Here is a 288,358-nt window from a genome sequence, read left to right as displayed (position 1 = left end):
AGCCACAGGAGAAACCAAACCTGCCCACACTTTCATCTTGGACATCCAGCCTCCGGAACTGTGAGAAAATACATTTCTGTTGTATAAGTCACCCCGTCTGTAGGATTTCGTTACAGCCACCCAAACCACGTAATACCCGGTTACACCTGCATTTCCTACAGGAAATAAATTTTTACCACACATGCTACATCCTTACACCAGGACGTTATCTGTTGTTGGTATGAAATTTAAATAACAGTGGGCATCCTATATTTTTATTTGCTGGATCTGGTAGCTCTGGCTCTATGAGTACGTGGGAGAAGAGAATTCTAGACAGAGCGGACAACACGAAGTGCGGGGTGTGCTGGGGGGGAAGCAAAATTAAATTTTCTTAATGCAGTTTTTGAGAGAGAGAGAGAGAGTATGAGTGGGGAAGGGACAGGGGGAAAGGGAGACACAGACTCCGAAGCAGGCTCCAGGCTCCGAGCTGGCAGGACAGGGCCCGATGCGGGGCTCGAACTCACAAACTATAAGATCATGACCTGAGCCGAAGCTGGACGCTTAAGTGACTGAGCCACCCGGGCGCCCTGGGGGAAAGCAAAATTAAGCCTGAAAGGGAATGGGTGAATGAAAGATTGAGAAGGGAAGTGTCACAGTCAGGTGGCCAGAGAAAATTCGGGACACCCTTACACGATATGTCAGATTAACGTACTATCTACTCTTTGTTCATCCAAAATTCAGATTTAACTAGGTGTCCTCCATATTTACTTGGCAAGTTTGGCAATTGTAGGTGGGGAGTGGAGTCTGTGGAGTCGGCTAGCCATTAGAGGAGTTGGACTTCTACCCTTCCCGAGACGGCCAGCAAGTGGCTGACTGTTGATAGATACAAGAAGCCAAATCAAAGTAGCCCCCCAAACTCCGAAGAGCTCTTTCCTCTGAAGGTTTTGGTAAACGACGTTCTAGTTCGGATCTTCTGCGTGTGGCAAAGAAGGTTTTCTTTTTAACTTCCCGACATATCAGTATGGCTCCCCCAAATCCCAGGTAACCCCACCGTGACTGGAACTGGGAACTCATAAAAAGGCTCACGCCGCCCCATCGTGCACCACGAGCACTGTCACATATGTTCCGATTTTTGGAGCTCGCTCTGGTCCCCGTGGGCATACCTGCGTGCATACCACTTGGAAGGAAAGAAAGGAGGGTCAGGCTGCCTTGTTTAATTAAGGCTTTCTAATTGGAAACTTTCTGTAAATCAAAAATCTGATTCTCCTGGTTAATTTTGCTCATAAAACTTTGCAAATTAAAACCTAATGGAAAAGGACTAAAAAAAAAAAAAAAAAAAGAAAAAGAAAAAAAAAAAAGTAAAGCTTTGAAAAATTCCCAAACACCGCCATGAACACCCGTTCTATTTGTTCAGAAAGTTTACTGGTAGGAAAATCTCATAACCTGTTTAATCCCCTGCAGCTGGGAAAAGCAGTTACGGTAGATGAGAGAGGCTGCTGGAAGCCTTTTGCAAAGAAGAGGGGCACAGAATTTCATTTCCCTGTGAAGCATCACTGTTCGTAGCCTTAGGCAGAACCAACGCTTTGCTTACCGGTAGGGCGAAATATGGATTACGACTTCGTTCCTGCTCTGACTTCCAAGATCGTGTAGACTTGACTTCTCTTACAGGTGCTAATGAATAATGAGACGGTGGCCTGGGTGGTTCAGTCAGTTAAGCGTCTGACTCTTGGTTTTGGCTCAGGTCATGATCTCAAGGTTGGGGAGTTCGGCCCCACATCCGACTCTGCGCTTACGATTCTCTGTGTCCCTCTCTCTGTCTCTGCCCCTCTCCTGTTGTCTCTCTCTCTCTCAAAAATAAATAAACAAGGCTGTAAAAAACAAGGTTTTGAAAAGAATAATGAGGTGGAAAAGTTTTGGAGAAAATTGAGGCATGATGATAGTAGAAATGATTGGGAGCAAAGTGAATGTACGTATTACTTGGTTTTCCTACGGAAGTTCAGACACAGACATGTAATAGTATTGAGTGAGTCACATTTCTAAAGCAGAAATTGGTTCCCGACAGTAGTTTAGACATTGAGTCAATGCAGGTATAACACACTCAAGAATTGTGTGTTGAGGGGCGCCTGGGTGGCTCAGTGGGTTGAGCATCCGACTTCGGCTCAGGTCATGATCTCACAGTTCGTGAGTTCGAGCCCCGCGTCGGGCTCTGTGCTGACAGCTCAGAGCCTGGAGCCTGTTTCAGATTCTGTGCCTCCCTCTCTCTCTGCGCCTCCCCTGCTCATGCTCTGTCTCTCTCTCTGTCTCAAAAATAAATAAAACATTAAAAAAAATTAAAAAAAAAAGAATTGTGTGTTGAGTCGTTTATTAATTATTTTTAAAAATAACGCACTTTTTGAATATTTTAGTTAAAGGAAATTTTCTTCTGATTACTTCACTTATTTATTAAATTTCTAAAAAATTTTTCTTATTTTTGAGAGAGAGAGAGAGAGAGCCCACATGAGTTGGGGGGGGGGGGTCAGAGAATGAGGGAGACAGAATCCAAAGCAGGCTCCAGGCTCTGAGCTGTCAGCACAGATCCTGACTCGGGGCTTGAACTTACAAACGGTGACATCATGACCTGAGCCAAAGTTGGACGTTCAATGGCTGAGCCACCCAAGTTCCCAACTTTTAAATGAAGCTAGCATGTCCCCATGGACTTCTGTGATTTGGGGGCACGCCCAGATTTCCCTTATGCATTCTTTTCCTGGAAACAACCTTCTTCTTCTGGGAGAGCTGGTGGGCATACAGCCATGCTCTCAGGGGCAGATGCCAGGTCTATTCTGGGTCAATTAATACAGCTCACCAGCTGAGACACTGTGGAGAGTCTAGAATATGGACAAGGAACCCCAGACTCTTCTCCTGGGGATTTCGTATGTCCCAAGTGGGTAGAAACAAACTTGCTCATTTAAAATGGTATAAGGCTGGGGACGCCTGGATGGCTCAGCGGTTAAGTGTCTGATTTCGGGCTCAAGCCATGATCTCATGGTTTGTGAGTTCGAGCCCCACATCCGGCTCTGTGCTGACAGCTCAGAGCCTGGAGCCTGCTTCAGATTCTGTGTCTCCCTCGCTCTCTGCCCCTCCCCTGCTCGTGCCCTGTCTCTCTCGGTCTCTCAAAAATAAATAAAAACGTTACAAAATTTTTAAATGGTCCAAGGCTGTAGCTGCCTGGTCTCTGTTTTTTCCATGTGGAGAAGCACTCTACAGAGGAAGAGAAAAAAAAATGATCCCAACACATAGACAAGTAGAGACTAGAGGGATAAGTTGATCAACAGATTACTCGAAGATGAGAAGTAAATCAAGAGCGAATCATGTTCATTTCATTCTCAGATTCAGTCACTCCTGAACCCATTTTGTTCCTGTTCTCTATTTACGTGAGCCACTAAGTTTCTTTATGTTTTGTTAGGCGGAGTTTCTGTCTTTGAAGCCATGAGCCCGGACTAAATGGAAGTTAATTCCCTTGCAATAGATATGACTCAGGTTGTATATAAGAAATGAAATCTACCTCTACGTGTGTATGTATACAAAGCTCAGCGTCTCTTTGGCCCCTCAACTGATCAGTTAGAAAAGATAGTGCCGTGATAGTTTTGAATCTTTACAAACTCTCCAACACGGTGTCTGCTTTCCCAACCACTTGAATCTGAACACCACCACGCCATTTGGGAAAGACACATTATCCTAAAACAGTTGCAATTCATGTCAATTTTGGAGTTTTATAGGGGGCACCTGATGTAATCTATTTTTGTTTAAAGGCAAGGAAATCTAGGCACATACAGTGATTATTCCTGGGGGGGGGGCATCAGATTTATTTTTTTAATTTTTTAAAACATTTACTCAGTTTTTGAAGAGACAGAGTGCGAGCGGGGGAGGGGCAGAGAGAGAAAGAGACACAGAATCCGAAGCAGGTTCCAGGCTCTAGGCTGTCAGCACAGAGTCCGGCGCGGGGCTCGAACCCACGCACTGTGAGATCACGACCCGAACCGAAGTTGGCCGCTTAACCGACTGAACCACCCAGTTGCCCCGGATTTTTTTTAAATCAAACCATTTAAATATCATTTTAAAAAGACAACAGTACGCGAATATGTGATAGCTATCATACATTAGCCCCTCGAGAGTGAATAAGAACAACCAAAAAGCCACAGGAAACTGTCTTTATCTCATGAAGATGGAAATCTGTGGCCTGGGATTTCAGAGTCATGGTTAGACACAGCTTCAAAGAGTCCTTTGTCTCAGAAAAGAGGCAGAGCTGCTATTTTCTGGGAAACAATGAAAACTCTAGAAAGGTGGCTTCACGAGGAGGAACATGTTGATCTCAGAACTGCCTGGGAAAAAGTTGAAGACCATCCTTCATCCAATGTGCATGCGAAAAAAGCAAGATTTCTGTACTAAAGGATCATTTTCTATACAGTATGCACGTTTAAGTATCCCACGTACCTAAATCATTTGCACATGCACGAAGGTTTTCCTTTTTCTGTTCATTTTTGGCAACATTTTCATTGACCAATATTATATTCTGCTCTCATCGAGAAAGTGGAGAATCACCGTATATTTGGGGGATATACACCGTGCGTGCGTGCGTGTGTGTGTGTGTGTGTGTGTGTAGTATACGTATTAGGTGTGTGCTCAGGGGGAAAAAAGATTTCAAGGGGTCAGAAGTACAGGCGATCTGACCAATGGTTTTGGCACGGGGCAGTGGGCAGGCCGACCAGGTAATCCAAAGGGTGTGAGCTTGAACTCTACCTGAAATGGTTATTCAGGGTGAGGTTTCTCTGGTTTCACATAAAGTAAATTTAAAGGTAACTACTGAGCAGCAGAGCCAAGAAAAATATTATAAAGCACTCTGCACATATTTAAGTGAAATTCTGCCAAAATTCCCTCCTCCCTGCCCCAGGCCTCTATTTGCCGAGGGATAGAGCACCGCGCAGGGCCTCGCCCCACATCCAAGTGCATTAAGCATGGCAGGTAAGGGCAGGTGAGTTCCAAAGTCCATGCCTCTGCGTGAGATAAATGATGGAAAAGAGAAGGCATGTCGGGTGGGAGGTACGGTTCCTGGTCGGACTGGGAATCCCATTCCACCACGGGCACCACAATGCGTCTGTGTCTCCAGCTGACCATTCCCTCGACTGCCTTTGCAACTGAGTCCTATTTTCCCAGCTGCGCCTGTCACCACGGTCACCATCGATGCTACTCATACGCATCACCACCATCAACGGACAAGTCCGATCTGCACCGGAGAAGGGCTCACACTGTGCCCTGCGTTGTCCTAAGCACTCCTGGGGCTTCCTCTCGCTTATTGGGCGAGTTCACCTCACCGTCGTTGAGGGGATGGCGCTGTGCTGATTTTTCGGGCTACAAAAAAGGCACAACCATCCTTCCTGCCTTAAAGGGGATGCAGTATGGTAGGGGAAAACACAGCAGATGAATCAAAAGTGAGCTAACCTTGGGGGCGCCTGGGTGGCTCAGTCGGTTGAGTGCCCAACTTCGGCTCAGGTCGCAATCTCACGGTTCGTGGGTTCGAGCCCCGCGTCGGGCTCTGTGCTGACAGCTCGGAGCCTGGAGCCTGCCTCAGATTCTGTGTCTCCCTCTCTCTGCCCCTCCCCCACTGGCGCTCTGTCTCTCAAAAATGAATAAACGTTAAAAAAAAAATTTTTTTTTAAGTGAGCTAACCTTGGGGCGCCTGGGTGGCGCAGTCGGTTAAGCGTCCGACTGTAGCCAGGTCACGGTCTCGCGGTCCGTGAGTTCGAGCCCCGCGTCAGGCTCTGGGCTGATGGCTCAGAGCCTGGAGCCTGTTTCTGATTCTGTATCTCCCTCTCTCTCTGCCCCTCCCCCGTTCATGCTCTGTCTCTCTCTGTCCCAAAAATAAATAAACGTTGAAAAAAAAATTTTAAGTGAGCTAACCTTGAAGGTGGAGCTAAATGGCATTGAATGAGAACAAACAGTACCATGAAGGCAATTAGTTCATGCTCAGTGGACACATTTGGTTTGGCCACCTTGTCTAATACAGTTTACCTGGATCAGCTGAGAAAGTTATAAATGGGTACCAAGGAACACCAAAATAGCCAACCAATTTAATAGCAGAAATCACACACACACACACACACACACACACACTCACATTTTGAATATGACCACCTTCCCATTATCTACTCTGGAAGGAGAAACGAAAGTTTCAAACGAAATCTCATCACGGAAATCAACGGAAGTTTCCGTCCTCTGAAATTTCATATTCTGCGCATTCTCAGGTGGCTGCCGTTTAAAGTCAAGATTACTTTAGATTAAGTAGATCCAAGATTACTGGATTAAGTCAAGATTACTTAGAAAAGTAATGCTAGAAAGCATTGGTCGCATTGACCAGCTTCCGCCATGTTGAGTGTAATATAAAGCACTCAAAAACAACATCCTCCAAAGACTGGATGTGTCCTACGTTTTTGTAGTGGGTGAGGGTCGTTGGGGCTCGTAAGCGATCACAGAATCTGAGCCCCCAGGAAGTGTTGGGAAATAAACAAGAATCGCCCTTGCTCTCCAGCGATTACTCACAATAAAATTATGTTTCCCGGTACCTGGTTCCAACAGAGACTTAATGACATATTGGAAAGGAAAGTATAGGCAGAAAAAAATGTGAGAGAAAAGAAAAACATCATTGTGACCTCAGGCCCTGGGATGCCAGGCAGATTTTTAGGCTCGCTGTACCTAGTAGGCCAAAACATGGGAACTTAGAACAGTTTCTGAGAAAAGTCCCATCAAGCAATTCTGGTACCTTCCAGACTACGTTTTGGACAGATATTTCTGTCTTCCAAAGTGTGCCACGGTGTAAGTTTTTGACTCACGGGATACTATTTGGGCTTCCTCCCCGCCCCCCCCCCCCCACCCGCCACATCCATTGTGAACCTTGTGATTTCTATCTCTCTCTGAGTATTTTTCTGGGCACCTGAGTATTGAACTGAATTTAGGCTCTAGTGACAGAACTCCTATTCTTTCTTGTTGGAAAGAATTCCTCACGATTTGTGGTGGGGAAATAGAAGCATTCATCGAGGACAATGTGGTCTCCTGTTCTTTCTTACTATATCCCCAGCAACGGCTCAAGGCCCATGAACTCTGCGCTCCACATCTCTGCGCTTGCACTGGAATTTTTTAGGCTTGTAAAAACAGCTTCCGAGGGGGGCTTTGGCTTCAACCTGTGATTTGTTCCAGCAGGACGATCCCCCTCAATAAATTCTGGAACTGAAATTGTTGATGTATTAAACATCTGTGTTGTCAGTACCCCTGTGTGGACCAATATGGCTTCTGCTAGGAGGTCCCTCAAACTAGTCTTCTGAAACGTTGGCACCTTCCAAAAAGATCAGGAAAACCCTTCAACCGAGAAATGTGACTGGTGTGTCATTTTCAGTGGCTCAGTCAAGTTTTTCACAGTTTTACCGGTTCCTCAAATCTGTCCTTGTCATTCTCGACCACATGCGGGACTACACTGTTGACAGATTCTGAGGACCTCTCTTTCAACTTTCCCTTTTCTTTTTGTTTTTCTAAGATAGGATTCCAGATCTTTCTCTCGTGTGTCTGTCCTCCCACCCTACCAGCCAAACAGTGAAAAATATCAGTGAGATCTTAGGCTGCCAAAAAGTATCCATTGTGTAAATAACCCCCCTTCTCCTAGGATTGGATAATTCCCATGGAGGCCCTTCTATAAGCCTTAGGGAATTGCCTCCACAGACTTCGCCTGCATTCCCTCTCAGGGAATCTCTGAATCCCTAGCTATAAAAACCACGTCGTCTGAAAACTCACCCAATAATATTTGAGATATTTGACGCTTCCCTTCCCGTCTTCTTCTCTCACATCTACTCTGTGCAAAAATTAACTTCGTGAAACTTTTTTCTCTGGTTTGAAAACATATTCTCTCTGTAAATAGTGAGACAATACAAATTAGACAAAGGAAGCTTGAAATAACTAATACTTCCATGGGCCCTCCTAGGGGCATGGTGGGTGGCCCAGCATGTTGTACAAAATAGCTTCTCACATCATCCCCATCTTGCTAAACCTCTAGACTCCTCCCTACTGTATGCCAGGAACGCAATTTTAAAATCTTGGTCAAGTTCAGGGTTTGATTAGGCAACCCAGTAGACTATTAATGCCTTGGCAAGGTGTTTGAGCTAACCTGCAAAGTCCCCAAATCTGGGTGAGAACGCTTAGGTTGGAGTGTTCCATCAAATCGAAATCCAGATTCCTTCCCCATTGGTCCCACCCCCACACACATTCTCCAGGCCTCGGAAGACACGTTAGCAAGATTTTGTCACTGCCTTCGGGTATAAACTGTCTTCTCCTGGAGCAAACCCTGTACCTCTGCATTTGGGCTGTGTTGCATACTAAAGCATCTTATGGACCTAGAAGCAGTTGACAGTGTTGGGTGTGGTAGGGTGACCAGTTGTCCCAGTTGTCCCGGGATTGAGGGAGTTCCTTAGACGCAGGACATAAAGTGCTAAAACCAAGAAAGTCCCAGGCAAACTGGGACACTTTAATCACCCTAGGGGTGGGTCTTCAGTGAGGAGGCATCATCTTGTGGGGCACCAGTCCCAGATGCAGTCACTGAAAGGCTTTTATGCAGGCACAGGCTACTTAACTCACGTAGGGAAGAGAGTGAGGCTGTCTCTTCTCGCAGTGGAGGTTCAAAGAATTTGGATGCGTTGTGTTTAATTTTGTCCGTGTCTGTCCGTGCTTGTCTCATGATAGGTCTTAGGGTCCCATTTTCGCCCATTAATATCCTCACCATAGTCAAGGTTTTGTGGTGTTTAAAGCATTGAGCTGAGCTGCTTCTCCATCACCCTCCACTCATACTCTGGGTTTAGCTCTCTGCCATGTCATTCCTAGGACCACAGTCCTGCTGGGGAGCCTCCTGGTTTTCCACGAATGTTCTCAATTGTGTGCCCACAATTTTCTAGTTCTCTTTTTCTCTGCGTACGCTCCCTAAGGTCTAAGAAGATGCCTGTTGTCTCCATAATCTTTACTCTTCTTCTTTGCCACGGGTTTATGTTCTCTCAATGAGTCTCCTTCTCTTTCCCGGATTTTCTCCCGTTCTAGCCACCAGTGATCATGTGAATTATTGAATCCCACCGCTTACTCCTCTTCTAGTTTCCGGTTGTCCCTGCACCCCTTGAATTTATGACCAACCCAGTTTCAGAATCTCATCTTGAGGGCGTCTTTCTTGGGCCATTTCTGGAACCAGTGATTAGCCAAGTCCCAGCAGAAAACATGAGGCATTCAAAGTAAGGTAATCCCATAGAGAAACACAGATGACACACTATGAGGTGTGGGTGTAAGGGAATCACAAGGATGGTGTTGTTGCCTGGAGCTAGCAGAGGCTGAGCTCTCACAACCCTAGACCTAGACAGACAAGGGAGAGAGAGATGACTAGAAACCGGAAGAAGAGATAATGGGGTAGCCAATTCTCTTGAGGAGCGGAGAGATTTTCACATAGCTAGTCCAGGCTGACCTCGGAAAGAAGGACCCCATTTCTCTGCCTCCCTGTGATCTCTCCTTACTTCTCCCAGTGACAGAAACTAACCGGAAACTCTGAGATAAAGGAGTCCTGTAGATGGAAGTCTCTATAGGTCAGTCACTCAGACAAGACCGCAAGGTGGAGACAGGGCTTCGGTGAATTCGTAACGGCAAACAAAAAAAAAAGCTATCCCACACCGTGTGTTTCTCATAAACTTCGTACAACTGCAATGCATGAGTGTGATCCTGAGTAACCCATTTTAACAATCCCCGCCTCTTTTATAGTGGAAATTCGCTTTTCTACTTTTAACAGCTAACATGTCCAATATTATGCTATTTTATCTTATTTTACGTCCCCCGGTAATTTTCATTCCTTGTTTTCTTTCTGCCTGCCCCCCCCCCCAACTTTATTTTTTCTGTTTGAGCAAATCGGTATTCACTCCAACTTTCTTCTCCTTGTTCAACCGGAAGCGTGCTCCACATTTCCTTCCCACCGATGGTTAACCTTCCCATATCCAGCACAGTCCCGACTGTATAAAAACAAACGACCAACTCTTTACTCCTCCTGGGTTCTGACTTCCCCTGCTGTTTCTGGATCGATTTAGCCCCCAAACAGGAAGCTTTGGAATATTTTCACGTGTTCTCCTCACCGCGACCGCCCCCCATCCCCAACTTCTAGGTCTGGAAAAGAATTCAGTATTGCCAGGGGTGGACTGTTTTCAGATTTCCCTTTGCAGCGCGTGCATTTCTGCTCCCGGCAACACCCCTCACCGGGACGTGCATGCAAGAGCAAAGGAACTGCTTTGATCCAAATCACGGCCACTCCCAGGGGGAAATGGTGGCCAATAATGAGAAGTCACTGTCGCAAAGGAAGATCTGGGCCCTTGCCTTCATTTGGGACAACTCTGAGGGGCCGTTTCAGCTTCAGCTTTCATAGGATTTGCTGAGGCTTCGGTGAGGATCAGATTTGCCCTCTGCCCTCTCCAGGCTCCCTTTCCTTACAGGTATGTTTCCCAAGAGCTCTCTCCGGTAAACGTTGCCCACGCAATGCTCCGTTTTAAGGTCTGTTTCCAGAGAATCCACTCGAAGACCTCATTCTTCGCTCTGTGTCCCCTTGGGGCACAGTTCACGGAGGATCCTGAAGTGGAGTTTGGGAGACCAGAAAGTAGGCGTGTCAGTTTCTTCCCCATTGGGCTGGTCCTTGACCAGCTGGCACTTGTGGGTTCTTTCCGGGGCCCCAGGGTAACCCTCTCTGCTCCCTGGTGTCCTCTGCTGCAGAGGTCTGCAAAATTAGAGGGGAACCGTGTGAGCTTTCAGTTCCTCACAGTTTCTTGGTGGCCCCACGTCTCTTGGGTTGCTCTTCTCCATCGGGTATGTATTACTTTCCAAGGACTGCCATAACAGACCTCCACAAATTGGGTGGCTTCATAAAACAGAAACGTATTCTTCACAGTTTTGGAGGCCACAAGTCCCAAATCAAGGTGTTGGCAGGGTCACAGGTCCCCTGGAAGTTGTAGGGGAGAATCCTTCCAGCTTCGGGGGACGGTCACTATTCCTTGGCTTTCTTTCTTGTGGCCACGCCGTTGGAATTTCTTCTTCCGCCTTCACATTGTCATGCCCTCTGTGTCTCTGTGTCTCCTCTTCTGTCTCTTCCTGTCTTTGTCCTTTACTTAGGACCGCCCACGTAATCTTGCACAATTATATCCCAGGATCCTTGACTTACTCGCAGCTGCAAAGATCCCTTTTCCAAATGAGATAACATTCACAGATTCCAGGGATTTGGACATGGATGTATCTTTGTGGGGGGGGGGGGCCACCATTCACCCCGCTCTAAGGTAAACGGAGCTTCTCAGATAAAGCTCTTTCCAGAAAATACCTTGAGGTTTCAATTATTTCCCTCTACCCATCTCTCAATGCTTATCAAGTCCAGTGGGGTCACTGTCCTGTGCCACATCCCTATATTCATATACAGCACGTTCCCCTCCCCCCCTTACACATGGGCAGCAGGGAAGACACTTTTCCTCTGCATAAATCCTCCACAAGCCCCACATCTGGTCCAACTGCATGCTCCAGAAAGGTCATTTAGAGTTGGATGGGAATTGGAAAAGGCAGAAAAGACAGGTAATCAGATGAATAGACATCCTACTTCCTGGGGTCTCAGCTTCTCCCTATCTTAAAAAAAAAGTGATATTAAGTTAATATTAGAAAGAACAATTTAGAAGTGCTTAGTCTGTCGGAGGGGACACTCACCCTCCCAACAGTCTAGTATACAATACATACTCAGATATAATGCATCACTAATTATTTGCTACTCTGATCTAGTCAACTCAAAGGGTACCCAGCTAACTTATCAGGCAAAGCTTGCTAGTGTAATTCAAGGGTACACTCAGAGAGAGCTGGTCAAAGCAAAACCAAGGGGGATGAGAGTGGCTCCTTTTTGATATATGTTTCATCTAGAAGGCATTTCCTAATTTCAGTTTACTGGACAGACATCCACGGATCGAACGGCAGGCAACTTTATATCGTGAGATGCCCCTTGATTACCCCCCAGAGAAGCCACCTTTGCTGCCGTGCCTTCAAACTCAACCTTGGAAAAACAATATTTAGCAGTTAGCACATTTAGTTAATGACCATGGAATGCCACTCTAATATAACTTAATGGGGATGGAATCTGCTGTAACCGTCCTCATTAGTGACACATGGCAAAGGTTAGTCATTCTCAACTCACTTGCCGCTGCTGTTAAGGGATTTTTATAGTCCGTGCCGCAAGCTGAGATACTGGCCAGAGCACTGGTGTTCATTCCACTTTCTACATGCGGCCACACGTGTCCTCCTTCCTCTCCTGTCCCTCCTGTCACCCTCTTTGGAAAACCATTTGGTTCATTCTGTGACAGCCTTAATTAAAAGAAAAAAAATGGAGTCAGGGCAACTGAGGAAGCTTCCTAACTGATGAGGGTTTGGGGAGCTTGAGACCAATACATGATAAAGGAGCCTTCCCAAGCAGTACCACGAACACATGTTGTTGTTTGTTGTTGTTGTTGTTGTTGTGTGGTCCAGGAAATAGTATTTACTAGCAACAAATAAGCTTTGGACCTGTCCTCACACGTCTGACTACCAAAAGAGGGAGACAGAGTCCCGGGGCTTTGCAGGAACACTTTGCCATGATCAGAAAGACAGCCCAGAACAAGACCAAGAGTGGGAAACTTCAGTGCATGCTTCCCAAGCAACGTTCTTGAAGAAAGGCTCCGTTTGGAATTGATTTACACAACAAAGCGACCCGGCCTTTAAAGCAGCTGTTGATGAACCAGTTTTCAGAAGCATCCGGTGACATCCGCCCCGCCCCTGGAAACGCTCCTGAAGGGCTAACTCTACCGAGTCCTGCATGATAGTGACACGTGACCTGGGTCGCCTGTGACTCATCTGGGAAGGCAGGTTTACACATGTGAGAATAATAAAGTAACAGGCATGTAGAACCTGCTCTTAAAAGGGGCAGAGGATGTTAAGTGGCAGACAGAGTTTTCAGGAAGAGCTACTGGAGGAAGTTAGACGGAACGAAGGTCTTAGGTTCTTGGAGAACTGTGTGCGTAGGGAATCAGGACAAGACCAGTAACTGAGAGGCAGTGGGTGGGGTTCTGGTCTGGCTCTGTCCCCTTCTGGGCGCAAGGGCACCGGCCTTCAAGACGTAATCAGTGTGATTACCTGCCACATACATCCTCTTCGGAGAGGAGTCCCTGACCGTTGCATCTCCATTTGGTGGGGTGCTTTGCCTGGAAAGGCGCTTCCCTTGAATGTCGCCATGATGTCCTTCCTCCGTTCTTAGAGTTTTCCCCTCAAAAGTCACCCAATCAGCGAGGCTCTCTCTGGCCCCTTTCGTTTTCTTATGTCTATTTATTTTTGAGAGAAAGACAAAGAGAGCGCATGTGTGAGCAGGAGAGGGGCAGCGAGAGAGGGAGACAGAGGATCCAAAGCAGCCCCCCCCCCCCCCGACACTGTCAGTGCAGGACCCGACATGGGGCTTGATCTCAGGAACCGTGAGATCATGACCTGAACCAAAGTTGGCCGCTTAACCCACTGAGCCACCCAGGTGCCCCTGACCCCTTTCTATAAAAGCTGCAAGCCCCACCCACACCCCAAATTGGCCACTGGGCAAACCCTATCTCCCCTGCTCTGGCTTATTTTTCCCCATTGAGTTTCTCATCTTCTCCCAAGCTAAATATTTCACCATGTATTTATTTATGTCTCTCATCCTACTAGAATACCCATTTCTTGAGTGCTTACTCCCAGCATTTAGAATATGTAGTGAGGACACCCAATAAAATCTCTTGAATAAATTTCAATGACAGATTTAAATATCAGGGTTTTTTTATTGAGGGTTTGAATGCAACTTATAAATCTTCTTATCCTGTTTGTAAAATCTAGTAAATTTTAACAAGCATCTTGAAAGAGGCCTTTGATTAACAATTCAATGGATGTGGTTCATTAAATTCCATTAAATACTTTAAACTGCCTTTATAAGTTAAATATATTTGACTTTCCAATTGAATATGTGCCTCTTACAGGTGAAACTTTCCCAGTGCAGGAAATCCAATAAATCAAATGTACCTACAGAAAATCTTAATTTTTCTTAAATATTCCAAAATTGTACACAAACTCAGTGCAATTCTCTTATACCTCTCAACCAAATCTTGTATGTCTAAAATCAATTACTTGTGTGTTCAGTTTCAATTGGGATTGCGAGAATATTCTGTCACATTAGTCAATGTGCCAGTCTCTCCTAATCATCAGAAATATTTTAAATATCACATGTGTACAGATTCATGCTAAACAACAATCGAATACATATCATAGGACTGATTTATCCCTTTCATCTGTCTCTCCAGTCTATTAAGCCATACCCATTAAGGAAATAATATGACAGTAGTTGGGGTTACCATCCTAATAGGCTGAAACTGTCTACAGGTCAGAGAGTTTATGCCAGAATGTGAAATTTGGAGGTTCCCCAAACACTCGTCACTGTTTAGCCTTTGTGAAAGTTCATTCCCTGCAAGTGGTGGGGCGTCTCACAGCCCATGTCCTTGGGCTAAAACACACCAGTATCTAATTCTTCCTTTTGATTTGTTTATTTTAAATTTTTATTTTTTTAAGTAATCTCTACACCCATTGTGGGGCTCAAACTCACAACCCCAAGATTAAGAGTCGCGTGGCTCTTCCGACCAAGCTACCTGGGAGTCCCCAATTCTTCCTTTTGATTTTAAAGTGTTTTTTTCTTTCTTATTTGTTTGTTTGTTTATTTGTTGAGAGCTCTCTGTGCTTTTAGTGCAGAGCCCCATCTGGAGCTCAAACTCACCAATCGTGAGATCACGACCTGAGCCAAAATTAAGTGCCGGAAGCTTAACCCACGGAGCCATCTTCTTTTTGATTTTAAGGTGCCCCCTTCCCTTGTCACCTCCCCCTCCTCCCACCAGACTTCACAAACATATGTCGCTTTCCCATGAGGGGATAATCTAACTACTTTATCTCTTACTTGATTTTTATTTTGAGTTATTTTCAGGGTCATTCTGTGTGATGCGATCAAAATTCTTATATCTATTTCCATGACATGCTATTGGATTCTACATCTCTCTGTGTTTCTCTAAGGTCATGCTAATCAAGAGCACAGTCCCCTGTGGACAGCTGTGGCTCAACAACCTTCACCCAAACTTTCAGTTCCTTCCAGTTACTTCTCTGCCATGTCCGAATGGTCCCAGCCCCACCTTCCCCCAGTCTTCTTCCCAGTGTTTTCTTCAAAGAAGTTCTAACTCTACACCCCATTATTTCCCCAAGGATTATAAACACCACTTTTGCTACCAAGCCTCCTGTTGGGGTCTCATCCTCAAAGTATATCTTGAAACAAATACAAGAGGAATTGTGGTCAATATCATTTTCCTCGAGTTTATTTCAAATGAATAGCAAGGAAGTCCGAAAGAACGGATGCCAAAATGTTAAGTCTAGGTGGTGGGATTCCAAGGGATCTGTCTTTTCTTCTTTCATTTTTGTGTGCTACTTGTGTAATAAGGAATGAGAAAAATAATACGGGTGGAAGTTGGAGCCACAAGGCGCGCTCATTCGGGGATTCAGACCTATCTGGGCGTGTTTCAGAAAACTGATGGACACGATGGTATTTGTGAGGACAATGTAATGGATGCCATCTCAAACTTGTTCTGGGCTCCTGTCACACAGTCTGTGGCTGAAAAGGAGCCGTTTTGCTAACTGTAGTAGGGTGCAGTACTTTGTGATGTCTCAAACAGAGCCTGTCGTGACCACACATAGCATTGGGATCTTGAGGGCAGTAGAGTGCCATTGTCCCTTGGAGGGTGTGGGACATGTAGGGAGGGCCTGCGGAGCCTGGTAGAACATAGAAAGCGGGCAAGGAAATGTCAGGTGACAGCTGGTAGACTATCAGTACTATTCTGGTGGGAAACAGGGCCCATCGGGGCAGTGGAAACAGAACTTCCTTGGGGGGTCCTGTGACACATCCCCTGGAAACTCCCATTAAAACATGGAAGATACTATTTTATAGACGGCTGGAGGTTGTGATTCCAAAGGAGGGGGTGTCCAAGAATCAGCCCAGTTATTTGGATTAATCGCCGATGCTGTGATCTTGTCTTTATTCAGGATGTGAGGAAGTGGAGACGTTTGGATTGATGTTTTAGAAACATTTATCGTGTGTCTACTATGTTCCCCTCACGGAGACAGACCTGGTGACACAAAGACGCCCGGTCCTTGCTGAAAAAATGCAGTTTTAGCAGGATGTCTGGGAATGTGTGGGTGCTGTGTGTGTCCAGAAAGGACAATATTACAATTGAGACATGGGCTGCATTTTAAGTGCCACGCAGGGGCAGTGGCTCGATAAAGATCTGCAGATTAGTGGGTGCTGACGGACCGTTGAACGAATACATGTCAGAAAGAATCCACGTTCCAAGACTCCAGACGACAGAGGAAAGAGACTGACCTGTTTTGATGCTCAAATCATATTGAAATAATAAATATTCTCTTGTAAGCAATACCTGCATATTTCAAGCAGTAAGGAGAACGGTCTCAGCCACTAAGGGACGTACAGAGTGTGCTCGTAACTATCAAATGGAATAGGAGGAATAGTAACGAATTCTCAGGGACCAAGATAAGAAGTTGAGCCAAAATTAGGAAGTTCAATGTGAAAGCAAGGAGAGGAATAAATATTGCATGGAAACTGTGGGCCCAAACCTTCACAGGACAGAAGACCGTGGCATAGCTGTTCAATGACATGGGAAGCAGGGGTGTAAATAACGCTGACGGGCAGAGGGGAGGCTGGGGAGAGACTTGTACCTTCCTCTGGATCTCAGCGGGTGCTTTACACCTTTGCCAAGAACAGTATGTTCTTATACAGAAGCTGTCACGTGAATTATCTGAGCGCAGCCTCACGCTTTCCGAAGCGCCCGCATCCCCATCAGCAATCTTCAAAGGACGGTTCTAGAGAGATGCCAAGCTGAGTTGGGAGTTTCTTTCCTGGGGCTTTCTGAAGGCCTGGCCGGTAATTCAATCAGATTCCACTCTCCACCTGTCCTGTTTTCCTCTCACCCTTGCCCCACCTGCCACGAAAGAAAGATGAATGGAAATCAGAACTAACTGAAAGCCGTTTGGAATATTACATTCCCGTCGCGGACTGTTTCAGCCCAAGCCCCTGGGATTTGGATTGTTTTGGGTCAACGCCAGTCCGGAGTTTCGCCGAGGAAGCTACGGACTCCACCCGTCTCACGGGTTTCCAGCCTCAACGACCCTGAAGGAGATGCCCTGTGAATCCTGCCCCCCACCCCGTCGCAGGCTGCAGAGAGGAAGAAGCCAAGAGTGCTCTCTTCCTCCGTCTTCAGCTGCATATCTGCTGCTGCAAAACAGCACAGTGGATCGTTTCCGGGAAGGATGCGTCTGAGCAAGTAGTACCTATCCTACCAGAGGAGAGCAAATGGGAGGGAACGAACAGAAGAGTGAGCGTCAGAAACCTTGCTCTTGGGAAAGTGCTCCTTGAAGCATCCACGTAAACATCTAACGCATATTCTTTGAGGACTTGCTGTATGCCAGTGACCGTGGTGCATCACGCGGTCATCACGATGAACCCCCTGGACCCCTCACAGTCAGACGAGGTGAGAGAATTCACACAAAGAGGCGAGGGCACGTGAAATTCAGCAGCACGCAGCTCTGATTCGGGGTTTAAAAACTGAACTTCGTATGCTTCCGGGGTAGACTTTGTGGGATACGGGCTGGGGAATTAGACGATAAATAGATCGTGCCATTCTTTACCCTGCAGATGGGGGCACTGGTGGATATTAAGGAAGGAGGGGCACCTAATAATCCCCTAGGATGTGATGTACAAAGGAGGAAGGGAGATCTTGAGGAAGCTCTTGCGATAATAGCCAAGCAAGAAATGAGTGGTGGGCAAACCTGGACAGTGGCAGGTGGGAGATTATCCCAGCACCGCGCAGCATTGACCATGTTGTCCCACATTTGCGGCAGGGTGGGATAGGCATTGTGGGTGACTGGCCTTGTCCCTTGACCCTGAACTCTGCTATGTGGCTTGTTTTGCCCAAGGGGGAATGGGGAGATCAACACGAGCAGAGTTCTAGAAGGAGTTCACGCGCTGGGGCTTGTTCTCTCCTGCCCCTACCATTGCCTTGAGAACATGCCCCACCTAGCTTGCTGGAAGAAGACAGGCGTGAAGCAGGGCCAAGTCACCCAGCTGCCCCGGCGAAGGCCGGACCGGATCAGATAACCGGTGAGATGAGCCTCAGACACAGGTACAAACCCAGCCACGAGCAGCGAACTGCCCAGTTTACGTCTCGTGAATCCCAGCCTCCCAGGATCTTGTGGTCGGTTTGTCATCAAAAGCTCACGTCGTCGTCAGAAAGACGTAGGTATGGATTCTATTTACACCCCTGGAAAGTTGAGCGGTTTGGGGAAAGTTACTTCTTGTCTCTAACTGTCCGTTGCTCTTTCTGCAAAATGTGGGCAAAATATTTGTTTTAAGGGACTGTTATATTAAGTGAAATGCATGTGTGGAAGGCACCAAGCACAACATACATAGTGTACTTTTAGAAATCATATTCGTTTATGGGGCACCTGCGTGGCTCAGTCGGTTGGGTGTCTGACTTCGGCTCAGGTCATGATCTCACTCCTCGTGAGTTCCAGCCCCGCGTCGGGCTCTGGGCTGACAGCTCGGAGCCTGGAACCTGCTTCGGATTCTGCGTCTCCCTCGCTCTCTGCCCCTCCCCTGCTCTTGCTCTCTCTCTCTCTCTCTCTCAAAAATAAATAAACGTTAAAAAATTAAAAAAAATAATTGTCCCAAACTGAAAACAAGCAAATACCTATCAACTGATGAATAGGTGAATGCACTGTGGTATATCCATTCAATGGAATACTACTCAGAAATAAAAAAAGAATAAAATGCTGGTAGATTGGACGAATCTCAGCTTTGCTATGCTAAGTGCAAGAAATCAGCTCAAGACAGTAAACACCGTACGATTTCATGCAGACGATATTTCAGAAAAGGTGACTCTATATGAGGATATGAATAGGAATTAGATCAGCGGTTGCTAGGGGGCTGAAAGTAGGAAAAAAGGATACTGCGTGAGGAGAAACAGAAGTGTCTTGTCATAGGAAATGATGGTGCCATGTTATCCTCCATTGTTCACATTCTACGTGGAGAATCCCCTGACTTGAATTTATCACACTTGAAGATCCTTCGGAAATCCAAGGATCTGGCAAGGCAAGATAGCAGTCTGAAAACAACTGTTGGTAAAATGACAGATTCTGTTTAAATTAGGCACAAAAAACTTAAGGCGAGGAAACAAAGGATCATCATGAAGAAGGGGAAACAGACTCACTGATGGTCGGCCATCACAGCAACAGGCTGCGTGCCCAGGAGATAGCTGGAAGGCTGGCTGGCCATCTGATGACGATATTACAGAATGGGCCGCTCAATGAGACAGACACAGCTTTAACGGGCCCCTAAGATCCACTCCAAATGTTCAATTTTACAATTCTCAGCCATTTCATTTTTCATGACGTTTCAAAATTCCAGAGACGATACAGCGTTCATTCCCCCCCAAACCATGGTGTCGCGCCTTTAGCGGGAATTAGGACCCAGAGCAAATACATTGGCAGGTGGTCCTTGAAAAGTTTATAGGAAGGTGCACGGGGGGACCCAACATGGAGCACGGCTAGTTTCTCCCGCCGGGCCTGGAACAGACTGCCATTTCCTCAGGAAAGAGCCATTGACAAATGACGATGCGACACATGAACATTTACACCTTTACACACTAGGTTCACGGTCACGGTGGTGAGATGTTCACGTAAGGGGCCATTCCAGAGCCACCGTCCTCCCTTCACGTCCCCTACAGGACACTGCTCTTTGGATGGAACGTGGGTGCAATCACCCTGGTAATCAATTAGCAATTCACAGGACGATGATAAAAGGGGCCATTTACCCAGCTCCCCACTGTGGGAGGTGAGCGCTGAGGTGTGTGAGTATTAACATTAATGGATTCGGTTCGGAGCACATTAAACCCTTCCCACCCCTCTCTCATTCTCCTCTGTGTTTGCTCTGTTGGTTTCTATCTCTCTTTCTTGGCTTCCGTTCCTCCTGCTCTCCCTTCTCCCCTCTTCCTGAAAACTTTCCCCTCTCTCTCTTCCCTCACTGCTCTTACACTCTGGTTTTTAAAATCAGAAAGCTTTGGGGCGCCTGGGTGGCGCAGTCGGTTAGGCGTCCGACTTCAGCCAGGTCACGATCTTGCCGTCCGTGAGTTCGAGCCCCGCGTCAGGCTCTGGGCTGATGGCTCGGAGCCTGGAGCCTGTTTCCAATTCTGTGTCTCCCTCTCTCTCTGCCCCTCCCCCGTTCATGCTCTGTCTCTCTCTGTCCCAAAAATAAAATATAAACGTTGAAAAAAAAATTTAAAAAAATAAAATAAAATCAGAAAGCTTCTCTGAAGAAAGTTGTTGGAAATTCCAAGTTCTCCTAAAAAACAAAGAGCAACAACAACAAAGACACCACAACTGAGAAGTCCGAGGATCTTTTTCTGAAGCACTGAGCGTAAAAAATTCGTCACTTAAGAGTGCCATTATTAAGTGAGGTTGCTTACTTTATGCAGAAACAAACTAAGCCTTATTTCTGATAAGAATACAGCAATTTTAGTCATCACCTTAAGTGGTTAGGTTTTTGGTGTGTGTGTGTGTGTGTGTGTGTGTGTGTGTGTGTTTTAAGAAACCAAAAGTTATCAGGAAGAGTATATAAGGATTAAAAAACAAAACGAACAAAAAGCAAGTAATTATTGATCCATATACAGAAGGCAAACTTTAAAAAACCAGAAATAATGTCAGGCACCTGGGTGGCTCAGTCGGTTAAGCATCCAACTTTGGCAGGATCTCTCGATTTGTGAGTTTGAGCCCCGCATCAGGTTCCGTGCAGACAGCTCAGAGCCTGCAGCCTGCTTCAAATTCTGTCTCCTCTCTCTCTCTCTGCTCCTTCCTCATTCATGCTCTGTCTCTCTCTCAAAAATAAATACAATTTTTTTTTAAAAGCTAGAAATAATCTTAAATGCCATGTCATTGGAGATTTTCATCACACACACACACATACACACACACAGACGTGCAAACATATTCAATATTTATGATACAAAATGAGAATTTCCAATACATCTATACATACATGGAAGATTCAGTGGTCTGCCGAAAATCACACAAATTAGAGGCGTCAATAGGATTAGCATTCAGGTCTTCTATCTCAAAACATAATACTGTATGAATCATCCTAAGTGTCAGATTTGTGGCTCTCTTTAAGGAGGACAGGGGTTTAATGGGGTAGAAGGCATGTAGGAGCTCCTAGGGGCTGGCACTGTTCTATTGCTTGACCTGGGGGATGGGTACATGGGTGCTGACTTTCTAATAATTCATCGAACTATTCATTTATGTTTTAGGTACTTCCATATTGTGTTATATACTTACCAATGTCAAAAATTCAATATATAAATATCTACATAGTTATGTAATATGTAGATACAGGCATTTATATATTATATATAAAGTTATATATAGGGACGCCTGGGTGGCTCAGTCAATTAAGTGTCCGACTTCAGCTCAGGTCATGATCTCATGGCCCGTGGGTTCGAGCCCCGTGGCCGGCTCTGTGCTGACAGCTCAGAACCTGGAGCCTGTTTCGGATTCTGTGTCTCCCTCTTTCTCTCTCCTTCCCCGCTCATGCTCTGTCTCTCTCTTCTCAAAAATAAATGTTAAAAAAAAATTTTTTAAGTTATATATATATGTTATATATAATGTATAGATATTGTATGAACATATGATATAAACATGTGTGTATGTGCATGTGAATGTGTGTGTGTACACATACGTTCTTTGGCAACACAGTCTAGTCCTCATTCCTTGTTCCCTAATATACGATTAAGTAAATGCTAAGACAGATCCAGGCACTGAGATCAGCTGTGGACTTAGCAGCTCTGTGCATTCTGTTTTGGAGATTGAGATTGGAATTCCTTAACTGCTTTAGGGGAACACACTCCTGGGCTTGGGACTCAGGTTTTGTGGTGGAATGTATGCACACAGAGTAGTATGTGGCACCTGAGACTCGGCTTCTTTCCTCCCTTTCTTCCTTTCTCTCCTTCCTTCCCCATCACCGCAGAATTCCCAGCTGCCCGGAGAGTATCTTTCCCAGCTTAGCTTACACCTTGGTGCGTTCCTGGGGCCAATTTGTGGCCAAGGGGATGAGACGCGAAGGGCTGCACGGCCATATTGGAGAGCCTTCTTTAAGAGGCAGTTGGTTAGTCCCTCTGCCCCCTTTGCTCCGTCTACCTGCGGCCTGGAATACGCATGTTGTTTCGCACCATGAGATGGAGCAGTGCCCCAGGAATGGCTGGCTGAGCAGTGAGCAGAAAGCAACGTGGGTCTCCGAGGACTTTGTGACACAGAGCTGCCCTGCCATTCCTGAGTTATGTGCCTCTGGGCTCTTCTTGGAAAGAGGACATTTCTGTCTCCTTCAAGCCACTGTTGTGTTCACTTAACCCGTGACTCACAGTCGTTTCTATTTCTGATCAACTCACGTGCGTTTCTGTTGTGAGACAGCAGGCAGTGAATGGTGTTATGTAATTAAAAGGCTTTGGTAGCTGTTTACAACTGTATGGCCTGAACGATCCCACTTACGATGTTACAGGGTAGGAATTTATTAGCACAGAGAGCAATAATTAAACCATAAAGCCAAGGTGATCGCACTGTTCTACACAATCGTAATCTGAACGGATGGGATGAGTTTTGTTCTCTTTCAAGAAAGATACTTAACGTAAGCGTCTTCGATTGTGCAGATGATTCATATTTTTGCCTTAGGTACCGAGGAAGCGACAAAGTTCAATAACTCATTCCTATACAGGGGGTTTAGGATCAAAAGTCAAACGTCTAAGGCACCTTGCTTTGGAGTATAGTCTCTGATTGCAGGTAGATGTGGGGTCAAATCCTGTCTCCACCACTGCATGGATTTTGGTCAGTTATTTAATTTCCGCATGCTGTTTTCTTCTCTATAAAAGAGAAGTAACAAAAACAACATCCATTTTCTGGGCTTTTATGAAGATTACATGAGTTAAGGTTCGCCATCTTGGCACAATGGCACTGTCTCAGATGCAGCTCCCTCTCGGGTGTCTATCACCAGATGTCAGGAGGCACACTTGTTCCTGGCTCTTTACCTCCCAGTGCCCTTCCCTCGTGCCTCGCCCCAGTCCAGGGTTTGATTTCCTAATCCGAAAGGGAGGGGAAAAAGAACCACAGAAACAGGAAAGACCATGAGTTTTTCTACCAAATATTTTGTCTTTGTAACAAACCCTTTCTATCCCTTGAACGACACGCGTGCTTTGAAGCCCTTGCACTGAGAGAAGATTTCCTATTTCTCTGCTTACTTTTCTTCCATTTCTTCTCCCAGAACAAGGCCATAATGCTATATTTCCTTGAAAGTGGGTAAGAGCAAGAGACGGAAATACTAGGGCAAGCATCTGTAAAGCTTTCCAAGTGCTACCCGTTGAGCAAACAGTCTGTGCAACAGACACGTGAAATGATGCGCCCAAAGTAATGGGAGGAAACGGAATTGCAGTAACTTTCGCTTCTAAGTGTCGTGCTGAGGAAGTCAAGTTCTACTGCGTCCGTCCCACACGGACCCATTACCTAATTGCATTTTAGCTCTACTAGAATTTAGAAAAGCACTGCTCCTAGATCTCTACTTTATCTCTTCTATTGATTTCCCACCTTCATGTTCTTTCTTGACTCATAGAGTACTGCTGAAGGTGCGGGGATGGAGAGCTAACGGAAGCAAGATGTGATTCGAACAGTTTAAAACAAGGGAGGAAATAGGATTGAAGAAAAGCAATCTGGAAACTAAACTTTAAACATTACGGCAGTCTGGATTAATTTAACAAAAGAAAAAACAGGTTTATATATTCCAATTTCCCCCGAGAGCGAACCTGATTTCCAACATGGAACAATTACTGTAATTCATAAGAGTGATGTGAATCATCAATAAAAGGTCACCTGAAGTTTAATATGGCCTGTCAAAGACCTTCTAAAATTATGTAACGTGTTTAAAAATATTTTATAATATTGTGCGTGTTTTTTTAAGTTTGTCCAGAGTAGTAATCCTTAATTATCTTTATGCACTTATGCACAGTGTCTCTCTGCCCAATGATACTGAAATTAATAAGACAACAATTTTTATCATGAGTTGCAAAGGAGATGGCTTTCCAAGGCAAGACTTGTGCTTGCTTATCTCACTTCAGCACTATGGTTGAAAAAGCTGTTCAAAAGCGTGTGCCTTGATGAAAGACTGTGGGCTTGTGAAATGAATGTTCGTGGCCAATATTATTATATTTTGTATGGCTTCCCGAAACTGTTCAATGAAACTTTGCCTTCATATTTCAAAATGAGGGTGAAATGAGAGGAAAAAAGATCTCATATGGAGGAGAAAACAAAATCCATGACCAGCCAATTGGAAAACATAGAATTAACGTTTCCCACATTTTTAAGGGTACAACCCAATCCAGAAAGAAATAATGCTTTTCAAGAAACAATTCTGAGCCATCTCACACTAAAATCCCTGAGAACATAGCTACTTATCCCACCGAAAAAAAAAGGGCATCTTTAGTCTATGTCATATACACGGGAAACATGTTTAAAGAAAAAGAAAGATTAATTGTCCTATTAAAGTGCTTATTATACAAGAAATCATCTCCAAACCATTGGAAGTAACAAGTACATTTAGCTAGTGACTAGATACAAGGCCAACATACAAAAATCTACTACATTTTTATGCATCATTAACAAACAAGTAAAAAAAAATAAAATGAAAAATCAGATATAATTTACAATTGTGTCCAAAAAAGTCAAACATCATGAAGTCAAATCTACCAAATATATATAATTTTCCCTACACTGAAAGCTATAGAACCACATTGCCCAATGCAGTATCACTAGCCATCATTGAGTATCACAGTGTGGCTAGTTCAAACTTAGGCGTGCTATAAATGCAAAATACACACAGAATTTTGAAGATTTAGTATGCAAAACATAATATAAACTGTCTCTTTAATAATTTTAAATGTTAGTTGCATGTTGAACCTTTACTTTGGACATATCAGGTTAAACAAAAATAGTATTAAAATTAATTTTACCTGTTTTTTTTTCCTTTTTTAAAAAATATGGCTCCTAAGAAATTAAGATTAATATGTGAGTGGCATTTGTGGTCCACATTATATTTCTTCTTGATAATGCTATATATAACATTACTGAAATAAATGGAGGCTATACTATGTTCATGGATTGGAAAACATAATATTATAAATATGTCAAATATGTCAAATATGTCAATTCTCCCCCAAATTAATTTAATAATTAGATGCAACCACAGTCAAAATTCAAGGTTTTTTGGTTTGTTTGTTTGATTGGTTGGTTGGTGTGTATGTGTATGTGTAAGCATGGGAAGATCTGGTTTACATATTATCTAGCTTACATACATATATATACGTTATATATATAGTATGCACATTATATATGTATAAAATATACATAATATAATATAATATATAAAATATAATAATATAATATGTATACAATGCACATACTATATATATAATTTATATACAATTGTATATATACAATATAATGTGATATTAGATATTATAATATATAATACTATACATATTTACAATAAGTATATTGTAAATATACTCACAATATATAATATTATATACTATATAATATATAATAAATATACTCTTAGTAGAAAATAAAATACCATCTTGCTTTCCTTGTGTGCCTGTATGAGTGTGCGTGCATGTGCACACTGGATATTTTATTTGCAAAATAGTTTGTAGGAAGATGTTGTCTTCTGAAGAGCTGTGTCTTCCAGCTCACAGGCAGTGCTACCAATCCCAAATTACTACCGTCTCATTTCAAGAACTGAGATGCCTTGAAGTTGTGGTGAGGTCCTCGGGAGAGCTTGTCTATTTCTGGCTCGTGCCTTCTCTATGGATAAAGCCAATGGCATCCAAACCAAATGAAGGGCTTCATTCTGTAATGCACTCTGCCTTAGGCCTGGAGTGCCAGTTCCTGTTCTCTTAGCTCACGAGGCTATCAAAGTCACTGCTCAGCAACTCAGCCTCTCAGCTGCTTCCTTGGGAATCAACAAACAACCGCAGGTGAAAAGTGGCTCCCAATTCCAAGTTCACCATACTCTAATCCTGGCTCAATAATTATCCACTCCCTTATCATCTCCCTGTTGATTTCAAGAAGAATTTCCTCTTTAATTTTGTCCAGCTTTTCTAGCTGTCCACAGAAGGATTGATTCTAATCCAATCCCGGCAGTAAAAATCTACAACTACTCTTTTTTTTTTAATTTTTAATGTTTCTTTATTTCTGATAGAGAGACAGAGTGACGGGTAGGCGAGGGGCAGAGAGAGAAGGAGACAGAGAATCAAAGCAGGCTCCAGGCTCCAAACTGTCAGCACAGAGCCCAACACGGGGCTCAAACCTACGAACCATGAGATCCTGACCTAAGCCCAAGTCAGACACTTAACCGACTGAGCCCCGCAGGCGCCCCTGAAATCACAAGATACTCTTGACCCTGCTAGGCGAGATCAAGTCTTGAAAGCGAAAGCTTTTCCTTACACAATTTGGGGGTTTTTTTTGGAGGCAAGTTTTTTTTTGTTTTTTTTTATAAATTCTTTTTCAATGTTTATTTATTTTGGGGACAGAGAGAGACAGAGCATGAACGGGGGAGGGGCAGAGAGAGAGGGAGACACAGAATCGGAAACAGGCTCCAGGCTCTGAGCCATCAGCCCAGAGCCCGACGCGGGGCTCGAACTCACGGGTCACGAGATCGTGACCTGAACTTAAGTCGGCCGCTTAACCGACTGTGCCACCCAGGCGCCCCTGGAGGCAAGTTTTTGAGTGCCAAAAGAATGAGGCTCCAACTGGGATACATGTAGCATGAAGTTTATATCATAAAGAATAGAGCCGGAAAGAAGGCACAATGACCTAATGATCCCAGAACTGCAAAGAATAGGACTAGCGTGCAAATGCTGGTGTGCCCCCGTGGTGTGTACTGGGCCCCTCCTGTCCCTTACTGAACTTCTGGGTCCTGAAAGCAAGGGACGCATGGATCTGTGGGATTCACAAAACAGAAGGTGCTTGGGTCTCAATTCCTGATCCCGCTCAAGGAGGCAGCAGATTAGAAGAGACGTCTTCTCCATCACGGTATCTTGAAGGCTGCAAAAGCAGCAGCAGAATATAAATCGTGTAGCTGCTGGGCACAGCAGTGGAGCCACTCTTCAAAAATTTAAGCGCAGAATTACCATATGACCGAGCAACTCCTCTCCTGATGCACCCCCACCAGAATTGGAAACTGGTGCTCAAACCGATACGTGTACGTGTGTGTTTATAGCAACGTAATTCACAATAGCCCCAAAGTGGAAACAGCCCGGATGCCAGTCAAACAAAATATGGCATATCCATACGATCAGATATTACTCATTCATGAAAAGGAATAAATTACTGAGACATGCTACAACGTGTGAACCTAAACCCTTATGCAGAGTCAACGACATACACAAAACATCACACGCATGGTTTCCTTTACATGAAGCACGCAAAGCTGGTCCGTTCGTGGAGACAGAATGAAGATGGGGAGCTGGGGGAAGGGTGGAGTGGGAAATGATTGCTTAAAGGGTGCGGGGTTCCCTTTGCGGGGGTGCCAATGTCTTGGCACTAGACAAACGTGAGGGTTGCACAACCTCGTTAATGCACTAAAGGCCACTGAAATGTACACTTCTAAATGGTTACGGTTGAATTTACGTTGTGTAAATTTTAGCTCACTTACAAAAGCAACAGGCAAGCAGTGGTCATCAGATGTCTCTAAGCAGAGTGGGCCTGAGACATTCCTATAAGGCCTTAGAGAACATTCAACATTTTGTGTTCCTAAGGGTGGCTCAGAACTGGCTGAGAGCAGACCTTTGTGGTCAGGAAGAGAGTGACCTTCAGGGTGGCATTGGGGGGGAGGGGCGAGGTACAAGAGCGGGTAGTGACAACCAAAGACTAATGACAGTTGGTACATCTCCACCAAGGCCCACAGGTGAATGCTGGTGGCCGTGAGCCCGTCTCTTTTCTCATGCCGTGAAAATCGTCAGAATGTAGATCATGGCCCCCAGGAAAAGCGGAGGGAGAGGATTCTCAACAGAGCACGTGAAATACTGAACGGATCAAGGTGAATTCATAGGCTGACCCCATGCAGTTCCAAAAGTGCATTCGTTTCCTTCAAAATTTCCACCATAGGGGCGCCTGGGTGGCTCAGTCGGTTAAGCGGCCGACTTCAGCTGAGGTCACGATCTCGCGGTCTGTGAATTCGAGCCCCGCGTCGGGCTCTGTGCCGACAGCTCAGAGCCTGGAGCCTGTTTTGGATTCTGTGTCTCCCTCTCTCTCTGCCCCTCCCCCATTCATGCTCTGTCTCTCTCTGTCTCAAAAATAAATAAAACGTTAAAAAAAATAAAAATAAAAATTTCCACCATAAATTGGCAGACGAGCCTGGGAGTCACATGTCCAGTGGGATTACAGAAAATAAAGCTGTACTTTTTGGACACCAAAGTGGGTCACCACGGAATGGGGATTTGCTACAAATCTTCCAAATGTGTTCACCTTTTAGTATTTCCAGTGGAACCTGTAAGCCAAAGCCTCTTTGGGTTGATGACGGACAATGTAATGGGGGAGCTCCTCTGTCCAGAAAAGAGGTTTTTACCAGATCTTTGTATTTTGAGGGGTTAAAAAGGAGAGGTTTCTGAGTTCCCAGGGAGAGGCTGAGGGAAGAGAGGCTGGTTGAGGTTTAACGTTTGGGAGGTAGGGGGAAACGAAATCTGTGACGACTCAGGGCTCTGGCAGCCTTGGAGCCTGGGTGGTGGTCCGATAACAATAGAGGGAAAGTTCTCCAAACTTCCAGTGCCTGTTCCAGACTGAAGGACACTCAATGCCTTAATCTACAGACCCACTTTCCTAGGTCATCTTTATGCTGTTTTCCATGCGTTCCCTTGAAGTCATGGCAAGAGATGTGCTTTGATCGCTCCCGGGCCATGAGATGGGGTGGAGCCCTCAAAGAACTGAGCCGACTTACGGTAGATACAGCCCCCTACTTAGGAAAGGAGACGAAACCCCACTTCCTACCTCAGTACTTAGCCTTATCTCTTCTGACTCCTCATTTTCCAACCTGGTCTCCATCACACAAAACTCCTCTCCATACCTAGACCATGCTGTCCCTTCTGCCTGGAATATCCCCTCTTCGGGCCCACCATGTTTCATTTCTACCCATGCTGTAGATCCTGCTGCCTCCAAGAAGTCTCCACGGATTCCTCAACTCAGGGTTGGATGCTTCTCTAACCTGATAAACCACACGTTTACCCCATCCCGGCCCTTGTCACTTTGATTGTAATTCACGCACAGTGATCTCACTTTCCCGTGGAACAGAGGTGGGCAAGCTTTTCCTGTAAAAGGGCCAGACGTAAATATTTTAGACGTTGCAGACCACATACGGTTTTGCACAGTCTTTTCCATTTACCTTTTGTATTTGATTATTCTTAGTTGTCGGGTTTTTCTTTTTTTTCACCACCTTTTAAAAATGTAAAACCTATTTTTGGTTCACTGGCAGTACAGAAACAGGCCATTTGGCCCTTCGGGCAGCAGTTTGCGGATGCTTGCTTCAGAGGGAAACTTTTTAAGGGCGGAATTCTATCTCATTTGGCTTTGCACCCCCAGCGCCTAGCACGATCCTTGCAAGGGTGCTCGCAAAATATAACTGAACTAAACTGAACCCTGGATGTGAAGGCTGACTTCTTCTTCTTCCTCCAATCTTCCTCACCTTCAATAGCCCTGTCAATTTTTTGATACTTTATATGTTTTAGCGTTTGGGGGTTTGGGAGGTATTTTTTACATTTAAGTTTGTTGAACTAGACCCCTAAGTCCAGGTGCTTGTCTGTCAACACAGCGTCTTCAGTTCAAAAACCTGCAACAGAGGCATTGAAGGGTTTTCTTTTCGTTCTTTCCTTCTTTTTTATTTTATTTTATTTTTAAGAGGGAGCTTAAAGGAGCGTGCACGGGACTCTTCTGACACACTCAATGCCCACGAACTGACTGTTGTAGGGGTTCTTTGCAAACCCCTTCTCCCAACTTAAGTGACAAAACTTGGTTTCAGCCAGGAGTCTGGTTCTTAAATACACTATACATTCCCCTTCCCTCTCAGTATTTAAGAGAACATCTGAGGGGCGCCTGGGTGGCTCAGTCAGTTAAGCCTCGGACTCTTGGTTTTTGCTCAGGTCATGATCTCGCGGCTTCGTGGGTTCGAGCCCCGCGTCGTGCCCTGTACCGGCAGCGTGGAGCCTCCTTGGGATTCTCTCTCTCACCTCTCCCTCTGCCCTCCCCCCACTCGCACTGTCTCAGTCTCTTTCAAGATAAATAATTAAACTTAAAAAAAAATGGAGGGGCGCCTGGGTGGCTCAGTCGGTTGAGCGTCCGACTTCGGCTCAGGTCACAATCTCGCGGTCCGTGAGTTCGAGCCCCACATTGGGCTCTGGGCTGATGGCTCAGAGCCTGGATCCTGCTTCCGATTCTGTGTCTCCCTCTCTCTCTGCCCCTCCCCCGTTCATGCTCTGTCTCTCTCTGTCTCAAAAATAAATAAATGTTAAAAAAATTTTTTTAAAAATGGAATATTTGAATAGAGGCTTTGGAGGCATACGGGGCTGGCCTCAGGACCACAAAATACAAGCTGTCTGGATTCGAACACAATAACAATGTCTGGACATCAGGCCACCACTCCCTCCCGTTACCACTGCATCACCCAGAGTCTTTGGACACTTTCCCATCACCTGAGACGTCACCCGTTACCTTGATAGGATGAGAAGAGGTAAACAAGAACACTCTCGTAGAATTGTGGTCTCATTTCTTCAAAAACAGTGCACACCCCTGACTCCCGGACAACGCATGGCCAAACGAGACTAGAAAAACCCTCCTGCCATTTTCACAAATGCTCCACACCAGCGATGGCAGCAAAGCAAAAAGCAACAACAAAATCCGCACCCATAAAAGCAGGTCCTGGCTGCTGGGAGATTAGTCAGCAGGTAAAACCACGGGGCTGCCAAAAATACTTGTTGCCCTTCTCCGTAGCTGGTTTGAGTTTCTCTCTTTCCAGTCCATCTACACTGTTTTTACAGCAGGCTCGCATACTTCGGGAGTGAGAGCATGCCGCTTGTTGCTACAAACAGCCCCCATAAATGTTGGAGCCAAGTGTGTCTAAACATTACAGCATATTAAACACCTTTAAGCATGATCCATAACCTTGTAATTGGTACGAAAATAACAAGATGTGTGTTTTAAATGGGAATTTGACTCTGATTGCCGATGTCAATCTGTTCCACTAGAACGCAGCTGGGAACGCGGGCCAGGAGAGAATAACGGATGCGATCAAGGCGTGGAATCCTGAACTCTTCGACCGAACTCATCAGCTGGGCTAATGCCCGTCTTTGGCGGATGAGGAAACTGAGGCCCAGTAAAGGTCTACGACTTGAACTTGTTCAGTGTTTCCTGGCTCTTCCTTCCACGCTTTTTCCATTCGCCACAATGCTTTTCTAAAAAAGCATTTTTTGGTTTTTTTTTGGTTTTTTGGTTTTGGGGGGCTTTTTTTGGTATAAATAGTAATTGCACGGGCTTGGAAACGACCCAAATTCAACTTGAACTGTATCTCTGCTGGTAGAAAAGTGGATATGGCCTTTGTTTTTTCTGGGCATCACCAAAAACTTTCCTCTTCCCATGTGACTCCAAATCTGCTGCAGATCCCCAAATCTTCACTATAAACATCACTTCTTTACATTTTATTTTATTTTTAATGTTTATTGATTTTGAGAGAGAGAGAGAGAGAGCACGAGCAGGGGAGGGACAGAGAGAGAGGGAGAGAGAGAATCCCAAGCAGGCTCTGTGCTGTCACGTGAGGCTCAAACTCATGACCTGAGCCAAAGTCTGACGCCTAACCGGCTGAACCACCCAGGTGCACCCCCTCTCACCCACATTTGTTCAAACACATGTAGAGTCCACTCTCTGTACCAGTTTCCTCATCTGGAAAGGAGAACCAGATTCATGGAACCATGAAGATGTTTAAAATGATGACCCTAGTGTTTTCCACACAGCTGACATTTAACCATTATGGGTAAATCTCAATGGGTATAGAATGGCTGAGCCTGAGCCACAGTCAGACATGTATCCAACTGAGCCACCCAGGCACCCAACTGCCCAGTTTCTAAATTCACCAAGCGTGCACCAAGATACCTAATGAGATTCTGGGCTTGTTCTTTCAATCTCCTAATGATTGACAGAAGTCAGAACATTTGATGTTTTAATACTGATCTTTACTTAGGGGAGTAAGTTCTGATTTACTGGTGTCTCATGAGTAAGAGTCAGTAATTAAAAGCCTTAAAGTTTTTGTTTCGTTTTGTCTTTTAATCTCTCTCCAGGCTGTGACTGAAAAATGCTTTCAGGACCCTTGGTTTCCTGGCCAGCAAGAACTTAAGAAAACTATTATCATATGGGGAACATACAAGAGAAAATGGATGGGTTTTCTTCAACACCTGTTTTCATTAAGTAAGAGGAAGGAAATGAAAGGATTTTTTTTTAATGCTTATCAAGTAAGTGCCAGAAGCATTACATATGTTGCCCCATTTAATCTTCAAACCCAAAGTGGTAAATACTATCGTCTCCGCTTGGGAAATGTTGGAGGACCTTCTCCAAAATGTTAACCTTAAAGAAATAGGATATATCTCTTAGGATTAAACTTTGAATGAATTAACATAGGATTCAAGTAGAGAGATGAGAAGTCACAAGAAAGAGGATAGTGTTGAGGCCAGTACAATATGAAGTCATGTTAACATTATTAGCATTCTTACTAAAGAATACTGCCATTGGATAGGGGTGTCGGACAGCCATGGACGTCCAGGAAGAAAGAGAGACACAGAGATAAACATGTGCTGTTAGAAAAAAAGGAAAAACTCAGTCAATGAAGTTGGGGGAGACCGGTTCCATTGCCAAGTTTTCTACGTTGTGGAGGTGTCCACCTGAGGCTATATTAGCTTGATTCCATTAAGCATCCAACCAACTTCTCTTTTTCTGATTTCATGCTCAACAAACAAAAACCCTGGTTGTAATTTGACTTCCCGTGTAGATCTGCCTACAGGAAAAAGAAGTTGCTGACCATGTCGCCATGAGGATTCTGGCCCAAGTCCTATTTATTTATCTTGGGAAACTGATAAAATGGCTTTCCGGTTTTGTATGTCAGTTGTGTGATTGATTAATATTAACGGATCTGCCTGATGTCATCAGGTTTCTGAATCCATCTATCAGATAGCTCATGCCAACCTATGAGATCTCACTGGCATAAAACTTTCTACCTGCTCTAAGAGCCACTTTCTGAGACCCCCCTCCTTCCTGCCAATAACAATGATACAAAATATAAGCATTAGCTCTTGGAAAGAGTTGCATAACAACTCAAAGATGGCAGAAACTGAACGGGAGAAGAAATGTGAAACTGAAGAAGAAAATCAAGTGAGCTCTTTCCCTGAAGACCCCTCCCTCTTCTCATCTGCACACAGAAAAGCAGAATACCAGGAGAAGAGATGGTCTTATCGGTCTGGAAAAGAAAAACAAACACATCAGCTTCAGGATTGTCATAGCTCCCAGAAATGGAGGGGGGAGGGGTGGGAAATCCCTGAAGATGGGTGAGGGACCCCTAACATTTGTCTAAAAAGTCTCCTCACCGATACCTAAACTATTCCGTTCAGGACAGTAATGCCAAAGAGCCCATGACAGAACTGCATTTGGAAAGCTAAATAAATAACTTGATAGAGATTTTGGGAACTGTCTGGTGCTGGAGAGTTTGGAGTCGAGGACTTGTCAGGTAGAGGAAATTGTAAATAGAGTGGGCTTCTTAGTAAAAATAGTGATCATGTCTTATCTTTGGATAAGTCTTATCTTTGGATAAGACTAATGACTATGCTGTCAGCAAACTATGGCCCATGGGCCAAATCTGTATAGGTGAGGCCCAAATCTTGACATGCTCATTCACGTGTTTATTACTTATGGTTGCTTTCACACTACAATTGCAGAGTTGAGTAGCCGCAAAGGGACCATTTGGCCCACAACGCATAAAATATTTACTATCTTTATGTTTACAGAAAAAGTTTGTTGACCCCTGCTCCAAGAATAGGAGAAAATGAAAAGACACCTGTATTAACAAAAACCTTAAAATTCTTCCAAATCAAGTTGAAATGTTGGTTTTGTAACCTCCTATCAGAAAAAAAAAAAAAAACACAAGCAAATAAACGAAAACATTTACAGGAAAATAACACAATCCAGAGTCTCTATAACACATCACACTCAATCTCGATTAAGCAAAAATCAATTCCTAGATCTGCAAAGAATTAGGGAAATGTGATCCATAATAAAAAGGGGGGAAGGGTTAATAGAAGAGGTGATAGATGGTTATTAGAATGAGCACATAAGGACTTACGGTAGCTATTATAAACATGCAAAGAAACAACAGGAAAATACGGATGGAATGAAATAACGCATGTGGAATTTCTTTGGAGAAATGAAAACTCTAACAGAAGTCAAATTGGAATTCTACCACTGGGAAAAAACACATGAGACCTTCTGGCTTCAGCTCTGACATGTAAAGAGCTTGAGAATCATCACTTCCGTTCTTAAGACAAGAAAGGATGGGACAAATTAAAAATCAGTGATTCTTCTTGGATCTGTCAGAGAACTGAGGCTGCTGGGTCAAACCATTACCCAAAAATCTAGAGTCAGAGTCTCATGTAGAAAGACACAGCTGAGCTCTGCATACCTGGAGCAGAAGCTGTGACAGCTATTAACAAGCTCAGGTGCAGGCAAATTGTGGACTAGTCTGAGAGAAACTCCTAGGGACCACAGTCTGAGAGGTGGCCCCACACATTCCTGGGCTTTTACTGAAGGAATATCCCACCAGGTTCTCACAGCGAAGATCTAAGAAAGATCCTTTCATGTGTGTGTGTGTGTGTGTGTGTGTTTAGTTTATTTATTTATTTTGAGAGAGACAGAGACAGCATGAGCCAGGGAGGGGCAGAGAGAGGAAGAGAGAGAATCCTGAGCAGGCTCTGCACACACTGAGTGCAGAGCCTGATGCAGGGCTCAAACTCACAAATCATGAGATCATGAGCTGAGCTGAAACCAAGAGCCAGACGCTTAACTGACTGAGCCACCCAGGTGCTCTTCATGGTTTGGATAAGGAGAGGGAAAGAGTAATCACAGGAAACACCCTCAGAGGCATCTCTATACCAAATGCCTTTTCCAAGGGAAAAGGCTTGTTGGAGCCATACCCCAGTTGGAGGCAAAGCATTCTCTCTCTAACCCATCTCACCTATGGAAAACAAAAAAAATGGAAAACAGAGTCAACAGGGGTCCATGCTTCAAGTTAATAGGTTGGAAATACCATAGGGAAGACAGCAGTGAACATAAAGTGGGGGGGGATGCTATAGCACTGGAGAAGACATGGGACCCAAGACAGAGGCCCACTAAAATACATAAATTCAATCGTATTACAGAACACCCTTTCTCTTCCACACATTACGACAGGGTGCCAGTGTAATACCTGAATTACGACTGAAAGTGCTTTCCCTGAAGATGAATACTTAGAAAAGCCCAAGGTCAAGAGGAAAGACAAAATAACACTAGAGGAATTTGAAAACTCTTGCACCTATAGTTACAACAAATAGTAAATCCAGCTTGACTCCTAACCAAGTTACCATAAATCCTCACAGTAAATTCCTAACTACCTCCATTGCTATTACCCAACACAACATGTCTGGTTAGCAACAGTAAACTACAAGGCCCACCAAAAAATAAGGAAAAAAAAAAACTGCCTAGAAAGACAAAATGATGATTCAAACAAAACTCAGAAATGACATAGATGTTGGAATTATCAGATAGGCAATTTAAATAGCTATAATTAATACATAAAGGATTTAATGGAAAAAGCAGACGATGTGAAAGAAAAAATGGGTAATATAAGCAGGGAGATGGAAACTCTAAGAAAAAAAATCAAGGAATGATAGGAAATCAATAACACATTAACAATGGGATAATGCCTCTCATAACCTGATCAACAACTCAACCCAGCCGAGGGAAAGAGAGGTGAGCTTGGACATATGTCAATACAAACTTCCAAAACTGAAAACACACGTTAAAAGGAAAACTATAGATCAATTTCTCTCTTGACCATAGATGCAAAAATCCTCAAGAAAGTATTTGCAAATCAAATCCAATTATGTATAAAACAAAATGTATGAAATTGTACACCAAGACTAAGTAGGATTGATTCCTAATATGCAAGGCTGGTTCAATATTCGTATTAATATAATCCATCATACTGACGGGCGATGGAAGAAAAGTGTGATTACATTAATTGACATACAAGACGTATTTGATAAGATCTCATACCTATTTATGATAATAAGCCTCTACAAACTAAGCATAAAGGAAAACTTCCTCGATTTTATTTAAAAAAAATCTGTAAAACCCAACAGATTTGAATCTGTAAAACCCAACAGTTGACATCATGCTTTCCTGGTAAAATTGGGAATAAGGCAAAGAGGTCCTCTCTCACTACTTGTATTCAAGACTGTACTGGAATTCTTAGTGCGGTAAGACAAGAAAAAGGAAAAGAGCTATACAAATTGGAAAGGAAGGAAACTGCCTTTATTCACAATTAACATGGTTGTCGAGATTGAAAATCCCCCAAATCTACAAATAAAATTCATGGAATGAATAAGTGATTATAGCACAGTTGTAGAATACAAGGTTCATATACAGTTGGTTCTTATTGTTCACGGTAGTGGTCTTCTATAAAGTCATAATGAACTGAATGGGCAAATACTGAGGGGAAAATGCAGAGTTGGATTCCTACAAGCCTCTGGTCGCATTTTTGTCAACTGATCAATAGATTACCTTGTTTTGTATGTGTTTCTATTTAAAGACACCTAACTTCATATATATAAACTTACAAATATTGGGGCTCAGTCGGTTAAGCATACGATTTCGGCTCAGGTCATTATCTCGCAGTCCGTGAGTTCAAGCCCCGCATGGGCTCTGTGCTGACAGCTCAGAGCCCGGAGCCTGCTTCAGATTCTGTGTCTCCTTCTCTCTCTGCCTCCCCCTCCCTGCTTACACTCTGTCTCTCTCTCTGTCTCTCAAAAATAAATAAACATTAAAATTTTTTTTAATTAAAAAGAGTAAAGTTGCAAATATTTAATTACATCTAACATTTCTTTACAATTAAAAACTTACCAATGAGGGTTTGCCATTTTCCTGACTTTAAGCAATGTGATCATAAATTTCCTTGGCTGTTAACCTCATAAAAGTGCAGTTCCACTACATTTTTTTTAATCAGTCATCGTCTCATGAATCCAGAAATTTAGCTGACATTCTATCTTTTCCATAGTTTCATCACATACTAGAGTTGATACTTGAGTACTTTCCTCTACCACCTCAAATACAGAATCGGTGAGTGTCCTCTTCTATTTCTCTAGATGTACCATGTTATTGTTCAACACTGAAATTGAAGCCACCAACAATATAACTCATGCCTAAACGAATCTCATCTAATACACTATGAACACTAGACAGCACATCACTCTACACTTAGGTGTCGTTTTAAACAGGGAAATCACCCACAAAAAAGCACAGAAATGCAAAAGGAAAAGTAGCAGTAAATAGATCGCAAAAAGAGCACTTATTCATAATACAGGAGCTTCAGTAGGAAGGGTAAGGGTCACCTTGTTTCACCTCAGCTGGGAATGTGCGTATTAGGTGACTCAAATTTTTTGCTGCTTTCTACATATCCATGGATGGTTGTCAAAGCACTGACAGTATTGATTTGGGGATTACCAGTTAGCTTCGGTGAGTAGACAGATTTGCAAATATGGAATCTGAAAATAATAAGGCTCAACTCTATAAAAGTCTATTGCTTTCCTATATTCTAGCAAGAAGCCATTGTAATTAGAAGGTAAAAATAAAGTACAACTGACAAAAAATAATAATAAATAAACGTTCCCCAGTGCAATATGTGGGTATAAATCTAACAAAATAAGTTTTGGATCTGTATGCTAAGAACTACAAAACACTGATAAAAGAAGTCAAAGGTCTATATAAATGGAGAGATAGTCTATGTTCATTAACTGAAATAGTCAATATCGTTGTCAATTCTTTCCAGCTTGATCTACAGACTCAGTGTGATTCCAATAACACTGATCACTAGAACACTACTGTAGTTTCATTAACATCAAAAAGAAAGGGCAATGAAAGATATAATGGAGGCTATTTTATAATGATAAAAGGGATAATTCAGATGGACATAACAAACATAAATGTATATGCTCTGGCTAATATACTTTCAAAGTATATGGATCCCCAATATATTTTGGTATATTTTGGTATATTCTGGTATAACACAAAAGATTAACAAATAAATCTGTAGTCATAATAGGACGTTTTGACATTTTTCTCTCAGTAATAAAATCGTAGCACTAAGGATATAGAATAGTTGAACAGCACTACTAATGACCTTGGCCTTAATGGTATTTATGAACTGCTATTCCCTGTATTTACAGTACATAGTGCCTTTCCAATTGTACTGAGGACATACAACAAGTTAAGTCTCAACACATTTTATTTATTTATTTTTTATTATTTTTTTTAACGTTTATTCATCTTTGAGAGACAGAGCATGAGCGGTGAAGGGGTTGAGAGAGGGAGACACAGAATCCAAAGCAGGCTCCAGGCTCGGAGCTGTCAGCACAGAGTCCGATGCAAGGCTGCGAGATCATGACCTGAGCCGAAGTCAGACACTCAACCGAGCCACCCAGGCGCGCCACCCCCAACACATTTTAAAGTATTGAAATCCTACCAAGTACATTCTTAGAACACAACAAAATTAAAATTATAACTGTAAACTAAACAAAATTATAACCATAAACTAAACAACACAAGGATATATAACTCATAGATCAAAGAAGAAATCAAAAGAGAAATTAGAAAATATTTTTAACTAAATGATGAAGAAAGCACAAAATATCAAATTTTGTGTAATGTAGATAAGCAGTACTTAGTAAACTTGCAAGTTTAAAGCCACATATAATGAATGAAAGAAAAAAAAGAATCAATGATCTAAGTTACTAACTCAATTAAGTGAAAGAATAAGAACAAATTAAAGAAAGTAGACATTTTAAAATGAAGAGCCAAAACAAATGAAAAAGAGAGATAAACAATAAAAATTGACAAAGCTAAAAATTTGTTCTTTAAAAAGATTAAATACACAAGACCTTAGAAAGATTGATCAAGAATTTTTTTTAAAAAAGGGGGGCACCTGAGTGGCTCAGTCGGTTAAGCATCTGACTTCGACTCAGGTCATGATCTCATGGTTCATGAGTTCGAGCCCCGCATCAGGCTCTGTGCTGACAGCTTGGAGACTGGAGCCTGCTTTGGATTCTGTGTCTCCTCTCTCTCTGCTCCCCTGCCCTCTCTCTCTCTCAAAAATAAATAAGTATTAGAAATTTTTTTAAAAAATAAAAAAAGGGGGCGCCTGGGTGGCGCAGTTGGTTAAGCGTCCGACTTCAGCCATGTCACGATCTTGCGGTCCGTGAGTTCGAGCCCCGCGTCGGGCTCTGGGCTGATGGCTCAGAGCCTGGAGCCTGTTTCCGATTCTGTGTCTCCCTGTCTCTCTGCCCTTCCCCCGTTCATGCTCTGTCTCTCTCTGTCCCAAAAATAAATAAACGTTGAAAAAAATAATAATAAATAAAAAAAAATAAAAATATAAAAAAAGAAGAAAATGACAACTTGCTAATATCAGGAATGAAAAATGAGAAATTTCAAAGATGCTAAAGGTATTAAAGTTTGTAAGAGATTATTACTAACATTATGCCAAAAATATCGATAACTGGGAGGAAATGAACAAATCCTTCTTTTGAAATGAATACAAGAACAAGTAGAAAATCTTAACATTCCTGTGTCTTTTAAATAAATTTAACCAAATCAAAATCTTTTCTACAAAGAACATTACATCCAGATGGGATTTAGCAAGTAGAATCTAGCAATATATAAATAAGACAATAAGACTACAGATCCAAAAACCTTAGAGAACTCCAACGCAAGATGAAGTTCACCCCGTGCATAGTATAGTCACACTGTATATAAACAAAGATAAAAAGATTAACTTAAAGGTAACCAGAGTGAAAAAAAATCCCATGTACAGGGGAACAATGATAAGAATTTTATCAAAGACAATAAAAGCCAGAATACAATAGAATAACAACTTTAAAGTGCTATCTGCCAAAAACAGTTTCAAAAATAAATGGGAGCGTAAAGATACTTTCAAATACACAAAAACCGAAATAATTAATCTCCAGCAAAACTGTCTTATAAGAAAAGCTAAAAGAATTTCTATTGACTTAAAAGTAATGACATCATATAGAAATCCAGTCATACAAGGAGAACTAAAAAGCAGTAAGAGAAAATTAAAAAGTCTATTAAAAATGATTTCTTTTTTTCTGTACACATAAATTATTAAATCTTCTTAAAGACAATTGTCTATTTAAAGTGAAAATAATACAAAAGACCGTGGGTTGCATAGAATATATAAAATTATAGTATATGGTAACAAGACCACAAAGAGGAAGGTAGCAATGAAAAACATACTATTGTAAATATCTGAAATTGTGAAGCAATAAAATATTTTTAAGATAGATTCTGATAACTTAAGGAAATATATTGTATTCCATAAACAACTACTTAAGAAAGAACTCACATAACAAAAAGCTATTAAAAGGAACAAAATAGAATACTAAAATAGGATAACATATCATGACAAAGGTGTGTTATCTCTGGAATGCAAGGCTAGGTCAACATTCAAAAATCTATCAGCAGGGGTGCCTGTGGCTCAGTTGGTTATGCACTGACTCTTGATCTCAGCTCATTCTTGATCTCATGGCTGTGAGATAAAGCCCCACTTTGGGCTCCACACTGGGCATGAAGCCTACTTAACAAAATCAATCAATATGCTTCACCATGTCAATAGAATAAAAGAGATAAATTATGTGATCATCTCAATATGATATAGAAAATGCATTTGGGGCGCCTGGGTGGCTCAGTCAGTTGAGCGTCCGACTTCAGCTCAGGTCATGATCTCACGGTCCGTGAGTTCAAGCCCCGCATCGGGCTCTGGGCTGATGGCTCGGAACCTGGAGCCTGCTTCCGATTCTGTGTCTCCCTCTCTCTCTGACCCTTCCCCGTTCATGCTCTGTCCCTCTCTGTCTCAAAAATAAAAAAACTAAAAAAAAAAAAATGCATTTGATAAAGGTCAACACCCATCCAAGTTAAAAAACAAACCTCTCAGAAAGCTAGAAACAGAAGGGTCCTTTCTCAACTTGATAAAGTGTTATGTACATTGAACTTAGTATGAAATATTGGACACCTTTCCCCTAATATCAAGAACAAGGCAACTATCTCTGCTCTCACCAAGCCTGCCTAACATTGCATGGGAATAAGGCAAGAAAAAAAATAGAAGGCACAATAAACAAAAACAAATAAAAGTTATATAAAAAGAAGTAAAACCATATTTATTTACACATGATATGACTGTGAATATAAAGAAATCCAAGGAAATTTATAAAAAAGCAAGAAGGAAATGTGGAAGTGTTTCTATTCACAAGCAACAAATAACAGGAAAATAAAATTAAACAAACAATACCGTTTATAAGAGTAGAAAATCCAAGTGCATAAAAATAAATTTAATAAAGGGTGTGCAAGACATCTAAAAATACAGAAAGAAGATTTCAGTAAATTTTAAAGTGTACCATGTTCATGGATTCAAAGATTCAATACTGTAATGATTGCATTTCTCCCCATCTTGAGCCATAGATTCAAATACTATCAAGTAAACTCTCAGAAAACCTTTTTGTAGAAATTTACAAGCTAATTCTAAAATGTGTATAGAAATGCAAAGTACCTAGAATAGCCAAAGCATTCTGAAGGAGGAATAAATTTGGGGGATTCACACTTCCTAATTTCAATACACATTATAAAACTACAGTCTATAAGGCAATTAGTGATTGGCATAAGGATAGACAAATGGGTCAATTGTACAGAACAGAAATCTGAGGAATAGATGCACACCATCGAGTTCATTGGCTTATTTTTAAATTTTTAAAAAATTCAATGGGAGAAAAAGTCTTTTTAATAAGTAGTGCTGGAACAACTAGATATCTTTATGAGAAAAAAAATGAACCTTCACTCCTTTTTTTTATACCATATACAAAATCAATTCAAGATGAACCATATGCCTAAATGTAAGGGCTAACAGCATAAACCTTTTCAAAATATATTAGAATATTTTTATATTATTGCAGTAAGCCAAAAGCAAAACCATGGACGGATCGCAAAAATACTATGTGAGTGAGAGAAGCCAGACACATTTATATGAAGTTCAAGAACAGGAAAAGTAATCCCTGGTTATAGAAATCAGAACAATATTTTCCTCTCAGAGAGGGATACTGACGGGGAAGTGCCATGAGAGATCTTTCGTGGGTAGTGGACATGTTCCCTCTCTTGATTTCGATGATGCTAGATGGGTACGAACATTTGCAAAATTCACTAAACTGTACTCTTAAAGTCAAAACATTTTACTCTGTGTAAAAAAAAAAAAAGCCAATAAATAAATAAATAAACAAGAAATTCCCTGCTTTTAGTCCATTGACTACTGAAGTAGTCATTGAAATACTGAAGTAAACCAAGTGATTTCCTAGCAGAAAGGACAGGTCTAACCTGGGGGACAAAAAAATTCTCTCCAGTCCTGAAGTTAAGACACCCCGAAACAAGATGAAGTCTTTATTTTGCAGCAAATGACTTCAACATCTGACCTCAGCAATGTTATTCATGATATGTATGATGTGGGTATGTTGTGCGGACTGTTGGAGCCGTGGTTCCCTAACAGTAGAATAGTAATGGCTATGCCAAATACTTACTGTACATGTAATGTAACGAGCCACCTGGGCCAACCCTTCCCTCCAGTTCTTTGGGATCTGCTCTGGATTCGGGGAAATGACAGATTCCCTTACTGCCACCTTTGTGTTTATAGAGAAAACCGGAGAGGATATTTCGTCCATCAATTTGACTTGATTCAAAGTAACGAAAAAGCACGATCACACACAAGCACTTGATATAGGTGACTTTGTGCTTTGGCAAAATGAAAAATAAGCCCCACTTGGTACACACCCCTCTCTTCTGGGTATGACTGGAAGAAGGGCCAAGGAGAAACGACCGATAACAACGTAAAACCCCACTTCTCTCACGGGCCAAGGAATCTGTTGATTACGCTGCGCTTAGGGAAAAAGTGTTGCATATTTTCCATTTAGGCCATCTGTCCTATAAAAAACAGTGTTTGCTTGTGTTGGGAGATGTGTATAAATCTTTGGTTTTACAGTGAAGTAAATCATAAGATTCAGGAAGGCATATCTAGACCTCACACAAGAAGAGAGAATTTGAGTAGGACTGTATTTGAAGGGTCACGACTTACCTTGAACTTGTCTACTCTGTTTTGGAGACCCGTAACCCAACTGCTCTTTTGAAAGAAACTGTGATGTTATTCTCAACTTAGTAACTCGGACTTTTTTTGGAAAATATCGCTGTAGGTTAAGGTGGTCTGTGGTTTGACCTGGAGGAGGAAGGCAATGAAATCTAAGCCGAGATCAACCCTTGTGGATTGCAGGTGCGGTTTTCTGAAAGACAAGTAGAGATTTGAAATAAGAATAAAAGAATGCGCCTCTCTCAGAGGGAAGGTAGGAAAGCCCCAGAGACAGAGAACAAGAGTGTGCTGGGCTCCTTCATCCATCCATCTAGCCATCCTTCTTTCTGTTTATTTATTGTCTTTTCATTTGGGACTCTAAGCACCATCACATTTGAAAACATCCAGTTTTAAGTTACTGCTTCCTCTGCTGTGCGGAAACAACATCCCCAAGTCTGTCATCATACCTGGTAGAAACACAGAGATCGGCACAATCTGTGATTGAAGGAATTAACTACAAGGCGGAAAACACGTGTCACCCCACGTTCCCCAATCTCTTGATCCCAGCCCAGAAGCAGCAGCATTTCCTCAAAGAGAAGCGAAGTCTTAGTTTGGGATACTGGCTGGCAGCACAGTGAGTGTGGTCCAAGAGGTATCTGGGAGCAAGCGAGCGCAGCATGCGTCCCCGAGATGCCAGGAGGAACAAGAAGCAGTTTTAAAACAACCACCCCCCCTTTCCCAAAATACGGAGGAAGGTAAGCCTAGTACTTAGGTTACATGTGGATTATGTCAGATAATATATATTCTGCACATAGTAAGCACTGGATATATGGTAGTTATTAAAATAATAATAATAAATCTAAACTAATTCCACCTGGAACTATTTATCTGCGGAGGAATCTGGAGAGAGGTATGGCAGATCAGGGGGCCTCTGGGAATGAAGTAATGTTATTTAAAACATCAGCAAATACTGAAAACATAGAAGCATTGAATGCTGGAGCTGGGAAATCTCAAGACTTACTTTAGTTCAACATTCTCATTTTTACAAATGTTTAAACTGAGTCCCCAGGACGTAAAGTGACTGGCTCAAAATCACCCATCATGTGTAGCAGTGAAGTTGGACACACTTCCAATTGACTGGGATTTTCTTCTCTTTTCTTTTCTCTTTTCTTTTCTCTTTTCTTTTCTTTTTTTTCCTTTCCTTTCCTTTCCTTTCCTTTCCTTTCCTTTCCTTTTCTTTTTCTTTCTTCCTTTCTTTCTTTCGTGCCATTTTCCAAGAAAACTTTCATATCGAACATCCATAAACAAATTCAAGAAAGGTCTTTTTTCTTTAAAGTTGATTTATTTATTTTGAGAGAGAAAAAGCACACGAGAGGGGCAGACAGAAAGAGAGGGAGAGAATCCCAAGCAGTCTCCGCACTGTCAGCACAAAGCCCGATATGAGGCTCCAACTCACAAACTGTGAGATCATGACCTGAGCCGATGCCAAGAGTCAGTCGCTTAACTGACTGAGCCACCCAGGCACCCCAAGAAAATTCTGAACGATGCCTATCCTAAATTTATCTTCATGGAGAAATTATTGGAAGACATCTTGCCAGGGAAGTGGAACCATTCAGTGGGAGAAAAACAAAGAAACACGTTAGGGTTTCAGTGATAGGCATCAATTCTTTCTTTTTCTTTTTTTTTTTTAAGTTTATTTATTTTGAGAAAGAGAGAGAGAATCTCAAGCAGACTCTGTGCTGTCATCACAGAGCCCGATGAAGGGTTCAAGCTCACAAAACCTTGAGATCATGACCTGAGCTGAAATCAAGAGTTGGATGCTTAACCGACTGAGCCACCCAGGCATCCCAATAGACATCAATTCTTAAGGAAATAAAATTTTTCCTCTAGAAAATCCCATAATGATGGTCAATATTCTGGGTGTTCTGAAAACACAGTTTTCTGCTTTTTCCATGTTTGTGCACTCAAAAAACCTTATTGTGATGGTAACAATGATCTTTAACTTTCTCCACCCTGTGAGATGGGAGCCCTTTGGAAGCAGAAGCAAGGTAAGGGACAGAGGTCAGCATGAATAATCGACAGGTTTATGACCATAAGATGAGGAGGGAGCTCCAGGAAAGCAAATACCGAGAACATCTCCATACAGAGATACTGGTCTTGCAATATTAAATGCACCCTTTATCTCCATTTGGAATCTTTCAACTAGGACTACCTTTTGTCAGTAAAATTTAACCCTGGGAAACGATCGTGCTTCACAAATAGAGAAATGCTGTCACTTTGGGGGAGGTGATGGAATCTTTTGTTCCTAGACCTTTCTGGAAGATCAAGATGTTATGCAACCATTGTCAATGCCAAGTCAGAATGAAAGCGTGTGATGACCGAAGTAGTTGTGAGGCCTGTTTCACATGGCTCTGCCCTTCAGGTCAGGTTCACTAAATCAACTCTTTCTATAGCAGCGGAGCTGGTTTCACACATTCTCTCATTAGTTCAAATCCCGGTCAGCCTCATAATGAAGGCGTGACCCAAACTAACCTGTATCCTAAAGCTTATGATCCCAATCTACACGGTTCCCTTAGAAATGACCCATGTTCTAAGCTTATCCAATCCTTTCTCCCCGGGAGCCGCCGGGAGATTCTCCAGATGCAAGTTGCATGCCCCGCCCCCATCCAGTCTCCTAGGCTTTCTCTCTACCCACCATCTTCCCAAGAGAGACCTCCTTTACAGGGAGCCTTGCTTTAGGAGCTGTCCAGCACCTTCTCCAAACAGTGTCAAGGGATTTTATCTTTAGGATACAGAAGCCCAAATTTCAGTTAGATTCACTGAATCTAAAATGGCATAGGTGTTGGGGTGCCTGGGTAGTTCAGTCAGTTAGGCATCCGTCTCTTGGTTTCGGCTCAGGTCGTGATCTCACAGTTCGTGAGTCTGAGCCCCACATAGGGCTCTGGGCTGACGGTGTGGAGCCCTGCTTGGCATTGTCTCTCTCTCTCTCTCTCTCTGCCCCTCCCACTCTCTCTCTCTCAAAATACATAAATACACTTTGGAAAAATTAAAAAATTAAAAAATAACAAAGAGAATGGCATAGGTGTTGAGCTGGAGGTGGCAGATGAAACCCAGAGAAGACCTGGAGATTTTCCTCTATTCTTTTCATCTAATACTCAGAGAAGATTTTAACTTTGAACGGCTTTGGGATATAGAGAGTTAAAAATACTACTCCAACAGTTCATATTATACTTGCAAATATATTAATATATACACTTGAAAATATATTAATATATACACTTGAAAATATATTAATATATATACTTGAAAATATATTAATATTAAGTCAACTATTAAATCAAATTTATTAAGTAGTCCACTTAATTTAATTGACTTAAAATTAAATTAAGTTTAAGCACTAATATTTAATTAATGCCAATATTAATTAAGTATATGTAATTAGGGGCACCTGGGTGGCTCCGTCGGTTAAGTGTCCGACTTTGGCTCAGGTCATGATCTCGCGTTTCATGGGTTCGAGCCCCACGTCGGGCTGTGTGCTGACAGCTCGGAGCCTGGAGCCTGCTTCGGATTCTGTGCCTCCCTCTCTCTGCCACACCCCCACTTGCGCTCTGTCTTCTCTGTCTCCCAAAAACAATAAATAAACATTAGAAATAAATAAATATATTCAATTAATACAAAATAAGTATAATATTTATTTAATAATATTTAATACTATTAAGATTAATAGTAATTAAAGACTAAATTAGGTATTACGTACAGTATCAATATTGTTTATACTTATGTTGTATTAAAAATACAACTCAAATAGCTTCTGGGGTCAATATTAAAATTCAGTAGTTTACAGGACCTGTGATTCCTGTGGGAAAAGATCAAAGTGACTTGTTCTGATTTGTAGGATAAAGAGAGTAAGCCACTCTGAGGGCCCTACCACTTGTCCCCACCTTGGTACCTGCATCAGGCCTGGGTCCCACATCCTTATGTACACCATTCAGACAATGCAACATCCAAGGTTTTCTACTTGCCGCGTCGTGGCCCCTGTGGATCCAAGGAAGGGCCATTCTTGCTTCCCTCTTAGATTTATGCCCAAGAGTTAACAGGATTCAGAGAAATCTCCCCCAGGTTTTTCTGCTACCCCTTACCTTCCTAAGTCACAGTTCAAAGGATTTCTTGTCACGCTGTCAGAGGGACGGTCACATCATGAGTATGGAACTGTATGTCTTCTCCCTTAGCTTCTCCCAGAAAGCTGTTCTCTGTAGCGTCCGAATTGGGATTGTATCAGTTCTTTTGACATTGTCTCTTTTGGATCTTTGTTTTCCCAAGGGAAGCCTAGTTTAATTGGGTGTGGATATATTAGTATTGTGTTAGCAGCAGCCAGATGGTCCTGAGACAGGGGGATGTTGTCATACGTGGTCTCCATCCCTCAGAAGGAAATGACCGCTGCTTCTCACAAGACCTGAGATGCCAGAGGAATTGTCAGAATTAACAACAGTCTTCTCAGAGCAAAGCAAAAGTGGCATGGGATAGGGCGTATTCTCGGGGCGCCTGGGTGGCTCAGTCGATTGAGTGTCCGACTTTGACTCAGGTCATAATCTCACATTTCATGGGTTCGAGCCCCGCATCAGACTCTGTGCTGACAGCTAGGAGCCCGGAGCCTGCTTCGGATTCTGTGTCTCCCTCTCTCTCTGCCCCTCTCCCACTCGCGCTCTGTCTCTCTCTCCCTCTCAAAAATAAAGAAACGTAATAAAAAAAATTAAAAAAAAAAAAGAATAGAGTGTATTCTCCTTGGGAGATGTACAGACCCTACTCTCCACCACTTAGCCAGCAGGGCTGTGGAGAGAGAATCCTGGCGCTGCAGGGGGGCATCTGGCTCGAGCTGAAATCCTCGCAGTTTGCAGGTGAGTAAACTGCACATTCTGATGTCCTCAAGCACGGTTCAAGCGGTGGCTTTACAATTACTGTCCGTTAACCCAGACGTCTGCTGTTGTGTCCCGTATCTCATTGTCAGTCTCTGCTGGCTGTCTTTTCTTCAGAGAATGGGTTGCGTTTCCTCCTTTAATCGTGTGTTCCGTAATTTTGGATTGTGCCCTGGACATCGTGACTGATGTTGTGGGGACTCCAAATTCTGTCGTATTGCTCGAAAGAGTTTTGCTTTTTCAAACTTTATTATCAGGCCACTAATTTGGCTACATTTAAACCCTGAACTCTCTCCCCCCATGGTGGGCCCAAGTTTCAATGCCAATTCAGTTCTTTTAGCTTTAGCTGGATTTCTTGGAGACTTCTCCTGCAGGTAAGTGGCTTAGGGCTCAGCCAAAGATTAGAGTTTATACACAGAATCTGGGACTTCCTCGCTATGGAATTCTTATTTCCGGGATTTCCGCCTTACTTTCTAGTGGCTGCAATTGCTCTGAACTCTGTTCATAAACCTTCTGCCTGGTAATCACTACTATTTTTAAATATTTATTTATTTAGTTAGTTAGTTAGTTATTTTGAGAGAGAGAGAAAGCACAAGTCAGGGAGGGGCAGAGAGAGGAGAGAGAGGGAGAGAGAGAGAGAGAGAGAGAGACTCCCAGGCAGGTACTGCACTGTCAGCGCAGAGCCCGACATGGGGCTCAATCCCATGACCTGTGAGATCCTGACCCGAGCCAAAATCAGGAGTCAGACGCGTAACAACTGAGCCAGCCAGGTGCCCCAGGAATCACTAGTATTAACATCTTGCTCTGTTTTCTTCTGTGCTTCCTGCATGCTTCCTCCCTCTCTATCTATAAATGCTGTGTATTTTAAATTCAAATTGGGTTCCTATTACAGATACATGCTTTATTTCTTGCTTTTATCACTTCACATTGTATTTTGGGCATTTTTTCGTATTATTCTATTCTTCAACTATTTCAATGTAGATATTTCTGTAATTTTTCTGGGTTTTTTTTTTTTTGAAGTTGTCATAAATGACCGTGCAATCAGTTTACTGCACATGAAAGTTTGTGCATATCTCTGAATATTACCTTAGTCCATACTTCCGGAAGTGAAGTTACTGAGACTTAGGTTCACTAGCTAACTAGTCACTGCATAATGTGGAAACTCTTGTGTTCATCCTCCTAGACAGAAGGGAGTACTAACACGAATTGTCAAACTGCGGGACATTTTGGGGGTTACCTTTACCACAATCTAGGTCCCAAAGTGTTAAAATGTTCAAGGGGTGCCTGGGTGGCTCAGTTGGTTGAGCGTCCGGCTTCGGCTCGGGTCACGATCTCACGGTCCGTGAGTTCGAGCCCCACGTCAGGCTCTGTCCTGACAGCTCGGAGCCTGGAGCCTGCTTTGGATTCTGTGTCCCCCTCTCTCTCCGTCCCTCCCCCCGCTCGTGCTCTGTCTCTCTCTGTCTCAGAAATAAACATTAAAAAATAAAAATAAAAATAAATACATAAACAAAATGTTCAAGATAATGTGCAGTCCTCTCTTTGGAAGTTTTCTGCATCCTGGAGACATCCAACCCACCATTTCACTCAGCTTTTCTCTCTGCTTTGCATGCATTTCTCATTTTATTTGTGTTTGCTTTGAATTCCTGTACCATATGGATTGCCAGAGGGTGGTAAGATGTTAATATCTGTAAATATAAAACTCAAGGGGCTAAGAGATGTCTTTGAAGCACTGAATCTGAACCACAAGCTCTTAACCAGCTTTTTGAGGGTTTCATTCGAGGTTTCTGGCTCCCAACTAATAATAAAATGGCACCTGACATCTTTGACTAAAGCGCTTTGACTTTATTATGCACTTTCATAAATACAAGCAAAACCGCATTCCAGAGCAAAAGCATGTCAACTCTACCCATCACCAGTGGGTAGTATCTTGTCATGAACTTGTCTCAGCTGTACCCATGGGACTTTAATTGGTGGAGGTGACTGAGTGACAACACGGAGAGGCTAATGCCATTGAAAGAAGAATGTACTTATATTTCCCAAGAGGAGGGGGCGTGCCATGGGGACTGTAGGGCCACATGGGGAAGCACCAGTTCTGTCCAGAAGGCAGAAAGGAGGTGTAAGGAAAGAGCCCAGGCCAGAGCCTTTATTACGACAGTGTTGAGAAGTTGTCGGTGGCACGCCCCCTACTGGGCAGGAAGCAAAACACAAGTGTTGGGGTTTGTGGTAAGAGAATCTGTAACAAGTTTTGCACACCTCCGAAAGCTGGATGGCGGCACGTATGTAAATACCTCGGTCGTTTGGCTCCGTGGTTAACGGATGTCAAATAGATAAGGACAGAATCCAAGAAAACACAGAACACTTGTTTATGATGAAAAGAAAGCCACTAAAATGCAAACACATTTGGGTAAAGAAATGTGCTTTTGAGGGAATTAATACTCGTGATTGGGGGATAAAGAAACATTTATGTTTAAGGGAAATGAAAAGAAGCAGGAAGGCCTTACACGACCTGCCCTGCTGCCACTGTGAACACACCTCCCTCTACTCTGTGGCCTCCTCACTCCTCCCCAGCCGTGGACCTGTTGGCGACTCTGGAATAAACTAGGTGGGCTTTTGCCTCAGGGCCTTTGCACTTATGGTTCCTTCTACCTGGAAAGTGCTTCTCCAGATGCCTTCTTGAAGGTCTTCACTCAAAAATTACCTTCCTTGCCAATCCTTCTAAATGAACCATGCTTGGCCCCTCTAATCTCCTTTCCTACTTGGCTTTTTCTCTTTCACCTTCGTCAATGTCTAATAGAATACATATTTCACATTTTTTTGGGTCTATCCTCCACTAGAATGTACGTTCCCTGAGGGCAGGGAGTTGTTTGTTTTGTTCACTGATGCAACCTCAGTCCTAGTCTCTTTTAAACTAGTCTTAAGGGGGAAATGTTGTGGGATGGGAAACACAACGTTAAGAGGGAGTAGAAGAAAAAGAAAGCTTCCCTGTGCAAAGAAGTTTGTAGGTTTAACCATATAAACATGGTTACATAGACAGATATATGGATAAATAGATGGATATAGATATAAATCTCTATCTGCTTTATTTAAAAAATTTTTAAATGTCTATTTATTTTAGAGAGACAGAACACGAGTGGGGGAGGGGCAGAGAGAGAGGGAGACACAGAACCCGAAGCAGCCCCCGGACTCTGAGCTGTCAGCACAGATCCTGACGCGGGGCTCAAACTATGAGCCGCAAGATCGTGACTGAAGTTGGACACCCAATCGACTGAGCCACCCATTAAGTGCTTGGTGGCACCAAGCTTTTATATACATTTATCTATTTATCTATCTATCTATCTATATGTATATACATATACATATATGTATATATATATTATGTATTATTATACATGTGTATTATTATACATATAGATATATAAATGTATAATAATCTATGCATAATAGATGCAATTATTATATATCCATAATATATGTATATATTATATATGCATATATGTATAATATATGCATAACGGATGTATAGATTGTATGTGTTTAATAACATATGCATGATATTTAAGAGATATATTTATCTATATTAAGATATTTATCTTATTATACATCTATATTAATATCTATATTGTGGACCTATATTAATATCTATATTAAGATATTGATATATATGAAGATATATATAAAATGAAATACACACACACATATACTGTGAGGTGGAATGCTTTTAGAACCTTCAGGACCCACTGACTTCTGCATGTAGCCCTCAAGGTTATTTGAACCACAAGACCCTTTACCACCGAAACCCGTTTAGGAAAAGCTGGTTTTAGTTATGGCGTTGGGGAAAGCGAGAAAGCCGCCATGGCATTCCTTTCTCTTCGGTCTCCCCTGACACAAATAGGAACCACTTCTGAAGATAGTTTCGGGTTACATTTTAGTGTTGCCTGGCCCCGGATGCCACAGTTTTATCACTTCTCCTTTATTCATGTCCCCTCTCTGCCTGGAGTGACTCATCTCCCGTCCCACTTTTACAGGGCTCTTACACCCAATGCAGGTACCGTCTTCTCTCTGACATCCTTCCCCGATGATCTCCTTCTTCCCGCGCCCACCTCCCCATCTCCTTCCCCTCTCCCAGCTCACGTCTGGGGTAGGCACCCTTCCATGTGCTCTTATGATACATTTTGCACGTTTCTCTTAATACCTGTCCCTCTGTTTTGGTTGCAGATGGACACGTTTATAATTCAGTTGTTTTCTTCCCTGCTGTTGTTTGTTTTATTTCTTAATTCCGGTATAATTAACATACAGTGCTATATTAGTTTCAGGTATATGATATGACAATTCAATAGATGTTTTGCTCTTAAAAGACATATCGCCTTGGTGCATCATAGATATTGAAACCTAGACAGCATTTCTTTCTTCTCCTAGTGTTTCCTAATAGGCTGACATCTTTTTTTTTTATAATTTTTTTTTAACATTTATTTATTTTTGAGACAGAGAGAGAGCATGAACAGGGGAGCGTCAGAGAAAGAGGGAGACACAGAATCTGAAACAGGCTCCAGGCTCTGAGCTGTCAGCACAGAGCCCGACGCGGGGCTCAAACCCACGGACCGCGAGATCATGACCTGAGCCGAAGTCGGACGCTTAACCGACTGAGCCACCCAGGCGCCCCATAGTCTGACATCTTAGAAGTGGTGAATATTCTGAATCTGAGCAACATTTGCTAACACTGAGGTGACTTAGAAATCTCTATGTCCTAATATCACTAGGAAAGCCTAATCCCAAATGTAGTCCTATGGTTTTATTTTTGTTGTTATTTTTTTAATCTTGAGAAAGACAGTGTGCGAGCAGGGGAAGGGCAGAGAGAGAGGGAGAATCCCAAGCAGGCTCCACGCCGTCAGAGCAGAGGCCAATGTGGGGCTCGAACGGACGAAACTGTGAGATCATGACTTGAGCCAAAACCAAGATTCAAACGCTCAGCCGACTGAACCACCCTGACGCCTCAATCCTATGGTTTTCTATTTAATATAGGAGATTAACGAGAATTTAAATGTTGATTAAATATTGTACATTAGTGTTCATGGCATTATTATTCAAAATAGCCAAAAGATGGAAACAACCCAAATGTCCATTGACAGATGAATGGGTAAACAAAATGGGGCGTATACACACAATAAAATATTATCCAGCCTTAAAAAAAAGAAGAAAATTCTGATGTATGCTACAACATGGGTGAACCTTGAAAACATTATGCTACAGGAAAGAATCCAGGCACAGGAAAGAGAAATACTCCATGATTTCATTGATGGGAGATACCTACAATAATCAATTTCATAGACAGAGAGAAGAACAGAGATGACCAGAGTCTGGGGGAGGTGCAAAGGGGGAGTTGGTGTTTCATGTTGTTCTGTTTGGTCTGTTTCTGTTGGAATGATGAGAACGTTCTAGAGATGGGTGGTGATGATGGTTGGACAACAATGGAAATGTGCTTCACGCCATTGAATTGTGCACTTAAAAATTGCTTAAATGGTAGGGGTGCCTGGGTGGCTCATCAGTTAAGTGTCTGACCTTTGATTTCGTCTCAGGTCATGATCTCATGGTTTGTGGGTTTGAGCCACAAAAATAAATAAACTTAAAATATTGTTCAAATGGTAAATTTTATGTCATGCATGTTTTCACACAAAAAAATTGTTAATGGATTAAATTCTATACCCGGTTCTCAGACATCGCATCTCCTTGCGTCCTTCTGGTTAAAAGGTAAAATCTTAATGAACTAAAGAGACAGGGTGATCATCATCGCGGTGTAGGTCAATGCCTGTGAAAATAAAGCCTGCAGTACAATCCCGACTGTCACCTGTTCTCAATTATCTTTGCTGTGTTCCCTTCCATATTACCGAAGGAAACACGGTCTTTTCTTCTCTGAGGCTGGCTACTTAAAATTTCCTTTGCCTAAAAAAATTCAGAGTTTTAGTGTATTTTGCCAAAGACCAGCAGAAGTCATAGGTCCCATAAATTTCTATCTTGTGCTGCGTTTTGAATAAACTAAGACTTTGAATTCGTAAGTTTATTTACGGTCAGTTTAGAATAATACTCTGAATAGCCAGTTCCCTAACATGCGGCAGCTACACACGAAAACACCTTTTTTTTTTATAAATTTTTTTTCAACGTTTTTATTTTATTTTTGGGACAGAGAGAAACAGAGCATGAACAAGGGAGGGGCAGAGAGAGAGGGAGACACAGAATCGGAAACAGGCTCCAGGCTCCGAGCCATCAGCCCAGAGCCTGACGCGGGGCTCGAACTCACAGACCGAGAGATCGTGACCTGGCTGAAGTCGGACGCTTAACTGACTGCGCCACCCAGGCGCCCCCGAAAACACCTTTTAAATAACTCCAAATGCATTCCTTTCTACGTATCTCAGTGTCATTTTTTATGTCATGTTCAGTTTGGTTTAAAAATGACATTATTAAGTTGATGGAGGTAGGGTGGGAATTACTTCATTCATGCAATGTAGGCTTCAGAAAAAAAATCTCATTGTTCATATTTTTGGCAATAGAATCATGCAAACATCAATCATGGAGACGTTTTCATGGAATGCCGGCATACTGGTACTTTAAAAGCTTCTCACGCCCAGATCATTTGTTACGAGAAGGTGCTATGGACTGAATTGTTTCCACTTGCCCAAACTCAAGTGTCGAAGCTACAACTGCCGATGGGACTGTTTTTAGAGATAGGGGAAACTAATTCAGATTAAATAAGGTTATAAGGGTAGGGCCCTGGTCTGATAGGGTGAGTGTCTTTGTAAGAAGAAGAAAAGAGACCAGAACTCTCTCCCACCTTCTCACGCGCTCAGGGAAGGCTGTATGAGGACACGGCACGAAGACGCATTCTTCAAGCCGAGAAGAGAGCTCTGAACAAAAACCGAATCATGCCGGCACCTTGATCTTGTACTTCCAGGCTCCAGAACTGTGAGAAAATGGATTCGTGTTAAGTCCTCTGTCTATGGTGTTTTGTGGTGGCAGCCCACGCCGACTGAGACAGATGGCATTTCAATAAATAAGAATTTCCAGTTTAAGGCTAGTCTGTAATCGATCTAATGATTCAGAAAACTACCTCCTTCATAGGGCTGTTCTGCCCAAGTAGACCGTGCTGTATTGTTAACATATATCTATTTCTACTTACATCCTTTTTAGTTCTGAACAGAGCATAAGAAGCTAGTCTTTTCACGTGCAGAAAATAGAAAACCCTTTTTAAAAAAAAAAATAAGGAATAATTTGTAGAACTAAAGGATCAGGTTCCATAGGTTGATCTTAGAATTCCGGGCACTTTGGGGAAGGGGCTGGGGGTGGAAATCCTTTCATTTAGCGGTTTCTGCATCACTTATCTGGACCAGATGTCTGGAGTGTCATCGGCAGAGCTCTCCAGAGCATAAATCACACCAAACGGGTAGTAAAAAATGATAGAAGGCATTAGGCTGATCTGTGCCATTCTTCTTTTGGACACTTCACTGTGGTATCTGCACTGGGATGGCTGTACGTCGGAGTCCTGGTCTACCCAGCAGTGCTTTGTGCCTACATCTCTGGGTGTGCAAAAGGGCACATCAGACCCCCCCCCCCCGCCCCGAGAAGGCAGACAACGCGGTCAATGGGGCGCAATGGAAGAATGAGTCTTGGCTCCTCTCCGTGTGAGCCCCTCCAAAGTACTGCTTGAGCATCTTCAAGGCTGGGGCATTGGTTCCCCACAGAGAGCGTGCAAGAGAGTCAAGGCACAAGCGTCAGTGCCTGTTACCACTAGTCTCGGAAGTCACACGCTGTCGCTGTCACCTACCTGATTGGACCATGGAGCATCCCTGAGTCACACTAGAGTATAAATGTCAGGAAGTGTCGGTCATCAGGGTCCGTACTGGAGCCCGGCTCGCCCTCATGGTACAACCTTATGTTACTTTCTACTGGGGTCTCGCTGGAGCTGCCCTACTATTTCCCTCCGCCTCCTGCCCCGGGGGAATCTCTTTAGGCTGCGGCAGGACAAGTAGGGAAGTCCCGCGTTTCCTATCTTTCTATTGCACCATGTTTCTTTTCTTTTTTTTTTTTAACATTTATTTATTTTTGAGACAGAGAGAGACAGAGCATGAATGGGGGAGGGGCAGAGAGAGGGAGACACAGAATCCGAAACAGGCTCCAGGCTCTGAGCCGTCAGCCCAGAGCCCGACGCGGGGCTCGAACTCACGGACCGCGAGATCGTGACCTGAGCTGAAGTCGGACGCTTAACCGACTGAGCCACCCAGGCGCCCCAATTGCACCATGTTTCTATGACACAACTGTCTATTGCACCAGAATTCTGACTCGTAAGCACTCCAGATTCCTCTGAGGCATTGGTTTTCAATGTTGGCTGTTATTTAGAATCACCTGAGGAGCGTATGCATGCGTGTGTGTGTTTTATATATACATTTTATAATTTATACATATTTTATACTCTATATTTTATATTTGCATATTCCATCCATAATATACAGTAAAACCTTGGTGTGTGAGCGTAATTCGTTCCGGAAACATGCTTGCCATCTGAAGCCCTCATACAGCAAGGGAAATTTCAAGAACCATTGGCTCAGTTGTGATCACGTGATGTTCAGCGTCTCGTACTACTCGCATTGCAGGACATCGCTCGCTCATCAAGTTAAAATTTACTAGAAATATTTGCTCGTCTTGCAAAACCCTTGCAGAACAAGTTCCTCACCATCCAAGGTTTTACTGTGTATATAAGATACACACACATAATATTCTAACATCAATTTTACCCCATCAGAAATTAATGCTTCAACTCCACCCCTTTCCTATAGGTTCTCTTTTTAAATGTTTATTTATTTTGAGAGAGAGAAAGAGAGAGGGAGGGAGAGAGAGGGATCAAGCATGAATGGGGGAGGGGCACAGAGAGGGAGAGAGAGAATCCCAAGCAGTCTCCACGCGATCGGCACGGAGCCCAACGTGGGGCTCGATCTGACCTCCCCTGAGATCATGACCTGAGCTGAAATCAAGAGTCGGTCGCTTAACCGACTGAGTCACCCAGGCAGCCCCCCCCCCCATTCCTATAGGTTCTGATTTAATTGGTTTGGAAAGGATCCAGATCCAGTCAACAGTAATTTTTTAAAGTGTGCCTCAAGGATCTTCACACGCAGGTTAAAAACCACTGCGGATGTTTTTCTAACACAAAATGCAGAGAGATTGGCCCAAGTGAAGGACACAAAAATCTTTGCATTTACTGCTCAAGTTCGGCCTCTGCCCTCCATCCAAAGAAGGAAAAGACAGTCAGAGTAAATATTGCAGATGGCCAGAACTTTGAGAACCCTTAGACATCACAGCCCAACCAAAGTTTGTACATCACCGCAGAGGAAGCAGATGTCACTCACCTGGTGACATACGTAGTCAGTGGCAGGGCCATGATTTGATCCCAGGACTCCCGCCTTCCTGTTCACAGACCCTTCCTCTATGTCAAAGCCTCCTGGAAAACCCGGAGGGCTACTTTTGAAGAATCCACATGAGTCTCCACTCGTAGATTACTTCAGTGTTGGCTCAACTTGTAAGCAAAAGACTTCCACGGTTCTTATCATTTCTCTCTGTCGAGTTACCAAGAGCCAATCGGTGAGAAACGAAAACATCGTAAACTTGGGGGTGGGCCAGGGTCGGGGCAGGTGCTGAAGAAACTGAGAGGCTTAAAAAAAATATTAACCCAGGATGACATTGCCTTCACCTCCAGGCTTGAGCCTGATCAGTGTAAATTTGGAAAGGGCCTCTGGTTCCTTGCAGGCGTTCTGTGTTAGCTCACACTGGTTTCCTCTGCTCCGCCTTCCTTCAGGCACAGGTAACTGAGATCCATGAATACCACTGATTACTGCCTCACTTGCTTTGTCTTTCCTTCCGGCAAAAGCATTTATTTAGACCAGAGGTTTCAACTTGGCAGCCTGTGGGCTGGATGAGGCCTGGAGATGGGGTCATATGTATATTTCTTTTAAAGTTTCAATTGAAGAAAAAGGAAAAAAAACAAAACCAAAACCACCAGAGCCTCTAGCTCTCTTGAGGAATCAGGATAAACAACAATCTTGGGTTTGCGTTTCAGTTTGGCAACATCTTATCGTTTCCTTCTCCCTTCTAGGGCTTTCATTCATTTACATGGCTGCCTGTTCTCTGTGGGCAATTGATTGGGGGGCCCTTACTTAAACAAGGACATGACTTAGGTCATATTAGTTTCTGCTTACAAACACAATATGCCCTGAAACTTAAACTTTAAAATTATATATATGTGTGTGTATGTGTGTGTGTGTGTACATATATATGTACAGTCAAACCCTGGTTTGCGAGCATAATTCGTTCTGGAAACATGCTTGTCATCCAAAGCACTTGTCTATCAAAGCTCATTTCCCCAGAAGAACTGATGGAAACTCAGATGATTTGTTCCATAACCCAAGTGTTCGTATAAAAATGATTACACTATGAATATAATATGTAATATAATATGAATATAATATATATGTAATATGAAATAATAAAGAAAATACATAATATAAAGGAAAATAAATTCACCCGCACTTACTTTCAAAACCTTCGTGGCTGGTGTGAGGGAGACAAGAGAGAGGAGGGTTACTGCGTAGGACGACTTTCACCATCACTAACGGAAGTTGACTACAGTACGGTATTAATAAACTCTTGTCTTATACTGCATTTAGTGTAACTGGCCATAAGGCAGCAGAGGAAAGGGTCTCTATCTGCAGGCAGCCCGACCTAGAATGGAGCACAGCATTCCTAGACTTGCTCTTGGATGGAAAAGCAAAGGACTGTCCCTAGGTGCCTCGAAGTGACAAAAAATACACTCATGCCAGTTGTGGGCACCGTCCAACGTTCTGGAAAATCCTTGATTCAGGTCAAACACCGTGGCCTGAGACCAAGCATCCAAGCCTGGGAGATGATCACCCACAATCCCAGGGAGAGAAAGAGAGAGTGAAGAGCCACTGGCTCAGTTGTGATCATGTGACATTCAGCGTCACATACTAGGATTGCAAGACATGGCTCGTTTATCGAGTTAACATTTATTAGCCATGTTTGCTCGTCTTGTGGAACACTCGCAGGGCAAGTTACTTGCGATCCAAGGTTTTATTGTATGCATGTATATGTGTATATACACACGTACACGCACACGTATATATGCATATATATGCATATATGCATATGCATGTATATATGCACACATGCACACACACACATGCACATACATACCACGGGTTAGATCCTTTTAGCTCCCTTTCAATTGCATTTGGGCATCACAGATCCTGGAGCATTTCGGCCTCTAGTCAGTTGCTAGTCAGTTTCAGCCTCTAGTCAGTGGAATACAGGTATTCAATACCTCGTGGGCATCTTCCTGCTACTTTTTCTGAGCCCTAAATACCTTCAGGGGGATTTAAGAGGACGTTGGCATAACCTTCACTCTAAAGGAGCCCGTGGCTCCGTGAATGTCACACTCAGCCTCTATTTGAATCAGGATTTAGCTTTGACCTTTACCACCGATTTCCCGGAGGGATTGAGAAGACTCTTCAAGGGGGGCTGTGTCATAGTGCCATCTCAACCTCACTTGTCCCCCCTTCCTCCTCTCTGCTCAGTAAGCTTCGCCGAGAAGACGGTCCACCTTGGGTAAAACAACTCCAACCAAAGTGAAGATCTCACTCTTTCACCACAATGTAAAACAATACACATGCCTTTACAGCCCTTTATTTGGAAGGTTCTGAAATTTGACGATTATTAGAAGACAAACAAATATAGGTTTCTTTTAAGAGAAAACAAAAGTGACCTAATGGTTTTACATGCACTCTCGCCCTGGAGGGGGAAACCCATTGTTGGAGAGTTTTTCCTTTTTTTGAGCTCATTCCAGGGATTCAAGGAACGAGGCTGGATTTTGCGGCCGTATTTCATGAAGTGTCATTCTTCCTCTGCCAGAGCAAACTAATGGATGGCTGGGAGGAAAGATACAATTTGGAGGCAATTAATTCTGCTTCAAGTCCCAATCCACCCAACGCTAAATAGCACTTGAATCCTGATTCAAGATTTAGAGCCCAGCAGCCTGTGGAAGTCAGCCGGGGCTGAGCAGCTTCCTGGCTCCCTTCTGCAAGGGGCCAGCCCTTTGTTTCACTTCCTCTTGGCCCTGTGCTTGCGGGCCATTAGATCAGTGATGGGACTGGTCCTTGTTCAGTTTGCTGGGGCCTCAGGCTGCTTTCTGCCCTGATTTACGGCATGAGGGGGAGCCCCGGGTAAGCTGGTACTTGCTACTTTGCTCGATGCCTCCCGGCCACAGCAGGACCCGTGCTGCCATCTGCTTGCGACGCTGTGACAAAAAAAAAAAAAAAAAAAAAAAAAAAACCAACAACAACACCCGAGGTGGGAGCCTGGTGTTGTCTCCCTCAGTGATGCTGCCTGATCTGCTCGGCACTGAAAACGGAATAAGTGAGCCAGAGGTGCTTCGTGCAAATCTGGAATCGTCCTCACCGGGAGGCATGGCCAGGGGCTGTTCCACAGATCGGCTGCCCGGCTTGCAAAAACCTCAATTTCCGTTCATGATTTATAAACACAGGGGGAAGTGGCCGTTAAGCAAATACTGCTAAGAGATCAGCCCTTAAGCCCACCCTCTCCTTTTTTCTTCTATCAGGAGAAAAGCGGCCGCAGGTGGCCCTCTGGGAGCAGCAGAGTTTGCTGACAAGAAAGCAACCCCGGGTCAACGGGCCTCACTTTCCATCAGCACCTTCTAAAACACTTGGCTCAGCAAACCTCTGCTGGTTCTGCCTTCCTGGTCTCACGTCAGGCTTGGCCATTTCCTAGCTGCCCAGGGCCACTGAGTCAGCATCTCGCTGCCTCCGGGTTCTCATTCTCACGCTTGGGAGGCTGTGAGCATTTTGATGAAAAGGCTTTAAGTTTATTTACTTATTTGAGAGAGAGAGAGAGAGGCAGAGACTCCCATGCAGGCTCCATGCTGTCAGCACAGAACCTGATGCGGGGCTCGAACTCACGAGCCATGAGATCACGGCCTGAGCCAAACTCAAGAGTCAGATGCTTAACCAACCGAGCCACCCAGTCGCTCCTTGATGGAAACGATTAAACGGGACCTGGTGCCTCGTAAACCCTCAGTAGATTATCATTACCTCAGTTAATTATCATTACCGTTGTGGTGTTTCAACTCCCACCACAGCTAGTGAGCCAAACGAGAAGCGGGGAATCGAGCAAATACAGGGGGCACAGCCCTGCCTTGGGGCGTAAATCCAGACATGCTTGCTTTCGAGCCTCCAACCGAGATCAGTGTGAGCTGGGCCATCTTCACCTTGCAGGGCTGATGGCCGACTCTAGTGCTGGACTTGGTACCTAGGCTTACCTGTATTAACTCTTCCCAGATGCCACACATCTCTGGGTGGCTTGCAACTACGTGTGTCATTATCTCCATTTCACTAATGAGTCCACTAAGACTGAGCAACTTCCCCTGTGCCCATGGCTAAGGGCCAGGATTCCAAGGCTGATAGACCGGTCCCCAGTGCCTGCTCTTGGCTACATCTGTAGCCACGTCTCAGAACTGTATGGCCCCGGGACCAGAGATGGTCTGATTTTACCTTCTTTCTGGAGCTCCCAGCACCCAACTCCCTCATTTTGCAAAGGAGGTAAGTGAAGGCGGAGTGGAGATCCTCAGATAAGGCAGTGCAATAGGGCAGCCTGGAGTCAGAGAGATTGCGAGTCCCAGGCTGCGTCACTAAGCGGCTCATGTGGCCTTTCGAGGTCGCATCTTGGCATGATCCCACACCCTGGTGTCCAACCATGTGCCTGCTTCACAAGGCTGTGGGCGGGACCGCCTGGGATGACAGGCGTGGGCGCGGTGAGCGCCCTCTGAATGGCGCGGTGGGGTGGCTGTTGGGGGCCGACCCAGTGGCTGCCTCCAGCTCCAGGATTCGTCCCACTGCCGCCTGAAGAACCTCAGAAGCCCAGAAACAAAAATGAAACCAGAGCCATCCTACACGGCTCCCAAAAATTCCGATCCATGGGTCGCGGGAAGAGAAGCACCACCAGTAGGAAGAACCCTCTCCTGCGGGAAGAGAGCCCAGTCCTAAGTCCAAGTCCTGCCCCCTCGCCACCTGTCGTGCCTGCCATTGGCAGTCAGAGAAGTCAGTGAAGTTCTGGGTATTCACTGACCTGCCTTTCCCAGATCCAGGGCTCAGGCTAAATTGGTCCTGTTAATTACCAGATGTCCATTCTCTAAAAGCTCAGTCCATCTCAGAGTTCATTGCCAGATGCCTTGCTGGAGATACACAGACACGCAAAGGGAATTTAGAGAGAAATGGGGAAGCTGGCAGGCCTAGGATGATCACTCATGGCGGAGGGTGGGGAAGTTCAAGCCCAGGGATGGGGGAATTCAGAGAACGGTGTGGTTAACACGGTTAGGGGAAAGGGGACTGACCTCCATGGGATCTCATGTACTTCTGAAACCATTCTCAAAGGGATAAATGCAGTCCAGTTAATTTCACAGATGGAGCTTAAACGATTAAAGTCATATACGCAAAAGGGTCAGGGCTAGAAGTGGAACCTGAGTTTCTATTGAAGCGAAAATCCAAAACCCTTGCTAGTCTTTTCACATTGCTGCTGAACATTTATAAAGCACCAACTTGTACCAGGTACTCTGTGATGCATGTTGCACACATTACCTTATTTACTCCTCAGTCTTTTTGCAATAAATGTTATTAGTCCCGATTTCTTGTGAAAGGAGGCTTCTTCAGTAGATGACCCAAGATCATGCAGTAAGTAAAAGGGCAAGACTTGAACCTGACTTCGTGTAGCTCTAAACCTAGGCTCCTTTCATTGAACCCTGATTTTTCCCTTCTGTTCCTATAATTTTTTAACAGAACGTTTCCAAATCTGATCAGGAATTTCCTGATGCATTGCTATCTATGCAAATTAGCACGTTCCTCACAGTCCTCACCAGACTTTTCCTCCTTGGGGACCAAATACTCCCTCTCTCACCCTGTACAGATGCCTAATCCCATCACTTCCTGGGATGGAAGACTTCTAGGTCAAGTAGCTCAGCAATGGCGATGCTGTGACCTTTGCATGCCTTTCCCATAAGCACCCCCTCCAGCCCCAAGTGAGACTAACCTCCCCTCCACCTGTGTCCTACATCCCCATTAACTAACAGATCCCTGACTTTCCAAGGCAACTCATCACTTCCCACATCCTATCTCAGATTCAGGAACTCCCCTGAACTTTATCTCTGTCTCCCATCTCTCCTTTGACCTTGAGATCCATATATATAACTTCCTACTAGAGCAGCACAGGAGATAAATCTGGACCAAAAAAAAAGTACAGAGCCCTAGCTGAAACATGGAGAATGTTAGTGGAGACGGAAAGACTCAACTGGTCTAGCGATTTTCCGCTGAGGTTAGAGAAAGGTGACAAAAGATTGTGCCTTCTCCTCCTGTGTCTGCGAAGAAGCCTCTGAGCTTTTTCTCTAAAGGCAGACAACATTTATTTGTCAAAGGAGACGTTTTTCATACAAAATCCATGGGATTTTCCATCCTGGAAAAACGCCACGATCCCGGACCCCGGGTGGCTGGCCACCCTCTCTTGCTGAGATGAGAATAAACAAGGATCTGGTTGTAAGATGAACGTAAAACCCAAAAGCCATTTGCCTCCATTTCCTTTTCTTTGGAATGAGGAGAACACCAGAACGCCTTGGAAGGTGTTTTAAAGGCGCAGATGACTGAGCCCACGCCGCAGCTCTGATTCAGGAGGTCAGGGTAGCAAGTTGTCATACGATGCTGATGCTGCTGGTCTGGGCATCATCCTCTGAGAACGGCCGCTCTCTGGTTTACAGAACTTCCCTGCAGAAAAATACAAGATTCCTCCAACTGTGATTACACCGGAACCATCTTGCCACTAAGCCTGACCTTGTACATGCCCACTGAGCCATTTTATTCTTGCTAAAGTCTTTATTGTTCAGAGACAGAGAGGGAGAGGTAGACCAGCAACATGGCCACCATTGATTAATGAGTCCCCTGCCGCCCTTGTGGGAGACTCCGGCATGCAGCTTTTGCCCTCAGAGCCCTGCATTTTGGGGGGGGGAGGGAGGAGGAAGAAATAAGAGGTCTCTTTAGAAAGGCTTGAGGGTGAAGGCTGGAGGGGCTGGGCAAGGCTACAGCTCACTGGAGAAATACCAACCTGACCCTCTCCAAACCCGAGACAAAACCTTTTCTTGAGTGATTAGCCCCAGAGAAAGGTGATTTGTTAAAGCCCTGGGTTCACTGCTTTTGTGTCCTGGGCCTAGGACATCTGGCAGGAGCCAGAGAGCTCTCTGATACCGGGCTTGAGCCCCATTCTCATCCACTGGACTGTGCATCATTGAAACACTGGCTACTCATTCTCATGGTAATCCGTGAACTCGGAGAGCAGATGTGAAACATTTCGTTCTGTTCCTGCTCACTTGTAAAGAACTAATGCCACTTTTTTTAAAGGGAAGGGCCGAATTGGGCTGGGAGAGGGGTGAAGGTGAAAGGGGAGAGAGAAAGGAGGGGAATGGGGTGAATTCCAGAAGGACAGAAAAGTTTTCTTTAATGACGTTCTCTCCTGGGGGGGGGGGGTGGGCAGCCTCTGCAGTTTACATGAACCTGGGGGCCAGATCAATATCAGACAGGAAGTGCAAATTCCTACTAAAATAGTAGGTACCTCAACTTGCAAAGCGGACAACGTTTACGGCGTACAAAGGCAGAAAGATCTCGAAGGTTCTCCCCAGTGAGCCCTGCCCAAAAGCTTTATCTTCTGGGGGCATGGAGACTTCGTTGCAGTCCCCAAAGATTTGCTTGACGAATTATTGGCACTCTTCCATTATTTTATATTCAGAGTGCCATCGGAGGACGGAGGTAAGTTTAAAGTGGAAGCTGGTAGCTGTTCCAAGGAATATATCGATACTTCGATGCGTATTTCCTTTCCTCTACCGATGGAAAAAAATAGATACAGATTTAGAGAGAGAGGCACAGATAAATAACTTCTTAAGCTGTCGGGCATTTAATACCGTTATTCCTGTGCGCTTTGTTTGACCAGAGTGCCTGTATTATTGATTAAATTGTAAATCTGTTAATGACAACATTGATTCAGTGGAATGTCTAGATTTGTTTCCTACACTGTCATCAGAAAAATTCTCAGGGAGAAAGACTTATGATACATTTGCTGATGGCAGACTGTCCCTCCCGCCCAGGATTTGTGGCCCGTTTAATGCATGCCACAGACACAGGTTGATGTCTGCAGAACATGCCAACTTGGAATTGTTTACAGCGCTCACCCCAATGTCCTCTGTGCACCACTGGCCTGCATTACTCACTGGAACAGATCCGCTGTGTCAGTACCCCCTTGCATGCTAAGTGGCCAGACCTCCTTCCACCATGGCACCCTGGCACCTTTCTAGAAGTCCCTTAAATCAGGTGGTCCAAACATGCCCTGGGGATAAAAGGAACCCGGAGTGCTTGTTAAAGACCCTCCAGGGTCCTCTGATAGAGGTTATGGCTCCGTAGATGTGGGCGAGCTGGGGTTCTACTGGCTCACCAGTGTCCCAGGGGAGTCTGATCAACAGAAGACTCTGTGGCCGACCGCCCACACTCTTGCACTGCATTTGTGAAAGCCTCTGGCACGAGCAGGGGTCTAACATACAACCCAGGTTGCCCACTTCTGTCATGAAGTCTTTGCAGAGCAGATGCTCTGGGGGATCGCCTTTGACCTTGGATACCATGGGATGCCTCCGTTGACTGTAGGGCTGTGGCCCGAAATTCTTGGCTACTTGTCTCCACGTTGAAGAGGAGAGACACAGGGACGTTTGGTGATTACGTCTGGTCTTGGAATCTGAAGATTTGCTTTTGTTTGCTTTGCTTCGTTCAGCTCACGAAAGGCCTCAGGTGTTTTAAGTTGATTCTGTTCTGCTTGTGTCTGTTCTAGAGAAGACCTCAAGAACGCTAAAGGTTTATGTAATAAATCCTGAACTTGTTTTTTTCTCCGTGTCTATCGTCTTCTTTCTCATATTTTATTTTATTTTTTATTTTTACTTTTTTATTTTCATTTTTGAAAATTTATTGTCAAGTTAGCTAACACACAATGGATACAGTGTACTCTTGGTTTGGGGGGCAGATTCCCGTGATTCATCACTTACATACGACACCCAGTGCTCATCCCAACAAGTGCCCTCCTCCATGCCCATCACCCAATTCCCACCTCCCCACTCCCCCATCAACCCTCGGTTTGTTTTCCACCTTCAAGAGTCTCTTATAGTTTTCTCCCTCTCTGTTTGTAACTATCTTTCCCCTCCCCTTCCCCCGCGGTCCTGTTAAGTTTCCCAAGTTCCCCATATGAGTGAAAACGTATGATATCTGTCTTTCTCTGACTGACTTATTTCGCTTAGCATAATACCCTCCAGTTCCATCCATGTCGTTGCAAATGGCAGGGTTTCATTCTTTCTCATTGCCAAGTAGTATTCCATTGTAGATATAAACCACATCTTCTTTATCCATTCATCAGTTGATGGACATTTGGGCTGTTTCCACGATTTGGCTATTTTTGAAAGCACCGCTATAAACATTGGGGTACATGTGCCCCTATGAATCAGCACTCCTGTATCCTTTGGATAAATTCCTAGTAGCCTTATTGCTGGGTCGTAGGGTAGTTCTATTTTCCAGAGAGGCTGTGCCAGTTTGCATTCTTACCTTCTTTCTCATTTTTTAAATTACCTTTTTTTTTTTTCCTCTTGCCACCCTGGCCTAGCTTCTTTTTTTTTTTTAAGTTAATTTTTTATTTTGAGAGAGAGAGCATGAGCAGGGAAGAGGCAGAGAGAGGGAGAGAGAGAATCCAAGGCAGGCTCTGGCCTGTCAGCGCTGAACCCGATGTGGGGCTCGAACTCACGAATCGTGAGATCATGACCAGAGTAGAAATCAGGAGTCAGATGCTTAACTGAGCCACCCAGGCGCCCCACGAAATAGCTTCTTTACTCTCAATTTTGTAATTCAATCTTCTTGAGAGTAAATTTTGTTTTTAAGGTTTCTAATGAATTTTAGACTTTTTTTTTATTTTTAAATCACATCTGGGAAGAAATGTCCCTAGGAGAGCAACTTGGGATCCTGGTAAAAGGGCTGTTTCTAGTTTCACCACCTGGAGAGACCCTGAAAAGGGGGCAATTGGATCGCAATATGACGCTGATATTGGAGTCACCACCTCATGACTGCTCTGTCCCCAATTGGGCCTATGCATCCCTCCCTATTGTCCATATCTGTAAACTAGACACACATACACACACACACACACACACACACCCCTTCCAAATCTCCAAAATCTAGCCCTACCTCTGGAATAGGTGCACGTTACTTCTCAGAGGGCTGTTGGGCTCATCCAAATGAGAGGATGTAATCAGGCACCTGTTTGGGGGAACCCCAAGCATCCATACATCAATAAGGAGGCTCCCTCTCCATCCTGAATTCAAAGAAGATCTCAGAAAAGGGTGTCCACAGGGGCATCTGGGTGACTTAGTCGGTTAAACATCCCACTCTTGGTCCAACTCTCAGGTCATGATCTCACGATTTGTGGGATCGAGCCCCATGTCAGGCTCCATGCTGACAACATGGAGCCTGCTTGGGATTCTCTCTCTCCCTTTCTCTCTGCACCTCCCCTGCTTTCTCTCTCTCTCTCTCTCTTTCTCAAAATAAATAAATAAATAAATACTTAAAAAAAAAAAAGGTGTCCACAAACTTTACCCATTGATATACTCAACTCAACCAAGATACCCTGTGCCACACCCATTAAAAAGTTGTCATTTCTTCCTGGACCCTATTTGTCAATGATCTCTACCCATATTTATTCCTACCTGGAGGCCATTACTTATGTCATTTCCCTTGCTTGGAAGGCCTCTCTTTTTCTTTCCACCTATCCAAACCCCAAGCATTAAAAAAAATCTATTCAGCTTTCTGCTTCTTCCAACCATCAGAAAGTTCCTTCTTCTCTGAATTCCTAATCCTGCATTATTTTTAGCACATAGCCTTCACTTAATTATAAGTCATTTGTATCGTACAATGTCAGTTCCAGTATACGTTTTCATTAGATTCATGAACACTGAAAATTCCATTTTGACACCTCGTTGTCCAAATTCTATTTCTTCAATGGGCATGTATTTTCTTCCTTTGGTTGTTCTGTATTTTTTTCAGTAACCTCTACACCCAGCACGGGGCTCGAACTCACAACACCTAGAGCAAGAGTCGCACGCTCGACCAACTGACCCAGCCAGGCACCCTCTTCCTTTTATGGTAAACGAGCTTTTTAAGTGGCTGTCTTCGGTCCCTAACTACATTGCAAATTAGTACATCAGGCAGCGAAACTTACCAAACACCCGCCCTGTGCTTGCAGTTAGCAAGACAGATTCATTTTCACTGCCATGGAGCTCACAGTCTTCCAGTTTTCTCCAACGAAAAACCATTATTTCCTCCAAGGGACTTGCACGCTTTCATTCCTGTTTGCTAAGATAGCTTTGAAACAAGATGTAAAACACACATGCCGTAAGTTTGGCTACTGGGTTTTGCCATTGCTGTGTCTAAAGAGTTAAGTGCAGTGAGATGATGGTAATTACAAGATGTAGCATTTATTGAGCACTTCCTATGAGTCAGGTGCTTTATGAAGCTCTTTACAGGTATGAGCTCATTTACCGCTCACAATGACGCACTCAGCTCTTAACACACGGACACATCAAGAGTTCTCGTTCTTTCCTTGCCTCTGGACAGATATTTTAGAACTTCAGAGCTTTGATAGGGTTCCCCAATAAAACGGTTTGATTATTTTCCTCATTACAAGAATGTGCTCTCACTCGTCTTTTAGGGGTTCAGGGCATTGATTTAAAAGAAATATGTTTTGGGCGCCTGAATCGTGAAGCATCTGCCTTCCACTCCAGTCATGAACTCACGGTTCATGAGTTCGAGTCCCACATTGGGTGAGCCCCACTTCTCTCCCTCTGCCTCTCTCCCTTTCTCTCTCTCTGCCCCTTCCTCACTGGTGCCCAATAAATAAATAAATAAATAAATAAATACTTTTCCCCTCCAAGGAAATATCGAAAATGTCATCTCAAAGAACAAAAAGGTGTCTACGTTCCAAAAATACTTCGGGGGGAAAGAAAGTAAAGAGATTTTCCAGTTTGGCTGTATTGTAACTTCTCCCATTTTTTCCCTTCCTCTTTTAGAAGAGGGGCATACACAAGTCAGTGTAGGGTCAATGGCAGGAAGGAGAAAAAAGAGGAAAGAAGGGGTGAAGAGCTCAGTGAGCTGCATTCCTTCCAACGTGAATGGTTACTTCCACTCTGCAGGCGTGTAGGGGGCAGTGCAATGTCATGCAGTGTTTAGGGGCATGGACCCCAGAGCCAGACCGTGGGGTTCAAATCCTGACCACTTCCACATCACTTAACCACCTCAAATACCTCAGTTATCCCAACTCAACATGGGAACAATCATTATTTCACAGAAGATCAAAATATTCACAGAAGATCAAAATAGTTGCTATGTGTGAAGCATATGTTGCTATGTGTGAAGCATAAGTTGCTATGTGTGAAGGCTCTAGAACAGCCCTATAGAAATGTCAGTTACTCTTTCCTATAATCTCTCAGTTTCTCATCTGCAAAATGGGGATGTTGGATTCAATCTGATAGCTCCAAGTTTATTTCTACCAGGGGCATATGATGAGAAATTCACCTGTACACAAGTTCCAAGGAATAACAACAAAAAAAAAATGTTTGTTTATTCATTTTGGGAGAAAGAGAAGACTGGGGGGAGAGGGGAAGGAAGAGAGGGAGAGGGAGAGTCCCAAGCAGGCTCCAAGCTGTCAGCCTAGAGCTTGATGCAGGGCTTGATCTCATGAACCATGAGATCATGACCTGAGCGCAAATCGAGAGTCGGAAGCTTAACCGACAGAGCCACCCAGATGCTCCTGTCCCAAGCGCTTTTAAAAAATGATAACTTTACTGAATTAAGAGTGTCTACAGTTGGTGATTGAGTATTCAATACGGCTCAACCATGATTCAAGTGCACAGGAAGCTATACTTTGTACCTATTTTCCTTCTGTCGGCAATCCTTCATTGTGTCAGTTTGGTGATGTAAATTGAATGGAGTTCTACTTCAGCAGCTTACAATTGTTTGAGGAATGACATTGCACTTCAGTTATAACTACTACTTGATCCAAGTACGCGAGACGTACGCCTGGCAAGGCTAGTTATGCAGCAGGAGCCGTGGGCTGGTGGCATACGTTTGCTGCCCTGTGAAGTCGAGTGCAGTAGCCAAACAGATAAAGGCCATTTGCTAACGAGACTTCTGGGGCACACCTTTGGCCCTCAGACCGCTGCAAGTGCAGTAGAGGGGAAAGAGAACAGGCAGAAAGATCTGGAATGCATTCCAACCTACCTCGGTTCCACTTTCTGAGCCTGGTCTAGCGTTTCTAAGATCCTGTAGGAGGGCTGTAAGGCTGAGCGTTGCTACAGGTAGAGAATCTCACATACAACTAATACCCACTGCATGTTCAGTAAGGTAGTACCGGTATGCGTTACAGTTAAGTGTAATTGTGAATAGATACTAACAACAACACAAGGCAGTAATCTCGTAGCCTTGAGGTTGAGACTTCTACAACCTGAGGTATGTATCCAGATCCGCCATTTTCTAGGTCGGTGACTTTGGACAGGTTATGCTAGATAGCTAACCCTCGGTATTCTCATCTGAAAACTGGGTGTGATACCTGGAGGGGTGATGGTGACACAAAGTAGGAAATAATTTACGCAACCTCGTTGGCTGAATGTGTGACGTAATAAATGCTCAGTAGAAGGAGATGGCCTTTCTTGACTCTTCTTCCATTGACCTTTCCCCTCCAACCTCTGCAAATCACACATCTATATTGTTTGTCTTCATAGCCCTCATTCAGTGTTGGAACTTACTGATTTCTTGTCTTGGTTTCTATCTTTCTTCGTACCACCTCTTGGGTGAGGGTCAGAATTGCCCTCCTTATTCAATACTACTCCACCTTTGGGACCACACACATGGAAGGCACATGGTAAATGTTCGCTAAATCAACAAAATAAAAACAAATAATAATAATAGCAACTGTTGTGGTTGATATGGAGACACAGGACTAAAGGACTCCCTCAGATTTTCATATATTTTAGACGGTTTTTTGTATTAAAAGAATTTTTTGACATTTCCACAAGGCTTATCGTCCCGAGTATCTCACACTCTAGCACAATGCCGACATGCCCTTTTGGCTAAAACTCAACAATTCATAACGTATGCATTCTTCTGGAAGTGGGACTTTTTAACACAAAATGTGTCTTAAACATCTGTTCTTATCCTCTGTACTTTAATAATAATGATCTGTTTTTAATAACTGAGTGTTGATGACAAAGGGATTCATGGAGAGGGACTTAATCATGGTCATAGGTAGATTTTGGATCAAATAGAAAGACGTAGCTTTGCTTCAAGAGATTATTGGATCAACTGTTACCCATACCAAGAAATTTAAGTGGAACTCTTCCTTAAAAGTCTCCTGCCTTCTGACTTCAGCAGACTCACTACAAGGCAGAGGACCATAAGTAGAAGAAAATGTACAAAGAAATGGAAGACATTTCAGTTTTAAATTTATTCCCTGGGGGAGAAAATACTATTTGGCATCGGGTAGTGTCAATCCAGTGACGGTTTGTTTCATTGACCCTTTTTTGGTCTTATGCACCAAATTTCTATAATCTCATATTAAGTTTGATTAACAGCCCAATTTGAACCGGTTGACCCAATTGATCCTCCTTTTATTTTCTAAATGTTTTAAAGTTTATTTATTTACTTTTAGAGAGAGAGAGTGCAATGGAGGGGTAGGGAGAGAGAGAGAGATTCCCAAGCATGCTCCGCACTGTAGCTCAGAGCCTGATGTGAGGCTTGAATTCACAAACCATGAGATCATGACCTGAGACGAAATCAAGACTCAGCTGCTTAACTGACTGAGCCACCCAGCTCCGCCCGCCCCCCACCCCAATGATCCTTCTTAAAACAAGTTCTTCCTCCACATTATCATTTTCCTCCAACCCTACTGGTTATTTGTTCTCACATTTCTTTTCTGACCACCTCCCCCCTTTTTCCAGTCTTTATTGGGACGCACTATATGGAACGTCTAACGTCTCAGAGCTCGGGTTTCTTCATTTTTTAATTTATGTTCTTCCCTTGGGCCATGATTGAACATACTTCCGTGGTTTTAAGTACATTCAACGAGCTGGTGGCTTCCATATTTATATGTTTGGTTCCAACTTCTCCATTGAGCTCCAGATTTGTATCTGTTTGACATCTCCGTGTGGATGTCCAATGAGCATCTCAAACTTCGCGAGACCAAAACTCTACTCTTGATTCCTGCTTCTAAGCCATTATCTAATCTGTGTTTCCCCATTTATGTAAATGTAATAATCATTCTCTGAGTTGCTTGGGCCAAAGACCTAGAAGCCAGTCTTGATTCCTCTCTTTCCCTTATGCTCCACATCTAATCCATCAGCGGATCCCATTGCCTCTACCTCCAAAGTGCATTTCAATATCTTATTAGTATCTTCACCAGTAACACCCAACTCCACAACATGATTTCTGTACTGGAAAACTGTGATCGTCTCCTCTTCGGTATTCTCGTGCTTTCTCTTGTCCCCTTAGACCTTGCTCACCATGCATCACTAGAGTAATTTTTTTTTTCAACGTTTATTTATTTTTGGGACAGAGAGAGACAGAGCATGAACAGGGGAGGGGCAGAGAGAGAGGGAGACACGGAATCGGAAACAGGCTCCAGGCTCTGAGCCATCAGCCCAGAGCCCGCCGCGGGGCTCGAACTCACGGACCGCGAGACCGTGACCTGGCTGAAGTCGGACGCTTAACCGACTGCGCCACCCAGGCGCCCCTAGAGTAATCTTTTAGATATGAAAATAGTTGGTTTTCCTACCGCAACTAGAATGACCTCCATACTCTTTTTCCCTGTCTTGAGAGACGCTAAATGATCTAACCCATACCTCTTCGATGTCGTAAGTGTTCAATGAATAAGTGGTTAGATAAATAAATAAATGAACAAATAAAGGCAACAGAATTTATGGTTCTAAGTGTGGGCTCTGGTATTAGATTACCTGTGGTCGTATTTCAGATCCACCAACTAATAGTTATGGGATCTGTCAGATTTAACTCTCTAAGGACTGTTTTGATTTTAAGAGATAGAAAATCACCTCGGGGCACCTGGGTGGTTCCATTGGCTAAGTGTCCGACTCTTGATTTCAGCTCAGGTTGTGACGAACTCAGGTTCGTGAGTTTGAGCCCCGGGTTGGGCTCTGCATTGGCAGTGTGGAGCCCGCTTGGGATTATCTGTCTCCCTCTCCCTCTGCCTCTGCCTCTCCCTCTCCCTCTCTCAAAAATAAATAAACATTAAAAAAAAAGGCAAAGAAAATCACCTCACCTAGCTGAAATCCAAAAAGAGAATGTATCAGCTTATTAAATCAGGAAATTCTAGGAGTTCTTTTGGCTTCAGGTATATTTGGCTATTGGTGCTCAGACGCGATCACTAAGAATTTGCCTCTTATTCTCTGTAAACCACCACAGGCACCTCGTGATTGTGTTCAAACTGAGGCAAACTCTATCCACAATGGGGCAAAGATATCTCTGTTTTCATTTCGTCAAGTAGCTGAAGATCCCACAGGAAAGAACATTTATTATTTTCTGAGCGTTTTAGCAAAAGTCCCGAGAAAAGCTCTAATTGGGTCTGGGTCATTTGCTTAGTCCTCAGTCAATGACTCTGGCCACGGAATGACTCATACCAGCTCATGTGCCCGCCCCCCCCCTCAAAGTCAGGGTGCACCCATGCTTCCTAAACCACATGGGCTAAGGATAAGGGAGTACCAGTTCCCCGGAGACACGTTTTGGGTCCTTCACACCTAAAACAAAGCAAGAGTTCCTACCACATATGTGACACGTGGTAGGACTTAGGTAGGACACCTAACACAATGCCCAGCATATAGCCAGGAACCCATCAGATGCAAATAGCACACAGAAATGCTTTGGGATGTGGGCAAAGATCTACTGAGATAAGAAGTCATAACCCCCAAAACTTGTACCACTGAGCAAGAAGGAAGGAAAATGAATAAAATACGATCGTTGCCTGCTTAGGATTCTAGAACGCCACAACAAACACGCATCTGAGGAAAGAAGAAAGGAAATAATAAAGTTAGGAGCAAAAATCAATGAATCAGGCATGTGCAGCACAAGGGCCTTACATAAGAATTAGAATTATAGGGGCGCCTGGGTGGCGCAGTCGGTTAAGCGTCCGACTTCAGCCAGGTCACGATCTCGCGGCCCGTGAGTTCGAGCCCCGCGTCGGTCTCTGGGCTGACGGCTCGGAGTCTGGAGCCTGTTTCCGATTCTGTGTCTCCCTCTCTCTCTGCCCCTCCCCCGTTCATGCTCTGTCTCTCTCTGTCCCAAAAATAAATAAACGTTGAAAAAAAAAATTAAAAAAAAAAATAATTAGAATTATAAAGAGATGTCCTGTTTTTAAAAAATATCTTTGAATACATACGCAATCTGAATGACTTGACAAACGGAATCGCTTTTAGCATGCTTAGGTTTATTGCACAAATAGTATACAAATGAAGCATGAATAGATTATCACAAAAAGAAATCAAGCAATTAAAGATAGCAAGAAAAAGAATGCCTCTTTTTCACATTTCTTTGCTTGCGTTGTTTTTAAAAATAACCACTCAAGACTTGGGGATTCATTCTTTCCCCCCATTGGTGCCTTTACATATGTATGTATTTGTGCCTTCTGTGTTATATGGAAAAATCCACATGTGAGTTAATATTATCCATACTTCTCCGAAACGTACTTTTTCGCTTAAGCAAATGAGTTGATGATAATCTGGTGTTGACATATGGGTCTATCTCATCCAATTTTACAGCCTCAGAGTGCCCCTCAGGAAGGCTTGCCTTTTAAATTACTTAACCACTTCTCTGTTGATGGACATTTAGGATGTTAACAATTTTGTTATTACAAACAACATGGAAACTGAGCATCTCTGTGTATGCAGCTTTGGATACAAGTGCAAGTATTTATTTAGCATAAATTCCTGGAAGGATTTATCATTTCTATTTTGATAGATGGTGGCAACTTGCCTTCATAAAAGTCAACACCAATAAACTTTCCGTATAGCTGTTTTAGATTTTCTCTGTTCTGCTCATCTCGACAACATTTTCTATCACCGATGTTTTTACTCTGCTAATTGGATGAGGCCACCCCGTAATTCATTCCATGCATTTCCTCATTGATCAGAAGAGTCAAAAAGATAAATCTGCCCCCACAGTTTTATTCCCTCCTGATTTGGGAATATTAGCAAAAGTTCTCAGGATTATGTCCGTTCACTAGAACGGTCTCTGGGGGTTGAAAGGCAGCTATAGGGCAGAATCAAGCCTTATCCCCCTGCCCTGCTCTGATTGAATCAGGATTCCTCTATCTTTCTTTCTTTTTTTAAAATTTAATTGATGAATTTTGAAATGCGGAAGAGGTATGTTGTTTCTTCATTTTTACTCATCTCTTTAGGTATTGGGAAAGAGACTTTCTGTGAAGACGTTTCCATTTTAAGGCAGAGATTGAGTTGCTTTTTTTCTATGAATGCAATATTCTTTTGATCCTTACCAGTAATCTTCATTTTGCTTTTCGAAAAGGGTTTTTAGAGTTGTCTCCTGTGTTAACCATTTTTCCTCCAACATTGCTTCTTCTTTTCTTTAAGTTTATTTCTTTTGAGAGAGAGAGAGAGAGAGAGCGCGTGCGCGAGCGAGCAGGAGTGGGGGAGGAGCAGAGAGAGAGAGGGAGAGAGAGAATCCCAAGGAGGCTCTACACCGTCAGCACAGAACCCAGCAGGGAGCTCACAAAGACCAAACCGGAAGATCGTGACCTGAGCAGAAATCAAGAGTGGGACGCTTAACTGACTGAGCCACCCAGGTACCCCTGTTTCTCCTTTGAGTGCAACTAGGTATCGATCTGTCTTGATGGTTCAAATCAGGTTAAGCCAACTGTCATTACTGATACTTGCTGTGGTGTAACCTACAAAAAGGGCAGTTTCGTATCTGGCAAAGCTTTAAGAATCTCTTGTTTTTCCACCTCTGCTTTTCTCTGTAGTGTGGCCACTGATGGGGGGTTAGGCACTGTCGCCAGGTGAGGTCGGTTGAGCCCTTTGTGAACCGGAGCCTCTGAGGGTTTCCCACTGCTGGGCCACACAGCAAGTGGCTGTGGGTGGAAGGGGAGGAGGGAGAGGGTTGAGCATCATTTCCCATTTCATCATCCTGAGGAGTTGCCCTTCGCGTTTTGAGCCCACGTGTCGACCGTGACATTGGGACCACATGGGACCACTCTCATCTCTGAATCAGTGTCTCATACAGTATTTTGGATAGCACTCGGCTCCATGTAGCGAATCTGTTTTTCTATTCTGCTTGCCTGCATTCTGCAACATTTCTGGTCTCCTTGTTACATTATTTTCCACCCCCCCCCCCCCCCCCCCCCCCCCCCCCCCCCCCGCCAACCCTTAAGGTAATTGATTCACTTTGAGTGGGTGAAAACACGGATGGGTGTCCTCTTTGCCATCTGGACCTCATTTCTTGCGAATGACTTTAAGGAATCATTACTGATTCCAAAAAAGGCTAGAAGTTCTTAATATAACAACAGCGAAAAAATTTTTCATTGTCTCTATTAGGGCCCCAGATCTGAATTGCTGCATGGGTAATTTTGATATTACTCTCAAGAAATAGTTAACCCATCGGTTATGTTTACTCTCGGAGAGCCCTCAAAAGTACAGAAAGTTTTCATGTCATTTTAGAAAGCCAGCTTAATCATACTAAAAACCTGACAAAAATTGAACACAGCAAAAGGTGGCCTTTTAAATACTGTACTTACTGTAGATGTAAGCAAATAAAACCTTAGCAGAAAACATACAATAACAAAATAACATAATAACAATACCACATTACCAAAGAAGTGAATGTGAGTGCATTAAAGTGCGTTAACGTGATTACCATAAAATAATGCATAAAGCATTAAAGTGATGCACTGTAAAATGTTACTAGATCACAAAAAAAAAAATAAATAAACAAAACAAACCCCCCAAACCTCAAGTATCTAAGCATCTGTAAAAGGTCCTACACAAAATCCAAACCATTTAGGGGTGCCTGGGTGGCTCAGTCAGTTAAGGGGTTCATGATCTCAGGGTTTGTGAGTTTGAGCCCCACATCAGGCTCTCTGCTGTCAGCCTTCTGTCCCCCTCTCTCTCAGCCCCTCCCCTGCTTGTGCACGTGCCTCTCCTTCTCTCTCTCTCCCTCTCAAAAACAAACATTAAAAAATTTTAAAAAAAAATTTTATCTCTACTACAAAGCTGTCATCATCAAGACAGCATGGTATTGGCACCAAAACAGACACATAGACCAATGGAATAGAATAGAAACCTCAGAACTAGACCCACAAACGTATGGCCAACTCATCTTTGACAAAGCAGGAAAGAACATCCAATGGAAAAAAGACAGCCTCTTTAACAAATGGTGCTGGGAGAACTGGACAGCAACATGCAGAAGGTTGGAACTAGACCACTTTCTCACACCATTCACAAAAATAAACTCAAAATGGATAAAGGACCTAAATGTGAGACAGGAAACCATCAAAACCTTAGAGGAGAAAGCAGGAAAAGACCTCTCTGACCTCAGCCGTAGCAATCTCTTACTCGACACATCCCCAAAGGCAAGGGAATTAAAAGCAAAAGTGAATTACTGGGACCTTATGAAGATAAAAAGCTTCTGCACAGCAAAGGAAACAACCAACAAAACTAAAAGGCAACCAACGGAATGGGAAAAGATATTCGCAAATGACATATCGGACAAAGGGCTAGTATCCAAAATCTATAAAGAGCTCAACAAACTCCACACCCAAAAAACAACCCAGTGAAGAAATGGGCAGAAAACATGAATAGACACTTCTCTAAAGAAGACATCCGGATGGCCAACAGGCACATGAAAAGATGTTCAGCGTCGCTCCTTATCAGGGAAATACAAATCAAAACCACACTCAGGTATCACCTCACGCCAGTCAGAGTGGCCAAAATGAACAAATCAGGAGACTATAGATGCTGGAGAGGATGTGGAGAAACGGGAACCCTCTTGCACTGTTGGTGGGAATGCAAATTGGTGCAGCCACTCTGGAAAGCAGTGTGGAGGTTCCTCAGAAAATTAAAAATAGACCTACCCTATGACCCAGCAATAGCACTGCTAGGAATTTATCCAAGGGATACAGGAGCACTGATGCATAGGGCCACTTGTACCCCAATGTTCATAGCAGCACTCTCAACAATAGCCAAATTATGGAAAGAGCCTAAATGTCCATCAACTGATGAATGGATAAAGAAAATGTGGTTTATATACACAATGGAATATTACGTGGCAATGAGAAAAAATGAAATATGGCCTTTTGTAGCAACGTGGATGGAACTGAAGAGTGTGATGCTAAGTGAAATAAGCCATACAGAGAAAGACAGATACCATATGGTTTCACTCTTATGTGGATCCTGAGAAACTTAACAGGAACCCATGGGGGGGAAAAAAATTATCAACGAGAAATTAGGTAATTGTCTACTGAAACATTAAAAGTAATAGGTGTGGCCAGTAAAGGTGCCAGTTACTAAATATATATGGAAAAGTTCATAACCTGCTTAGATTCAGGGGGGAAAACCATGAAGATATCACGGGGGAAAGATTCATTCACAGAGCAATCATTTATCTAAATTGTTTGGGAACAACCACAGCAAAAAAAAAAAAAAAGCAGGAATTGTACGAAGGCAATGAAAAATTTTCCCACATCATACAATATAATAAGGCATTCCATGTTCTTTGAAGGGGTGATAATGTATTACATTATAAATATGTGAATTCCCTCCCCTGCAACAATCCATAGGAGTAATGAAAGTCCAATAAAAATGTAAACAGCATGTTTTGAGGGTGACTGACCTAATAAGCCTAAAATCTGGGGGAGAATAACCATGCGAGAATAACCAAGACGTTTTGAAATGATAGCATTTGGAGTCTTTGAGTGAAAGCATGTAATAAATACTATGACGACAACGTGAGGTTCTCATGACAATGACAGATCAGTGGACCAAAATAAGACATCCCAAGAGAGATTCAAGTATGTATCAATTTAAATACAAGATAAATGTGTTGATTCACATCAGCGAGAAAAGAATAGGTATTAGGAAAACTAGTTCATCATTTGGAAAGAAAAAAAGTTAGATGGTTCCTTCATTACAAACAGAGAAATTGATCAGGTAAGAAGCGCACTGGGAGGATCTCTTTCTTGGTCACTCTCCCTAGTCGCACTCTTGCTCCCTGTTTATAAAGGAGAACAAAGAGACCTAATCATATCCAAGCAAAGAAGGGGCCGTTCTTAAACTCACTAGATAACCGTGTTGAAAAACATTATTTTGTCCTGTGCAATGGGTCTTGAAAAGTCACATTCGTACGTAGCGATGTGAGTTATTCTAAGTCCTTTACAAGACTGCACCTGTGTCAGAGGTCAAGCTGTAAAGAGCATAGAGGTGACCTTGGGCGTCCAGTGTTTGGTTAGTAAAAATAAGCAGTTTCTTTGCAGCCTCAGCTAATATTATTTCAACAGTTAAAGGGCAGAATGCTAAAGAGAAGAGACGATCAGATGGATAAAATGGTCCTCTACCCGCAGAGAAGTGACATTTGCAAAATCGGTCTGTTTCTCTCTCTCTCTCTCTCTTCCTCTCTCTACTGCCTCTCTTTCTTTCTCCTTCTCTCTCTTTTTCTCTGTCTCTCCCCTTTCTTTCCTGGAAAGCCTGCAAGAATTATGGAGGCGATGGGGGATGTAAGAGAATCAACTTTCGGTCTTTTCCAGGAAATGAGAATGATGAGAAGGAGCAGAAGCTTCCAGAGCAGAAATCTCCTGGGAGTTCTACCACCTGAGGACATTTCTGGGACACCTACAGGTATGAACAAGATACAGCAACGTGCTTCTGAGCTGCACAACTCAGGGCACGCTGCCTAGTCTTTGGGCCTCAACTTCTCCATCTGTCAAATAGGGGTTATAAAACCTACTCTCAGGGGTCCACGTGAGGATTGAATGAAAGCCTGGTTGAAAGGCACTTAACGCTGGGTGGGAGCTCATCAGTGTTAGCTGTTATTATTAAACTAACCGCATTGACACATTTGTTGTGCTTTGAATTGTGTTCTCCCAAAAGGTATATGTTCGATTCCTAGTCCTTAATACCTGTGAACGTGATCTCGTTTAAAAATACGGTCTTCACGGCTGCAATTAACATTTACGTTAAAACGAAGTCATGCTGGATTAAGGTGGGCTCCCAGACTGATCACTGGCCTCCTGATAAGAAGAAACAGAGACGGAAACACTGAGGGGAGATGACCTTGGGATATGATAGAGACAGAAACTGGAGCTAAGCATCTACGCGCCAAGAAACTCCAAGAATTAGTGCAACCACCAGAAGCCGGAAAGAGGCAAGGAAGGATCGATCCTTCCCTAGGGCTGACGGAGGGAGTATGGCTCTGCAGACACCTTGTTTCAGACTTTCAGTCTCCAGAACTACGAGAAAGTAATTTTCTGTTGTCTAAAACCACCCCGTTGGTGGTAAATCGTTATGGCGGCCTTGGAAAAATAATACAGCGCGGACTAACGAATCTTGCACTTTTAGGTGCTTAATGATATGACCGAAAAAACTATATTATTACGCAGAACATAATAGGCGGGACTAAAAAGAAAAATAAAAACCATCTACAGAAAGATGTGCCATCCATAGGTGTTTGAAGGCACGCCTTCTAGGTTCTCATGAGAAAACCAAGCATAAGCGTCTATGCCTACGTCAGTGAGTGCCACAGACACAAAAATGTCTGGCTGCGAAATCGGGTGGGCAAAAAAGAACTCTCTTGCTTACGCCTTTGAAAACCGAACTGCGTTTCCATTCAAATGCCCATCTTCCTAAGTGGTAGAGATGTAATCTCAGAACATTCTGGGTCATCTCAGGGGCACTCCCTGATCCTCTCCCCCCTGTACCCTTCTCTAATCCCTCTGCTCCCACCCAATATCTCCCGGTTGGTCTTAGAGAGTGCCAAGACATCATAGGGAATCTGGGCCTTGGCCATTGTTACCCAGCCACGGGGCAAATGATGAGCTGGCCTTTTGCCCTACCCATCTTCCATCACTAGTCCGTGCCTGTCACAGTTGTGTGTGTGTGTGTGTGTGTCTGTTTTTAAATTTATTGATTTATTTTTGAGAGAGACAGAGACAGTGTGAGCAGGGGAGGGACAGAGAGAGAATCCCATGTGGGCTCTGAACCATCAGCACAGAGCCCGATGTGGGGCTCGAACTCACAAAACCGTGAGATCATGACCTGAGCTGAGATCAAGAGTCAGTCACTTATGGCCACCTGGGAGGCTCCATCACTTAAGTGTGGACTTCAGCTCAGGTCATGATCTCACGGTTCATGAGATCGAGCCCCACATTGGGCTCTGCGCTGACAGCTCGGAGCCTGGGGCCTGCTTCAGAATCTGTGTCTCCCTCTCTCTCTCTGCCCCTCCCCCACTCATGCTCTGTATCTCTCTATCTCTCAAGAACAAATAAACATTAAAAAAAAAAAATTAAAACCAAAAGAAGAGTCAGATTCTGAACCCACTGAGCCACCCAGGCGCCCCTGTTTTTCTTTTTTTTTAAACAGTTGTGTTTTATGCCTTGTTCCAGATTGCCAGGCTTCTCTGGATGTCACTCCCTTATCTAGCCCCTGCTCCCTCTCCGTTATGTTCAGACCCTTCTCCATGCCTCCGGAGCTTTGAGGGGCCCCTAAAGAGGTGTTGTGGGTCCTTTGTGCTAAGGAGCACCACAGCCCTTCTTTTCTGCTCTCGGAGACTTGCCCCTTCCCTGAACCCTTCTTGGGGACTGAGGTGCAAGCCTCCTTTGCTCTGAGATTCCCTCAGGCTTAGTCTACGTCTCTCCTCCAGCTCCTGACGAACACATGCCTTGGAGTAGAAGGGACAGGACATTGGCTTCTGCTCAGAAAGCATCAGCATATCTCTCTTTCCCTTTCCCTCTGATTTATCCCCCTCTCTTACAACACAAAGAAAAAAAATTTAATCTCTCATAGAGGTGGGGACCCAAGGAAACTCACCCAGAGTCCCCTTATGTTTCAGATTTATTATTTACATCCTACATCCTTTAAAGTTCACTTAAAAGATTAACGTAATTTTTATCTACTATGAAAAGTGTAGGATATATTTAAAATAAAAGAAAGTAGCTAAACTACATTAAAACAAACAAACAAACAAACAAACCTGTGGACTGTCTTCTATGTTCAGAAAAGAAGCAGAACGGGGCACCTGGGTGGCTCAGTTGGTTGAGCGTCCGACTTTAGCTCAGGTCATGATCTCACGGCTCTTGAGTTCGAGCCCCGCGTCAGGCTCTGTGCTGACAGCTCAGAGCCTGGAGCCTGCTTCTGCGTCTCCCTTTCTCTCTGCCTCTCCCCCACTCAACACTCTGTCTCTCTCGCTCTCTCAAAAATAAATAAACATTAAAAAAAAATAAAAAAAAAGCAGAACATGACCCTCGATGAATCGACTTTTCTCTCTCCTTTACTTATCTAAACAGGACCCGTTTTTCAACGAACAGTTGTTTCTTCTGATGTTCTTTTATTATCATTATTATTGTACCCAAGAGATTTTGAAAGCCGGGATGGTTAGTCTCCTGAAAAAAAAAAAAAGGTCTCCACACTTTTGCATGCTAATTCAGTTTTTGATAGGGTATCTTTCAAAACCTGCACCCCTTCCTTTCATATGTGAAATAATTGACCCAGACCAGAGGCAGGAAGCATGAGGAAATCTTTATGCAATTATCAATCTTTCCAATGATTTTTGGCCAAATCAATAATTCATGAAAACTGCCATTTGTCAAGTCCTTAGTTAAAACCCTATCCCTTGGGGGCGGTGGGCCTCTGGGGAAATAACAGAACAAAGAAAACCCCAGATACTTGGTGACTTGTCCTCCACGTGGTCTCAAAGTAAACCAAGCCCTTGCTGTATGCAGCTGAGGCCCCGGGACGTCCACAAAACACGTGTCCTCTGGGGTTCCTGACAATAACAAGTCCTGTACAGCTTAGGATTATGTTTCTTGACCCGTGTTCCTCAGAACAGTGACCGTTACTAGCTAGGGCACGGGTAAAGAGAGCCCGTGGTCCAAAAGGCTTGAAAACATCGGAGCGAGCAAATTTCCTTTCTGTCTTCTTTACTGAAAAGTCGACTCAGAGACTAGACTATGCTACTACTGAACAGGAATGCTCGAGGCGTCTTACTATTGCCTTGCCCTAATTTTTATTTGTTTCCCAATCTGGAACAACCACCCCTCGCTCATCCCCCTCTGCAAAAAATCATACTCCTTCTTCAACAAGGTCTTTCTAAATTCCACTTACTTCGGAAATTCCTGGTCACCTCTCCATTGGATCTGAATCCTCAGTAACTCACAGCTCGATAATAATAAATTGTTCGCCATCAAGTCACTTGCGATCGAGGAAGCAATTTTTACCCTGGCGTGAGATTAGCGAGAACCATAGAGGATTTGGATAAAGGTCAGCAGAGTCCCTGCGGCCTCGTTTCAAGCCTGCCTCCACGTCTGGGGGGAACTGACTCGACACCAAGATGCTACCTTCAGTTCTGAATGGCACTTGACCCTCCTTCCATGTGGAGTGGGTCCCGACTTCTGCTATTCCTTCCTCTGTTGTATCGACGCTATCGAGTTCCTTGCTCTGGGAGATATTTTAGATTTTCTCTTCCTGTTTGTACCCTCTACTGACACTGCAGTTTGGGATTCTATGATTCTATGGCTGGCATCTAACTATAGCTTCTTTTTTTAAAAAATTTTTTTTCAACGTTTTTTTACTTATTTTTGGGACAGAGAGAGACAGAGCATGAACGGGGGAGGGGCAGAGAGAAAGGGAGACACAGAATCGGAAACAGGCTCCAGGCTCTGAGCCATCAGCCCAGAGCCCGACGCGGGGCTCGAACTCCCGGACCGCGAGATCGTGACCTGGCTGAAGTCGGACGCTTAACGGACTGCACCACCCGGGCGCCCCAAACTAGAGCTTCTTTACTAGGTTGTTGGCTGCAAGCTTTTCTCACTTGTCCCGAATTCGGTTCTCAGCGTCTTCTTCTAAAATGCTACCTTTATTATGCCTGGGGCTGAGGACCAGAAATTGGGCATTTGCGTTTGAGGTCTGAAGATCCTGGACCTCCTTGTTGCCTCTTTGTTTTTGTCTGTGTGGATTTATAAATAAGTCCAAGTCTGTGGGACCAGGTAGGTCTATACCCCAAGCAAGGATGTACCAACCTTCTATTCTCTTCATGTTGCTGTGATTGATGGAAGTTCTGAGAAGCAAAATGTTTCCATTTATGAATGATAAAGCTTTTACAAACTGTACAGGAATGTCGCACATGTAGAATTCAAAGCAACAGGTATATCTGTTGTGTAAGAGTTGTCAGTTGGATTTCAAGGGCTAACATTCTTCTATGATGGTAAAAAAATAAATTAGCAATGTGTTAAACCTCTCATGAGGTAAATACAATTTATTTTATGTTTAAAATTTTTTTAATGTTTATTTTTGAAAGAGAGAGAGAGAGAGAGAGAGAGAGAGCATAAGCAGGGGAGGGCCAGGGAGAGAGGGAGACACAGAATCTGAAACAGGCTCCAGGCTCCAAGCTGTCAGCACAGAGCCCGACACGGGGCTCAAACCGACGAACTGTGAATCATGACCTTAACTGATCAGACGCTTAACTGATGAACCACCCAGGTGCCTCAATACAGAGATAACTTAAAATGTCAAAATGAGGGGCACCCCAGTGGCTCAGTTGGTTAAGCATCTGACTCTCGGTTTTGGCTCAGGTCATGATCTCACGGTTTCGTGAGTTCGAGCTCTGTGCTGGGCATCATGGAGCCTGCTTGGGATTCTCTCTCTCCCTCTTTCTCTGCTCCCACCCCGCTCACGCCATCTCCGTCTCTCTCAAAATAAATAAATAGACCTTAAAAATAAAATGTCGGAATTAGTTTACTGTGTTTGGGCTACACTTTCTGGAGTCAGGCTAGGTAGGTGGTGAGCGGTTCAGGCCTGGCTGGTGGATGCGGACAAAAGGGCAGGTACGATCAGTCAGGTGCATGGGGTAACACCTGGTCGGTCTCAATGGTGAGCACGCTCCATTTAGGCTGGGGTCATTAATAACATCACTGGCGGGACGGTCTGGTCGGCTGGCAAGAGAGTCTGTGTGGTGGAATACGAAACCGGATCTGATGACACAGAGACAGGCATGCTTTCCTAAAATCTCAAAGAACGTTGGAAAGAGCAGATTTTACTCCGCGGTGGAGATGAATCGGGGTCTCAGAGCAAGTTTCCTGGAATCGCTCTCTCTCCCTGGCTCACCTTCGTATTCCTGTGTTGACTTCAACCTCAGGCATGTTCTCCCTCAGTGAGGAAATGTAACGGCCTGGAAACCTAGGGCAAGGGCACGGATCGTCCAGCAGTCACCCCGCCCGGCAAAGCCCTGTCGTTGATGGATTCTGCGTCTTGCTTATTTCCCCGAAGTCTGGAAAAGCAGATGCTACAGACTGGCAGATAGATTACTCTGACATCGAAAGCCAAGGGTGAGTTTAGCTGTACTGAGATTTCACGGCATGAGCATAAGAAGGAGTTTTTGCCTAGAGGAAGCCTTGGGAGCGGTTTTTAGAAAAAAGGGCAGACAGACATTATAGACATCCATTGCAACAGCCACCCATCTCTGGTCTGAATTGTCAACACTTGAGGCAGAAAGCACCTCTTCCCAGGACCCCCCACAGGTCATAAGCAAACTTCATCCTGGAGGCGTTCAGCGCCCGTGTGAGTGCCGTTGACAATGATCAAGGTGTTTCATCCCCAAAACGCTGTACTGCCATCGGGCAGGAAGCTGTCACAAGAAATTGTACCCCTGCAGTGATTACCATGTGGACGTGTCTCCTGGCATTCATGAAGGAAGGGACAGCCTGTACGTCGAAAGTCTGGCCCACGGTAGATATTCCTTTGGTCCTTGCCTCCCGCCTTCTGATGAACAAAGGCTTTTTCGAGGCTGTTTCTGACCGAAGTTGATCTTTTTGGGTCTTCAGGAAAATTCCTAGATGCAAAATGTCTGATGCAGGTCTTGAGAGGGAGAGAGCTGATGATAACAGAAGCGTTAGGTGAGAACATGAAGAAAAAAAGGAGAATGGCATCTTATCTGGTAACTTCATTCTCAGGAATAGTGAGTCCCCTAAAGAAAAGACAGGGGTATGTGGTTAAATAGAGACTAAAGCAATACAAGAGCCTAAGGCAAGCTCTGAGGCTACTAAAATCACACTCCGGCTTCTAGAAAACTTCCTTAAGTTCATCGATTAGGGGCGCCTGGGTGGCTCAGTCGGTTAAGCAGTTGAGTGTCTGACTTCGGCTCACGTCACCATCTCACAGTTTGTGAGTTCGAGCCCCGCGCCGGGCTCTGTGCTGACAGCTTGGAGCCTGGAGCCTGCTTCCGGTTCTGTGTTCTGTGTCTCCCTTCTCTTTCTCTGCCCCTCCCCTTCTCATGCTCTCTCTCAAAAAATAAATAAACATTAAAAATAAGTTAGTTGACTAAGAGAAACACTTTCTTGGGGGCTAAAACAAGTATAAATAAAGATTTGGTCACAGTTACGCATTCAACATTTATTGGCTGCCCGTTGTGACCGCCACACTGGGAATTTCCCTTGTGATCCAACCTATCAGGCCTCTGCCCCCATTCAATTCCTCAGGACCCACTTCAAAATCCACCCTCCCCCTAATTTCTAGCTGATTATTTATTGCCACAATGGCTCTGTGCTAACAGGAATCGGTCACTGAGCTGGAATCCCGCCCTCCAGTCTCGACGCTGCTGAGAAATCCTTCTCTTGGAGAAATCTTCCTTAAAAAGCCAAGCATTTGCCTGTTGATCTCCACAGATGTCCGATAAAAGTACAAACTCTCAAGAAAAATCACACGAGGCCCTCGGGATCTGGCTCCTGGCTTTCATCTCTGTCGTCATTTCTTGTGTTCCTTCTAGCTCCCCTCCAGTGACTTCCCCAGGCCAAGCCTATGCTTCATTCAGGCTGAAACACAAGCAGTTTACAACACACAGTGCCCTCTCTTGACTGGCCTTTTTGTGAGGTGCTCTCTGACGGGAATGCCCAGGTCCATTCTTCCCTGGGTCCCTTAGCCCGTCAACACGTCTTTACTGGACATCTCCTTGCACCAAGTGATATGCTAGATGTCCACGGGCACTACTGAGCGATGGCCTTGGGCTCTTTGGAGTGCTTATAGTCTAAGGGGGGGGCATAGCGTACGCTCATACCTTTAATGTTACAAACCCTCATAGAGTCTGTAAGAAAGATAGCTGGGGACTCCAGAGAATCCGTGCCAGGAGACTTGATCAAAATAGGGGTGGGGGAGGGACACAGAAGGCATCCTTAAGATGTGTTCCGGCTGATAGCTGAAGGGTGAAGGGGATGCATATTATAGGTAGAGACACCAGGGATGCTGAGACAGGAAGGGGAACGCATAGCCGAGAACTGAAAATGAACCTGGTGAACGTGTAGCAAAATATCTGCTACTTCAGTAGAACACAATGCAAATTTGCATGCTAAAGAGTGTGTGCGTGTCTCGTCTCATTAAGATTATAAGCTCCTAAGGCTCATGCTTCCCCATTTGCAGGACAGACTCTGCTCTGCCAGATCCATTTTACCCCCTGTTCCAGCCCCAGGAGGAGATGACTTTCATCTGTTGTATCAATGGGCTCCTGAACTCTCTGGCTTCCATGTTGGTGTGGCCAGTGGGGTTGGAAAGACCTGGAAGGAGGGCCGGGAGTGTAGGACGGACGGTAAAGGAATGGGGCAATGGAGCGCTATATGCGTGTTTTCTGGGGTAAGGGAGGTAACACAGGTCCAGTGAAGCATGCAGGTTCCTTGAGCAGGACCATTTGTGGGTTCATACACATCAATTAGGCTCATTATTACAGATGTCCAAAGGATTCTCTCTGTATTCTCCACACTGCTAGAAAGTCTTAGTATTTTTAAAGAATTATCTAGCTCTATCGTCTAACTGTCATCTATATCTACCTACCATCTATCTATTACCTATATCTATCTATCTATCTATCTTTATCTATCATCTATCTTTTTATCTATCTGTCTCATATATACCTACATCCACCTGTCTATATGTATTTATGTATACTTATGTATATAACTTTATATATAACTTATATATACTTATGTATATATAAAGCACATATATATATACAAGTTATATATATATGTTATATATATATATACTATGATTAGTATATATAAGCATATAGAACTATAAGCTATATATATACTACTTATATATAAGTAGTTATATATATAATAAGTTATATATATATAAGTTATTATATATAAGTTAATATATATATTAACTATAAGTTATATATATATACTACTTATATATATATAACTACTTATATGTTATATATATGTTATATAAGTTATATAAGTTATATATAATAAGTTATATATAATAATATATATATGTTAATATATATATTAACTATAAGTTATATATATAACTACTTATATATAAGTACTTATATATAAGTAGTTATATATATAATAAGTATATATATAACTTATTATATATAAGTTATTATATATAAGTTAATATATATATTAACTATAAGTTATATATATACTACTTATATATACAACTTACATATACTTATGTATATAAGATTATACAGAAATATATATAAATAATGTATAATATATATAAATAACTGGCCAGTATATTAATCATGGTCATTTCTGGGCCAAAAAATTTGAAATTTTGGGTATGATTTGTTTTATTCTTTATGCTTTATTGTGTTTTGCATTTGTTAAAGTTTCTTTTTATGTATTTTGAGAGAAAGAGAGAGGGAGAGAGCACATGCGGGGGAGGGGCAGAGAGAGAGGGAGAGAGAGAGAGAATCCCAAGTAGGCCCCGCACTGTCAGCACAGAGTCCCATGCCGGGCTCAAACTCATGAACTATGAGATCATGAGCCGAAATCAAGAATTGGACGCTTAACTGACCGGGCCACCCAGGCACCCCTGGGTGCTGCATTTTTAAAAATAGCTTAAATGATTGCTTTTGGGGCAGGTAGGAGAAAGTCATTCTTAAAGGGATTCCTCACCCTAAAATGTAAATCCACTGTGGGTGCCACGTGAGAGAAGGTAAGCAAGTGCCTGTACAGCAGAGTGAACGGGTTTTTGAGATCCAGGGCTGGGAAAGGTCTGAGGGTAAGGCACCAGACAAGGACGCCAGAGGAGGAGTGAGTGCTCACTAGGGAAGATGAAAGAAGCTGGAAGTCGCCAAACATCAACCTCATCTATGTCACTCCCCCTCCCCCACCAGTAGGAGACCAGATTCTATGACAGCAGACCCTTTTCCTGGCACAACCTGATCATTTTCAAGGAGTGGCTGTGTGCTCTGCCATGGAAGGACAGGGGACAGGGAGAAACAAGAAGAAACTGCAACTAAGTCCATTGTACTTGTTTTCATGGCCATTTTTTCTCTCTCAAAGAGTCCCGGTAACGATCAGCTGCAATTGCTTTCCATTCTAACAAATGCATCTGAGTGGATCAAAGAAAAAGTATTTTCTAAGGAGTTGTGGAGTGGGACTCTCACAAATGTTATCCAGAAACTTTAATCAGGTTTCTGCATGTTTTTTTCCTGATGAGACAAAATGCCACAGTCTTCCCTCCTGCTGTTTGGTCAAAGATCTTTCTTTCCCTGACTGCTTCCCTGAGCTATTCATTGCCTTAGGTGGTCTGGGTCCCAGCAATGAAGCTTGCTTCCTCTGTGAAGGGTTTCCTCCAAAGGACTTTTTCCTTCTAGATTTTTTAATTTCTAATGTACAGAGCCGCCCTAGGTATTGTGAGTGATCCTGAAACTATGTCTCCTAAGTAGGGGAGGTCTTCAATATCCACATAAAGAAAATACCTATGTTTGAAATGTGAAAGCAGAAATGCACGACATTGTAACCTGTTGGAGCCAGAAGGGAATTTGGAGACCATCATTTCCCCAAGGAGGAAACCAAGGCCTGTTTGTCAGCATTTGTGAGACAGCATATGCTTTCAGACTAACTTTAAAATGGTGTTTGATTTTTTTAAATCCTCCCCCCCCCCCCCCCCCCCCCCGCAAATCGGACTGAAACGTCTAGAGAAAAAGTTCAAAATATATTACAGCTCAAAATAGTATTAAAACTGAACTGGTTTGTCGATATCCAATTTTAGGACACAAGGAGACCTCAGACCTTGGTGTTCATCCTTGTAAAAGTTCATTGCTTTAAGGCATCAGAAGCTAATAAGCTCTTGGCTCGTTTGTAGAATAGGTTGGGATTGGTACTTCTCAACACAAAAACGTGTCTAGCAAGCCACAAGTACCCCCCAAGCTCCACCCAAGCATAGAGTTAGAATCACCAGCTCTTCTTTGGAAGGTCGAGGCGGTCTTCGCTGACTTGCACTTCCAGGGTCAAATAGAGCACGCAGCGCAGGAAGGCAGGCAAGAGGACGGCTGGAAAGTCCCAGCAGTGGGCAGCAGAATTCCCTGGAAGGCACAGGACGCCGAGCCTGCTGCGGGGCCAGGTTAGCGGGCCCAGAGAGCTGCCTCTGTAATTTACACGGGCTGGTGCCCAGCTGCCAGGCTACCGCCCACACTGCCGGGCGTCCCGCTGAGACCAGGAAGCTAGGAAATCAGCAACAAATCAGAATGGAATAAAAAAAAAACCCTCTACCTCATGCAGGTTCCACGGGCCACCTCCCTCCATTACACAGCAAGGTGATTTGTATCCCTTCCTGACCTACTCTCAGCGGAACGCGCGAAGAGGATATAGGGTCAGGGGAGGCAAGAGAAAGAGGAAACCGCTGTTTATGGAAGGCAATTGAACTCCTTTACCGAGACGCGTGCGCACACGCGCGCGCGCGCGCGCACACACACACACACACACGCACGCACACGCAGCAATACAAACAACATAAAAAAAATTCCTTCGTCAAAAGCTGGGCATATGGATTTGGAATCGGAGCTGATTTTTTTTATTTTTTATTTTTATAAACCTCTTCATTTCTCTCCTTGATTCTACTGGCTCATTTCCCAAGAGGTGGTTCCTTTCTCGGTCCTGGGGAACTCTCGATCATCCTAGACGAACACAAGCCAAAAACAACCAAAAGCAAAGACGAAATACCGCCCTCGGGAGAAAAGGCTTCGCTCGCCCTTGGCCCGCGGCGGACCAACTCCGTAGGTGCAAGTCAAGCAGGAGCTGCTGGGAGGAATTCGGGTCGCCCGAGACAAACGGGGGCGTGGCGAGCAGCGCGGTACGCGCAACTGAAGCCAACAAAACTTCCAGAGGGCCGGGGAGGTGGCAGGGGGCGGGGCGGGGTAGGGGAGAATGTAGGGACACAGGCGGGAGCGGGGACTCGGAGGAGGTCAGTGCTGCGTTGGGCTGAGCCGAGTCTGAGAGGTGGCTCGCCGGGTGGAAGTCAGGCCCCCGGGGATCCGGCCGGTCCTAGCTGTCAGTCAGACTCCCCCGGAGCCCCCAGCTCGCCGGAAAGGGGGCGAGGCTGCGGCGGTGCGGGGAGTGGAGGGAGGGCGGAGTGGGGAAGGGGCGTCGCCCCGATCGCCCCCGCCCTCTCCGATGTCATTGGGCCGACGCTGCGGGGTCCGCGCCACCTTTTCTCCATCCCACCCGGTCCGCCCGGCTGCGCTCGTCAGGCGGCTGGTGCGGCCCGGGACGTTGACGTCACCGCCAAGTTTGCTGCCCTCGGCGCCCCACGTGTGGCGGCGGCGGCGACCGCCCGGAGGCGGCGGGGGAGCGTCTGCGAGCGCTGTGGCCGCGGCCGCTGACAGGTCCTGCGCCGCCGGGCTCCGGCGCGCCGCACCCAGGTGGGGACCGAGAGCAGTTTGGAGCAGCCGGGAGCGCACAGAAAGGGGCGCACGGCTTGGCGCGGGCCTCGGGCTCCCGCTCGGGCAGCGGGACTCGGCGGGACCTCGCAGCGGGGCGCTGAGGGCGCGCCCCGGCGGCCACGGTCACGAAGGAAGAGGCACTGTCGCACGCTGTCGTCTGCAGCGCACGGAGCTCCGCGGCCCCGGGGCCTGGAGTCTCTTCCCCGCGACCGAGCGAGGGATGCGCGATCGCTGAGCAGGGATCCAGGCCGGGAGGCCGCTCGGGGCCGGGGCTGAGACGCGCGCCTTCGCCGCCGCCAGGACTCCCCATTCCGGTCACTGTCGCAGAGCGCGTCCCCAAGGCTCAGGACTCGGGGGAGTCTGAGACGATGGTTTCTTAAGCACCGCACCACGTCCCCCTCCCGCCCCCTCGACCGGAGGCAGGGATCCCGCGCCGGGCGCCCGCGGCTACGTCTCCGCGGGGCAGCGCGCACGGCCGCAGAGACGCACGGGCGATGCGGGCCCCCCCGCACGAGGTCGCGGCCCCCGGCGGAGTCCCGGCCTAGCATGGCCCGCGCGCGGCCCGACGTCGCCTCCGGCTAGGATGGCCCCTCCGGGCCCGGCCGGCGCCCACCCCACCCCGGCCGAGCCGCTGTCCCGCAGCATCTTCCGGAAGTTCTTGCTGATGCTCTGCTCCCTGCTCACGTCCCTTTACGTCTTCTACTGTCTGGCCGAGCGCTGCCAGACCCTGGCGGGCCCCGTGGTGCGGCCGTCGGGCGGCGGCGAGGAGGCGGGGGCCCCGGGGCGCGGCGCCCTGGCCGGAGGCCCGAGGGAGCTGGCGGTGTGGCCCGCGGCGGCGCAGAGGAAGCGGCTCCTGCAGCGGCAGCAGCGGCGGAGGCGCCGGCCGCCCGCGCCACGCGACGACGGCGAGGAGGCGGCCTGGGAAGAGGAGCCCCCCGGCCTGGCCGGAGGTCCCGGCGGCTCCGGGGCCGGGAGCAGCGCGGCCGAGGCCCCGCCGGGGACCCTGGCCCTGCTGCTGGACGAGGGCAGCAAGCAGCTGCCGCAGGCCATCATCATCGGCGTGAAGAAGGGCGGCACGCGGGCGCTGCTCGAGTTCCTGCGCGTGCACCCCGACGTGCGCGCCGTGGGCGCCGAGCCCCACTTCTTCGACCGCAGCTACGACAAGGGCCTCGCCTGGTACCGGTGAGCTGGCTCCGGGTGCCGCCGGGGTGGGGGGTGGGGGGCAGCCGGGGCTTCGGGTGGGCGAGGTGGGGGGGAACCCCTCTACTCACCTCCCTCCCCATTTTCTGCAGAAGGCAGAAGGTCATCAGTAATTCTTGGGTTCGGGGGTCTCGTTCCCCACCGTGCCTGCCTTCTGTTTGCAGGGAGGTAGGTGTTGAGAGGGGCGGTGGGAGGGACATTTTGGCCTTGATGACTTTTTCTTTGGTTTTTGGGATTTCCTTTCCCTCAAACAGCCAATCTTCCTCCTCTTTTTCTTCTGCTCTGCGAAAGTATCCCTGTTGTGGGCTAAAGGGGGGGGGGGGCGTACTTAAGTTAGAAACCTGTTCATCAATTATTAGGCAACGTCGTTTACTCCGTGCCTTTCCCAAGAAAGCCTGTTTTTATTTCTTCTCTATCTGCCGAACAAACCCCCGGCTCACGCTTGGTCTTTGCCATCAGGCATTCATTTCCCTTGACCCTTTGCCAGATCACTGTCCTAGGTGGTAAGTAATCTGGAGACTTAGTAAAAGTGTCAAGAACCAGAAGCTAAGGCAGTCGGGAAATCTAGGTCTATGTCCGGGCAGGAAAGGTTTCCTGGATAATAACTTTTGTTTGGAGTGAGGAATGACTTTTGGAAAGTGTTTTCTGTATTTAAAGGGGAAAAAAAGTACCTTGTGTCTTGGGCCTGGCTGAAACTTTTCTAAAGATCTTCAAGCACTTCTCTTTACAAATGAGGTAGCCAATTTTTTTTTTTTTTTTTTTAAGAAGAAAGACGGGTGGGGGGGTGGGGGGGTGGGAATGACACTGGTCACATTGTGAACAACTCTCCTAATAAAGTTTAGGAAACAGGTCTGATTAAGATCTTAATCTTAAATTTGCCAGTCTTCTCAAATTTAGACCACCTTTAATAACAGAATCAGCCAAACTCCAGTAAATCCAAGTGTCACCTGGATTTTGTTTGCCATAAAATATTGGCATGTTCTTTTTTCTCGGAGAACAAGGAAAAATCGTGTGGCCAGAATTTTCATTTTTTAAAGTGTAATCTATTTCATTAAGTATGCATTCTTTTTGTTATTTTAAGTGAAACAACATTACAAAAGTTATGACACAATTCAGATATATTTCAAAAGTCCACTAAGTAAATAATTCATCTCCAAAACAAAAATGAACATGATCTGACAAGTTTATTTACTTGAGGGGTCATGCATACCCCTCGGATTGATTTCGGGAGCCGAATTTACAGTAATCCAACTCATGAGAAAACATTTGGTCTTAAAAGTCAAGTTCAAACATTAAACACTTTCAAAACAGTAACTTTCCATTTGTTGGAAAGAAAAACAAACAACCTTCCCTTAATATAGAATATATATCATTTAAAATCATCAGCCACTTAAAAAATCCCCTTGTGTTTCTGACATTTATGTTGTATCCTCTGGGAAGTTCTTATAAAAATGACCTGTTGAATCTGGAAACAACAGGTCCTTCTTTTTAGCACAAAGACTTCTCTGTTTTTTCCATCAAGGACACAAGAAAGAAGTGATTAAAGACCCCTAAAACTCTTATCTGTAGCAGTTTGCATTGAATCGGGCCTTGCACGGTGCTGTGAGTGAACACATTTCAAGCCAACTTTGCGGAACGCCTAAGACAACTTTTGACTCTGAGGTGCCATTAAATATGGTGAAATATGTAGTCCTAAAAACCCTTTATTTTCGTATTGCTGTGTAGCCTTTGTTTCCACAAAGTAGGATGGTTTCTTCTTCCAGAAGTGAGTCCTTGAGGGCACAGTGTCTCTACAGACCTGGATCTTACTTTACGTGAATCTTTCTAAGCTCATGTAAGAGAAGGAAGGTTTCAAGGTAACTAGAAACACAAGTATTAACAAAAGAAAGAGCCGTAAGCTTTTAGGTCACTCTCTCTTTTGGAAACTAGATGCACGCTGTAAAGTAAATCTCTCCTTGGATTGTTTATTTCAGCAGAAGAGTGCTGTAAAGCAATTTACGGTGGTTACAAAAATACAGTAGACTTCATGGTTTGGTGAATTTAATTTTCTAAGTGTTGGAGTAATGTCTTTGTTTTACCATTCGCAATGGTGTTTTATTGGATGCATAAATTTAAGTTTAACTCAATTACGTATAAAAATCTTATTAAAAAAAAAACCTCCACCTATGGAGCCAGGATCGTGCGATTAGTTAATGAAATTTTGCCACAGTTCTCTTTGATCTTGTCTCTGAACTTGCGAGTGTGATGTTCATGAGAAAGATTGAAGACAAATATATATATATATATACATTCTCTTACGCAGAATGCTACTTACCTATATTAAGTGCATGTTACGGCTTTGTGTTTAGCCCATATTTACAGTTAGGGATTTGGTGAGACCTTCCGGAGTCAGCCCCAAATTTGTAATATGGGATTTCTATCACATACTTCTGTCTCCCCCCACCGCCCCACCTCACTTCCTCCCCACACATGAACAGAAGGAAAACTCCAGTGTTTGCGCCCTGAAGTGAATTATGGAAGAAAAAAAAAACCCTGTAAGATATTTTTTAGATGCTCGTTGACATGGGACAATCTTGTAAACCCAGCCTTGTTTTTTTTGCCTGGTGAAATCTCTCAGTAGGCCATAATAGTTCGTTGTGGCAGCGCCCCCTACCGTCGTGACAGAAGGAGAAGTGTGTTCCTGTTAGGAAGTTGGAAAAAAACACCATGGACAATGAGTTTGAGAATTAAGACCACCCCGGCCAGGATATCTCGTAAGTTTCTCTCACTGAGAGAAAACATAAAGTACTTTGTAAATTGCACCCCGAGAATAGTATAATCTGTTTCTTCGTGGGAACAGATTTGTAGTGATGGCAAGAAAATGAAATTTTACTGCAAATCTCTAAAAAAATGGCTTCAGTGGAGTGTTCTGGGATGAAACTCCACCCTGATGGGGTTTAAAACAACATTCCGCATTACTTAATTTAGCAGACATGATATCAGGACAACAAATGTCTGTGGCTTACGTGTCATGGGAAAGCAATCCTTTGCAACGAACAGTCTGCGTTTCCATTATAGGGGTGGCAGGTTCGTAAATGAAAGTAGGGAACTGTTTTATTAGCTTTAAAACTTTGGGAGTTTAAGAGCAGGTGAGCTTGGAATGGAATAAAGAGGCCCCCCCTCTCTCCCTGTGTATTTCTGCACCAACAAGATGCGGTTTGTGTGTGTGTGTGTGTGTGTGTGTGTGTGTGTGTGTAAGATAAGAGATACGTATTTATAAAGTATTTAAAGGATGTAGTGTTTAAAGGACTGTGAACGTACGTATACGTAACACTTCAGTTTCTGTTTGGACATACCTAATCTCTTAGAGCATATTTCTTTCCTACGCTGTGATGTGTTTTTTTTAGTAATAACTGGATAATTTGAGTGAAGAAGAATATCACTAAAATATTGTACTCTTACAGGATCCAGGAAGATCCAAGATCACTCAGCTTGTAGTTTAGTAGAAATGAGTTCTTCCCCCCTCCCGTCCCCCACTCCCCACCACAGCTTCGTCAAAATTTCAAGTGTTCTGGCCTCTCATGATCAGTGCCTTGTTTTTCACGTCCCCCTGAAGAGGCAGACAGAACAGAGGAACTTTCGGTTCCTATCAGGGGAAACCGGCATTTCTCAGCAGCTGGGAGCAGCTGCAGAGTACCTCCCTGTGCCATTTCCCCCCCTCCCGAGCCACACACCCCTTCTGCGTGAAGGGGTGGAAATGAAATTCGAGCCAAGGGAGCTGCGAAGTCTGTGGCCACCCATGCAAGGTCATGTGGACTGAAGTCCAGAGAGGCTCTTCTGTCCTTAGATCGGAGCGAAGAGCGCTGAGAAGGGGTGTGGGGTAGGAGGAAAGCAGGAAGACGTTGCTTTGGACCGCGAGCTGAGGGTGCACGTGTACAGGGGGGAGGATGTAATTTCTCTGGCGCATATAGTTCCCAGGGGCTGAGAAGCCACAGTGTTGTCATTTGTTAGCTGAATGTCTGTACTCTGGGCTTAGCATCCCAGTAGACTGCCCCAGCAGTACCAGTCAGACAGCCTAGTTCTTGTGTGTGTGTGTGTGTGTGTGTCCACGCGTACGTGCAAAAGCAGACGCCTAGTAGGTAGGGAAGGTGATGAAATTGGTAACAGACAAGTTATTAATTGGGGGAGGAGCTTCTGGACAAGATCAGCCAGCCAGCATACGGAACAGCTTCTTGATGATTGAGTCCAGGCATGAAAAACAACAGCAACAAAAAACACTTAGGTGGTGTAGCCCAGAACTGGAATACTTTGCGGGCGTGAATACTCGTTTAGAACAATGAGATTTATCACGTACGGATGCGTTTTGTGGATACATTCGATGTGAGATGCATGACTCTCTTGGATTGAAAACTCCTCCTTGATATGATCTGCTCTCCACTTAAAAAGAAAGCCCTGGGGCCAAAATATTTGTCTCTTCTACGTAAGTCTGTTGATCGGCCCGGGAAAGAATAGATGCCAGGTCTGTATTTTGGAGGGGTCATGGGAATAAAACAATAAGCCTGTGCAATTAACGACATCAGGGGCCGACCTTCCACAGACCAGATGCTCACACTGTGAGGAGACTGTCACAGAGTTGCTACAATATTAACAACGAAGGGCCTCACATCTCTAAGGGATGCATTCGAACAACTGTAAATCGCAGTTACCATGGGACAGATTGCCGGGCCCCATTGGGAACTTCACACACGTAACGCTTTCCCTTGGGGGAGGGGACATCCTCTTCCACCCAAGTAATGGTAACTTGGCTGATAGAGAGTGTCCTCTCTTGGTACGTTTCCCGGTGATGTCCGCCTCCACGCTTTTGGAAAATTGGTTTCTGCCGAGGGGATGAGTTAACAGTGGTGAAAACGAGGTTTATCATTAAATCTGTGCCTTTAATATGTAATGGGAGTCCTATTGTAACTACGGGCATGTAGAAGGAACATCTTAAAATGTTTGATAGCACATTCGCTAACTGGACACAGTTGAACCCTCTCGGGGGGTGGGGGGGGATAGTGATCCAGTTGGTAGATAAACTGATGTGAAACCAGAGCTTAGAAATTGGGTCAGCGCTGCGTTCAGGGCCCTCTGAAACCTCTTCCCAGTTGCTCGCCTCTGCTCCTGCGGTCGTGAGTACCATGGCCGTGACCGTTAACATTGTGACCCTGTGATCACTTGAGGACCGTATTCCAACAGTTCAGAGTTGACCTGTTTCAGAACCCGTCAGATGACCGTGCGTGTCAGAAAAGAGGAAGCGTTCATTACGAGTGAAATTTAGTGCTTGCCGTTAGGCGCGGGACCCTCTTGCACAGCCGAAAAAGAAAATCAGTGGAGAGCAGCCCACGTTGAAGGTGACATCTGGTGCCACCTAGTGGGAGGGAGAGTCTGCAAGGGACCCAAGCCGCTGAACTTGGGGAGAAAAACCTCCCTTACCAGAGAGTAAAGTGCAGTCTTGATTAGGGAAAGGGGGGGCCGGTCGCCTTTAGGTAGCATCTTACAGCAAGGATGGTCTGTTGGGCGTGGCTGAACAGTGTTTTTTTGCCTGTCTGCCTGAGCTCGCTCCTTTCAGGCAGGGGGTTGATCCTTTGGAGAGGAATCAAAGAGACTTGCCTTCACAATAAACCTGAGAAACAAGATATAAGTGATTAGGAGATTTATATTGGAAACGTGCATGAGTGAAACGGGATGCCTGCTGCCCCAGATTAGTTTGGTTAGTGTGTTTTTTTCCCCCTCCCTTTCTGTAAGCCAGCTTCAAATGAAAATACTTCCAGATGATTTTAGTTCTACAGCAGTGATGCAGGCGTATTCCTTCCCCCGAGCTGTCCAGGAACAGGCACCGCACAGAAGAAGCCTGTTTCACCCCGATTCCACAGACACACCGTGAAGATCCTGCCCATGAGGGACAGTTGCACGGGAAGATGATTTCAGGGTCCCAACAGGAGAGCCCTTCCTGTGACTGCAGCCCAGTGCCTGGGGAGGATGGAAGCGGGGGGGGGGGGGGGGGGGGAGAGGGGTGGCGATCAGGTGAAAGTAAGGCAGGGGGGAGGGGAAAAATAGGAACATTAGAGCGGAGAGATCGGCAGACCCCAAGTGTAGCCAGGCGATAATGTTAACACTGCCTTGTATCACGTGGAGATCACACACCCCCGGTATGTGGCAGCAAGGAGGGCACCTCACCTGTGGGGGTATTCTTCCCCCAAATCCCTAATCCCAGTCTAATGAGAAAACATTGGACCAACCCAAATGGCAGGGTAGCTACAAAGTAAATCCCTGACCACCGGTATTTTTTTTTTAATTTTTTTAACGTTTATTTATTATTGAGAGACAGAGAGACACAGACCGTGGGCAGAGGAGGGGCAGAGAGAGAGGGAGACACAGAATCCGAAGCAGGCTCCAGGCTCTGAGCTGTCAGCACAGAGCCCGACCTGGGACTCGAACTCGCGAACCGCGAGATCATGACCTGAGCCTCGCAGTTGGACACTTAAGTGACTGAGCCACCCGGGTGCCCCAAAGGTATTCTTAAAAAAGTAATCAAGATCATGGGGTGCCTGGAAGGCTCAGGCAGTTAAGCATCATGACTCTTGATTTCGGCTCAGGTCACGATCCCACGGTTTGTGGGTTCGAGCCCCGTTGTCGGGCTCTGTGCTGACCGTGCGGAGCCCGCTTGTGATTCTCTCTCTCCTTCTCTCTGCCCCTGCCCTGATCATGCTCGCTCTCTCTCTCTTTCTCAAACAAATAAAGTCAAGATGGTGAAAACCAAAGACCGGTAAACTGTCACAGATCAGAGACTCCTCACCAGTGAGTAAAAACAGTGCGGGACCTGATTAGATCCTGTTGGAGGAACAAAGTTGGTGCAAAAGCTGGTGAAATGGAGTATTGCGCGTCTTTAGGTTTCGTTCGTGGAATTAGACCAAGATCAGTTTCTAGTTTTGATCCCCGTCGTAGAGTCTTGTAAGATGATCGCCTTGGGATCTGGGTGGAGGGGTATCTGAGGCTTTGCGGTGCCATTATTGGGGAGCAGTTTTAACATCCCGAATTGCTCTAAAACCAAAGGATGCCCGACAGCATCCAGGGATAAAGGCTTCAACTCCTTTGCACGCCAGCTCCCTTTTGTGCCTTCCTCCTTCTTTCCTTCCGAAGGCCCCCGGCACAGCCCTGCCAGCTTCTCCCCTGCACTGCCAGCACCTGTTGCTTCCAGACGTGCTGACCTTTCTCTCGGCTTATTCCGTAGTAAAATTGGCTCACGGCTCCCTCCTACTCTCTTGTCCCTGAAACAGACACAGAGACGGTTTTGTTTCTCTCTCTCTCTCTCTCTCTTTTTCTCTAATGGCTGGCACATGTAAAGTGAAGAAGGCGTGAAAAGTCACCCACCCTGACCGGATCCTCGTGCCGGAGAGCAGAAACTTGGATGTAAAGGACAAGGTTTTTGAGAACACAACTGAAGGGGAGGGGTCAGAGGAAAATCCGTCTGGGGCATCTGGGTTTCTTTTTTTTTTTTTTTTTTTTTTTTTTGCTACAATGTAGGAGGAGCAGTTGTGGGGGGTTAGAAAGCTGGTTATGGGGTGGACCCATGGCACTGTGGCTCGTGGCTTGAGGTGACAGCACAGCCCCCATTTTCTTTTTTTTTTAATTTTTTTTTTAACATTTTATTTATTTTTGAGACAGAGAGAGACAGCATGAACGGGGGAGGGCCAGAGAGAGATGGAGACACAGAATCGGAAGCAGGATCCAGGCTCTGAGCCATCAGCCCAGAGCCCGACGCGGGGCTCGAACTCCCGGACCGCGAGATCGTGACCTGAGCCGAAGTCGGACGCTCAACCGACTGAGCCACCCAGGCGCCCCTACAGCCCCCATTTTCTTGACCAGCTTCCCTATTCTATCTGCTTGCTTGACCTGGTGCTTTCTGCCTTTGATTTAGACACTGGCTTTGGTGAGTGGCTTATGAGACGAGCCACTGGAGCAGAACAGACGTGGAATGACCACAGAGTTCACGGACGAGGAAGGATTGGAGAAAATCCAACTTCTAGAGTGCTGGAGAACCCGGACCAGGGTGTCCTGGGTGGTTCTTCCCGCCGGGGCTGCTGAGCCCGGTGCCACTGTCCGTTGGACTCCATGTCCAGCCCAGGTGACAGGCTGGCATTTTCTGCTTCTGTTTTTTTTTTTTTTTTTAATTTTTTTTTCAACGTTTATTCATTTTTGGGACAGAGAGAGACAGAGCATGAACGGGGGAGGGGCAGAGAGAGAAGGAGACACCGAATCGGAAACAGGCTCCAGGCTCCGAGCCATCAGCCCAGAGCCTGACGCGGGGCTCGAACTCCCGGACCGCGAGATCGTGACCTGGCTGAAGTCGGACGCCTAACCGACTGCGCCACCCAGGCGCCCCTTTGCTTCTGTTTTTAACACACAGTTGTGCGTCTGAGATTCTGGTTTGACACAGTAATGAAAATCTCCTTCGAAACGTTTCCTCTGATATTTTTAACAACTGTAAAAATAGTTTTATCCACGTTACGTTTTGACTTAAGCAAAACAAAACAGCCTCGACTGCATCTCAAGAACTTAGTGTTTCCTTTTAATCATCCCTCACTTATCTTTATCGGATCAGTTTTACGAGCCTGTTTTGTGCAAAGGACAGGCTACTCATGCTGATGTAGATAAAATAATTTTTGTGGTTTAATTCCTTACTTGTTTGGCTTTTTTCCATCTCAGTTGCATATGCTTTTCTTTATGCATCTTGAACTTTGAAAAAAAATTTTTTAACGTGTATTCATTTTTTTTGAGAGACAGAGACAGAGTGTGAGTCGGGGAGGGGCAGAGAGAGAGAGACAGAGACAGAATCTGAAGCAGGCTCCAGGCTCTAAGCTGTCAGCACAGAGCCTGACGAAGGGCTCAAACTCACAAACTGAGAGATCATGACCTGAGCCGAAGTCGGCTGCTTAACCGACTGAGCCACCCAGATGCCCCATCTTGAAACTTTTTTTAAATTTTTTAAATAGCAAAATATTTGAACCCTGATGAAATATATCATTTTAGTCTCTCTGTCATTTATTTCTGCTCTGATCTTTGTTACTCCCTTTCTTCTACTAACTTTGGGCTTAAGTGGGTTTTTTCTAGTTCCTTGAGATGTCAAGTTAGGTTGCTCATTTGAGAGCTTTCTTTTTTTTCCAGGGTAGTTAGTTAGGCGTTTGTGGCTATAAACGTCCCTCTTAAATCTGTTTTAGGAGCACGTTGTTCAATCTCCACATATTTGTGAGGTTAGCAGTTTGCCTCTTGTTATTACCTGCTGGTTTCATGTGATTTGGTCGGGAAAGATACTTGATAGGGTTTCAGTCTTCCTAAATTTGTTGATACTTGTTCTGTGGAGCGGCAGGTGATCTGTCCTGGAGAATGTTCTACGTGTCCTAGAGATGCAATGTGTGTTTCTGGTGCTGTTGGGTATAATGGTCTGCGTGTATCTGTGAGGTCCATCTGGTCTAAAGTGTCGCACAAGTCAGTGTTTGTTCCCTCTGTGATTTTCTGTCTGGATGATCTATTGCTAAAAAAAATTTTCAAATATTTATTCACTTATTGAGAGACAGTGTGAGAGGGGGGTAAGACAGAGAGAGAGAGGGAGACACAGAATCTGAGCAGGCTCCAGGCTCCGAGCTCTCAGCACAGAGCCCGATGGGGGCTCCAACTCACGAACCTCAAGATCATGACCTGAGCCGAGGTCGGGCGCTTAACCGACTGAGCCACCCGAGCTCCCCATGGATGATGTATCATTTTAGACGAAAGGTAACCATAGCCACTTGGGGTGCGGCTTCACCCTGTTGCTGAATGGTCTGCTGTGTGTAGTCTGAATATTTTATTAATGTGGTGACTAATATTGGGTAGATCATGTCACTGTTTGCTTTTTAGAGATCAGGAAACAGAGACCCAGGAAAGGTGAAGTAACTTGCCCAAGGTCTTTTAGCCAAGTGAATGGTGGACCAGTGCTGGATCTGGGTCTGTCTACCTCCCGCGTGTCACTGCTTTGCCACTGGGGTAATCTGTCATGTTCTCAGGATTGCTCTGTGTGGTTCCTGCCCAGACAGCAAGCCATCAGTGGCTCACAGCTTGTGGGTCAAGGCTGCTCCAAACTGGACGATGTAGGGGCACCTGGGTGGCTCGGGTGGTGAAGGGTCCGACTCGATTTCAGCTCAGGTCATGATCTCACGGTTCGTGAGTTTGAGCCCTGCATCGGGCTCTGTGCTGACAGTGCAGAGTCTGCTTGGGATACTCTCTCTCCCTCTCTCTCTGCCCCTACCTTTCTCTCTCTCTCTTTCAAAAAAATTAAAAAAAAAAAAAAGACTGGGCAATGCATCAGCATAGTTGAAAAAGTAAACTTTTAAGGGTAATTATATATCCTTGTGAGTGTTAGCCTGTATGGAATAACTTAAAACCACTTGTGTTTTTTCTCGGCTTCTCTTTCTCCCTCTCTCTTTTTAAAAAGTAATTTGATCACAGTATTCATCTTATTGAGCATATATGAAGTCCTGGGGGCGCCGGGGTGTTTCATTCGGTTAAGCGTCCAACTCTTGATTTTGGCTCAGGTCACGATCTCCCGGTTCACGAGTTCCAGCCCCGTGTTGGGTTCTGCGTTGACAGCTCAGAGCCTGGCACCTGCTTTGGATTCTGTGTCTCCTCTCTCTCTCTCTCTCTCTCTCAAAAATAAACGTTAAAACAAAACAAAACAAAAAACATCCTGGGCCATTCAGTGGATTTTTCTCCCCATCCACTAAAAACGACCAGTATCCGTGAAAACAACTCTCAACTATTACGTGGCCCCAATGAGCCAGTTTCGTCCTACCCTGCCGTGTGGGAAAGCCAAAATACTGTCGGAAACACAGTCAGAAGGCTTCTCCCTGCTCCTAGAAATTGGGGCCCAGCCGAGCTGGTGGCAGTGCCCAGTTGCTGGCGTTACCAAGCGGTGCCTTGCTCTGTTTCCCTGCAGGCACCCCCTCCCCCGGACGTGGCTGTGTCACTGCCGAAGCCCAGCTCTCTCACTCTTCTGTGCGTGCGTCTTTTGATTGACATTCCTTTTTTAATTCTTTGAGGTATGCTAGTCCTCCCAGTCAGGGCACAGCCCAGTTGTTACCCCACAGCACTGCCCTGTCCGTCTTCGTTATCGTTGTCGTCAATAACCGTCATCTAATTGCTTTCCTGGCAGCTGGTCGTTATCAGTCCCCAGGCCCTTTGCTGTAGTGGTCAGGTCATTCATTGCTGCGTAAGACATGGTTGCTGATTCACATTTCCATTGGTTCGAGCCAGATAGGATCATAAACTCTGAAGGATGCTGGCGTTCGATGGTATCCGAGAGATTGAGATGGTCTTTGGTTTATGGAGAAAGCGAGGTGCCTCGCTCAAGGTTCAGCTAAATAGGAACCCAGGGGTTCTAATTCCCAGGGTAGAATTCTGCAGAATAAAATGACAGACTCCAAATGATAAAAATTCCACTTGGGAAGTTTTGCAACAATGACAGAAACTATTAAAAATATTCCAGAGAATGGAACAAGTCACAGATTTTTTTTTTTTTTTCCTCCTCCCAGAATGGGTGAATTAAAGCATCGAATTCACCTGAGTCAGCGGTCAGGACATCTTTAAATGTCTGCTTTTCATCTCAGATGTCTTCCCCCATATTTTGATGCATATGGATTAGGGGACCCAGCTAGCACGGCTGGCCTGTGGGTTCTCGTCAGTAACTTGTGTTTTATGGACGTTGCCTGCTTGTAGAAGATTAGTGGGGGACATCCAAGTACAGACAGGTAAACGTTTGCTTTCTTTCTTTTCTTTTTTCTCTTCTCTTCTCTTCTCTAGTTTGCTTTTTCTCTCCTGAGTGCTCAGAGTAGGAAGTAATCAATCAGATTATGGGAATAAAAATCCTTTTCCCTGTTTCAGCGTTTTTACTTGGAGTCGATCTCTCCTTTCAATAAGAAGTAACAAAAGTACCAAGCTGGGCAGGAGGACAGAGTCAAAAACGGTGTGTTTGGGGCTGTCATAAATCTTTATAGATTCTCACGAAGTTCAGGTGTTTATAAAGAGAGAACTGGATTAAGCAGTTAACTAAAGTGACGTCCTTGGAGCTAAACATTGGGCTTCCTCACCTTTCCAGACCGAGGCCCCGTTTGCTGTGTTGATGGTTTGGAAAGCTCTGGCTGTAGGATGATGCTGCAGAGATGAAGTTTCCCCAGCAAAGCTTTTCAGTAAACAAAATCTGTCGTCTGTTTTTTTGATTTTTTTTTTTTTTTAATTTCCTGGCGGACTCTAATTATTCCTGTAGTTTCTTTCATCAAACGCTGTGGTTGCTTTTTTTTTTTTTTTTTAAAGAAATAAAAGCTACTTGTTTTTCTTTCTAATGAGCTCTCACTCTTTCTTCTTAGTGTGGGAGGATTTGGGATTACAAAAGTATCTGTTAAAAAAGCCCTACCCCCAACCCAGCGGGTCTACTAGAATGCCCTGGGAGGGTTTAATGATGGAAACAAAACAAATTGGATCTGTTTTATATTTATCTTGGGGGGGAAGTCATGGGGAGCTAATGCCTGTGATGGGGTGGTGGAAATTCTTGGGATTTTCAGGTGCATTTGCCCTGTGGCAAAGGGTGGTGAGTTGCATTGAACTAAGCATTGAAGAAATTACTTCTCAGCTCTAGCTCATTGTTATTACCAAGTAAGAAAGTAGACTCATTATGGCCATGCCCTCGGATGTTTCAAAAGAATCTTGGACTCTTGATTAAAAAAAAAAAAATACTGGGAAATAATTTAATCATAATGAAAAACCCGAAGCAATGCTAAAAACAAAATTCTGCGTGGGTGAAGCAACTCAGTCTCATCTGAAGGTGAAACGTAGCCTCTGGTCTGTGGTGAAGGCCAGAGTATTTGTTAACAGTGGCCCCCGACGTAAAAAAAAAATAATTGAAAAATCCTGACGAGTGTGAACTGAAGTCCTGTTTGAAAAGTCCAAAAAGAATGTGTTTTCGGGGTTCCTCGAGAAACTGAATGGGAGTGTTCCAGGCTGCAGATTCATCATCTCTGTGTTTTTCAACCTTGTATCTCCAGGGCCGGAAGCTCTCCTTCTGCCTAAGACATTCTTTATTGGTTTATTATTTTTTTTTAATTTTTTTATTTTAATGTTTATTTATTTTTGACAGAGAGAGAGAGAGAGAGAGAGAGACAGACACGGAGCATGAATGGGGGAGGGGCAGAGAGAGAGGGAGACACAGAATCAGAAACAGGCTCCAGGCTCTGAACCATCAGCCCAGAGCCTGACGCGGGGCTCGAACTCACGCGAGATCACTCGAGATCTCGCGAGATCGTGAACTCACCGACCGCGAGATCATGACCTGAGCTGAAGTTGGACGCTTAACCGACTGAGCCACCCAGGCGCCCCTCTTTATTGGTGTAAAGAAAAACTGACCCTTAGGCCAGAGGTCAGCCTCCCCCCCCACCCCCCCCACCCCCCCCCGGAAAAGGCCTGGTAGTAAATATTTTAGGCTTTCTAGGCTCTCAGGTCTCAACTATTCAGTGCTACTTCTGTAACAGAAAAGCAGCTTTAGCCAATATGTAAATGAATGGGCAGGGCCGTGTGCCAATAAAACTTTATTTAGCAAAATAGGCTTTTGGCCCCCTGGCTATGGATTGAAGACTTCTAGGGGAAGCTGAGGGCCTCAAACATGCCGATTTCCCTTCCTTTACTTACCTTGCTCTCAGGTGAGTACCCCCACCCAACATTTATTGCAGGCGTCTTCAACACATGATGTAGAAGTAACCTTGCACTTGAGATACGACTCAGATAGAGGACCTCCTTGTGGTTGTGTAACAGCAGAATAGTTCACCCCACCCCAGAACAGCATGGCAGCGACCTGTGGGAACTTTTTGAAATCTGCGGATTTGTTCGGGATGGTGGCATTTCATGTCAAGGGGATTATACGCTCAACTACACGCATTCTATTTTGGAAGAGATACCCTATGAAAACAAATCAAAGCAGCCTTTGGGCATCTTAATAATCCATTTTGAGGTTTCCTTGACTTTGTACTTGAGTGCGTGATTCATTTATAGATTTTCCCTTGCACCTCCATTTTCTCTTTTGTGTTATGCCTGGGCATTCTATGAAGCATTTGAAAGGAGTCACGGGGGACACAAGGAGGTCATACTTATCCCCTGATGGATCACCATGACGAGGAACAATCCTACTATGTGGTTTAATTCAACGTTGCCTTTGTAGAAGGGGAGGTGAGACATCATGTTGGGAAGCAAGCACGGGGAAAGAGTTTTGAGGGTTAGTAAGTGGCATGTTTGAGGGGTTTTCTTCTAGATCAGCACTGTCCAATAGAAATATAATGGAAACCACATATGTCATTTTAAATTTCCTAGTGGCCACCTTATAAAAAGTAAGACCGAAGGGGCGAAATTAATTCCAATAACTATTTAGACTGAAAGGCGGTACGTCTGAAATACAGTGATTTCAACAGATAATCAAAAACACATTCTCGAGGAGACGTTTTGCATTTTTCATGCAGCATCTTCCAAATCTACACGTTTTATGCTTGCAATGCATCTCCATTCTGACTAGCCACATGTCATACAGTTTGAATGGCCCCGTGAGGCCAGTGGCCACCATATTGGACGGCATAGCTCTGGAAGCCGGGCCGGGGTGGGGGGAGAGGGCAGTGAAGGCTTTCAGCAGAGGACTGATCCTACAGACCGCCTTTGGTTCTGCTGTGGACATCTAATCCCAGGTGGCATAAGAGGCCTAGAACAGGTAGACCGAGCTGCGTGGCTGTCTCAGAGTCTAGAAGATGGATGAGGGAGGCTTGAACTGGAGCACAGCAGTGGGCGTGGGTAAGTGGGAGAAAGATTTGCTAGAAGTTTTGGTAGTAAGAATTACAAAACTTCCCGTGGAATTCTAGGCATGAGGGAGGCAGGAGAAATTGGAGAATCTTTGAAGATTGCTAGCTCAGGTTTATTTATCAATAACTGTGACTGTGGTAGGGAGCACGGAAACACCAGGCACCATCGAGAACAAACAACTTAGACGTGTCTTAGGCGTGAAATGGAAAGGGCTTTTGGGGTAAGCTGGAGCTCGTGAGTGAGGTCAGGCTTGGGAGCATGTAAGGCATGATTGTTGAGATTTTGCCCGCTGTCACAAAGCTGAGACGTGACAGTGTGGCAGACGGAAGGAAGGGGGGAGAAGAGAGCGGGACCAGGAAAACACGTTTATATTTTTGCCCCAAAGAAATATAGTTTCTATAGTTTATGTCATACATGTAGAAGTGTTTAGAGGGAACAGGACTCATGTTTATCATTTATTTTGGAACACGGTAAAAAAGAGAGGATGAATTGGATGGAGGGATGGATAGGTAATGTGGTAATACAAATAGAGATTCTTAAAAAAAATTTTTTTTTAATCTTTATTTACTTTTGAGAGAAAGAGAGAGAGAGACAGCGCACAATCGGAGGAGGGGCAGAGAGAGAGGGAGACACAGAATCCCAAGAAGGCTCCGGGCTCTGAGCTGTCAGCACAGAGCCCCATGTACAGCTTGAACTCGTGAACCGATCGTGACCTGAGTGGAAGTCAGACACTTAACCAACTGAACCATCCAGGCGCCCCTAGATTCTTTTTTTAATTTAAATTCAATTTAGTTAACATACAGTGCAGTATTGGTTTTGGGCGTAGAATTTGGTGATTCATCATTTACAAATAACACCCAAAGCTCATCCCAGCAGGTGCCCTCCTTAACGCCCATCACCCATTTAGCCCATCCCTCCCCCCAGTACCCCTCCAGTATGCCTCAGTCTGTTCTCCATACTCAAGAGTCTCTTACGACTTTTAAGGAAAATACAGATTGAGCATTTAGCTGGTGGGCAAAGGGTGTTTTGTTTTGTACAATTCCTTCCAGTTTTTGCTGTTGAAAATTTTTATAATAAAATGTTGGCGGCAGAGGGGAAAAGTTTTAAGGTCAGTGTTATCAAATGTTGTATAAAAAAAGTGGGGGGCACCTGGGTGGCTCAGTCCATTAAGTGTCCGACTTCAGCTCAGGTCATGATCTCACGATTTGTGAGTTCGAGCCCCGTGTCGGGCTCTGTGCTGACAGCTCGGAGCCTGGAGCCTGCTTCAGATTCTGTGTCTCCCTCTCTCTCTCTCTGACCCTCCCCCGTTCATGCTCTGTCTCTCTCTATCAAAAATAAATAAAAACGTTAAAAAAAATTAGAAATACACAGGGAATGTAAATGAACGTCCCCCGTGTGTCTGTCTCCCTCTTCTTGCCTGGACCGGGGTCAACCAGTGGGGTCTTCAAACATGCTTTATGACCATTATAGTGGGTCATCCATGTAGATAAAACTGCCTTGTGTGAAAGGGGGGCTTAAAACGTGTTTAGTGGGCTTTTATCTGGGTTATTGCATTTGTACAACCTGCTTTCTGCACCAATGTGATTAGTAATGTGCAGTGACTTGATTGAGAGGTTTTTTTTTGTTTTTTTTTTTTTAATCAGAGGGCTTTAGCTAGGACTTTTTTTTTTTTTACTGGATGCTTAAGGCTTTCAGCATTAATTATCAAACACAAGTAGTGTCTGCTATGCCTGTTTTCTTGAAAACTTTAGCCAGTTTTCAAGGCAACGCTGCACCAGCCTATCCTAAATTCCCCTGCAAGTGTGCGAAGGAAAATTAACTTGCCTTAAGAGCGTTTATCTTTTGGGGCACCTGGGGGGGCTCAGTCGGTTGAGCATCCAACTTCACCTCGGGTCATGGATCTTTCGCGGTGCATGAGTTCAAGCCCCCCATCGGGCTCGCTGCTGTCAGCTCAGAGCCCATCAGAGCCCACTTCGGATCCTCTGCCTCTCTCTCTCTCTCTCTGCCCCTCCCTGGTTGCACTCTCTCGATAATAAATAAACCTTAAAAAAAGAAGAGCATTCATCTTTTGAACACTCGCTTGGAAGTTCCATGAGAAAAGGCAGAAATTTAACTGCATTGTGTTTTCTTCTTCTGTCATCAGCACTGAAAATTTTTTTTCTTAAGTTTCAACCATAAAATAAGTGACCTCTCACTTCTTCACTATGAACACCAAGGATCAGACGTTCCTTACTCTGCTACTGATCCTTTCCTCTCTCCCTAGAGGGGAGAGGGTACAGAGCCCAGAGGAGAAAACGATGAAATGAGCTAGGGGGCTCGAGTCGAAACAGAGACCTGCATGAAATCTTTACACGTCTAGTATCCTGATTGAGATAAAGCCAGCCACCATATGTGGCCTCTGCATGTATGTGACAGAACGTGACAGCGTTTTCTTTGGGTGTCCAGACACCCTGCATAATGACAGCAGAGGAGAACGTAGAGACCCAGGAGGGAAAATGAAAGAAAAAGCAGCACTGGCCAGATGCTTCGGAGGGCCACCAGCCACCGGGCGAAGGGACCGCCACCAAGCGGAGCGGGATGCAAAAGCAGACACAGGCCTTGTGCATGGCCAACCTTGGCATTTCCAGCAGAAGCCTCTGGAGACGCTTTGGCGTCCTGAAGTTCTCAGCTGCAGAAATGTCGTTCCTGCCCCTCTGTGTCTGTGGCCCCGATCACACGCTTTTTCCCTGCAGCCATGGGTTTCCAGTAAATTTCCCGAGACCCTCAATGTATTGCCTTTTCAGTTTCCACCATAATTTTTTCCCCTCCCTCGCTCTTTTTTGAAAAGAAACGTGTCCCCCTGTTTCTGGATGCCGAATGGCTGTGCTGTCTTTCGTAGGAATTTAAATCATCCGCTTCTAGAAAGATGAGCAAATGGCAGAATCTCACGAACTGTGCGGTCTCTTTACACATCATCAGAGCGCGTGCCCGGGGTCACTCTACGTGGAGATGCTAGCTTAAAAAAGTAAGGCGTTCATGGGGCGCCTGGGTGGCGCAGCCGGTTAAGCGTCTGACTTCAGCCAGGTCACGATCTCGCGGTCCGTGAGTTCGAGCCCCGCATCGGGCTCTGGGCTGATGGCTCAGAGCCTGGAGCCTGCTTCCGATTCTGTGTCTCCCTCTCTCTCTGCCCCTCCCCTGCTCATGCTCTGTCTCTCTCTGTCCCAAAAATAAATAAACATTGAAAAAAAAATTAAAAAAAAAAAAAAAAAAGTAAGGCGTTCAGAAACATGGCTGGTGTCTCAGATACTGTTTCTGATAATAGATGATTGATTTCTCAGGGGGAGGAAGCATAAAAATTGTTAATCAAATGATATATTGTGGGAGCAGTGCTCTGTAAGTGTAAAAGATGATTGTTAGAAAATGCTTAGAAATCCGTGGGACGTTGAAGCTTCCGCGTGTAACCCCTTGATTGTGTAGCAAACTACCTCAAATGGGTAAATTATAGTTTGGCTCTGTTTTCACAAGCATGTTTCACCTGCATGTATAAGAAAATCAAATAGGAAGGGCTGGCTGGCTCAGTCGGTTAAGCATCTGACTTTTGAGTTCGGCTCAGGTCCCGATCTCACAGTTTGTGGGTTCGAGCCCCGCATCTGGCTCTGCTCTGGCAGCACAGAGCCTGCTTGGGATTCTATCACTCCCTCTGCCTCTCTCTCTCTGCCCCTCCCCTGCTCAAGCTCTTTCTCTCTCTCTCAAAATGAATAAACATTAAAAAATTAAAAAAAAAAATCAAATAAGTAATAGTTCATTTAGACAACTCTATTAGTATATTGGCTTGAACGTGTGAATTATGTATACCCGTTATCATAATATGCCAGCATCATTTGAAAGGTTTGGGTGAAATCATTGCCCTTCAAAACAGGAAGTCATTAAAAATTGGAAAGTAATCAGATGTGTAAGCAATTTCAGTATATTGATCTGGACATCCGACTTCTATATGCTTATCAGAATTTTGTAGAATATGTTAGCTTAGTGGTGAAGGCTTGGGCAACATCATTTTCCTTGAAAACAGAAAGTTCTTTTTCTTCCTCCCCAAGGCCTCTAAAAATCTGAACTATTGAACTCAGATCTGACTAATGATGTACTATACTTTGCCAAATGAGTCGCTTCCCCTTTTATAACATCCATCAGAAAAAAAGGAAGTGTCCAGTCAGACAAACTGTTTCCCAGGAAAGGCCTTTTTGTGTATTTGCTGAAGTCAAGGTAATTTTAAAATCAGAGGAAAACTTGATATTGTTCTCCGGTGACATTCAGGAAGTGAAAAGGATTGAGTCTGTGGATTCTGTTCTATCGGCACAGAGATGGTAAGACAGCAGTCGAAGGAAAGAAGTGTCTTCCATAATCAGAAGAAAGTAATTTGGACTATTTCACGGCATATGTTCATATAAAAATGACAGAGACAAGACATGTTTCACATGTTTGCGGTTGTTTAAGATGCCGCCCCAACAAAACACGAAATGTATTCTAAATGTTATTTTGGGGGCTTTTTTTTTGTTTGCAAAATGTGAAATATTTAGGCTCAGAATGGCGTGATTGGATTTACTGTTGTTATATTCAGTTCCTGTTTGGAATTTATGGAGCCTGTACTAAATCTCAGCCCTTTGGGACGTGAACTCCTTTACTCTTCATCCAAAAATAAATACCTTGTTACATTAAGAGAAAAACAGCACCCTCTCAAAAAATCTCATCATTAGCATTGGGAATGACCTCTGGGTCATCTAGTCCAATTCTTATCTGATAGACGGAAGTTTCTCAAAACAGCTTCATAGCTATTCTAATCATCAAGTAGTGCTTTTGAGAGATGTCTCCAAAACACTGATCTAACACAACTTCTTTGCAGAGCGAACTATTAAGTCATCTGTTGCTGCTTTTGCCTACTGGGTGCCAGGCAGACTCACATCTATTTATTCTTAGTTCATGGGACTCGGTGTTCTGAGACCCTGCGGAGTGTGTAGACGAATGTATTACAAATGTTTCATTAGCTCCTATTAAAGCTTATTTACTTGTTAGAAAGAGAATACAGTCAGTTCTGCGGTCAGACTTGTTTTGAAAGCACGAATGTGTCCCAACGGAATTAACGTATTAAGACGCCGGTCAGTTAAGCATCTGACCATTTACAAAACAGGGGCACCTGGATGGCTTACTTAGTAAACTAAGCGTCACTTCCCTGGGTGGCTCAGTCTGTAAAGCGTCCTACTTTAGCTCTCAGGTCACAGTCTCACGGGTTCGTGAGTGGAGCCCCACATCGGGCTCTCTGCCGTCAGCATGGAGCCTGCTTCAGGTCCTCTGTCCCCCTGTCCCTCTGCCCTTCCCGTGCTTGCGCGCTCTCTCTCAAAAATAAACATAAAAAAAAACAAAACAAAACCCCAAAACCAACCGCTGTGGAGTTGAGAAGCCCAGGATCTAGTCCTGGCTTTGACATTGATGAGTGAACTTAAACTTGACTTCCCTGTGGCCGAATTCCTTCTTCTGCAGAATTCCATCAAACGAAGGGATTTCTGTTCCCTTGGCCTAAAACTGTGCTGTTCCGCATGCATTCTGTACTGTGCTGTATGAATATAGGCTGAGGAAAGCTTCTGGGCTTTTCTATCATGACCAATATTCTCAAGGTCCCATTCTTCCTTTCTTTTAGGAGGGGGCAGTGGGCTTTGTTCCCTAAAGGCTCTTTAGGGTGAAAGGCTGGGGGGAAGACAGGCTTCCCTATGGAAGCAGCTGGGAAGCAAGCCCATGGACCCATGTTGGAGACAGAGCCCGTAATAGCTCAGAGGATCGCGTCCAATCCAGACTGGGCAGGATCAGGATGAAGATCCCTCAACTCCACTAAATGACAGCATGCTGGGTAGGCCATCCTACCAAACCCCCATGCCTGTTCTTGCAGGAATGGAATTTGGGAGGAGCGACACTCATCAGCTTAATGGTAAAGAAAGGAAGTAGAGTAGTTGCTTGTTCTCAGAATAACTAACCGATGGTGACCATGTCCCTTGATCTCACAGGCTGCAGAGGTCTTCATTAAAATGGGTGCTGTGCGCTCTTAATGGTTTTTGGACGCCCCCAACACTACTGTGGTGGTTTTGAAGACTGGGCCACAGATTCTTTGATGGTCCTTCCCTCAAGAGGTGGAGCTTAATCCTTCTCCTTTGAGTGTGGGCTGAGCCCAGTGACTGGTTTATGACAACAAATTCAATATGGCCGAAGCGATAGAATGCTGTTTCTCAGGGTTCATTTATTAAGAGATTGTGCTTTCCAGGTTGGGTGTGCCCTTTTTCTGGGATTACTTGACATGAGGAAGTCGGCTGCGATATTTGGTAGAGAGGCCCATACGGTGAGGAACTGAAGCCTCCTGCCACAGCCACATTAGTGGCTTGAAAGTGGGTCCTTCACCATGGTCAAGCCTCCATGTGACTGCAGCCCCTGCTGACAACTCGACTGCAATCTTAAGAGATAACCCTGAGCCTGACAAGCTGTCTTGGACCTGTGAGAGGTAATCAATGTCTGCTGTTTTCAGTCACTAAGTTCTAGAGTTATCTGCTCCATGGCCGTTCCTAACACAACGTAGCACCATTTGTGAAGCTCTTCCTTCCCAAATCTAAGTGGGTGTTAGAATTTCCTAGAGACAGCCATGAAAGCACAGATTCTTTTGATGAAAGACGTTGAAGAAGACACAAATAAGTGGGAAGATGGTCTATGTTCATGGATCAGAAACTGATATCGTTAAAATGTCTCTATTACCCCAAGCAGTCTACAGATTCAGTCCAACTCCTATCAGATATCAATGGCAATTTCCACAGAAATAGAAGAAAGTTCTAAAATGTGCATATAACCATAAAAGGCCCTGTACTGTGGAAGCAATGTTGAGAAAGAAAAACAAAGCTGGAGGCATCATGCTGTCGGACTTCAAATGATATTACAAAGCTGTAGGAATCAAAACAGTATGGTACTGGCATAAAAACAGACACCTCGATCAATGGCAGCATAGAGAGCCCAGAAATAAACCCATGCATAGATGGTCAATTAATTTATGACAGAGGAGCCAAGAAATCACAGTGTCCTCAATAAATGGTGATGGGAAAACTGGACCTCTCTCTTCTGCATTATACTAAAAGTAACTCACGATGGATTAAAGGCTCGAACGTAAGACCTGAAATCCTAAAATGCCTAGAAGAAGACATAGACAGTAGGCTCCTTGACATCAGTCTTAGAGATAATTTTGACAACCAAAAGCAAAGGCAATAAAACAAAAATAAATAATTGGGACTACACCAAACTAAAAAGCTTTTGCACAGCCGAGGAAACCATCAACAAAATGAACAGACCCGCTGAATAAGGGAAGATATTTGGAAATCCTATGTGTGAGAAGTGGCTAGTATCCAAGATACATAAAGATCTCATAACAGCTCAGTAGCAAGAAAAACACACAATTTGATTAAAAAATGGGCAGAGGATCTGAATAAACATTCTTTGTAAAGAAGACCTATAGACGGCCATCAGGTATGTGGAAAATTGCCCAACATCACTCGTTGTCAGGGAAGTTATAAACTGAAACCACAATGAGCTGTCACCCCACACCTGTTAGAATGGCTGTTGTCAAAAACACAAGACATAACAAGTGTTGGTGAGGATGTGGAAAAAAGAGAACCCTTGTGCATGGTTGGTAGGAATGAAACCTTAATTTACAGTAAGTCAGTCATGAGAATGTAGTATATACAGGGGGGGAAGGGCTGAGAGAGAGGGGGAGAGAGCGCATCTCAAGCAGGCTCTGCACTGTCAGCACAGAACACGATGTCAGGCTTGAACTCACACGCTGTGAGATCATGACCTGAGCCGAAACCAAGAGTCGGACGGTCAACAGGCGCCCCAGCTAAGAAAGAGAGTAAATCTTAACAGTTCTCGTCGAGAGATGATTCTGTAACTCTGCTCGATGAAGGACGTTAACTAGATTTACAGCGGTGATCGTTTTGCCATACGTACAAATATCGAATCATGGAGTACAGCGGAAGCTAACACAATTTGGATGTCAAATATATCTCAATAACCACAACCTCCCCCCCGCCCCCACCCCAACACACACATACGGACTCCTGGCCCCAGCTCCTGAGAATCTGATTGAGGAGGCTTAGTGTGGGGCCTCAGGCTTTGCGTTTCTAACAAGTTCTTGTTTAAACGATGGTCAGGGACCGCCTGTTAAGCGCAAAGGCCTTTATCTCCTTCCTGGAAAACATTGCTGTGATCATCTCATTCACAGCAGAGCAGAGCTTCTCCATGGCACTGTCCTGGGGAATTTTTCCAGCCTTCCTAATCTACCCGAGGCTTGCTATTCGGCATTGAAGCTGTGAATGAAGGTTAATACTTACAGTGAAGCCTTCTGCGGCTTCTCAATCTGCTGGTGTGTTGGTAGCCATTCCAATAATGAGTCAGCCTTCCCACTCACTCTTTACCAGTACAGTTTCTCTCTTATCTTGGCAGACTCTTTGCCAACCCTTGGCATGGTCTTGCGCCGTCTGGGAATCGCGTAGACAAATGCAAAAGAACTAAAATCTCGGAACACCCATAGAATAAGCTGTAAGCTACAATGGAAGGCAGTTGAAGGGTAAGAATGGTTTTCCTACTTTTTGTTCTCCCAACACGAGTCACCTAATTAGGGGAGAGAGGGAGAGAGAGCGAGAGCGAGAGCGAGTGCAAGAACTCCCCGATCGGAGCTAGGAATCCACTGGATCCAGACTCCCTTGTGCGCCTCTGTGGTTCCGTCTTTATCTAAGCAATGCGGTTCTGTTTACGTTGTCTCATGAATTTGGCAAAGGGTGAAATCAGGATGAAGGCTGGGGATTGCATTCCTTTCTGACCTCAAGCCTCATCACCCGACTTTTTTTTGATACTTTCTACCCCTTCGTGCAGGAGTTTGCAGTTTGGTGGAGAAATCGGGAAAGCATCGCGGTAGAGGGTGGGAGGCGCAATGCCCCGTGAGGGGGAACAGGTGGCAAATATCAGAGAATGTCGAGCTAAGAGAGCAGGAGAGATCTTTGTGTGGCGGGGCATTGGAGTAAAGCCTCCTGGATCATTAAAAACGGGTAGGGGGCACCTGGGTGGCTCAGTCGGTTGAGCATCTGACTTTGGCTCAGGTCACGATCTCACGGTTCATGAGTTCAAGCCCTGCGTCAGGCTGTCTCATGTCAGGTGCAGATCCCACTTCGAATCCAAATCTCCCTCTATCTCTGCCCCTCCCCCACTCATGCTCTTTCTCCCTCAAAAATAAATAAACTTCAACAAACGGATAGAAATTAGATACACAAGGAAACATCGGGGAAAATTCCAGGTAGGGGCAATGGCGAAGTGGGAAGGGGGATTATACTTGGGGGCTGTCGTAGTGGGGAAACAAGAGAATTCATTTAACTGGGCGCGATGTTTTGGCGACAAAGGGGATTATGAGACAAGATGAGAAAGAAAAGTTAGAACCTCGTGGTGGGGCATCTTGAAAGTCCCTTGAAAAGTTTGGAAATTCTTTCCCACGGAAGTAGGGAAAGTTTCAGAGCAGGGTGATGACGGGTGCCCTTCAGTGTTTTTGGAAGACTGTTACGGCACTGAAGATAGATTGAATTAACGGAGGGGGTGCTGGGTGTGGGCTGGAGCACAGTGGGCGGTGAGAACTCCCACCAGCCCACCATTTCTGTCATTTGAGCGAGAGGCGGTGAAGAGACAGTCTCGTATCAGGAAGACACCTGCAGGGGCCGAATCATCACATATGTCGGTGTCTGATTGGTTTGGGAGAATAACAAGGAATTAAAAGTGACCCTTGTTGGGGCTCCTGGGTGGCGTGGTCGGTTAAGCATCCGACTCTTGATCTCAGCTCGGGGCCCGATCTCCCAGTTCGTGGGTTCAAGCCTACATCGGGCTCCACGCTGATGGCGCGGAACCTGCTTGGGATTCTGTCTCTCCCTCTCTCTGCCCCTTCCCCGCTTGGGTTTTGTCTCTTAAAATAAGTAAATAAGCTTAAAGTGAGCGTTCTTAGATGTTCATCATGATTGTATGGCAACAGGGGAAGGTAAGCGAGCATGGGTAAAAGGTTGTGGTTCTGGGTTCTCAGAGACGTCAGGAGGTGAGTTCCAGGCGGAACCGTCATCAGCCGGAGGAGTGACACTGCAAGGCCGACTTGGAGTGATGTTTTGGAGCACATCACAGGGGACAAACCGGGGATGGATTGCACTTACAAGAGATGGGGAGCAGGAGGCCTTGGAAGAAGCCTTCGTCGGGGCCATTGGGCCACAGAAGGGTATTTGAAATGCATCCAAGAGGGGTCAGATGAAACGAAGGGTCACTGCCATGCTGCAGAGGCCAGGACGGTGTTCATCTTCTGTGCAGACAGGCAGGAGGCTTGGAGAACCCAGAACAGTGAGAATCGAGTAGGTTTGGCGGTTAGGAGGTCAGGGCGAGCAATCTGATGGGCGTTCGATATCTTGACCGAAATCCAGATGTAAGCGGGAAAACGCCAATGGGATGGGTTGTTCTGCTTCTCCAGGATCTCCTGAACTCCAGGCCCACACGTAAAAATCGCTTCCTGCCCACTGGGATTGAGCTATGAAGTAAGCATGATCATAGGGTTGGAAAACGGGTCATCACTTTCCTGCAATTCAATACACAACGTTTTAACTTACTCTTTTCGTGTCTCCTGTATCCTTAATAGGATGGTTAGTTCCTTGAGTGTGTGTTTTGCTGAATTAAAAAAAAAAAAAATTCCTGTGGTTTCTGGCCCAGTGCCCCACACCTGGTAGAAACTCAGACACTTAGCTCTTGAATTCCCCATCTCCTTGTTCTTGCAAAATAAGAGAGTGGGTCTGAATGTCAGGCAGGTGGAATGACCTTAGGCAGATGAGTGTCACCTCAATCACCTCTGGGCAGCCCAGACGTTCCCCTCTAGGGAGCCCAGCCTTTATGAACAGAAGTTCAAGAACAACCACTTTAGCTGTGTGCCCAGTGTCAACCACGGAATCAAATCAAATCCCTCCCGTCCCCTTGGCTAGCTCGTAGGTTGCGCTCAGCATCCCAGCTTCTTTAAAACCTCCACTTAAAGTTTCTAAACGTACTGTTCTAGTCCCTCCCGATTAAGGTCCCACAAGAAGGGAGTCCAACTGCTCATCCCCTTGGAAGGACAGTATACAGCAGTGCTGCATGTTCTAGATCACAGAAGATTTGTCTTATGGTCCTGAACTTGCCGTGTGACGGCTTGATGTGGGACAAGTCGGTTCCCCTTTTTAGGACTCACTTTTGCCCTCCCCAAAATGGGTTCGGCGCAATGCTTTTTGATCATTCGGTCATCTTTAGAGAAGTGTTCCCAAGCAATTCGTGGAGGTAAGAAGGACACGGTGAGGGGGCGAGGTAAACAAAGACGAGGAGACGTGGAAAAAGAGTCTAACCAGCAGCATTTTGTTACTTAGGAAAGCATTTTCTGGGGAGGCGGTCTCCCTTTAGTTTTCTTCTTTAAAATAGCATTTTCTTACAAAGAAAAATTTGATATGTAGCAAAGCGGAAAGAATTGTACAGGGCACGTACATCCACTCACCGCCTACGTTCTACTTAACATTTGACTGCACTTGTGTTGTCGCATACCTTTCCATCTCTTTATCCTCTGTCCGGTGTGAATTCTCTTCCATTTTCATAGCCCTCAGGGCATGAGGAATCTCCCGAGGCACCACAGGGCCATGGGAAGGGTCGGAAAAGTTGCCAGTTAACCTCTGAGACAAATTGGAGTTGGCCAGTTGGTCACCAGCGCCATCTTGGATGTCCTGTGCGGGAGATTGTCGTCCTTCAGTCTACAGAGGCCAGCATTTACTAAAGTAATGTGTCAACTGTATAACATAAAATACGAACATAAGGACACGGAGGCCTTTTTTTATGAAACACAAGATTTGTTGTTTTAAATGACTGAAGTTCATCAAAGCAGCCTTGCTATCACACAGAGTATGGGTGGGGGCGGGGGTGGGGGGGGAGAGGGATTTTTTTCTTCTCACAACTGTCCAGCTCACAAGAAAACTGGCTTAGTTGCCTCTTGGTAGGCACATGCTGATTAGACTCGTCATCGGCACTTCTCAAGTCACCACCTGTCCTCCTCTCTCCCTGTAGTTCTGGCAGTGGCTCACCATTCACCACCCAGGAGTTTGTGTGGGCTGAAGTAGCAAATGTGAGCGCCCTGGGTCTGCAGTCAGCGAAGAAAAGCTTTAATAACCACAGACGCCTCCTGTCTCTCTGATACTGAGCAACGGACTGTCAAATGCCTGGATCTCAGTTTCCTTCTCTGTAAAATATGGCCAGGAATTTTTACCTTGCTCTAGTTTGAGGGTTGTTGTGATTGAAGAGAGAGAGAGTGAGAGAAAGGGGAAGGAAGGAAGGAAGGAAGGAAGGAAGGAAGGAAAGAAGGAAGAAAGGAAGGAACAAGGAAGAAAGGGAAAAAGAAAGAAAGGAGAAGAGATAGAAAGGGAGGAAGGAAGAAAAGGAGGGAGAAGGGAAGGAAGAAAGGAAGAGGAAGTTTAGGAACCTAAAACTCCTATAAATACATAAAAATTTCAATTATTGAAATAAAAATCATAAGGCAAAAAAAATGACTAGAAGGAAATACATTAAGAGGCTAGCATGCTAGAATTATCGATGAGGGATTATTTCCTCTTCTTATTTCCAGAGTTATTTATCAGGTGATACTATCTTTATTTTTTTTTTTTTAAAAATGCAGGGGCACCTGGGTGGCTCGGTCCATTGAGTGTCCAACTTTGGCTCAGGTTTGTGAGTTCGAGCCCCACGTGATCTCTCAGTTTGTGAGTTCGAGCCCCACGTCGGGCTCTGTGCTGATAGCTCAGAGCCTGGAGCCTGCTTCGGGTTCTGTGTCTGCCTCTCTTTCTGCCCCTCCCTGCTCATGCTGTGTCTTTCTCTGTCTCAGAAATAAAGAAAACATTTTAAAAAATGCATTAGGACTAAGCATCTTTTCTTACCATTTGGGGACAAAAGGCAAGACGTGATCTCTGTAGTAGATAGCTGAAGAAGAAAATGACCAGTCATTTGGGAGAGAAATTGAAAGATTACAGAGATGACCTTTCTTTGCCTAATACGAACACTGACTCCTGATTTATGCTTTCCATATCCTAAGAACATTCCTTTACTTGCACCCCTGCAAAGGGGAGAGGCCTGGGATCTCTCAAATGTGTTGAGAATATTTGAAAGTCAAAACTTCTAGCAGATTTTACCACTTTTGAGCTAGAAGACGACTTTGTGAGGTGGGGTTAGCTGTTGGTTAACCTGCTAACTGCTGTCTGTGCTACTTTCCAAGCTGGATTAGTGGTGACTCCCAGAATAGAATTTCCAGTCTACCCATCTAGGACACAGTTTATGTGAGCAGGAAGGTGGGAGGAGTGTGGAACGGCTACAGATCCATTTGAGATTTGTAGAGCACAGAATGTGAACCCCAGGAAGGTCACAGGGGAGGCATCATTGAGATTCTTCGGGTGTGCGATTCAGAAGTTCCCATTTTTACCCTTTTCCCCTTGCTCTCATTTCCAAGGGATTGAATTTACATCAGAATTTGACTTCCAGTCTGGTCTTCCGCACTAAAGTTTTCAGAAGCCGATAGTTGTGAAAAATGAGAGCCTTAAAAATCGTTAATGGTTACATAGAGAGGTAGAGATTGCAGGAGCTGGCAAGGCACAGCTTGGGAACGTGAGCAGTGAATCATCTGATTCATTCTGGTATCATCTCGGGGCATCGGGCTTTGTGCCCCCGACGGCATTCCATAGCGGTCTCCACCGGAGGGCTCGTGTTGTCGCGGACGTCTGCTGTGTGAGGGCCCTGCATGTAGGTGCTGGGTGCTCGTTAGCCTCTCGGCTCCTGAGATGCTGTACAAATATAACCTCGTTATTAAAGCCTTTCATTATCTTAGAAACACTTCCAGTGCGGAGATGGATGGAGCTGGGGAAAGACGAGATCTCCTTCCTGCCTCCCTCCAACGATGAACAATAAACACATAGGAATGTTGCATAAAAATCTCACAACCACCACAGTAAAAACAAGTACACCCAGTCAAAGTTTAAAGAAAGGAAATCCTGCCAGAACAGTAAGGAGAGCCCGAGGCCGCAGGAACCCACAGAGGCGAAGCAGGAAAAAGGACCCGCAGGTGGAAAGGCTGGGGTTCTGGGATTTGGCCTGGGTTTGCCGGGAGATCCAGATTTTGCCCCCGACATAAAACCAAAATGCTTTGACAAACTCCGTGCTCTTTGACCTCATGGCTCGCCTCCCAGCTCAGAACATAAAGTGCTGAGGAAGCTTTCCCTCTCTCTAGGCTTTTGGACACAAGAAGAAATTTGCCCCCAGGGAATTCAAACCACGGCTATAGGAGTTGTATGTTTGCATGTGGTCTGAATTTATATTTCCTGTGAAGTGTGACAAGTCCAAGCTGAGAAACGAACATAAGAACCTGCCTTGAACACCCTGTATCTTAGGCAGAAGAAAACCTGAAACTACCCTGGGTGATTTTCTTTGTTCTTCTTCTTCTTCTTCTTCTTTTTTAATTTTTATTTATTTATTTTGAAAGAGAGAGAGAGCGGGGGAGGGGCAGAGAGAAAGGGAGAGAGAGAATCCCAAGCAGTTTCTGGGGCTGTCAGCACAGAGCCCGATGTGGGACTCAAAGCCACGAACCATGAGGTCACGATCGGAGCCGAAATCAAGAGGTGGATGCTCAACCGAGTCACCCGGGTGCCCCTGGGTGAATTTCGTAACTTGGTTCCCTTGCTTTTCACCACTTCCCCAGAATGCACAACCATGACTGAGGACAAGTGCACCATTACCAATGTCAGTTACTTCAGGACAGACATCAACCACGAGGGAGGGGCTATTGGCCTTGTAAACCTCAAGAGAGACTTTATATAATACATCCCAAAGATACAGAAATGCTTATCTCAAATGAGTAAAGAAGTCAAATGAAATGTAGAATCCAGGACGAAGACTCATGCCCGCACAAAGAAGATTTGGAAAAGAACCAGAGAGAATGTGAAATAAAAAGTAGACTTGAGATTAGCAACTCTGTGGATGAGATAACCCTCGGAGTGAAACGGGAAAACGCAGTCATAAATAAAGGGTCACCCTGATACATTTTCCAAATAGTAAGACTTCCCTAGGACGGAGCAGGGAGAATGTGGACAGTGAACTAACTGCACACAGGCTTTGAATGAAACCACTACTCGATGACGTACTTTAGCAAGACTGACTCCGTGAAGAAAGCGTGGTGTAATTAAAGCAGCGTTGAGGCAAGAAATTGTTAAACTAGGAAGTCTAAATGAGCAATGAATATAAAATGAACAGAAGGAATAAAGAAGGGAAGTGGGGCGGGGAAGAGGGGACAGTGTCAAGGCATTTTAAAGTCTTTGTGTGGATGGCAAGAAGGATAGCGACATTAACTTTCGATGTTCTTAAGTCCTTTATCATGCACAACATTTCAACTCAGCCGCTAAAAGAATAAAATGCAAGCTGGAGAGACTATAGAACAAAATACAAATAAATTTGTTCGATCCAAAAGAAGTTAAGGAAGGAGCAAAGAAACAGACCTAGCAGGCGGAAAGCACCCAATAAGGTGGTAGAAAACAAGTTCAGATGCGTAACTTATCAAAATAAACGTAAATGGATTAAACTCAAATATGGAAAGATTCTTGGATTGAGTGATTTCCTCAGAAAAATAAATCTCTGTCAAAAAGCACCTGGGTCTTTAGAGAAGATCCTTACGCCCTGCAAACTTCCTCAATGCATTCCACTTCTGGTGTTTTCTACAGCAAGGGATAAAAATACATGTTGCAGTGCACGGGCGAATAAAATCAGCGTATAGAAAAAAAAAAAACCCAAAAACACATGAACACATGTCCTGAGGTGTTGCTGATGGAAGAACTGACTGCTTTTCTTGGATTAACATTAAAAACTTTCTAAAACCAATTCTAAACTCTTAAACTTCCTACAGAGCAGTGGTAAGGCAGCTTTTCGGTCAGTGGGACGGGTCCAAATGTTTCTTTGTGTAAAAGAAGATTGGACCATTCATTCGACAATAATTAATTAAGAAAAACCATAACCCTGGCCCCAGTGCTAACAGTTGCAATTTCGCGATTTTTACGTTGCCCTCCAACAGTTCATGAAAAAGCATTTAAAAAGTTCGGAAACATAGACTCAGGAAAGGAAGGAGTGCCAGCCATGTTCTCTAGGGAGAAATGTCTACCGCCAGAAGGGGGGAGAATAACAGCCTTCAGTTCAGCATCATGGACATATGTCTTGAGGGAAGGACATTTCCTTATGTTCTGCTAGGCTAAAAACCCTCTGGACTCCATCCACTTACTGATTCCTTAGAGGCAGAGAGTGTCAGAGCTGGAAAGAACCTTCTGAATTTCCAACCCGTCAAGCCACTATCAAGGTGAAGAAACCTTTACACCTCCACCCCCCCCCCCCCAGCCCCCGCATGGGATCAGGGGAATAGCTGGACATCTGATACTTTTCATAGTTTGCCCAAATTCCTATTACAAGATGAGGTACAAGGGGCTCCTGGGTGGCTCAGTCAGTTAAGCGTCTGACTTTAGCTCAGATCATGATCTCACAGTTCGCGGGTTCGAGCCCCGTGTTGGGCTCTGTGCTGACAGCTCGGAGCCTGGACCCTGCTTCGGATTCTGTGTCTCCCTCTCTCTCTGCGCCTCCCTGGCTCACACTGTTGTCTCTCTCTCTCTCTCTGTCTCAAAAATAAAGAAACATTTAAAAATAAATGACGTACGAAAATCCTACTCGGGTTTCGCTGGCTCCAGCCGACGCCAGGTCCTGTAACGAGGCTTAATGATTGAGTGAATCATGACATTGGTCTAACCAACACACAGATCCTTCAGTTTCCTGAAACAGCAGAGAACTTGCTGCCCTTTTCTGTGGCAGGCGCTGCCCTTGTCACCCCCCCTGCTCAAAACACCCCTCGTAGTTTAATTTTACTCCCTTTTGGTACCACGGCCCCCCATGAAATGATGACCAGTGACTCTGACCTGCCCCGGGATTCTGGTGGCATGTTGGAGAGGTTCCTAACTGACTTTCTTCCTTTCCCAATGGGATCCATCCCTGGAGGAGGTAGGGTCTGGAAGGTTGAGGAAATCGGTTCTCTTCCTCCCACCTTGCATCTGGAGCGCGCTCAGACCAGGTAACTATTTGCCACTTCTGAGCGCACCCCCGATCACTGGGATCTTGCTTAGGGCCCCTTTACCTCTGACGCCGACCCCTTTTCTCCAACAAAATGAGCCCACAACAGCTGGCTGACTTAGCTTTTCAGGCTCTGTATCCGCGCCTGATACACAGTCTCCTTGCGGGCACCCGAAGTTAGACAAAAATCATCTTTTTATGAACTCAAATACTGTCCTGTCATAGTAAATATAAGATGGTTTATGGTCGCGGGGCACATCGATTGGCTTCATAAACCCTGACTCCGGGAGCTCAGCTGGGTGCCTTGATATTTGACTCTTTGGATGGAGTTTGGCCCAGTGGAAATGTTTGCCAGCCGTTTCCATCAATGTAGAAAAACAGGACTTACAGCCCATAAATTCTCTTGCCTGGCTGGGGGTGGGGGGGGGGAGGGTTGGGGGAAGGGCCTGAAGACAGAGGATGTTAAAAGACTGCCATCAGGATAATGTTTCTTCGGTTTTTGAATCTGTCTTTCACGCTGGACATTTTTATAGGGCCATTCAATCCCAGGATGTAAGGGAGATCAGAGGGGGCGGGAGGGGGCCGCAATGTCAGGAATCGGATAGGGTTACCGGCCCGGCCCGCTGTTTGTCCGTGTGTGCCCCGGCTGCCTCCCTGGTGACAGGATGTGAGGTGTCCACAGAAGGGTCTGGGTGTCCCCACGTCTTGCGGAGTTGGCTGTCTCAGACTCCTCTCCCGGCCTGTCGCGGGAGCCCAGGAAACTCCTGGCACGTCGCAGGGCTCGCCTTCCCTGGAGCCGGAGCCCAGGTTCTAGAGAAGACAGTGTGGCAGTTGTGACGGGGAGAAGGGAACGAAGGGACAGAGTCGCACTGCCCTGTGTTCTCGTTTTTAGGTATTTTAGCACCAACGCCCGGCTTTGCTTGAGGATTGAATTGTCCTTAAGGGACATTTCGGTGCCTACAGATTTCTCCTGTCGCTGAGCATCCTGGCCCAGTGACCACCCTTCACGGCCAAGGACTTAGCTGAGAAAGCCCCGCACGGACCAGCACACCTCGTCCTCCCTTTGCTTTTGGTTCCTCCCGTCCCCACCCCCTGGCGATGCGGGACCTTCCCGCCGGCAGAATGCACAGCTCTTTTTTGGTGGGACCCAAAGACCTGCCATGTCCACCCTGCTAGAGAATTCCCCGGTGTCTCCGGCCTGGTGGGAGGTCTGCGGTCAGCGCCTTTAGGAACGGTTCTGGCCCGGCTGCATCTCGGGGTGAAGGCTTGCGAGATCAGCAGCAGGGGAGAGAAAAATGCAGGGTAGCATGATGTGCTGAGACCAGAGACGGTTGGAGGCGGACAGAAATGAACAGCTGCAGCCAGTGCCTGGGCTTCTGTTCCTTCAGGACATTGGGTCCCCGAGCTGGCTGCTTCTCAGAATCCCCTGGGGAGCTTGTAAATACTGATGCCTTGGCTTTCTCCCCGGGACTCCTGTTTAATTGGCCCAGGGTAGTCTCCCAGGCATCTATGTGTCCTTTCAAAGGTCCTGGTTCTTTTTTTTTTTTAATTTTTTAATGTTTATTTATTGTTGAGAGAGACAGAGCGTGAGCAGGGGAGGGTCAGAGCAAGAGGGAGACACAGAATCCGAAGCAGGTTCTACGCTCTGAGCTGTCGGCACAGACCCCGACCCGGGGCCCGAACCCACAAACTGTGAGATCATGACCTGAACCGACATCGGACGCCTAACTGACGGAGCCCCCCAGGCGCCCCTCGAGATGGTTCTAAAGGGCATGATGGATGGGCACCTCTGTGTAGACGGGTTATGAACAGAAATATGGGACATGGAAGCAGTTTGCGCCTGGCCTGGGGTGACACTCTCGCACCCCCATCCCCAAAGGCTGTGCGTTTTAAGGTTTTGGGCTTTGCTGGACAAGACTGCTGGAATTTTTTTTTTTTTTTTTTTTAAGACTGCTGGAATTTTAAGTCTGAATTTTACTGATGTTTCCTCAGCCAGTAAACTTGAGGCGTGCCTCTTTAATTTTTCAAACGTTGGTGTCTTTGTCTTAAAAAAAAAAAAAAAATTTAAAAAGTTCCCAAAGTGCCAAGTATTTTAGTTCAACGTGAAGTTCTTCCCCGGGACTTGTATTGCAGGTGTACTTTGAGCAAAATAGAATTCGAGCATTTAATTACTTAGAGATATTCATCTATGGTATTGAGTTATGGAGCTGTCTCGTTTTGTCCTGAAAGAGGTCAGCTCACTAGCGTGGGCAGAAGACACGGGGTATCCAGACTGACGAAAACCCTATATTCTAAACCAAACATCCAGACACGTGTTATGACGAAAAAGCAGAAGTCTCTCCAGGTTAAATATGCAGAGTGTGATCATGGTTTGGTTACCTAGGAGAATGTTTTCGTTCTTTTTTTTTTTTTTTTTTTTAAGTTTATTTTTGAAAGCGAGAGAGGGAGACAGAGAATCCCAAGCTGTGTTGACAGCGCAGAGCCCTACACGGGGCTCGAACTCGCAAACTGGGAGATCACGACTCCGCTGAATGAGCCACCTAGGCGCCCCAGAGAATGTTTTTGTTAAGAGGTGTCCTCACAGAAGTCTTTAGCGGGGAGATGTCACCAGGCCTCCAACCATCTCTGCTATGCCTCCGCGAAAAGAACAGATACATTCCCACGCACGCCGAGGCCAGTGTGGCAGAACCAAAAAAAAAAAAAATCAACAACAGTGGGTGATTCTGGGCGAGGAGTATTACAGACACTCGCTCTGACGACTCTCCTACAACTTTGAAAGTTTTCTTTTTTAAAATTTTTTTTTAATTTTTTTTTCAACATTTATTTATTTTTGGGACAGAGAGAGACAGAGCATGAACGGGGGAGGGGCAGAGAGAGAGGGAGACACAGAATCGGAAACAGGCTCCAGGCTCCGAGCCATCAGCCCAGAGCCTGACGCGGGGCTCGAACTCACGGACCACGAGATCGCGACCTGGCTGAAGTCGGACGCTCAACCGACTGCGCCACCCAGGCGCCCCCAACTTTGAAAGTTTTCAAAATGAAAATTTGGGGTCGATTAAGAAAATTGGCATTCCAGTTCTAAAGTGACTCTTTGAAGAATGAAGAGTGCTGATTGCACAGTCCCAGCAAAAATCTGTCCCGTCGATCAGTCAATCAGTATCTTGTCATATTGTTCAGGAGTCTCCTCTGTTACTTTAAGGATAGTACATTCCTACGTTCCGGGCCAAGAATTCGAGGAAGACCATGCTAGCCGCTGTCGGCTCTTCACTGAGGCGGTCTGTTCATGGTTGGCTAATTTCTGTGATTCTATAAGAGGAAGAATGCTGGAAAGATGATAAATTACTTAAACCTATATATATATACACATACACATATATATAATATATATAACACATATATTATGTGTGTGTATATATTGTGTGTATATATGTATGCGTATACACACACACATATATGTATATATATTCACATATACATATATATATACATTTACATATATATATATAAATATATACACACACATACAGCCTGGGGGGTGCTTTTTTAGGTTTGCATCAAGGTACTATAGGGGTGACAGTTTTTAACTCTTTATTTTGTAATTTTTAAAAAGTTTTTAAAATTTTTATTCATTTTTGAGAGGCAGAGAGAGAGACAGAGTGCAGGCAGGGGTGGGACGGAGAGAGGAGACACAGAATCCGAAGCAGGCTCCAGGCTCCGAGCTGTCGGCACAGAGCCCGACGCGGGGCTCGAACCCACAAACCGTGAGATCGTGACCTGAGCTGAGGTCAAATGCTTAACCGACTGAGCCACCCAGGAGACCCTAGAGGTTTTAACTCATAACCATTCCTTAGGGCATCTTCCCTTTAACTCTTCCTTTTCTGCTTCAGTAATTTATTCATTTTTGCTTGGTCAGCTTTGCCTTGAGTTTTACTTTTCAAAGCCGTTTGGTGCCACTTTGTTTTAATACATCTTTTCAGAGAAATGTATTCATGCATTTTTTTTAAAAAATACATCTGCCAGTCTGATAGGATTACCTCACTTTCTTTCACTGATGTCACTGTAAGTGGTGCATTTGGCCGAGCGATCATCATTTTCTTATATGGACTATGATTTTTGCTAACTCTGTAAACGTAATCTGAATGGTATTCATTTTTCTTATCTGCTAATTATATTTAATATTTTTTAAAATGGAAAATGCATTTCTTTTATCATCAGAGCACGGAGAGAAAGGATCTATTGACTCTCCCTCTATAAAATGAACTAATATTCCTGGGGCGCCTGGGTGGCTCAGTCGGTTGAGCGTCCGACTTCGGCTCAGGTCACGATCTCACGGCTCGTGAGTTCGAGCCCCGCGTCGGGATCTGTGCTGACAGTTCAGAGCCTGGAGCCTGTTTCAGATTCTGTGTCTCCCTCTCTCTGACCCTCCCTCATTCATGCTCTGTCTCTCTCTGTCTCAAAAATAAATAAGCGTTAAAAAAAAAAATTAAAAAAAAAATAAAATGAACTAATATTCCTGCTTTTACCTCTTAGCACATTTTTTTCTACCTGGTCCCATTTCTTTTGTTGTGGTGATAATAATATCCATAACTAATGCTAATTGAGAGTTCGTATTTCCGGACTGTGGGATAAGAGATTTGTAGTCTTTGTTTTACAGATCTGTTATAATTACTCTATGAGGTGGCATTATTCACCTTTACAGAAAGGGAGAAAGAGGCATTGCAACTTCTGCTAGTCACACAGCCATTAAGGGCTCAAGTCAGGCTGTGAACCCTGTTCCGTATTATTCCTGAGCTCAAATCTTTAACTGTATTATACCACCTGGCATTTTATTATTACTTTTCAATGCCGTTGCCATTTTTTCAAGAGCTGTTCCTGACGCTGGCATTCTGTATAAACGTCTTTATGACAATGATATGGACTTTTGGGTTTCGCTTGTTTGATAAGCCTTTTATTCTCTGCTCTCTCCGTTATGCTGTTATTTAAAAAGACACATAGGGGCGTCTGGGTGGCGCAGTCGGTTAAGCGTCCGGCTTCAGCCAGGTCACGATCTCGCGGTCCGGGAGTTCGAGCCCCGCGTCGGGCTCTGGGCTGATGGCTCGGAGCCTGGAGCCTGTTTCCGATTCTGTGTCTCCCTCTCTCTCTCTGCCCCTCCCCCGTTCATGCTCTGTCTCTCTCTGTCCTCCCCCCCAAAAAAAAGTTGAAAAAAAAAAGACATTTCTTCAAGCATACACACGATACAGATAATCTTTTGGGTATTAGACTTGATACTTTGCTTCAGACTTAGATGGAGATGGACAGAGACATTTTTAAGAGACATAAACTTTGTAGTTAAATGTAGGCCTCTTGTACCTTCTCCCCTCCCTCCTTTCTTGAGGAAACCACACTCCTCAATCTGTTTTTGAGTCCTTTGCATGCATATTTTGATATTGTTATTACTTACGTATACTGTAAATAACAACAGCTGTTTTTTTATTTTAAAATTCGTATCACATATTTGGCATTTCGATTTTGATTAAAGGGCTGATTTCTGTCTTCGTTGTAGTGCTAGTTTTAAGTAATATTTTCAGCATTTCGCTATGAATCTTTGCACTTCAGTTTTGTTCCTGTTTCTTTATTTTTGAGAGAGAAAGAAAATGCAAGTGGGGGAGGGGCAGAGAGAGAGAGGAGAGAGTGAGAATCCCCAGGGGGCTCGGAGCTGTCAGCACAGAGCCCGATGCGGGGCTCAAACTCACAAACTGTGAGATCATGACCTGAGCTGAAGTCGGACGCTTACCCGACTGAGCCACCCAGACGCCTCTGAACATCAATTTTTAAAAAAGTCTTCTCATAGTGAAGTCTTGGTGGAGTATAGCTTTCCTGAGTCACAGATCCTTCCTCCAGAAATTCTGCCTGATCGGAGGCCCCGGTCTCCTGGCACTTTAATAATGTTGGGACACCGGTGCCTTGGACAACTTCTTTGTGTCTTGCTGTCTGGTAACTTACAGGATTCTGTCTTTGTTCTTAAAATTCAAAACATTTGCCGGGCCACATCCCACAATGGTCCCTTTTCGGTAAGTTTGCCTCGTCAGTGGTAAATCCCTTCTGCCTGCAGCTTCCAGATTATGAGAGATTTTTCTGGAACATCAGGTCACCTGCATCCTCAGACTCTGTTCCCTTAGCTCTAATCTCTGTTCTCCTCCCTTCCTGTTCTGGTCTCCTGATGGCGTTTCTGAGCAGCCCAAAAGGACTTCAAGTTTGGCCTCCAACGGTTAACTTGTCAGCTGGTTTGGTTTCTTTTACTGATGTCTTTGACCTATCTGCTTTTCATTTCTGTCTCTCTATCCAGCAACTCCTTCTTTTTTCTTAAAAAAAAAAAAGAGTTTATTCCTTTATTTTGAGAGAGGGAGAGATAGCACGAGTGGGAGAGGGGCAGAGAGAGGGAGACACAGAATCCGAAGCAGGCTCCAAGCTCTGAGCTGTCAGCACGGAGCCCGACGCGGGGCTCGAACTCACGAACCTTGAGATCATGACCTGAGCTGAAGTCAGATATTCAACCCCCTCCAGCACCTCCTTCTTAGCCTGTTTTTAGTCTTCATGCTTCATGCCTGCTCTATTTTTAGAGTCATTATTTCACTTTTGTGAGCATATGGGGTTTAATTCGGGTTTTGTTGTTCTGTGCTTTTTTTTTTTTTTTTTTTTCCTCTCCAAAACATACCTTTGTTGTCTCTTTCTATTTAGGGCTCTGTTCCTTTCCTTTAATTCTGTGGCTTCCCTTTCTAGAACTGATGTCGGTTGTTATCTGTTGACTCATACTTGAATGCTCAAAGTTTTATTCAGCCCTTTAATTTGCTCAAAAGGACAGGGTGGGCGAGCCACCTCCGATAAACAGGATGTCCAGTTAATGAAACACATTCTGATGAAGTGCTTCGGCAGCAGCCGGGAGGGAAAAGAGGCCACAGGGCAGAGCACCCACCAAGAGAGCCTTTCTGGGCTGCCCCTCGGACCCCTGTTCACTCTTGCGGATCTGCTGGACAAGATGGCTTCCTTCTCCGTGGGCGTCCCTTGTGAGTCTGTGCTTTTTGTCCGATTCGCTGGGCTGAGCCCTGGCTTCGGGTAGATGATGTGACTGTGTCTGATACTCCTGTGTGGCTGCCTTTTCTTCCAGGGAGAATTTCTGCTGCCCTGAGGATTTTCTGCGGGGTGCAAGCACCAATGAGTTTCTGAGTGGTTCTTTGTGGATCCTAGGACTTCTCCCTGCTCTCTGACCCTTCCCCAAATCGAGGGGGATTCCAGATGTTTCCAGATGTTCTTCTAGGATATTCCCTGCTTACCTAAGCTCATCACAGCACACTGCTGTTTAGGAAAGATACCGGGTACCATAGCCCTATGACCATCCCTTGGCCTGATTCCGTCTGTGTCCCCTCCGCAGAAGGACCTGGGCACTGAACGTGACTTTCAGTGCTGGAGGGAGGTTTCCCACACTTTGATCTTCCTTTGGTCGTTTTGCCTAAAATGGATGAAGGGTGTGAGAAGGAGGGGTGGTAATGAAGCCAGAGGTATCTTTGACCTTCGTGATTTGTTCCTGTCATTTATACCTCAGACAAAAACCTCTCCAGGGATGCCTGGGCATTCATCTCTGGGTTCAAGGTCTTCTGCCGTAATATAATACAGTCATATACACATTTCACTCTTCACGCATCTGGAATGAACTTCTGTGTGTGGCCAGAGGTACAGATGGAACTTTATTTCTTATTTCAAATAGTTACGTGATCGTCCCACCTTTACTTTGTGTGTGGGGGGGTCGGGGGGGGTGGTTCATGTCTCGTTTGGGTGTTAGGTCTTCTTTTTTTTAAGTTTATTCATTGATTTTGAGAGAGACAGAGACAGTGTGAGTCGGGGAGGGGCAGAGACAGAGGGAGAGAGAGAATCCCAAGCAGGCTCTGCACCACCAGTACAGAGCCCTATGCGGGGCTCGAACCCATGAAGCATGAAATCATGGAGTGTCAGCCCCTTCCCAACCTTCTAGGTCATGAGCTCCCAGCTGACCGTCAGTTTGAATCCCCTGCTCTGTTTCACTTATGTTCTTTCTCTGCCACCAAGTTGAAATCTATCTAAGGGATTTGGGTTTAGTATGACACCTTTTTTTTTTTTTAATGTTTAATTTATTTTTGAGAGAGAGAGAGAGAGACAGTGCAAGCAGGGGAGGGGCAGAGAGAGAGGGAGACACAGAATCCGAAGCAGGTTCCAGGCTCTGAGCCATCAGCACAGAGCCCGATGCAGGACTCGAACCCACGGACCGTGAGAATCATGTCCTGAGCCGAAGTCGGACGCTTCACCGACTAAACAAGGGTCGGGTAGGTGATGCTTTTCCATCTGCTTCTTCTCATTCCCACACTGCAGGTAGCCCGTGGTCGGGTTTAGAAGGACAAGGATCTCGGGAAGGGCAGTGGCCGGATGGTGAGCTTCAGGCAGACAGAGGGCTCCGCAGAGAGGCATGATGGTTCAGGCTGTACTCGGGGAGCCCTAGGTGTTCCAGATCAGCAGAAACGTGGGTCTCAAGCTGGGGAGTGGTGCGCGATCACACCAGAGAGGCAGGCGGTCTGAGGCTCTACTGGGGGACAACTGTGAATTCCAGACTGAAAGGTTCCATCACGATTTGCTAAGCAGCCGGGTGCCACCGAATGGCTTCAGGTGACACCATCCTTGGGGGACTTAGGGAGGACAAAGTTGACAGCACCTGGATGTAGGATGGAACAGAAAGGGGGCCGTGTGCCTGCAGGGAGATAACTTAGGAGGATATTGCCATAGTTGCGTTTCGAGATTATAAGGCAGTAAGGAAGTTGGATGGATGGCCAGGGAGGTGGGATCTGTTTTAATCTCAGGGGTGGCACTTTTATCCCACGCTGGCGGGGTTGGAAACTCTGGATGCGCTTCTCCTCTTCTCGCTTGGAAAACGCAACTCTGGCTCCTCTTGCGAAGGAAGGCTGAACGTGCTTCTAGCTAGGTTGGCCTCACAGGTCTGGGACTCGACAGTTCCTAAGCCACCAGCGCTTAGCAAGGAGCGCGGGTCAAGGCTGAGAGCAAGTGTCCATCCGGGACCGCATCGCGGTGACATCAGCACCACACGGGACCTCGTGCTGTGCACTAGTGGGTCTGGGACAACTTTGTGGATTTGCCATGTCCCCTGGTAAGCACTTGGATTTCCCACTTTTATTTTTAATAAGCTGGATACATTATACAGTGCTCATTCGCTACTAAAATTGCAACCAGTAGAGCAGCGACCGGGCAATTTTACTCTTTTGAGCGTTGTGGATTTCTCTGCTACTCGTCTGCCTTCGGCGGAAGGTTCTGAGCTCCCCCAACGGCTGGCTGGACAGTGCTGAGCCCCGTCCTGCCTGGAGCACAGGCTGGCCCCTCAGCAGAAGCGCTCGGAAACCAGGCAAAACAAAGCAAAGCAAACTAACAAACGCCTCCCCCCCCCAAATAAACCTACAGTCAAATGGATATGATGTCTTGTTTACGAGGCAGGAAATCGCCAACTCTGGTTAATTCTCCAAGGGTGTGGTTTTTCCTTTTGAACCCTGATGTTTTCTCACAGTGCCCAGAGCCCGTCCTTGGGGGTGATCATGTCAATGGCCTCATTCCTGTATCTTGCTGTCTACTTTTCCTTGAGATTCTTGCCTAGACTTTTCAAAGGAAACTAATCAGAGTGTCCGTTGCTCTAAAGTACCTATCCGTAGGGGCGCCTGGGCGGTCAGTCAGTTGAGTGTCTGACTCTTGGTTTCGGCTCAAGTCATGATCTTGTGGCTCAGGTCATGGGATTGAGCTCTGCGTCAGACTTTGCACTGGCAGCTTGGAGCCTGCTTGGGATTCTCTCCCTCTCTCTCTCTCTCTGCCCCTCCCTGCTCTCTTTCTCTCTCTCTCTCTCAAAATAAATATATAAAAACATTTAAAAAATCAAGTATCTATCTGTAAAGGGCATCAGCATCAGAGAAAGAAAATTCCCTCTGGATATCATTTTAAGGGAAGTTTGATAAAGATGTGGGTAGGTAGGCTATGAGCCTACGAACAGTTTTCAAAGAAAGTACTTGGAAGAAGAAGGGTAGAAAGTTAGGGATCAAGAGCTTATTTTATTTTATTTTTGAGGAATCCATCTTATTTCATATGTTTAGAACTCTAGGAGTATTGAGAATGGAGTAATTTAACTGGCCAAGGCACCTCAGAAGAAAAGTCTTTATTTTTCTTTTGTTTATTTGGAGAGAGACCGAGAGCAAGTGGGGGAGGGGCAGAGAGAGGGAGGACAGAGGATCTGAAGCAGGCTCCGTGCTGACAGCAGAGAGCCTGATGTGGGACTCGAACTCCTCAGCTGGGAGATCATGACCTGAGCCAAAGTCGGATGCTCAACCGACTGAGCCACCCAGGCGCTCCAGAAGAAACGTCTTTAAGGCAGAGATTGCTCTGAATTGGAGCTTGATCTTGATTGGTGAGGCATCCTCATCTCAGGGATTTTTAGGGAGATGTGAACTACTGCTTAGAATTTTGGCCCACGGCGGGGGAGGTGGTTCAGAAAGTAGTCTGATCCGGACAGGACCCTGCACCAAGCACAGTAGACAGGTTATCAGTGGCGTCCACTTAGAGAGCACGGTATCGTTCTCACAGGGGGGTCTTTACTGGTGCTGGTGTAAAGCCGCCGGCGCGGTGATGGCTTCTGGCAGCTTCCGCGTTAGCAGGTGCAGCGGCGGAGAACTGCTCCAGGGGCTCTGCACGCACCGGGTCTGTGCAGGGGCTCTCCTCGGCCATCCTGGCTGCACCTGTTGTAGGTGGGGAGCAGCGTGTGTCCTGTCCTGGGACTCGAAGGGCCCCCTCCTCACTCTCCTGTCCCACCTGTACTCTCCCTACCAGCAAGAAGCCGGAGGAACAGGCCCCTGCTGTATGACTCCGTGTTAAAAACAGTCTAATCGCTCTTTAACAGGGCCCTGGATTTGGTATGTGCCTTTGGGCCTCTAGAAAAATCTAGGCTTATTCTGTAGACTCTGCTCCATGGGAATTTAAAAAAACAACAACAGAAACACGAATTTAAGTTAAACGTGATTACGGGAAAGGCAGGAACCCTTAGACCCTGGGAACCGGAAGTCCAAATGACACTGAAAGGCCACTTTCTGGGGCAGTCGATTGCATTTCTCCTCCCTGCTCAAGGGGAAGGATTATGTGTGAGTCAGGAACCACCACGGAGAGAAGTAGTTGACTGGGTTTACTCAAGGTTCAAATGATTTGCTTGCTGTGGAAAAGGTAAGCCGTGGGAAGCCCTTCACCCCCCCTCTGCTGTTGGAATAACCTCAAGTACAATGGCTGTTGACGAGGCTGGATGAGGAAAAGTTTTCTCTGTACCTTTCTTAGTCTTCAAAAGTCGCCCAGACCCGCCTCGAATGTTCCTAACCGATGCGCCACTGAAAAATCAACAAAGGTAGATTTTAACACACTCCCTCGAGCCCCTCGGCAGGGAGACGTAGTTCTGGAGAAAAATACATTTCAGTACAGATGGGAACTTCTTCCATATTTACGAACAGAGGTGACAGGGCTGAAGCCAGACACCTAAGAGGAGGTAGAAAGAGCCCCCTCCCGCAGGGCATGCACAGATCCAAGTTCGACCTTGCCCTTGAGAATGCTTTCTTGGGGAAGCTATATTGATCAGTGCCGTAGTCGTTACTTCGCCCTGTCATACCTGGCACTTAGGTTATAAGCACTGTGGTCAGCCGAGGGAAAATTAAAGTGTTCGAGAAGCAAATACAGCAATTGCCAGTCAGACAGCCATAAACTCAGGTCTAAATCAAATCAGTAAGTGCCCATCAATTGAGATCTTTGTGCTTGGGGATTAGAAGGAGGAGGCAGACAGGATTCTTGACTTTTCACAAAGCATGTCGCTGCGTTGGACAGAGTAGACTCAGACCCGGAATGTTCAGTAGTAATTCTTGGGTTACATAAGGTACGGAAGCCATAAAAGAGAACAAGGAAATGACACAAGACAAGTAGATCGTTATGATGAAGTCTCGCGGAGGAGACGCTTGGACCTTCACCGAGGGGGGTTTGGTCGGATGAAGATGGTAAAGAAAAAAGAGCTAAGGAATGGAAGCCGTTCAAGTACCACGTAAAGATGGAAGAAAATGCAATTTATTCAAAAGAATGTTTTAGAAAATTCCTTTTTTCTCCCCCCCCCCCGCCCCCCCCCCAGAGAACAAGAGATCTATTTAAGCAGGAAGAACGGTTTGGAGCCTGAGAGGGAAGGACTCTGTTTTAGCAGATTCATAATGCATGATAACATTTTAAAGCTCTGACAATAAATGAAACAAGCTTGTTTTCATTTAACCTTATGTTCCCCCAAATATATAGGACCGTGGACATTCTCATAGAATGTCTGTCAATATCCTGTGGGCATTTTGGGAAATGGTGTGTCTAGAGGAAAGGAAAGTTTTCAGATAATTAATAGGAAATGAATAAAAGGTCCTCCGAGAATCATTAACCATTAACAGCCCAGTTATATTTATGGGCAAGAATTTATGTTCAAGCATGTGGCTGGTTCGGTCGGTAGAGCGTCTTGATTCCTGATCCTGAGGTCACGGGTTTGAGCCCCACGTTGGATGGAGATTATGTAAAAAAATAAAATCTTTTTTTTTAAGGATTTGTTGGGACTTACGGTAGGCAGATTTTGTGACTTTTTGCAGTAAGTTTCCTAGAGGCTAGAATGGAAAAAGACCTGGCAAGAGAGTTCCAGCTATGACAACTGTAAATAGTGAAGTCTTTGTGGTGGTTGAGGGGATTTGTGTATGGTAGTGTTGATGAGTTCAACCACAGGGTCCCAACAGAGTGAGGAACGGTGCAGTTGGTTCATGGGGGAGGGATCAGTGTCAGGTCAATTTCCCTGAGGTCAGGGGATTGTTGAGTGGTGGTGAGCAAACAATACAGCAAGAGAAAATATCCCCATAAGAGGCATCTGAGAGCTCAGAGACTGATTGGTGCTGTACCATTAACTAAGCTTGTGCCTTTGTTGATGGGTGGCAGGTGTGGAATGGAGGCTATCAGCGAAGTCTTAGAAGATGGTAGAGCCAAGGTCAAGGTGATGGATGGTTCCATTAACCTGAATACTATCTAGGATGTTAAGAAACATGGTGGTTATAGGCTACGGATTGAAAATATGCATCCCCCTCAAGTTCATACGTGATGATATTTGGAGGTGGGGCCTTTGGAACGTGATTAGGTTTAGACGAGGCCATGATGGGCGAACACCCAGGTTGGCATTAGTGTCCTTATGAGAAGAGGAAGACAGAACCCTCTCTCCCTGTGCCACGTGAGGACCCGGTAAGAAGGTGGATATCTACAAATCAGGAAGAAGAGCTCTCACTCAGCACGAGGCCTGCCAGCGCCTTGATTTTGGACCTTCCAGCCTCCAGCACTGTGAGAAATAAAAGTCTGTTGCCTAGGCCACCTAGTCTGTAGACTTTTGTTAACAGCAGCCCGACGCTGGATGATACATAAAAGCAGTACAGCTGCGAAGTCATTTAAAGACCGTGGAAATGACTCTCGGAAAGCATCAGAGTATGAACATAAGACGTGGACTTGTTAGTGTAATTAAATAATGGCGACTTGAAAAGGCACGACATACAGTGTTAGATGCTGAGGGGAGAAACGGAGATTTTTCATGGTACGTGTGTTTTCATCCATTTAACACCTATTTACTGAACATCTACTGGATGGCAGGGTGCTGTGAAAGTTTGGTCTCATAGAGAATCGGTCTAAAAGGATCGGTAGAAGTTAAGTAGAGAAATACATATGTATAATCCCACCCTCAGGCAGCCTCCGAAATGGCAAGAGATTGGAGTTAAGGATTCATCGGATACTTTCTGAGTTACTGTGTTAGATGCCCTGGCTGACGCAGACACGAGGAAGACAGCGTATCCCTTCCGTGGAAGAGAGGACTTCTCCATGATCTCGCGGGAGATGCAATTCCGCCTCAGATCCGGGATCAACCGTATTCCGTGTCCCAAGCCCACTTGGGTCATTTCAGAGATCACAGGACTACCTCCTCCAGGGCCAGTGGACTGTTCTGGAAACTATAAAACCTCCTCCCTGCAGAGAGATGCTTAGCTCCCAAGCATAGGTAGGGAGAAGGGAGAAAAGGTTTCTCAGATGGTGAAGGCAAACCAATGGAAGAGAAAATTCGAGACGTGAAAGCTCCGCCGTGAGGACAAGCAGAGCCTAGGACGAGTTATTCGGGACGGCGCTCTCTGTGGAGCGCACGGAGCAATCGATGTCTCCATTCGTTGTGCACGGTCCCCTCGCACGCTGCTTTCATTATTTGAACACTATCTGCTGTCATTAAGATATCAACGCTATTTAGGTGTATCTGCATTGGCAGTTTCATTCTGTCTGGGTAAGGCTCGGTATTTATTCATGGGGATCTTGGGGAATTGTCAGGCACCAGCCCGGAGATAAAGGCGAGGCGCCTGAAGAATGCTAATCCTCTTCAGCTCGCCACTTGACAAACCCACACGCCACTTACTACCCAACTGATCGTTTCGATCATTAACAACACATACATCAGCCTCCTTCGCCCGAGAGTGCCGCACGCATCCGTCTTCCCGTAAGCAGTCCTGTGACAAGGGTGCCGAGAATTGATGTTCCGGGGGCATCGCCCAGTGTGGGTCAGCCATGGGATGCGGCAGGCCGGCCACCCCGTCAGCGTCACCGTGTCATTAATCAGATGGGGACAATAACCCACGGAGTGGGCACCACGTTCGTAAACAATAGCCAATCAGGGTGCCTTTGTGTTGCCCTGGGCAGCGGCTGCCTGGCTGTTTTGGAGGAGGCCGCTCTCCAGATCCCCGTGGAAAACGTGACTCTGCTCATCCCATCGCTGCCCGTTGGTAATAATTAACTCTTCTTCTAAGGAGCGGAGGCCCGGGGAGAGGATCCAGGGCTGTGGAGGGTGCCATCTGCCCCTCACGGGTTACCTGAGTCAGAGCCTCCCAGCATCACTTCACAGCAGCACGAGCCAAACAGAGCACATAAAGAGGAGGGGGCCGGGCCAGACGTTGCAAAGGATGAGCGGGAGCAGGGGGACACAAAAGTGCTCCCAGGCAGAGAGCCCCTGCCCTGGAAGGGAGAGGCAGGACAGACGGCGTTGCCCACGATCAAGAGGTCGTCCTAGTCTGGTTCTAGACCCTTCTGATGAAGGACGGGTGGTTTCTGCATCCACAGCTGGTTTGGGGTGACCTCTCACCCATTTCGGGGAAGAATCCCCTGTCCGATTTCACCGAGGCTTTTTGTTGTTCTTCTGAAGGACCACCGATTTTCAGAGTTTGGCTTTTAAGGAGTCTCGGCGGTTACCTTTTTCTTTATTTCTTCATTTTGGATAATTTTCTTAAAGTTTTAGTTTTATTTTGAGAGGGAGAGAGAGAGAGAGAGAGAGAGAGCAGGGGAGGGGCAGAGAGAAGGGAGAGACAGAAGACCCACATGGGGCTCAGACGCATGAACTGTGAGATCATGGCCTGAGCCAAAATCAAGAGTCGGACGCATAACCGACAGCCACTGGGGGCCCCGAAATCCTCTTTTTAATAATTGAGCCAAAAATCTTTTTTTAAATTTATTTGTTTATTTATTTTTTTGTGAGAGAACGAGCTGAGGAGGGGCAGAGAGAGAGGAGGGGTCACAGGATCCAAAGCAGGCTCTGTGCTGACAGCAGAGAACCTGACTCGGGGCTTGAACTCACGAACCATGAGATCATGACCTGAGCTGAAGTCAGATGCTTAGTTGACTGAGCCACGCAGGTGCCCTGAGCCAAAAATCTTTATCTTTGCCGTTTCCCACCTATTCTAGATTTCCTCCTAGGTACACGTGGAAAAAATCTGATTCTGGTAGCCCGCCAGAGGTTTAAAGACAGACATAGGAGTCTGGAATCTTCTTTCCTTCAGGCTAATTTCAGGTATGGAGGTATGTGGTGGTGTCTCTGTCTTCTACGGCTGCCATAACAAAGTACCAGAGACTGGGTGACTTAAACTACAGAGATTTGTTGTCTCACAGTCTGGAGGCTAGAAGTCCAAGGTCAAGATGTTAGCCGAGCTGGTTTCTCCTGACGCCTCTCTCCTTGCCTTCTTGTGTCCTCACATGGCCTTGCCTTTGTGCACATGCGCCCTGGTGTCTCTCTCTCTCTCTTCTTGTTAGAAGAGCCTCTAAGTCTTATTAGACAAAAGCTCACCCCTAGGACCTCACTTAGCTGTAAACACGTCCTTAGAGGCCCTATCTCTGAATGTAGTCGCGTTGGGAGTTAAGGGTTCAACACATGAATTTGGGTGGGGGGGGGCATGACTCAGTCCATAAAGGTACAGTTAAGTCAAGGCATCCGTTTCTTCAGCCTGTGTTGTCACCTGTACAGGAAATGGAAAGCCGGCACCATTCACAGGTGGAGAAGGCCCCGAGGTGCATCTCTGTTATTTGAGTAGATTTGAGTAGCCTTCAGGGGCTGTGTCCACCGTGTGCATTCTGGGTCAGTGGCCAACAGATGGCTGTCTGGCCATGGCACTCAAAAACGCAAGCTAGATCAGCATTGAGGATGATCAAACCCATCGCAAGGTCACCCCCAAGGCAAGGGGTATAATTCCACGAAGGAGAGAGAGCTCTCCAGGAACCCGAGTCTCTCAGAGCAGCACAGGATGTAAAATTGGAAGGCTCCCCCCGGCCCTCTCAAATCTCAAAGACACTGGACTGAGATCTTGTTTTCTTACAGTCTGTTTTTGGGAAGGTGGTGAGGGTAATTACAGAAACTGACCCTTCCATTCCCGACGTGTATCCCAAGAGTGAGTGAGACAGTGATGAATTACCCGCGATGAGGTTAGAATAATTTAATAAGAAAAAAGGTGGAAACGGGGCCTTTAATTCCTAACCTTTTGAGCTGTGGCTAAAGTCCATTAATAGAACATGGATTAGGAAGCCCAGTCAGATTACTCAGCATCACCGACCAGTGAATCACTCTGGCACTGGGGTCAAAATTAACATCCGAAAATTCTTTAAGACTTTAGGGCTGAGATTTCTTTTTTTCCTGGCTTGACTTCTTCTGTAGTCTTTTTAGCCAGGGAGATAGAAATGTTTGGCATCCATTCAAAGCTCATTCAAACCACAGGGTAGAACTATAAAGGTGGCCTTTGGGATATGTAGGGTCAGTCTGAATAGTTTCTATCATAGTTTTCAGGAAAAAAAAATTCTTTTACAGCATCAGTAGGGAGAATTCTATCACAGTATACAAGTAGGCTTAGCAGGATTTACAAATCCACATGTTCCCTTAAGCCGTAGTTTTCAGATATTTGATGACCTTGGAAGTCTTGGTTCAAATGAAATTTTACACTGAAGTGAAATGAAACATAATTGATAGATACAAGGAAAGTGGATTTGTTTAGATCAGGATATGGGGTCTCAGAGACCCCAGGGTTCCTGTGTCACCCTTTTGGGTAACCCTTAAATGCCAGACCTGCGAAGACGATAGGTTGAATACTTGTTCTCTTAGAGATTATTACTCTACAGTGAATGTCTCCCGGTGAACCACAGAACATGTGTGAACGACAGTCGATCATTAAATAGTAAGTCACACCTCTCCTTAGGTTTTGCAAAAATATTTTGAAAGCGACGCGGTCTTCCAACATAAACGCAGAAACGAAAGGAGGTGAATTTTCCTCACAGCGGGAACATTTAAAACTCGGACTGTTTAAAACAAACTGCTCAAAAAAGGGGGGGGGGGTTGAACATGGAGGAGACCTTATATATTGACATCAAATGAGATCATTACATAAAACTATTTTTTGTAACATCTAGAACGTTTTGCAAGAGTAAGTGTTGATGGTGATGTTTCCCTCTTTTCCTTTAACTGGAACTTTAATATTCCTTTGATGGTTAGCCCCTGACCCCCTTAAATGGAGCTCAGAAATGGGGAAAATATCTTGCCCAGGGTCAAGCAGGTAGTCAGTGACACAGGGGACGCTAGAACATAGATTGTTGCTTGAGGACGTTTTGATCAAGGCACAAAAGCCTACTGGTCAGAGGCCAGTCAGAAAGGACAATACTCTCTCTCATATAAAAAGTGTGTTTCATCTCTACCTGAGATGAATCCCAAGGAACTGTTTGTTGTTGGTACACAAAAGACAAGGCCATCAGACTGGACCTGTAAGTCTGAAGCCTGTTCATGGAGGGCATGGAAGCTGACTGACCTAAGCCCAAACTGGGGAGCACAGGGGCACCCTCCTTCTCTTTATAGCTCTTCAGTGATACATGTTGGAAAATGTAGAGTGGACTTTCATCTTATGTGGTTGCTGGTGAGTTTCTAAAATCAGTATAAAAGGCAAAGATCCTACAAAATCAAAATTATCTCTGAGAATCCTTTGGACTCATTTTTTAAAAACATTTTATTCATCGTCGGGAGACAGAAAGAGACCGAGTGTGAGCGGGGTGGGGGCAGAGAGAGAGAGAGAGGGAGACACGGAATCCGAAGCAGGCTCTAGGCTCTGAGCTGTCAGCACAGAGCCTGACGCGGGGCTCGGACTTACAAACTGTGAGATCGTGACCTGAGCTGAAGTCGGACACCTAACCGACTGAGCCACCCAGGCATCACCCCACCCTTTTTAAACGTCCTTTTGACTCTTACGAGCTCGAAGACCTATCATCTGTTATTTGTGTCTCTGAAAATTTGGCTGAGATGTTCCTTTTCCTGTGATGTTGGAAGTCAGGGTCTCTTTTGGACGGAACAAGGTGGCATAAATGTGTTATGCGTTTTGTTCTCTGTGACCTTGATTGGTTGAGTATGTGGATGGGTTTGCACATGATCTGATTCCACCATACAGATGTCCTACTTTAGCCACAGGTTGACTCCTGGTGATGGAACTACCTTGTGACTTAAATAAATTTGAAACTAGGACATCATAACAAATACAAGGAGAAAAGTGTTCTTGGGCGGTGTTGCTAACCTGTGGAGTGAAATTATGGAGAATCACCATGACCCCACCCCCACCCCCAAACCTGGCCGTTAGTACCCTCCTGTGAAGTAGGGTCTGGATTTAGAAGAACACTGACAATAGTTGTGGGATTACTCCAACAATGGCAATCCACATTTGGGCATTCCACGTCTCCCATCAAGAGGTAGACTCCGGTTATTTCCTCCCCCTTGGATCTGGGTTGGTCTGTGACTTGCAGAGGCTGGTAGAATGAGGCAGAAGCAATGCTGGGTCAGTTCTAGGCTTAGCCATGTGGAGGCATGACGGCTTCTGTTGAGCCTTGGAGCGCTGAGCCACCATCTCAGAGGCCGGCCACCCCACTGGGGAGAGAGGTCAGCCAGCCCCCAGGTCTTTTGGCCTCCCAGCTGAGCACCTAGATACGTGAGGGTAGCCATCTTGGTCATTCTGGCCCCCGCTGAGCTCCAGGATGAGTGAAGGTGAATGGGTGCTACTGACATCACACGGAACGGAAGAACCGCTTAGTCGAGCCCTTCCTAAAATACGGAAGCATGAACACATGAATGCTTTGTATCGTTTTAAGCATTAAGTTTTGAGCATGTTGCAAAACAGCAGTAGGTGATCGAGACAGTTGGCCAGGAGATTTTTTTTTTAATTTTTTTTTCAACGTTTATTTATTTTTTGGGACAGAGAGAGACAGAGCATGAACGGGGGAGGGGCAGAGAGAGAGGGAGACACAGAATCGGAAACAGGCTCCAGGCTCCGAGCCATCAGCCCAGAGCCTGACGCAGGGCTCGAACTCACGGACTGCGAGATCGTGACCCGGGCTGAAGCCGGACGCTTAACCGACTGCGCCACCCAGGCGCCCCCGCCAGGAGATTTCTAATGGGTTTTGTTTCGTAGCCGCTTCACTGCTCTCTCTGTTTCTTCCAAATAGACTCTTCTTCCAATTCCTGTTGCAAAGGGACCCGGTGACAGGTGGCACACAGTTACTTTCTAAAGGATTCAAATCCTCAGGGAGAAGGAGTCAGCGATAAGGATCCGAAATGGGAAAACTAGACACTTGCAGGGTAAGGAAGGGTAAATGAATTTCTAGGAAAACAAAGGGCCACCATGAAAATGTCAAGAAACAACCTCAGCGGCTTGCAGGATGGTAAATCCAGCTCTCTGGGTGACTCAGTGGGCCTTCTGAATGGCTGGGAGTACGTCCATCATAGAGCCATTTCAGTCAACTAGAAAAGAAGTTTTTCCAGGGCGGGGGGGGGGTGGGGAAGGTGGAAACACCATCTGTAAACACAAAAGGATGATTTTCGCAGGCAGTACCCACAGGGAGCTTGGTTCCGTGAAACACAGTTGCTAGATGTCTGAAGATTAAGTAGCGAGACGCGTCACTTCTGTGGGATAGAGAAACACTATAAAATCACCGTGTCACTTAAAATACACAAACGTAGCACTTTATAGGCCAAATAGATAATTCGTGACAGAAAACGCCTTTTAAGACCTTGGCAGGGAGAAGCGACGTCTCAAGAATGTTTATCGTGTTAGTCGAAAACCTCCGTTAAATTCAGCCCTGTTGGCACCTAAGGAAACACCAAAGCCCAGACTTTCGCTTTCCTGGAATATCGATGGCATGAAGTGGAGGCTGATGAAATAAATAATTGTCATCACGTCTGGTACCTTGGAATGACCTTCTACCTGTGCAGTATAGGAAAATGCTTCCCCCCCACCTGCCCTTTCCATCCCTATCCTGTGCATGAGGTATCTCTCCCCTCAGTTGATAAGCATCTGGTGGAAATTTTCAAAGATTTTTAACGGGGCACCAGTTTGTCTTTAATACTTGAAAGAAAATGGAAGAGAAAGATTCAGTTACTCCTGTGAGAAATGAACGTCCTACCCAAGGTTTGGCCACTGCTCGAGTGCTTGTTTTAAAACTGAATTATAGGCGTAATACATTTGCCAGAGACACGGGCATTAATTTTTCCCAACCCATTCAAGACTGGGAGGACAGAACAGGAGGGCGCAGAGAGAAAATAAGATAATCAGAGTTTCACGTTGATTTATTCATCCTTGTGCAAAGTTAAGGGGCACGTGAGGGATACTGTTCCAGACCCCGCAGAAGGAAGGACGCTGGGGCAGCCTGCCAAACAGAAAGTCTCATTGTTGTTCTTAGATGATCTGAGATTGCTTGGTTTCTCTAGCTGCTTTATAAAAATACATATGCATAAAATACGCCCCATGACACAGAAGGAGTGAGTGGGGGCCGCTGTTTGTCCGGGAAACGACTGTATTCCTAACCTGCCTGTCTGCCGGCTCATTCCTTTCATAAAGATCAAGTGGGTCGGTGCAGAGCCGAGCTGAGGCTGTCATTCCTGTGTGTTTGAATCGGGTCTTGCAAGAGAGATCGACGCACGGCCCGCCCTGGGCCAGACGGATGGGCTGGGGGCGCAAAGTTGATGCCGCACGGAAGTCTGTGTATGCGACCTGTCTGTCTCGCGGACCTGACGTCGATCGCTCAGTATGGGTGGGAGAGAAGCACTCCTCCAGGAATCCGTGGATTCTTCCATCCGTCAGCGATCAGGCTTATCGTGTGGGAGGCAGAGCTCACAGTGCAAGTGTAGGGCTCCTGGTTACAGGGCTGAATATCGTGGCTTTGACAGTGGGACACAGAACACAGGCTGAAGCTCTCCGAAGCGTGGCTCCTGAGAGATCACATTGGTGTCATGCCTCGAAAGCCCATCCTGGCTCTAGGACTTTGTGACAAGAAGCTTCTCGTCTGGAGTCGTTAGTTTCCATTGTATGAAAAGAAACCGATCGGGGCTGGGGACGGTATTGGAACATTGGTGAAGGCGGTTAGCCGTATTGTTAAGTTGGATCTTCTCTCCATCATAGAATCCAGATCTTCATTCCAAAGAACCTCCCTGGCATGCCGTTCTTCAAACCATGTATCTGATGCATCTGCATAGAGACGTATCTATGGACCCTCTTGGGTCCCCAGGAGGTGGGGAACAGAGAGAGCGTGGCTATTGTCTCGTGAGGCAAAGGAGAACTTAGTTGAAAAACAAAAGAGCCAGGGGTGCCCGAGTGGCTCGGTTGGTTAAGCGCCCTACTTTTGATTTCGGTTCAGGTCATGATCTCATGGTTGGTGAGATCGAGCCCCGCATCAGGCTCTGCGCTGACAACACGGAGCCTTCTTGGGATTCTCTCTCTCTCTCTCTCTTTCTCCCTCTGTCCCTCCCCCACTCTCGCTTGCTCTGTCTCTCTTTCAAAAATAAATAAGTAAACATTTAAAATTAAAAAAAAAATTTTTTTAATGTTAATTTCTGAGACAGAGAGAGACAGAGCACGAGTCGGGGAGGGTCAGAGAGAGAGGGAGACACAGAATCCGAAGCAGGCGCCAGGCTCTTGAGCTGTCAGCACAGAGCCCAACGTGGGGCTCGAACTCACAAACCGTGAGATCATGACCTGAGCCCAAGTCAGTCGCTCAACCGACTGAGCCACCCAGGTGCCCCTAAAAAAAATTTTTTTAAAGAACATATCTTCTCATATCCATAAAATAAAATCAAGTCTATTCAGTTGCCTTAAAAACTACTCCTCGCCTTTCTTCTAAGGCAACGTAAACCACTTTTTGCCCCCAAACAAAATTAAAAAAATAGTAACATAAGCTCATTTATCTTAGAACTGGCTTTGCAGGCAATGTTGGCAGGTCTATCTGTTTGAAAAGAGACCTTGAAACCCTAGTGCCTTCTTTAAAGCTTAGGTCTTGAGGCTGACCCTCGGGGAGATGATAGATGAGATTCGGATGGAGCATCACGTTTTTCTTGCTCTCGCCATAAAAGGATCATGAAACGTGAACGTAGAGATTTGGCCTGTGACTTCTGAGAAACATCACTCTCTGTCCAGCAGCTGCAAAGTGAGTGACTTTCTGTGGTCCTCCGGGTCACTTAGGAAAGGTTCTGGAGTCGCCACAAAAACATGCTGATTTTCCAGTTTTCGGGTCTTGAAGAGAGAATCTAATACAGTTCTGCGGATCTCTTTTCTCTCCCCCCCCCCCACCCCTTTCTTGCCCCAGAGAACAGTGGGTCACTAAATCCCCCTCATTAGCATAAAGATAGCAATTTGACATCAGCTGGTTGTTTTGTAGGAACAGATGTGTTTCCGACCTATGGATGTTTTCCTTCTTTTGGAAGAGAGGAAGCCCCAGTTGGGAGGAGCCCGAGTCCTGCAGTACCTGGGGTCCACTTTTACAGGGTTTTAATTTCTTTTTTTCTCTTCCACCGCCTAATGAATAAAGTTGACCTCTGTTACTCCCCGGTTTCTATTTGTGAATTCGCCCACTTGTTACAATTTGTTTGCAGCCCCTAGATTAACACCTGCGGTGCTTTGGTGGTCATTTTTGGACATGCTCAGAGCAACAAGATACTTCAGTCACCCTGGACGCGTGTTCCGAGTCGAAGTCAAACAAAGCGGTGCTTTGCCTTCTTGTTTGACGTCTCAGATTGTCAAGAAGTGTCCTTTTCGTGGTCTGTAGGATGCCATGTTTTTTTTATATTCTTTGTGTTTCTTTAGTGCCCCCCCCCCGCAAGATACTGCCAAAGTGCTGCCTTGTGTTTCTAAGTAAAGGAAGGCTGTGATGTTCCCCGTGGAGAAAATACGTGTGTTAGATAAGCCTTGTTCAGGCAAGAGTTACAGTGCGGTTGGCTGTGAGCTTGAGGTTAATGCATCAGTAGTCTCTATTAAATAAGGAGGTTTTAAACAGAAACACATAGAAAAACAAGATTTTGTATTAATTTGTTGACAGCGGTGTCACCAGAGGCTCATGGGAAGCTAACCCTACATTTCCCCTGAGATTCATCGGTTCGGTATTCACTAATTCAGCATTCCCGGGACTTTATGGACCGTAACGACCTCGGATAATGAGAACAGACTTTAGAGGTGTGGAGAGCCCACCCTGTTCAAGAGCCCTGAAGTGAAATAGAATGTATCCTGTTCTCAAGAAGTGTGTTTAAAGGCAGTAGTAACCATTTTGAGCATTACTCACTCCAAGCACCTGAATATAGTACCTGCCTTAACTTATCTCAGTGATAACGTTAAGTTGGGCATTAAACTATTTATAGGAACAAAGACTCAAGTTGGCACAGCTACTAAGGGAATAGCTAGGATTTGGACCTGATTCGATTCATGGGCTCTCCAATTCATTGTCCCATGCTCTTCTGTCTAGCTAGCCAAGGAAAAGGCCACTCACCTGCTGTCACTCTTGGACCTAGAAAAAGAAGGGACCAAAATGGGTATTTCTGGTTGGTTTTCGTAAAAAACACCCCCAAGTTCGTCCTAATTTCTCTCTCCGGGCTGCTTTGGGATACCTGTAAAGCTGTTCTGAGAGAAGCTTTTCTAGAATTTACCATCCTTCATTTGTCCCTTTTCTTCTGATTGGTTGCAATACATATAAGACAAGAATTTTAAACAAGAAAAGAACTTTATACTCTAGTCTGTGATCCTTGATCATAGTAAATAGCATTTAATGTTTTTTGTTCATTTGTTTTGGTTATTGCTGTCTCATCTGATCAATTTACAGGCCACATCTAAAGCATTAGGGAGTTGTTTTTATGAAAGTAACATCTGTTTATTGAGATACAGATTCTTCCTATTATTTCTTATTTTGAATTAACCGATTTGCAATGAATGTCACCAACCCCAAAGGACAGATACAGGGGGATTTCGTGTGGACTTAATAAAAAGTTTAGTAGTTTTTCAGATTATGACTTATTTTTTTTTCTTGTTCTTACTGTTGTCGTCTTTCCTTGAAAAGTCCGGGGACTCTCTTTAAAGTAGGGTCTGTGTTTCAGACCTTTCCCCTCCAAACAGGACTTAGGACAGTGACAACTTTTCAATGTTCCTCAAAGGTTGCTGTAAGGACAGAGTGGAATCATTTATAAAAATCACCTTCAGTGGGTCCTAGAGCTGGACTCCTTAAATGTTTGTTCCTTTTCTATTCCCCTTAGTTAAAAAAAAAAATGTTTATTTATTTATTTTGAGAGAGAGCATGCGAGCACAGGGGAAGGGCAGAGAGACCTTAGCAGTTTATTTCTCTTTAGCATTTATAAAGTCATTTACAAGGCTAGTGTATAAATCAGAAAGCCTAACTTGTACAGCTATTACCACACATAATAACTTTGTACGTGTAGATTTCTCTATAGTTTACAGAGCCCCCTTCTCACTCTCAGACATATATCATTCAATTTAATCCTTACAGCATCCCTGAGAAAAGGACAGAACAGATGCCATTGTATTTTTTAAGGTAAGATGGTGAGGCCGGGGTCTACAGAGGATGAGGTTATTCGGGATAAGATCGAAGATGTCACTGAAAATAACTTGATAGAATTCTTCCATTTTCAGCAATTCTTCCATTTTCGTTATGAGTCCCAAGTACATATGTCACCAAATTGTTTACCAGCTGCAGATGCTTCTTGGAAATCACCAGAACCGGACTGCAGAATGCTACTGTTCGATGTTCTTATCTTGCACTGCCCAGATGTCCCACATTTCACACTTTTATTGGAGGATGCCGGAGAAAATGGTCGCCTTTTTCCATCTTGGGTATCCTTTCTCCGGATACCGGAGAATTTCTTAACCCTCTTCTAAACTCTGAACATCCAGATCCCTTTTCTTTGTGGGTCTCTCCTTCACTTTCCTTCTCCATCTTTTTTTAACGCTTATGTAGTTTCTGAGAGAGAGAGACAGAGTGTGAGCAGGGGAGGGGCAGAGAGAGGGAGACACAGAATCCGAAGCAGGCTCCAGGCCCCGAGCTGTCGGCACGGAGCCCGACGCGGGGCTCGGAGCCCGACGCGGGGCTCGAACCCACAAACCGTGAGATCATGACCTGAGCTGAAGTCGGATCCTCAAGCGACTGAGCCACCTGGGCGCCCATACTTTTCCATGTTCCTTCTGACACCTTGGGCTTTGGGTTCTCCTGGAAAGCTCAATTTGCCCATCTCATGGTCTCCATTTCTTTGGTCCCAGGTGTTCAGCTTCCTTCTTCTGGAACTTACTTCTGGCCCCTGACAGCCTGAGGACCATTCATTGGCCCGCTTGAAATCTGCACTTCCCAGGGGCCCATTCCTGGTCTCCCCTGATCCCTCTGCTGACTAGGAGAGCCTACCCATGGCCTTCTCCCTGTTCCGTGACAGCCAGGTCTTTTGTAAATGAACGCGTGTGCAGGGATCACTCGTGAGTGCAAGCGAGAGCCCTCTGCCTGTGTCTGCAGGAGACCACGTTCCCTACCCCGGGCTTCACAGTGGTGGCCAGAGAAGTCACTCACCGGTGAACTGTGTCCATGGCATCTCCACTTGGGCGGGGGGCCGTTTCGGCTGGTCTGGCTCCCTGTGCCTGCAAAGAGGCTTGATTCGGAACTCTTAATTACACCGCTCATTCAGGCCTGGCCTTCTGATCATTCGTCTTTTAAGTGTTCAGCTTCTGAATCCCATTTGGTTCCCTGTCCCCCCTCCTGGCCCTCCCCACCTCCCCTTGATGTGGCCAGAATAGTTAACTCAGACAATTAGTAAATGCTGAATCATTGAGTCAGTGAATAGAGCAAGGGTCTGTGTGAGATATACAACTTCCTGAGTGGGTTTAATGGAAGTCTAAAGAGATTTTTCACAGATTCATGGGTTTTCAAAGGAGAAATTTGCATATTAATAAGAAGCTGTTCAGACTGATTCGCTTAATGTGTTTGGAGTAAGTATAATTAAATGTCAAGGGAGATAGATCATGAAGTAATGAAGCTGAAGCCAATTTATCAAAAATAAGGTCTAGGGAGAGACATTTCAAATAATAAACAGTTCTCTAACCTTCCTTTTTAAGGTGATTTGCTTAGTCTGGGCCAAGATTTACATGTTTTCTGAGGCTCGTGCAAACAAAGATTCTGGGAACGGGGTGGGGGCTGGGGAAGGAGAATGGACATTTTTCCTATTCAAGTTCATAACATTCAAGGAGGTCTTTCCTGTCCGAAACACTTTTAAAAGGGACAAAACCTGTTTAGTTTTGCTCTCTCAGATATTGAGATGTGGTTAGGATCAGCACCCCCCCCCCCCGCCCCCATTCTCCCCCATGCACACAGCTGCCATTTGCAAAATCCTGCTCCTAGGACCAGAAACGACATTGGTGGAGGGTGGCTGGTCACTCGGGAATCGCACCTATAGCAAAAACTGATGGAGCATTCAAATCAGGTCGTGATCTCACAGTTCATGGATTCAAGCCTAGTGTCGGGCTCCGTGCTGACAGCTCGGAGCCTGGAGCCTGCTTCGAATTCTGTGTCTGCCTCTCTCTGCCCCTCCCCTGCTGTGCTCTCTCTCTCTCTCTCAAAAATAAATAAACATTAAATAAAATAAAACCTCAGAGATTACAAAGTGTTTCCGCTTGCGATGACTGTGGGTTGTACTGACTGGGGCCAGTGGGAGGGTTAGGAAGATGCCCTGATTCAGGGATCTAAGCTTTTTGAAGGATCGTTTAATTTTGGATGGTGACAGATTCCCCCATGTTCCGCAGAGCGAACTGAGGATCTATTTTGTCCTACATCTGAACAGATCGTGGCACATGGTGTTTTTTAAAAGTTAGTTAATGTGACCCACTGCCTTTGGACTCTGCCCATCGTGGGTTTAAGTCCCAACACCCTTTGTGATCCGTTGGGTGACTTTGGACAGGTCACTTAGCCTCTGGAAAAGTAGAAATCATAATGTCTGCCTTGTTTGGCTTTGGTCAGGAGTAGAGATGTGTATGTGAACTACCTTACTGTGATCATTGTGGTTGTATCCTTTCTCCCATGACCCCATGAAGCCATCATTTTTGGACCCATCCTTTGTGAGCATCCTTCACACTTTGAGTGACTAAACTTTGAGTGCCTAGTCCAATGACTAGAGACATTGGACCCTCTACTCTCTACTTATTTTCAAAGTTAAAATAAAAATAATCAGTGTAGGTGGAATTGTGTATATGCAACCAAGAGAATTCCTTGGGAACTTTGTTTTCTATCTCTTCGGAGATTAAAAGAAAAGCATTTCTTTCCTGGCGATCTAGCCTCTCGTCATGTCTCTTTTCCTAATGACTGATGTATGTTCCTCTGCGCGTGTGTGTATGTGTGTGTGTAGATGGATGGAGTACAGTTGTGCTTTTAAATGTTTGTGCCACTGGGACTCAGTCTTAAAATTAAGAACAAAAACAAACACCGTGTTGTCAACTCTTACTATATAATAGAATACGTGCTAGGTGATTGAGGGAGGGGTGTGTCAGGAACCCACCGGCTTACCCTCTCGCTTGGTCAGGTCTCCCTAAACCCTTTCCAGGGGACCTCTAGGGCTGTATTCAGCCTGGTTTGAATGCATAACTCACCGACTCACATTTTCTCTAGCATGTGTTCGTCATATTTGTCATCATGGTCTTAGTAATGTGCAATTTTTATCACATCACTGCAACTTGAAACGAACACAAGAGTATCGTGCTGCCGTCATAAATGTTCCTTCATTTTGCACAACGGGAAATTCTTTCCGTAGATGGTTGTTCGGCGACTCAGCAAAACGTAGGCCTGGAACTTCTCATTCATGCCTTCCAAGTGTGCTTCCTGGCTGTTAAGCGTTTCTTTTTCGACCACAGGAACAGTACGTCGAATATTCCCCAGTCCCGCCATTCACTGGACCTTCCACGTCATGACCAGTGGGAAGGACTGTCCTCGTATCTAGCTGGAGACAAATCTCTTTAACTTCATCCTTGAGTCCAGAGGCAGGAAGTTCAAGAAAATAAGTTCAGTTCTGGAGCACCTGGGTGGCTCAGTCAGTTAAGCGTCTGACTCTTGATTTCAGCTCAGGTCATGATCCCACGGTTATGAGTTCAAGCCCCGCATCAGGCTCTGAGCTGACAGTGTGGGGCCTGCTTGGGATTCTCTCTCTCTCCTTCTCTGTCTGCCCCTCTTCAATTCGTGCTGTCTCCCCCCTCTCTCTCTCAAAATAAATAAACTTTAAGAAAAAGAATAAGTTCAATTCTTTTATTTACTGCTAGCCCATTTTGATACGAAATGCTTTTGAAATCCTCAAAGTCAGCTTGCAAAATGTATTCCTTATAATGTTACTTCTATAGTGTTTTATGGTATCATGAAGGAAGAAGGATTTATGGTCAAATATGAATGGGAAATGAATTCTTTCTGGGGTAGATTTTTTTGATAGTGGACTTTTAATAGTTGTATGTGTAAGGTTCACTGTGACCAACCAAATGGGATTTGTCGTCGGCACTGTTTTCCAAGGACAGTGACGGCACAGAAGCATTTGTCATGAACATCTGTCGGGACGGTGTGTTCCTTGGAACACAGTTTGGGAAAGGCTACTTTTTTTTTTTAATTAAAGCAAAAATTGTGATTGATAAAATGAAAACTTCGTGAGGATAGACAAACTTCGTTGTTAGACTTTGATTGTGGCCTTTGGGAGGTTAACTGAGGACCCATATAGGCAGGTCCTTTTCTTCTCTTGAATAAGTAGACCAAGAGGAATGTTGACTGTCAGTTTCATTCCTGAAAACATGGGCCTAGAGTCTGAATTTTACATGATAGGTTGGTGTTATGATATGATTGATTTTTTTTTGTACCATGGGACAAGCAGTTTATTTTCTCCCTAACAAATAACAGGTGCTATTGGTTCAAGGAAACCACCTACATAGAGATAAAATATCTTTCTCTAGGGTTGTCAAAAGTACTATGCTATGGAATTTTCCATATTTTATTGCTTTGGGTGCCTCATTATTCTCCCAGGGTTACCATTTCCCTATATCAGAGTCTACAAACCAATAGGACTGTGTATATATATAAGGCATTTGTGACAGCTGTATATCTTGGACCCCATATTTTCCAGCTTTATCTCCCTGCCCGCCTCCACCACTGCATATACTTCATTCCCAGGCACTATCCATTGTCCCACATCCACAGCTATTACGTCCTTGTTCCTTTGTGCGCGTGTCCATCCCCGTGATCGAGATGCCTGTTTTCTTTATTCTGTCCATCCAACCCCCACTCATTCTTTTTATTTTCAAAAATTAAAAAAAAAATTTTTAATGTTTATTATTTTTGGAGAGAGACACAGAAGGGGGAGGGGCAGAGAGAGAGGAAGACACAGAATCAGAAGTGGGCTCCAGGCTCTGAGCTGTCAGCACAGAGCTGGACATGGGGCTTCAGCTCACAGACGGTGAGATCATGACCTGAGTTGGATGCTTAACCAACGGAGCCACCCAGGCATCCCCCCTCCACCAACTCATCCTTCAAAGATACATTCACATGCCACTTTCTTCACGACTTGGCTGGCCCCAGTGTGGTTCCGGTGGCCGGACTTCCTTTCCGGAGCTGTAGGCCACTTCGTTTGTAATTCATGCTTTGTCACCATTTGAACTCTCCAGAAAGCAGATCCTTAGAAGGGGTTAGGAGTATAAATGATGTCTTGGAGATAGCCACCTGCACAGGAATGGGGAAGTAAGCTGAATTGGACAGAGCCAATGGAGTAAAGATTGCTTATCGAAGAAGGTCCCAATTCCCGCAGACGGGGCTCTGCTCCTGTGCCACTGAGATTGACCCCATGGAAGGACTCCCAACAGCTGGAAGCTGTCAGCTGATGGCACTTCCCACAGCTGGGCTACGATACGAGTCCTTTTCATGAAGAAGGATCAGAGTAGCTCATCTCGTGTCTTCTCTCTTTCTGCTGCCTCTCGGACTTTTTATTCCATGACCCACATACCCAGCGTGTGAGAACCCGAAGGGGCTTTCATTATCATGCAGGTGAGCCTCCACGTTTTACAGACAAGGACACGGCACCATTTTTCACCCACACTGGATTATGACTTCCTTCCTTGTATGATCCATACTGACTTGAGTCCCAAATCAGAATCTAGTGGGTCAGTCTAGCTGTTTTCATTCCAATGACATCTGTGTATCCATTTATCTGTACCCAGCAAGCACTCTCTTCCTGGGGGCCAAAAGATACTGTATCCATCCTGTTGATGGATTTTGGGTAGAAAATGAGGCAAATATTAGTGATATCTATAATAGGCTATAATAGTTCAATGACACATCAAAAAAACCCAGCCCCGACACTTTAAATAGTAGGCTTTTATGACTTGCAGTCCCCAAACAATTATGGATAATGAAGGGACCTGGAACCCAACAACAGCAGATCAGCTGCGGCCATAGTTGGGAATTGGAACCGATTTTTGTTTGTAAAAGGAGGAAAATCAATAAGCAGAATGGGTCTGAATCACAGCAGAGTGTCTGTTTTCCTTTCTGTTTATCCATCGCTCTTTCTAGAAACCGTAGTGGCTCCAAGGCTTAGATGCACTTTTCAAAGCTCTGCTGTCTTTTCACTGGCTCTTGGTGCTCTTTGAGGGCGTGGTGGTGGGGAAGAGGGGGGGGGCTCCACTCTCCCACAGGGGTCTGCCCCCCTCTACTGGTGACCAGTAATGCCTTAATTACCCAACCCAAAGCAGGTGATGTCTGTCTTCTTGGTCCTGAGGGCTCTTGATGGCTCAACTCCCTAAAAGGGAACACTTTCCACATCAATAATTAAACAGAGCAATTAGGGGACTTTAAAAAGTATAATTAGACAGAATCAACTCTGGGTCCCTTGAGCATTCTATGTCTTTTTCTTTTTCATGCCCCATCCCCTCCCTCCCCTTCTCCTAAAGTGTCATTTTATGGACATAGGACGCCTCTATTCTGTCTGTGTTTTTAAAGCCCAGGCAGAAGAGGGGGGGCGGGAAATCAACTGAAAGGGATAAACGTAAGGAGCGGAAGCTTGAGTGCAGACGCAGACTGCCGGGTTCCAGTTGTTGGGATTTGGTATTTTCTCCTGGCCGGCCGCAGCTCTTGGGGCTGAGGCGTGGAAAGGGGGCAGGGTGTTTCAGGCTGGCACATCCAGATGTGCAGGAAGTCTCTGGAAATGGGGCTCCTTATCCCCAGAATAGTGACGCGCTTGTCTCAATGGGGCCGCATTTACTACAGAAATTCCCTCGGGGCGCCTGGGTGGCTCAGTCGGTGAAGCATCCGACTTTGGCTCAGGTCATGATCTCATGGTTTGGAAGTTTGAGCCCCGTGTCGGGCTCTGTGCTGACAGCTCGGAGCCTGGAGCCTGTTTCCGATTCTGTGTCTCCCTCTCTCTCTGCTCCTCTCTCTCTCTCAAAAATAAACATTAAAAAAAAATCACAGGCCAAACCAGAGAATATGGTAGAATGGTGGTAATATGCTAATATGAATGCAAGTTTCCCCTTCTCCCAAATCCCCAATGAAATGGCCAAAGAAATAATGGTAATGAGGAACAAACAGTATCCGTAATGAAACAAAAGCAAGGCGCCATCAATCTACCAAAAAATTCGTAAACCTCTCTAAGATACAACGCAGGGGAATTTGGATTAGGGAAAGGGCAGGCAGGCCAGGAGCCAGGGAAGAGAACAAAAGGGCCCGCTTGGAAGCCTGTACCCTCAGGTACTGGGACCTTGGGGAGAGTAGGCTGTAGTGCAGTGACCCAAGGGCAGACACAGGTGTACCGTGGGGAGACCCCAAGGGCCCAGGTTGATGGGGCAGCATTCACACCTGCAGACAACTAGGTGGGTCCTGCCGCCCTGATCCCGCCCCCTCTAGAGGCAGGTGGGGGCTCAGCACAGTTCATGCCTGGTGTCCCCTCCCTGGACCCAGCAGCTTCTGTGCTCACACCCCTCCTTCTCCATATATATATGTGACTTAAAAAAAATTTTTTTTTAACATTTATCTTTGAGAATCAGAGACAGAGCGTGAGTGGGGGAAGGGCAGAGAGACAGGGAGACACAGAATCCGAAGCAGGCTCCAGGCTCTGAGCTGACAGCACAGAGCCCGATGCGGGGCTCGAACCCACGGACCGCGAGATCATGACCTGAGCCGAAGTCGGATGCTCAACCGACTGAGCCACCCAGGCGCCCCATTTGACTTTTAATTAGACCAAGTAAAGCCCAGATAATAAGGTAACATTTCTCTTTCCCCTTCCTCTGGCCCTGGCAGATTTCAGCAGGAACTCAGAAAAACAAAAGCCATCCCTGCCCTAACTGTGAACAAATATGGATTCACCTCTGGCATCCTGTAAGGGCAACAGCAAGGGCACATGATCAAACATAAGGCTTAGTCCTTTCAGAGAATATAACCGACTGGAAGAATCCCCCAGGATCTAGAGTTTCAGTGTGAAATAAGAGAAAACTTGGAAAAATCTCTCATTCATTTCCCAACAAGATTTAAGTTTTCAGTTCAAAAGGCTAACCAAATACCATGCAGAAGTAATGAACACGGCCCTCCATGTATCCTGATTCCACAGAGAAAAGTTTCTCAAAGGATGAAGGGGGAAAAACAAAAAAATCTTAATCATCTAGATGACAAGCACAGGTTCCCCTAAAAGAAGAAAAATGATGTTTCCCTGAGACGTCTTTCTCAAAATATCGTCTTTCAAAAAGCAGTAGCCTGATACTACAGACTTTTGAGGGAGAAAAAGACATGGTTAATGTAAAGACAGTTTACAATAAAAACGAGTTAACTGGATGGAGTTCTGTGGTAGAAAAGGGAATTAGTAGGGGCGCCTGGGTGGCTCATTCGGTTAAGCATCTCACTACAGCTCAGGTCATGATCTCATGGTTCATGAGTTCGAGCCCCATGTCGGGCTCTGAGCTGACAGCTCAGAGCCTGGAGCCTGCTTGGGATTCTGTGTGTCCCTCTCTCTCTGCCCCTCCCCTGCTCAATCTCGCTCTGTTTCTCAAAAATGAGTCAACGTTAACAATTTTAAAAAGAAAAGGGAGTTAGTAATCTGTGATTACTCTTGTTTTCAAGAGATTTAAAAAAACAATATGGAGTAGTGTTTACAAATAGAAGAAGGGCCAAAGCTGACTTAGGTGTGTGGGCATGTGCATGCCCACACACACATGGACACACATACGCATGTGCACACACATACACACACACACACACACACACACACATACACACACACTCAAAGGAAAAAAAGAAAGGAAATTAAGCTAGCTCGCATGACAGAATTGGCATCAATATAAAATTCAAGATCAGACACTTAAAATGAGATCTACTGTTAATAATCAAGATGGGGCGCCCGGGTGGCTCAATCTGTTAAGCGTCGGACTTCAGCTCAGGTCATGATCTCATGGTCTGTGAGTTCGAACCCCGTGTCAGGCTCTGTGCTGACAGCTCAGAGCCTGGAGCCGGCTTCAGATTCCGTGTCTCCCTCTCTCTCTCCCCTCCCCCACTTGTGCTCTCCCTCTCTCTCTCTCTCTCTCTCAAAAATAAAAGTTAAAAAAATTTTTTAAACAATAATCAAGAGTACAACCTGTAGCTTAATGTTCGTGAACTTTTAGGTACCAGATGGCATAACCATGTAGCGCCAAGATATATGAAAGCTGTTAGAAATGCAAATACATTTTACGTTTTGTGGGGTTTTTTTTTACTTTTTATTTTGAAATAATTATAGATTTGCAGGATTGCAAATAAGTGGACAGAAAGTTCCTGTGTACCCTTCACCCACTTCCCTCAATAGAAACATCTTGTGTCACTATAGTACAATATCCTAACCAGGAAATTAGCACTGATACAATTCACAGAACAAGCAGAAATTGCTTAAGATACCACAAGAGCAGTAAAATATTCCAACACATCCATTTGAATCTTTGCCAGAGCAGTTGGGAAAGTATGCATAAAAAACATGGGAGTCTCCAAATACTCCAAGATACTTAAAAAAGTAAGTATCAGAAGGCTACCTAATCCTACAAACAGAAAACAGGTGGTCTTTTCAAAAGTCTGTGAAACATTTACAGAAATGTTTATATACTTGGCCATAAAAAGCATAGTAAGTTCCCTGAAAGTTTAAATAATATGAAACTCACACTTTGACCACCAGTAAAAAATAATAATAACAAGGACAAATGAAAGTAATGACAAGATTAAAACCTCTTTTCTTTAAATCCTTGAATTCAAGAGGAAATCAAATCTTCGGTTACAGGTCAGTTAAAAAAAAGCCAGATGATCAACTAAATAGCTGTCATGCCTCTGTAGTCAGTGACGTAAGTGGAATGAATTCACATTTATATATTTTATTTTTTAAAAAAATTTTTTTTTCAACGTTTTTTATTTATTTTTGGGACAGAGAGAGACAGAGCATGAACGGGGGAGGGGCAGAGAGAGAGGGAGACACAGAATCGGAAACAGGCTCCAGGCTCTGAGCCATCAGCCCAGAGCCCAATGCGGGGCTCGAACTCCCGGACCGCGAGATCGTGACCTGGCTGAAGTCGGACGCTTAGCCGACTGAGCCACCCAGACGTTCCTTATTTTATTTTAGGGAGACAGAGAGAGCATGCAAGAGGGAGAGAGAGAGAGAGAGAGAGAGAGAATTTTAACTCCACGCTGAGTGTGGAGCCTAACTGGGGGTTCGATCCCACGACCCTGGGAGCATGGCCTGGGCCAAAATCAAGAGTCAGAGGCTCACCTGACTCAGACACCCAACCCAGGCGCCCCTCTGATGTCTTTAATACAACCGGTGACTTTCTTAATCCGGCAAGAAGATACGTTCTTGCATTGTATCCATTTTCCAATGTATTATGGACACATCCACGTGGGGGTGTCTACTCTATTGCATTTTGGGCCGGCGTTGTATACCTTTTCCCAGATGCGGATGTGTGTGTATAATCTCAAGCTGAAGATAAGTATCCTAGCAGAGAGACGAGGACTACCAAAACGACAAATGAGGAGTGTGTGCCTTGACGGTCAAGTCTGTTCATTATTACAATTTGTTCAGATCAGGCTTTCCTCCTCCTTTTCTAGGAACTTGTCAGTAAGTGGTAAAGTGTTTAAGGGTCCACATACCTCGCTGACCCCACAGCACAGGCCACCCCGTGATAGGCCAAGGCGCCCAACAGTATCCTCCTTGTGGTCATTCACACCTTCCTTTCTTTTTTTTTTTTTTTATCGTTTATTTATTTTTGAGACAGAGACAGAGCATGAACGGGGGAGGGGCAGAGAGAGAGGGAGACACAGAATCGGAAACAGGCTCCAGGCTCCGAGCCATCAGCCCAGAGCCCGACGCGGGGCTCGAACTCACGGACCGCGAGATCACGACCTGAGCCGAAGTCAGACGCTCAACCGACTGCGCCACCCAGGCGCCCCACGTTTATGTATTGTAATATCACTCTAGAAAAGAATGGAAATGAGCCGAGTCAATGTTGAAATCCAAAAACTAAGAAAGAAGCAAAAGAGAGTAAAACGATGAGAATAGCTACGGCCAGAAACGTCGAAGACCATGGGAAACACACACTATATAACTTTAAGATCATGAATTTGAAACAGACTAGAAATACATTCTCTATCCAAAAGGCACCCATCACCAAAACTGTCTGCAGAAAGCAGAGAGGACATCAGCTGTTGAAAGAGAATCCAAATTAAATTGAAAACGACTGAAGAAGAGCAGGCAAAACTAAGGGAGAGAAAACTGTTAGGAGTTTCTCCCTATAAAACTAACCCACATCTCTTATCTGAAGCCTAAGAGACCCTGCCCCACCACAGGGGCAGGAGAGGAGAGAGAGAGAGAGAGAGAGAGAGAGAGAGAGAGAATCCCAAGGAGGCTCCACACTGTCAGCTGAGAGCCCAATGTGGGGCTTGAACCCATGAACCATGAGATCATGACCTAAACCAAAACCAAGAGTCGGATGCTTGAGGGTCGAGCCACCCAGGCTCCCCCAGGACCACTTTTTAAAAGATCCACCCACTGGTTTTGTTCCCCACCAACACCACCCTCTTCCTTTGCTGTCTTTTCTTTCTGATTTTACCCCAAGTCCAGGCTTTGTCGTTACCAATTGTTAAATCGTTTGTCTCAAGGAACCCATCTTTTTCCTTCTCAAGAAAATAATGGGACTGGCCTCATTCTTGGCCTTTTTCTTGTTATTTCACCCGCTTTCTATACAACTACATGACCAGATCTTGAAATCACTTTTTTTCCCCCAGAAAGGATCGCACGTAAGAAGAGAATGGACAAAACTTGGCTTGATCTTTTTGCTTGATCCCAAAGTCTTACATGCTGGACCCTTGAGATCGAGTTCCTCCGCTGTCCTTTATGAACTTCCTGGCTGGTATAACTTCTCCCTTTTGATATTCCTTCTGCCTCTGATTCCTATCTTCCCCCATTTATTTCATTTCCAAACACTCAGCATTTATAGCTCATTCCAGATACCCATTTCAGCTTAAAAACTCGCTCTACCAATACCTACAAAATCGCATGTCAATGTTCTGTGGTAATATGGCACAAACCAGGAGCGTCCTCTTCTGAACTCACTTTGTGTATGTGTGTGTGTGTGTGTGTGTGTGTGTGTGTACATGAGTGGCCTATGAAACTTGAAATAGCTTTGGTGTTGTTAAACATTATTTGACCATTATATTCTTGTTCTAGTTTTTACGGATTTGTGTCAGATGGCCTTAACTGAGCAAATACCGTTTCTTGTACGACTCCAATATTCACCAACGAACTCTGTGTGATCTGTCCACAAAGTGAGATGCTCACAGACATTATTTAATAGATTTTATCCTGAAATAGACGATAAATCCTCACATGGCAAGATCTGGCTTCACACATTGTCCTTCAGCACAGAGTAAAGACTCGCTAATTTGCTAGATGACCCGTGATGTTCTGTTTTGGTAGTTTTGTGTATCTACGGTACACATATATTACCATAATTGCCTTAACTTGATAGAAGACAAAATTTCATTAGTTTTGGTAGAAAACTATATTAAATTAAAAACAACCCCAAAAAGCATGCCATAAATCGCTGAGAAAAAAATTAGACATTTCTAAGTGGGAAATTTAGCAGTAACACAGATAAATACTTTTTTGAAAGTTGATGTACTCTATCAGTATTATTCATACTTTTAAAATTCACATTATTTATATGCATAATCATACAAGTAAACAAGTGTGAAATATATGTTCATGAAAGAATACTTTCCCTTAGTTGATTCTGATCATTTCTATCCTATCTTATTTTATTCAGTTCTTTTTAAAAATTTTCTTAATGTTTAGTTTAGAGAGAAAGAAGGAGAGAACGAGCGGGGGAGGGGCAGAGAGGGAGAGAGAGAGAGAATCCCAAGCAGGCTCTGCATTGTCAGCACAGAGCCCGCTGCGGGGCTCGAACTCATGAACTGCGAGGTTGTGACCTGAGCGGAAGTCTGACGCTCAACTGGCTGAGCCACCCAGGCGGCCCTATTTTATTCTATTTTTTTTTTTAATGCAGGTGACAATCTTGTAAAGCACTGACTCTGAATAAGGGGTGATTTTGCTTCCCAGGTGACATTGGGCTATGTCTGGAGACATGTGTCGTTGTTGTCATGCTCTGGGGGCGGGGGAAGCGTGTTACTGGCATCTGGTGGGTGGGGATCGGGGACGCTGCTCAAACCCCACGTTCCACGGGACAGCTCCACAACAAAGAATTATCCATCCTAAAGTGTCAGTAGCGTTGAGGTTGAGAAACCCTGATCGAAAACCCACCAACCTAGAAACACCTCTATGCTCGCGTTTCCAATAGAAGGGGAACGTTGCCTATAATAATAATATGCCAGGGGTCTTTCCAGAGGGATAATAACAACTTTTGTCTTCATGGGGACATGAAGCAGACCCGTTTTGCCTCATTCGAGCGCCCGGTGTATGCTCTTCTTTGAGTTTATGCCAACTTGTGAGACTTAGGTCTTCAAAGTACGGGGCACTTTGAGGTTAAAACGTTAATGAGTGTGTCTCCAAGTGTCCATGAAAGCTGATTCAGCGCTCAGGGCAATTAGCAGTGTTGGGTCAGAACTAATGAGCTCTGGGTGCGGTGGTTGGTATTTGAGCTTAGTGGGGCATGAACACCCAGCAGCGGTCCACTTTTCCTGACCTGCTTGCGCCTCTGTTTCTTCAAAACCCAGTAGTGAGAAAATTGCTGACATGGCAGTTCACTCCCCATCAGGCTAATTACTTCTTTTCCCAAGATCAAGACTAGAGTTTGGAAAGGGCTGGAGACATCTGGAAGCAGAGAACACCCTGACTGCTGGGGCGGGGACGCTGAGGCGGTTTTGTACCCTTCAGAAGAAATGGGCGTTTAGCAAAGAATCGGAAGGCGAGACGCCACGCAAGGCGGAAGGACTTTTAACGTGATCTGGAGAACAACATGGCCAAGAAGCAGGTTGTGGGTACAACTCAGTAATGTGGGTTTGGGGACTGTGCCACCACAGACAGCTGCTGCTGGGGAGGAGGAAGGGACGGCAGTGGCCCTGGGGACGTTCATCAGAGCTCGCGTGAGCCACTGAGAATCTGGGAGGAAGCATATGAAGTTGCTTTTATTTAAAAGGGTTGGGGTGCCTGGGTGGCGCAGTCGGTTAAGCGTCCGACTTCAGCCAGGTCACGATCTCGCGGTCCGTGAGTTCGAGCCCCGCGTCGGGCTCTGGGCTGATGGCTCAGAGCCTGGAGCCTGTTTCCAATTCTGTGTCTCCCTCTCTCTCTGCCCCTCCCCCGTTCATGCTCTGTCTCTCTCTGTCCCAAAAATAAATAAACGTTGAAAAAATAAATAAATAAATAAAAGGGTTGAGGGGCTACCCGGGTGGCTCAGTCGGTTGAGCATCCAACTTCAGCCTAAGTCATGATCTTGCCGTTCGGGAGTTCGAGCCCTGCGTCGGGCTCTGTGCTGGTGGCTCCGAGCCTGGAGTCTGCTTGGGAGTCTTGTGTCTTCCTCTCTCTCTGCCCCTTCCCCACTCATGCTCTGTCTCTGTCTCTCTCTCTCAAAAATAAATAAACATTAAAAAAATTTTTTTAGACTAGAAAATAAAAGGTTTGAGGCTGTCTCTGCAAGCTCTCAACAAACTCAACATATAGGGATGTTATTCTAGTTTTTCTGGGAATAAGCAATTTATCTGAGTGGAAATGTTTTGCACATTCTTTAGCATTTTTAGCTCTACAGATTGCTATGGGTTGCTTCTACAGACATGCACTGGTTGGGGAATGTTGGAGAGGCTGTTCTGACATGGAGGGCAGGGTCCTGGATTTTTGTCCCTATTTGATTCGTATGATGTTGGACAAATTATTTTATGTCTCTTAGGTAGGCACTTGTAAATAAACATTTATATTTACATTTAAATGTAAGTGTATGGTTGGGCTGGTATGATTCATAAAGGTGTGTTTTCCCTTGACTGTACGATGGATTTAAGAGGACTGGGTAATCATGGAACTTCCCTGACTCTAGCCGATCTTTTCTATCTCCCCAAGTGGACATTTGGAAAGTAAAGCTTACCAGAAAGGGACATTAATAACGAGTCAAGGAGCGCCTGGGTGGCTCAGTCGGTTGAGCCTCCCACTCTTGATTTTGGCTCAGGTCATGATCCCAAGGATCCTGGACTGAGCCCCATGTCGGGCTCCATGCTAAGTGTGGAGCCTGCTTGGGGATTCTCCCCCTTCCCCCCGCTTGCTCTCTCTCTCTCTCTCTCTCTGCCCCTCCCCCCACTTGTACTTCCTAATAATAATAATAAAGTGAAAATCTTTTGGTTATAAGAGATAGGGAGAGGGTCCATAGCAATAGTTCATCAGTTCATTATTGATCCTTTGCCAGACTTCTCACTATGTTTAACGTGGAGGTAGGGAGATGATGACAAATGGTTGAATTTGATTTTCATAACAGGAGAACTTTGGCTATTTCCATTAAATGGATGAGGACACATAGACAAAGAGAAATTTTGATATTGTGGGTCATCCACCTATGAGGAAATGGAACCAAATACCTCCTACCTCTCAGTTTTGTGCTTCTCACCAAGGGATGCTTCCCTGATATTTTGGGTTTCTACGGTGATTTTAAACGCCCTGCAGGCAGTTAACAGCACTTGTGGAAGCTTAATGTGGGGAGGGCAGTCCAACCAAATCAATAGTAGTTTGCAATTACTGTCTTTTTTCTAGACTTGGTGAAGGTTAAGCATGAACCGCATCTTCTCCTGGATGGTTGGTATGAATGAGTGAAATATCCAGCCACCTGCTCTCATTTTATTTTAATCACCTAGTCCACAAACTAGATCAACCTCAAGGGGTTTAAGAGATCAGGTGGCTGTCCCTGGGGCTAGAAATACACACACCACCGCCATCGTCGTCGTCGTCATCATCATCGCCATGCTAAGTACTTTTCAGAGTATTTGCTCATTGGTACATCGTTTCAGGTAGTTGGAACAGTTTCCGTCATGGCTTCTATCATTCAGAGTAGACACCATGATTATCTCAGTGACCACCCCACCCCCCGCAGGAACCCCTTGCATCTTTACAGAAGAAAAACGGGCTAAAAAAAGAGCGGTTACGTGGCTCATTCACCGATGTTCTATTAGTGTCCAGACCAGAACAAAAGCTGGCTGTTCTAACACTTTTGCACATAGAGTCGGTGCTGTAACCATTTAGACTTACCCTTCAGGCGGCAGGCAGCTGCCAGAATCGGGATCTATTTTCTTATCTACTCTATTTTTGACATTTAGAGAACGGGGTAGAGAAGGACAACGAATCAAATCAGAAGCAGCAACCCCGTTTCTTAGAGAGTACAGCAATGCTTTCAGTGTTTGACCGCCCATTCCATTCCCTGGAGGTAACCACTATTAATAGTCGGGTGTGCATCTGTCCAGATATTTGGTAAGCCTGTGTTATATACAAATACAGCGTATTAGTTATCTATGGCTGAGATAATATTCCATGGCATTACCACAAAACCTCAGAGACATACAGTTCTTTATTTTACAAGGCTGCTGGGTTCCACGCTTGGTTTGCGATCTGAGCCAGCCTTGTTCATATGTCTGTGGTCAGCCGTGATTCAGCCAGATGGCTTTCTGATCTTGTCTGGGTCTGCTCACATGTCTGGGAATCAGCTGGCTGAAGGCCGATCTAGGGTGGTCTTTGCTCGGATAACTTGGGTGACTCAACTCTGTCCTCCTTGTCTGTCATCCTCCAGAAGCCTGGTCCAGACATATCCTCACAGTAGTGGCCATGTGCAGGAGCACGAGTGGGATAGACAAGAGGCTTTTCAAGCCTCTCCTTGAAATAACTATACCCTTGCTAAGGTTCACCGGCCAGAGCAAGTCACGTGACTGAACTCAGTACCAAGGAACGGGAAGAGAGATTCCACTCAGGATTCAAAAAAGCTGCAAAATCCATGGCCAAAGGCAAGGATGGAGACAGGTGCAAAAAATCGGGGCCATCAGCACTACCCACCTAATGATCACTGAACGTCTCGTAACACACAAGCATTGTTTTTTTTTTTATATTGTAGGCTTTTAAAAATAGGACACAATATCCTATCACTTCATGGCTTACGCTAGTATGAAGACCTTACTTAACTTCAAACAGATTTGAAAAGATCTTAATTTGAAAAGATATAATTCGATCTCTTTGACACTGAAAATATTCCATTATAGGAGCGTACCAGAAGTTTTTATCCGGTCTCTTAATGATGGACATTTAAGTCGTTTCCTGTTTTGGAGACCATTTTGACAGTGCTGTAGTGTGCACCTGATTGCATAAATGCTTGTGTATTTATACTGGTATTTCTGGAAATTGAACCTGTATATTCAGGACTTAGGGATCTGTCGCACTTCATCCTCCCGCAAGACTGAGCCACTGTCTCTTAACACTTCTGTGTTTTCAACCGCTATTTCTTCTGGAATGCTCATGCTTCTCTGATTTGACTTTGATAAACGCTAGCAAAATCCACGGTAAAGAGAATGTACACAATTGAAGATGGGCTCCCAGCCTCCGTATCACACTCACTCTGCAATAACCTCAAGTTCCCAGCGTGTGCCATTGACGTGTTCTGGAAGCTACTTAGAGCTCAGTTGTCATCAGCACTCTGGTCTCCACCCAAGCACCACTGTATTTGTGAAGCTTCTCCACAGTCCTTAAGCAGGTCAGGCGCTCCTTCTCCAAACATAATGAACACTCCCATCCTGGTACTTCTCCCGCTGAAATGCATTTGTTGTTACGCCTTTCTCTTTGAGAGGAGGATCATTGCCCTTTTGTCCGTGAAGTTCCGTGTTCCAGTAGGGTCCTTGGCCAAAGGAGGCAGTCACTAAATGTTTGCTGAATAAAAATCATGGGGCGCTTGGGTGGCTCAGTCATTTGAGCCTCTGATTCTTGGTTTTGGCTCAAGTCATGATTTTACAGGTTCATGAGTTCGATTCCTGTGTCGGGCTCTATGCTGACGGCCTGGATCCCACTTAGGATTCTCTCTCTCTCTCTCTCTCTCTCTGCCCCTCTTGCACACTCTCTCTCTCTCTCAAAATAAATGAGTAAACAAGAAAAATATTACGCTTGTAAGATGCAGATGTAAGATACACTTGTAATGTTTTGACCATCTAAGAGTAACTCAGTAAATATTTATTCGTTCATTTGTTCAAACATACTTGTTGAATTTGTACAGTGAGTTGGATATGTTTGAAATGAGAGAATAGGGAGAGAACAGGCATGTGCCTTCTTGAAATGGAATGGTGATTTTTAGAGAGTGATGAAATTTCAGTCTTTTTTCCCAGAAAAATGCACATATGCTCACCCTCACATTTTTACATACACTCACGTGGGCTCACTACCTCTCGATTCTTACTCTCAGAACTTAGGTTAAAAACTTACTGCCTTCAGTTCGTAGGAGCATGGCCCCATGTCAGACTTGACTACACCAGAGGCAGATCTGGGTACTTGAGGTTAGATCATCATTATGACTGACTTGCCCATCCGTCATAGTTCTTAATTCTTACCTCGTAACAAGTGTGCAAGTGGCCAGAATATGGATTCTTTCATATCCATATCTTAATCTATATTTTATTTTATTTTTCTTAATCTGTATTTTAGACATCTAGTCTATCCCTAAAATATTTTTGACACTCATGTATTCTTGTAGGCTATTGATAATGAGATAGATGCAAATGGAAACATCTGTCACAAATATGCCGTGTGACCTGTTTGATGTTACATAACCATAATTCTGTGTAAACAAAGATATGTTCAATTTATTGGAAGAAAGAGTTTCAACGAAAATTGCCACGTAGGACATAGGACTTCTGCATCTTAATAAACATTTTAAGGTATATTTAGATAAAATGAAAAGTCAATAACCCATTCAAAATAGTAGCAAAAATAAAAGCTATTTAGGAATAATGGCAACAAGAAATACACACAACCTGCCTAGAAAAAACTTCACTGGGGACTTGTGACCAAAGAGTTCATAAACATGGCACCAAAAGTATCATCCAGGAAATAAATGGGTAAATTGAACTTCATCAGTATTAAAACTTTTGCTCAGCCAAAGACACTGCTAAAAGAAAGACAGGTACCATGTAGTATCACTTTTATGAGGACCTAAAAAGAAAAGTCAAAGTGAAACAGAGAACAGAAGAGTGGTTACCAGGGGTGCCTGGGTGGCTCAGTTGGTTAAGTGTCCAACTTTGGCTCAGGTCATGACCTTGCACTTCATGAGTTTGAGTCCCACGCCGGGCTCTGTGCTGACAGCTCAGAGCCTGGAGCTTGCTTTGGATTCTAGGTCTCCCTCCCTCTCTGCCCCTTCTTCCCCAAAACTAAACATGAAGAACAAAAAAAAACTGGGGCGCCTGGGTGGCTCAGTCGGTTAAGCGTCCGACTTCGGCTCAGGTCATGATCTCACAGCTCGTGAGTTCGAGCCCCACGTCGGGCTCTGTGCTGACAGCTCAGAGCCTGGAACCTGCTTCAGATTCTGTGTCTCCCTCTCTGTCTTCCCCTCCTCCTCTCATACTCTGTCTCTCCCTCTCTCTCAAAAATAAATAGACCATTAAAATCAGATTTAAAACAAAAAGAAACGTGGTTACTGAAGGCTTGGGGCTGGGGAGGTAGGGACAGGCTGGTAAAAGGGCTCCAACTCTCATTTACAAGATGAGTAAACCCTGAGGATCTAACATAAAAACATGGTGACTGTAGTTGGGAACACAGTTGCATAATTGAAGTTTGCTAAGGGAGTAGCATTTAAATGTTCTCCCCCAAAATAAAAAAGAACGGAAAAAAAAAAGTTCAAAATTTAATCATCACAAAATAGTCAAGCGGTCATGAAAAAAAAAATGAGAAGACCAACCACAGACTGGGAAAACATTTCAGAATCCCGTATCTAAACAAGGACGTCTAGGTAGAATTTATAAAGAATTTTACAGGGCGCCTGGCCAGCACAGTCTGCAGAGCATGTGGTCCTTGATCTTGGGGTCCTGAGTTGGAGCCCCAAGTTGCCAGTAGAGTTTACTTAAAAAATAAATAAATGTACAGCTTAAAAATTTTTTTAGGGGTGCCTGGGTGGCGCAGTCGGTTAAGCGTCCGACTTCAGCCAGGTCATGATCTCGCGGTCCGGGAGTTCGAGCCCCGCGTCAGGCTCTGGGCTGATGGCTCGGAGCCTGGAGCCTGTTTCCGATTCTGTGTCTCCCTCTCTCTCTGCCCCTCCCCCGTTCATGTTCTGTCTCTCTCTGTCCCAAAAATAAATAAAAAAAAGTTGAAAAAAAATTTTTTTTAAAGAATATATAAAGAACTTGCAAAACTCAGAAGTAAAAAAACATAAATAAACAACCCAATTTAAAAAATGGGCCAAAAACTTCAACAGACATTTCCCCAAAGAGGCAGTTGAGCAAATGAAAAGATGTTCAGTCTCATTAGCTGTTAGGAAAATGTAAATGAAAACCACGATGAGATACCACTGCATAACTGTTAGAAAGACCAAACACACACACACACACACACCCCAAAGAAAACAAAAACAAAACACAACCTTCACAGAGTATCAAGTGTTGACAAGGGCTGAAACAATTGGAATTCTCATACATTGCTTTGGAAATGTGAATAGTATTGCGACTCTTTCAAATAATTTGGCAGGGCGCATGGGTGGCTCAGTAGTTTGAGCGGCTGACTCCTGATTCTGGCTCAGGTCATGATCCCAGGGCTGTGGGATCAAAGCCCCACATCGGGTTCTGCACTGAGCATGTAGCCTGCCTAGGATTCTCTCTCTGTCTCTCTCTCTCTCTCTCTCTGTTGCCCACACTCTCTCTTTCTCTCTCTCTCTATAAAATAAAAAATAATAATTTGGCAGTTTCTTGGGAAGTTAAATATATAACTTATTGAACGACCTGGAAACCAGACAACTTGCTAGTTATCTGAGAGAGAAAAAAAATCGGTTCACACAAACCTCCACCAGATGGTTTATAGCAGTTCTATTCATGATGGCTGAAAACTGGACCCAACGTGACTGTCCTCAACATGTGAATGAATAAGAAAAAAGCTGTGGTATGTCCATACAGTGGAATACTACTCAACATTGAAAATGAACAAGCTCTTGATGCATGCAGCCGCTTGAATGGATCTCAGAGGCACTATGCTGAGTGAAAGAAGCCAGGCTCAAAAGGTTATATGACAAAAATTTCCATTTATCTGATAATTCTCAGAAAGTCAAAATTACAGTGATGGAAAGCAGATCAACATTTGCTGGGGGTTAGGGATGAAGGAGAGGGTAAGACTACCAAGCGAGAGCACAACATCAGAGTGATAGATGTGTTTTATACGCTGACTTGAGGTCGTGGTCACACGAATGTAGATACCTATCGAATTTCATAGAACCGTGCTCCCCAAAAAAGCCAGTTTTGCCGTGTGTTCATTTAAATACGAAATAAAAGAAAAGTTTTATTAGGAATGTAAAAGAAAATCTGTATGAATGAAAGCCATCTCATCTTTGTAGATTGACGGATTCGATACAGCGAGCTATCGTTTCTTCCTAAATTAGTCCGTGCATGTAATGGTGTTGTTGGTGCCAGTGGAAGTGAAGAGGGGAAGAGGAGTTGATGCACATATCTTATAATTCCTTCTTTTGGAAGAAAACCCATTTAATACATAAAATAAAAAGAAAACATTTTCAAGAATAGAAGACAGAAGCCATGTCATTTTAGATTTAAGACATATCCTGAAGTTATAATAATTTTAAAAGTGTCCTCCTAGTGCCAACATAAACATAGAATAGCAGAACTTAACGCACACGACAGTGACATGGGATTTCAAATATGGAGTGTCAGTCCTGGATGAAAAGTCAGTTATCTGTCATTTAAAAAAAAATTAGAATTCAATCTCAGCAGTCACTGAAAATGAATTTCAGAATAAAATTAAAATCAGGGATGAATGTCTATTTCATGTTAGCAGCAGCACAACCCTACCTAGAAAACATCATCAAAGAAAAACAAGGGTCATAAAGAAAAGACCTGGAAGATGTAAAGACGTTTAAAAGTTTTTGTAAATACCAGGGCTCCTGGGTGGCTCAGTCGGTTAAGGGTCCGACTTCGACTCAGGTCATGATCTCACAGTTCATGGGTTCGAGCCCCGCGTCGGGCTGTGTGCTGACAGCTCGGAGCCTGGAGCCTGCTTCGGATTCTGTGTCTCCCTCCCTCTCTGTCCGTCCCCTGCTCCTGCTCTGTTCTCTCTGTCTTAAAAATAAATAAACATTTAAAAAAATTAAAAATTTCTGTAAATACCAGGGCACCTGGGTGGCTCAGTGGGTTAAGCACCAACTCCTGATTTTGGCTCAAGTCATGATCTCCTGGTCGACAGGCTGTGTGCTGATGGCAAGGAGCCTGCTTGGGATTCTCTCTCTCTCTGTCTCTCTCTCTCTCTCTCTCTCTCTCTGTGCCCCTCCCCCCTCAACTTAAATAAATACTAAAAAATTGTAAATACCATAAACAAAGAGATTAAAAATGACAAATCAGAACATTTGCTACATATATACAAAAACATGTAAGTGTATATAAACACATACATAAAAATGTGTAAGTATTGTCAATATAAGGAAAATGCTTAAAATCTAAGGAGGAAAGCATCCCAGCAAAAGAAATCCATAACCAGGAAATGTCTTAAAAAACTCATATAACTAATAAACATCTGGGAAAATGCTCACTAGTTTAAAATGTAAGTATTAAAATATTGAAACATCATTTTCCTTTGTTTATCAGCAGTAATTGTGCAATGCCAAAATGCATAGTATTAATTAGGCCATGAAAAACATGTACCTTAATCTACTGAAGTGGAAATAAGATATTCAAAAAATACATTAAAATTCAAGGACAAAGTGTAAATACCTTCATAGAAGACAAGTTTGCAACACGATTTAAAAACTTTCAAAACCTACCTACCTTGGGCACCTGGGTGGCTCAGTCGGTTGAGTGTCCAACTCTTTGACTTTCGCTCAGGTCATGATCCCAGGGTCGTAGCATGGAGCCCTACATCGGGCTCCCGGGCTCCAAGCTGAGTGTGGAGTCTATTTGAGACTCTCTCTCTCTCTCTCTCTCTTTCTGCCCCTCTCCCTTGCTCGCACACTCGCTCGCTCTCTCAAAAAAAGAAATAAAAATAAATAACAAACAAAATACACATGCTTTCCTTTCCAGGTCAAGAAAATAATAAAACATTAGAATCTGTACCTATGGAAACAACCTAAGTGCCCAACGGTAAGGGATCCAGCAAACACTTTATGGTGATTCGTACAATGGGATACTGCACGGTCATTTAAAATGAAGTTGATGCGTAGTTCATACCAGGAGTGATGTTTTCTGTTTATCCCTAGTGCTTTTAAAAAGCTGTGTAGAATGGCATATGCACAAAATGATTTCATTTTGCAAATCAGTTATGAAGAAATGCATAGTCTAGACGGATAGATTTTAAAATGCTGCATCGAGTGATGGGGGGTGGGTACTTCTCCTTTTTAGGATTGTATGCTTCTCTGATTTTTCTCCTATTTCTATGGTGTAGCTTTTTGACGTGTGCAACTTTTATTTCATTTTTTATATTAAAAATATACTCGTGGCTTTAAACGTAAAGCATCCTTCCTCCAACCTCCTGCCTGTTGTGATCCTTCCCACCCCAGCCCGGTGTTTCCCTGTGGCCCCCTTCCCAAGGGTCTATGAATAGGGGTTCCAGATTTCTGTCACTGTTGCCAGAATTCTGTGCCCTAAGGTCTGTCACAGTTCTGTTGGTCGGAAGCCGGAAGATCTCCTTCTCTTTACTGGCATTTGTCTGGTGTAAGAGACCAAAGAAAACAAAACCCTCCACGTATTCCAAAATTCCATGAAAGAGTCCTGTCACTCACTCATGGAAAGGTGCTTTGGCCCCAGAACTCTGTAGAACATTCCTTGGAATATTAGTAGGTGGAAATCGCGATAATTATTAAAAATCTATAAGTCTGATCTGCCAGTGTTCTGGAGACAAAAGACAACGTACCCCTTCTGTTGTCTTTGTTTCTTATTTGTTAAACTTCAGACTTCAATAGTTACTACTGTATTGTTCTCCCTTTTCCACTATTGACCTGCTATTCTAATTAGTAAAGATTTCAGAGTAGGGGCGCCTCGGTGGCTCAGTCGCTGAAGCACCTGAGTCTTGGTTTTGGCTCAGGTCGTGATCTCACAGTTTGTGAGTTCAAGCCCCGCATCAGGCTCTGTGTTGGCAGCGGGGGGACCTGCTTGGGATTCTCTCTCTCTCCCTCTCTCTCTGCCCGTCCCCTGCTTGTGCTCACTCGCTCTCTCTCTCTCTCTCTCTCTCTCAAAATAAATAAATAAAACTTAAAAACGTTAAAACAACGTACATTTGGAATGCAGGTGTTTTCTGGATGGTCTCACCCTAGATCCTGTGACTTTTTCTTCCCCTGTGCAATCACTCAAATATTGTGAGAGCATGTCTGTGACATCTCTCATTTAGAAAGTCCAGCTCCTGAGGGCCCTCGGGCTTGATTGGAACCAGAGCCTCCTTTGTGTGCCTGCTTCTTTTTTAGGATGACATTTCTAAGCCCCGTGACTTCCCTCAGCCCCGACATCCACGCCGTCCGGTCCCTGAACACGAACGCAAGTGGAGGTCCCGTATCCCATCGGTCTGAATGGTTAAAAAGTCCTAAATCAAGCTAATAAACTGTTAAATGACACATATTCTCTTCTCCTCTATTTAGGGATATTCCTTCCTAACAACGGAACAGGAAAGTATGTTGAAATCTATTGTTTTTTTTTTTTACATGTCTGAAAGTATTGGTCAAATGCCAGAGATAACTAGATGTCATTCTATTGCTCAGCTGGGTATTCTGTTGATGGGTCAGCAAAGCTTAGACGAGTCGCAAAATTAGGACACACACAAATCATGAGCTAGTCTATACTTCGGCAGTATCTTCCGTTTTTTATGCTTAATTTCAGGCAGATGCTAATTCTGTTATAATTTTGTCCTATTGACAAAAACTATCCAAAGCAGGGATTGGAAAAGGTGTTTTTCTGAAAGGGCCAAGATAGTATTTTAAATGTTTTAAATTTATTTATTTTGGAGAGACAGAGGCAGAGTGTGAGCAGGGAAGGGGCTGAGAGAGAGAGAGAGAGGGATACACAGAATCCAAAGCAGGCTCCAGGCTCTGAGCTGTCAGCACAGAGCCCGACGCGGGGCTCAAACTCACAAGCCGTGAGATCGTGACCTGAGCCGAAGTCAGACGCTTAACCGACTGAGCCACCCAGGCGCCCCGATGTTTTGTTTTTAATTTACACCCAAGTTAGTTACCTTACAGTGCAATAATGATTTCAGGAGTTAGAATCCATTGGTTCATCCCCTATGCGTAACACCCAGTGCTCATCCCAACAAACGTCTTCCTTAACGCTTCATTTTTTAAAAATGGGGATTGCACATTATGAAACATTTTCATAAAATTAGAACTGTTCCGAAGCCTGGCTTTCAGCATCCACCGGGCTGCCCAGGCAAAGACTTCCGTGCCCTGCTTTGCCTGTTTCCCCTGGACCCTACGTATTCACGAGGTTTTGAGTAGCACCATTCGCTTTGTGATGCGGAACGTCCCTCCACCTCCCAGTGCACCTGTTGTGAGCACAGGGCTGGCCTGTGAGCACCTCTGGGGCCGTGAATTGGAAGAAGAGGTGAAGCCAGGAGATGAACGCTCAGCATCACTAGCCGAGCTGGTGCAACTGCTACTTTCGTACCCAGTAGGTACTGCGTGCTCTCTGATCAGCACTATTCGATAAGCGACTTGTCTCTTCTCGCCGCGAACTGCTTCCCTCCCTCAGACCTTCCCGGAACCAGATCTGTGTCCACTCTCGTGTCCGCGTCAGCAGAAGCCCAGACCCGTGTCAGTTGTCGGCATTCAGCCGTTTGCTTTAAAGCCACGGGGGGAGACTTGTGGAAGCTTCTTCTGGGACCTGAGCAGCGTTAGTCGTGAGAGTGGATGTCTATGGTAATAGGTTGTGTCGATAGACTAATAAATGTGTATGTGTGCAGCGAGGACTTTCTGAATTTGCGGCGAGGGGAGGGCTCTGAGCAGGGCTGTTTCTTGTCGAAGGGCACCGGTGATGCCGTTCCCCGGGGTCCCTTGAGGAGCGATGATGGCTTTCCCCTTCAGAATGGCATGTGGGACAGCCACATCGACCGACTGTGTCTAATGGACTCTCGTTGATGGCTTTCCCGAAGTTTATTTGGTCTGCGTGCTTCATTTCAAGACGATGTCATGAATTTGGAGGTTTTCTTTATAGCATACGGGTGACATTCTGTGCGTGGGACAGACTGTGTATCCTTTTCTACTGTTCAAAACCAAAAGCTGGTGGCGGGGGTCACCTGCTGGCAATTTTAGTAAGAACCTCCAGGCAGTCCTAATCCCCCAGATCATGCAAAACCGCAGTGTCGCTTTTCCTGTTGGAAACTTAAAAGACACATTGAGAGGCGCCTGGGTGGCTCAGTCGGTTAAGTGTCCAACTTTGGCTCAGGTCATGATCTCGCGGTTCGTGAGTTTGAGCCCCACGTCGGGCTCTGTGCTGACAGCTCGGAGCCTGCAGCCTGCTTCGGATTCTCTGTCTGGCTCTCCCTGCCCCTCCCCTGCTTGTGCTCTGTCTCTGTCCCTGAAATAAATAAACTTTAAAAAAAAAATTGAAGAGAGACACATTGACTTAGCACGTACTCTGTGTCCGGATTGTAACAAACAGAAGGGAAAAAATAAAGCAACGGAAAGAAGCAAACATTGCACAAATGTAACAATGGACCTTCCTTCTGGTTTCTCTGCATCCTGCCCTCCGCACCTCTCTCTTACCTTTCCCACTGTCCTTAGATTGTCCATTTCCAGGCAAGGAAAACACGTTTCTTTCCTTATCTCCAGCAGCACATATGCAAAGAGCTGATAATTCCAGGCTATGAGAGAGCTCTGCATCGAAGCAGCTGTCCACAGTAGCACACAGCTGATAGCACAGCTCTCAAACGGATCATTTATAAAACTCCTGTCAAGGCCAAGACAAGCCTTGATGGGGCTTTGTGGGGGCAGCCGCCACAGAGCCGGGAGACGTGCCCACCCTCGGCCCCCACTTCGGTTAGCAACCCCATACTCCCCTTCTAGATTGTTGATCTCCTTACGCTGGGTAAACTACCAGATAGGACCAAGAAAAACCAATTCTTGTAATCAGGGCTCACGTTCAATGTCACTTTCTGCCTCAGAAGCACTGTAAGGGAATTTTCCCTCTATGGGGGGGATTTTATCTTCCAGGGACTTGAAACGTAAAGGTGGTCGAGCCCTGTGCGTAGGGTATTTCTAGGATTAGAGAAGAATGTCCTATTACAGAAAGAAAGGGAACCGGAGGGGCTCGGTGGACCAGAGTCTAAGCTAAGCTTTGTCTCCCTTCAGCTGACTTCTCAGACCTTTCTGCGCCTGAAATGACGGGGTTGGATCAGCGGGAGTTCTGAGATCCTTCCTATTCTAATACTCAGCACTAGCCTTTTCTAGAACATTCTTGCCTTCTTTGTTCTCACTTTCTCCATCTCTTGTCTCCCTATAAGCAGTCTCCTTCTCTCTCTCTCTCTCTCTCTCTCACACACACACACACACACACACATACTTCTAAGGGTCTATAAATAACAACCTTGAGATCCTCACTAATTTAATTATACTTTACCTTTGCTATTTATAGTCCTTTATTGTAACTAAATGCAGAATCATTCTTTAAGACGTATTTCTATTCTGATTTTATTTTATTTCATTTTATGTTTATTTTTGAGAGAGACAGAGACAGAGCACGAGCAGAGGAAGGGGGGAGAGAGAGAGGGAGACACAGAATCCAAAGCGGGCTCCAGGCCCCGAGCTGTCAGCACAGAGCCTGATGTGAGGCTCTCAGAGCTTGATGACCCAAGAACCATGAGATCGTGACCTGAGCCGAAGTCGGATGCTCAATGGACTGAGCCCCGCAGGTGACCCTGGATATTCTTCGATATCTTCATACAACATTGGGACAAGTGTGTCAGTTCCCAAGAGCCAGACGCCTTTTAAGAACAGAATTGGGGACCCATGGATACAGAGTTAAGAATGATATTTTAAATCTTACAAATGCCTAAATTCCCCAGTGAAGTAAACTTGGAAGGAGAAAATCAGGGGGTTGAGGCAACGAGCCTTGTAAAAAAACTGGTCTATTTCTGCATTTCCTAAGAGTCGATGAATAAGATAATTTGTGTCATTGCTTGGGAAACCCATGGTCCTACACAGACATAAAGGATTAGTGCTTGAATTTATGATCTAGGATGACTCCGGCTCCTTCCCTTTCAGGATTATCCTCCTCTCTGACCTGGATACAGATGTATTTTCTGCCGTTTCATGAAGCCCTCCCCCGCCGCCCCACCCCAATTATCAACCAAGAAGCATTGAATTTTCTCTCTTCCCCTGGAGTGCCAAGGAACATAATGTGTTTTTTGTTTGCTTGGTATTTATTTTTTTAATATTTATTTATTTTTTTTTTAGAGAGAGAGAGAGAGCAAGCATAAGCGGGGCAGGAGCGGAGAGAGAGGACAGAGGATCCCAAGCAGGCTCCCTGCTGACAGCACAGAACCTGGTGTGGGGCTTGAACTCACAAACCGTGAGGTCTTGACCTGTGTCAAACTCACTGAGCCACCCAGGTGCCCCTGTTTGGTCGGTTTTTTTTTTTTTTATGTTTATTTATTTTTGAAGGAGAGAGAGAGAGACAGAGCATGAGTGGGGGAGGGGCAGAGAGAAAGAGAGAGAGAGAGAGACAGAATCAGAAGCAGGTTCCAGGCTCCGAGCTGTCGGCACAGAGCCCGACTCGGGGCTCGAACTCATGAGCTGTGAGATCACGACCTGAGCCGAAGTCGGATGCACAACTGACTGACTCACGCAGGTGCCCCAGTCGGTTCTTTTAAATGAGCTTTCTCCCTTTGTCATCAAGCCTGGGAAGAGTGAAGAGCCCTTTCTCTTTTTTTACTTGGTCGTTCACAGTTTTAGAAGGAATCTGCTATCAGTGGCCCTAGGAAGTGTACCAGGTTTTTAGCATTGATGTTGACATACCTTGACCACAGTTTGGTTACTAAAATCGTACATTTAGGGGCGCCTGGGGTGGCTCAGTCGGTTGAGCGTCCGACTTCGGCTCAGGTCATGATCTCACAGTCCGTGAGTTCGAGCCCCGCATCGGGCTCTGTACTGACAGCTCAGAGCCTGCAGCCTGCTTTCAGATTCTGTCTCTCTCTCTCTCTCTCTCTCTCCCCCCCCCCTGCTCATGGTCTGTCTCTCCCCCAAAATAAATAAACATTAAAAAAAAAAAGAATCCTATATCTTGATTCGGTCAGTGTGGGAGCCGCTTCAAAAACATAAGTCTTCCTCTCCCACAGAAGCCAACTCAAACAACAGCTAAAGGGAGTTTTATTTCCAGCCTTACAAGTCACGTTTCGAGGGGGGTCCGACATCACAGCAGCAGGAAAAGAAATACTGATGTGTTGGGACCTTGGCCCGAGGGATGGTGGGCTGACAGCGCTGGGAGCTTTCCTGCTCCAGGCTCACGGCATCGGGGACCCCTGGGAACCACCTTCACGCCAAGGCCATGCAAAGAGCATGTGTTTCCTAGAATTTTCTGCGGCCAGAGGCTTCCAAAAGCAGACACACTGGTTGTACAGAGTAAGAAAATGCGTGGTGAGCGTGAGCGCCAGGGCCAGATTTATTGACTCCTCAAGGTAAATTACCTGTGTGTTACAGCTCAGGGACTTTCCTTTACGAAGAAAGCCTTTGGAAACCACGTTCTAGCTCTTCCTGCCTGTTTGCAAGATTCCAAGCAGAAACATTTTCGCGGTGTGATGAGTAGGGAAGAAACGTCAGGCATGCTGATACGTTTTGACAGAATATCGAAGGTGGCCAGTTACGGCAACCGTAAGAGTCCTGCTAAGGCTGCTGGCGTGCCTGGGGAGGTTCAAAGGTTTTCATATTCTGTCTCTTTTCACTCATCACCGTGTGTCTTTGGACAAGTCCCATTCCCTCTCTGAACCGATCTCCAACTGGGAAATGATACCAACAATTCTAGCTTTTCGCTGCTGTCGTGAGATGCGAGAAATACACGTCAGATCGGGGTCTGCCTACGGTAAATGCTTAGTAAGTGTTCATTGGCTTCTGTCTTCAGATACCTCCTTTTGAATTTTTGGCTGCCCTGTGTCTGTTATTTTTCACAAAGCCCTACCTGTGAATCTTCGTCTCCTAGCCGGTCTAGCAGTGACCTCTTGTTTTGATGTCGAGGCCCAGAGAACTGATGTGATTTGCTCAAGGTCGCACATTTTAGGAACAGCAAAATCAAGGTGGATTCGCTTTCCTAGTCCCAGTTTTGAGTTTCCTATTAAACTATGTTGTCCTCGTGGAGGTAGGTGATCCATCTGGGCCATATTTTATTGTAAAATCAATAATGCTTTGTCCTCATTGGAATTCTTAGGCAGAAATCCTAACCTTTAAAAATTAACCTCAACTCTACTGAAAGAAAAACATATTCTTTTCCTTTTTTGGGGAAAAGGGAGCTCACTTCTTTCTTCAAAATAACTTTTTTTGGCCGGGGGGGGGGGGGTGTTGATTTGTTTCAGTAAATTTCCTGGCATTTTCCATGTGTAAGCCTTTGGGATCTTCTTTGAAAACTGCTTTGTTCCCATCGTAATTCAGCTTTTCAGCCTCATCAAAAGACCTCTTCCTTTCCCGCATAAGCCTCCCCCCAACCCCCGCCCTGCAGTCCAGGTCTTTAGCTCATGTTAGCAGAGCTTCCTACCCCAGCTAACCACCTACTTTGTTTCTTCGTCCATCCCAGCGTGCAGACACATTTCTTCATCTGCATTCGGTTCAGAGTTCGGGGCTCCCAGGGTCTTCACAGATACCCTCTGGGCAGGTGTCTCACGATCCCACGTTCTCCACCTGTCGGATTTGCCCATCCAAGCCATCTTCAGTGTATTCTCATCCCGTTCCTTCTGTCTGCTGACTTCCTCTTATCTGATGCAGTGGACATGACCTTGCACTAGGCATTGGGGCACCCATCCGTCACCTTCCGTACTGCCTATGGGAACTTGTGTATGCCACTTAGGCTCTCGGAATCTCAGCCTGCTCGTCAGAAAAACTGGGGAGCACGATGCCTGTCTTATCCTTCCTGGATCCGGGTAAAGCTTAAAGCAATTGCTAAACTGTTTTTGCAAACATAATGCATTCTTTATCATCTCTGTACCCCTGTTGACGCTCTAGAGACACATCCGCTGTGATGCCTGATGCTGTGAACACTGCTGTGCTTACAGGGCCATGAGAATCAGTGGCCCGGGTGTGGGACAGAGGTTAGGTGGCTCCCGTTCTGATCACTGATCTGGGCGAGGGCGGGGGGAGAGGTCATTGAGAGGACCACTGATTCCCGTGTGTGGGAGCTGAGCTCCTTTTCGTTTATGATCTGAATTTCCACCAGTTGGAGATGTGGTTGGTTTAGCAGATGCACTGTTTTGAATGGCATGTTTTTCTTGGAGAATTAGGGAGAATTGGTCCATTTGTTTTTTTAGGAGTGTTGGAAACGTTTTACCGCAATGTAACCGAATCCAGAAAAGGACACAAATCCTGCATTATGGAGGGGGGGTTACTTCCATCTCTCCAGAGGCACCTTGTGCCCCGGTCCAGTCTCTCACTCCCCCAAGGGCATCCACTGTCCTGACATCTAACACTGTACATGGATTTTGCCTGTTTTTGAACTTTTTAGAAGAGAAATCATTCAGTATAGACAATTTTGTGTCTGGCTTGTGTTTGTTAATAACATTGTGTTTTGGGGATTCATTTACAATTTACATCATCAAAAACGACACACACACACACACACATATATATACACACATGTATATGCATATGCATACATGAGTTTACATATATGTATACATACATATATACATATATATGCTTCTATTTTTTTTCAACGTTTATTTATTTTTTGGGACAGAGAGAGACAGAGCATGAACGGGGGAGGGGCAGAGAGAGAGGGAGACACAGAATCGGAAACAGGCTCCAGGCTCTGAGCCATCAGCCCAGAGCCCGACGCGGGGCTCGAACTCACGGACCGCGAGATCGTGACCTGGCTGAAGTCGGACGGTTAACCGACTGCGCCACCCAGGCGCCCCAGTATATATGCTTCTATTTTTGATGGATATTTGGGGAGCTTGTCTTTGGGGCTCTTGTGATTAAGTGAATGTTCATGATCATGTCTTTTGATGAACATATGTATGATTTCTAATTTTTTTTTAATGTTTATTCACCTTTGAGAGAGATAGAGACAGAGCATGAGTAGGGGAGGGGCAGAGAGAGAGGGAGGCACAGAACCTGAGGCAGGTTCTGGGCTCTGACCTGTCAGCACAGAACCCAACGCGGGGCTTGAACTCACGAACTGTGAGATCATGACCTGAGCCGAAGTCGGACACTCAACCGACTGAGCACCCAGCCACCTATGCATACATAGGGTATTCTATGCATATGGTCCTGGGAGTACAATTGCTGGGCCATAGGGTATGGATATGTTCTGCTTTGGTGAATAGTTCCAAATAGTTTCCTAAAGTCTTTATGCCAGTTTATACTCAGACCAACAGGGAGCCAGTTGTTGTACATCTTTGTCCATATTTGGAATTCTCTGTGGTTTTTATTCTAGCCATCCACGTTGGGTGTGTGTTACTGTGTTTTAATATGCATTTCCTTGATAACTAATGAAGTGCAGTACCTTTTCATATGTTTATTGACGATTTGGGCACTTTAATTTTTGTATGCAGTGCCTGTTCAAGACATTTGCCCATTTTTCTTTTATGATGTCTAGTTTTTTTTAACTCGTTGATGTGTAGGAACTCTTCATGTATTATGGATATGAATCTTTTGTCAGGTAAATGTATTTTAAATATCTTCTTTTAACACCTGTCTCCTTACTCTCTTAATGGAACCGTTTGATGAACAGGAGTTCCTATTTTTTTTTTAATTTTTTTTTTTAACGTTTATTTATTTTTGAGACAGTGAGAGACAGAGCATGAACAGGGGTGGGTCAGAGAGAGGGAGACACAGAATCTGAAACAGGCTCCAGGCTCTGAGCTGTCAGCACAGAGCCCAACGCGGGGCTCGAACTCACGGACCACGAGATCATGACCTGAGCCGAAGTCGGCCGCTGAACCGACTGAGCTACCCAGGCACCCCAGGAGTTCCTATTTTTAATATAGTCCAGTTCATCATTCTTTGTGGTTATTCTTTTAAGACACTTCAGAAATGCTTGCCCCCCTCAATCATTAAGATGCTCTCCCAGGTTTCCTTACAAAAGTTTTTATTACTTTGTCATTCGTGTTTATGTGTACCAGCCATCTGGAGTTGACTTCTCTCTGTGGGGAGACACCAAGGTTTATTTTTGCATGTGAATAACTGGTTAACCAAACTAAAAATACAATGAGGGAGGGTAATTTTTTAAGGAAGAAGTGCCTCTGGAGAGGGCCAGCAGCAGTTCCAGCAGGAAGGCAGTATGAGGTCAGTGTGAATTCAGAGGAAATGACCCAAATGAATACAAAGGGTGAAGCCCATGATGAGGTCGGTTCTCTTTTATACTTTCTTGAATGTATTACACGCGCGATGAATATGTGTTGTCGAGTGCCATCAAGGGCTACCTCTTGGTGGTGCCCTTGACCGTGCCAGGTGATGGTGGTGCACACAGCACTAGAGTGGCGGGTGGCCTTGTCTCTGGGACTGTCACTGGACATGGAGGCAGATCTATCTGTTCAGCAGTGTGGCCGAAGGAAAAGTCTTCTGAGACACCTGAGTATTCCTATCACAAAGTACTCAGTTGACTTAGGGCTTAGGTAAAAAAGAACAGACTATTTAGCAGGTGTATTATGGTTCCGACTTGGCCATTTCCTGTACCACAGACATCTGGAAAACTGCTCAAATATAACTGGAGGCCCATAGAGATTGATCCCAGTGAGACTGATCAGATCCAAAGTGAAATCCTAGGGCATCTGGGTAGCACAACATCCCGAGGCACATGGAAGTGTTCCCAAACAGTTTCCTTCTGGGGACAGGTGTGCCACATGGCGTGGGAAGGAGTTGAAAAACTGAGCTCACCTCTCTTCCACCGGGACAGGCCAGTCCTTCCAAATAACTTGGCTTTGCCAGGCTGTGGCTTTCAAACCAGGCACTGTCCTTGTCTGAACATCATACATACAGGGCCTCTAGTGGACAGGTGTGCAGATGTCCCGGGAACATGTCAGAGGGTCTCTGATCTTCTCTGGACCCTTGTGATCTGGACTGGATGGGGTTTTCCTGGAAGCTGGAAATTCTAAACACCAGGCATCCCCTTCTTGAGAACAATTCTTGGTATGTCCCTTGCTATAATGGTCGTGTCAATACTGCTTATGGTCCAGATTTCTGAGCCCTTTGGCTTGATTTTTTCGGGTGAGGTGAGTAAGCGGAGATTAGAGAGGTTGAATGACTCACTCACAGTCACCCAGCCAGCAGTGGGCAAGAAGCAGGCCAAAAACCTCATTTCTTAACCAGACAGTTCCAGATACGACATAAATTCTTACATTCCCCTTTGGTCTAGCAAGAGGAGAGCGAAAACCACAGCCTCTCTCAGTACCTTGTGCTGAATGCTTCATGATCTGCAAAACCAGAAGGGCTCTTCTGTCTGATTAAATTCTGTGGATGCAATTGGAGGCCTTGTCTTCTTGGTGCGTTGTGTTTTTTTCTTTAATGAATGACAACATGATACAATCGACAGAACGTAATATTTGTCATCTTAACCGCTCTTAAGTGACCAGTTCGGTAGTGTTGAGTGCATTTACATCGTGGAGCAATCATTCCCCAGAACCCTTTCCATCTCACAAAATTAAAACTGTGTGTGGTTAAACAGCCCTCCCCTCCGCCCCCACAGCCCGTGGGAACAACCATTCGACTTTCTGTTCCTATGAACGTGATGGCTCTAGAGACCTCACATACGTAGAGTCACAGTCCTTCTGTGACTGGCTTATGTTTCAGACCATAATGTCGTCAAGGTTCGTCCTTTGTTGGAGCACATGTCAGACTCCCCTTGCTTTTTAAGGCCGAAGCATATTCCATTGTGCGTATGGAGCCTGTTTTGTGTATCCATTCATCCGCCGATGGTCACTTGGGTGCTTTCGCTTTTGGGCCGCTGTGATTCCTGTCGTGTCCCTGTTTGTGCCATCCACTTTGTAATAATCCTTCATTTGCTTGTGACATCTCCTCTTACCCTTGGCTTCCTCGGGGCGGGGGGGGGGGGAGCAAGCTTATCTAATGTTTCCTCAAAATTCCAAAAAATTTTTTGAACGTTTTTTATTTGAGACCGGGAGAGACAGAGCATGAGCAGGGAGGGGGAGGCAGCGAGAGAGAGGGAGACGCAGAATCGGAAGCAGGCTCCAGGCTCTGAGCTGTCGGCACAGAGCCCGACGCGGGGCTCGAACCCACAAGCTGTGAGATCATGACCTCAACGGACTGAGCCACCCAGGCGCCCCTCGAAATGCTGGGCTAAATTCCATTTCCCTATCTCCATACCTGCTACCACTGTCTCTAAATCTGTGTCACTGTTGAGAGGTGAAGTTGGGATAGGGTACATAGCTGGGAATTGAGGCCTCGTAGGACGTACTCCTCCTATCTACCAATTGAATTTCTCACTCCCCACCCCTACTTGTTCTGTTTTTAGGGAAACTTCACGCGTCTTACTGCACACACCTTTCTTCTCCTTTAGCCTGTCTGGTGTTTCTTCAAAACTTTCATGATACCGGGATGGCTTTCTCCCTGCCCGTTCGGGGCCCAAGTCCTGGCACGGCGTAGGGTCCCAGTCTATGCCTCACTCAATAAGGAAGGCTGGTTTGCAGGTTGTCCTCAACAGTTTGAAATAAGATATTCCAAATTACACGTGCATTTCCTTTCCTGTGATAGATGAGCTCGAGTTTGAACGTGACAATTCAAATTGCAGTGTGGGAAGGAATAAAGAAATTAAAAAGGAGATTCCTCTTCAGCTAATCCTGTCGCGAGTCCTTTTACGGCATCAGCTTGGTTAAGGATCTGCGTAGACGATGATTACTTGGTTTCTGAAGAAAGTAGCCTGCAGGCAGCTTCCAGTTAACTCGGACTCCCCATCCCCACCCGCCCTGTTAAAACCAGTCCGTTTCTTCATCCTGTGGATGACAGTAACGAATGTGTTTTTCTTCTGAAATCCCATTTGAGCCGTTTCCTCTTTTAAACGCCTATCTTGGATAGCTCTTTCCCCTTCTCTGTTGAGATCATTTGAAATATGGTTTCTTTTTTCAGGGACGTTAGCCGGGTTTCCTCTGGTGCAGCACAATCTGTAGTCATAATCTCTGCTGAAAGGCTGCTGGGGAATCTGTGTGTTCTCCAGAGACAGGAGGGGGGGCAGATTGAGATCACCAACCAGTAGCTTCTGAGCGAACTCTGTTTTCTCTATTTTACTGACCAAAAAAGGTAGAGTAGTTTGAAAGTCCGAGATCATAGCAAAGGAGGCAAGAATGTGTACTTTTTTTTTTCATCAGCCAATCCTTTTTCTTATCACGTCACTGACATTGAACGTTTGCTTTTGCTACCCCAGACCTTTTCACACAGGTGATCAAATTTCCGTCACTGATTTATGCCAACAGTATCTGGATGGATCTCCTGGCTCATCTTGGAAAAGCGTAACCTAAGCTTCCAAAGGGGATTGGCCTAGCCAGTTTGTCAGATCTCTGTGGGGAGCGTCACCGCGACGAGTCCGTGAATGGAGGTCACACAGAGACACCAGTGCTGCATAAGGCAGTGACCGCAATCTGTGTCTTCCTCATGGCAACACTGAACTCTGGTCTTTGCTGAATCTTAACCCCGACCGGAAGGCGTATTTAAGGAGTGGGAGAGGGTGGGTAACGTGAAAGGTTCTCTTGCAGAAAGAATTGCAGATTTCTTAAAACAACAAAAAGCAACAGAAATCAGATATCTACTTAATCAAGTCCTTCTCCAAGGAAGAAAGTGAAGATAAACTGACTGAAGTAGTCAAGACCGCAAGAATCTGAGAATACCCAGCATTACTAAACTAACCCAACATCAGTGGCGTATTGCCACAGATATTGAGGAATCTGCCACTAGGAGGCAGAATTGTTGCTGTGTTTTCTAAGTTTTCATGTCAACTCCAGTCAGTTAACATACAGTGTGATAATGCTAGTTTCAGGTGTACAATATAGCGATTCAGGAATTCCATACACCACCGGGTGCTCATCGTAAGTGCCCTCCTTAATCCTCATCACCCATTTTACCCATCTCCCCTCTCATTACCATCAGTTTGTTTTCCACAGTTAAGAAGAGTCTGTTTCTTGGTTTGCTTCTCTCTCTCTCTCTTTTTTTTCCTTTTTTTCTCATTTGTTTTAGTTCTTAAATTCCACATATGAGTGAAATCATATGGTATTTGTCTTTCTCTGACTGGCTGATTTCACTTAGCATAATACTCTCCAGCTCCATCCATGTCATTGCAAATGGCAAGATTTTATTCTTTTTTGATGGCTGAGTAATATTCTGTTGTATATATACCACATCTTCTTTATCCATTCATCCATCGATGGACACTTGGGCTGTTTCCATAGTTTGCCTATTGTAGGTAATGTTGCTATAAACATTGGGGTGCATGTATCCCTTTGAATTAGTATTCTTCTATTCTTTGGATAAATACCTAGTAGTGCAATTGCTGGGTCATGGGTAGCTCTATTTTTAACTTTTTGAGGAGCCTCCCTATTGTTTTCCAAAGTGGCTACACCAGTTTGCGTGCCCACCAATCGTGTGTGAGGATCCCCCTTTCTCCACACCCTTGCCAGCAGCTGTTGGGGAACCAGAATGTTTATGAACCAGTTGATACGACATCTGAGACAGACTTTCGGGTAATTCATTCGTGGAAGGAGGGAGTAGAAATGGAGGGTGTTATGAATGATGTGAAATTAGCCACTAGTTTTTATTTTTTTGACGTTGGATGTAAGGTACGTGAGATTTGCATTACCTTTCTCTCTACTTCGGGGTGTGTTTGAAATTTTTCTTACTATAACGTTAGCATTATTTTACTCCAGAGGCAAACTAGAAACGCATAACCAAATTAAGGGGAAAATACAGTAAACCCACCTTTAGAAATAAAAGTAAAAAGCAATCCCAGATAATACCTGGATTAAAAAGGAAATAAAAAGTATAAAACACAATTAACACATTTATGAAAATGACAACAGTGTGTGGAAACGTGAAACTTGACCAAATTTCTACGTCAAGGGGAAATAATGGTCTCAAAATGATTTTATTACTGGAGAAGAGAGATTGAAAATAAATGAAGCATCCTGCGAAATGAATTTGAAGAACAACAGAGCAGAAAAAGAAAAAGACAAAAGGGAGCATTAAAAAAGCTAAAATGCAAATAAATGAATTTAAAAAGATACGCGAATCTAGAAAGCAGAAAGAAAGACAGAAAACACAAAATTACGGGAGACTGTAAAATTATGGTCAAGACTGGGATGTAAGGCTGGGTGACTTAGAAACATGTTAATTGCCAAAATTGACACAAGACAGAGTATTTACAAAAAATAAGTAAGTAAAACTGAAAAGGTTTTTGAAAATTCTAGTTTCTGGGGCGCCTGGGTGGCTCAGTCGGTAAGTGTCCGACTTCGGCTCAGGTCATGATCTCGCGGTCTGTGGGTTCGAGCCCCGCGTCAGGCTCCGTGCTGACAGCTCAGAGCCTGGAGCCTGTTTCAGATTCTGTGTATCCCTCTTTCTCTGACCCTCCCCTGTTCATGCTCTCTCTCTCTCTGTCTGTCTCAAAAATAAATAAACGTTAAAAAAAAAAAAAAGAAAATTCTAGTTTCTTTCCTATCCTGCCTCCCACAAGAACCAGTATTAGATGGCTTTGTAGGTAATGCCCCCCAAATTTAAAGAACAGAAAATTATTTTCTACTTAAACTTCTCTAGGATATGGAAAAATACAAAACATTGCTCATTTGTGTAATATTTCATATTCTAACAATTGATTAAGCTATTGATCAAGAGAAAAATGACCGGAGCAGCTCATAATGAATATGAATGAAAATCCAAAAGAAAATAACAATGAGCCAAATCCAGGTCTATATTAAAAGAAAAATAGATCAGAAACGGTCTGTATTCCAGGAATAAAAGTGAAGCCAGTGTAAGAACATTTAGAAGTTCGATTCTTCTTATGACGGATCAAAGAACAAATTTAGTCATTGAAATAAATCTCCAAAATACATTTGTTCTAGTAATGATTTGTGCAACAGCTATTTCTTACAAAACTCGTAATTAGGGAGACAGCGCTTTTATATCAGATGGGGGGGTTAATGGTAAGTAGTACGTTTAAAATGGAAGAATAAATAGGTTAACTCTCCTCCTCACACTTTAAAAACATATTTGTTTATTTTTAATTTTTTTTAACTTTTATTTATTTTCGAGAGACAGAGAGCAAGGAGGGGAGGGGCAGAGAGAGAGAGAGAGAGAGAAGGAGACACAGAATCCGAAGTAGGTTCCAGGCTCCGAGCTGTCAGCACAGAGCCCGACGCGGGGCTCAAACTCATGAACTGTGAGATCATGACCTGAGCTGAAGTCAGACACGTAACTGACTGAGCCACCCAGGCGCCCCTGTTTATTTATTTATTTTGAGAGAGAGAGAGAAAGAATGAGTGGGGGAGGTGCAGAGAGAGGGGAGAGAGAGAGAGAGAGAGAGAGAATCCCAAGCAGGCTCTGCACTGTCAGCTCGACCTGGGACTCGATCCCACAACCTGTGACACCATGACTTGAGTTGCAGTCAACAGGATGCTTAGTCGACTGAGCCACCAGGTGCCCCTCTCTTACTCACACTTTTTGACTGGTCCTGAAACCCATCAGTTCCCGGTAAGACCACGTGCTTGAACTGGATAGCGATGTCTGCTCCATCAAGACTCCAGTGGCATATTTTTCTTTCAGCGTGGCCAAGTGATGCTAACGTTCATCAGGAAAAATGAGCAGACAAGAATCAAGAATGTTCCGAACAGAGAGCCAGAATTCACTTTGTTGTCGTGAAAATATAACATGATAATAATGCCATAATCGAGCCAATGGATGGAGACTGTTGGAGTGACACCTTTTCAAATTATTAGATTAAGTTTAATAAGTCTTGTCTGTTACAGGAACATTCAGAAATTCTAAAGGGAAGTATGCTGTGTACTATGCAGGGGCATTAGGTTAAATCTAATTGCTTTGTTTATAAAAAACTACAGAAAGTGTTCAGGGTATTTTAATGCCATCTCATAGTAGTCATGTGTTTATTATGTCTAATTTGCCTGAAGAATTTGATCAGGGTTATTTTCTTACAGCATTGTGGGCTGACAATAATAATAATAATAATGATAATAATGATAATAAGGGACATCTAGGTGGCTCAGTCCGTCAAGCATCTGACTTCGGCACAGGTCATGATCTCCCAGTTCTGAGTTCAAGCCCCAAGTCGGGCTCTGTGCTGACAGCTCAGAGCCTGGAGCCTGCTTTGGACTCTGTGTCTCCCTCTCTCTCTCTCTCTGCCCCTCCCTGCTCATGCTCCCTCTCTCTCCCTCTCAATCTCTCTCTCAAAAATAAATAAACGTTAACTTTTTTTAATAATAATAATAATACTAAATTGCGTAGCTCTTATTCTGTGCCACTCTTCTAAGGTATTGAGATATATTAACTCCCTTAAGCATCACTAACACTGTATGAGATCCATAATATTGTTGTTTCCCTCGAGGCACAGTATTCGATCAACCTCTCCATCTAGGAAGTGGGAGAGTCAGCCCTGAGCTCCGGCACCCTGGCTCCCGAGTCTACAGGATGCGTCCCTCCTCGGAATGCGCTCTCTCTGTACAGCTGGGGAGGTCGCTCCTTTTTTAGGCTCTTACGTGACCTTTTGCTTTCCCCAGGGACCTGATGCCGAGGACCCTGGACGGGCAGATCACCATGGAGAAGACGCCCAGCTACTTCGTGACCCGCGAGGCGCCCGCGCGCATCTCGGCCATGTCCAAGGACACCAAGCTCATCGTGGTGGTGCGCGACCCGGTGACCCGGGCCATCTCGGACTACACGCAGACGCTGTCCAAGCGGCCCGACATCCCCACCTTCGAGAGCCTGACGTTCAAGAACCGCACGACGGGCCTCATCGACACGTCGTGGAGCGCCATCCAGATCGGCATCTACGCCAAGCACCTGGAGCACTGGCTGCGCCACTTTCCCATCGGCCAGATGCTCTTCGTGAGCGGGGAGCGGCTCATCAGCGACCCGGCCGGCGAGCTGGGCCGCGTGCAGGACTTCCTGGGCCTCAAGAGGATCATCACCGACAAGCACTTCTACTTCAACAAGACCAAGGGCTTCCCCTGCCTCAAGAAGGCCGAGGGCAGCAGCAAGCCCCACTGCCTGGGCAAGACCAAGGGCAGGACCCACCCGGAGATCGACCGCGAGGTGGTGCGCCTGCTGCGCGACTTCTACCGGCCCTTCAACTTGAAGTTCTACCAGATGACCGGCCAGGACTTCGGCTGGGATGGATAACAGTATAATTTAAAAAGAAAAAGAAAAATATCAAAATATAATATATTTTTTTACCACTCGGTAGGGAAAAGGCAGTTTAATATTTGTGCTGAAAATATTTGTTTCCGTATTTTTTTTTCCCCCAGTGAATGTTAAAGAGAGTGTTCTGGCCTCCGCCCGCGTCTCGCCTTCCACGTGCCGACATTTGGACCGGCAAAAAAGGAAAACCTCACTGGTCTAAATACTTTCAGTTTTCTACTTTTATTTTATGTGTTCTATGCACAGTTATAAACCATGAGCGTTGGTGGCCATTGAGGGAAATCCTGAGGGTAAATCGATCGATCTCGGGGTCTGTCTCTGCCTCTCTGTCTCTTGTCTGTCTTTCCACAGGTCCCAGATAAAACGATCTCTGCTTCTGTTTCCTCCCTTGTCACTTTTTTTTTTCTTGCACCACTTTTCAAAAAGCGTTTCCCAGTTAATAATACTCCCATATTTGTACACCGCTTCCCAGTTACCATAGGACTTTTGAACAAAGCACCTTTGCCCGTCCTTATCCGAGGGTGGGGTAAGCGCATAGCACATAAAGATTATGATTCCCTTTTTACAGAGAAGGCGACTGAGTCTCAGGGACGTTAAATGACTTCTCGTAAGGCCAGATGGTGGACCTTGGGCAAAACCCCATCTTCTACCTGTTCCCTATATCCTGCCACTTGTTCCAGAGAGAATTGGAAGTGAGGCATGTATCCTTTTAGAGACGGTTAGCTAGTGTGAGGACGATCGGAGATGGGACAGCGAGGGTTTCCTGTCGCCTTCTGAAGTTCCAGGCTAGCTTTGTGACACGCTAAGTCACAAGGAGTCACCCGTGTTCGAGGACACCGCTCGGATGTGGACATAACGTCTTTCAAGGGCCAGTCTTAGCTTGTTGAAGTACCCTGAGATCTAGAAATCTTGGTTTTGTTGAGGCTGAGAGAAATTACTGGATCTGTGTCTGGAGAACCAGACGGACACTCACACTAGGAACAGGAAAAAAATGGTAGGAACATAAGTTACCGATGTGTGGTGTTCACTGTCCTTTTTTTTTTTTTTTAAAGAAAAACCCACTTCAGCAAGAGCTTATACGTATGAACCTCCTTTTTTGTTACCTCTTTTTTTTTAACAAAGAAAACCTGCTTCTCTTTGTAATGTGTCACTTCTAATCTTGGAGCTAATACTAAGAAAAAAAAATAAATGTCATTATTTTTCACGGGTCGAAGACTGTCACTGTCACTTTCTTTCTCCCCCTGCTTCCTATTCATACCAGGGATAACTGAATATTCATTAATGTTTGGAAAATATTCTAAGAAACACAGATGTGGGTAAAATAGCAGTTTTTTCTTCTCCCCATCTATTTCTCTCCTCCCCCTCCCTTTAAATAGCTCAAATAAATCAATAGTTTATTAAGAGTATTCCTTTCCTCTCTGAGTGGGCATTAACAAGATTAGCATTAATGGGAATTAAATTGGTTTAGAGAGAAGCACATATGCACGAAATATATAAAACATTTATAATTAGTCTGTCAGCAACCTTTTATTACAGTTGTAAACCCAAGAGGAAAATGTCTCCCATCTCATGGAAGTTTTCCGTATCTGCCAAAAATTTAAAGGACCAGACCCTACAGTCTCCTAAAATAATAATTCTTTTTCTTCTCCGGCGCGGTCAATCAAAAGAAACTAGAGTTGTCTGCAAATGTGCAGCCAAATGTGCCTCAACCATAGACGCTGCCTCAAGGGAAGTAAGTCTTTCCGGAGAGACCTAACACGGGATTCAAATGAAGGGGAAAAAATTATTTAAGTTTCAAGGTGTTCCAACATTGCTCCAAACCCTTGAATTTTCTGTACGAATATACCACTTAGGAGAGTTAAGAAAACCCCAATTCCCCGTCTCCTTTGCCCAGTTGATTGTCTTGCCTTCCGTGCCCTTAATTTTCCAATGCAGCACCCCTGGTTTTGTTATTCTTAAATCCTCACTTTGAGAAACGAGATACTCATCTGAAACTCTTTGCATCTTTTCTCTTAACTCATTTTGTTCATGCCTCTGATTCCTTGGTAAGCATTTGCCTGGCATTGCGCAGATGTGCCTTGTGCAGGGACACTAGCACATCTGACAGTTGTATTCCGCCATTTTCCTCTTGTTGTGTTAAGAAATAATAAAAGAATGGAATTGAGTTCAAAGCACCTCTTCTTGCATGTAGATTTTTTTTTGAAATTCATATTATTTTTTAAAAAAATGAATGACTCTAGAGCCCGCCACGAGAGCTTTCTAACTTCTCAAGTTTCATAACAGGGTCAGAAGTTATAGATCCCAGCCAAACAGATCTAGAGTCAGTGTACTGGAAGTTTCCTCCAGAGCAGAAATTGCACTTAACTCCTGCTGTGTGTGGACTTGGCTTCACATTTCTTTTGTCCATTTAGCTATATCAAATAGTAGGGGGTTTTTAAGATTTTTTTAGAGAGAGAGTAAGTGGGGGAGGGGCAAGGGGAGAGGGAGGGAAAGAATCCCAAACAGGCTATACTCTCCGTGCAGAGCTTGACACAGAGCTCCATCCCATGACCTTGAGATCATGACTGGAGCCAAAATCAAGACTCAGACACTCAACCTACTGAGCCACCTAAGTGCCCCAGGTTTTGTCCTTGCTGTGAACATCTTAGCCAAGCTTTCTCTTCAGTTGTCTGTTCCATAGCCATGCTGACCTCCTACACACTTCTTTCTTTTTTTTTTCAACATTTATTTATTTTTGGGACAGAGAGAGACAGAGCATGAATGGGGGAGGGGCAGAGAGAGAAGGAGACACCGAATCGGAAACAGGCTCCAGGCTCCGAGCCATCAGCCCAGAGCCTGACGCGGGGCTCGAACTCACGGGCCGCAAGATCGTGACCTGGCTGAAGTCGGACGCTTAACCGACTGCGCCACCCAGGCGCCCCTCTACACGCTTCTTAGAGGTGGAGAATTCTGTCTCCAGAAGAGCATATAATTCTCTAGGTAACTTGGTAACTTTCAAGGGGAACTCATTTATTCTAATCACTGGACATTAATAAGATCCTTCATTATTACTTTCAGAGCATTAATCCCACTGTGATTTTATCTTCAAAGAGCTCCAAAGTCGGAACAAACCTCACAGATCCGGTCACCATTTGGCACTTAAATCCTTTCTATAACTGGTTACGTGGGGGGTTAAACCATTCCTGGGTCTGGACATTCTTCACTCTTGATTTTGCTGTTGTTGCGAAGAGGAATAATTTCTCCTAAACCCCTTCATCCGGTTCTGTCGGCCGAGACCTGCTCAATCTGTTCCACATGGAGATATCTCCAACTCAATGTGTGAATACCTAAACATGTGTATTAGATAATAGCCCGTTCCATTCACGTGGCAGATTACCCTGTCAGAGGCATCCCCTTAAACCAACAGCAGCTCTCCGCTCTGTTGAATTGCACCTTACAGATAAGGAAAGGAACACTTAAGAGAACAAAAGACGCCTTTGCTTCCCAGGAAGGGTGTCTGGAGATACTTCTGTTGACTCAAGGGTGATGGAGTGTAGGGTGCTTCTAGTGGGCAGATCCCAGGGATGCTGCTCAAGACCGATGATGCACAGGTGAGCTCCTGCAACAACGAATCATCCTACCCCAAATCTCGGTGGTGCTGAGATTCCTGGTTTAAGAAGAAGTAAAGCCTATCCAGCGAGTGCGATTGTAAAAACCAGATTCTACTGAATGCTTGCCCAGTAATTCTTTCCCTGTCACTCTAGGTTTTGCTCTTGAAAACCCTTCTTTCTCCAAGTCCGAGAGTGATCCCATCGTAGTAAGCAGATCTATGTTTCGTGTCACAGTTTGTCAGGACGAGCGCGAAAGAGAAACATCACTGAACTGAGTTTTTCCAGCCGAGGTCCAGGAGCTCCTAACAACAAACGGACAATGGCATTTCTGTGAAGTGGAATCCATCAACTTTGAGGGGAAAAACAGCTTCCCAATAAAACGTGTCTGAAGGCTTTTTCATGTTCAAGTCTTGGGGTGTCTTGTGTCTCCACGACAGCGCCATGACCATATTTCTTGTTACCTGATGTAACAAACGTGTCCAGAGACAGAAGTAAATGGCCCCACTTCTGGTAAACAGCTGAAATCAGACGGGGGTGCTAGGGTTTACAAAGGGCTCCAAACTGCTGAGCGATGGCAAAGGAAGGCAGATTCTTAACTGCCATGCTTTCCAGAAAGCCCAGAACTTTGTGTGTGATTTCCACAGAATCAGGGAAGAGAAGAGCTTAGGACTGTCACACATGGGGAAGTGTGGCCTATTTTCCTGTCCCATCCTACAATTCCTGAAGAATGGGCCACTTCAAACCCAAACCTCAAGCCTTGTTGGGGAAACATCCACATTATCGTAGCGTATCTGGTGCTTGACACATCAACGGGCAAAGCAGATTTGCATTCAGCCTCTCAAGTGTATGGAAGGAAAACGTGGATAGGGAAACTCCCAAACCCGTTCGTCCCATCATGGAATGTTGGCATGGGAGACCCACCCTTTAAAGCTTGACAATTTGGAGCAATTAATGGGGCCGAGCAACTTTATACCCAGAGTAACAAAATGATGGATTTTAGTTATGCCAGGAGGAAATAAAACTGAAAACAGAAATTGTTTCTAATGTATGGACCCATTGTGGGCTGTTAGGAAATGTGAGTATGTTTCAGGCTATCACCCTCATTTTCCCCTTCCACTGAAGCTGTCAGTCGTGTTCCTTTAATAGTTATATGTACAACAACTTCGTCTCCTCGAGTGTTACTATCAGAATAAAAGGTGACAATTAATAGGGGACATACCTTCTGCTGTCAGCCCTTTTCATCCCACTGTTCCTGGGTCTGATATCTTATGTGCGTCGGAAGGATCAGATAGGAGGAATGGTATCCTTTATTAGCTCTCCTGGTTGGATTTTTAGCGTGGTGCTAGCCGTTAACTCCTAAGAGGGCTTTTAGGTCATTGTCTGGTCCACACACGGACACACTACAGTCTCTGTGCTTCACGTTCCTTTTTTTTTTTTTTTATTTTTAAAAACGTTTATTCATTTTTTGAGAGAGAGGGAGAGAATGTGACTAGGGGAAGGTCAGAGAGAGAGGGAGACACAGAATCCGAAGCAGGCTCCAGGCTCTGAGGTGTCAGCCCAGAGCCCGACGCGGGGCTCGAACCCATGAACTGTGAGATCACAACCTGAACTGAAGTCAGACGCTTAACTGACTGAGCCACCCAGATGCCCCCACTTCTGTCTTGAAGTCCCTTTCTAGTAAGCCCAGAGTGTCTACTTCCATCCCTGGGGCTTTGTTTTCATTGCAAATAGGACTTGTCCCACCTATCCCACTCCATGCTACCTTCACTTTCTAGCGCCTTCTCTTCCTATGTGCTACCTGTGTCCTGTGATTCCCGGCATCCCCACCTCTACCAGCCTACGCTCGTCCCTCTCTTCAAATGCACCATGCGCAATGGCGTCCACTTCCTACTTCCGATTCCTGGGGAAAACTGCTCTCGGCTTTGGCTTTGGGAAGGATAGTCTGAACGATGTAGACACCAGGAGGGATGAAACAGAAAATGCAGGAATGTGGGCACATTTTTTGACGGGAGACGGAGACGTTGTTGGAAGGACACATAACCAGGTTTCCAGTACCCCACCTCTCACCATAGACCTGAAGAACGGGGTCAACAACTTGGCATCCCACTTCTGAAGGGCTGTCTGCCTCTGGCCTGGGCAGTGGCATCCCCCCCACCCCCGCACCACCTGCTTTCCCAGAAAGTCTTCTCTGAGCTCATATTTCTTTATTTCAAGCCAGCAACAGCTGGTCAACCAGAGAGCAGTAGGAAGCGAGAAGACTTTCACTGCCATTTTTCAGCATGAACAAGAGTTCTTGATGGTCTCCCATCAACCGAGACCTTTAGAGGTCTACGTATTCTTTTTAAGCAGGTTCACACACAGCACAGAGCTTAACACGGGGCCTGAACTCATAACCCTGAGATCAAGACCTGAGCTGAGATCAAGGTTGGATGCTCAACCAACTGAGCCATCCAGTCGCACCTAGAGTTCCAACCTAATTCTACTGGACCACTTGATGTTAGTCTTTAAATTCCAGATCTGTTCTTTGTTAGGAAACATCCAACTAAATACTCTATAATAACAACAACTTACTTTATGTAAAATGATTCTGAGCATTCTTACATCCAACTTTAGGCTGGAATAACTTTTTTGCTCTTGTTTTCCCTTCTTTCTAGATTAAGAAAAAGTCTATACATGATCATATTTTCTCATTTCCAACAAACGCCACATATCCCCTCCACAGAATTCCTTGCAGACGTCTTTTCATTCTTTTTCTTTCCACCTGCCTTCCTACCATATTATTTCTCTTCTGCGTGAACTGTTACCCTTTAATATTTTCCTACTTCCCTGTATCCAGATCCTTAAGTGAAAAGTTGTTTCTGGCATTATTCCTCCTTGGCTTTCAATGGGACTCATAATTATGCCTTCCCCTTCTTTGGCAACCATCTGGCCTCAGCATTATACCTTATTTTTCATTTCAAAAGTTGGCCTTTTTTTTTTTCTACCTCCTTTGATCTCCTTTACCTTTTCTCAGATGGTGCCTTTCCATTTCGAGAAAAGCTCTCTTAAGAGAAACATTTCCTTTCTGCCAGCCTTCCAGCATATGGCATTGGAAACTTTCTGGGGATGTAGCCGTGTTATCCCTTCTTGAGTCAGTTGTGCACATCAGTCTTTCAGTGTGCGTCCCTAGCTTTGTCACCAGCCTGTTCTCTACTCTTCCATGCCCACGTTTACACTGCCACGTTTACACTGAAATTACTCCAGCTCGAATTTCTCCAGCCCAATTGCCATCAGTTTTACTATCGTCTCCCTTATTTCTGCTGTTACCACTATGATGCTTCCTAGGCGTCTAAAACTGCGCCGAATCTGCCTTTCCCCAGTGCTGTCTCTCTGTCTGTCTTCAGGAACATCTTCATTTCCTACAATATTGAAGATGTTTGTCCATTCACTGTTTGAGTCCTGGGAAACAGCTACGTGATAAATAATGTGACTATGTATTTGTGAGATTTCCCTGGCTCTTCACACTTATTTATACCTTGAAAGGAAACCATAGCTTATCCAAATCACCCATTTTTAAAAAAATTTTTTTAACATCTATTTATTTTTGAGACAGAGAGAGACAGAGCATGATCAGGGGAGGGTCAGAGAGAGAGGGAGACACAGAATCTGAAACGGGCTCCAGGCTCTGAGCTGTCAGCCCAGAGCCCGACGCGGGGCTCGAACTCACGGACCGTGAGATCATGACCTGAGCCAAAGTCGGCCGCTTAACCGACTGAGCCACCCAGGCGCCCCAAATCACCCATTTTCTTGATCCTATTTACTTAAAAAAAAAAAGGATGTTCCTTTAATTCATCAGCTTCCTGTGCCTTAATGATGAGACCCTATATCTTGTGCATAATTCAGTGAATAGTCTTGATTTGACCACAAATAAGGAAGTGTTGCATGAATCATTCAGTGCCACTGAACTTCAGGGTGGTTTGTTGTTGTTGTTGTTATTGTTTGGATTTTTACTTTTTTGATTTACTAAAAAAAATGCAGAGAATAAACTGTGCTCGTCACAACTGAAATGTCTGGAAACATTTTAGGGTTGGGGCCATCGCTAATAATTATTTTTCTTCTGTCTCTCAAAACGGTTGTCATTAAATCAATCATCTTACCTATTTCACATGGGCCACTGAAAACTGTAATCAAAATGTGCTTTTATCAGTAAGACTCAGTGCTGGCTGGCCACGGAAACTTTCTTCCTTGTATCACTTGGTGACACCTGTCAACATTGGAGGAGTGATAACTGTCTTTGAACTGTGAGTTTCTGTCTATTTTCCTTGAAGTCCATGCATTACCATGCCCCCTTGGTTCTGAGGTCCCATCTTTTCTGGATTCTAAAAAAGTTCTGTTGGGGGAAAAGAAGTCCTTAATGACAGCTTCTAAATTGAGCCTATTTTAACCCCTTTTAGCCCTTTAATTTACAGACTACCCCCCCCCCCCCACCTTGAACAGTAAAATATAAAGAAACTCATTCATTCTTGCTCTAACCGTTGCTTTCACCATCACTTTGATCTGGTCCGGATAGGGCATGTCTTTCCTTTCCCATGTGCTATTCTCTGCAAATTTTCATATTCTTGTTTCCCCCCACCTCCTGCACTATCCCTTACTTTTGCAAAAGAAGGAGGTAGGAATCCTTCAATCCTTTACTACTGAGAGGATTCACCCTTGACGACCATTTGGAATTGGGGACAGTGTTTCTTGCCTCCTGATTGGACATAAAGATGACTTCTGAGTCTAGAGTTTGTCCAAAGAGTGTCACTGAGTCGACCACAAAAGCCAGTATCTGTTGCTTTGAGTCCTTGCCTCTATGGTCCTTACCATTAAATCCAGTCAATTTTCATTTGTGGGAATTTACTCAGGTCCCAAGGTGTCTTTTGAACTCCCTTTTCCAAAAAGGATCATCTAAAACGAATTGGGGATAAAATACACATCACATAAAATTTACCATCTTAACCATTATTAAGTGGATAATTCAGTGACATTAAGTACATCCACAGTGTTGTTCTGCAACCATTACCACCAACCGTTTTCAGAACTTTATTATCACCCCTAACAGAAATTTTGTACCCATTGGACAATAACTCCCCGTCCTACTACTCTCCGCCTCGGTGATCTCTGTTCTGCTTTCTGTCTGAGTTTGACCCTTCTAGGTAGCTCATAGAAGCGGAATCATGCCATTTGTCATTTTGTGCTTGGGTCACTTCACTTATAATGTTGATAAGGGTCATCCACATTGTGGAATGGATCAGAGTGTCCTTCGTTTTTAAGGCTAAATAGTATTTCATTGTATGTGTATTCCACATGTTTAGTCATCTATCAGTGGACACTTGGTTGTTTCCACCTTTTGGCTATTGCGAATAATGCTGCTATGAACGTGGGTGTGCAAATATGTGCTAGGGTCTCTGGCTTTGGGGTACATGTCACAAAGTGGGATTTCTGGATCACAGAGTTGTTCCATGCTTAACTTTTTGAACAACCACCAAAGTATTTTCCACAACGGCAATGCATGAGTTTCCAATTTGTCTATATCTTCCCCAACACCTGTCGTTTTTAGTTTCTTTTCCTTTCTTCCTACTGCCTGCCTTCCTTTCTTCCTTCTTTACCCTTTCTCTTTTCTTTTCTTTTCTTCCTTCCTTCCTTCCTTCCTTCCTTCCTTCCTTCCTTCCTTCCCTTTCTTTCCTTCCTTCCTCCCTCCCTCCCTCCCTCCCTTCTTTAAAATAATTGTCATCCTAGTAGGTATGAAGAAAAAGGAGGGTTTTTTTTTCTTCTGTTCTTATTCCTTAACTCGAAGTCTTTGGAGGCCCCTTTCCTAAAATTTTTCTAGAGGGACTTTTAAAAACTAGTAATATCCAAACTTGCTCCTCATGTTCTTGCCCTTTTCTGTCCTCTCTCCCCATCTCTGTCCCTGAGATGAAATCAGCTTCCCTTTTTTTCTTACCACAACAGGACACTGCAACTCCTCCACTTTCTTCAACTGCTTTTTCTGTCTTCTTTCAAACTTCCCACACCTTGGAAACTCTGCTGATCATCTACCGTGAAAGCATATGGTGGCTTCAACTGACTGGTGCCTGATTTGCCCAACTTGTCTGTCCTTTTCCTTCTGGACTCTCGAAGCTTACCACCCTGTACCTTTTTCTGCCTCATCACAGTAAGCACGTGGAAAGGGCGCCCATGTTCATGAACCCACACGCACACACTGGCACAAAGCCTTCCCCCAAAGACCATGTTCAATCTCGCCTTTACCCCAAGTATTGCCAGATTCTTGGTTTGAACATTGGAGATGCTTTTTTTGTTGGTATATAACACTCAGGAGACCCCCTTCCACCTACTCTGGACTTCAGTGAGTGGTCCGTGTCTTTGGCTACCGGCCGTGACCAAGCAAGTTCCAGAGAGCAGATGCCATTCACATTTCCTTTTTCACATAATATATTCACCAATGGAGTCTCTGGGCTGGCTTGTTGGCCTCCTCGGAACTGTAAACACAGCCACTGCTTCTTCACTTGGTCATGATTTCTCCTTTATTCAGAAGACATAAGCAAAATGTAAACTTAAGCCTCCTTAGGAGAATCACTGTGAATAAAAGTTATTCATGGTTTTCGCTTTTTAAAAAAGCATCAGAAAACAAGCGTTACCACGAATAAAGAATCTGTGTGAATTCTTGCTGCTGTCTCTTGAAAAATGCAGATCAGAAAAATACGACCAGGAACAAATGCAGAGCCACCCCAGGTTCACAGCCTCATCCTGTCTTTAGATGGGAATAGATGCCTAAATGTTTTTTTTTTTAATTTTTTAATGTTTATTTTTTCTCGAGAGACAAAGCATGAATGCGGGAGGGGCAGAGAGCGAGGGAGACACAGAATCCGAAGCAGGCTCCAGGCTCCGAGCTATCAGCACAGAGCCCGATGTGGGGCTTGAACTCATGAACCACAAGATCATGACCTGAGCTGAAGCCGGACGCTCAACTGACTGAGTCACCCGGGTGCCCCAATAGATGCCTAAGTCTTAAGTAGACAGCCACACACACTGAGGTCCCGCCTGCCCTGACATAGCCTTCAAATTCTTTTTAAAAATTTTTTTTTAACGTTTTATTTATTTTTGAGACAGAGAGAGACAGAGCATGAACGGGGGAGGGGCAGAGAGAGAGGGAGACACAGAATCGGAAGCAGGCTCCAGGCTCTGAGCCATCAGCCCAGAGCCCGACGCGGGGCTCGAACTCACGGACCGCGAGATCATGACCTGAGCTGAAGTCGGACGCTTAACCGACTGAGCCACCCAGGCGCCCCAACATAGCCTTCAAATTCTAACGATTAGGTTCATTTTACTTTTCTGTGATCAAGCTTCCAATCTCACACAATTCCGCCCAGTAGATTAGTGTTGTCTTCTATCTCTATAGCTGGGTTTCCTCCTTTCTAGCCTCTTCCTCCAGTTACTCCAGGCTCAGGAGGTATGTCCAAGCCTGTCTCTTTTTTTTATATAAAAATTTTTTTAAATGTTTATGTATTATTAAGAGACAGAGACAGAACATGAGCATAGGAGGGGCAGAGAGAGGGGGAGACACAGAATCCAAGGCAGGCTCCAGGCTCCAAGCTGTCAGCACAGAGCCCAACACGGGGCTTGAACCCTCAGAGTGTGAGATCACGACCTGAGCCGAGTTTCTGATGCCCAGCCGACCGAGCCACCCAGGTGTGCCCCAAGCCTGTCTCTTTGACCACATTCCTGATGTCTTCTGCCAGACCTCCCTTGCTTCGTCTACCTAGGTAGGTCAGAAGAAGGGACGATAGACTTCCTTTTGAGTTTGCCAGAGCACCTGATCTGTGCCTGTAGTATTCTCTATTTATTTATTAATAAATAAATCTCATGAATCATGAGCTGATACCAGGAGTTGGACACTTAACTGACTGAGCCACCCAGGCGCCCCTCTGTTTCTTTTATTATGTTAGTGATAGTGTTGTTGGCCTATGCTAAAGCCAAAGGAAGCCTAATTCTAAAGATCATGTTTCAATGACCATGGCTGATTTTCTTTTTCATGCACTTTCCAAGACAAGCCAGTTTTCTCTCTCAAATTGAATGTGTTTCTTGTAGGAGTTTGAAGGGTAGCTCATGTGGCCTTAGCTCCTCCCAATTTGATTGATACTCCCTGGAGCGGGGGGGGGGGGGGGGGGGTTGGGGGGGGGGCTGTTGCTTCTCTTGAAGGGTGTTCTTGAAGCAAGCTCCAGTCTACCTGGACACCCAGACAGCACTACCTTCTGTCATCTCCGACCTTTACCCACAAGCAGGTGAATTTAAAGATCCTTTCCCCAACTTTGTGTCTGTGGTTGTGTATTCTTTTCTTGAAAGAACGCCCAAAATGGTCTGAGTTTCAGGCCCCGTGAAACCTGCCTCCACTTCTGTCTGTGTGATTTTTCGGGAGGATAAATTTGCCACATCAGCAGGACTTGATATTTCCCCCCCTCACCCCATTCTCTCAGCTGCAGTGCTAACTTCCAGAGAGGCCAATGGAGCCACGTAAAAAACAATGACAAACAGGTGCAAAGAAATAGCATCCTGTCAGCGACATTGGAAAGAAATGGCAATGATGCATTTTAATTTATTAAAAAAATTTGTTTTACGTTTATTCATCTTTGAGAGAGAGTGAGAGAGAGAGAGAGAGAGAGAATGAGTGGGGGAGGGGCAGAGAGAGAGGGAGACAGAATCGGAAGCAGGGTCCAGGCTCCGAGCTGTCAGCACAGAGCCCGGCGTGGGGCTCGAACCCATGAACCGTGAGCTTGTGACCTGAGCCGTGGTCAGATGCCTAACAGACTAAGCCGCCCTGGTGCCCTATTTTATTTTTTTTTAAGTTTATTTATTTATTTTGAGAGAGACAGAGACAGCACGAAGGGGGGAAGAAGCAGAGAAAGAAAGAGAGAGAATACCAAGCAGGCTCCGTGCTGCCAGCGCAGAGCCCAACGTGGGGCTCTATCCCACTGGGAGATCATGACCTGAGCCGAAATGAAGAGTCAGACACTTCACCAACTGAGCCACCCCGGAGCCCGATGATGTATTTTAGTTTGAACTGATAGGGCCAGATAAAACTGACCAGCACAGGCCTGAACCCACAGTGATACCAGGGACACTAGATACGTTAATATAACAACAAAAAATCACCTCGCACCCTTCTTAGACCCTTCTGAAATGGCCTGATTTTTCCGCCATACATCTTTATTCCTGAGAGTTAGTGGGGATTATTAAGAGGGTGGGCATTTGATTTGGATTCTAAATTTGTCAATGTCGAGCTGTGTGACTCTGAGAAGCACACCTAATCTCTCTGCTCCCCAGTGTTCTATCCTGTAAAGAAAGAACGATAATAGTAACACCCCATACAGTTGTTAAGAGGATTGAAATATTATGTGAAAAAAGTGCTTATCTCAATGCCTGGGACATAGCCAAGAGAACATGAGTTTCAGCTTTTTGTTTAGAAGATTTGTGGACGATTCTGGATTCTGGAAAGGACTGTAGTTTGCATGAACATGCCCACATACATCCACACACTTTCGGGCCTCTTTGTGCAGAGATAATACAACTTGGGATCACTGGATTACACTTTAATAGCATTGTCCCTTGAAACTAAAAGATTGTTCAGAAACGCACCAAAAGTTTCCAAACCTTCAATCTGTCTAATTAACTAAGTAGAAATCATTTCAACTTAGTGACATAGAGGAGTCATGTCAACTCACTGACAGAGTTCATGTTTGTCATTCCATAGTTACATTCCCACATTTTCCCAAAACAAGTCGTGGGCAGGAGGGACACCAGCTAGGCTTCCCCACCATCAGTCATCCAACAGAAGGCAAATCCCTGAGCTCCCTGGCTGGCTCAGTCAGGAAAGCAGGCGACTCTTGACCTCAGCGTCGTGAGTTTGAGCCCCACTTTAGGGGTAAGACTTACTTAAAAACATTTTTTTTCAATAAAAAGAAGGTAAACACTTGGGGTTGCTTGATAGAGGAGGTCATCCCACTACACAGTTATGAGGCTCTGTAAGGAACAACCCCAAGCATGTCCTAGAGTTTTGCTCTGCCTGGAACTACCCTGTGGTTTTACATCAATCCTTCAGGGCTCTTAGAGTCTCCATTTTCTCATCAAGGAGTAGGTTGAATGGTTTTGAAGGTCCCTACCAGCTGTGAGCAAATATATAAATGCAGGTTTCATCAAACTGTCTGCTGGGGGAATCCTAGTGATGTCACATTTCACTTGTAGACCACATTAGAGTTTGCACAAGTCTTGACGACACAGACTACAGGTTTTCTTTGGTTAGAGGTCAGTCTCCCTAAAGGTGAGATATTTCCATTTTCATTACTGTATACTCCTAAAACACCTAAGTTCAATGACACTTCCTCAGTAACACCTTGGCAGCAACGTGGCAGAGTATTTTCTTTATTTAAAGAATCATTTCAGGGGCACTTGGGTGGCTAAGTGCCAAACTCTCGATGGCATCTCGGGTCATGATCTCATGGTTGGTGAGGTTGAGCCCTGCATTGGGATCTGTGCTGGTGGCTCAGATCCTGCTTGGTATTCTCTTTTTCTTCTCTCTCTGCCCCTCCCCTATGAGCGCTCTCTCTCTCTCTCTCTCTCTCTCTCAAAATAAATAAATGTTTTTATTTTATTTTTATTTTTTAAAATTTGAGAGACAGAGAGAGCACAAGCAGGGGAGGGGCAGAGAGAGAAGGAGACACAGAGTCTGAAGCAGGCTCCAGGCTCCAAGCTGTCAGCACAGAGCCCCACGCAGGGCTTGAACTCACAAACCGTGAGATCGTGACCTGAGCCGAACTCGGATGCTTATCCGACTGAGCCACCCAGGTGCCCCAATAAATAAACATTTTTTAAAAAGAATCATTTCATGGCACAGCAATTGGGTAGATTAAGTAGTCTATGCCACACCCCGCAATCATCTAGTATAGAATCATCTAGGATAGAAACATATATTTTCATTAGAAGAGGAAAATGATGGTGATACAGAAGTTAAAAATTGATTGGTTTTTCAAGTAATAAGCTTTAGAGAAAAAGGCTTGATGGGAGATGATTCATACCCTGGCAGGTTTGCTGTTCAACCCAACAACTCTAAAAACTAGGTGAATCAAACGGGGATGCTCTGTTTATCAGAATGCTTTGAGGTCATGGAATTAATTCATGCTTACAGCTGCAAAACTTCCACATGATGAAATGGTCTTAGCAGTGGTTTCACAAGATGAAGATATTTACCATGAAATAGGACTTCTATGCTATGAAATAAAACTTTACAAGGCTCCCAGCTTTATAGACTAGGGCGATTAGCATTTTATATATCTATCAAGTTGGCTCAACAGTTTTAGCTTCCCTGCCTTTTCTTAAATTATAAGTTGTAGCTTTTCAAGGGTAAACGTGGGCTTCCCAGGGATTTTTGCAAATATATCAAGGTTCATAAAAAACAAGAAAATTAATAGTTTCCCTTATTGGTTTGGTCCTGTGAAGCCGATTGTATATTTCTGTTTATTTTCTTCCCCCTGTAGTGGAAAGGGAACTGAAAGATCATTTGTGGTGGTGGGTGGTGATTTGATGCAATTTGTTTTCTCATATTCATTGAAGTAGTAATTATATTTATGCATATGCTATATTAAGGAGGTGCTCTATTTGAAGTTCCAAGATTTTTGACCATATTTGATGATCATTAACATTTAAAAAAAGCTCCTCTCAAAGGTCTTTTAAAATATTTTTCTATGACTAAGTCGTCAAAAAGGTAGCTTTTATATGCTTCAAGTCTTTGAATTTTTTTAGTATTGCAAAATTTTAGCCCATCTGAGAGAACTCATCAGGTTCTTTCTCTGAGGAAATACAATTTCTTCTCCTGTTTTATGTCCACCCTCATTGATAATTTCTTACGAAAGTTGTGAAGGTCTCATTCAAAATGCTTCTCTGAGAATTTTCTTAATTCTGTACCTTTTCTACTTCAGTAATTTAAACTGGGAACTATTTCATGTATTACATGTAAATTCACTATGGCAAAACTATCAGGAAAATTATAGACAATGACAACAGATTACAAATTTAAACTTAAAGTTGGAAAATCTCATTTTATATGTATTTATCAAATTGTATCATGACACCAGGTTTTCTGTCTCCTTTTATGTAACCAGAAATACGTATGTTTTCTGTGATAAAGGTTTAAAGAGTTTAAAATATTCATCTTCACAGGTTTTGTTGAACATTTTCCCTTCAGTGTTATTTCTGTTTTAAAAAAATAATTTTGCTTCTGTTTTTATTTAATAAAAGGCACCCATTTCATACAATAGGTTAGTTGCTCTCATTTATTGATGCTTATTTATAGAATATAATGCTTACAGATCCCAATATTACTGATGAGGTAAACATTATTTCAACATTAAAGTTAGTCTTATGTTTTTGACAATGAAAATGACCAAAACCTTAGACTTGTATATGTTCTTTTCCTTCCTTAAAATCAACTATGTCTAACTTCCTTTTGGTCCAAAAGCAAAACATGGGAGGGTTTGGTTTTTTTGATAAAGCAAAAATTAATGTTAATTTATTATTTGTTCATTTTATTCTTTTGGATTTCAGAAATACTTTTTAACAGCTCTATTGGATTTCAGAAATACTTTTTAACAGCTCTATTGAAATACAGTTGAACATAATAAACTATACATCTTTAAAGCTTATGGCTTGAGAAGTTTTGAGATACATAAAAACTATGAAACCATCACTATACTCAAAATAACAAATACATCCAACAGTCCAAAAAGTTTTCTATTTCTTCTTACAGTTTTATTGGATTTTATTTTATACATCTTGAAGTTCTCTTATTAGGTACATATATACATTTAGGATTGCTATGTACCTTTGATGAATTGACCTCTTTACCATTATGAAGTAGTTTTCTTTACCCCTGGTTATATTCTTTTCTTAGAAATATACTTTGTCTAGAATTAATAGTCACTCAAGCTTTATTTTGATTAGTGTTAGCATGGCAAGTCTTATTTTTCCATTCTTTTTCTTTTAATCACTTTGTGTCATTATATTTGAAATACTTGTCTTGTGAGCAGCATATAGTTGGGTCTTCCTTTTTTTTCCATTATGACAGTCTCTGCAATTTAATTGAGGTAATTAGAACATTCACATTTAATGGGATTATTGATATTATTAGGTTTAAATCTATCACCTTGATATTTGTTTTCTAGCTGACTCATCTGTGCTTTTTTCTTTTTTTAAACATTTTTTTTTTTAATTTTTTTTTCCAACGTTTATTTATTTTTGGGACAGAGAGAGACAGAGCATGAACGGGGGAAGGGCAGAGAGAGAGGGAGACACAGAATGGGAAACAGGCTCCAGGCTCCGAGCCATCAGCCCAGAGCCTGACGCGGGGCTCGAACTCACGGACCGCGAGATCGTGACCTGGCTGAAGTCGGACGCTTAACCGACTGCGCCACCCAGGCGCCCCTGTGCTTTTTTCTTTATGTATTGATGTCTTCCTTTGGATTAACTGGCTATTTTTATGATTCCAACTTATCTTGTTTGCTCATGGAAGTGGATTATTTAACATAATGAGTTTTATTCTTATGTGATATGTGTAAGAAAAGTGGGCTTGTCACATTGCCTGGTCTTTATAGTTTAGTGACAAAAACAAAAGAACTATGTTTCTTCTACTTAACATCTAACATTAAATCCTACCTCCCATCTGCTTGTTACGGTTGATCACACGTGGTTTAAATAAGCGTGTGCACACACCTCATTTCTGCACTGCTCTCATTTGGTCTTTCACCTCTCTAACTCTGTCCTGGGATCTTATCACTTTAAAAAAGCACTCAGATTTGGGAACATTGAGAATTTGCATCAATAAGCTTACTTCCAAGGCATGCTTTTCGGTTTCTTTGGGCTGCCCTAACATATCCCCACAAACTGAGTAGCTTAAAACAACAGAAATGTATTCTCTTATAGGTAAAGCGTCCAGAAGTCTGACATCAAGGTGTTGGCAGGATTGGTTCCTTCTGTAGACTCTGAAGGAGAATCTGTTCCATGCCTCCTCTAGTTTCTGGTGGTTTCCAGAATCCTTGTCTTTCCTTGGTGTATCACTGGAATTTATGTTTCTGTCTTCATACAGCCATCTTCCTTCTCTATGTATCTGTGAGCCCTCTCTGTCCAAATGCACTGTCCTTATAAAAACATTGTAAGTCATTAGATTCAGGGCCCACCATCTTGTGTAGTATGCTCTAAGCTCTTTGGGTTTTTTTCCTTATTGGAGTATAATTGACATACAGCATTGTATTAGTTTCAGGCATACAGCATAATTATTTGATAATTGTATACATTGTGAAATGATCACCAGAATGAGTCTAGTTAACATACATCACCATACATAGTTATTAATTTTTTCTTATGGTAAGAACTTTTAAGATCTACTCTCTTAGAAAACTTTTAAGTCTATAATACAGTATTATTAGCTATAGTCATCATGCTGTATGTTACATCCTCATAACTTACCTATTTTATAACTAGAAGTTTGTACCTTTTGACCACCTTCACCCATTTCATTAACTCCCCACACCTTGTCCTTGGCAACCACCCGTCTGGTCTCTAACTATGAGCTTATTTTTTGTTTGTTTGTTTGTTTAGATTCCACATATAAGTGAAATTATATAGTATTTGTGTTTCTCTATCCGACTTATTTCTTAATGCCCTCTAGGTCCCTCTGTATGGTCAGAAATGGCAAGATTTCATTCTTTTTCATGGCTGAATAGCATTCCATTGTGTATGTATTCCACGTTTTCTTTATCCATTCATTTATCGATGGGCATTTAGGTTGTTTCCTTATCTTGGCTATTGTAAATAATGTTGCAGTGAACATGGCGGTACATGTATTATTTTGAGTTTTCATTTTCTTCAGATAAATACCAAGAAGTGGAATTGCTGGGTCATATGATAGTTCTACTTCAAACTTTCCTGTTTTTAAATAGTATGACCTCATCTTAACTTGTTTAGATTCTCAAAGACCAAACAGAGCCAATTTCACAGGTAACTGGGATTAGGATTCTAACAGATCTCTTTGGGGGAACACAATTCAATCTTGAGAAGTACCATACATTCAGAGGGCTTAAAATAAATATTTACTGAGGTACACTAAATTCACCATAGAATAATTATCTATTTCCCCTGGGGTGTGTGTGTGTGTGTGTGTGTGTGTGTGTGTGTGTGTGTGATCTATTGCTACAGAACAAACTGCCACAAGGTTCTTAGCTCGCAGTTTCTGTGGGTCAGTAGTCAGGCACAGCTTAGTTGAATCTTCTGATTGGGGTCTCACAAAGCTGCAGTCACTCAGGCTGCCATCTTATCTGGAGGTTAGTCTGAGGAAGAATTTGCTTCCAAGCTCATACAACTTGTTGGTGGAATTTTGTTTTTGGTTTTGTTTTTTTTTTTTGAGGTTATAGAACCAAGGACCCAGTTAGTTCTTGCTGACTGTCAGCTGGAAGCCACTCAGCTCTTAGAGGCCACCACAGTTCCTCTCCATGTAGATTTCCTCAACATGCCTGCCTGCTTCATCAAGTCAGCAAGAAGAGTCTCCTGAGTGAGTCAGCTAGCAAGATGAAATCTTGTGTCACATAACCTGATCACAGGAATGAGACTCATAACTTTTGCCATATTCTGTTGGCCAGAAGAAAGTCCTGACCACACGCCATGGGGAGGGGATTATTCAGAGGCATGTACACCAGGATGTGGGGGATATTGGGGGGCACTTTAGAGTCTGTCTGCCACACGTTCCCTTGTCTGATGAATGAAGGGAATAAAGTTGATGCTACGGTTTCCTTCAGCTCTAGTATCTAAATGTCTAGGGAGATCCTTCACCCCTAAGTTTACATCTGCTGGCAATCTCTTCCCCCACCCATTACGTCCCACTTCTGACTTGTAAGCACGGAGCCATTCATAACTGTATTCATGTTTTTGTCAATGATAGACCCAGACTTATCAACTACGTTTGCTAAGATTGGTAACCACTCATAGAAAGGCTTCTATAACCAACGTAAGGTGGCTTTTAATTCCTGTGTACAACAAGGCTTTCAAATTCCTCTGAGTAGAATAACTTGAATTTATAGCACTCTTGTCTTTTTTTTTCTTGATACATTCTCATGTGGAGTCCCTTGAAGAATAAGAGTACTTCCTTTGCTGATCTGAAGTTATCGTCAAATCCCTTGCTTCTCAAAAGGTGAATTCCAGAACTATGACTTTTTGATATAACCTACTAGTTGCTAAGAAGGTCCCATCATATTGCTTTTCCCTTCCCTGGGTTGCTTTTATCATATCGGGTCTCCATGTTACTCTTGCATGGACGCAGCTAGCTTTACTATATTATTTATGATTCAAAATGACGTCCTCCGGGAGCGAAGAGCTCAGAACTTACATGCCCCTACTTCCAGTTTCCTGCTGAGCTGCCACTCTGGTCACTGTCCATACACTTGGGAAGACCTTCTCCCTCCCCTTCCTCCCCCTCTCCACCCCCACCTCGGACACTAGGTTCATTAACTCCTGGGCTAATTTCACAGAACCGTTCCTGAAGCCCTAATGCCCTCTTCTCTCCTCCTCAGTCTGTTCTACTCTCCACGCTCACCCCCAACTCCACCTCTTGCCTCCCTGGTGAGAGAAAAACATTCTCAAACCTGAGATACAATGCAGAGCTAGGTCAGTTTTACTCTGAGATTCCAGTTAAATAATTTGGATTGCTGGCCAGTCTCTGTTGAGACTTTTCTTTGAATCTCCAGCCTTAGGACAGTGAACCCATTCTTCAGTGTAGTCGTCTTTGACTGTGCTCTCAGAGGATAGGTGGGATTATTTTTGGTGGCGTGAGGGCAAGAAACAGCACAGTGCCACCACAGAGAAGCTCTTCAGAATACCTAAGTTAATACGTGAGTTTATTGTTTTGGGTCATTAGTGGAGCATCAGCAGAGATACAATGGCACCACTGTGGGTATGTACATTACCTGGGTCACATGCCTTGTATGCTCCCTTCGTACCCACAGAAGACATCGCTAGCTGATCATAGTACTTTGACATACCAAACCCCGATTTGCCCCAAGAATCTTCCCCAACCATACGCTTTGGGGAGCCACTACCAATTGATTGAAGCTGGTGCATGTGATGACAACTTCTTTGCTACCCCTGCTCTAGAGCTCAGGGAATACAAAGGGATACAACGAGGAAAAGAGGTTTATAAAGGAAAATGGACGGGATTCCTGGCATCTCAAATGACAGCTTACTCTTGTTATAGCCTGATTAACTTCACCACACTTCAGCCTCCCACCCCATACCTCAAATATGGGTACCCAGAAGATATCTGGGTCCACTAAGATCACAGAAGTGGATGATCGTGGTTTTAATTTGCTTCCTTCGCATTGGTAAATCAAGAGCAACAATGGCTTCGAGTCGGTAGAATTGTTGTAAACGTTCGATAAAGTTATGTACATCAGGTGCTTAGAGTAGTGCTTCGTATGGCATAGGTCCTTGATAAATATTAGCTATCACCGACAGTAATATTGGTTAGGATTTCCAAGAAGTTACCCTTCCGATGAGGCTTGGGAAATACCTTTTCCCACTAACACAGCCTTCCTTGTGTGGGCTGGGAGGGATTCTGTCTCTGCTGCAGGGACAAGTCAGGGAAAGGGACTGTCAAACTTGCTTGCCTCTACATTTACGATGCCACAGAGGAGTGGAGATGTCTGCCGGGTCCACAGCATTGTGTGAATCATAATAAACTTCTCAAGTGCAACCTGACCCTGGCCCCTCACTGTGCTTCCCGTTAGCTTTCACCTCACCTCAGAAAGACCTTCATGGGAAATGTGGTTTTAAAAGTGTGGGAGGAATTCGTCATGAGGGACCTCTTTAGTTACAGAGCCCAAGTGAAAGAACCAGGGCAGGAAATGCATCTGTCCCGCAGCACCAGGCTGCCCCGGTGGGTGCACAGCTCTCCAACTCCAAGGGAATTTTCCAGAGCGGCATCTCACGTCGTAGCCATCCGCCCCAATAAATCCTGCACCTAGTGCTAGTTAAAACCCATGGTATCCAGGGACGGAATGCTTGATTCATTAGCTACTGATGAGGCTAAGAATCGAAAGGCCTGCCTTCCGTTTTCTGCTTCATTACATTTAAGAGCAATTAAGAAAAGCAACTTTGTCATCATACTCTTAGCAATACATGGCAGCTTCAGTGGGCTTAGCTGGAGCCTTGAAGCACAAAAGGGTCACAGGTTTCTACTATATTTTGGGGGTTGAAGCTAATGGCGGTCAGGCTTTCAACCTCTTTGCCTATCTTTGTCTCCATTTTGCTTCCTAAAAATAAAAAGAATGGATGAACACTCTGACTTCCTTTCAGTAGAACAATGAAAGGTGGAGCCAGCTGGCCCTCAGGGACCTTCCTGTGGCACCTCGGGGTCACGCTCCAGGTCTGAGAGGCTGGAAGGAAAGGCGCTATTCAGCCCGGCCCTGGGATTGGAGGCTCAGTGTTGGCAACAGGCATAAGGGACCCCCTCCCACCCCCCAGATTTATGAAGTGTTCTGAGATTTCAACTTCCATTCTGGACCTGGAAGGTACATCATGTCCTCTTCCTTGTTCCTTTGGGCCACTCACTGTAACACTCCGAAGGGCTGTAATAGGGAAGGTGGGTCGATATGAAAGAATTTGGCGAGAGAGCCAAAGCATAAGAGACTGTTAAAAACTGAGAACAAACTGAGGGTTGATGGGGGTGGGAGGGAGGGGAGGGTGGGTGATGGGCATTGAGGAGGGCACCTGTCAGGATGAGCACTGGGTGTTGTATGGAAACCAATGTGACAATAAATTTCATATATTGAAAAAAAAAAGAATTTGGCAAATCACAGTGTCTTTTTCTCTTTTGCCCGTGCTCTAAAACACAAACAAACAAACAAACAAACAAACAGTATTTGAAGGCAATGAAAAAACAAACCAAAAAAACCCTCCATGAACTCAGTGATTCCAACTATTGACAGTAAACAATGTTCTCTGCTTCAATCCTAATTATATCCTCAACCTACACTACCTTCTTCAGGAATAACAAAAGACACATTAATTTTTAAAGTTTTCTAACAACTCAGAATTTGAAAGACGGCAAAGCAATCTGATCTTTGTCCAAACCCCGTGGACCGAAATCCAAGGATTCGATATGACTGGCCGGGGGCACAAGCAAATGCCCAGAACTGTCGATAAAATGTCAACCGCGGTGCAGAAAATCTCAGTTAACTTTGAATTCAATTTAATCTTGGAGTTCAAAGGGATCTTTGTTTGGGGTTAACTGTTCCAGCACTGTCAAGACCTACCCCAAGCCCCCAAGGGTCTATCTTAGCACTTCTTTCCAGGGGTCACATCCAGATTTTCTCGACCTTCTAAGAGGACAGAGGAGAAGACCCTTTCAGCCGCTCTTACTCTATTAACAGTTCGGAAGTAAAGAGACATTCTAGAAGGGCCCTCCATGACACAACGGGAGCTTTTAACTGTATTTCTGCAACTTCAAGTTGCATCCAGCAGCACTGCGGAAGCACTTTTTTTTAGATTAGGAGGGGAGAATCCAGTACTTCCTCTAGAAGTTGCCGGTTACCACTGACAATTCCATAGTTCAGGCACCCTTGCTTTGGCCTTTTGGATATCCATCCAGACCTGCCTTTGTGGACTCTATATAATTTGCCCGAGCAATGTCATTTGGTCCGCCTGTCTCACTCATCACACCTTTAGCTCATTCTTTTCCTGGCATACTACACTCCTAGTCACAATGTCTGCAGCCTGTGGGTTATTCAAGCTGTCTGCTGAGTTCTAGGTTCCTTCTGACTTACCTTTGGACTCAATACAGAGAGCATCAGGGCGTTTACCTGCAATGACTAGAGAGCTTCAGAGTGGGAGGGAAGAAATGGATACCATTGCATTGTATGGCACACTGGGCTCAGCTCAAGGGTTGGCATGAGACATTCTTCCTGATGTTAATGCAGACCACATGTGGTGTGGGGACAGAGAGAGGTTTGCTCCAACTCATACAGCCAGAGTCTAGCACAAATAAAGCTGTAGTTATAGAGTCAGAAAACTTAAAGATGGAGTTTACTGCATGCTAAACTCACTCTGATGAAGGGATGGCATGAGTTGGGTGAGAGAAAGCAAAGAAAAAATCAAGATAAGACAGTGTGAAAACAGCATTGGCCAAAGGGACTTGGGAAAAGATGAGAAGGTCACAGTTGTGAGACGTGCGTTGATTTCATCAGTAAGGCTCTACTCCTCAACTCCTGGTTTATTCCAGAAGGAAATCCTTGCCAGCCAAAGGATGTCACCCCATTAATCCCAGAAGCTCCTGGCAGAGGGAATGACAAAGGTCTCTCTGCCAAGAGTCATCTACGGAAGAATTGAGGACATCCTGCCCAACGGAGCAAATCAGGAAATTGCCTTGTTTTTCCCCCAATCTGTCTACACAAGTATTTCAAGTGGTTGTAGTAGGAATCCCTGGTGGATGGGCTGTTGCCCTTATTTTTAACACTTTACTGATCTCCCTAATTATCATTAATACCCTGCAGCTCTGACCCTAGTGGCTGCGTGCTGGGTTCTTCTGTGAGTTCTCTGTGGTTTATTTCTGGCTTCAGTCTACACTCTACTCATGACACCCTCATGGATGCCTATCCTAAAGGATATCACTCTTCGGTGGTGGCTGCCATCATCACAGGCACAATCCCCGGAGGCTGTGCCCCAATTCCAGGAAATGTGCCCACGCACAGTGCCTTCTGTAAATCTTTAATGCTAAGCTATCGTGCCGCAGAAGACTGACTACCGACCACTAGGGAGTATTTTCACACATAACACAATACCCGATTTCTGCATTTGCTTTTTTCCCCCACGTCAAAACCTACATCCCTCTGGTGCGGTAACTCGAGCTACGTTCTGATTATTCTCTCAGCTTGAAGATTTCCTTGATATTGAACGAGAAGTTCTCACGTCAATTAATCCAACCACAGTGTCTCTGAAGGGAGAAACTTAACTGATTCTTTTATATCGTTGGTGAAAGGGAAGTGTTATTCATCACGGCTCATGGGTTTCTGGAACCATTCAGGTCAGTGCTGTTTGCCACCAAAGGACACACGAGAGAGGTTTCCCCAACTCCTGGTACCTTCTGTCCCCTCCAGCACCCCAGGTTTCCTTTTCACCTGGGCTGGTGGTTGTTCTGGGACCTCGCACCAGCAAGGAGGAGACCGGGACTGGGCGAAGATCTTCGAGCCTAGATAAATGTCCCTCGTGGTCAGCAGTCCCTAGATGTGAAAACGGGAGTCTCATCAGTGACCGTGGATGCCATATTTCGTGCAAAGATGCTTTCTTGGAAAACCCGCCTATTTTAAAATTGTACTTAAGGCAGGAGAAATACACTCCTGGACTCCGCAGGTCTGCCATCACTGGCAACAGTTCTGTTGTTATGCTTTCTGTCTTCCCCCAACACGATCTAATATTCTCTAAAATTTTCTTGGTGTCTAACAGCACGGTGCATCACAGGGCCTCTTTGGCCTTTATCATAGCAATGTATGCCATTTAAATTCCACACGGACACCTGCTGATTTTCATGTGTGATTTTTGGCGTGGCATTACCATTACCACCTAGTGACCATTCAGATGACGTGGTCAGGCGATTTAAAGGGCTTTCAGATTATACTTATGACGCACGCTGAAACGGAGGCACGCCAGACACACGGAAGGCTCTGACCTTTGACAGTGAGAAACAGGTACACTTGAATTTAGTGGTCAGTGAGAGGAACATCTTAGAAGAGAATTCAAAACTCCTCTCTCTCTCTCTTTCTCATTCCTGTCCGTCTCTCAGTCCATGAAAACTTCAACCTAGTTTAGTGAAAATCCTTCTCCTTTTTCTCCCCTCCACCCCCTCACCTAGTTGTTTGGATTATACCCATGGATCCCATTCATCTGAATATCATCCTGCGCCTGCTCGCATTTCAGAGGGCGATGGAACTCAGAAAGGCGTTCTAACCTCCGGAGAAGGATGGTGGGAAAGACAACGACCAGAGTCATTTTCCAGCGGGGTCCTGACAACTGGTGAGACCCGGCCAGGTACAGCAGCCCACATCAACATGCCTTGCCGGGGAAAATTGCCAAAGGAAGGCAGAGAAAATATTAGGAGGGTCTGCAAAGTCTGCATGCTTCAGAAATCCTGTGCTTGTGGGGCAAGTGTGGGAGGGAGAAGAGAACCTTAGAAACCTTGTGTTTGCTCCCCTCCCCACATGCAAGCCTGCCTCCCACCCTGTGAATTAACCATGGCACGCCTATTGATTTGGTCTTTTTGAAAATCGTATTTGAGAATACATGGCTGGGTGGCTCAGTCGGTTGAGCGTCTGCCTTTGGCTCAGGTCATGATCTTGCAATTCATGAGTTCGAGCCCCGAGTCTGTGCTGTCAGCACAGAGCCTGGAGCCTGCTTCAGATCCTCTGTCCCCCTCTCTCGCCACCCCTCCCCCACTCGCGCTCTCTCTCTCTCTCTCAAAAATAAATAAAACATTAAAAATTTTTAAAAAGAAACTGTATGAGAAAGGGATTAGTTATTTTCAAAATACTCACTTTGGACTATGAGGAATTGCTGGAAGAAATTCTCCCCATAACTGGAGAAAGGCACTGAATTTTTTACGCCCCAGTTTTAGTGAGATACAATGGGCACATAACTTTGTATGAGTTTAAGATACACAACAGCAGGATTTGATATATGTGTATATTGTGAAGTAATCGCCATACAAAGTCTATTCAACACCCATCACCACACATAGTTACAATTTGTTTTCTTGTGATGTGAGATCTTCCAAGATCTATACACTATTGTTAACTACAGTCACTGTGTTGTGTGTTACATCCTTACGGCTTATTTATCTTCAGATTGGGAGACTGGCAGGCATTTATGAAGAAAGCTGGACTGAGACGGGAAGTTTGGGGGGAAAGTAAGAAAGAACAAATTTTGAGGGAGGAACAAGTAGAAAAAATGAAGTCTTCTCATGAATTGCATACGCACATTGGTTTAAAAAAAAAAAACAGAAGAGGCAAGGTGCCTGGGTGCTTCAGTTGGTTGAGGGTCCAGCTTCGGTTCAGGTCATGATCTCATGGTTTGTGAGTTCCAGTCCTGCGTCGGGCTCTGTGCTGTCAGCATGGAGCCTCCTTGGGATCGTCGGTCCCCTTCTTTCTCTGTCCCCTTCCCCCCCCCCCACCCCGCTACCCCGCTTCTCTCAAAAATCAACATTAAAAATAATAAAATAAAATAAATGAAATGCAATAAAATAAAATGAAACAAAATAACAAGAGGGGAGGGCAAATATATTATCCTGAAGTAAAATTAGCTCCAGAATAGAAAAGTACTATGAATTGGGGTTGGGAAAAGAGGCCCAAATTTCCAGAGTCGTGTTGTTGGGTCAGCAAATAGCAATGGAGTCAGGGACACAGATCTCCGCAGATCTCTGTAAACCAGCACGAAATGAAGCAGCTTTAAAGTTTTGTTTAAAACCCTGTTGTAGGGAACCTGGGTGGGTGGGTCGGTTAAGCATCCGACTCTTGGTTTCAGCTCAGGTCATAGTCTCACAGTCCGTGAGTTCGAGCCCCACATTGGGCTCTGCACTGACAGTGCAGAGCCTGCTGGGGATTTTCTCTCTCTCTCCCTCTGTCTGTCTTGTGCTGTCTCTGTCTTTCTCAAAATAAGTAAATAAACTTAAAAAAATAGAACAAAATAGAACCCTGTTATAAATGTTGGAGGTGACCTAAAAATGTAAGAGGAGGAGGAAGAGGAGGTGAAGAAAGAAAGAAAGAAAGAAAGAAAGAAAGAAAGAAAGAAGAGAGGAGGAAAAGAAAAGAAAAGAAAAGAAAAGAGAAGAAAAGAAACCTGGCCGCATTAGGAAGCCCACTTAGACAATAAAGGAGACATGTTCTCAGAGGAAAGAGGCAAAGACTCAGGAATTCTGAGGCTCCTATTAAATAATGCACTTCCAAATGCATTCCCATTCCATTTTCCCATCCCCCTGGGGGAGGAATTTGGCCTTGCACAGGATAGGGGAAGAAAGAGCAAGCTCAGTGATCTGGACCAATTCAGAAGACCTGATCGGAGCCTAAAGGCTCCAGAAAAACATCCAAGGATGACTTTGACAGAGAGCAATTAAAAGCCCTTATTGTCCACAGACTAAAACAATTTATCATGAAGACAATTTCTCTTATAAGCATCAGGGGATGTACTGCAACAGGTAGAATTGGGAGGTCTGAACATGGCCCGCCTCCATTCTGGGTTATTCTAGAACTTCAACAAACGCCCACCTGCTATGAACAAAGGTAAACATTCCATAAAGAAAAATTGATAGGTATCACAGGTTAATATTTATTGAGTGCTTATTATGTGTTAGGTTGTATTCTAAGTTCACATGTGGATTTGCTTAGTGTTCCCAGCACCTCAGCATTAGTTTATAGAAGAGGAAACTGAGTCACGGAGTCGCTCAGTGCTTGTTTACGTTTCCGAAGGATGCAAGCGATAGAGCCAGACTACGAACTAGACAGTCAGGCTCCAGAGCCTTCACCCGTAGCCCACCATCCCACTACCTTTGGTCCATGACAGGCACCTCATCACAGAGGACTTTGTTCTTGAGAGGTTCAAAGTCAAATGAGTCATACTGGAAAGCATTTCTAAGCAGTTCCTATAGTTACGGTGTTAGATGGTGTTATGTTACTTTTTGCAACGACCCTGTGATGAATCTATTGAGTTTCTTCCAAGTCATGTTCTCCGGAGAGTAGGTCTATAATCGAAGTGCTATTGTTTCCTCTGGAGACAGCACTTTTATAAAGAAAACCCCAAAGAACAGTTTAAATGAGTGAATCCTATTATCTCCACTTCCTTTGATTATCCATACCTCATTCCTGTTGTAGGAACCAGCTCTCCCCCGTGGCAGTTACCCAAGTCCTGGCAAGATGTCCAAGCTGGGTTCACTTACCTCCAGAGATGGCATTCCACATTTCTCCTTTGCTTTTCATCGATGCCAGACATCATATCTGTGGTCATCTTTTAATTCAACTGGCATCCTGACCAGAAAAAAAAAAAGTTTCAGTGTCAGATTGTTTCGGGGCGAAATAGGATCTTGTTTCTTTTATGTTCCTGGCTTCACACTGTCTGCACAGTCATCTTCCAGACCTTCTTAGAGAGACTCCCTCCTGCTCAGAAGTTCTCATTAACTCATTATTTGTCTTCCCATACTTCAGTCTGGATTATTTAGTTTTGATGTTACTTTCTGTGGTTTCCTTTCTTCCTTTCCTGTGCCCCATCTTACTGTCCATGCCTGCCTGCCTCTCAGACACTGGCTCATGCTTTCTGGAATGTTCTTCTGTTCTCCCCAACCTCCTAATTTCTCTGCAGGTCTTTGTGCTGTGAATCCTTCCAGGCCAGGTTGTGATGCTGTTTCTTCCATAATCTCCCCAACCACTCCATAATGTAAGCTCTCCCCCCTCTTTCCACAGCCTTCAGTGAACCCGTTGGTGATCAATTCAATGCTGTTATTTGTATGCTAATTATATACAAAACTCATTTTTCTAGACTGCAGTGTCCTTACGCATAGGACTGGCTTCACTCTGGGGTAGAGGCGGACACAGGTTGTTGTGATGAAGGGCACGAGAGAGCCTGGGTGCGGTCATTACTGCACTGGGCATTCCTCACATTCTACAAAGACCCGGAACAGCTTCTCAGCACTTCACAGAGAAATGGCTGAGGGGAAATGACTCAAGTCTTCTGTGTTTACTTTACATTTATATGTTTTCCCAAAGAGGACCAATGGGGTCATTTTACCACCAGGCTGTATAAGCGCCCCCACTGGGACATGTTTGTCCCAGATCACCCCAGAGGCCATTGACTTACTTCCCCTGGCCCCATCCTACCTACAGTGGCTTGGAATGAAGCACTAATCCTTGAACTAATCTGTGATGAGCAGGGAAGGCCAGGTGCCTCATGCAAGTTCACTTTAGCCATAGCAGCTTATACAGAAAACTCACCATGTTTCTTCAAAGGCAGTTAGATTCATTTTCCTGCCCTCCCAGCACCGTACAGCACTACAAATCTGGTGATTTGTTTTCTTTTAAAAAAAATTTTTTTTTTCAACGTGTATTTATTTTTGGGACAGAGAGAGACAGAGCATGAACGGGGGAGGGGCAGAGAGAGAGGGAGACACAGAATCGGAAACAGGCTCCAGGCTCTGAGCCATCAGCCCAGAGCCCGACGCGGGGCTCGAACTCACGGACCGCGAGATCGTGACCTGGCTGAAGTCGGACGCTTAACCGACTGCGCCACCCAGGCACCCCTGGTGATTTGTTTTCAAGGCTGGATGAAAAAAGGTTTAGTCCGAATTCTGTGTTTCTTCATGGGATGGCCAAACCAAAGCAGGAGTTTGAGGACCAAGACAGGAGAGCTTGACCTGTCCCCATTACCTGATTCAACGTCTTGAATGGCCAATGAATGGTTCTTACTGGTCTGGTCTCAGGCTGGAGTAAAACCCATTGTATCAGCTAGCTTGGGCTATAGCCAGTCATGCCCCACTTCTCCCCATTCCTGCCCCCTCCATCACTTGGATTCAGAGCTTTTATTACCTGTGCTGGCTTGAAGAATACAGTCCAATAAGAAGTTCCTATGTGTACCCATCACACAGCTTTGTATAACCAACCAACATGCTCATGAGCTGGCCTAGAGCTGACTCCTGTTGGCTCACTGGAGGCAAATCTTTGCCATCTCTTCCCAACTTCATGGGCTCTGAATTCAGTGATGGTATCTAGTAGCTTGAAATTGACCATGGCGGGAGTATTTACACTGTGGAAATTGGCAAACGCTACAAATATGGCCAGCCTGCCTTTTCCTTCCTTCTTCCTTCCTTCCTTCTTTTTCTTTCTTCCTTCCTTTTCCTTTCTTTCTCTTTCTTTCTCTTTCTTTTTCTTTTTCTTTCTTTCTTTCTTTCTTTCTTTCTTTCTTTCTTTCTTTCCTTCCTTCCTTCCTTCCTTCCTTCCTCTCTTTCTTTCTTTCTTTCTTTCTTCTCTTTGTCTTTCTTTCCTTCCTTCTTTCTTTCTTTCCTTCCTTTTTCTTTCCTTCTTTCCTCTCTTTCCTTCCTTCCTCTCTTTTTCCCTTTCTTTCTTTCTCTTTCTTTTTCTTTCTTTCTTTTCCTTCCTTCTTTCTTTTTTTCTTGCTTTCTTTCTCTTTCTTTCTTTCTTTCTTTCTTTCTTTCTTTCTTTCTTTCCCTCTCTTTCTTTTTTTAGAGAGCTGTTTTACCAAATGCCATTGAATTGAGCCCAAACGACCACTCCCAACAACAAATATAAGACAGAATACATGCCACAAAAGCATTATCCCATTTCTCCAAATACACAGAAGGCATCCTGTTTCTTGAGGTCAAGCCCGTATGAGGAAGGTGGAGCACAGCTGACGGCTCCTGGGGAAAGAACATGCAGTGGAGCTCCAGAAATCATCTGGATTGGCTGGATTGGCATCTCAATTCCACCCAGAGTCAGCCTAAGCTACCCAGTCTTTCTGCCCTGAAGAGACAGAAGAACCTAAGGAGCAGGGAAGCAAAAGCAGACTAATTAACTTTTTTAAAAGGATAAATGAAGTCAATCAATGTTTGGAACAGAAAGAGCTGCTCCCGCTCCAGGCCTCCAGCAGTCTCTAGTACATTTCCATGTCATGCTGGCCGTAATGGGAAGTGACAGCTGATGAAAGCTGCTATTCACGGTCATCTGAAACAGCTTTTCCTCCCAGATGAAATTCGGTGTGGCATGAGTCTAAACACAGACCAAAGGCCGGGCGAATGTATTCCCCAGGTCCCCCAGGGCTGGCAGAGGCGACTGTTTGTGAAGGGGGCTTCCTGACTGGGCATCAGAGAGGCCCAGTGTAAACAATAGGAGTCTTTATGGCCTCCTATGCTCACACCCGAGATGGTGGTCCCGACCCTAGACTCTGCCCATCTCAGGCCCTCCTCTTTGTTTATAATCAACCATAGGCACTCGGGGGGACTCGGGAGTTTGATGACTAGTATTTTCCACCACCCTAATGAACAAAGCCCAGATTTATCCTCACTGCCTTCCAGGTAAACCGTCTCCCTGTAGGGAGCAACGTTGGGGTGGGTGACACAATGCATGAACAACTTCAGTTTTGAGCTGACTGTTCTGACTCCTTGTCTGGAAGGACCAAGAGCAAAGGCGAGTCTAGCAAAAGGGTTTTTGTATGCAGTTGGGAATGCTGAGTTATCCCAGCAGCCTGTAGGATGGATCTTTCTGAGCCTGAGGCAAGCAAACACTCCTTGGAACCAGAAACCATAGCTCCTACTCCATGTCTTGCCATCTGACACGGACACGAAGTTACAAACATATGGTTTCCATCAAAACAGAGTTGGCAGGAGTCCATAAGCCTCAGGGAGCTAGAGACTTATTAGCTAGGGTAGCTGGTAGCTGAGCAGCTAGAGGCTGGGCATTTGGAATAACAGCATCTGGGCCAAAAGACAAGTCCTTCTGGAAGAGCCAATACGCAAGCTACTCGAAGGTGAACATTGGGCAAAGTGGTGATATCAAAAGTATAAGACTGAGAAATCTAGAGTCCCGTGGGTTCTGCTCCTATTCTGAGCCACCTATCAAGATAGCTCTTCTTTCTTGCTCTGAGGTTAAACTACCAGAAGGTTGCTGTGAATGTCCTCCCAGGAGAGCTGAAGAATACTGTAGATCAGGCTGGTGGCACAAGAAAGTTCTCAAGGTGTGGAAACCAGAGCAAAAGGGCAATGTCCCTCCCATCGTGCCTCCCGATTCCTGCCACACCTGTGAGATTCCCCTGGAACAAATACTCATCTCAGGCCACAAACTCACATTTGCAAGACATGTGACTCTTTTCTGTAGCTTATCCTATTTTCTCTTTTAGGATGCTATGCCACTGGGTGTGGAAACTAAATTTTTTTATGCACTCTGTATCCCCAGAATCCTAAAATGATGTGTAGAATGCAAGAAGCAAGTTCTCGAATGTGGGAGTTTCAGGATGCTCCTAGCTCGTGTGTGTCTGTGACTCAGTTTCTTGCCAAGTGGCAGGGCAGGTGTGTGGGCACACTAGCGAGTGTGCGTGGCAGTGTGTGCGTGAACAGGGGGCAGTGTGTGTGTGAACATACGTTGTTGTCCATCACTGCCAGCATTCAATGAGCGGACTCTGTGCTCATCACTTGTGCAGTTATTTGACTATTTGGCCTGTTGCTTCATCATTCTTATCTCAGCCAAGAGGCTTCTTCTCACAGACCCGTCTCGTTCCCCTTCAGAATTTGCTGTCCTACCTTTCGTTGCCTGTCCTGAGGCTGCCACTCCTGTGACCCCAAGTGGCCCTCAGGAATATTTAGGGGAACAGTCCAACATATATAGCCTATATTCTGAGATTCAAAAGAACCTGAAATGTAAAGATCCTGCCAAAAAATTTGGACAAGGGGGAAATAGGCTCTTCGTTTCTCTTGCAGTCTCTCAGAATGGGGGTGGTGGTAGATGACGGTCTTACCACACAGCACATTTTACTGAGGAATATTTGAAGTGTCTCCAGCCTGTCTGTCATCCCAGTATGTTGGAGGACTTAAAGCTGATGAGTCGGGGGCAAGATCCATTTTTCCCAAGGTGTGTGGATTTCAGGATCTCTTCCCACTGGTGGGGAAAAGAAATATGGAGGTTTATGTCTGCTTTCCTTTCTCTTAGAACATTGGCATGGTTAGGCATAGCCAAGGTTTAACCCTGTGTTTCAATCCTCCCACATGTCCTGTATTAGTTTCTGTCTTTCATTGTCAGGACATTTGTTGTGTGACTTGATGGACAACCAAAGGACTAACATCTAACCCCAAAGTTAGCAAACTTAGCTAAGTGCGTCAACAAGACCACTGCCCCTTCCAGAGCAGGTGAGAATGTGAGTCTCGAGAGATGGGGGGTTGGGAAGGGTGGTGTGTGGGTGTGTGTGGTGAGGCAGCGACAGATACACTCTGATGCCAGGAAAATCACTTTCTCAATTCTCCCAGGATGGCCGCAACACTCCTTGACATTCTTTACTCCTGTCAACAGAAAGGCTGAATGCATTGATTTATAGGATTTACCAAGTATCTTTTAAAATGTATATATAGGGGCGCCTGGGTGGCTCAGTGGGTTAAGCATCTGGCTCTTGATTTCAGCTCAGGTCATGATCTCACGGTTTGTGAGTTCGTACTCCACATCAGGCTTGACACTGACAGCACAGAGACTGCTTGGGATTCTCTCTCTCTCTCTCTCTGCCTCTCTCCTGTTTGCGCTCTTCCTCTCTCTCTTTTAAAATAAAATAAAATAAAATAAAATAAAATAAAATAAAATAAAATATATAATATAATATAATATAATATAAATAGGGATGCCTGGGTGGCTCATTTGGTTGAGCATCTGACTCTTGATTTTGGCTCAGGTCATGATCCCAGAGTTATGCGATTGAGCCCCATGTCAGTTCTGCACTGAGCATGAAGCCTGCTTAAGATTTTCTCTCTCTGTCTCTCTGTCTCTCTGTCTCTCTCTCCCCCCATGCCCCTCCCCCCTGCTCTCTCTCTCTCAAAATAGTCTTTTTTAATTTAAAAAGCTTTTAAAAGTGTAAAAAATATATAAATATACCATATCTATCTACCTACCTACCTATTATCTATCTCCAGAAAACATAAAATTTCAACAATTCATATTGTTGTATGAATTCATTTCTCAGAAATTGCTTTCAGTTTACAATAGGGATTATAAACTAGGTAGCACAGGTAAGAAAATGGAAGCCAAGGGAAATGAAACTACTTATCCAGAATCTTCAGCTAGTTAAAGGTGGGATCCTGACTTCCATGGAAATTCTTTTCCTACTTTGAGTTTAATCAGATTTCTGGAAGCTAGAATAATGGGGACTGAGGGAATAAGGGTTTTAATATGGATTTTAGATGAGCACCAAGAACACATTTGGATGGTGAGAGTTCTGATTTGCGCATAGCCATCAAGGTCTTAGAAAATGCCACAAGGAAGCTGGAAGTCACTGGATACCCGGTGGTGCCTGGGAGATTATGTAAAGAGGAGTGTGTGTGTGTGTGTGTGTGTGTGTGTGTGTGCATGTGTGTGGTGAGTGAGGAACAGCAGACATAAATTCTGTGGGGTCTTTGTTCACCAATGACTACCACTGTGTTAGAACTACTCCAGGTGCTGGAAATGATAATATAAAGATGAATAAGACATGATCAGGTAAAATTCAGATGCAACAGCATAGGAGTGTTTCACCAATTGTTTTGCAAAGTTCAATTTGATTTTTGCTGTTTTCTTTGCTTCGTTAGAAGGGTCCCTCTGTCCTATGAGGGAGTGGAGGACAGAGGACCAAGATCTACCCAGTACAGAGTAGAGACTGGAAGGCAAACCAGTTGTTTTGTGTGTGTTCATGACTTGGGCTTAGCTAGGTGGGATAGGTAGTTCTTTCTGATCTTCCACAAGAAAAGGAAAGGAGGGAAGAAAAAGGCTATCGTGGGGGCAGATATAGGATTGCAGCTACGAGCCTGGAGGAGAATGAAGAACGAGGGTAAAAAGGAAGAGGAAATTTGGAAACCAAGCCTTATCCATTCAGGCTCTCCAGAAAGCAGACGCTGAAATGGCACAGGAGGAGAGGCTTTCTGGGGGAGGATGCCTCTTTATCTTTCAGTGAAGGGGACACCCCTGTTAAAGGACACTGGGTAGGAAGAGCCTCACACTCCAAGGCAGCCCTGAGAAAGCCTCTCTGATGGAAAGCCCTAGGGCATGGACTGCCCACTGAAGGGGTTCCACATCAGGGAAGAAATGGCCTGCCTCTAGCCACCCTCCCCTTCCTCCACCATATTCCATCATCTACCGGAAGCAGCCTGGGGGGAACATGGCGTCAACATACACGCTGCAATGGATCCAAAGAGGTGGCATCTCCGGGCTGTTATTCAACCACTCTCCACTCAGTAGGCTCACCCAAAGGGAAATCTGAGCCATGTACCTTAATGGAACCCCGCATCTGGAGAGCCTCAAGCCAGAACACACGGCCCAAGAGTAGACTGCCCCCTGGGGGTGCTGGTTAAGGAACCCAAGTGCTGCCTTTTGCTGTTGGCACTACTCAAGTGACTCAGAGCTGTGTTGGATCAGAATCTTTGCCAGCCAGCCACCCAAACCTTACATGAGAGGACTTCACAGCGTCTGTGTCGTGGAAGCCCTGGATAGCTGGCTGGAAGAGAAGGAATTCCTGGCCCACACCAAGGATCCGCCCTTAGTTACAATCCAGCTGCGTGCTGTAGCAGAGGGGCTGGGGTACACGGATCCGTGGACCGACGAGCCCCCTGGAGAACCTGCACAGGAGGCCGTGGACATCTCACTTTCCAGTATTTGCAGTTCCCACATGGACTGTGGAAACCGGATCGTCTGATCCGGCAATGTGATGTGTGGACCCAGACCTCACGTGAATGAGTCAAGCGCTACAAAAGAAACACTTGAGAGATAATGTCACTCTGATCATGCCCTCACTAGAGTTAGGATAAGCCAGTGATGCCTGAGAAGATGTTTGCTCCCAGAACATAGTTAATGATTTAGCTATGCAGTAATTCTACTGGGGGGTGGGGGGGGGGTGGGATGTGTATCAGTGAATGAATGAACTCCCAATATCCATCTGTCATAACTCCTGGGTGTTTGACTACAGGGCAACAGAGGGTTCAGGTAAGTAAAAAAAAAAAAAAAAAAAAGTCTAATGAGCTAGAAATCTTTTATCAAACGTACAGGTTGCTACAATGCCACACACTTTGAGAGAGAACATCCACCATGATGAAAAGGAAAATTACATGTTTTAAAGTAATAAAAGCAGATATGCTTCATGTACACAAAAAAGCTGTACGTGGAGACAGGGAGTTCTGAATAAATAATTGATGGTTCTTTCTGCTGGATGCACAATGGATTTCTGCATCATAAATAAATGAGCAACCTTTTATTTATACAGTGAGACCTCTTTTGCACACACACCGAACATCATTCTTGTATCATCGTGTTCGTTGAAGGGCTACCAGCTGTTGGCTCTGTGATCTGTGGAGTAGGGGAAATGGTTCATGCAAATGAAAATAGCCAATAAGTGTCAGCCACGGGTACTGTGAGGGCCTCGATTTGATGATGTTTGATGATATTTTCTTACACTTGACATGAAGAAGAATGGAACATGGTTTTCTGGGAGACGGGTTTCGCATATCTGGAGCGGGAGTCGTGTTATTTGGTAAAACTCCCAACTTATACGTGCGTCGCAAATGCAGGACTCAAGAAGCTGATCGCTTGGGATCTCTTGACATTCTGCTTGCCATTGACTGAACAGTTCTGCTTTGCTGGGAGTTCTGTGGGCCAAATGACGAAGCCTGTGCTGCACTATCAGGGGATTAAATTTTCCAATCAGTTACATTCCAATCGGTTACATTCCCTTAACGTCATCAGTCCAGGGGATCGTGGCTGTGTGAAAACCTATCTGCAAATTTTGGACGCTCCTGAGCTGGGGAGGCGGAAGCTTGAATCTGGCCAACCTTAGTGATGGGTTAACCCGCAGGCTGTGGTAAAAGCGATGCTGTGTGGCTTTGGAGGCTGGTCATTAGAGGTACGAGGCTCTAGCCTGGGGCCCTGGAGCCCTCAAGCTAGAGCTGTGTCACCCACTGAGTCTTACCACTCTGCGGACCCTGCACTGTGAGGAAACGCATGGTGACCAGTGTGGAAAAAGCACAAGAGAAGCTCTGAGACTCAAGGAAGAGAGAGAGAGTGAGACAGAGCCATCCAGCAGCCCATTTGTGTGAAATGAGAGATCTCAAGCCCCAGACTCCCTGTCTGAACCCTTTCCGGATTCCTACCATTCAGAAACTCCCAGAAAGAATAAAGCGACTACCTTTAGGTTAAGCCACTATGTTTCAGAGTGGCTTGGTGGGCGTCAATAAATAACAGGAATACGGTAAGTAACAGGCATCATAGAGTTATCATTACAGTCATGGAAATGACTCTACTTATTTTCAGTTCATTGTTACCTACTGCCCAGACCTTGTTCAGGACACCCATTCCATGGGTATGTGGACCATGTTACTCACCTGCGACTTTGAAGCGTCGCCATGTGTCAGGGCTTTTATTGTCAGCAGCCATTATTTTGGACAACCTAAGGCCTTCACAGAATCTTTTCTAAGACTTCTTCAAGCCAATAAGAAGAAGGTATGCATTGTCCTTTCTAATTTCTCTGCTTGCTATTCTTAGCAACTGCAACCTTTCTCCTTAGATGATATGCTCCCCCCATCCCCAGGCGTCTCACTGGGAGCCCCTTTAGGTCCTAGATTCATTTAATTACTTAAGAAAGAATCCCTCCAAATCCAGCAGCCTATTAAAAGGATTATATACCATGACCAAGTGGGATTTATTCCAGGAATGCAATGGTGGCTCAACACATGAAAATCAGCCAAGACGATGTGTGCGTTAATAGAAAAGAAGAAAAAACCAAACGGCTTTGTCAGTTGATGAAGAAAAACCATTGACAAAACCCAACATCTTTTCATGATAAAAACACTCAGAAACAGGAATAGAAGAAAATTTCCTCCACCTGGTAAAGGACACTTATGGAAACAAACCACAAAACACACATCTGGCATCATACTTAACAGTGAAAGGCTGAAAGCTTTTCTTCTAAGGTCAGAAATAAGACAAGGAGGACATCCGCTCTTGCCACTTCATTGAACGTAATACTGGATGTGCTAGTCAGAGCAATTTGGGAAGAAAAAGAAATAAGAGCCTCTGAATTGTAAGGAAAAAGTAAACTCTTCACAGATGATATGCTCTTATACACAGAAGATCCTAGAGTCTATTAAAAAAAAAACCATTAGCATTAGTAAACGAATAGAGCAAGGTTGCAGGATATAAGATTAACATACAAAAATTGGTTGGGTTTCTACACCCTGGCCAGCTAACTATCCAAAAAGGAAATCAAGAAAACAATTTCACTTATAATAGCAGCAAAAAGAATAAAATAGTTAGAAATGAACTTAACCCAGGGGGTAAGACCTACACACTGAAAATGAACAAAAACACTGCTGAAATTAACACCTACATAAGTGGAAAACGTCCCTGTTTATGGATCGCAGCCCTTCATACTGTTAGGATGGCAATGCACCAAAGCAACCTATAGATTCAATGCAATCCCTGTAAAGACCCCAGTGGCCTTTCTTTATCTGCAGAAATGAATGAGCCAGTCATAAAACCCATACAGAGTCGCAAGGGATCCTATCTAGCCGAGACAGTCCTGAGAAAGAACAAAGTTGGAGATCTCGCACTTCCCTTCCGTATTTAAACACTTACATAATCCTTGTCATCTTAAGGTCCTTTGATCTGGCATCTTTGAACACCACCCTGGATGTGGTCTCTCCCTCCATATCCTCATGTACTCTGCACCTTTCCTAAAGCCCTGGTCACACTTTACCTATTTTAATGGTCATTTTGTATATATCTTTTTACTTACAAGGCTGTGTGTAGTGTAGTATGAAATTCAAGGTCCCAGCATATCCCAGTATAAGCAGTATAAATTCTTGGGAGCATCGCAACTTCTTTCTAATCCCCAGTTCCCTCAATGTGATGATGGCAAAGTGGCTACATTTCTGGTTCCAAGTCTGAATATACATCAGAATTACCTGCCCTGCCATGATTCTATGAAAACGGACCAAATCAGAATCTTCAGGATGGTGTGGAGTGCTGGCATGGGCATCTTACAAGCTCTTCAAGTGATGCTAGAACATACGCCTGGATCATGGGAACCAGAGACTTGCCTGTTGTGGCTTATTGCTATCTCCTGAGTGTTCTAGGGGACACAAGGCTAGGCACCTAGCAGTGATTGAGTATCTATGTGAATGAATTAATGAATGGCTTCTAAGACCCTTTCATCACTAATACTTATGTCTCCTGTCTTGTTCATTTTTGCATCTTCAAGGTGTTTAATGTATGTCTTCTTGGCTGTACTAAGTGATGACTGAGTATCTGTTGCATAGGATTGGATTGGATTGAATTGAATTAAACTGAAGTGAATTGAAAGTCAGAGAGTTAATTTGAGGCACAGAGGCAGAATTCTGGGAACCCATCGAATGAAAGCAGATACTTTTCTACTATATAACGGAGACATTGTAGAGGCATAAATGTCATCCATGGAATGTTTCTGGAGATTTTTTTAAAGAAAGCATTTTAGCATAATATGATTTCAACTCTCCCTATCGCATATTTGATTGTTGCCAAGTTTTAGTTGGTTTTATCCACTGGAGTCGTTTTGTGTCCACACTGTTGTGAAGTCTCTAGGTTCTCTACCCCTGGGGGAGGCTCTGTCTGCATTTTATCTCTAGTCCATTCCTGCAGAAGGAAGGGATGACTGCAAACCAGAAAATGAGACAGCAGAATGAATGCGGTGCCTGCTTGGTCCACTCTGGTTCCCTCCCCCAGATGCAGTGGGGCTGCCCCAGGCACGGCTCTCCCCCAGAATGTCCAGCCAAAAGGACAGCTTTGAATAGGCACCCTTTGATTCGGCTATTTATACCTCCTTGTCTTCTAGACTCCTACAGTTCCAGGGTCATTTACTCCCATTCCTAACACACCCTTGTCTTACACTACAGCTCGAGGCTCATCTTTAATAACCCCGGCTTGTTGTTTTGTCTTTAAAAAGCCCTGGGAGGAGCTGGTTGGTAGTCTCAAGCTTCACAGAGGGTCTTTTAAGTTCAACCACTGCTTTTTAGGGAGGATCAATTACAGGGGGAAAAAATGCTCTTCATAAGTTCCATTTGCTTTCCTCCTTTTTTTTTTCTTTTGGACTAAGAGTAAAGATAACTTGCATACGTTTAGAAATATTAGATGTTTCTCTTATTTATACATCAGTCTGAGAGATCAGGAGGCTACGAATCCAAGCTGTGAAGCCGGGGAGCCCTGCCAGAATTGGGGCTGGTGTTTGCCCTGAGGGACTGGCTGGAGGGACGGTTTGGTTTGCTGAGTTTATGGATTTCGTTTGCTTCTTTGCCGTCAACTCTCCATGCAAAGCGTCAGGCCCTTCACATCTAGAAGGAGGAAAGGTGTGAAGCGATGCACGGAGGCTTAAAATGTCTGTCTCCTGCACAAGCCCCCGGAACGTTGGTACTTGGAACTGTGCTAAGCCTCTAGGTCCATACCACTCAGTCAACCCTGTTGACGCTCAGCCACGTAAACTGCACACTTAGCTCGTTCCCCCAGCGGCTAATCACCATGCTGCAGGTGCCACTGTCCTGAGTGTTGGGTATGTATGAACAGAAAGAAAAGACACAGTCTCTTCTTAGAAGTGGCTTTACTTGAGGCGCCTGGGTGACTCGGTCGGTGAAGCGTCCTACTCTGGGTTTCGGCTCAGGCCGTGATCTCACGGGTTCATGAGTTCGAGCCCCACACTGGGCTCTGTGCTTACAGCACGGAGCCTGCTTGGGATTTTCTGTCTGTCTGTCTCTCTCTCTCTCTCTGTCCCTCCCCACTCGGTGCTCTCTTTTTCTCTCAAAATAAATAAATAAGCATTTAAAAAAAAGAAGTGGCTTTATTTCACACGAGGGTGGCACGTGGCAATGTGCAGAATGAGAATGTCAGAACAGGCATAAATTAAATATCACCTCATTCATTCAGACCCTATTAATTCACGATTTGTGAGGTCCTAGATAGGGATGAACTAATACTTAAATTGGAAATGTCTGAAGAATATACAGCTTACATATAGGCACGGTTTTCAGATTCTGTCCCAAACTCCAAAATGTAATTCCAAAATGTTTGGTTGCACTTGGGTTGCTTCTGAGTCTTAGCTATTAGAACTAATGCTGAACATGGGGCTCCAGATCTCTTTTTGAATTTATTGAAATTCCTTGATTTCCTTGAAATGCATACCCACAAGTGGAGTTACCCGATGGTACGGTAGTTCTGTGTTTAATGTTTGTAGGACCGTCCCTACACTTTTCCATAGTGGCCGCAACTTACATTCCCACCAAGAGTAAGAAGAATCACTCGGTGAATTTGTGTAAATGTAGATTCTAGATACACAGTGGAGAGAAAAAAGGGACAGAAGAGACGATACAGTATGATTTTTTTTTTTAGTGTGTGCATGTATATGTGAATGCTTGTGTAAGTATGAAATCTCTGAAAGGATTCATGAAAAGCAAACAAACTGGGGCACCTGGGTGGCTCAGTCGGTTAAGCGTCTGACTCTGGCTCAGGTCACGATCCCCCAGTCAGTGGGTTCGAGCCCCGCGTCGGGCTCCTGGGCTGACAGCTCGAAGCCTGGAGACTGCTTCGGATTCTGTGTCTCCCTCTCTCTGACCCTCCCCCTGTTCATGCTCTGTCTGTCTCTGTCTCAAAAATAAATAAACATTAAAAAAATATTTTTAAAAATCTTCTGACTCTGAGGTTAAAAGTCCCCATTTACCTCTGTCGGTCCTCGGAGGCTTAGTTTTGAGTCTCTTGGTGTTTCTTCTCTGTAGACCCTGCAACGTGTTAATATTCTTCCAATAGGGTTACTGAGAATTCATGAGGATTCATGAGTCTGATGTCTCCCCGGCTCAAGGTGAAGCATCTTTGACCTCTTCTGGAGGTGCAGAGTAAATTTGTGGAAAGAGCTGTCTGACCAGGATCTCAGCTCCGCCTTCAGCACGTGCATTAGCTGAGTTCATCAACCTCTCTGAGTCTCACCCAAGTAATAAAGATTATGATACCAAACTTGGGTTGAGGCGGAGATGAAGACTGAGCAAGAGAATAGATGTCAAACACCAAGTGCGACGCTTAGTACATGCTGACAGGTGTTGCCAACACCTTCTATTCTGTTAGGGTCAGATGGAGCCTCCTCCTCTCTCTGTCCCTCCCACGGTGCCCAAAGGCCAGCTCCCTCACCCTTTTTGTCCAAAAAAAAGCTGTCCCCCTGCATTTCACGTGGTTCTGTTGTGCTCAGCTGGGTCGCTCTGTAACATCAGCGACACAGCGTAGCTCCTCCTGACCTTCAGGGGAGAACAAGGTGATGGCAAGATCCAAAGAAGCCCTGTTGACAGGGAAGGTTCATGATAATGTGAGACACAGGGTAGGAAAGAGGGCATTTTTCATTTTCTTGCTATTCCCAGAGCACTAACTGGTGGGGAGTGGGAAGGCTTGCAAAGCAGGGAAAGAGGCAGAACATCTCCCTGAGATGGCTTTTCTGCACGGACGTGAGTCCAACTGGAGTGAGAGACCCAGGAGTTGATGTCATCCCACACCTGGGAACTTTCCCTCGCAGCTGCCAGAAAGAACTGGAAGAGAGGAAGCCTGAGTGGAGTCCTGCCAATATGGTGGTGGGGGCTGACACATGCCACCTCACTGGTCCCGAGAAAAGCTTAGTGGTCCCAGGAGACTCTGGGGTTACAAGGACAATGTTGATTGAATTTCTCCCACCCCTTATTTTTCTCTTGTTTACTGCTAGTGTCTTACCTTTATTTTTCATAATACGTGTGTCGAAAAGCTAATTTCTTAAATCTTGTGCCCACGTCCGCTTTAAAGTGAAGATCGCATAACGATAGCCCCCCATTTGCATTTACTGATATTTATACATGAATGTGGGGGCACACATGCAAACATACACAATCTTTAAGATATTTTAAAATTAGATATCCGATGAAAATTGAAACTTGAGTTTCTCTTTATTTTTTTTAAAGTTTATTTACTTATTCCGAGAGACAGAGAGAGAGAGAGAGACAGAGAGAGAGAGAGAGACAGCAGGGGAGGGGCAGAGAGAGAGGGACACAGAGAATCTGATGTGGGCTCAGTACTGACAGCAGAGCCTGACTCAGGACTCGAACTCATGAACCAAGAGATCACGACCTGAGCTGAAGTCAGACACTCAACCGACTGAGCCACCCAGGCACCCTGAGTTTCTCTTTAAAGCTCCAAATATCTGGGGTTGCCTGGGTGGTTCAGACGGTTCAGCAACTGACTCTTGATTTCGGTTCAGGTCATGATCTCACAGTCGTGGAATCGAGCCCCGTGACGGGCCCCGTGCTGAGAGGCCTGCTTGGGATCCACTCTCTCCCTCTCTCTCTCTGCCCCTCCCCTGTTCACATTCTCTCTCTCAAAATAAATAAGTAAACTTAAAAAAAAAAAAAACCTTCCAAATATCTGCCCACGATTGGTGCTGCAGACAGAAAGGACCAATCTTTTACTGGGGATGTCCTCTCCAGTCCTTCATTGCACCCACCTCTTGTACTGGGCTGGTCTGTGTCATTCACATCACCTACCACATCCCTGTAGCTATTGAATTTGAGGTACCTAATGGGAGGTTTTCTTTCTCTTCCTTTCTCTCCGGCATAAGTGACACATAGGCTGTCTTAACCCGTGCACCCCTGGGATTTTATTGCACCTTCCCATTTTCATGAGTCTTTCGAGATTTGGGTTGGGGGGACTGGCCCTTGTGTGTGTGTTTTCTTCGTAAAGACAACTGTTCTGGTCCCTTCTTGCTCCCGCAAAATTGGTGTGTGCCGCAGTGGTGAGGCTGGTGGCCTTCAGGCTTTGGTGTTTCTGTATAATGACACCGGGTCTTATGGCCTGACCCAGGAATCTCCACTGACAGCTTGGTGGCTAACAGGAGTTTTAACCTAGCAGGTAATGGAAGCCCCCATAAGCTAGCTAAGAAAATGAGGCAGAACACTCCACGTCATTCCACATTCTGGACTGTGTTGACTCTGGAGAAGTGTTCCGATAAAATGAGGCTAGTGATGATGGTAGTCACAGAGGTTAATGCGCTGTTTTCCTAAAATGATGGCGCAAGCTGAGAGAATGAGCAAAAGGGCATAGCTTTGGATGGGAATGTTCTTGAACGTGGAACGTTTCTACAGGTCATCATCATCAACGCAGCATCATCTTTTCAACGAGTCCCGTGGAAAACAATAACGTTCTCATTCCCCAGTGCAATACCATCAGAGTGTATCTTTGAAATGCATTACATTATAGAGCGAATTGAGGACAAGAACCAAACAAAAGTAACCCCCACAAGCACAACACTTAATGCCTTTTAAATGCAGTTATGGAAATAGGCGGAAACAGCCCGCGTCTGCCAGCACAGGGATTTTCAAATGTGATACAATAATCGTTATCTCCACGTTTCTCAGGGTTGCCCTTCCCCACGTATCAAAAGCCACACGAAATTCAAATAATAGAGTCAATCATGTGGCAAATTTGATTTGGAGGAAAAGCTTTTTCGTTAGATTGTTTTGGGAGATACCCCCCCCCCCAGACTCAAAACCCAGACAGCGTTTTGTTCACAAAACATTCAAGCGGCCCGTTTTTTAAACGACACCAAGGAACTCAAAATCAAACACTAAAGAGCTTCTCTGAAGCCACGACACCAACGTGGGCAGGTGACGCAATGTTTAAAGTCATCAGTTTTCAGAAGCAAAAACCAAATGGCAGCCAGTCAGGCGGCTGCTTCTAGCTGAGTCTAATCCGTCAGGTTTCCAAGTATCATCAGAACCTGGGGGAATGACTGACTCCAGATGGATTTGGAAGAGTGGGCTCTCTTACCAACTTAGTGGGTAAAAGACTTTAGTTGAGCAGAGCGTGCTCATGCACCAAGCCCCTGACTTTCAGAGAGCCATCACAAACGTGGAACTGTTTCGCGACTTGGTTGGCCAGGGGTGCTGTTTCTTTGCCTTAGTTAACACTGGGAGATCACCATCCAACTTGCATTCTCGTTCTTCACTGCCACTTTCAACAACCACGGCAGCAGCCACGATAACAGGAATAGAACGGGACTGGTAATAGCAGATGGCAGCAGCAATAGTGGCTTTTGAAACATACAAGGTATGGCTTCTACTATTAAATTAAAAAGAAAACCCAAGGAGCCCAACACAGTGAGGTGGAAAAGTTGTACTGTCCATCGGTGAACCTGACCCCACACGTCAGCTCAGGGGAATGAGTTTCTGGGGTAGCAACGAGGGGGGAAGTCTTTCAAATCTCAAAGGATGAAAATGGTCTCCATCCCATGTCAAGGGAGCAAAGTCTTTGCATGCTGCTGCTTGGCTGGGGGTACTAGGCTATAGGGGGAAATGAATACTCTGTCCACTGAAGGCGATCTGCCATGAACACGGGTGCACACCTTGGGATCATGATGACCAGCTGGCCAGGCTGCGTTGATGACATCTGAGACCAGCAGCCTAGGAAGACAGGTCAAGATTTACATCGTCTTGAGGGACTAGGGGTAGCTCAAGTTTTCACAGGTAGGATATATTCCTTTGTCCATAATTTACTGTATATCACTCATCATTGTAGATATCTGCTACCTTACCACCCAGCATCTGTTCATCACTTGATGTCCATTGCCTTTTGGAAGAACCACCTCATCCTACTCTCAGCTCGTGTGGACTTGGCTCTACCTTCAGGAGTCGAGCATGAGCCAGGCTAGGACAGTCAGTACATCATTGCCCCCATACCCAATCCCTCTCTCCCACAACTGAGTGGTTCCAGGATGAACCAAGTCAGATTACTCAGAGCCCACAATTCTATTTTGAGGATTTCATTTGTTCTGTGGGGGAATCAACTCTTCTCTGCTTCATCTGAGCCCGAAACTATGAGGAATACTACTTAGAGCTTAACTCTGGACACAACCCCAAAGATAATGTGAGTCTGGCCTTACGCCCGCCATGTCTAAAGAAGCCATGTCTAAAGCTAGCTCAACCTCCTGTATTTTCCAGTTTAAATTACTTAGAGTTGGGGTTGGGGTTTCCATCTTGGAATCTAAAGGCCCTAATTCTATTGGGGGGTGGGGAGAAGGTTAGGTTGTCTTCTTTGGTGGTTTGTCAATAAAAGAAATGTTCATGTAAAACACCAACACATAAAGCTGTAGGGTGTATTTCTTTCTGCTTCCTGTTGTCCTTAATCAATGGAAATCACTCTCCCTTTCTAGAGGGTAAATTCCTGGAGGACAGAACCCTAATTGTCTTTGTTTTCCTCCTATAGCACACTCTCCGTACAAGTTAAAGGATTTTGTTCATTAAGCACAGAGATGGGCAGACATCTACAAATTTAAACGCGGAAGCCCCGGTGAGTGAGTTGTTTTGGATATTAACACTGTATAATTTTCTCTTTTGGGGAGAGACGGTGAGAAACTCAGAGACGGGGGAGAGAAGACAGAAGTTAGAAAAACTGGAGACCCCTTTCTTTTAACATCCTCTGCACATCTCCAGACCTTAGTAAAATTAAAAGATTATATATGCTTCATTGGAACTGTGTTAGCTGTGTGAAGCATAGTGCCAAACCTGTAACAGGAGTGAGAACACAGTCCGACCTTGGGGCTATCCCTGTGAGATTTGACAAAACAGGGTAATTTCTGAAATCAGATTCGCAAATACCTACCCACTCCCCCTCCACACCCACACAGTCAACAATCCACATGTAACTTTGACTTCCCCCAAAACATCACTACGAAGAGTCTACTGTCGACCAGGAGCCTTACCAATAACATAAACAGTCCGTTAACACATAGTTTGTTTGATCTATGTATATCTTATACCGTATTCTCACAATAAACTAAGCTAGAGAAAAGAAACTGCTATGAAGAAAAACATAAGGAAGTGGGGCGCCTGGGTGGCTCAGTCGGTTAAGCATCCGACTCCTGGTTTCAGCTCAGGTCCTGATCTCACAGTTCGCGAGTTCGAGCCCTGTATCGGGCTCTGCGCTAACAACACGGAGCCTGCTTGAGATTCTCTCTCTCCCTCTCTCTCTGCCCTTCCCCTAATTGCTCTCTCTTTCTCTCATAATAAATAAACTTACAAAATTAAAAAAAGAAAATCATAAGAAGAGAAAAATCCATTGACAGCATCATACTGTGAAAAATCTGCGTACATAAGGACACGTGCAGTTCAAACCCCTGTTGTCCAAGGGTCACTTGGACTTGTTACTTTGGGGAGGGGGGGACTGGACCTCCATTATCTGTACTGTGGTCATACCACACTATCGCTGGAGGAAAAGAGAGTGGGGACAGCCCCATTCATCTAGAAGGGTTTACTCCGGCCAATTACCTGGATAGGATAGAAAATAACTATGGGCTGGGGGTCTGCCAGAGCCTGTAGTAATTATTTCTGCCAGAGACCTCCGTGTTCCAGAAGGCATCCCTGAGGAAATCAGACCCCGGTCGGCTCAATTGCCTTTCTGAGCCTCACCAATTTAAGTGATTACTCCTGTTTGCATGCCCCAAGTCTCAGAAGTCACGAAACAGAACTGAAAAGAAATGTTTGTCAACATGTCTTGCGAGAGTGTGCTCTCGTAGTTGCAAAAAAAAAGGAAGGAATGGAAGCTTCATGTTAGCGAGGGGCCTGATCCCCTACTCCCCGCGATGGCCTCTGCTGTCCATTACCTGTTCAAAAGCAAGCCTTGATTATTATTATTTATTTTTTACCAAAGTAATCTGATGGCTCGTTAATAAAATAGGAGCTCAAAGCACTGCTTATTGCTTGGAAAAAAATAAATTCTAAGTTTAAAAAAATACGACATCCCACTGATACCTGGGAAAGGGAAATCAGTGAGAGCTAGAGGCAGACCCACATTCTGTCAGATAAAGTGAGCTCTATAAAGAGCTAGGGTCACATCTTTTTAATTTTTTTATGTTTATTTTTATTTTTTATGTTTGTATTTATTTTATGTTTCCTTTGAGAGAGAGAGAAAGAGAGAGGGAGAGTTCACGAGCGGGGGAGGGGCAGAGAGACAGACGGAGACAGAATCTGAAGCAGGTGCCAGGCTCTGAGCTGTCAGCACAGAGCCCGAGGCGGGGCTCGAACCCACGAACCGTGAGACCATGACGTGAGCTGAAGTCAGATGCTCAACCAACTGGGCCACCCAGGCGCCCCAGACTAGGGTCACATCTTAACAGCCAACTGGGCTCAAGTAAGAAGCAGAGAGCTTCTTACTGTGGGCAAAATAAATGCATGCCACTGGGGCCACACACCTCAGAGAAGAAAGAGAACCAAATATTAGAAATCATCCCTTCACAGACAAAAAAAAAAAAAAAAGCAAGAAAACAGGACATTTGGGGGAGTATTGGGGAAATAGGAATATAGCTGCATGAATTGAAACAATGTTAAACTTCTTTTTTAAAAATAAACATGTATTTCTTTTTTTTTAAATGTCTATTTTTGAGAGAGAGCTTAAGCAGGGGAGGGGCCCAGAAAAAGGAAGACAGAGGATCTGAAGCAGGCTCCACTTTGACGGCACAGAGCCTGAAGCGGGGCTCGAACCCACGAACTGTAGGCTCGTGACGTGAGCTGAAGTCAGACGCTTAACTGACTGAGCCAGCCAGGCGCCCCAGGAGGCAGTCTTAGGACCAGTTCTGATCCGCTGTGGGGTGAGACACCGTGAAGAACTGGTCAAAAACAACGGGTAAGCGAGCAATCAGACCATTCCCTCCCCCATCCAAAGAAAACAGGCCAAAATGAAGGCAAAGGACAAGCTGTTTGTGTGTGTGTGTGCGTGTGTGTTTAAAGGTAGATGAAGCTGTATTTGTTAAAGTGTCTATTATATGTGAGGGACTTATCTTATCTTACCCTTAGAATAACCATACAAAGTTGGCAATATTATATTCGGTTGACATATTGAAAACAGGCTCAGAGGGGTTAAGTGTCTGACTTCGGCTCAGGCCATGATCTCACGGTTTGTGGGTTCAAGCCCTACGTGGGGCTCTGTGCTGACAGCCCAGAGCCTGGAGCCTGCTTCAGATTCTGTGTCTCCCTCTCTCTCTGCCCCTCCCCTGCTCATGCGCTCACTCGCGCACTATCTCTCTCAAAAATAAATGAACATTTAAAAAAAGAGAGAGAGAAAACAGGCTCAGAGAGGTTAGGTAACCTACCCACAGTCACACAGCTCATGTGATTAAGAATCAGGATGCAAAGTTAGGATTGTGTTCTAGTCACTCTACCTACTGAACATCAAAAGGTATTGTCCAAAGGCCTTGTAATTCAGTCCCTTCCCTTAAGTGGCTCTTGAGGGTCACTCCAGTAAAGGAGGCATTGGGGGTTAGAATGGAGCCTGCCTCTGTGCTTCCGTTTGTTGGAGAGAAGTCCTGGCTCCCCAGGGCTGTCCTGCTTCTCTATCTTCCCCCAGCAGATTTCAGTCTCCTCAACAAACACAGAGAACTTATCCAGTACATGAACCTTATATAAAAAAGAAACAGGACCCACGGACTTCCTCTTTCAGGTTCCATAACATGTTAAGAGTTGTCTTTTAAACCTGGCATCAGCAGCCTGTTTGGTTGCTGTTGTTTGTTTGTTATAAATAAAGTTTTATTGGCACCCAGCCACACCCATTTGTTAACTATGGAATATGGCTGCTTTCATGCTGCAATGGTAGAGCTGAGTAGTTGTGACACAGATTAGAAAGCCCACAAGCCTAAAACTTTTACTATCTTTTCCTTTACAGAAAAAGATCTAAACATAATGACCTGTCTTTCAACCTCTAACGCCAAAGCTCTCGTGCTTTCCATTTCTAAAAGAAGGCAAGTATCCGCAGACTACCAAAAAACGTTAATAGATTTTTAAAATTTGACATATTATATGTACATTCCCTAATCATTGTCCAAGAAAACTGAAAGTTAATCCTTAAAATCAAAAAACAAAAAAACAAAAACACGAAACCCAAATCATTAAACACACGTCCTACTAGCCATAAATTCATCACTACTTTTTCGTTTAAACACTCTTGAGTCAAAGAAAAAATAAAATCATGTGAAATAAGAGTCCCATGATACAAATGGTAACCAGATAGAAACTAAGATGAAAGAAAATGTCTCATTTAAAAATCAATGAAGATGGGGCGCCTGGGCTGGCTCAGTCAGGTAAGTGTCCGACTTCGGCTCAGGTCATGATCTCATGGTTTGTGGGTTCGAGCCCCATGTCGGACTCCATGCTAATAGCTCAGAGCCTGGAGCCTGCTTCGGATTCTGTGTCTCCTTGCCTCTCTCTCTCTCTGCCTCTCCCTTGCTTGTGTTCTCTCTCCCATTCAAAAATAAATAAATAAATATTTTTAATTTTAATTTTTATTTATTTATTTTTTTTATTAAAATTTTTTTAACGTTTTATTTATTTTTGAGACAGAGAGAGACAGAGCATGAATGGGGGAGGGGCAGAGAGAGAGGGAGACACAGAAACAGAATCAGAAGCAGGCTCCAGGCTCTGAGCCATCAGCCCAGAGCCCGATGCGGGGCTCGAACTCACAGACCGTGAGATCGTGACCTGAGCCGAAGTCGGACGCCCAACCGACTGAGCCACCCAGGCGCCCCTAAATATTTTTTAAAAAATAAAATAAATGAAGATAAGATCAAGACAAATTGAACTTTATCGAAATCAAAAACTTCTCTTTGAAAGGCTCATTAAAAGTAGAAAAAGACTCACCACAGACTTGGGAGAAAATATTTGCAAAGAATACATCTAACACATCTAAATATAAAGAGTGTATTAGCACACATCTAATATGTTCTTGTATTCAGAATATACAAATGTTTCTCAAAACTCAATAATAAGGAAACAAACTACCCCATAAGAAAATGAACAAAAGATCTGAATGGACACCTACCAATGAAGACGTATGGAAAGCAAGGAAACATAAGAAAAGAGACCCAAGATGTATTAATCATTAGCAGAATGCACCCAAAACCCACAATGAGACATTGTGGCTATTTTAACCCCCTATTAGGATGGCTAAAATAAAAAAAGAATGACCACAGTAAGTGCTGATAAGGATGTACAGGGACTGGAATTCGCATACGCTGCTGTTGGTAATGTAAGGCGGTGTAATCGCCTTGGAAATCAGTTTGAAATTTCTTAGAAAGTTAAGCTTGCATCTATCGGGTTCTACTGGTTCGGCCACACCGCTCTTAGGCGTTTGTCTAAGAGAAAAGGAAGCATGCGGTCACACAATACTTTATAGCGAATGTTCATAAAAATGGAAACAACCTAAATGTCCACGGACAGATGAATCAATAAACAAAATAGCAGATAGATATGCTGCATAAAGTAGCTAGACAATAAAGGGTACATTCGGTATGACTCTCCTTAAAATTCTAGACGATGCCTGCTAATACATAGTGATAGAAAGCAGATGGGGGGCTGAAAGTTGGGAAGGAGGCTTACGGAGGGGCACCAAGAGATGTGACAGACATGCTCGTTATCTTGACTGGTGAAGGCTTCTTGGATATAGAGATGTCAAAAGCTATCAAACTGTATACTTCGGATGTGCGCTGTTTATCAGATGTCAGTTAAAGCTGTTAAAAATATTGTAAACGAAGCCATATACAAAAGAAAAAAACAAAAACACTTTACGACATACACCCTACGCTACGCACTAAATCTTTTTGCAAAGGTTTTAGAAATTATATTGACAATATTTCTTTTAACTTTTTAAATGTTTGTTTATTTTTGAGAAGAGAGAGACAGGGGCAGAGTGCAAGCAGGGGAAGGGTAGAGAGAGAGGGAGTCACATAATCCAAAGCAGGCTCCAGGCTCTGAGCTGTCAGCGCAGAACCTGATGTGGGGCTCGAACCCATGAACCACGAGATCATAACCTGAGCTGAAGTCGGACGTTCAACTGACTGAGCCACCTGTGGACCCCTACTGGCAATATTTCTAAGAAAGCTTGTCAGAAGAAAATAAACAGGCTATTTTCAAATAACTGAACAAAAAAATAACAGCTAGTGAAAACATGCTTATCTTCCCTTATAGCTAAAGAGATACAAATTAAAGAGAAAATAAAACATCATAGTTTGTTACTAATCTGGTGAAAGTTTAAAAGTTTTCAGGGGTGCCTGGGTGGCTCGGTTAAGCATCCAACTTCAGCTCAGGTCATGATCCCATGGTCTGTGAGTTCGAGCCCCACGTCGGGCTCTGTGCTAACAGCTCAGAGCCTGGAGCCTGCTTCAGATTCTGCATCTCCCTCTCTCTCTGCCCCTCCCCTGCTTATGCTCTGTCTTTCTCTCTCTCAAAAATAAATAAAAACATTAAAAATGTTTAAAAAAAATTTTGGTATACTGCAGGGTTGACCAGGGTCTGGGATAAAACACTCTCTCATGCACTGTTGGAAAGAATCTATTGATAAAACATTATTTGGAGGACAATTATCTACCACAACTAAAAATGCACCAACTGTGAACCCAATTATTTTGTAAGCGTTTGCTCTATGCATATCTTGGCAAATATATATTGACTATAACAATATTTGATATGAGAAAATCAATCGAATTGTCAAAATTTTAAAAATATTCTGTATGTTTTGCAGCAGAAGGAAAGTTATATAAGTTATAACACTACGCAGTTTTCAAAATATTGATGTAAGATAAATATGCTGGTTTAGAAAGGGCCTAGAATGTATGTTAATGAATGAAATGAGCAAGGTACAGAACAGGGTCCACATAGATGAATTGCTTTGTGAAAAATTGAAATGTTTTACACACATCACATGCGTGTGCGCGCGCGTGCGCGCGCGCACACACACACACACCTTCCTTTAGGAAGAAAGGAAAAAAAGAATCTTCAGAAAAAACGCAAAAAAGAAAGAAACAGTTTAGAGTAGTTAACTTTGGAGAAGGGTTAACTCTGTAACCTTATGTATGATTTCAAATTACTTTCAAAATTTTTCTAAGTTCTATCGTATGTGTATGTATGTGTACCTGTACGTGTGTGTATATGTGTGTGTATATATGTATATACATATCTTCCTTATCCATTCATCAGTCGATGGACACTTGGGCTGTTTCCATAATTTGGCTATTGTAGATAATGCTGCTAGAGACATCGGGGTGCATATATCCCTTTGAATTAGTATTTTTGTATTCCAGTAATTTGCTGGATCGTAGGGTAGTTCTATTTTTAACTTTTGAGGAACTTCACATTGTCTTCCACGGTGACTACACCATGTTCGCACTCACACCGACAGAGCAAGAGCGCTCCCCTTTCTAACGGGAATTTAAAAACTTAAAGAACAAAAGAAACTAGGTTGTATTACTACTGCTGTGAAGTTAATTAATAAAACCGAACACTTGAAACACGAGGTCAATTCATACCAAATTTCAGGTAGCGGAACTAAAAATTGGCATTCTTGATATTTGAGATTATGAAAACAAAATATATGGAGAATATGCGGAATGTTTTCTGAACGTGATTGACAGAAGTATCATTATTTTGAGGCTCCAACCTTTCCATGATCTTCTGGAAGATGTGTGGCTGTTTGGCTACATCCCCGGTATGGCATAAAGATGGCACGACTTCTGGTCTGAGCAGAAGTCTCAACCCTGTTCCATACAGGATATAGGACCTTGGCCAAAATTACTTCCTCTCAAACCACAGTCGCCTCACCTGTAAAATGGTAAAAATCTTTGTCACGGGGGTGCATGATTCTATGGAAAAGATAAAACACAGTTTTCTGAAATTATAGAGGAATTTCTTCCTATATGCCAAGGATATTTTCTTCCACGTCTTGTAGACACTGCATGTCTAACGTGAAGCCTTCCATCACTGATAGGATTCTTGCTCCTGGCCCAGAGGTGTGGTATTGGGACTCTGTCAGCCAAATATACTCAATCGACCGGTCAGATGACAGATATACCTGATGGCCTAGGTAACCTGGGAGGATGGCCGTAGACGAACTTTACTATTTTTCATTCCCCGGGTTGTCTTTTGGAAGAGTGGATGTAGCTGTGTGGTCAGTGTTTGTGTGTATGTGCTTTTCTTTGGGTAAATATTGATTTTTCTTGCTGGATCACTGAACTCCCAAGAAAAACTCTCCATTTCATAAGAGTCCATTTGTAAGACAGCAAATACTGGTCATATTCATAAATACCAGATGAAATAAATTTTATGCATGCTTGGGCCTGAGTGATGGAATCACTGGTTTTATGATGTGGAAAAGTAATCAGGATAGGATCATGGAATCTGAAAGCAAAGTGCCATTGAAAGTCTGCCAACAAAGACCCCAAGAGAGGGACATTGGTGACCCATTTTTCAAGTCTGCCATTTAGTTGGTGAGCATTCGGCATGTCACCCAATCTTTTGGTCCCATACACAAGATGGAACTATCTAGATACACCTGTTCTTGCAAGGTATCAGGGATATTTGCATAAACAGTAATACTGTGTATTTATAAACATCATCAGGATGTTTCTACGCCAAGAGTAGGCATATATCGCCTCGATTTTTTTTTAAGATAGAGGAGAAGAAAGATGTTCTCCAAGCATCACGGGAGGAAAAAGGGAAGGGAAGCAGAAGCAGAAGACTCTTCTGAGTTATCCTGCTGAGGATTTCCGCCAAAACTTAAGCACTTTAGAAATGCAACTAAGCCCTGGCTTAATTTGGTCGTAAAAAATGTCTGTATTTTGAGAACAAAGAAAACCAAATGTAGGCTACAAATCTGAGAACGAATCAAGAAATACATCTCAAGGAAAATCCCCCGGGGGTGACTACGGTCAGGTCGCTTCACCTACCAGGCAGAAAATCTGCTCAGTTCTCTGATAAGAGTCCCCCCAGTTGCTGCAGAGGTTAACCCATTCCTGATGCTGTTCTGTGGAGAAGGAGATGATTATCCAATGTGTCATGCCAAAGCCATGACTTCGGTGAGCCCTGTCGGTCACCTCTCCGCCCTGGCCAGGCGAGAGGCCCTGGCTGGAATCCCAGCTCTTTCCCACCAAGCACAGAATTTCCCCCTGGGTTTGCTGGGCATGTCTTAATTCCTGCTAACTGATGGCAATTTTGACCCGTGAGTGAACAGGAACTGACCTTCGAATTTCTTCTGGCTTCCATGCAATCTATTAAGGCACTTAAGCTCCTGCCTTCTACATAAAACACTCCTGTTTTTAAAAACAAACTTCTAAGTCCAAAATGACAGGGTTAATTATTCTGAAATATGCTGTTTACAGCACAAACTCCATAAAACAGAATACATGATTTAACACACCATCCAAGTCAGCGCTGGTTTCCATTTCTGCCCAATCAAGGACTAAATCTATGTCACTCACTCCTCTTTGTGTGCTGGGAATGGTTTTATGTTCCATCTTACTGTAAATTATACACATCAAGATCATAATGGGACACAGTCCACTTTGTTGCCAAAACCTGCTAGGTTAGATCATCTATTAAACTCTATTTATTTTTTATGACAAACAAGAAAAATGACAAGGCAGCTACTGAATGCCTGCTAATGGACACCAAATGCCTTTTGAGGTCCCCTTCATAGTACACTCATTTGTTCGAGAGTCCAGCTAACTTCCTCTTTGATGCTCTACCTCCCAAAAATAATCTTAAGGAGAAGCTGGTTTTCATAAGCTACTGGGGACTGACCTGCTTACCATCTGCCCTCCGTGTTCTGATTCTGGGGTCAAAAGTTTGCTTCTGCTCTGACATGCGGAGTCTCAGTCTCGCTAAAAGGAGAAAAATCGCGCATTCCTTTGAAATCCTTTGTCTTAGGGGCCGAATGAATAGAATGAAACATCAGCTCCAAGTTTACAAGAGTCACCTTCGGATCCACAAATAGCTCCAGAAAGGGTTACAGAAGAAAACACGAATAGGAAGTAATCAGAACAGAGTTTGCTAAGAGTTCTCCTCAGGGGATTGAAAGGAGCATTTGGACTCCATGTGATCAATTCAGATGTTGATCGCATCACAGATTTTTATCCATCGTGCATTTCCGTTCGTTCTCTTGGGAATCTTTCTACGTTCTGTTTAAAACCATCCCTAACATGCCGTGTCCTGGGCACAGCCCATTCAAGAGCAAGTTCCAGAATGCCCTGGTGGTACCCGCTTGCCCAGATGCTTTCTGGGATTCAAGTTTCTAGAAGCAGAAAGATGTCCGTGGGACCCTGAGATTCAAAAGCAGTGTTTTGCCTTTTTCATAGCATGGCACAAAGGGGATCAAGAATGGCTGCCTAGTCCCCTGGTCCCTGGTTAGCACAGACCCTAGTTAATGTGGCCAGCGGAAGAGAAAATACTGACGGCTGTTCTTTCCAGAAGCGGTATGGGGGATGCAATGATATGAAAGTTGAACAAGTTTAAAAAACAAAACAAAACAGCTCTTTTGCCTCATCCCTTGGATACGAATTCATTTGTCTCTTAATCTTGGGCTTTTTGGTGGTGGTGATGCTTTATTCTTTTCTGTCTTCACGGGTCTTTACACACGAAGTTACGGGCATGGAGGCCAGTTGCCATCTTGAACTGGAACTCTGGAATGTTCTTGTAACTTTATCACACCGATTTCAGTTGACTGTCTCGGTGTTTTTATTAGATCCATTCATTGAGGCTGGGGGTATCGAGGCACAAACAGGAGGCGATGTATCTTTTGAAGGTGGCAAGCAGGTCACGAGATGGCAGGTGGGCACATGTTTTCATAATGCTCCTAATGGAAGATGGGGACAAAACGCTTCTGCCCCCACTCGATGGGCGTGGGGGGGGGGGGGTGTCTGCGTGTGTTTGCAGTGAGGATGGCAGAGAACACCAAGAGACTAAACTGTTGCCCTAGACTCGGAATATTCTGGTTTGGAGGGAAGAGTGAGGAAGCGGCCTTTTCCCATCTGCTTTATCACGCGGCCTAAGTCTGTTAAAATAATTCCCGTGTTGAGCTCCTTCACGCATTGCTGGCTGTGGCCTCCTGCCTTTCCGTTCATTCCTCACACAAGGTGAGCTGAATGATAATATCGGAGGGAGCGCAGATGAAGCTTACGGTCATGGCTTACTTCATGTGACTCCACACGGAAGATCGCTTCATTGAGCCAGATCCTACTCTTAATTTAAATTCACTCTGGTCGGGACCATGAGGGAATTTTTTTTTTTTTCTACTTTAAATCTTTGGCAGACAGGTAGGTTTGCCAGAGAAATTACAAGAGGGCCAATTAAACTTGAGTTTCAGGAAAACAAGAAGTGATTTGGGGCGCCTGGGTGGCGCAGTCGGTTAAGCGTCCGACTTCAGCCAGGTCACGATGTCGCGGTCCGTGAGTTCGAGCCCCGCGTCGGCTCTGGGCTGACGGCTCAGAGCCTGGAGCCTGCTTCAGATTCTGTGTCTCCCTCTCTCTCTGCCCCTCCCCCGTTCACGCTCTGTCTCTCTCTGTCCCAAAAATAAAAAATAAATGTTAAAAAATAAAAAAATAATAAAAAAAAAGAAAACAAGAAGTGATACTTTTTTTTTTTTAGGATTTCCCCATTATTGCACGGGACACACTCATACCAGAAACAGTAATTCATTTTCTCTGAAATTCAAATTGGATTGGGTAGGCTATATATTTTGTCGTTGCTAGTGTTGTTAAATCTGGCAACTCTACCTACAGGGCTCCCCGTTTGTAGGTCGCTATTTTTTATTTTTAATTAACTTTTTTTTTTTTTTTTTTTTTTGGACAAGGAGAGACAGAAACGTGAGCAGGGGAGGGGCAGAGAGAGATGGAAACACAGAATCTGGAAACAGGCTCCAGGCTCTGAGCGGTCAGCACAGAGCCCGACGCGGGGCTCAAAGTTGTGAACCATGAGATCGTGACCTGAGCCAAAGTCAGACACTTAACTGAGCCACCCGAGCGCCCCGACAATCTCTATTTTTATTAGAAAATAAGATTAAAGAGACTCAGACTACATCAAACATTAGATTTTTATTACCTTAGAACGATTTCTAGTCATACCTCAATTTAGTCAAGTTGAACGCATATTGGAAATTGAATGTGCCTTTCATATTAATCTTACAAGTTGAGGAAAGTCAAAGTAACTTTCATGGAAAGATCAACCGTTGACTGACTTGATTCAAAGTCATCGAAGCAATCATCTTTGGTCATCCTTATATCCTGTCTGATTCTTTCACTGGCAACACACACTTAGAGTCTCTGGTCTTCATGGTTATGTGGTTGTTTTCCTATGCAGAAACTAAATTGGGATCACAGTCATTTGTAAAGTTCTCTCTATGAGCAACTATACAGTCATTGTTCAATATATTATCTTGGGAAATTATACATTTACATTAATCCAGAATTAATCAGAGTTCAAGAGGGTTCCTTGTGGGCGAACGTGGTCAAAGGGTCTAGATTTCCACTTAAAATATAAGTAAGCCCTGGGGATGTCATGTACAATGTGGTAACTATAGTTAACAAAAGTCTACTATGTATTTGAAAGCTGCTAAGAGAGTAGATCTTAAAAGTTCTCATCACAAGAGAAAATAACTATGGGAGGTGATGGATGTTAAGTAACCTTGTCGTGGTGATCATTTCACAATATATACGTGTATCAACTCATTACGTACACCTGAATCTAGTGTTATGTTTCAATTAGATCGCATTTCTTTAAAAAAGATGTTAAAAAAGAAGTCTCTTGTGGATTTCAGTTTCTTCACAAGGGAAGGATGAATGGATACAAGTCTTTCCAATTTAAATATGAAAAACTGAGTGGTTATGTTACTAAGAGCTGACCAAGAAAAAGAGTTGAGGTTATAATCTACTGTCTCTTCTTGGGAAGCCACCAACATAGCTCACTGCCAGCCAGAACCACAGCGACAGGGTGGGCTGAGTGCCCACAGAAGAGGCTTGAGTCCCTTCCCACGATGGGTGAGTGTGGTGTCCAGACACTGCCTGGGGAACAGTCCTGCACATCCACTGCTCAAAGAGGAATGCCGAACACGGGCCAAGTTGTCCTTAAATTGGGGGGGATCTGTGAAATCTGTGGCCAGAGATACCAAATCCCTCTTCCTGGAGGAACACTTATTTGAGAACTTAAGGCTCTTACTTCTTATTTTTTTGTTCATGGTCTTTTAAAAATTAGTTTAGTTTTCAAAAATAATTTTTCAAAATTTGTATTGTTGGAGTATAGCTGACATGCAATGTTTTATTAGTTTTAGGTGGTCAACATAGTGATTAGACGATCCTATTCATTACTCAGTGTCCACCCACCACAAGTGTGGTCACCATCCAACACCACACAGCGTTACTACATCATTGGTCATATTCCCTTTGTTGCACTTTTCATCTCCGTGACTTATTTATTTTATAATCGGAAGTTTGTACCTCTTAATTCCCTTCACCTATTTTGCCCATCTTCCCCAGCAACCACCAGTTTGTTCTCTGTATTTATCAATCTCTTTCTGGTTTTTTGGTTTGTCCATCTGCTTTGTTTTTTTGATTCCACATATAAGTGAAATCCTATGATGTTCATCTCTAACTGACTTATTTCACTTAGCAGAATAGTCCCTATGCCCATCCATGTTGCTGCAAATGTCAAGATTTCATTCTTTGTGGCTGAGTAATATTCCATTGTATGTATGTACCACATTTTCTTTATCAGTTCATCTGTTGACACACATTTTAGGTTGTTTCCACCTCTTACCTATTGTGAATAATGTTGCAATAAACAGGGGAGTGTAGATATCTCTTTGAGATCATGATTCCCATTCTTCTGGATAAATACACAGAAGTGGGATTATTGGGTCAAATAGTTCTATTTTTAATTTTTTGAATTCTCATATTGTTTTCTATAGGATGCACCATTTTTTTATTCCCACCAACAGTGCACAAGGCTTCCAATTTCTTAATATCCTTACTAGCACTTTTATATGTTTGGATTTTTTTAATAATAACTATCCTTACAGATGTGAAATAATATCTCATATCTCATTGGGGTTTTGATTTGCATTTTCCTGATGGTGATTGATGTTGAGCATCTTTTCATGTGTCTGTCAGCCATTTGTCTGTCTTCCTGGGAAATATGCCCATTCAAATCCTTTGCCTATTTTTTTAATCAGGTAATTTAAGGGTTTTTTTGTTTTCTTGTGTTTTTATTGCTTTTGGGTTGTTGGAATTTCTTATGTACTTTGGGTATCAATTCCTTATCAGATATGTGGTTTTCAAATCGCTCTGTTGATTGTCCTTTGCTGTGCAGAAGCTTTTGAGTTTGATGTAGTCCCACTTGTTTGTTTTTGTTTTTCTCACCTGTGCTTTTGGAGTCTTCTCCAGGAAATCATTGCCAAGGCCAATGTCATTAAGACTCTCCCTTATGTTTTCTTCTAGAAATTTTATGATTCCAGTTCTTACCTTTAAGTCTTCAATCCATTTTGAGTTGATTTTTGTGTGTGGTATAAGAGTCCAATTTCAATCCTTGGCATGTGGATATCCAGTTTTCTCAACCCTATTTATTAACAAAACTATCCTTTCCCCAGTGTATATTCTTGGCACATGTATCAAAGATCAGTTGACCACAGGTTTATTTCTGGGCTTTCTATTCTGTTTCACTGACCTATATGCCTGCGTTTCTGTATATTGTACCATACTGTTTTGGTTACTATAGCTTTGCAATGTGTTTTCAAATCAGAAAGTGTGGGGTCTCTAGCTTTGATTTTGTTTTTGTTTTTTCCAAGACAGTTTTGGCTATTTTCTGTGTTATTTGTGGTTCCATGTGAATTTTAGGATTGTTTTTCTATTTCTGTGAAAAATGCCATTGGGATTTTTATAAAGATTTCACTGAATCTGTATATCACTTTGGGTACTACGGACATATTGTTTATGCTAACTCTTACAATCCATAAACATGGGCTGTCTTTCTGCTTATTTGTGTCTCCTTTAATTTTCTTCCAGTAGTATTTTGCAGTTTCTAGTGTACAAGTCTTTTGCCTTCTAGATATATTTATTCCTAAGTATTTTTATGCTTTTATAACTTTAAATTTCCTTTTTTTGGGTTTTTTGTTGCTGGCATATAGGAATGCAACTGATTTTTATGTGTTGATTCTATATCCTGAAATTTCAATGACTTTATTAGTTCTAAAAGTATTTTTGTGGAATCTTTTAGGGTTTTCTACTTCTACAATTGTGTCATCTACAAACAGAAAGACTTTTACTTCTCCTTTCCCAATTTGATGCCTAATATTTCTTTTTCTTGCCTAATTGCTATAACTAGAACTTCTAGTACTGTATTGAACAGAAGTGGTGCGATAGACATCTTTGCTTTGTTCCTGATCTTAGGAGAAAAACTTTCAGATTTTCACCATTGAGAATGATGTTACCTATGGACTTTCAGACATGACCTTTATTATATTGAAGTACTTTATATTTCTGATTTGTTGAGTATTTTATCATGAAATGGTGTTGAATTTTGTCAAATATTTTTCTGCATCTATCAAGATAATCATGTGGATTTTGATCCTTTGTTCTGGTAATATGGTATATCACATTTATTGGTTTTCATATATTGAACTACCCTTGAATCCCAAGGATGAATCTCACTTGGTTATGGTGTGTGATTCTTTTAATATGCTGTTGAATTTCATTGGCTACTATTTTTGTTGAGGATTTTTGCATGTGTATTCCTCAGGGATGTCAGTCTGTAGGGGTTTTTTTGCCTGTTTGTTTTTGTTTTTTGTTTTTCTTGTAGTGTCCTCTTCTGGCTTTGGTATCAGGATAATGCTGGCCTCATACGATGAGTTTGGAAGTCATCCCTCCTTTTCAATTTTTGGAAGACTTTGAGAAAGATGAGTGTTAATTCTTCTCTAATGTTTGGTAGAATTCACCAGTGAAGCCATCTGGTCCTGGGATTTTCCTTATTGGGAAGTTTTTGATTACGAATTCAATATTTGCACTAGTTACAGGTCTGTTCAGATTTTTCTATTTCTTCATGATTTAGTGTTGGTAGACTATGTTTCTAAGAATTTATCCATTTCTTCTAGGATGTCTGATTCACTGGCATATGATTACAGAAGGTAGGAAATAATAAGGAAAAGAGCAGAAATAAAATAGAGAAATGAAAAGTGATAGAAAAAAATCAATGAAACTAAGAGTTGATGATTTGAAAGGATCAGCGACACTCATCAATGTTAGTTGGACTAACTATGAAAAAATGAGAGAAGACTCAAATAAAGTCAGAAATGAAAGAAGAGACATTGTCATTGATGCCACAGAAATCAAAAGGATTTTAAGGCTCCTAGCTCCAGTAGCTTGATGAGTTCTCTCCCACCTCCATGACACACACGCTTACTACTTAGTTGGAAGGATTTTCTTTCTGCAATTGCAGACTAGATAGGAACGTGGATAGCGGGTAACGCTCTACCTAATAGAGCTTGGTTTGTTGGGACACAAAAACCTCATTCGAACCCTCCTAAGTTGGAAATAACGATGATTCAGGCAAGATTTGGGGAGATTCCAATAAAGATGTTTGTTTCACAACAGTATAGTAGTTATCCTCTGTTTCACTCTCCTCCATTTTTATTACCCGTGTAAACCGTGGTCCCGAAGTGTATGATCCTCCTTCTGACGTATCCCCAAAAGGTCAAAAGTAGCCTAACGTCACAACGCCTGCGTCACTCACCTCAGTTCATCTTATCACATAGGAATTTTATCATCTCCTATGATCGCAAGAAGAAGGGTGAGTACGAGACATTTTGAGAGAGAAAAACCACATTCACATAGCTTTTATTACAGTATATTGTTGTAACTGTTCTGTTTTATTTAGTTATTGTTAATCTCTTCCTGTGCCAAATGTATACATTAAACTTCGTCATAGGTATGTACATGCAGGAAAAAGCATAGCGCATATAGGGTTTGTTTCTGTCTGTGGTTGCAGGCATGCTCTGGGGGTCTTGGAACATATCCCCTTCAGATAACGGGGGGTCCACGATACTTGTAAAATTGAGGCTAATTAAACAAAAAGACAGACTTCAATGGGATGAAGGACAAATGTGTAGCAGGTCAGTTCTGAGACCTGTCTCCTTTGCTTTATTTACTTCCTAATTTTCTAATTTATGACTGCTGAGTCTCAGGCTTAAAGATGTATGAATCTTGGGGTGTGTAGGTGGCTCAGTCAGGTAAGCATCTGACTCTTGATTCCAGCTCAGATCACCATGATCTCATAATTCATGAGATCAAGCCCCACGTTGAGCTCTGTGCTGACAGCACAGAGCCTGCTTGGGATTCTCTCTCTCCTTCTCTCTTTCCCCCCCACCCCCCGCTCACTCTCGCTCTCTCTCTCTCAAAATAAATAAGTAAGCTTTAAAAAACATGATGCATGAATCTTGACCAGAGGTTTAAGTAGTGAAGCTAGGAATCAAACCTGCCTGTCTGTAAGAAAGCAGTCACATTTTATGTGAATCTGAATTAGGCAAATCTGAAATAGTGTGTACAAAATATTATTTAACATGTTTAATTTTTTAAATTTTTATTTAATGTTTATTTATTATTTTTGGTACAGAGAGAGACAGAGTGTGAGCAGGGGAGGGACAGACACAGAATCTGAAGCAGGCTCCAGGCTCTGAGCTGTCAGCACAGAGTATGACATGGGGCTTAAACTCATGGACTGTGAGATCATGACCTGAGCTGAAGTCAGATGCTTAACTGACTGAGCCACCCAGGCACCTCTAACATGTTTTATGCTAAAATAAAGTATACAGATTTCAGTTTTTTAAATCAAAACTTCAGAATTTTGAAACTGATTGATAGGACTCAATAGTAAGAAGTTTTTATCCCATTGCTACATAGTATTGTAATTTGGCTTGTTAAACACACACACACACACACACACACACACACGCCACCATTTTTTGTCAGTATTTCATGAAGCATGTTGCAATTAACAGGTATTGTACTCCTGAGCAATTTTGGTAAGCCTTGTGTTGATCTGGATATGTATTATCGTTGCAATTTATTATTTAATACGCATTGTTATTACTGATGGAAACCTGACAAAGTAACTCCTTTAACAATATCCTCCAAATGTTCACTATGTTGTGGCGTTACAGCTGCAGCTGAAAATTGCACCTGGAAGTCACTAAGTTCTAGAAACTTGTTGGATGTGATAAAAACACTGTAAAGTAGGTCAAACTACCAAAATGTGCTGTGCTGTTAATTTTGGAGAGTGTACTAAGAGAACATTAGAGACACTGCTGAGGAAATAAAAAGCAGTCTTAAAGCAAAACTATGTAATAACAGTTGAAAGGGTATATGGTCCCCGAATTTAATTTGCTCTCCACTCCCCTTTTACATTTGTTCCTAGGGGAAAATTAGTCTTAAATAATGGTAGGTTTTCAGGAATGCATCTTTTGCACAAAGTTCAACCGCCCTGCATTTTTCATTAAAAGCATCTGACAACATTTTGCCTTCTTGTCCAGTTTTATGAAAGAGTCCTGTGGTTTATCAGCAAAATGGAATTTCCATGAGGATGAAGACAGATGTAGCCTCAGAGCTTAATACCAGGTTTGCCTGGAAAATAATAGTGTCTAATGAATATTTGCCGAATAAGTAAATGAGTAAGTATACAACCTCAGAAAACTTAGCACCGACACCAGTCCCAAAGGTTTTGCTCTAAAGACTAAATCCCTCCAGAACATTTGTAAGAGTACTCATTCCTGGGAAAGATATTAGTACTTCTTGGTTCAGAGAATTGACAATTTATCCCTAATTTCCCCTGCCAAGTAATGAGTAATTAAATCAGTTTACAATCCTTTAGTAATCCAAATAAATAAATCAGTCTCTGGCACAAAATTGTGTCAAAGGCATCAAGATCTGCCCCTTGTGGGATTTTTTTTTTTTAACACAATGCTTTGTTTTGATGCTTTCCATCTATATTGAGAGTAAAATGTTAGAAATGGCTTTCTGAAACTCAGTGCTGTGTTCACCATAATTGACGATGAGCTGTTATGTCACAGAGCCCCCTTTATGAGAACCCCACAATAAGTTCCTGCCTGGTGCTGATTATCAACAACAAATAGATTCCCCTGAGCAAATGAATTGCTTTCATCGCTTTGAAACAGTAAACTCTATAATCGACGATGTTTCTTTTTGTACGTGTGCCTATGTTAAGTGCTAGAAAACTTAGAATCTAAATTTGTGGCCCAGTATAACAAGGGTGTAGCCCAATTTCCAGCCATAGTTTTCGTTCTTCTCTTGCTTTCTCTCTTAATTTAGCTTGTGTTTTGTTCATCTCTCCTAAGCCCCTTTGGAACAAGGCAGGGTCTCAAATAATGTCAAAATAAATAATGTCAAAATCTATCAAAGCCATTAGTGTTTTTTTTTTTTTAACCCTTTGAAGGGGGAAATTAAGGCATGGAGCTCCCTTTAATAAATGAGACAAGCATGCATTCTTTGTGTGGTGTGTGTGTGTTTTTTTTTCCCCTAAGCTAGATGATATTTTGTTAAATACCCAGTAACTAACTTGGTTATAGGTGGCTGTAATTTATCTGGTATGAAATCTAAACTCACTGGCCTGTAGTTCCCTCCGGGCTTATTTTGGGGGTGGGGAGCAGGTTGGGGGTGGAGCATAGATCACATTACTCATCTCTCCAGCTCAGAGGCTATGTCAATAACCCCACAATTTTCCAATGACCCCTCATGTAGATGCCATCTGGTCTTTACGTGCTATATTTATATCTGGCTTGACAGTTTCACCTTGTGTGTTTCCCAGTAATTGATCCAATAACTCTGATGTATTTGGCAATTTGCTAGCAAAGTCGAAGGCACAGACTAGCAGACTCAGACCTGTGTTCCTCACTCAAATCTGTTACTTACCAGCTGTGTGACATGGGACAAATACCTAACTTTGCTGTGCCTCAGTGTGCTCGTCTGTAAAATGAAATTAATAGCAGAAAGTTGCAGGGATTAAATGAGGCAACGTACATCGGATACTTGGTGTAGCGGATGGCGGATGGCGGGCGGTCCCTAAAAATGTTGTGTTGTTGCTGTTGCTGTAGTTTGAATTCTACGTTTGCACAACATCCATTTACCCAGCTCCCTGAGCCTCTAGCTGACCTTGCCCTTTTTGTGGATATAAAGAGTCTATTATTTTTAGCTTTGGAGTCCCTTACCAATACTCTCTTAAATTCCTTTCTTTGGGCATGTCTAATTTCTAGTGTATGCCTTCCTGTTGTCCTCACTTAGCCTGTCTTACCATTTTTGAAAAATGGCAGGAGAAAAAACCTATTTTGTTTTGCCAGTTGACCATGAAGAGTTGTATGTGTGCTTTTGTTGTTTCCTTTAAAGTGCCAGGTCTATTTGGTTCCTTGGCATGCATTTATCCTGGACTTTTAGCAAGCTATTCTAAAATAGTCACCAGGCTGTCTTAGCTTTTAAACCCTTCCTTTCAATTTTTCCCCTAACAAATGTTCCCACTCGGCCATTAAGCTCTTTTCATGAATAATAACATGAGGCATTGCTTTAGTTTTCCTTCTCCCTCTGGAAAGTGAAAATTGCCCTGACAACTGCTCATGAGTGCTTCACCCTCCATTCCTTACGGCAAGATTCACGGTCATGTCTTGGAGCCAATTTCCACATATTTCCTTCCATCTGGATTATTCTTAACTTTACATCTACCTGTCTCTTCATCAGTCCTTCTGCCTGTCTACTTGTATCCCTTTATGGCCCTGTCCTTTATCCACTCAACAAGTATTTGACCATGTGAATAGACACTGCACTGAACGTGGGAGTACATATGTTTCTTCTGTAACCTGTTTTCATTTCCTTTTTTATTAATTTTTTTTTTTGAGAGAGAGAGAGAGAGAGAGAGAGAGAGAGAGAGAGAGAACACGAGAGGAGGAGGGGCAGAGAGAGAGAGGGGCAGAGAATCTTACGCAGGCTCTACACTCGGCTCGAAGCCCAGGGCAGGGCTCAATCCCATGACCCTGGGATCATGACCTGAGCCGAAGTCAAAGGTTGGTTCGACCCACTGAGCCACCCAGATGCCTCTCATTTCCTTTGGATACACACCCAGAAGTGGGATGGCTAGATTGCATGGTAGTTTTCGTTTTGTTTGAGGAAACTCCAAATTGTTTTCCACCACAGCATTATTCACAATAGCTAAAATGTGGAAACAACCTAAGAGTCCATGATTGGATAAAGGAATAAAGAAAATGTGGGATATATTCAGCCATTAGGGAAAGAAAGGAAGTAACTCCCATGAGCAACAACATGGATGGACTTTGAGGACATTATGCTAAGTGAAGTAAGTCAGACCAACAAGATAAACACCGTATGATATCTCTTACACGTGACATCTAAAAGAAACACTTAAATTGTAAAAGCAGAGCATAAAGTGTTGGTTACCAGGGGCCAGGGGAGGGGGTGGGAAATGGGAGGGGCATAGTTTAAGGACACACACTTGCAACTGCGGGTGGTCCCCAATTTACAGCTTACGATATTTCCACTTAGGATATGTCACACTTGCGATGGTGAGAAAGTAGTACATATTCCGTGGACACTGTACTTTGAATTTTGATCTTTTCTGGGGCTACCAATATGTGGTATGATCCTCTGTTGTGATCCAGGGCAGTGAGCCTCAGCCCCACAATCACAAGGCAAACCAACAATACACGTACGACCATTCCGCACTGATGCAGCCATTCTGGGTTCACTTTCACACACTCATCAATGAACTACACAAGATATTTAACACTTTGGTAAAACATAGGCTTTATGTTAGATGATTTTGCCCACTTGCAGGCTACTGTAAGTGTTCTGAGCATGTTTAAAGGAGACCAGGCTGAACTATGATGTTTGGTAAGTTAGGTGTATAATCTTATGATATTTTCAACTCACAACTGGGCCTCTCAAGATGTGACCCCATTGTAAGTGAAGGAAGGTATTCAGAAGAAAAATAAAACCCAGAGACCTAATACACAGTACGGTGATTATAGACAACGAAGCTGTATTATAAACATTAAATTTAAGAGACTAGATCTTACGTGTTCCCAACACCAGAAGAAGGGACAGTTACGACATGATAGGGGTGTTAGCTAATGTGACCACGACACTCATCTTGCAATGTAAGTGTAGCAAATCAGTAAGCTGTACATCTTAAACTTACATAAATGTGTATCAAAAACTACAATGGAAAACCCAACCAAACAGGTCTTTGGGTAGCCCTATATATCGCTTGTCAATTTCTCTAAGTGAAGGGAACCACCCCCTTTCCACAAAATACCATTCCTGCCCTAAAATAATTTACAATACGGTAAGGACTAATGTTATGACCGGGTGAGTACAGGAACTACGGACGCATTTAGTGGAGGTGTCCCACTCAGTTATGTTGGTTTAGGGACGTCTTCCTTAAGGGTATGATATATTAGCTGAGATAAACAAATAAAAGGAATTATTACAAATGTTTTCCCACAGTAGTGGCGATCCAGAACAAAGAGACAACGGAAGCGGAGTCCTGTTTCTGAAGATTGAGCGATAATGAAATAGAGAAAAAAAAAAACACATCAGCCAACTCTTCCAAGAAAATTGGCCATGCAAGATTGGAAAGAAAGAGGATGTGATAGGGACAGTAGAACAATTGACTGATAGAGACAAAATAATTAGATGTCTCCAAGGACTGGAGGTCTGGATATTATGACCCAAGGAATAGTGGGATAACAACTAACAGAGAGAGTTGTACGTAGAGAGTTGTTTGGAGAGGAGGTGGTGGCCACATGGGCGTGAGTGGCCACAAAGAGTTGAAGCTGGGGTCATCAGGACAGCAGAGCTCACCTGACCATTGGGTAGACTGTCAACAGGGAACCTGAACCTATTCAGGCAGCATTGGGGGTGGGAAAGAAGTCAGTAAGCCGTGCACTAAAGATTTCAGTAAGTGAGGAAGAGAGCTGGTTGAGACAATACATTCAAGAAATAATAGACAGAAGTATAATAATAGCCTGGGCTCCAAAGTCCAAGAAACACAGCCTAACATCCAGACTTGTCCCTGTGTGAGACCGGACAGTTCATCCTACTGCTCCCTAAGCCTCCTGGTCCTCATCAGTGAGTGGGGGATAATCGTAACGCTACCCTCATTGGTCATTTGCACTGTCGTGTGAAAATAATGGCACGTGGTAAATTGATGAATGCTCAGTCAAGATGCCAAAACTCTAAGTCTACAGATATCAGATTCCAAAGTGAGGAGCCTGAGGGAGTGTAGATTATCAGAGAAAATATCTAAAACAGACACAAAACCACAAAAACCAGGATCAGTTTATGGAGGGAATGAAATGAAATTATCCTTTGTTAGCTATAAGGAGAGATACTTGTTAAAGGGCTTTCCCCGGAGTCAGTGATGCTTGAAGTTCTTCCATGAAGCGGGGTGGGGTGGGGGTGGGCAACTGAACTACTTCTCTATGCGATCCCCGTGGAATGAGAGAAAGTACCAGGGTCTTGTCTCTTCCTGAGAAATCGCAAAGGCTAACTGCTGATAGACTGGTCAAAAGAGAGATTCAGCTCACACTCTTGGGGTTGAGAAGAGTGAAAACTCGGTTGGCATTTCCCAAGGACCAGATGTGGTCCCGGGTTGTGGTTGTGTGGTTGTATTAGGTCCTGTCCCACTATTATTAGATGACAAGGATGAGGGTGAGCACAAGTAGACATCACTGTTTACCATGAATCTTCAAGAAACAGAGCTTTATTTGAAGTTGGAGAATTCACTGAATTCTGGAAGCAGCTCTGAGGAGAAAAAAGCAAGCCTGAGCTTTGACCCTGAGATACCCAGAATGGGAGTGGGCTGTGTCTCTCTGTGAGAAATCCTGGGATGGTCACATTTCAGTCAAGCACAGAGGAGGAGACAACGTTTCTGAAGAGGCTGAGTGTGGAGAGAGTCTGCTAATCTGGAAGGGGTGACCCTGAGTGTCCAGTGTGGACATTGACTCAGCGAAGAGAAAGTAGCAGACGACAAGATAAAATGAAGAGAGTGGATTACAGAGATACTTAATGTTGCCACTTGGGACAGAGGTGGACACAGGGCAGGTAAGCTCCATAGAATCGAGATGATTTTGTGTCTGGTATTTGTTATTTGTGTATGATGTCAAAGACCCATAAAATATAATAATGTCTAATGGGAATGGTAACATGATTTTAAAATAAAGAGTAATAATGGAATTGCTCTTCTGGTACGCATTTGCACATTTGATTTGCCTGGGCTGTAAGGCTGGTGTATGGAGAGCGGCTCTCTCAAGGTGTATATTCATTCAATATCTTCATATAACTCAGCAGTCAATGGGGAGTTGAGGACATGCGTGGCTGGGGGAATGGGGAGTACACTTTCTTCCTCCTTCCTGACTCTTCTGACTCCCCATAACTCTGTAACTCCCAGTGGGGTGCTCTTTGGTCTTTCCAGTCATTCCTTTTTGGGTTTGCAACTGGTTTTTCCTCGTGTCATTGCCTCCTATGCTCTGACTGGAGGTCACATCACTCCATCTGAGTTCCAAAGGCAAGAATGCTAAATCCATTGTCTACTTCTCCATCCAGGCATAGAATTGCTTTTGGAGCCTTGCCCTGATGTCAGGAGGAGGAGGGCGGGGAATGAGAATCTGCGGCTCCTCAGAAGATACTACCCAGACCTCACTCCATTCCCTAGCACCCTCCAGGGCACCAATGGCTGTGTAGAAACATATGCTAGTATTTGGCATCCCCTGGAATTAAGCAATGTCACAGGCAAGACACGCATGTTAGTTGATGATGTGCCATTTGGTTCAGGAAATTTCATTTTGTATGTTTATGCACTTTTTAATATATTTTACTGAATACGTGTTTGCTATGCATTTCATTCGGCAACTTCCCAAACATTCTCCTGCCCAGTGTCTCAAACCCAGTGGTAAAAAAAATACATAGGCTTTGCTACACATAGACCTAGCCTTTCAACTTGATGGCCTGAAAGGGTATTCATTGAATAGGATTGCCTTAGGGAACCAAGTGATATAAACATAATTTAAAATTCTTAACCTGTTGACTGATATTAAATAGAATTTTGGTTACTAATAATCAGGGCACTATTACTGATAACTCCACAGGGGCCATATACAGGCAAGGTAGGCTCAAGAACTTGAGGATATGGTTCCAGATCACACACTGGAGCAGTGATCTCAAGTGCTCTTTTCACTGTGTTGTGACTGACTCAATTTCAGTGTTCAGTGTTAGTTAATGCTGGCCATTCTCTCTCTCTCTGCATCCATATATCTATTATCTATCTGTATCATGTATCCATCATCTATCATGTATCCATCATTTATCCATCCGCTAACCATCCATCCATCCATCCCTCCATGTACCTATATGTTTCTATCATCCGTTCATCCACTCATGTAGCTATTATCTTTCTATCATCCATCCATTCATCCATTGATGGACCTATTATCTATCATCCATTCACCCATCCATCCATCCATCCATCCATCCATGTACCTATATGTTTCTATCACTCATTCATCCATCCATGTAGCTATTCTCTATCATCCAACCATCACTCATCCATCCATCCACCTACCCACTGGTCCATCCATCCATCCATCCATCCTTCCATCTTATATATAGGATTTTTAATCATACAATGATTGGATAATTTTTTATAGCATTTGCTGCCTGCCTGTGTGTCAGACAAACCTGAGCCAAGTCTGACTGAGCTTTATTTAAGATGAATTTTTTTTCCCTTAAACTCACAATTTTATGAATTTTTTTCCCCCTTCAGAGATTAACTTAGAAGAACTCAGGCAGTTCAATTTACTTCTTAGGGCTTTAGGCGTTTTATCTGTAAAAACAGAGAGACACTACTTTCCTCCTCCAAAAGCAATGTGAGGGACTTGTTTCTGCAAGACATGGTGTCATGTTGGCCTCCTGAACAGAGGTCTGCTCCTAAATGGAAAGAGACTTCATAGCAAGAACACAAGCCCAGCGTGCAATCTAAATACTCTTTAGTTGAACGTCAGGCGACAGCTTGGATTTCTGTGTTTTCTGAGTGTGACTTGAGCAAGGGAACCTGGCCTGCCACCCACGTTTTTGGCAAGCCACGAGGTTTACAACTGTCCTCTGTGGGCTCCTGTGTACGAGCACTTTGAAGGACGTCTGCAAAGAGCCAAAAGTGACATCACCACTGCTGTTATCAGATGAAATGAGATCCATACTCAGTGGCTCTGAGTTTGGGCTGCTTGGTGAAGGAATCACATCAGGAGTCACCCTTGCACCAAGTAGGTGCTCGGTATTTGTGGATATGACCTACTGACCTTGGGAATCAGCTGAGTTTCAGAACTTTCCATTCATTCTATAAATAGCTCTGTTATCCCCTCGGTGACTAATGAGTCTGGGTCCCTCTTTTCACCACCTTCTGCAATAGCCAGCATTCATGAAGGCTTGAGCGTTCCTGTGCCAGACACATTTCATCTGGCAAAAGTGATTTTATGAGCTCATAGTGTCATTTCAGGAAATGAAAGATGAATTTCATCTGGTATCTTTTGCTTAGACTGGATGCCAAGGTAGCTCATCCCACCTGGAGGAACAATGAAATGTTTCACTCTTTTTTTATTATTTGGAAGACGCTTCTTTTCCATCTCAGTTTGTAGCTAAGCTCTGTACTTTCTCTGGGTGCGACCATCCTCCCATACATGTCCACCTACCATCTCCATGCTGAACTCTCACCTCCATAGCTCTGGACCCAAACCGTGCTAGCCTTCATGAGTTTTCATCAGAGCTATCTTCACAAAAATTATCATGGCCATATGCTACTTGTGTTATAACTGTCTTAATATTTTTCTTTATGTTGATTTACTCTTTATATATCTATATCTACCTACCTGTAACATGTATATTATATATGGGCATACATATAAAGCTTTAGATCTCTTCCATAAATAGAAAACCCAGTATTATCAAAACTACTTGGCAACTACTTGGATGTCCATGAGATACCAGGTGATCCCCAAATCCTGTTGATTTGAGCTCACACACGATTTAAATTCGGACTTATTTCTCTACCCCCACTGCCAAAGGGTGAGATTTTGCAACAGCCTCCTTCTCTTTCTCTTTCACTTAATTCAGCAGCTATACCACACTATTTGTATCATATTTCATTATTCTACGGTGCACATTTTTTCTCACTGTAGTATCTCTGAAGTCAGCAGGCTTATTTCAATGGATGACGAATCACAGGGTCCATTGAAAAATGCTGCAATGAAGGATTTGCTCTGCTTAGCCGTACACATGAAAATGGAGATTTTACAGTCAATCGCCTCTTAGATTTGATGAAGGACGGTGGTCCCCTGCATGTTCCCACCTGGCTGTTTTGTTCACATTTCCCTCTGCTGATGGATGCTCTTCTCCACCTTTGCCCATTTCATGCCTTCTTGTCTTCTGAGGCTCAACTCAGGAACCCCCCTTTCAGGAGGCTTTCTCAGACCACCCTCTCCTCCTTCCAGCTCAGGTATATCCTACCTGGGTTCCCATGATATTAGGCCGTATCTCGATTATGGTATTTCCACACTTTGTTATAAATATCTATGCAGGGCACTGTGTCACCCACCAGACTGCCCTCTTTGCAGACGGTGACTTTATTAAAGTCAGTACAGACAGCATGGTCAACAGCATAGACTGACTCCGCAAGTCACAATCTATGACCTTGGGTAAGTTGTTAACTTCTTGGTGCTTCTGTTTCTTTTCTGAAAAACGAGGACACCATTATGTTACTTATCCCACAGGGTTGTTGGGGGATTAAGTTAGTTAATGCATGCAGAGAGCTCATAACAATGTCTAGTACACAACCATCACTATGTAAAAGCATTTGTTCTTCATATTATTCTCTTTCTTTTTTTTTTTTAATTTTTTTTCAATGTTTTATTTTATTTTTGGGACAGAGAGAGACAGAGCATGAACGGGGGAGGGGTAGAGAGAGAGGGAGACACAGAATCGGAAACAGGCTCCAGGCTCCGAGCCATCAGCCCAGAGCCTGACGCGGGGCTCGAACTCACGGACCGCGAGATCGTGACCTGGCTGAAGTCGGACGCTTAACCGACTGCGCCACCCAGGCGCCCCCATATTATTCTCTTTCTATCCGCAATTCCAGCATAACCCTAAGGCAGAAAGAAAGGATTAAAATTAAACCTATGTCTCATGCTTTATTCTAGGAAGATGCAACTTGCTTTCTGGCTGGAAAGCTACCCTACCCATGGTCCTAGTGGCCACCTATAAGTGTCCAGATAAAATTAATCTTTTTTCAAGAAAACAGATCATAACACTATTTCACACACCGAAACTCTTCAAGATTGTAGAATCATTCTGGGCTCTCACTGAAAAAAATGACTTCAAAGTCACAATCTTGGCCCTCGTGATGGTTTACATTCTATGAACAAAATTACATTTACCTAAGATGTAGATAAATAAAAATAAATATCAGAGGGGATAAAAGAAAGCCACATTTGTTTGCCAGCTGATGTCATCTGAAATCGTGTTCAACCCCCGTGTGTTTTCAAAGAGGCTGTGTGAGGCTAATTAGACAAAGGAAAAAGAAAAGAAAAAGAAATATTCTGGAGATATCTGACTTATGGCATCTTTTCCTTTAAAAGTTGAATTATTGACCAATCATCAGGTGAACCTTGTTGGCTGGTACGTTTCTTTCATGAAACGTTTCTTTCACTTTTCATGAGCCAATAAGCAATAGGAAAAAATTAGTAAGAGACACGGAGGGAGAATTTACAACAAAGACCACTTTTTTATTTAATTTTGAAAAGGACTATATAATCCTAGTCACAAATGCTAAAACAATGTACATTTAGTCCATGTTCATTGCCAGTAAGTAAGAAAGTTAGAGGAGAGGGACACATAAAAGCTGTCTCTCTCACACCCACTTCAGATGTTGGGGCTAACTCAGCATTTCAGTGTGACGTTGTATTTTCTGATTTCTGGAAATATCTCAACGTTTTAGTGTTTGATCCTTTCTCGGAGGATGGATAAATTCAGGTTGGGGGTCATATGTGGCCTTCAAACGAGAATTTTTCTAGCCTGGTGCCTGGAATGAATTAGTAGCTAAAGTAAATCTCATTCTCTTAAGTTCGTCTTTCAATACCTGTAAGTTTAAGAACTCTTAAATATCCAGCTATGAAAGGTAAGAATGCACGGTGTCAGCATATAATGGGCATTCAATTGTATTTGCAGTTGCTTTAAGGTGCCTACATCACACTCTGCAAGATTAGGTCATAGACGTTGAACTCAAGAGCGTTGGGCACGTACCTAATTCCTATCTTCTAGCTGGAGACAGAGGGGTAGACAGAACAGTCTCTTGCCTAGGACTGACGCTATTGGCATGATTTATTAAATATGAAAAGTCAAGAAACCCCTCCAGACACTGTTTCACCACAGAGTCAATCTTGTGATGTGGAGAATTCTAACGCAGTAACAGAAAATAAGCAAACTTACCAAAACACAGGATTTGTTTCCCACGTGTTCTCCAACCTCTCGACAGACAATCTCCAAGAATAAGGAATATACCCATGGGTATATTGGTGTATCTTGGGGAAGAGGTTTGGAGAGACTCTGTCCTTTTGTGCTAGAACATTGAGTTAGTCCTGTTTAGCCTGGGTGCTGAGCGGACCATTCCTACCTCTACACCATCGGAAGTGGAGTCTTGGTAATATATAACCTTGAACCTGATTTAGTTTTGTCTCTCATTTCCTATGACAGACATTTTAAACCTTCCCACTTTCCTCCTAACTTGTCCTATTCTTCCTACTTCTCTTGTTCTCTGCAGTCAAAATTTCCTCATTTCCCAGATACACTGAGGCTGTCAGAAAGGCCAGCCTTCACTTCCATTGCCACTGTCGCATGCAGGGGTGCTGGCCTGGTGGTCTTCTCTACACTCCCTGGGTTCTCTCTGGCTGCCCCTTCTCTTCACTCATCTCCAAATGCCTGAAGCCCTGTTTTCTTTTTCTTCTAAGCACTCCCTCTAGTTTTTCTTTACGACTCTCATGACTTTTAATTGGCCCCGTGAAATGTTTAGCATTTCAAGATACACTCCTGCTCATCTCTTTTCAGAGCTTCAGAGTCATGTACCCAAATGCCTAAGTGGCATCTCCACCGGGAAGATTTTTCCAAATCAGCCTGTAGGAACTGAACCCAAGCTACTACTCTCTTTGTGGTGCCACGTTCAATGAATGGCACCACCAACCCTGCAGTTGCCCAAAATCTGAATCTTAAACCTCTTCTGGGACTCTTGTTTTTTTGTTTTTGTTTGTTTTTTCTCATTTCTTCAATCTCCAAGAACTTTGGGCCCAGCATCTAAATACATCTAAGTTCTGTTTACCTCTCTCCATCCTCAGTGTAAACACCCTAGCTCAACATTATCTTTCACTAGGAGGACTGTCAAAGAAAAAGTACTGGGGCACCTGGGTGGCTCAGTCGGTTGAGCGTCCAACTCTTAATTTTGGCTCAGGTTGCGATCTCAGGGTTGTGGGATCGAGCCCCGTGTCGGGCTCTGCACTGAGCCTGCAGCCTGCTTAAGATTCTCTCTCTCCCTCTCCCCCTTTCTCCTACTTGTGGGAGAAAGAAAATTTTTAAAAAGAAAAATTATCTACCAGACTCTTGTTAAAAATTATTAAGACAGATTTTATTAAAGCTACCGCAGTAAGAGAGACAAACTGAGCTCAATTCCAATCTGTACAGAGGTGACTGGGTATTTTAAAGGGAGAATGAAGGGGGGCACCTTCGTGGCTCAGTTGGTTGAACGTCTGACTTCGGCTCAGGTCATGATCTCACAGTCTGTGAGTTCAAGCCCACATAGGGCTCTGTGCTGACAGCTCACAGCTGCTTCACATTCTGTGTCTCCCTCTCTCACTGCCCCTCTCTCACTCGCACTCTCTCTTAAAAATAAACATTAAAAAAATTAAAATAGAAAGGGAGAATGAGGGAAGAGGAGAGAACAGGACTTCATAGGGCCCATCAAGTGGAAAATCATATGCATCAGGTGGAGGGACTGCACAATGTGATTAAGCCATCTGTGTCCGCTGACTGGTGTTTATTGAAGTTAGCCTCCTGCTCACCCACAGAGATTGGGAGACAAGGGTTCTGTCTTTATTGATGATTATATTTCAAAAGGATGACCCCAGGTTCTTGTGAAAGACATTCTAGGGTTCCTCAAAGGAACAGAGAAAGGATTTACAACTGCAAGTTTTCTAAAGTAAATCCTCTAAGAAAGGAGAGGTCAGGGGTTTATAGTTAGGTTTTGGCCAGAACAAGGAGTAAATTATCTTGGCCACAATAAGTTTTCTCAGGCAGACTTTTAAGGAGATGGGGGGTCATCATCCTAGAGACACAGTCTTGAGCCGATAGAAGCTATGCTAGTATTTATTGAAGTCTCTAAGTGTGGGTGGTAGAGGAAATGGTTTGTATTATAGGCTGTAGTTGCCACAGGCCAAAGTTGAGGACTAGTTGAAGAGAGGTCTCCCTTCTTTTTAAATTTTATTTTAGAGGGAGAGAAAGCATGAGCAGGGGAGAAGAGCAGAGGGAGGGAGGGAGGGAGGGAGGGAGGGGGAGAGAGAGAGAGAGAGAGTGTGTGACAGAGAGAGAGAGAGTGTGTGTGTGTGTGAGAGTGTGTGTGTGTGAGAGAGTGAGAGTGAGTGTGTGTGTGTGTGTGTGTGTGTGTGTGTGAGAGAGAGAGAGAGAGAGAGAGAGAGAGAGAATCCCAAGAAGGCTTCATGCTCAGTGCAGAGCCTGAAACAGAGCTCCCTCCCATGACTGTGGGATCATGACATAACCTGAGCTGAAGTTAAGTCAGATGCTCAACTGACTAAGCCACCCAGGTGCCCCAAGAAGGCCTCCTTCTTAGAGCTTGGCTAGAGTTTGATCAAGAAGAGAGCCTTTGGGCACCTGGGTGGCTCAACCAGTTAAACATCCAACGCTGGCTCCAGTCATGATCTCATTCATGGGTTTGAACCCTGCATTGGGCTCTGTGCTAATGGCTCAGAGCCTGGAGCCTGCTTTGGATTCTGGAGTCTCCCTCTCTCTCTGCTACTCCCCACCCCCTCCCACACACACACACTCTTTCTCTCTCTCTCAAAAATAAATAAACATCACCAAAGAATAGAAGAGAGTCTTTGCCGGTACCCTACTGCAAAAGAAAATTGTAATAGATGGTCTCAAATATGGACCCCAACATTTCTTCCCACCCCTCTACCTACGTGTCCCCCTAACAACTGGTGGATTTGACTTTCCTCCCCTTAAATCTCGTCTGGTAACATGTTCTGATGAACAGAATGCAGCAGAACTTTCTGCCCCTTAAGAACTCTTTCACTCTTGCAGAACTCTGAGCCACACTGTCCTACTGGAGAGAGAGAGAGAGAGGCCCAGCTCAGGTCCCAGACATGACAGTGAAACCTCTCTGGATGTCCAACCTCAGCCAAGCTCCTGGTTGAATAAGCCTTGTAAAGGCCCCAGCTAACACCTTGTGAAGTAGCCTTGGGCCATCTCTGCAAAGCCCTGTTCAAATTGCAGAATCATACGCAAATAAATGGTTGTTGCTGTTCCAAACCATTAGGTTTTAGGGTGATTTGTGTCACCTCTGAATGAACACACACACACACACACACACACACACACACACTCCTACTCCTTTGTCACATCTGTCTCTTGTGCTTTCCTCACTTTGCTTGAGAAATCCCGAGTGATCGCGACAACATTTCATTTTTCCATGATAATGCTTTCTTAACTAACCTCTCTGAAGAAAAATTATGAGCTTCAATTGTTTAATTCCATGTATTCCAACTTTTGATGATCTTGCATACTCTCAGATCAACACTCTCCACCTTTTCATTCTGAGGTTTACAAATAGCACATTTATCTTCATTATGGGCTGTTTCAGCGAAGGCAACAGGACTGGGTGGATGGATAAGGTGAAACCATTCTTACAGCTTGTGATTCGCCTTTCCTAACGCCAACTGTCATAACCACACTGTTATAATTAAAGAGTTTTCGCGGAGATCATTTCTCCAATTTCCCTGGTGAACCCTGAGACATTGCAGGTTATTCAAAAGGGTAGTTTATATTCTGTTGTATATCAGGACACACAAGAGGAAGCAATGGAGGTTATATGCCAGTGCGGGCCAAGCAGGGAGGGGATGCCCATCTATCCTTTTGTAGGAAAGCACACGTCAGGACTGTGAGGACACATTCAAGGCACAGAAGGGATAAGACCTGAATATACATCACGAGAAAGTCAGGGTTAATGGCGGTCCCTGTATTTTCCTCCATATTGTCCTTACCAGGCCACTGCCAGACCTGTGAAAATAGATGAACCTTCCTACTGGGAAAGGAGCTTCCCAACCCCTGATGATACACCTGTGCAGATAAAAATAACAAAGTTTTCCTTGTTCCATTGGAATTCCAGAAATTCCACAGACCAATGCCTGAGCCAGTTGGTTTCTTTGTCTATAAGGAAAATGGAAACATAAATCTGATAGAAAACAAAAATTGAGGAAGATAAGTAACATCTGGAAAACTGGGTTTTTGGGGGGTTTTTTTGGTTTTTATTTACAATTTTTCCCCTAAGTTCTCCCCTAAAACAAACACATTCCTGTGGGAGGTTCACAGCATAAACATATCCATTCACAAGGATGCTGCCTGGAGGACCAAATCCAACTTAAGGTCAAGGTTAAGGCTTGGTGCCCGTCTCACCAGGTTTTGGCACTCAAAGAAGTTCTGATTGGATTTGAATTTCATTTTGTACTTCCTTTTTTCAAAAAAAAAAAAAAAAAGTAAAATATGCCCCAGCAAATAAAAAGTAAACACCTCAATTACTTCTCTTCCAACCTCAGTGGCTTCTCTGCTTCCCTTCTTATCTGAACCCTGCCCAGATCAAAGGCTTAAATTCCACCACTTGGGAGTCATGCCTATAGTAGTTCTACATAAATACAGTTTTATTTCATTAGTTTGTCCCCTATTAGATGTCATCGTAGATGGAAAAAACGCAATGTTGTGTGAAAAGTATGACCCGTGAGGGGAGAAGCCTGGCTCTGCATCACACAGCTTTGCCACTTCCTGAATAAACCTGAGCAAATTCCTTAATTTCTCGGGGCTCGCTTGTTAAGACAAACACGGTTCATGAACAGATTTAAAGGGGATGGCAGGTAAAGGTGCCCGGCAGTGTGCCCCACATGTCACAGATACTCAGGGTTGAGTATGTATTCGATCATCGTAGTCTTTCCACAGCTGGTGAAAAGGGGCAGAATTTGTATGGGGCACTTCATCAATTTCAGTATCCTTGCTTCCAATGGAAATGCTTCCAATGGAAATGCTTCCAATGGAAATGCCTTCCATTTGAGTGTCCAGAGGAGGAGAAGCAGTGTATGATTCACCATAACCATTTACTGCTGGGGAGCCAAGAGGAGGGCTGGTCAACAAAGGAGACTTCATGTTCACAGAGCAGATTCCAATTAGGAATCAGGGATTCTGTAAGACAGGTAACAGTAACACCACTGCACCACTGGAATGTGAGGCTCAAAATGGCAACCAGTGTAATAAACAAGGGCTTTTTATAAACAGCATGACAACTCATGTTGTTAATAGCTTGGTTTCCATTGATCGTTATTTTCCCTCCACAGGGGTTGGAGGAAGCTAGGGAAAAGGGATGGCTTTTTTGGACTTCTTAGTTATTAGCGGATCGTTTTGCTGTCTCTATTCCTCCCCAAAACATGTTGTCCTGAAACATGGGAAGGAGGCCGGTATAGTAGGAAAAATTAAGAATTAAAAAAAAATTTTTTTAATGTTTATTTATTTTTGAGACAGAGAGAGACAGAGCATGAATGGGGGAGGGGCAGAGAGAGAGGGAGACACAGAATCGGAAGCAGGCTCCAGGCTCTGAGCCATCAGCCCAGAGCCTGACGCGGGGCTCGAACTCACGAACCGTGAGATCGTGACCTAAGCTGAAGTCGGACGCTCAACCGACTGAGCCACCCAGGTGCCCCGGAAAAGTTAAGAATTTAAATGCAAGTGGATCTGTGTCCAAATCAGTTTACAAGTTATCCACTATGGGCAACCTTATCAACTGCCCCGTACCCCCCACGCCATGTCTCCCATATTGGATATCCGTACCCATTGTATGCCTCACAGAGAGATGCGAAATATTAAGAACGGGGTATCTGGAGCCGGAGGCCATTCCTGACTATAGGATTTCTAAAGATATGGAAGCTGATGGCCAGGCTTCAAGAGCGGGAGGTAGGTACGGCACTGAGTGAGTCACAGAATAGAGCTGGTAACTAGGTCAGTCTTCCTGAGGAGTGTGTGGTTAGAATTAAGTACAGGGAAAGACAGCAGGGGAATTCACAACTGTGTTTGTATTAACATCAGCCTAATAATCTGCTGACTCGAAGGATTATTCTGCTGCTAACAAATTTCCATGGAGTCATTTTATTTGGTTTTTTGTTTGCCACCACACAGGGGACCCTGTTGCTTACATATCCTCATGCAGTTTGCATGCAAACTGCTAAGCTCTGCTTGGAACCACTTGGGTAAACAGGATACATCAGAGATGTTTAAAAGTCGCCCACATCCTGATTTTCCCAGCACCTCTTATATTAAGATGTTATGTTTGAGGCGGAATCAGAAAGGGTGGGAGGCACAGAATCCGAAGCAGGCTCCAGGCTCCGAGCTGTCGGCACAGAGCCCGACCCGGGGCTTGAAGCCACGAACCGTGAGATCATGACCTGAGCTGAAGTCAGGAGCTCAACCGACTGAGCCCCCCCAGGCGCCCCTCAGGAGGAGGTTTCTTTGGGAGTGAAACCGCAGTCACGGTGGGCGTTGACCATTAGCTTGTTTTTAAAGCGTCCCAAGGGTCTACACAAACATGTTGGTCTACCAGAAAAATGGAGTGGAGATCATTTGTGCTGTGGATGGGATACCCATTGCCATTCCTTGAGGTTTCGTTTCTGGTGTATGTCTATCCCCAGTTTACATCATCAACCTTACAGACAAAAACAGGAAGGGATTAAATAATCCAACAATCTCCTTTCCTCTCACCCCAGTGTCACAGTTATCCCTTTTTGATTACTCAGTCGCCTTCCTCCCTACCCTACAAACACACCTTCTTCCTCCCCACTTTTGTTTTGGACTTTGCTTTCCCATGTGGGTAAAGAGGGTAAAACCTCACCGGATCCAAGAATCACCATCGCTGGAAACTTCTCATGGCAATGCTCCCCTCCTTGCCAGTGATTGGTTTCGACATGGCCACGGACATAAAGCCCAAGAGGCAGTATTCAAAGAAGCTTCTGGTAAAGGTTTTCCTCTCTACCAAATAGACATGCATGGGAGAAATACTCTGTTTCTTTAATGGACATCCTTAACTTGTGTTTGATGCCTGGAGATGCTGCAGCCATCTTGTGACTATGAGGAACAACTGCCCTGATCGACTGAGCTGGCAGAGAGGAAACACAGGACATAGTTGTGCCACTGAATTAAAATTTCCAGACTGACCTGTCTCTCGACGTGTTGTGATAGAGAGAACGAAGCCCGTACGATACTCTTGTTCGGTGTTGGTTATTTGTGGTCCAAAGCAGCCTAATACCTCCTAACTTGCTCCTTAGAAAGAAAAATGGTATGAACAGAAATTACTTCTTTAAGACAGATGAAGTAAGGCTGCAAAAGTGTAGAGTATAAGTTTCTGACATGTGTAGGGCTGAAACGTCGCTCTGTTCTGGGAACTGCTCTTGATTTTGGCTGCAGTGGGGCTATGCCAGGAGTGGTTAAGGCTGAGGTCTGGCACTGGACATCTTGGGTCCGACTCTTGATTCTGCTGCTTCTTGGTTATATGTGTGTCTGTGGGCAAAATACTTACCTATGAAGCATAGTTTCCTCATCTCTAAAATGGGGATAATCATACCCTTGGAGATGTTTTGAGGATTAAATGAGATGATGCATGAAAAGCATTTAGCGCAGTGCCTGATACTTGGTTAGTTTCAATCAATCCAATGTCATTATCATTTTCATCTGCTCTGAGGCCTGACATTTTATTCTCCAGTTGGCCACATCTCTTTTGCTTTTACCCTTGGCTTCCACACCCTCAGGTTCTCTTTCTGCTAACTCCTCTGGCCTGGCATGTCTCGGACCAGCCACTGCCTGTGACTCAGGCTCCATCTTGCTCCTGGGTAGCATTTCCAGTCCGCGGCTGGGATGCTTCTGGACTCCGAAGCTGCACCTTCCTTCCTGTGTAGCCAAGTGCTGTTGGCTTCTTACATAGGGCTCGTGTGTTTTTTTCAGTGTGGGCTTGAATGAAACTAGCCTGAATAAGGCAGAAGACATTCTGCATGGGTGAGGGGGACCCCCCCCCCCCCCCGAATGACCCTGGACAAATCACAGGGCTGACAAGGAAAGATTCTTCAGCTAATAGAAGGCATAATGTTGCTGGCTGTGATCCTTTGTGACAGGGATGCAAATGAGCTGGTAACAGGGCGACACCCATGAAAAACCTGGGGAGGGTACCTACATGGTAACCTGTAGCACAGGAGAATGTAGGACCCAGCACATCTGTAGCAGGAGGGAGAATGGTCAGGTTGCAAGGGACAGAGACCTGCTTAAGGGAGAAAATAACTAGATAACAGAGTTCTTACTCTCTAAAAACTTCCGGTCTGCGGAGGGAAGCAGGAAGTCCATGAACGAGTAAGTGGGTAGACAGATGCATCCCATTTAACCGATGAGAAAACCAAGATTGAGGATTTGAGTAACCTTGCTGGTCAAAGGTCACGCAGATACTATGCGGTAAGCGGACTGATCTGTAGATTACCGCACCTTCAACACCATAGCGAAGGAAAAATCGTATCTGTTTGGTGTTCTTACGCTTTTTCACGAGAACCATTTGTTAGAAAAACATGAGTGTACAGACCTTATCGGCAACCCACAGATATCTGAATTCATAAAATAAAGGAGGGACTTTCCACGCCCCTCGACCCTGCAGTCAGCTTGCTGTTTCTGCTACGTACTTTGATTTGGGGCCATTGTGTGCCCTAACCAGGGAAGCATTTCAACTCCATCAACCACTGTGCATCTGTAAGTGTAGATTAACAAAGAGACTTGGCCAAGTGATGCTGTATATGTTAATAAACTCATCAGCGTTTGCCAGAGAGGTGCATGACCTGTGGGACTGCCGGTGTGTACTAATATGATTGTCAGCCCAGAAGACAGTGTAATGACATCTCCTGACACATCGGTTGGGGCAATACCTTGGGGCAAGATAATGTGAAATTCTTTTGACTACTGAACAAAAAACGCTTGAAACCCACCCTTCATGTTCCCTTAACTCTTCTCCCCACTACCAAACTGCAAGGATCCCATTTCCTCCCACAGTGTCTAAGTATACTCATGAAAAGGAAATATGTCGTACAATATCTTTTTGCATCCGATCGTCTCAAGTAAATGGAGCTGCAAAATGAAATGTTGGAAATGACGATGGTTATATTCATTACACCTTTGTGAGTAGCCTGTTTCTTGGAGATTTATGCATGTGCTATGCTTAATAAACCATAATTTAAAAATCACCTTGCATGCAAATTTCTAAAACGGTACTATCGCCCATTATACTGTTTCTTGTTTTCTTGGCAGAATGTGGCACCGTCCCACCCCCTAGGAAAGCAAATGGATGCACAAATGTTGCTCTAAAGGTTGATTGATTCCACTGGAGAGAAGAGACATGTATTAAAAGGGACTTTATTTCTGTTCTCCCCAAATAGGCAGAGAGGCTGACATTCATTTTTTTGTCTCTTCCATTCATTTATGTCTCTTCCATCCATTTTTTTGAGGGAGCAGTGAACACTGTGAGGGGTCGGTGTTTATTTATGTCTTCCTGAAAAAGGACAAATAGCTCCTGAAAAAGGAATGAATGGATTCTCAAATAATGGAGTTAGATAAGACCTTACAAATCATAGAGTCCAACGCTCTTCTTTGGCGGAACAGTACCCGGGGTGCATAAAGCGTGAAAGACATGATTTTTAAATGTAAAAATGATGCATTCGTGGCAGGCATCTTCCCTTCTGACACTCTGAGGAGGGAGCTCTGTCCACAGCCACTGTCTCCTACCATCATTTCCTACCTATTACCATCCTGGATGGTAGAAAGTAGGTCATGAAAGTCTTCACAAAAGTAATGGAGTTAGAAAGGGCCTTGTAGGATGCTACAATGAAAGACGGAAGGCATTTCAATGGCGTAACAGCTTGAATAATGACCCAGGAGCAGGACTAGGCAAGGTGGATTTGTGGGACGGCAACTATATACTCTCTGTCCCTAAGGAAGTCTTTATACAGAAGGCAGGGCAGGGATATGGAATCTAAAATTCAAGATAAATTGGTGCTAGGTCATAGATGACCTTGAGTGCTTTCCCTTAACTATCTCCAATCCAGATTTATTTACTGAGCAATGGGAAATCATTACAAGTTTTTGAATATGGGAGAAATTCAGAACAGCAATATTCCAGAAAGATTGACATAGGGGTGCAGGGGCGGAAAAGTTTTTCCTTCTTCTGTTCTAGGTTCTTTGCTGGCCTGATTAAATTGACGGGAGACAGACATACAGGAGAAAAACAAACAAAACTTTAATACCACGTGTACTTCCTGTATACGGGGGAAAGACCCAGAAAAACTGAGTAACTCTGAAATAGCCAAAGCCACCATCACCTTAAATACCATGTTCAGCTAAAGACAAAAGAAGATGTTGGTGGAAAGTCAGGTGTGGGAGTTTACCAGGAAAAGCAGAGTAAACAAGGATAAGGATTTTATGCAGATTTCCTTATCATTGATAAGGATTTCTAGAGATTGAGTCATACTCCCTTCCAGGTACAGCGAGGGACACACCCTTACAAATGGAGATTTCTCTTACAAATGGATTTCTCTTATAAACATACATGTCTCCTATAAAAGGACAACTTTTGACTTTTCACAGCTTCTTTTGTGTCTCTAGTTTCTTAAAAATAACTAGCTTAAAATAATCAATATGCCAGAGAGACATATTTTGGGGGTGGCAAAATTTGCTCCCCTACCCTGGTGGTGTGGTCAGTGGCTCGGACCAAGAACCTCTTGGCCTTAACGTTGATGCTTGAGGGGGTCTTTGTCTTTTGTTTTTGTCGGTCCTGCATAGGTTCCTCACTCCTTCCAATACCAGAGGTCCTCTCCCTGGCACGGAACCCTCTTCACGTGGCTAGGAAGGATGACCTCTCATCACAGAGTGACGTGGCTAAGCAGGTCTGGGTGGAGTGAACCGCACCTCTGACTGTAAATTTTCATCTAGCAGGGATCATGTGTCCTAAGTTGTTGGGACAGTCTGAGTCTTTCCTAGACTCTTAAGAACTCTTGAAGAAATCCTTCCAGTTAGAATTGCTAAGCAGATATTTGTGACTGAGGGGCCACAGCAGCCATTTCGTGCAACATAGGAGAATTTCCTGATCTACAAGCTTAATCCAAGTACTCACAAGTGGCAAATTCTAAGCTCTAGTGGTAGAAGGAAGTGGACCAGAGCTGAGTCTGAGAGTTGAATTGCTCTACATGAGAAAACAGGAAGAATCTGTTTTTGTTTTTGCTTTGCTGGATTAATGCCTGTTAAACCAAACTTTCTTTAAAAGGCTGCAAAAAAAGAAGATCCCTTTTATTTTTAAAAACACCACTATCCGTTATCGCAAATAAGCCACGGGATGCTCGTATGCAGTAGAAAATAAGGTGGAGTCTGTGAGGTATACATTTCCCAGGGAGCTGGTTCCATGATGTTCTTCCAATTAATCTGGGAAAATGGAGGAATAAGACCTTTCTGAACATTTAGGGTGTTCAGCAGGTACAAGAACCCTGTGGGGCTGGAAAACAGCTCCAAGTCAATAGGGGTGGTTTAATTACCTTTGCTCTGTGCCAGGCACAGAGAAATAGGACTTAACACATATTATCTCTATGACACAGCTCTGGGGCAGGGACTGGTAGCATCGCTTTCCCAGGAAACTGAGGCACAGTGATTCATCAACCTTCCGAGTTCACACCTGCTGAGAGTCAGCTGGTCGGCAGAGTCCAGATGCCGTTCCCTTAACGATGGCATCTTCCTGTCACATGGTTGTGGACGGCTGAACTGGCAACACCAGCTTCTCATACACGTTTGCGGTCTGTCTCTCGGGTGAGCCTCCGAACATCTCTGTGACGGGGTAGCACCGGGATCGCTGTCCCAATTCTATAGTTGGAGAAAGTGAAGGGTCTGCCCAGAGCGCACAGAGGAAGATCCAGGACCCAAATCCAGACTTTCTGATGACAATGCAGTGTCTTGCTAGGGCACGTACCAGCGTCATAGACCAACGCCATAAAATCACCCACTGTGCACTCAGAATCCAAGACTCAGGTACTCTGAGCCCCTAATGGGGGGAGTGGAGAGTGATCTGTCTATCCTGGGGCTGGGGGCAAAGAGCACATTATTTGCAGATGGAAGACTCACCTGCTCACTCCCTTCTGCTCCAGAATGATCCCCATGGCACAAAACCAACAGTCTCCGCCATAATCTTCTGCCAACTTCGCAGATGGCACTTGAGTTCTTGGGACAGGACCAGCGTGTTGGCAGCTGATGGGGAGAACACAGCCTGCAGGAGCATGTAAGGGAGTCTCTGATACTCGAGGCTTGGCAGTGCTGGAGCCCTCCTGGCCGGTCCTCTGAATTGCCCTGTCCCCACAGTGTCTGCCTGCGAGTGGAAATGCATGCCTTTCCACCAAGTTCCAACCAGAGATTTGTGCTGATGTTGAATCAGGTGCTGTAATGGGACCAAACCACCAGCCGGTTTTCCACCAAGTCCTTGCTGTCTCCAACTGACTCGTTCACAGCTGCCCAACTTTCTGCAGTGGTTCTCAGTCCTGGTTTGTATGAATGCAGCCTAGACGATGTCAGCGGTAGAGGATTTTAGTTCCCTGGCACTAATCGGGGTTTTCAGAAGGAATGGCTGTATCTAAGGAACCACCTGAAAACCTGCCAAGGCCACAGCACATCATGATTTACATTGTCCTGATGATTGGCGAGGTTGTAGAGAAATTAAAGCCTTTGTGCACTGTTGGTGGGAATACAAAATGGTACTGCCACTATAGAAAACAATATGGTGGATCCTTCAAAAAATGACAAATAGAGCTACCATGAGATCCAACAATCCCCCTTGTGGGTGTCTATCTGGAAGAATTTTTAAAAAAAATTTTTCAATGTTTATTTAGTTTTGAGAGACAGAGAGAGACAGAGCATGAGCAGGGGAGGGGCAGAGAGAGAGGGAGACACAGAGTCCAAAGCAGGCTCCAGGCTCCGAGCTGTCAGCGCAGAGCCCAACACGGGGCTCGAACTCACGGACCGCGAGATCATGACCTGAACTGAAGTCGGACGCTTAACCGACTGAGCCACCCAGGTGCCCCTGGAAGAATTTAGATCAGGATCTCAAAGAGACACTTGAGTCTCATGTTCATGACAGGAATAGCCAAAATGTGGATACAACCTAAGTATCCGTTGACAAATGAATGGATTAAAAAAATTACACACACACACACACACACACACACACACACACACACACACTGGTATATATTGCAGAATTCAAAAAGAAAAAAATCCTGCAATGTGACAACACAGATGAACCCGGAGGACATTGTGCTAAATGAAATAAGCCAGACACAAAAGGACAAATATTGTATGCTTCCACTAATTTGAGATAATTAAATAGAGAAAATATTTTAAAAATGGACGCAAAAATAGAATGGTGGTTGCCAGGAGCTGGAGAGAAAGAAAAATGAGGGGCTGCTAATCAACACGGATAAAATTTCATTTATGCAAGATGAGTAAGTCCGAGAGATCGGCTGTACAACCTTGTGCCTACAGATAACAGTATGGTAGTGTACATTTAATAATCTATTAAAAGGGTAAATATGTTAAGTGTTCTTAGCACAATAAAATTTTAAAAAGAAAAAAGAGAGGAAAATGTGTTGGGGCTAAAGACAAAGGGTGCTTCTTTCTCCATCTTTTTTTTTTTTTTAATGTTTATTTATTTCTGAGACAGAGAGAAGACAGAGCATGAGTGGGGGAGGGGCAGAGAGAGAGAGGGAGACACAGAATCCAAAGCAGGCTCCAGACTCTGAGCCATCAGCACAGAGCCCGACGCAGCGCTTGAACTCACAGACCGCGAGATCATGACCTGAGCCGACGTCGGACGCTCAACTGACTGAGCCACCCAGGCACCCCTTTCTCCATCTTTATGTTCGTCTCCTAAGAGGAAATCACCTGCATTGCCCCAGAGCCTGCCCAGGCACGCAGGCCTTTTAAACTTAGAACATTTTCATTTTAGCTTCAAAGGAAAAAGTAAGAGTTTTTCCCCAAAGACAGACCTGAGTCGGCAGAACTAATTGGTTTACTAAGCACCGTGTACATTTTAAGAAACAGGGCTAAGATCCAGACTTACCTTGATGATATTTAAAATTTTTTAAATGTTTATATATTTTTGAGAGAGAGAGAGAGAGTGAGCAGGGAGGGGCAGAGAGAGAGGGAGACACAGAATCCGAAGCAGGCTCCAGGCTCCGAGTTGTCAGCACAGAGCCCGACACGGGACCCGCACCCATGAACCTCGAGATCATGACCTGAGCCAAAGTCAGATGCTTAAATGACTGAGCCACCCAGGGGGGTGGTAAGATATCAACTTGACAATATTTTATTTTATTTTATTTTTTATTGAATATTTTATTTTTATTTTATTTTTTTAATTGTATTTTTATTTTTTATTTATTTATTTTTTTATATGAAATTTATTGACAAATTGGTTTCCATACAACACCCAGTGCTCATCCCAAAAGGTGCCCTCCTCAATACCCATCACCCACCCTCTCCTCCCTCCCACCCCCCATCAACCCTCAGTTTGTTCTCAGTTTTTAACAGTCTCTTATGCTTTGGCTCTCTCGCACTCTAACCTCTTTTTTTTTTTTCTTCCCCTCCCCCATGGGTTCCTGTTAAGTTTCTCAGGATCCACATAAGAGTGAAACCATATGGTATCTGTCTTTCTCTGTATGGCTTATTTCACTTAGCATCACACTCTCCAGTTCCATCCACGTTGCTACAAAAGGCCATATTTCATTTTTTCCTCATTGCCACGTAGTACTCCATTGTGTATATAAACCACAATTTCTTTATCCATTCATCAGTTGATGGACATTTAGGCTCTTTCCATAATTTGGCTATTGTTGAGAGTGCTGCTGTAAACATTGGGGTACAAGTGGCCCTATGCATCAGTACTCCTGTATCCCTTGGATAAATTCCTAGCAGTGCTATTGCTGGGTCATAGGGTAGGTCTATTTTTAATTTTCTGAGGAACCTCCACACTGCTTTCCAGAGCGGCTGCACCACTTTGCATTCCCACCAACAGTGCAAGAGGGTTCCCGTTTCTCCACATCCTCGCCAGCATCTATAGTCTCCTGATTTGTTCATTTTGGCCACTCTGACTGGCGTGAGGTGATACCTGACTTGACGATATTTTAGAGTTTCAAGAAAATTACTACAAATACATCCAAACAGGGGAGGAAAAAAAAAATCTAAACCCAAAGAAACAAAAAGTGGACTGATATCAGATTCTTCTCTACTTCTACTTTTTAAAGTTTTTATTTATTTTTTTAATGTTTATTTATTTTTGAGACAGAGAGAGACAGAGCGTGAGCCGGGGAGGGGCAGAGAGAGAGGGAGACACAGAATCCGAAGCAGGCTCCAGGCTCCGAGCTGTCGGCACAGAGCCCGATGTGGGACCGGAACTCACAAGCCGTGAAATCATGACCTGAGCCGAAGTCAGTGTTTAACTGACTGAGCCTCCCAGTCAGAAAGAGAGAGAGAGAGAGAGAGCGAGAACGAACTAGCAGGAGAGAGGCAGAGAGAGAGGAAGTAACAGAATCCCAAGCAGGCTCTGCACTGTCAGCACAGAGTCCGATGGGGGGGGTCTTGAAATCATGAACAGTGAGATCATGACCTGAGCTGAAATCAAGGGCTGGATGCTTGGGGTGTCTGGGTGGCTCAGTCGGTCGAGCATCCGACTTCGGCTCAGGTCAGGATCTCACGGTTCCTGGCTTCGAGCCCCATGTCGGGCTCTGTGCTGAGCGCTCAGAGCCTGGAGCCTGCTTCCGATCCTGTGTTTCCTTCTCTCTCTGTCCCTCCCACTCCCCCACTTGTGCTCTGTCTCTGTCTCAAAAATAAATAAACATGGAAAAAAAAAGAGTCAGATGCTTAACCAGCTGAGCCGCCTAGGCGCCCCTTCTTCTCCGCTTCTAAAACTCCATAAAAGAGTGAGGAAAAAACTACAGAGTTTGAAAAATGGCTCAACCACTCCACGAAAACACAAACACAGCAGCAAAGAGGGGGAGAGGGTCTCGGTACGTTGGAAAATGAGGTTTGGATTGGTTACTGCAAGACTGAACACAAAATGAACCATTCAGACACATCGTTGAGCTTGCTTCTCACGTGGGCAAGGGTTTCACAAGCCACGTGTATGTGATGCTTGCACAAAGAAATAAGCTACTGTAGATAAGGGGAGTCAGGTGAGGGAGAATGGCTAGAAACTAGCAAGTAGAAGATGTTAGCATGAAGCTTCCGTTGCTGGTAAGAGGCAGAGGCTGCTGGTACCACCTCATGATTATAATTGTCATGATGCTATTATTCCATATGGGTCCAAGTAGGTACAGAAGTATAGACCAGGCTCGGATACAAGGCTTAGAATACATGCGGATATTATCCTGCTCTCGACGCGGAGTGCTTCCTAGAAGCGACACCCCATCGGCACCAGACAGGTGCACTCAGATCCTGGTTTCTCTCTCCGTTCGGGCTGCTCTAGCAGAATACCACAGATTGGATGGTTTAGAAGCAACAGAAATTTATTTCTCATAGTTCTTGAGGCTGGCAAGCCCAAGACCAAGGTCCCAGCATATCTGGTGTCCGGTGAGGGCCCACCCTGGTTCGCTGATGGCCATCCTTCGGCTGTGTCCTCACATGGCAGGAGGGACAGGGGGCTCCTCGGGGTCTCTTTCCTAAGGACTGCCCCCTCACGAGCGCATCACCTCCCAAAGATTTCACATCCAAATAGCACCACATTGGGTGTTTGGATTTAACATATGAATTGGCGGGGAACACAAATATTGAATGTATAGCATTACCCGAATACTGTTCTTCAATAAAAGGGATCAAGTCTCTCTAGGACAGTGGCTGATTCTAAGGCTGTGCGGGGAAAATACAAGATGAGGGTCTTGTAGCGCCCCCCCCCCAAAAAAAAACCAATGAAATACTTAAAACAAAATAGGGGCACGTCAAAAAGACACGGGGTAACCCAAAAGAGATCCTGGTGGCCAAGCTCGAGCAAGGTGAGCAACGAAATATATAATAATAGCATTTAGCTTTGGATCATAACCGAAGAATAAAATAAATATTCTCAAGTCCATACCGCTTTCAATACTTGATGGAATAAGTAAATAGGTGAAGAGTGCACTTACCTTGATGAGCATGGACGAGTGTATGGAAGGGTCGAATCATTCTATTGTACACCTGAAACTAATACCACACTGCACGTGAGCTATTGCGGACTTAAAATAAAATTAAAAAATGATCATCCGTCAATCAATAAGTGGAGAAGGGACAGACAGCCCTGAAAGAAAACTTCTAGGAAGTAAATACAGAAGGGATCAGGGAGAGCTAACACCACCATTAAAGTTCCATAGTGATGATTGCTGCAGACAAGATCCACTGATAAATGGTAAAGATAGCGGATGAAACACGAAGGGTATCTTAAACAGGATATTTGCACAGCCGCAGAGTTTCTCCCGTTGTATTTGTTCATTACTGTGGTGGTCTTAACAGGTGTCCACACAATTCTTTGGTATTCTTCCCTCCAGGAGGTGGCATCTCATTTCCACCACCACCACCCCCCCCCCCCCCCCGCCTTGAATTTGAGCTGGATTCAGTGACTGGTTCTAATGACTAACATACAGAAAGGGCCAATCATGATTTTGTGGTGGAGAAACCCGGAAGACGCCATCTTAAGTGAGTGAAGAAGGTCAATATCACCAGTTGTAAGTCATGGTATCACACGCTGCCTGATAGCATGTGATGAGAAGCGACTTCCTCTGCACCATTTTCTCCCCAAATCTGTAACTTTAGTCCAAGCATGAGAAAACGCGAGACAAACTTAAGGTGAAGGATATTCTACCAACATGTCTGCACAGTACCCTGCAAAACGTTGACCTGAAAAACAAGGAAAGATTAAGAAAACTGTCATATTGGAGGAAACCAGGGAGACATTTTAACTAAATGCAACCCGGCATCCTGGATTGGAACCAGAAACAGTGGAGAAACTAGTGAAGTCCCAGTGAAGTATTAATTTAGTTAACAGGATTATACCACAGCGATCTAAGATGTTAAGATTAGGAGAAGCCCGAATGAAGAAGGTATAGGAACTCTCTGTAACCTTCTGGAAATCCGGTAATCTAAAATTCTTTCAAAACGTTTGTTTTTCTTAAAGCACAAGCACGCTTCAATTAATTGAAAGAACTGCAGCTACGTGATGATGACTGTAAGAAACACAGCCAAAGCCAAGTATCACGGAATATATATGTGATGGATGAGAATGCATTAGGGCAAGTTTGAGCAAAAAAGAAGACAAAGGGACATTACCATTAGACGACATACAATGCCGGGTAGAGTGTATTAAGGGGAAATAATCCATTTCAGTTTGATAGTAATTATCAGCCTCAATAAAGGTATAATTGCACGAAACTTGATCCATCAAATGAAACGTCTTCGCAGTATATAAAGGAAAGACTCTTGGTAAGTGTAGACAACATTAACAGAAATATGAATGTTGATGATTTTAACATACCACATTTGGTCAAGTAGACATAACATGCGTAATTGGATAATAAAAGAAATAAGGTTGATTTACTAGATATGTCAAACTTTTTAACCAACAGAGAATACATATTCTTTACAAAGCCCCAGGGAGAATTTTGAAAATTGATCATAATCTACAGTACAAAAAGCCTTCAATGATTTCTAAAAGGAAAGAATGTGCAGACACTCTAATGTGGTCACGATGCAATAAAACTAGAAATTGACAGAATTTATGACAACAGCGACAAAATCCTAAATACTTAGAAACGGGGAGAAAAGAACCTAACACCGTCCTGTAAAGTGTGTGTGCAAAGACGATGTTTTAATTACAGAGTATTTGGATGAAAACAAAACTGAGCAAAACTTCAGAATGCAGTCCAAACTGCAGTCAAATGCAAGCTAACAGATTAAATCATTTTATTTCAAAATGGAATAAGAGAAACTAAATGAGATGATGAACTCAATGAGACGGAAAATGGGCAAGGGAATTACAAACTGCAGGAGAAAATGAACGCGTCTAAAATCAGAAAAATAATTAGAAGAAAGTAAATAATAGAATCAGTAATTTAAGGGCTGGCTCCTATCATTTCTAAAGAGTTCATGTGAGGGGCGCCTGGGTGGCTCAGTCAATTAAGGACCCAACTCTTGATTTCAGCTCAGGTCACAATCTCACAGTTCATGAGACTGAGCTCCACACTGGGCTCTGCATTGACTGTGCGGAGCCTGCTTGGGACTCTCTCTGTCCCTCTCTCTCTCTCTCTCCCTCCCCCCTCCCAATAAATACACAAACAAATAAACATTAAAAAAAAAAGTTCAAATAAAATTGGCAGTTTTTCTTTAAATGTTTGACATAATTGGAGCTTCTTTGGTGGGAGAAGGTATTTGATCATGAATTAAATATCTTTAGGGGCACCTGGGTGGCTCAATCGGGTGGGCGACCAACTTCAGCTCAGGTCATGATCTCACAGTTAGGTTCCTGAGTTCAGGCCTCGTGTTGGGCTCTGCACTGTGAGCAGAGCCTGCTTTAGATTCTCTGTCCTCCTCTCTTTCTGCCTCTCCCCTGCTCACTCTCTCTTGAAAATAAAATAAAAACATGAAAAAATATCTTTAAAAGAGTTGAAACTAT

General features: G+C 44.3%; 1 protein-coding gene and 1 long non-coding RNA gene across 2 annotated transcripts; one reads left to right on the top strand and one right to left on the bottom strand.

Moving 5' to 3' along the window:
* Window positions 1–85,804: 85,804 nt before the first annotated feature.
* LOC122484979 lies at window positions 85,805–92,225 on the bottom strand. The gene is made up of 2 exons (XR_006297755.1): window positions 91,594–92,225; window positions 85,805–87,050 (listed from the first exon to the last, which is right to left on the bottom strand). It is a non-coding gene; the product is annotated as an uncharacterized LOC122484979 (long non-coding RNA).
* Window positions 92,226–93,294: 1,069 nt separating this feature from the next.
* Window positions 93,295–195,147, top strand: HS3ST3A1 (heparan sulfate-glucosamine 3-sulfotransferase 3A1). Its single transcript, XM_043583164.1, has 2 exons — window positions 93,295–93,944; window positions 192,334–195,147. Exons 1-2 carry the CDS (start codon window positions 93,346–93,348, stop codon window positions 192,953–192,955), a joined length of 1,221 nt encoding a protein of 406 aa, XP_043439099.1. The 5' UTR covers window positions 93,295–93,345; the 3' UTR covers window positions 192,956–195,147.
* The last annotated feature ends 93,211 nt before the right edge of the window (window positions 195,148–288,358 follow it).

Source organism: Prionailurus bengalensis, chromosome E1 (assembly GCF_016509475.1).
Source record: "Prionailurus bengalensis isolate Pbe53 chromosome E1, Fcat_Pben_1.1_paternal_pri, whole genome shotgun sequence".
In the NCBI taxonomy this organism is placed as follows: Eukaryota; Metazoa; Chordata; class Mammalia; order Carnivora; family Felidae; genus Prionailurus; species Prionailurus bengalensis.
Note: the sequence above shows the minus strand (reverse complement) of the source record. Positions and strands in the feature narration are given on the sequence as shown.

Bases quoted from the DNA above. Each gene is read 5' to 3' on its own strand.
- HS3ST3A1 (XM_043583164.1), top strand. From the start codon at position 93,346: ATGGCCCCTCCGGGCCCGGCCGGCGCCCACCCCACCCCGGCCGAGCCG. The intron at 93,945-192,333 runs GTGAGCTGGCTC...TGCTTTCCCCAG, and splicing joins AAGGGCCTCGCCTGGTACCG to GGACCTGATGCCGAGGACCC.